Source organism: Podarcis liolepis, assembly GCF_965112155.1.
Source record: "Podarcis liolepis genome assembly, chromosome: 6".
Classification (NCBI taxonomy): domain Eukaryota; kingdom Metazoa; phylum Chordata; class Lepidosauria; order Squamata; family Lacertidae; genus Podarcis; species Podarcis liolepis.
The window spans coordinates 10139199-10427556 of NC_139559.1; the positions used below are offsets into that span (position 1 = coordinate 10139199).

The 288358-nt window shown below is 45.0% G+C and overlaps 3 long non-coding RNA genes across 4 annotated transcripts; all 3 read right to left on the reverse strand.

Moving 5' to 3' along the window:
• Positions 1-3968: 3968 nt before the first annotated feature.
• LOC310708947 lies at positions 3969-110523 on the reverse strand. Of its 2 annotated transcripts, none has more exons than XR_014527245.1 (3): positions 107102-110523; positions 8540-8633; positions 3969-4239 (listed from the first exon to the last, which is right to left on the reverse strand). It is a non-coding gene; the product is annotated as an uncharacterized lncRNA (long non-coding RNA). The 2 variants fall into 2 exon arrangements; XR_014527246.1 differs by having other exon boundaries at positions 3969-4324.
• Positions 96694-103404, reverse strand: LOC310708932. Its single transcript, XR_014527229.1, has 2 exons — positions 97286-103404; positions 96694-97018 (listed from the first exon to the last, which is right to left on the reverse strand). It is a non-coding gene; the product is annotated as an uncharacterized lncRNA (long non-coding RNA).
• Positions 110524-139374: 28851 nt separating the features above from the next.
• LOC310708971 lies at positions 139375-242385 on the reverse strand. The gene is made up of 3 exons (XR_014527273.1): positions 242309-242385; positions 224049-224136; positions 139375-139425 (listed from the first exon to the last, which is right to left on the reverse strand). It is a non-coding gene; the product is annotated as an uncharacterized lncRNA (long non-coding RNA).
• Between the last annotated feature and the right edge of the window lie 45973 nt (positions 242386-288358).

Genomic DNA, 288358 nt, shown 5'->3' on the forward strand with positions numbered 1-288358 from the left:
GGGAAGCGAACCCGGTTCACCAGATTACGAGACTACTGCTCTTAACCACTACACCCAGGAGAGACAAGTGGCTTGGGCATGATGCAGGATAGGCCCCACGGTAAGTGCCGCCCCCTGTGGTGTGCCATTTTGTCACCCCCTCAGGGATGACACCCAGGATGGGCTGCACCCACACACACCCCTTCCTACTCCCCTGCCTGCTAGTCCCAATGGGCAAAAGTGACCACTGGCTGTTGGGAAGCTGTGGAGCCAGCCATCGACTACTGTGAGTGGAATTTTTAAAAAGTTTTCAAAGCAAGGGGGAGGGAATCAGAAAAAAACAACCTTGGCCACTTTGTGTGGTCAAGGAAGGTAAGTGTGATAGCCTGATACTCGGGCTCAGACTCGGAACAAGAGGAGTCTCAGTCTGCACCGGATCCTTTGCCTCAGGCATCAGTTGAACCAAGTCTGGGGCCTGATCCTGAAGAGTCCCAGTCTGCACAGGTTCTCCTGCAACAAACACCAGCTGGGCCGAGTCAGGGGCCGGAGCCTGCCCTGGCTCCAGATGTGGGGATTACCTCGTTGCCTTCAGCTGGGCCATCACAGCTGCTCCACTACCGGTTTGGTCAGGGGAGGCTGAGGCGGCCCCTGGGTCCAGTAGCCCACTGACGTCTCCCGAGCTGTAGAGACTAAGGTCTGAGAGAAGGAGAGACCTGAGTACTCGCAGGAGGAGTGCTCGCCTTCGGGTGAAACAGGGAGGTGAGTCACTGGGGGATCAGGACCCCAACAAAGATAATAGGCTGTCAGACTCCGCCCCAGGTTGCGGGAGCAACATTGCTGTGTGCCAGATCCTGCCTGAGGTCCTGTACCTGTCCTTGCCTGGTTTCCTGCCTCGTGTCCTGCCTTGGCCCTGTTGGACTGACTCCTAGCACAACCTTTGGATTCTGGACTGCATTTCATGGGTTGCCCCTGGGCCTAGCACAGTAAGCAATAACCCTCTACTGAAATGTTCCAAAAATTTCTTTTCCATCTGCATGATTTTCCAGGAGGGTTTCATTCTCCACTACTCCTCCCCCCCCAAAAAAAAACCCTGAATGGTTGAAAAAGACCATCTCTAGTTATTTAGAACTGGGATAGGAACTGGATTATTCAGTGTTAGTGGTACATGAGTGAGTCTTTCTGTCCTACAACACTTCACATCCAGTAGTAATGCTGCATTTAAAAATAACACACAAACATCCCACAAACTCTAAGGTCCCTTTATTAGGAAAAAAATGACTGGACAAAGGCAGTGGGTTATTTCCATTTCAGCTGATCACAGCAGTTTACAGACTGATCTCCTCTATTACGGAAGCAAAACCAACAAGAAAACTGGGACACTTTCCATCCAAGATGGCGTCTTCATGGTTTCCATTCAAATCATTTGAGTTTCCATGGGGATCCAGCACAAGCCCCGTTGAAATGAATGAAATATGTGCAGTGCTTAATGGAATATTCCTTTGCTGAGTAACCCACCTGATAATACACTTGCAGATAAAAACAAAGCAGTTTGTTTTTCAGAAAATGGGCTTAAGATAGTGCTTTGTTGGCCTTGGTCCCAGTTTTAAGGTCAGCGACTGGGACAAGCTGAAGCCTTCAAACTCCCCTCAGCATCTTTAAATATTCCATCTCTGTCCTGCACCTGAAACATCACTGGTCTTGTTTTGCTGCCATTTCCTTTCCCCCCTCACGTCGCCATCCAGTGATATATTCCTCCCTTAATGGTGCAATGCTCATAAACCGCCTTGCCCCCATCCGCCAAGCAATGCTTTCGACGGGGGTTGCAAATTACATATTGCCTTTTGCATTAAAACCAAATGAGTTCATCACCGTTTTTAAATAAGGATGTCATTTGTAAATGCTTTATTCATAATTAATGGAATTATTACTGGATGCAGACACATTTTTCATCTCTCTAATATCGGATACGTTGTAAAACGCATTAGTAGAAAGTTTTACTGACTCGCGCTAGGACAACTCTGCTGCAAGATGCATTATGCAACGTTCTGACATTGATCCTATTCTTAGGACAATGTACATGCACGGATGTAAAGTTATCATTCTGGCAATGAAGTGATAATTGGTGCCAAAGGTATTAACAGTTGGACAATGCTGGAAATGTACAAGTCAGCATTTCGAAAAAATAATATGGAGTCTTCTTGAATCATTAAAGGTAAGCTTGCTCTTCAGTGCCAATTCCTCGTGTGTGTGTGTGTGTGTGTGTGTGTGTGTGTGTCTTTAAACCTCTTTTGTTGACCACCAGCATTATGCTTTCCATTTTTAAGTTCAGAATAGAGTAGTTGCTTTGGAAGAAGATAATCAGGCACGCGTACCACATGAGCAGTCCAACGAAGGGTCAACTCCCACCCAGAAACCAATGTCCCCACTGTGGAAGGATGTGTGGATCCAGAATTGGCCTCCACAGTCACTCACGGAATCATTGTAATAACCGTATTTATGGAAGACAATCTTACCCAGCCATGAGTGATCACCAAAGACGAAAAAGAAGTGTGTGTGTGTGTGTGTGTGTGTGTGTAGTTGCTTGGATGGTTGGAAATAGCATAGGGGACATTGTATTCTGCCCCTCCAGCCTGCCAAATCAGGCCACAAAAACTACCCTTCCCAGGCACCATCTTGAATATGGAACCATTCAAGTTGCCCTCTAGAAGGTCCTCTGTGTAGATTTGCATCTCAGATGGTGCTTCAAATATGGAAGACGGAATGAGGCAGGAGGAGCGACCCCATTGTTTTTGTGACACTCTCTTAGTCACTACTGTTTTGAGAAGACAATGACCAAAACTAGGGGGACTCAATGGATAGGGATTAACCCTTATCTTTCCCCCCATGATTTGAGCCATAGACCTTTCAGAAGATGCAGATCCAAGATGGTGCTACATGTAAGGGGTAAGGCTTTTAGGGAGCAATTTGAATGGTCCTGTTATCTTGACCATTTCCACAGTGTTTTTCCCCCCTTAGAAATCCATGCATAGATTTGATAGAAGCCTATGATGGTTGATGCTCAGGCACCATCTTGAATTTGGATCCATAAGGTGGGCAGACTTTCAGGTTTGTGCAATCTACTTCATTTTTTGCTAGAATCCCATGATCCACCAATCAGGGCCAGGTGCAAAGACATAGAACTAAAGTGTCTGAGCCCAACACTTTGTTCTGAATACCAGAACTGGTATTCCACTTCCATGCAAAAATCCATTTCTGGCTACCCCAAACTTTCTTAATTTCAACAGTATAATTTAGAGCAGAGGGGTCATTTTGCTCCTGCCCTTTTCAATCTTTTGGGAAACATTAATCCATGGGTAGGCAAACTAAGGCCCGGGGGCAGAATCTGCCTTCTCAATCACGGACGGTCTGGGAATCAGCATGTTTTTACATGACTAGAGTGTGTGCTTTTTTAAAAAATGCATCTCTGGGTTATTTGTGGGGCATAGGAATTGGTTCTTTTTTCCTTTCCAAAATATAGTCCAGCCCCCCACAAGGTCTGAGGGATGGTGGACTAACCCCCTGCTGAAAAAGTTTGCTGACCCCTGCATTAATCACTCAAAGATCTACCAGTGGATCCCAGTCTCACCAGCACTGTTCTAGGAAACTTAATTAAAATGGTACAAAGCACCAGATAGCTTGTTGCTGTAACTGCGCCACACCTTCCCTCCCAGAGGATCCCTGAAATGATCCCACATATCTTTAAGGGTAGAAAAACATGGTTGACTTGACCCAGCCTTCTTATTAGAATCAGGACAATGCTATGGGGATTCAGAATCGGACCTGGAGCATCCATTATCTAGTGGAGCAACTCTGTAAGAAGTTGCTAAGCAAGTTGGAGTTCTTTTAAGTAGGGTAAGGTCAAAATATGATCCACAAGTTTTTTAAGATTTATTCCCAGACATGTCATTCCAGAAGTTCATTTGGAACATCTGCCAATTGTAGTGCCCAAATCTATTTACATTTTTTTTTTGACCTTGTTCATTGTTTCCTCTGCCTGAAGCTTATTTGGCACTTCCTCTCCTCAGTGACATCTTCTTCTTTCTCTTTCCCAGTTTAGTTGCACGAGGGATTTCACCCCCATCAGGAATCACATAGCGAACAGGACAGCACCACAGTGCTAAATGGTCAATCAGATTTGATTGTGCAATGACTTCAGTGAGGGTGAATCAAGGCGATGGAGAGTGAGAGCAATTTGAAGAAACAAATGTTTGTTCAGGAATGCTGAAAAACTATTTAGAAAAGGAGTCTTGGTTTTCTTGTCCTGCTGAGAATCTTCACGAAAAACCATCAGCTGGTTTGGCTCAGCCTAGATTAACACAATTTGTAACTGTGAATCTGTCAATTACACTTTCTCATTAAATTCTCCCCATTTCTATAATTTTTTAAAATAAAAAAGTCCTCATGAAAATTCAGAGTTTACTACAAATTCCTTGTAACATACAACTTTTGCATGCAATTTTACCGAATATATATATTTTTTGGCAGAGCAAATTTCCTTAATATAATGCATCTGTTGTAGTTATTTTTACCAATATATACATTTTTATGCACACTTTGCCCCAATATATGCAGTTTTGTAAACACAACTTGGCTGGAGGACCACACGGCCACATTCCAAAACATGTGAATTTTGAGAGATGGCTGTGCTTTGGTCCATGGAGTCTTTAAGATAGTGTGCATTAGCTAGGCTCTCCTTTAAATATAACGGTTGCCTTCTGTTTCAACTTTTTAATTCCTGCTAAAAACTTTCCTATTCCTTCAAGCTTTTGCAGGCAATTAAGAATGCACCTTTCCATAATCGCCAGTTGATTTTCACATTCTTACATGATTTCTCTTGTATGGTTTGTATGTTGTAAACATGCTGATACTTTTATGATATAAAATAATATATAATATATATATATATATATATATGGGACGTGGGTGGCGCTGTGGGTTAAACCACAGAGCCTAGGACTTGCTGATCAGAAGGTCGGTGGTTCGAATCCCCGCGACAGGGTGAGCTCCCGTTGCTTGGTCCCTGCTCCTGCCAACCTAGCAGTTTGAAAGTGCAAATAGATAAACAGGTACCGCTCTGGCGGGAAGGTAAATGGCGTTTCTGTGCGCTGCTCTGGTTCGACAGAAGCGGCTTAGTCATGCTGGCCACATGACCCAGAAGCTGTACGCCTGCTCCCTCGGCCAGTAAAGCGAGATGAGCGCCACAACCCCAAAGTCGGCCACAACTGGACCTAATGGTCAGGGGTCCCTTTACCTTTATTATGTAATTTTTTATATAAATAAAATAAAATGTGAACTAAATGCTTTTCCTCCCCCATCAGGATTTGTGACTATCAGTCCCTCAATGCCAAGCAGTTCACAGCTGTGAGGAACTGAGTTCTATGGCCAAATACACATACTTCTTCCTACTGGACTGGAGAATAAAGGGACCCCCAGTCTCTGATCTACCCTTCTGATTTAATGATTCCATGGGAGAGAGTGGCTGGGACTTATTCCTATACATACACACAGTATATTAAATCTGGAAATGTGGAAAATACACCCCTCTTAGGCTACTGCCTTGCTGTCGCAATGCCGTCTTCTCCTCCACATTCACAAATGCATTTCTTTCCCTTTCCCAGCCTTGCATGTAAGATCAGCTGGTTCGATGGCTCTCCGATCCCAGCTCCATGCTTTCTGCTGCATTTCCTCCCTCCCGAGTGGAGAGATTGAGAAAGAAGCCTGCAGATGCTGATTGATGTTGGTTCAGAGGCTTATATATTATTATGAGAACACTGACAAGCCGTTTGACTGGGGGAACATGAATTAGTCAGATTTGTCATCCTCACTATGGACTGTGACAAGAAACCAATGCACTGAAGTGGCCTCCACGAGGAAATGCCTTAAACGCAGAAATTGCCTTCATACATTTTATTGGCAGCCTGCCGCAGTCATTGGTTCCCACTCCCCCCCACCCCGCATTTCTTGTACCTCTGAAAAAAGAACAGCTTCTCATCCTTATATAACTATTTGCAAGAGTAAAGGGACGATTCAGAGATCCTCCTGCACTTACGGAGCTTTAAGGGCAATCAATTCCTTTTCCAAGGGAACTCTGGGAATTGTAGTTCTGCGAGGGGAACAGGGGAAGGTCTCCTAACAGCTCTCAGCACCCTTAAGAAACTTCAGTTCCCAGGGCTCCTTGGGAGAAGCCATGGCTTTTTGAAAGTGGTGTGATACTGCTTCAGGGGACAGTGCAGATGGGGTCCTGGCCATGCAAAAGCCAGGTGTGTCTAAGAGCCTCACTACACACACACCCAACTTTCTCCAGCCAGGCAAGTAAGCAGCATTAGCATAGCTCAAGGACACCTTCCACCCAGGAAAATGCATTTGAGATGCGTGTTGAGAAGAATCAGTGATGGAGGTGGTGTGGAGAGAGGGTCAGATGTCCTGGAGAAGGGTGCAGCTAGGAGAGAGTCCCAAGGACCAGAGAGAGAGGTTTGGAGGGCTGTATTCTGCCCCTGAGAGCTGGACCATAAAGAAGGCTGATTGCTGAAGAATTGATGCTTTTGAATTATGGTGCTGGAAGAGACTCTTGAGAGTCCCATGGACTGCAAGAAGATCAAACCTCTCCATTCTGAAGGAAATCAGCCCTGAGTGCTCACTGGAAGGACAGACCCTGAAGCTGTGGCTCCAATACTTTGGCCATCTCATGAGAAAAGAAGACTCCCTGGAAAAGATCCTGATGTTGGGAAAGATGGAGGGCACAAGGAGAAGGGGACGACAGAGGACGAGATGGTTGGACAGTGTTCTCAAAGCTACTAACATGAATTTGACCAAACGAAGAGTCAGACACAACTAAACAACTAAACAACAACAACATTCTGTCCCTGGACCTGAGGTTCCCCACTTCTTGCTTCAGAATAAAATAAGGAGACACACATACACACTGAGAGATGTACACAGATTCCTCTCCGCAAGGAGCTTACAATCTAAATGTCATTTTAGGAGGAAAGCACAAGGAGTAGACAGGCAGACACACGAGGAACAGATAAAGGATATGTGGAAATGGGCCTAGGCTCAGTTTCAGAAGGCGAATAGGACAAACCTGCCTTTCACTGAGGGCAAACGTTTCTGTCAAAACAGAAAACTGGCAAGGAGTTCAGAGGTTGAAGCAACAGTTCACAAGAACCTCCATTCCAGCAACTCCCTAGAGCCCGGGCAGCAAGGCGGCCTTGCAGTTAACAGAAATGAGAGGATGATTTTGTGACATCTCCAGACAATGCCAAGATCAGTGGTCTATGAATCACCTCCTAAGTACCGGCGGGAGGGAGAGAATAAGCAAGAGGGAGAGGGAGCAAGCTCTTTAAAAGACAGTGTGTCCTTTTAAAACAAGACAATGTTTTCAGAATTTTCAGCTGACATTACACTTTCTGTGATTTGATATATGGCGCTGCATCTCTCCAGCCATTACATCATGTTGAGTGAAATGCACGTACATTTGCCCTTGGGTCTATGTAGCTGCCTTGCAGGAACAAGTGGCTGCATTTGAATGCAGCCTCCTGGACTTCATGCATTGATGGGGGAAAGCAATGCTAACGAAGCAGTGCGTCGTTAAACGGTGGCTTCTGCAGGAGGCAGTAATGGCCACCAACACGGATGACTTTAAAAGAGAAATGGACAAATTCATGGACGGAAAGGCAATCAGTGGCTACTAGCCACAGTAGGTATTCTCTGCCTCTGCAGTTGGAGGCATCAAAGCTTCTGAAAACCTCTTACAAGATTGAAGGTATTGCCCTTGGCTGTACTTGAGGGACGATTCCTACAGATTCCACATGAAAAACGCTTATGTCCCTGTGGAGATAGCAGTACCAAATCAGTGGCGCATACCCTTCTGGCTTGCACTCTGTATAAAGAGTTGAGGAATGAGATTATCACCCTTCTCTTATTGTCCATTCTGGGTCACCCAACCACCGCCACAGTGTCCTTTCTTCTGGCAGATCAAGAGGAGCAGATGACAGCAAAGGTTGCAAGGTTTTTAGCTGGGGCAATCAGAATAAGGTCCACTATTTGACTGCTGATTCAGGAGCCTAAAGTGCGTTTTATATAATCGACTTTTTATTTCTGTTCTTTGTTTACTGCATTGCTGTTTTGTTGCTATGGCCGATGGCTGATGCAAATAAAGATTCATTCATTCATTCATTCATTCATTCATTCATTCATTCATTCATCTGAAAACCAGTTGCTGGAAGCCAAAGGAGGGCAGAGTGTTCTCATGTTTGGGTCCCACAGACATCTGATTGGTTGCTAAGAGAACAGGATGCTGGACTAGGTGGACCACTGACCTGATCCATCATGCTCTTCTTATGTTCTTAATGTGGAAAGTGGTGCTTCCTTATGTATAAGGGCTACCTTTGAAGGAGGCTCAGGAACTACAGCTAATCCAGAAGGTCCCAGGTTCAATCCCTGGTATCTCCAGGTAGGTTTGGGAGGAACTCATCCCTGAAACCCTGCAGAACTTCTGCCAGTCACCACAGACAATACTGACCTCAGTATAAGGCATCCTCTTGTGTTCCTGGTCTTGGAACCTGGTATATATTGCAGTGGAGTGCAGAAAACAAATAGTCTGGTAAGACTGCTGGCTGAAAAAAATCAAAGAAATTTAGAGTTTACTACTCCTGAGAAACAAATCCATTCTGATTATTACCTTATATGTGGTCATCATGGAGTCAGGAGGTTAATGAAAGATCAAACGCGAACCAACTGGAGGAGGAAGGTTGCAGTAAAACCTGAGATAAAACAATCGACAGGTATCTACAACCTATCTTTCCCTCGCTGCCTAATCCCCTTTCAAAACCATCTACAGTGGTAGCTATCATCTTCATCGAGTGGTAGACCCTTCCCTTTTTGTGTCCTCCCTCCTGCGTAGCATCTAGTCTGGCTCTCAGTCACCTGCATGAATAATACTTAGCATTTACAAGGTGCATTTCTGACATACAAAGTGTTTCATGAAGATTAGCCAAAGAAAAAAGAAAAGGATCCTGTTTGACTCCAGATAGGAAGCTGAGGTTGCAATATATAACATACATACATACATACATACATACATACATACACATATACAGTGGTACCTTGGGTTACATACACTTTAGGTTACATATGCTTCAGGTTACAGACTCCGCTAACCCAGAAATAGTGCTTAAGATTAAGAACTTTGCTTCAGGATGAGAACAGAAATTGTGCTCCGGCAGTGCGGCAGCAGCTGGAGGCCCCATTAGCTAAAGTGGCTGGCTTAGGATGATGGGTTGGGGGTGGGCTGAGCAGCTAATTTTGTCCTATTTATGTATCATTGGTACTCAGTCACGGGCACAACAGCTTATAGGAATCCAAGGTTGGAGAATGCTGCCCTACAGTGAGGGCAGGAGGCATTGCCCTCATTCTGATTGACTTTGTGATGATGCTACATTATCATGTGGCAACACCATCTATAGCTTTATCGCGAAGCCAATTGAGAGTGAGGGCAACATTTCCTATCCTAATTTAAACCAGGGGATCTGTGAGTTGCCAGCCAGCCAGTCTCTAGGGAACATGGCTAGTGGCGATAAGTCCTTGGCTCCCAAACTTTTCAAAATGCTCCACCGCAGGTAGTGCTGTGGTCTAAACCACTGAGCCTAGGGCTTGTCGATCGGAAGATCAGCAGTTCGAATCCCCGTGACAGGGTGAGCTCCTGTTGCTTGGTCCCAGCTCCTTCCAACCTAGCAGTTCAAAAGCAGGTCAAAGTGCAAGTAGATAAATAGGTACCACTCCAGCAGGAAGGTAAATAGCATTTCCATGCACTGCTCTGGTTTCGCCAGAAGCGGCTTAGTCATGCTTGCCACATGACCCGGAAAAACTGTCTGCGGACAAATGTTGGCTCTCTTGGCCAGTAAAGCGAGATGAGCGCTGCAACCCCAGAGTCGTTTGTGACTGGACTTAACTGTCAGGGGTCAGTTACCTTTACCTTTAGCATGGGAAGAAGTTTTATGTGTGGATTTCTTTTACCTGCTTTAGTGCTTATGCTATTATTCCAGGGGAGTGTGCAGGAGCAGCTCTGCAGCAAACTCCAGTCAAAACTTTGCAGGAATGAGAGATCGTCTTGTTTTCATTCTCTGCCAAATACTGCGGATCTCAGGTGACTTATTTCAGAGCAGTCGATGGGGCTGTTCTAAAATAAGTGCTCTAAAGATTGCCTCCAAAGTCCTATAGGTCAATCCTTTGAATTTTCTAAAGCTTATAGGCAGACAGCTTGAGGAGAAAGAGATACAGGTGTTTTTCAAACATTTACCTTCAGTTGGGGTGGATGAGACTGGCAAGGGCTGAAATCCTACCCACATTTACTTGAGAGTCTAAATCAATACATGTTAACATAGAAAGAAGTTTAACTGAATCTAATAGGATGTATTCCATTTAAACTCAGTTGAACATATTTCTATGTAAGCAGGCATCACTTCAGACTGTAAGAGCATTTTTGTACATGAGATTCATGGAGCAATCATATGCATGTCTATATCATTGAGTTCAATGGAGCTTACTTCCTGATAAGAGTGCATGGGATTGCATCCTTAGACTGGAGACAGCTTGTAGAATTGAAAAGGGTTGACTTGAGAGAGTCTCTGTTTCCTATGATATACAATATAAAAGGTAAAGGGACCCCTGACCATTAGGTCCAGTCGTGGCCGACTCTGGGGTTGCGGCGCTCATATCGCTTTATTGGCTGAGGGAGCTGGCTTACAGCTTCCGGGTCATGTGACCAGCATGACTAAGCCGCTTCTGGCAAACCAGAGCAGCGCACAGAAACGCCGTTTACCTTCCCGCCAGAGCGGTACCTATTTATCTGCTTGCACTTTGACCTGCTTTCAAACTGCTAGGTTGGCAGGAGCAGGGACCGAGCAACGGGAGCTCACCCCGTCACGGGGATTCGAACCGTGACCTTCTTATCTGCAAGTCCTAGGCTCTGTGGTTTAACCCACAGCACCACCCGTGTCCCTCGATATACAATATACATACCTGTTTATTTGTCATGTTGCTTCCAGTTAAACAGGTTTTTCAGGCTTTGGAAACAATATAGAAACCTGAAACACCTGTTTTCTAGGGAGAAAACTTGGATGACTGTATATGACACCAGCAATGATTCTTCTTTCAAATTCCTTCAACTCTGAAGAAAATATGGTCAGTCTCCATCTTTAAATTGCCTCTGATGTTTCAGATGATGATATGTGAACAGTGGTTGTTCATGCAGAAAAGTGCAAATCTGTAATGCAAATAAGCATTTCAACCAGCATGTTCCATTCACATTGCACTGAATGAAGCGAGACATAATGCTTTGAACCACATATGTGAGAAGACCTGGCAGCACTGCCAATAGATGTATTCTCAGACATTACATAGAACATAGCCCAAGTTGAAATTCACGTCTAGATTTATTTCTTGCATTTATATCCCACATTTTTCTCCATCCAATGAACTCAAGATGGCATACATGGTTCTCCCCCTTCTCATTTAATCCCCACAACAGCTTTGTAGGGTAGGTTAGACTGGAAAGCAGTGACTGGTCCAAGATCACCCAGTGAGCTCCATGGCTGAGTGGGGATTGAACCCTGGTCTCCCAGGTCCCAGTCTGACACTCAAACCACAACACCACACTGGCTCCCAGTGGTGGATGGGAGAAGGGGGAAGAAAAAAGATGGGGAAGAAAAAGGATGGGTTCATAAGTTACACAAAGCATCCAGGAGTTCCACACACACTGAATGTTGGTCTGTTGGGTGGGTGGTGGGGAATCCCAAAGACATTTTGGTAATGCTTTTAATAGGCTCAAAAAGACAAAAAGCCATGCACAAGTTCCCCAGAACTTCTCATCAAGCTGGATGTTAAGCAAAATTTGGAATGAGGTGGGGAGAGAACGCATGGCATGCTTTTGCCTGTAATTGGTAATAGTCTTGTGATAGAATTTAGAACATAACTGTGATGGAATATAGGATATTACTGGATTGACCTCACTAGGTGCAACACATTATGGTCCCTGTCCTTGGTCCTGAAATGGTGAAGCTTGGATTAGAAAATGGAAATTTAGGAAACTGCCTTATACCCAGTCAGATCCCTGGTCCAATTTGCCCAGCAATGTCAACACTGACAGACAGCGGCTCTCCAGAGTTTCTGACAGGAATCTTCCCCTGCTCTACCCAGACACATGGAGACAGCAGGGATTAAATCTGGGACCTTCTGCATGCAAAGCAATGTGTTCCAACACATAAAACCCCTGCCCTCTGTTGGCTTTAAATATTAGCTTCCCAAAAGGAGGACTTATGGTGCCAGCTATCTCCATGGACAAACCTTATCCAGCTACAAACCAGCACTTTATATAGCTCAATATGAAGGTTTTCTCTCTCTCTTAATGATGCTTATTAATATAAGAGAGACAGGGGTTCACATCTCCTCATATTGCTGCTATTTTTACAAAATAAAAAAATTCCTTCCAGTAGCACCTTAAAGACCAACTAAGTTAGTTCTTGGTATGAGCTTTCGTGTGCATGCACACTTCTTCAGATACACTGAAACAGAAGTTGCCAGATCCTTCTATATAGTGAGAAGGTGGGGAGGGGTATTACTCAGAAGGGTGGTGGGAATGGGTGATTGGCAGATAGCTGAGATGAGCCTGTTGACGACTCTTAACTACTGCAATAGGTCTTACAGGAAAAGGCAAGGGGTGAGAAGGTGAGAAATGGCTTAGTCATGTATAATGAGATAAGAATCCAATGTCTCTGTTCAGACCAGGTCTCTCCATGGTTTTAAGTTTGGTAATGAGTTGCAATTCAGCAGCTTCTCTTTCCAGTCTATTTTTACAATATACTGTTCAATTCAATATACAATATGCTATTTTTACAATATACTGTTCACCAGTATTGTTTATATACTGTTGGTATCTCTGGAGGGGTCATGTTTGCTGGAGAAATTCAAAGCAATTTTTTTTCAAAAGGAAGTCAAGATTTGCATCAATCAAAGAACAGTTTCATTCCAAGGCACTGATTTGCTCCTTTTCCATATTTCCCCTGCATTGTCCAGCACATCATTAAACAACCCTCTTGCTTCTTGGTCCAGCTACGTCACTCTCTTTCATCTCTCCTTGCTTTGGCCAAAATCTACGAAGCATGCTAATGTTTTTTTAACAATGCCTGGCACAGTCTCTTGAGAACAGGTATTGGTTTGCTCATGTCCTGTTTTCAGCACCTCCACCTTCAAATGGAAGCATCAAATCCAGATCCCAGATGGCCTTTAAAACAAATATTTGTACAGTGCAACACTTTTCTTCTCTCTGAGTCATTCAAAGAGACCTATGGTCACAGACAGCATACGAGAAGGTCAAATCTTCTCATGCTCTTCAGACAGAACTGATCAAGGGTGCTCTGAGCCCGGCTTCAGCTGGGGAGGGCGGGGTATAAATAAACTATTATTATTATTATTATTATTATTATTCCAGACTCTTGCTATTTTGGGGTGGGAGTCATTTACATACTGGCAAATTATGGTTGCACAATCTTAATTGGTTGGGAGGTCCTCTGTAACAAACCTATTTTCCCTGAAGGAAAGTGATGGGTAAATGAGCTGGAAACTGTGGGATAACGCATCTTAGGAGACCGGTCTATTTGATAATCATATTTGATAATGCCTCAGAATGGGTGGAACCTAAACTGAACTCTAAAGAAAAGTAACACAAGTGATACAATCTTTCTGCATGGAAAAGGTAAGAGCTGGAAAACATAGGAGAGGGGCAGGCAACCATGACTGCTTCAAATATTAGAAATGTATCTTATTGTGTAAGCTTGACAGTGACACTTTGTAAGTGAGTTGTAGTATTGTTGGGTATCTGTGGTTGATAGAGGTAATGTTTGAGGTAGTGAATTATAGTAGTGGTTGTGTGAAATGAGTGAGACTGATTGGATGACCGTATGTTGTGCTTGAAATTTCATATCACACCACTGATTGTATTCATTTTATATTATCTGTATGAGCTGCCCCGGGAACCACCCTGAAACCTGCAGGAATAGGGCGGTATATAAATTCAACCAATAAATCAATTTTTGGATATGGATATTGGCTATGTGTTTTGTTATGTGAATAATTTGATGTGGGGTTTCTTTTGTTTTTGTTTTTTGGTACTTATTGTGTATGTGAGTCGCTTCAAGATCTTTTAGTCTATAAATAGAATTTAAAATTTGAAAAGCAATTTTTTTAAAAAAAACAACTTCTGGATTTGCAAGTACAGATGTGTTGTGCGTGACTTCATACAGTTTCACAGAAGAACCTAGCCTTGATATCTCAAATGAACAATTCACCCCATTCCTGCAATTATCGCTGGAATTATTGTTATGCCATATGAGAGTACACCGTGAAAGTCTGAAACCACTAACTGCACAGAGCACCTTCTCCTGGAATTAATAGGGTTTTGTATCTCGTAAACAAGGTGCACTCCTTGAAGCCCACTTCTGCTCTCTTGTTTAAATAAATGGACTTGGCCGTCACGGCAGTGATTTAATGCTCTGGGAGACGCAGGATGTGAATGAGTGTTTGCGTGCAAGCTTTCCATTAAAAACAGCAATGTGCAAAACAAATAAAAGGCTTCCTTAATTAAACAGCAAAGTGTTTCCATAAAGTCTGTTGTTATGAAGGGCTGCATCAGCCTTCCCCAGTCTGGTGTCTTCTAGATGCCTTAGACTACAAGTCCCATCAGCCCCAGATAGCATGGCTGTGCTGGCTAGGGCTGATGGGAGTTGTAGTACACAAAAAAATTTCAAGAGCCCCAGGTTGGGGGAAAACTGGTCTGTAATGAAAATAGACTTGATGCTGCATATGTTTAAGTACATTTTTAAACCTCATTGATTTCAGTGCTAAAGAGTTAAAGGTAAAGGTAAAGGGACCCCTGACCATTAGGTCCAGTCGTGGCCGACTCTGGGGTTGTGGCGCTCATCTCACTTTATTGGCCAAGGGAGCCGGCGTACAGCTTCCGGGTCATGTGGCCAGCATGACTAAGCTGCTTCTGGTGAACCAGAGCAGTGCATGGAAATGCTGTTTACCTTCCCGCCGGAGCGGTACCTATTTATCTACTTGCACTTTGATGCGCTTTCGAACTGCTAGGTTGGCAGGAGCAGGGACCGAGCAATGAGAGCTCACTCCGTTGCGGGGATTCGAACTGCTGACCTTCTGATTGGCAAGTCCTAGGCTCTGTGGTTTAACCCACAGCGCCACCCGTGTCCCGGCCACTAAAGGCTTATTTCTCCCATTGAATTCACTGTGATGTAAGAACCATGAACCAATCTTGCTGACTGTGGTGCAGTTAGGTAATTCTGGACTCTGGATTTAACGGTCCTACTGTGGAGATAGGGAGAGCTATTTGGTGGTAATGCATATTCTGAATATGGCAAGGCAGCTGTCTTTTCTTCATTTGAGGATCCTCCTGGTCATTCTATTTAGGGTGGTCCTGGAGCTCTACTCCAAATACCTACCACTATAGAATCAGTGATTGCTGATAGGATTAATGTAATAACCCTGCCTCAATGAATCATGTTGGAACAAAGAGGAACTCAGACTACATGAACGATGATCCAGTTGTTTTGTTTGCTTTGGGTAACCCCAAGAGATGCACAAGTTGTGGATCGAAGACAAGAATGATACATATATATTAATTTGTAGGGCTGAGCACAGCTTCCTCAATCTGGGGCCTGGTGTGGGATTTTAGGATGGAGGCCTTGCACAGTTGGGGTAGGGGGAGACAACTGGCCTTTATCTCCTCCATCCATCAACATTGCCTGATTTCTCCTTTTGATAGGGTTTTTGGGTGTTGGATTTGCTGAGAAGACTGGATAACTTTCCCTGAAAGACAGTCAAAAGTAGCCCCCTAAAATTCTCCATGCTATTTTGGGTAGTGAAATTGGGTGGCGGCATTTCACTTAATATTCTTGACCAGGGAGAAGGAGGCAAAATACTTTAATACTCCCCCCCCCTCAGAATCTCTCTTAATGTTGAATGAAACTCTATTGTTAGTTTATAATGGGGGATAAAGGCAGTCACGGGCTAAGAAGGAAGAAATGAAAGGAGTAGGAGAAAAACCCATCATTTCCTTCAACAATGTTAAAATAATATGAACCAATACGGAAACTAGATCCAGTATTGATTGGCTTAATCCACTCTGGAGGAACTCCGGGCCTGTAAATTTCATCCACTTTAGCCAAAAGGTGAGAAAGTTTTAACAGTTTTTTGATTCCCCATTACAGTGGTACCTCGGGTTACATACGCTTCAGGTTACATACGCTTCAAGTTACAGACTCTGCTGACCCAGAAATAGTGCTTCAGGTTAAGAACTTTGCTTCAGGATGAGAACAGAAATTGTGCTCCGGCGGCGCGGCAGCAGCAGGAGGCCCCATTAGCTAAAGTGGTGCTTCAGGTTAAGAACAGTTTCAGGTTAAGTACGGACCTCCGGAACGAATTAAGTACTTAACCCAAGGTACCACTGTATAGTGAATATCTAGCACAGAACTACATTTAAATAGAGCAGCTCAGAACCTGAAAGTGATTAAAGGGAAGGGAGAATGAGCAAAGAACAGCACAAAAACAGACTGATTTTTATTTTTTAATGCACAGATACAAGGCACATGTTGGGGCCCCTACTATTTGAAATCCTTTCCACTGGCGATGTGGAATATTAAACCTGGCACCGTCTGCTGTGGCCCCTCACATTGCCCTATTTACAGTGTTGCAGAGCTGCTCAGAGATGGAACACACACACAGAAACACACACAAAATTGCTGTTTGGTTGATACTGCTGTGTCACTCAAGGCAGAATTCACCTTCAAGGCAGCCTGAGGCTGTGGATGACCAGTGAACCAGTTGACACACATAACCCTGTGGCAGCCTCCACCAACCTGATGCCTTCCAGATATTTTGGACTACAACTCCCCTCATCTGCCCGTGGCTGAGGGTGAGGAGAGCTCTGGTCCAAAGTTGGGGTACCTAAGAAAGAAGGCCTCCTGAGATATCTCTTGAAGTAGCAGGGCCATTGTAAGGTAATGAGGGCAAGCGGTGCTCTATGAGAGGCCTATGATTCTATGACTGACACACAAGAGAAGCTATACCGTAGCACTGTTCAGTCAGTTATGTTTCTGTCTGCTGAGATCAAAGCATTAGGTAGCTTTCTTCATGAATTAGCAACCCATTTGAGGGGTATGGAGCCTTGAAAACATATCGTCTCCTTACCTTTGGCACAGTGTGGTGCCCGATGCCCTTTTCAATAATGCACAAAGACTTTGGGGGCATGTACAGTTTCCTTGTTTGTAAACTGGATTGCTCTCCAGCTGGGGCCTTAAGGCTACCCATAATCTGTAGAGTGTATACCAAGGCCTGGAAGGAATTGGTCATGTGATAATGTCTTACTTTCTTTCCTGCCCCCCACCAACTCAATGCAGTTCACTTTCTAAGTTGCAGAAACTGTGCCTTCAGCTCGCTTCTCCAATCTTGTTGCCCAGCCAGCAAAGAGGTCTTGTGAAGTCAAAACTCTTCATGGGAAGATGGGGCCGTTAGGTCGAAAGATAAAAGCCATAGAATGGAGCTCAGTGGCTTGGGGGGATTCCATGACCTCAGTAGGAGGACAAGCTCTGATGGGGGGGGTGGAGTCTGGCTTTCAGCTGGTTGCATGTGTTGCAGGTGATGTGATTTAATAAAGACATGGTTTTTGTGCAATGCATGAAATGGAGGCATAAGGAACCTCTAGCACAGGGACTGAATGTGGCCCTCCAGACCTTCCTATGTGGCCCTTGAAACTCTCTCCAGGACATGTCCCCACTTCCAAGTCAACAATGCTCTCCTGCCCTGCTCAGTGTCTCATACTCTCCAGCATTTCTCTGATGAAAATATGGACGTCATTAATAATAATAATATTTTTTTTACTATATTTTTTTACTAATATTTTTTTTACTACACCCAGCCATATGACTGTGGTGTCCCAGCCACTCTGGACAGCTTCCATCATCATCATCATCATCATCATCATCATTTATTACAAATAATGGCTTGAAAGTTGGATAACTCCATACCCTCCAACATTTCTCTGATCAAAATAGGGATATCCTAAGGAAAAATTGGACATTCTGGGATCAAATCAGAAACCAAGATGGCTTCTGTAAATCTGGGACTGTCCCTAGAAAATGGGGACACTTGGAGGGTCTGGTGCTTCCCTTGAGTGTATTGGTCTGGCTGGAATGTATCATTGAAGTATGATAATGCTTGGATGGATGGTGAAGAGAGCTGTTCATGTGTGGAGTGAGCCACTGTACGCAGATTTGCATCCACTACTCTGGTTCCCCAGCACCGTCACCAATGTCCTGTGACCCTCAAAAGGTTGCACATTAGGGAATGCAACCCTTGGGCTGAAAGGGGTTGTTTAATTCTGTTTCGGCACATCTTGCTCCTTCATTCCTGATTAGAGGGGCAAAAAAGTCTGTGTCTAGAACCTTAATCCAGAACCTGTTGCAGGTCACACCAGTCTTGGAGGGAGAGTTTGAGAAGAAACGAGTGCTTGGTTTTTGAATGAAATGGATTCATGCCTTAGTGAATCCAGCCTTCTGTGAGGCCTGGCACCAGGTTTCGATGACCCCCTCACTGGATCCCTCAGAACTGACTGCCTCTTGTTTTGTGCTGTCTCTTTGACTCCCTATCCCTCATGTACATGAAAAATATCAAGGGGAAAGGCCATAGCTCAATGGTAGAGCATCTATTGTGCATGCAAAAAGGTCATTGGTTCAATTCCTGGTGCCTTTGGCTAGGGATGGGACTCTAGCTGTATGGAGCCTTGGTAATGGAGAAATTCGTTTCAATGTGGATTTTAATGTGAAACTACATAATTTGCAGTTTCTGAAGCAATATGCAAATGGAAACACAGGTATCCTTCTAAAATCTGTACAGTGGAACCTTGGTTCTCACACACCTTGGTACTCGAACATTTTGGCTCCTGAACACCGAAAACCCAGAAGTAAGTGTTCTGGTTTTTGAACGTTTTTTGAAAGCTGAACATCCGATGCAGCTGTCAGCTATTGTTTCCAGGGTGTCTGCACCAATGGGAAGCCACGCCTTGGTTTTCAAATGTTTCGGAAGTCAAATGGCCTTCCGGAACAGGTTACGTTCAAGAACCAAGGTACAACTGTACTTCTCTAAATTTTGCAGTCAGTTCTCAAAGCAAATAATGTGTACATTAGGGGAAAGTCTGCATAAAAATCCATACATTAGTGAACATAACATATAAAATACAATACATTAAGGAAAACTCCTTGTGGAAATGTGTATATTAGGAGAAAATTGGTGGTGAATTTTAATGAGGACATTAAAAAACAACAACACTTGTGCAAAAATGTTCACAAATCTAAGATGGAAAAAGGAGAAACCAACATTGACAAATCCATTCATCCCAAACCATTGGTCTTACTTTGGATAAGGCGGCTGGTATCTTGGGCTGGCCTTAATGTTTGTAGTTACTAAATGCTGATGTTTGCCCTCACTTTATCCTCAAATCTCATTTTTAATTTAAAGCTTTCTCCCTCTCTCCCCATCCCTTTAAGAACAAAAACATTTTTTTATTTCATTACTTGGCATTTAAAATATATTTGGCCTCACCTGAGAGAGCTTTCGGCAACTGTGTCATCAATTTTTCTGCAAGCACTGAAGTAGCTCTTGTCTGTCATACCTGGCACCATGACAGAAAAACACTTTAACTATTGTAACTTTGGCTGAATCAAAGGGGAGGGGGTTGTCACAAAGACTGGTCTCAGAAATGAAAAGGACATCACTTTCAGTGATTTTTCTGGAATTGCTTTGCTGCAAAAAGGATTAAAGTGGTGGCCTATTCACAAAGCTGTGCTTCCTATCGTGTTCCTGGTTGGCTAGTATCACTTGTGTGACCTGTTTAGGAAATATTGCCCTCACTCTAAATTAGCTACATTTTGCCTCCAGTGATCTGTGCCCTCACTCTAAGCTAGCTTAATTTAACCTACTGCGAACTCAGGCAGTAGCCAAAGTGTTTGTCCACAGACAGCTGCGCACGATATCTCAGCTGGTTAGAGTGTGGTGCTGATGATGCCAAGGTTGCAGGTTCGACAGCTACATATTCCATATTGGACTAAATGAACCTCAGAGTCCCTTCCAATTCTACAATTCTGTCATTGGGTTTTGGCATCTCCAGTGAGGTTTGATCATCCTATGAAGGAGAATGAAGTCCTAATCAGGGCTGAAAGTGCCAACAAAGAAACAACAGATTGGTTTGGGGGAGGGAAGGAAAGAAAATGGCAATAGAAGCCTGAACGTTTTCAGCAGTAAGAAATTATTCTCAGGAAATAGGACTGCTGAGCAGATTTTTTTATACCCTGAAAGGCAAAACAAGTGAGTAATCAAAGCATCCCTAATTGTAACCTGGTTGCAATATCATGAGCAAATTGGAAATTAATCAGTGCTATCCAATACCGCAACAACCAAACTTTAGATTTGATGCTTTAAAACATGCATGATTCTAAATTTAATTCCCCATATTGTCTCCTTCTCTCAGTCTTGTGTCATGACCCCTGGAGGGTTAAGTCAAGTCAAAGGTGACTATGGGGTTGCGGCGCTCATCTCACTTTCAGGCCGAGGGAGCCAGTGTTTGTCCACAGACAGCTAATCCGGGTCATGTGGCTAGCATGACTATGCTTCTGGTGCAACGGAACACTGTGACGGAAACCAGAGTGCATGGATACGCTGTTTACCTTCCCCACTACAGTGGTACCTATTTATCTACTTGCACTAGTGTGCTTTCGAACTGCTAAGTTGGCAGGATCTGGGACAGAGCAACGGGAGCTCACCCTGTTGTGGGGATTTGAACTGCCGACCTTCCGATCGGCAAGCCCAAGAGGCTCAGTGGTTTAGACCACAGCGCCACCTGCGTCCCACTATGTGTCACTTGCGAACTCTGAGTGGCAGGAAAATTGGAACGCCCCTCCTGACACCCAATGGTACCTATCAGTGGTGTTTGAATAATCCATTGCTGCACCTCTTTGGATGAACAGACTGCACTTTCCACTGAATGTAACATTTGTAAAGAGAAGGAGGGTTGTCTGAATCCACCCTGAGCCAGGCTTAGAAAGAAAAGCCCCCAACAAGTGGTCTTGAAGGCCACCCTACAACATGACTGGCTCCTTTAATAGGCTTCAAAGTTTTATTTATATCCACTTTGAATAAGTGCAGCTGAGACTTAAGATCGACAGATTTAATGACAGCAAGCTGGCACTCGTCCAAATCTGCAAATAGAGCCACTAAAACTCTTTGCAGCTATAAAATTTGTTTAATGCAAGAAATCATAACCTGCCTCTCTTCCCCCACCCTTCCAAGCCTGGCATTTTTATAATTAGCATGAGGAGAAATCTCCCTTTCATCCCTCCAGAGCAGCCAGTGTTTTATGGATCATTCAATGAAAAATGGAAGTAAAGATTTAATTTAATTTAACTTTTTCTTATTTAAGAAAATAAGTGGGAGTTTTAAAAGCCACAACTTTGGGTGACATTTAAAACAGATATAGGACTTTTATTTCTTATGTACTTATTGCATTTCTTCCCCACCCTTCCTGCAAGGAGCTCATTATGGTGCATACTTCTCTACATCCTCACAAAAACTCTGAGGTTGTGAGACAGCAACTGGTCCAAGGTCACCCAGTGGGCTTCATGACTGAGCCAGGATTTGAACCCAAGTCCCCGTCCAACACTCTAGCTCCTAAACTACAAACCACCTCCCGCCAACATTGTATCAGATTATGTACACTCATAAATGGGGGTATACAATTATTCCTCTCTCCACTTAGATACATGGGTTTGGGTACTGCAGACCTTGCTATCTTTCCCAGAATAGATGAACCACCACTTCTTCTTGAAACACCCATGTCACTGTGGTATGCATTCGCCTTATCATGTGACTAAGAGCCAAAGATGTGAGGTGGAGGCAGGGCAAAGCACAGCAAACCGATGCCATGTGTGTTCTGCCCGATGCTGTGAGAAAATGGTGATGGGAGGCGAGTTATATATTTTAATTTATTTGTAAAGCTTTATAGAGCACTCAATCAGAAAACTCTTAACAGGTCCTGTAGCATCTTAGTCAGAATTCCCAAAGGGCAACGGATGCAATGGGGCAGCCACTTGGGTTTTATCCAGGTGGGACTCAACTATATTAGTCAAAAAGCAACGTTTTGAATGCATTATAAACACGCAACACCAGATGGTGCTGGAGAGAGAGAAAAAAATTGATGCAATTTTTACATAGTGGTTTTTTCCCTTTTGTTCCTGTGTAGGGAGATTGCCCTATTGAAATATAAACCTGGGATGGAACATGAACTGTTTGGGACAGTGGCCAGCCAGATGACCATGGGAAGCCCATGAGAAGGACATGAGCACAACAGCAACTCTTGTCTCCCCACTTGTGATTTTCAGCAACTGGTATTCTGAGGCACGATGCCTCCAGCAGTGAAGGTAGAACACAGCTGTCTTGGTTAGGAAGCCATCAAGTCTTCCAGGCCAGAGCAAAGTGGTGAGCTGGAAGTAGGGATAAGGGGGAAATTTGATTCTGTTCATATTTAAAGGCAAACCTACCTCATTTGTGCTTTCCGACACAACACACAAACCTAAACACAGACATCCTTTGAAATTTAGAAGAGCAGTTTTCTAGCTAAGTAACGTGTACAAAAATGCATATAGTGGGGTAGAGTGTGCATTGAAATGCATGTATTGATTTTTTTAAAAGTGCAAAAACTTCAGGGAATATTGCATGCAAAAAAGTATATATTTGGAGAAATTGGCACTAAAATCCTGATGAAATTTCATGAGGACTTTAAAAAAAAAACAGCAAAGAGATGTGGAAAATTGCTGAAGTGAGACTGGAAACATGAGAAACAAGAGAGCAACCAAAATTGACAGATTTTCCATCCTTGACTGCAAGCATTTACAGTCATACCTCATGTTACCTTTGCTTCAGGTTGAGCATTTTCAGGTTGCGTCCCATGGTGACCCGGAAGTGCCGGAAAAGGTTACTTCCAGGTTTCGCTGCTCGTGCATGTGCAGACATGCAAAATGATGTCATGTGGATGCGCAGAAGCGCCAAATTACAACCCGCGTGTGTGCAGACACGCAAACGCGGGGTGCGTTCTTTTCAGGTTGCGAACGGGCCTCCAGAACGGATCCCATTCACAACCAGAGGTACCACTGTATTTATTTTTTAAACCCACTTCCAAGTCAGGCGAAGCTTCAATTATTAGGGCTCTTGCTTGAATAGCAGTTGATGGCTCTTGTTTCTTTGGCTGATGGAGGTCAGTGCAGTGCAAACACACTAGCAAGAGCACCAGGTTGGCTCTGCCAGTGAATTTGCACCTTGCTACCCTTCCTCCTACTGCTGGTGGTGCTCCCTCCCAGTAAGCAACAGAGACCTACCTGCCAGGAAAGTGGCAGAGCAGGTCTATCCTACCCAGCAACTCACTTCTGTGTATGCCTCACTACATCCACTGTGCCTGAAGGCTATATGAGAGATATTGCAATTTAGGCTGTAGTCCCAATCCCATTCACCTGGGATTAAGGTGCATTGAATTCAGTGAGACTTACTATGGAGTAGACATAATTAAATTGCAGTTTTAAGAAACAAAACAAAAATCACCATAGAATCATAGAGCTGGAAGGGACCATAAGGGTCATCTAGCCCAGCCCCCTGCAATGCAGGAATCTTTTGTCCAATGAGGGGCTCAAACCCACAACCCTGAGATTAACAGTCTCATGTTCTACCAACTGAGCGATCTCTCATTTTAAGAAAAAATGGCTGTGTGGGTTACAATCCTAACACACTTACTTTCCAGTGAGCTAAATTAAATTAAGTGGAGCTGACTTTTGAGTTGCCATGCACAGGATTGGGTCTTTAGAGTAACATACTGGTGCCAAAAGAGCCTTGGAAAAAACCAGTGTGTTCTCAGCTGTCAGTCTTGCTGATTAAAATTGGCTTTAGCTGATTCATCTACTGATTAAACCGATTAAAGCTTCTAGCCCTACTTAAATACTCAACACTAGATATAAGAGCCCTGCTGAAACAAGAATTAAATTCACAGCGTCTCATCAAGCGGCGGCAGCAGAGTAACCAAAAGGGGGGGATGGGAAAGGAATATAACTGGATTATGATAAGCAAAGGGAAAAATGCTGACTCTGTTTTTTCCTCTCTCTCTTATTCTTTTAACTCCTAGGTTTATTTCCTATCCTTTGAACTCTTTCCCCCAAAGAGGCATGAAAAATTGAGAAGTGTGGGGAATACACAGGATCTCCTCTTCAGATGCAGGTGAAAAATACATATGTAGTCATTTATTTACTGAAACCAGGAATAATCGTAATGAGACGAGGGAGCTGGTCTCGTTCAATTGCCTCTACCTACAAATGAAGGTGGGAAGATGCAGGGAAGGTAAAACCTTCTGTACCAGGTTGTTGAAAGCTGCGTCTGACGCATGAATGAGACGGGGTGTTGGAAAGGCAACCAGATATAGGGGTGCCTACTTTTTCTGCCAGTCCCTGTTATGAACAACGGCTTGATCTGCAGATATTCAGAACATAAGAAGTAAAGTCACTCAGAGAAGATTTGCACAGAAGGACAGCCTTGCAAATTCATCAGTTGAGAAGATCACTGCTAGATCGGGTGACCAATTACATATCTCCCCAAAAAGAGGACATGCGGCGCCAGAAGAAAGGACACAGATTTGCACAAAACTCTGCACATGTTAATTTATATGCAAAGCTGTAAATTTAGAAATAATGGCTAACAGAAATTCGTCTTGCCATTGTGGGGAAGACTGCAACCAGGGGTGCTTCCGGACAGTCTGCTATTTTCAGGTGGAATTCAATCACTAACTGACAAATCCAGATTCCATAAATATACTTGATTGGGTGGTCTTGTGCAAGAAACCCAATTCCTCGAGAGGTCAGACTTCTTGCAGTATAGAAACTGATGGGAAAATCCAGTGGAAAGTGTGGGTAACATTTGGTTTGATGTGCCATCTAGCCTCCCCATGAACAAACCCTCATTAAGTATCCAGTGTTGTCTAATTGCACTGTAAACTTATCAGGATGAATGTTCAAGAAGTAGCTTGTCGAAGAAGAAGAAGAAGAAGAAGAAGAAGAAGAAGAGTTTGGATTTGATATCCCACTTTATCACTACCCTAAGGAGTCTCAAAGCGGCTAACATTCTCCTTTTCCCTTCCTCCCCCACAACAAACACTCTGTGAGGTGAGTGGGGCTGAGAGACTTCAGAGAAGTGTGACTGGCCCAAGGTCACCCAGCAGCTGCAGGTGGAGGAGCGGGGAAGCGAACCCGGTTCCCCAGATTACGAGTCTACCGCTCTTAACCACTACACCACACTGGCATTCCAGGTGACCTGTGCTCTTACTCACTCTAGTTTCCAGGTGTGAACAGTTGGCTTGCAGCCTCAAGACTCACCCATCTTAGGGCTCTTTATCTTTAAAGTGGAATTGGGTCAAATGACACTTTTGAAGAGAGGACTGTTGTCCGACAGCCCTTCAAATAGAGGACCGGCCTCCACAAAATAGGACATCTTGTCACCCGACTGCTGGCTCAGACCAAAGTCCAGTGGTCAATTGTAAGCCTCTTAAACTAGTGCTACAGTGAAACTTTCCTTTCCCTGTTGTTGTTTTTTTTTAATCAAGCATTCTCCATCAATGAATAAAACTGCAATGGAAAATGATTCAAAGAGAAGGGTGAACAGCAATGGTGAAATTCTCATGGGTGGGATGCAGAGTTTGGTTTGAACTCCCCTTACTTTTGAGGTGGCGAAGAGCATTGTGAATGCCATTTCTTCCATTCTGCAAATAATGGAGCCCTGCACTGTGCAACCTTCCTGAGCGCCACACATCCTGAAAACTTGTGATGTTCCTTGGCTGTGCGTTCCTGTCAGCGCAGTAAGGTGGGGAGACTGCGCACTGTATGCCTGGCAGCTGTTAGTTGAAAAGAGACTTATTTTTTACTTTTAAAGAACTGGACACATTTCTTATTCTTCCTTTTTGAAGTAAAAGGGAGGACTTCTTTTAAGCACAAGTTCAGCTGCCATCTCAGGCACTTGGAGTTGGCCCCAGTGGCGTAGCGTGGGTTGTCAGCACCCGGGGCAAGGCAAGTAATTTGCGCCCCCTAACCCATGGATTTGCGCCCCCTAACCCTAACCCCCAGATGTTGCGCCCGGTGCGGCCGGCCCCCCCTGCACCCCCCACAGTACGCCACTGGTTGGGACTCCCAGTGCATCACTGATAGCCCAGGAAAGACATCATAAAGAAACATATCCCACGAGGCTCCTTCATTTCAGGAAGGTCAGGCAGCCAGGGAGGCTGCAAGGACAGGAGGAATGTTGAATGGAAAGGAAAGCACGTACACCACCCGCAGCCACCTCGAAATGCTAAGGTTTGCATAACCTCACTCAATGAAATGCTAAAGAAATCCCCTAAAGGTAAAGGGACCCCTGACCATTAGGTCCAGTCGTGACCGACTCTGGGGTTGCGGCGCTCATCTCGCTTTATTGGCCGAGGGAGCCAGCGTACAACTTCCGGGTCATGTGGCCAGCATGATAAGCCACTTCTGGCAAACCAGAGCAGCGCACAGAAATGCCGTTTACCTTCCCGCTGGAGTGGTACCTATTTATCTACTTGCACTTTGACGTGCTTTCGAACTACTAGGTTGGCAGGAGCAGGGACCGAGCGACGGGAGCTCACCCCATCGCAGGGATTCGAACTGCCGACCTTCTGATTGGCAAGTCCTAGGCTCTGTGGTTTAACCCACAGTGCCACCCGCGTCCCTGTATAGGATTGTAGCCTTTATTTATTAGATGACCCATATATATGCAGCAGGCACCACTTTACAATAAGAGAGATTTATGTGAGGGTGAAGGGGAAATACCTCTTCTAAAAATCTACCATCTGCCAATCTATCTATCTCTCTATCTATCTATCTATCTATCTATCTATCTATCTATCTCTATCATCTATTGTTAAGTGTGTCATGCTGTTCATCAGCTGGATGCTGTTTTAATTGATTAATCCAGGTAAGTAATCAAATAAAGTCTGCAACTCTAAATCCAGGGCATCTGACATTACTTATACTGCAAAAGAAGGAGCCAGCCTACAGCAGCTCCCATGCCATAAACGCTCCATAGGAAGGTGAGCAGTAGGCAAAATGCCAGGCCAGAAGGATGCCGCAATTTCCAAGAGCAGAGAGGAAAATGATGACTGCACCTTTAAAGGCAATAGTTGCCACTTGTCCCCTTCCAGGGTAATCACCAGTTCATGTGGAAAAAGAGGCACCTTGTTTGCAATATATGCATATAGACATAAATTTCACACTTCGTTAGCCTTAGGGTTCCCAGAAGGCTCCTTTGCATTGCTGGGGTGAGAGAAAGGAGAGGGGGGGAGAGAAGGATATGACCTTGCAGGAGCTTTGTTGGTGTCTGTCCGGGGATGAGGCTGAGAGGATCCATCTTCTATTTCTTGTTCTGCACAAGAGATTATTGTCTGCAGCTGCACCGAGCAGCCCACAGGGACATCTTGACACTGTTTGTGATCTCACGAGGAATGCCAGGGTCAAGCGTAAAATGGCTGTCAGGGAAGGTTAGAGTTATGTCAACACAGAGAGCGTTTGGCTGTACCCAAGGAATGCACCCCCCAAAGGTGGGTTGTTTCTGCAACCCGGTGTAAGCCTGTGTACTACAAAACAACATTTCCCTAGTCATGGGTATCATTGCAACAATCCTTTTGCAGAAGCTCTTCTTTCTAAGGTGAGAACTTCAAGCCTGCTAAGAAATCATGCTTTTGCCCAGAGAAACTAGTGAAGGGACAGGTCATGCCCTGCCTGTTATGTACTGAAGTTCTCAACCTGGGCCAGCAGGGGGATACTGTAGATAGTTATGCAAATGAAGGATCGAAAGTGACGTTCAGTGATTGGATAGTCTGTATGCAAATGAAGGATCAAAGTGACGTTCAGTGATTGGATAGTTTTAGAAAGTTGCTACAGTTACGTTGTTCTGGAGCTCTATATAAGCAGGCTGACTGAGCTCTTTAGTTCAGTTCTGTTCTGGCCTCTGAATAAACAAGAGCTGTTTGAAGAATCGCTGTGTCGTCTGATATGTTCACCCACAACTTAACACTGCCCATGCCTTGTCTTCTGCTTGGCAAATCTGGCTATTTTCCATAAATACAGGAGAATAGGTCGGTTCATTCTAAGACCACATATGACCTCAAATTGGATGACATCATGCTCTTGATGACACCCCCAAATTCATGATGTAAGAGCTGTTTAACAGTGGAATAGACTCTCACAAAAGGTGGTGGACTCTCCTTCCTTGGGGGTTTTAAAGCAGAGGTTGGGTGATCATCTGCCATGTATGACCTAGTTGAGATTCCTGCATTGTAGGGGGCTGGATTAGATGACCCTTGGGGCCCCTTCCAACTCTACAATTCTTTGATTCTATCATGGCATCTCATGAGCTCACAACCCACCTTTCTTGGCTAATGCATTAGTAGATACATTGGTCACAAGGAGGAAATCTGGAGGGTTTTTTTCAACCTCTCTGCATTATAGGTTTTGGTAGCCCTGGGAAAATGGACTACAGCTCGGATTACAATACTTACTGGAGAAGAGCTATGAGGAAGTAGAATGTGTCCATCTGCGCAGACAGTGCTGAACTAAAGCCAAGCTCCTATTTGAAGTGGCCTTTTTGTTATTAAAAGAGAGAGGCAAATTCTCTGCTTACCTCATATTAAAATTAAGAACTCTAAATTTACTCAGTTTGCCCACCCCACTACCCAAGTTACCAAACACTTCCCCAACCTTCACAGGGTGCCAGTGGTTTCACCTAGTGAGATGTGTTTTCGAATATGCAGATAAATCTGAATTTCCATGTGGATTTTTTTTTATTTAAAAAATCAGAGTGATGCACTACAGACATACTTGTGATCACTTTCAAAGCTGTCATTGGCCAGGAATAGACTGATTACCTATAGCTATACCTAAGCATCCACCTCACTCAGGTGAAACAGTGTTGACCAATCAAGTGCATCCTTGGGTCCAATGGAGACAGCCATGTTTCCTCTGCGACTTCTCTTCCTCTGATACTAGTAATGTCTCATAAAATAAAACATGGGGCATTCTCTGTCCTTTCACTTTATTGCCTGCTATTTACGGTGGTGTGGAAATTCGGGACATAATGGTATTGCTGTAATTGTTTTATTTCATGCTACTGGGAGACTTCAGGTGGCAGATTTTTTATTTTGTTTTATTTGTTTCTGACATCAGCCACAGCTCCTGTAATGACGTTTCATTCCACCCTCAGTCCCTGTGTTGAACGGGACAGAAAGTAAGTGTACAAAGGGTTTCAGGCTGCATTATAGTCTTATCATCTTTGGCTGGGAAAGGAATCCTAGAGCCCCAAATGGGTTGTGATAAGTCGGGGTCTTATCATTATACTGTCATCCCTCCTGAGTGAGAATGTTTCGCTTAGCGTATCCTGACAGGCTGGGTGGAGGGGGGATACTTCCCCCAAACTGCATTGTAAATCTGAAAGGGAATTGGAAGCAGAATGCAAATGGTTGAGGAGACAGGGTTGACGGTGGTTAAGAAGGTGAAATACCTAGGGGTTTATTTGACATCTAAAAATTTGAATTTGTTTAAGGATAATTATGAAAAATGTTGGTCAGAAATCAAAAAAGATCTAGAAATATGGTCAAAGTTGAAATTATCAATGTTAGGCCGAATTGCAGTAATTAAGATGAATGTATTGCCTAGAATGTTATTTTTGTTTCAAACCTTGCAGATTCTTGACAAGATGGAATGTTTTAAGAGGTGGCAGAAAGATATTTCGAAGTTTGTCTGGCAGGGCAAAAAACCCAGAATAAAATTTAAAATATTGACAGATGCCAAAGAAAGAGGGGGATTTGCCCTGCCGGACTTAAAATTGTACTATGAAGCAGCAGCGTTTTGCTGGCTGAAAGAGTGGATGCTCCTCGAGAACACTGACATTTTGGATTTGGAAGGTTTCAATAATGCATTTGGTTGACACGCATATCTATGGTATGATAAAATTAAGCTGCATAGGGCCTTTAAAAACCACATTGTTAGAAAGGCATTGTTTAATGTTTGGATAAGATACAAAGATCTGTTGGAAAACAAAACCCCTAGATGGGTGTCTCCTGTGGAGGCTAAGGCAGTGAAGAAACTCAATATGGAGGTCGGATGGCCGAAGTATTGGGAAATCTTGGAACAAGAGGGAGATAAACTGAAATTACAAAGTCATGAGAAAATGAAACATAAAGTACAAAATTGGTTTCAATATCGTCAAATAATGGAGTTTTTCAAACAGGATAGGAAAATTGGCTTTCAAGTGGAAAAATCAAAATTAGAATTGTTAGAACCCAATACTAAGAATTTATCAAGAATGTATAACTTGTTGCTGAAATGGAATACACAAGATGAAACAGTTAAATCGGCCATGATTAAGTGGGCACAGGACATTGGTCATAACATTATGTCAGCTGACTGGGAGTGGTTGTGGAACACCGGTATTAAATTTACGGCATGTAATGCCTTAAAGGAAAACATTATGAAAATGACTTACAGGTGGTACATGACCCCAGTCAAGCTAGCAAAGATCTACCATTTGCCTGATAACAAGTGTTGGAAATGTAAAGAGACTGAAGGTACCTTTTACCACCTTTGGTGGACATGCCCGAAGATTAAGGCTTTCTGGGAAATGATATATAATGAAATGAAAAAGGTACTTAAATGTACTTTTCTTAAAAAACCAGAGGCCTTTCTCCTGGGCATTGTCGGCCAATTGGTGTCAAAGAAGGACAGAACTTTTTTTATGTACGCTACAACAGCAGCAAGAATACTCATCGCAAAGTATTGGAAGACACAAGATCTACCCACTCTGGAAGAATGGCAGATGAAAGTGATGGACTATATGACACTGGCCGAGATGACAGGCAGAATCCGTGATCAGGGAAAAGAGACGGCGGAAGAAGAATGGAGAAAATTCAAAAGTTATCTTAAGGACTACTATAAACTTGACGAATGTTAGAATGTCGAGGTTTTTAGGAAAAAAAGGGATACAGTGACATAAGATTAGATTACAGAAAAGATTAAGATGACAGAGGTTGGAAAGGAACATTCAGAAGTTGCTTAAAAATTGTGGACATTGGGATGCAGGAAGGGGGGGTATGGGGGAGTCATGGAAAAGAGGTTTATGAAAAAATGCTATGAAACTATACGTGTTTGTATGTCTTTTTAGTTGTTTGTTTGTCTTTAAAAATTTGTAAAATCAATAAAAATTTTATAAAAAAAAACAAACAGAATGCAAATGGTTGAATGATGAATAGGGCAAAGTCAAGAGAAGTGGTGGTTACCTCTCTTTTAAATCAGAACCAGTGAAGGCGGTGAAGGTCCTGTGTGAGTGTCTGGAGGCGGTTGGAGGATGGATGGCGGCTAACAGATTGAGGTTGAATCCTGACAAGACAGAAGTACTGTTTTGGGGGGACAGGAGGTGGGCAGGTGTGGAGGATTCCCTGGTCCTGAATGGGGTAACTGTGCCCCTGAAGGACCAGGTGCGCAGCCTGGGAGTCATTTTGGACTCACAGCTGTCCATGGAGGCACAGGTCAAATCTGTGTCCAGGGCAGCTGTTTACCAGCTCCATCTAGTACGTAGGCTGAGACCCTATCTGCCTGCGGACTGTCTCGCCAGAGTAGTGCATGCTCTGGTTATCTCCCGCTTGGACTACTGCAATGCACTCTACGTGGGGCTACCTTTGAAGGTGACTCGGAAACTACAACTAATCCAGAATGCGGCAGCTAGACTGGTGACTGGGAGCGGCCGCCGAGACCATATAACACTGGTCTTGAAAGACCTGCATTGGCTCCCAGTACGTTTCCGAGCACAATTCAAAGTGTTGGTGCTGACCTTTAAAGCCCTAAACGGCCTCGGTCCAGTATACCTGAAGGAGCGTCTCCACCCCCATCATTCTGCCCGGACGCTGAGGTCCAGCGCCGAGGGCCTTCTGGCGGTTCCCTCATTGCGAGAAGCAAAGCTACAGGGAACTAGGCAGAGGGCCTTCTCGGTAGTGGCGCCCGCCCTGTGGAACGCCCTTCCAGCAGATGTCAAAGCGATAAACAACTACCTGACATTCAGGAGACATCTTAAGGCAGCCCTGTTCAGGGAAGTTTTTAACGTGTGATATTTTATTGTATTTTTGGTTTTTATGGAAGCCGCCCAGAGTGGCTGGGGAGGCCCAGCCAGATGGGCGGGGTATAAATAAATTATTATTATTATTATTATTATTATTATTATTATTATTATTATTATATACCTGACCATGCACTTTATTTGCTGGTAAATGGCAGTAGCGGGTTAATGGCATACCCTTTATGAACCATTTTTAACAGGTGGGTGGGGGGACACGCCAATCACACTTCAAATGAAGAATTGGGTGCACAGTCAGAATGGTGAGAGTCATGACTGCAGAAGAAGAACTTTGTACCACTTGCCCTGCCAAAAGCAGGGCTTGCAGTCTGTGACTCATTCAGAGCAGAAAGCAAGCCCTGCTTGTGGCAAGGATTGGCTGCATTCAGGAGCTCCCAAGGTGAGCTCCTGAATGGGAACTCCCCAATGCAGCCAGTCCTGGTGGGAAGGAGGGGAGGGTTGCATTCAGGACCAAACTCAGTGCCAAAAGCAAGCCCCACTTATGATAGGGGTCAGGGGCTCTCAGTCAAGAACTTCCGTGTGTAGCCAATCCCTGGCAGGTTTGCATTTGGAAGTAAATTTAATTTCACCATAGAATGCAAGCAACCCCTGTTCACATCAGGAACTGGCTGTTAAGTAAGATCTCCCAAGTAGAACTAATCCAATGGTGCCCAATTTAAAAGAGGCTGAATGCAAGCCCAGCTTGCAGAGGAACAATTGAGTGTACACTGTAATGATAGCTGACATTGTACCTGCCCCACACCTGATGTCAAATGATATCAGGTGTGGAGCAGATGGAAAGGACTAGAGATAAATGGCTTCATGGGTCCAATTGGGAATCCTCATATGGGCCAGACGTTCCCCACTTGTGGTACCTTTGAAGATCTCTCTCTCTCTCTTTCTCTCTCTCGCCCCACAAGGCTGGCTCCAGGTGTGTGTGGCTTTTTTGGCAAGGGAGACTGTCCGCAAAGTGTCTTCCATTGGCCCCACATATTTGCATGTGTTGGTGGGAGGCTAACCTTGTAGAGTGGCAAAACAATGGTCTGTTTTTTGCTCCTTAAAATGGATGCAGAGAGCTACAGAGCATCTTCTCCCCTCCTGTGCTCCAAACACCTACCCCAAATCTGCTCCAGAGGGTTGAGGAAGAAAGTGCTGAACACTTTTAGGGGGTGCATGGTGGAAGGAGTGGGGGGGGGGAGAAGTCCCACTGAACAGGTGTAAATCCTGGCATTGACATGGAGTTTGCAGGAATGACAAGATGGTTACAGGATGAGGACAGAAAGGGCAAATTCAAAAGATGGGGGTGCTTGTTCCCACTCACCTCTGATTGGCCTAGAAATAAAGTGAGCTTGGTTTTGGGGGGTCCGGAGGAGATTGCAATTATTTTCTGAGCCAAATGGAGGCCCCTCTCATCAGCTTTCCTTGACTATGAAGTACCCTCCCCTTCCTCTTTAAGTGTTATCTGGTTGGGCAGCGATGGCAGGAGCATTCAATTGCAGTAGTCCTGAAGAGAATCCCATCTCCAGCAGATCACCAGGCATTCTGGCTGTACTATCTATTAGCACACTCAGGATGCCAGGACACCAGGAGAGGGAGGCAAGGGCAAGGGGAACAGACCTCGCTCCACAGGTACACCTATACAGTGGTACCTTGGGTTAAGAACTTAATTCATTCTGGAGGTCCGTTCTTAACCTGAAACTGTTCTTAACCTGAGGTACCACTTTAGCTAAGGGGGCCTCCTGCTGCCACTGCACTGCTGAAGCATGATTTCTGTTCTCATTCTGAAGCAAAATTCTTAACCTGAGGTACTATTTCTGGGTTAGCGGAGTCTGTAACCTGAAGTGTCTGTAACCCGAGATACCACTGTATAACTATCTGCCAAATCTTGGCCAGCTTTAAGGTGGAGGTCCTCAGCATTTTTTCTTGGGAACCACCCTGAGAACTTCGGATGCAGGGAGGTATTTAAATATAATAAATAATAATAATAATAAATACATAACATTTGAGGTCTATAGGCACATTTGGGTTTTTGAATGAGTGCTGTAGATGCCACCTTCACTGGTCATTTCTCTCCTTCTGCCCTCGATCACCCCCTGCCCCCATGTGGCAAAAGAGAGAAAGCACACATGTATGTACACCTCACTTTTCCAAGGGATATGGGTAAAAATTGGATCCAATAGAATTGAGGTGAGCTTTGAATAGGACATAGAGCTACAAGAGGAAATGGGGAACACCCACTCTTCCTATTTCAGCTCTATGTACTTTTTAAGGGGGGGGAAGATACACATTCTCACTCTTTCGTGACCAAGGAGTAAGTAAGGGGAAGGGATCTCAGAGGCTTCATGGGCACCAAGGAAAGACCTCAAGGTCACCATTATACCCACAGGTGAAATGTTGGTGGTACGTGTCTTAGGGGTAGGAGGAGGAGGCTGTTTGTCCAACAACTCAGGAATTCTTCTCTGGTTCAGATTTCAACCCAATACAAATAATCTCAGGATTTTTAAGAGTTCCTCTCTCATTCATGATGGGCTTTATACAGCTCCCAATGTTTGGTTCTGATCCTCAGCTCAAAAAGAACTTCACCAGCATCCAGTTCTGAGGTCCAATCAAAGATACTGTATGATATACGCTCTTCTGAAAGTAACTTTTAGGAGGCTTGGTCAAAATGAACCTGAGCAGGCACCCTATCACAAAAGGAAACTCATTCTGCCTTGGATCTCCAAATATGAGCCACTGCACACTGCCCTACAAACCATCTGACTGAAGGCATTGCCAGATTTAGAATAGTGTTGCGGTGGGACATTCAGGGAGCTTGTTTCAGGTCTGGTAAAAGGAGAAGATAAAGGATAAAAGAGGAGAAAGCTGGCTGAGTTTAAAAGCCATTAGTCAGATTGCACCTGATGTTCTTAAGTGCTAGTCCCCTTACACTTCAGCAGACATAACACTGTGTTCTGAGCACGCCAGCCAAGTTTGAATTGCCACAAGCAAAAACTGGATCAGTCACCGAAAAGTTAGCATTTCCGACTCATCCACCTTGCTGTGCTTTCTGTCGTCAGTTCAGCTGCTAGAAGTCTCTGCGGAAAGAAGCATTAACCGAGATGCAATTTTACTGTGTCCTCAGAAGGAGAAAGGAATCTATTTTTTTTTATAAAAAAACCCCACAAATAAACCATCTCAGGGTCAGGAAAGATTTATCCCAGCCAAGAGTTTAATCCAAAAGCTCTGACTTCAATGCCCGGCAGATGCATGATGTGGACAAGGCAGGCAGACTGCCTGATGGTCGAATCATCAAGTTGTGCCTGGGCAGAATCCTTAATAGTTTAGCTGCATGGCAAGAAAAGGGCTTAAATAACATGGGATAGGAAATGGGAGGAGAAAAAAGTGCAGATTTAAAAGGGTGAGTAGCAGTGGACTTAGAGCCATGGTAGAGGGGATTCTGTGAATGCTTGGAGGTAGGTTTCACACTCACCATTTCACCAAGTGATAGGGATTTCCAGGGCAGACTTTTACAGGATCATTTTGCTTGTCAGGAGAGAGGGGGGGCAGTGTGTTTGTAGTTTTTGTAAAGGTAAAGGGACGCCTGACCATTAGGTCCAGTCGTGGCCGACTCTGGGGTTGCGGCGCTCATCTCGCTTTATTGGCCAAGGGAGCCGGCGTACAGCTTCTGGGTCATGTGGCCAGCATGACTAAGCCACTTCTGGCAAACCAGAGCAGCGCACAGAAATGCCGTTTACCTTCCCGCCAGAGTGGTACCTATTTATCTACTTGCATTTTGGCGTGCTTTTGAACTGTAGGTTGGCAGGAGCAGGGACCGAACAATGGGAGCTCACCCCATCGCGGGGATTCAAACCACCGACCTTCTGATTGGCAAATCGTAGGTTCTGTGGTTTAACCCACAGTGCCACCCGAGTCCCCGGTATTTTTTGTAATAAGCATTTAATCCACAAATATATAGATTGAATAAATGGGTGCAAGCAGGGAGGTCCAAGGAACATTGATGCAGCTGACACAGTATCCTAGGAGCTGCCTTGCAAGCAAAAAGTTTGCATTTAAAGGAAAACTTACCCCATTCACGCCTTCTGAAACAGCATGTGAACAAAAATGCAAAATTTACACTGCTTCAGATTTTGCAATGGAGTTCCCCAGCAAAGTAATATATGCAAAAATGCAGACATTAGTGAAGCGTGCATATTAATGTATATGCTGATGAAAATTCACTGCAAAAATGCATTATATTAGACAAAGCTGCTTTGCAAAAATGAGTATTCTAGGACAAATTAACACTCAAATGCTGATGAACTTTCATGATCTTTTTTATTATTTAAAGAAAGAGTGCAAACAGATCTGGAAATGTGGAGAACTCAAGTGTGGGAAAAATGAGAAATTGAAATTGACATCTTTGCCCATCTCTCTTCTCATGACTTAAACAGAAGGAAGTAAAGACATGTGCTCTGGTGTATCATTGGTGTGGAAGGTAAAACCCTGATGTTAACAGGAACAATTTACAAAGTAATATCACAAAGACAGACCCTGCTCAAGAAATGCAGGAATAGCAATTAGACTGTAATTTTGTCAACCACTGAGAAAACAAACCAGACCCTTACCAGATTCCTTTTTTAGGTCAGCCCCCTAGATTAACCTTCACCAACTTGGTGTAATTCAGATGTTTTGTGACGGCAGAGACTGATGGGAGATGTAGTCTAAAACATCTGGAAGGCATTGGATCAGCAGATGCTGGTCTAGACTCTAGGAAAGTTAGCAACTGCCTTATCTCTACAGAGAACTGGTTGCGTGTTGTCTTTCTAAGGCACATGAAACTGTGTTTAAACGATGTTCTGAAAATCAGAAATGGCAATCTTGCCAGAAGTTTCACGTGCGACTTATAGTCCTGTCTCCAGATAAAGGCTGGTGCCATGGTTCAACATGCGAGGGTGAACCTCTCTCAATTCTCTCAGTGTTAGGCAGTTTACGGTGCCATACGCATTTTATGCATTTCTTCCGGGAAGGGAATATATATATATATATATATATATATATATATATATATGTTTTCGTAGATTTTCACGGGTACAGGAATGCAGGTTTTGGTGTCCTCGGGTGTCTTCCCGTGTAAAAGTTGGGGTGTCTAGGCGACGTTTCGACGAGGTCTCACTCGTCATCTTCAGGCTGGTGCTTTCGGCTTCTTGTTACTGGAACAGAGCGGGATCTCAGTGTTTGAGTTCCTATAAATACTGTAGAGGGGTGTGGTGTATTGCCTCAAAAGTTCTGGGCAGAGGGGAAGTTCCCAGGCTAGTGTTCTTTTCTTCTTTTGTTCCTTAATTACTTGAGGGATATCTTGAGTGATTTCTTGAGTGATATTCTGAGTACCACTTAGGTGGGTCATTAGGTGTGGATTAGTTGCTAAAGCCTTCGTGTCTTGACCTCTTGAATTTGTGAAGAGTTTTTCTGGGAAGATGGCTGTACTGCACTTAGTTGTGCTTTGGCTTGGCTTCGTGTAAAGGGGCGAGCTGTGGTTTTGTGCCCTGTGCCAGCCAGATCTGTGTAGGGATTGCAGGGGGGTGCAGCATCCGGAGTTGCCACTATGGTTTGGTTACTGGATGGTGTCTGTAATTTATCTGTGGAGAGGGTCTGGGTTTGGGTCTGGTGTGGTTGATTGGTGGTGGCGTTCTGTGTGCCTCTGGATCTGGTGTCGGTTTTTGTGGGGAGGGCTAATTTCCAGATGTCTGGCAGGCGGGACGTGTCGTCACGCTTGTTCATGTTGTGAGGGTGTTTCTCTATCTCGATGGCTTCCATGATTATTCTCTTGTGGTGATGTTCCATGTTAAAGAGCAATTTGGAATCTGCAAAATTAATTTCGTGTCCTGTTTCTTTCATGTGTTGGAAAAGAGAGGAAGATTTTTCTTCTTTTTTGACGGCATTCTTGTGTTCTGCGATACGTGCATTTATTCGTCTGTTTGTTTGTCCAATGTACGTGGCTGGGCAGACTTTGCAGGGTATTTCATAGACCCCTTGGTTTTCCAACTGGATTTTATCTTTGGGGTTTCTGAGGATATTGGCTATTTTTTGGTTGGTGCAAAAGGCTGTTTTGATATTGTGTTTATGGAGGATTTTGCTAATTTTATCTGTAGTGCCCTTGATATAAGGAAGGAGGGCCATGCCATTGTTTTCTTCCGTGTCTTGATTTTTGGGGGGTGTTTCTTTTTGGATTAGCTTCTTAACCCTGTTTTGCTGGTATCCATTGGCGATTAACACATTTGAGAGATTCTGTAACTCAGTTGTCAAGTGGTCTTTGTCAGCCAGGCGTTTGGTTCTGGAGATGAGGGTCTTGGCTACGGAGTTTATTTGTGCAGGGTGGTGGTGTGATTGAGCATGTAAGTAGCGGTTGGTGTGTGTTTTTTTCCGGTAGATAGTGTGTCCTAGGGAGCCATCAGGTTTTTTGTAGATTAGGACGTCAAGGAAGGGAAGCTGGTTGTTGGCTTCTATTTCCATAGTGAATTGTATTTTGGGGTGTAGGCTGTTGAGATGTGTGAGGAAGCTATCTAGTTTTTCTTTCCCGTGTGGCCAAATTACAAAGGTGTCGTCAACATATCTGAGCCAAAGTTTGGGTTTGTGTTCTGACTTGTCTAAAGCATTGGTTTCAAAGTGTTCCATGTACAGATTTGCGATGACCGGTGAGAGGGGTGATCCCATAGGTGCTCCTTCTATCTGTTTGTATCTTTGTCCATTGTGGATGAAGTACGTGTTGGTTAGGCAGTGGCACACCTAATGACCCACCTAAGTGGTACTCAGAATATCACTCAAGAAATCACTCAAGATATCCCTCAAGTAATTAAGGAACAAAAGAAGAAAAGAACACTAGCCTGGGAACTTCCCCTCTGCCCAGAACTTTTGAGGCAATACACCACACCCCTCTACAGTATTTATAGGAACTCAAACACTGAGATCCCGCTCTGTTCCAGTAACAAGAAGCCGAAAGCACCAGCCTGAAGATGACGAGTGAGACCTCGTCGAAACGTCGCCTAGACACCCCAACTTTTACACGGGAAGACACCCGAGGACACCAAAACCTGCATTCCTGTACCCGTGAAAATCTACGAAAACAAATATCTCACCTCTACGGGGAGGAAACCTTCCAGCTGACAAGAACCTACGAGAAACTAGAAATCCGAAGAGCCACCATCTTATGTGATCTCTTGTTCCTACGCAACTGCCGAGACAACAACTTAATTCCCACATGCTTCCAACTTAAATTCCACTCTAAAACCCCAGCTACCGAAAGGATCCTGAAACGAACTGAACTATCCCTAATCAGAAACGAACTACATAAGAAAAGATACCTACTAAACCAAACCAACAAAGATCTGCTCACTCTTCACCTCAAACTCTGTAACAAAATCCACCCTGCACTCTGGGACAAATGCAAACAACTAGCCGTCTGGAGAGCTGAAACTGAGACCTCACATAAGACAGACACACACACCAACAAACTCCACAAACTAGAGAGACGCCAGAAGCCCAGCCACCCTCCACAACAACCCATGAAACAAACAGTACATAACATATCAGACAGGATCCTCACCTCAACTGAAACCAAAGTACTCTCCAAAGGTTTCAACTTTGCAGTTACCCCGAGACGCATCCCCACGGAAAACATCATATGCGGAGTCGAAGCTAGCCTAACCAAAATCAACCCAGATGAAGCCAATAAAATCAGACTTGAAGTCACCAACATCCTCTGCTCCAGCAAACCACCCAGAAGCAATTTACACAAAGAAGAACAGAAAGCACTCACCAACCTGAGGAAAGACAACAACATAATCATTCTCCCAGCAGACAAAGGTAATGCCACTGTTGTGATGAACACATCGGACTACCAAGCAAAACTATCAAATCTACTCCAAGACCCTACCTACCAACCTATAAAAACAGATCCCACCACCTATCTGGAAAAAACCACCAAATCCAAAATAAAAGCCTCTCCTATCAGTGAAGAAATCCAGCTAAGAATCATCCCCAGAGAAAAATCATCCAGATGCCCCAAACTCTACGGCCTCCCCAAGATACACAAAGAAGGAACACCACTCAGACCAATAGTCAGCTCCATAGGCTCACCTCTACAAAATCTCGCTAAATTTCTCGCTAAGCAACTTCAGCCCTATGCAGAATCCATCTCTTCACACGTTACTAACTCCTTCCAGTTCATAGAAACAATAAAAAAGCAAAACCTACATCCCGATGACCTACTTGTGAGCTTCGATGTTGTATCTCTCTTCACACAAGTGCCCATTAATGAAGCCTTGACAGCCATTCAAAACAAATACAATCCCCCCGAATACATCCTGGACCTGACCAACCACTGCCTAACCAACACGTACTTCATCCACAATGGACAAAGATACAAACAGATAGAAGGAGCACCTATGGGATCACCCCTCTCACCGGTCATCGCAAATCTGTACATGGAACACTTTGAAACCAATGCTTTAGACAAGTCAGAACACAAACCCAAACTTTGGCTCAGATATGTTGACGACACCTTTGTAATTTGGCCACACGGGAAAGAAAAACTAGATAGCTTCCTCACACATCTCAACAGCCTACACCCCAAAATACAATTCACTATGGAAATAGAAGCCAACAACCAGCTTCCCTTCCTTGACGTCCTAATCTACAAAAAACCTGATGGCTCCCTAGGACACACTATCTACCGGAAAAAAACACACACCAACCGCTACTTACATGCTCAATCACACCACCACCCTGCACAAATAAACTCCGTAGCCAAGACCCTCATCTCCAGAACCAAACGCCTGGCTGACAAAGACCACTTGACAACTGAGTTACAGAATCTCTCAAATGTGTTAATCGCCAATGGATACCAGCAAAACAGGGTTAAGAAGCTAATCCAAAAAGAAACACCCCCCAAAAATCAAGACACGGAAGAAAACAATGGCATGGCCCTCCTTCCTTATATCAAGGGCACTACAGATAAAATTAGCAAAATCCTCCATAAACACAATATCAAAACAGCCTTTTGCACCAACCAAAAAATAGCCAATATCCTCAGAAACCCCAAAGATAAAATCCAGTTGGAAAACCAAGGGGTCTATGAAATACCCTGCAAAGTCTGCCCAGCCACGTACATTGGACAAACAAACAGACGAATAAATGCACGTATCGCAGAACACAAGAATGCCGTCAAAAAAGAAGAAAAATCTTCCTCTCTTTTCCAACACATGAAAGAAACAGGACACGAAATTAATTTTGCAGATTCCAAATTGCTCTTTAACATGGAACATCACCACAAGAGAATAATCATGGAAGCCATCGAGATAGAGAAACACCCTCACAACATGAACAAGCGTGACGACACGTCCCGCCTGCCAGACATCTGGAAATTAGCCCTCCCCACAAAAACCGACACCAGATCCAGAGGCACACAGAACGCCACCACCAATCAACCACACCAGACCCAAACCCAGACCCTCTCCACAGATAAATTACAGACACCATCCAGTAACCAAACCATAGTGGCAACTCCGGATGCTGCACCCCCCTGCAATCCCTACACAGATCTGGCTGGCACAGGGCACAAAACCACAGCTCGCCCCTTTACACGAAGCCAAGCCAAAGCACAACTAAGTGCAGTACAGCCATCTTCCCAGAAAAACTCTTCACAAATTCAAGAGGTCAAGACACGAAGGCTTTAGCAACTAATCCACACCTAATGACCCACCTAAGTGGTACTCAGAATATCACTCAAGAAATCACTCAAGATATCCCTCAAGTAATTAAGGAACAAAAGAAGAAAAGAACACTAGCCTGGGAACTTCCCCTCTGCCCAGAACTTTTGAGGCAATACACCACACCCCTCTACAGTATTTATAGGAACTCAAACACTGAGATCCCGCTCTGTTCCAGTAACAAGAAGCCGAAAGCACCAGCCTGAAGATGACGAGTGAGACCTCGTCGAAACGTCGCCTAGACACCCCAACTTTTACACGGGAAGACACCCGAGGACACCAAAACCTGCATTCCTGTACCCGTGAAAATCTACGAAAACAAATATCTCACCTCTACGGGGAGGAAACCTTCCAGCTGACAAGAACCTACGAGAAACTAGAAATCCGAAGAGCCACCATCTTATGTGATCTCTTGTTCCTACGCAACTGCCGAGACAACAACTTAATTCCCACATGCTTCCAACTTAAATTCCACTCTAAAACCCCAGCTACCGAAAGGATCCTGAAACGAACTGAACTATCCCTAATCAGAAACGAACTACATAAGAAAAGATACCTACTAAACCAAACCAACAAAGATCTGCTCACTCTTCACCTCAAACTCTGTAACAAAATCCACCCTGCACTCTGGGACAAATGCAAACAACTAGCCGTCTGGAGAGCTGAAACTGAGACCTCACATAAGACAGACACACACACCAACAAACTCCACAAACTAGAGAGACGCCAGAAGCCCAGCCACCCTCCACAACAACCCATGAAACAAACAGTACATAACATATCAGACAGGATCCTCACCTCAACTGAAACCAAAGTACTCTCCAAAGGTTTCAACTTTGCAGTTACCCCGAGACGCATCCCCACGGAAAACATCATATGCGGAGTCGAAGCTAGCCTAACCAAAATCAACCCAGATGAAGCCAATAAAATCAGACTTGAAGTCACCAACATCCTCTGCTCCAGCAAACCACCCAGAAGCAATTTACACAAAGAAGAACAGAAAGCACTCACCAACCTGAGGAAAGACAACAACATAATCATTCTCCCAGCAGACAAAGGTAATGCCACTGTTGTGATGAACACATCGGACTACCAAGCAAAACTATCAAATCTACTCCAAGACCCTACCTACCAACCTATAAAAACAGATCCCACCACCTATCTGGAAAAAACCACCAAATCCAAAATAAAAGCCTCTCCTATCAGTGAAGAAATCCAGCTAAGAATCATCCCCAGAGAAAAATCATCCAGATGCCCCAAACTCTACGGCCTCCCCAAGATACACAAAGAAGGAACACCACTCAGACCAATAGTCAGCTCCATAGGCTCACCTCTACAAAATCTCGCTAAATTTCTCGCTAAGCAACTTCAGCCCTATGCAGAATCCATCTCTTCACACGTTACTAACTCCTTCCAGTTCATAGAAACAATAAAAAAGCAAAACCTACATCCCGATGACCTACTTGTGAGCTTCGATGTTGTATCTCTCTTCACACAAGTGCCCATTAATGAAGCCTTGACAGCCATTCAAAACAAATACAATCCCCCCGAATACATCCTGGACCTGACCAACCACTGCCTAACCAACACGTACTTCATCCACAATGGACAAAGATACAAACAGATAGAAGGAGCACCTATGGGATCACCCCTCTCACCGGTCATCGCAAATCTGTACATGGAACACTTTGAAACCAATGCTTTAGACAAGTCAGAACACAAACCCAAACTTTGGCTCAGATATGTTGACGACACCTTTGTAATTTGGCCACACGGGAAAGAAAAACTAGATAGCTTCCTCACACATCTCAACAGCCTACACCCCAAAATACAATTCACTATGGAAATAGAAGCCAACAACCAGCTTCCCTTCCTTGACGTCCTAATCTACAAAAAACCTGATGGCTCCCTAGGACACACTATCTACCGGAAAAAAACACACACCAACCGCTACTTACATGCTCAATCACACCACCACCCTGCACAAATAAACTCCGTAGCCAAGACCCTCATCTCCAGAACCAAACGCCTGGCTGACAAAGACCACTTGACAACTGAGTTACAGAATCTCTCAAATGTGTTAATCGCCAATGGATACCAGCAAAACAGGGTTAAGAAGCTAATCCAAAAAGAAACACCCCCCAAAAATCAAGACACGGAAGAAAACAATGGCATGGCCCTCCTTCCTTATATCAAGGGCACTACAGATAAAATTAGCAAAATCCTCCATAAACACAATATCAAAACAGCCTTTTGCACCAACCAAAAAATAGCCAATATCCTCAGAAACCCCAAAGATAAAATCCAGTTGGAAAACCAAGGGGTCTATGAAATACCCTGCAAAGTCTGCCCAGCCACGTACATTGGACAAACAAACAGACGAATAAATGCACGTATCGCAGAACACAAGAATGCCGTCAAAAAAGAAGAAAAATCTTCCTCTCTTTTCCAACACATGAAAGAAACAGGACACGAAATTAATTTTGCAGATTCCAAATTGCTCTTTAACATGGAACATCACCACAAGAGAATAATCATGGAAGCCATCGAGATAGAGAAACACCCTCACAACATGAACAAGCGTGACGACACGTCCCGCCTGCCAGACATCTGGAAATTAGCCCTCCCCACAAAAACCGACACCAGATCCAGAGGCACACAGAACGCCACCACCAATCAACCACACCAGACCCAAACCCAGACCCTCTCCACAGATAAATTACAGACACCATCCAGTAACCAAACCATAGTGGCAACTCCGGATGCTGCACCCCCCTGCAATCCCTACACAGATCTGGCTGGCACAGGGCACAAAACCACAGCTCGCCCCTTTACACGAAGCCAAGCCAAAGCACAACTAAGTGCAGTACAGCCATCTTCCCAGAAAAACTCTTCACAAATTCAAGAGGTCAAGACACGAAGGCTTTAGCAACTAATCCACACCTAATGACCCACCTAAGTGGTACTCAGAATATCACTCAAGAAATCACTCAAGATATCCCTCAAGTAATTAAGGAACAAAAGAAGAAAAGAACACTAGCCTGGGAACTTCCCCTCTGCCCAGAACTTTTGAGGCAATACACCACACCCCTCTACAGTATTTATAGGAACTCAAACACTGAGATCCCGCTCTGTTCCAGTAACAAGAAGCCGAAAGCACCAGCCTGAAGATGACGAGTGAGACCTCGTCGAAACGTCGCCTAGACACCCCAACTTTTACACGGGAAGACACCCGAGGACACCAAAACCTGCATATATATATATATATATATATATTGGCGAGCAGTTAATCAGTTCTCCATCAATAAGTGATGCTTCTGGAAATGTAACTTTACTGCAAATTTCAGGGAGCTGTGGGACAGCCTCAGATCATAAACCAGTGGGATCTGTTCACACACACACACACACACACACACACACACACACACACACTAGCTCAGTCTGAATTCAGTAGGCACTGTTGCCTGCTGATCATGTCAGTCAGGGTTCATTTGCATATTTGGCCCTTCCCACATGAGCAGGGTGCCTTGGTTTGCTAAGCAGTCTGCTTCTTCCAGACAAATTCCAGTGTGCTATTTTTTGACCTTTGGGGTTTTAATTTAGATCTGCTGTCCTCACCTGGCATTTGTTATTAAACCACTTGAAGATCAACCAAAGGTCATGGCCATCCTATTGCTTGTGTTTTTCCGCCTTCCAGGATAGTGCTGAATCAAACTTATGGGTCTGTTGTTCTCCCCCTTGCTTTTTTATATATTTTTTTTAAAGAAGGAAGCATTATCATATTCTGAGGCTGTACAGAGCCGCTGACAATAAATCCAAGGGAAGTAGGTCCCGAATTTTTAAAGAGGTTTCCCTCCGGGAATGTCAATTACTTTTCTCTCCCAACACTGCAGCCATTGTCTCTGCCATGAAATGCAGCTGCTGTTTGAAAAATGCAACTGCTTTGATATCATCGTTCATTTTGCACTCAGAGCTTGACATGGAGGGAGGGGGAGCCGTTTGAAAATGACTTTTAAACACAGATCCTGGGTCCTCAAGCTTGCATAATGCACGTTCTGATCACAGGTCGGCAAGAGCTGATTCACACACTGGGAAGGTTGAGGAGGAGGAGGAAAACTAAAGGAGAGTGGCTCATTTGCCCAGTCAGTGTAATGCATCATGGAGCTCAGGATATTAGATACATGAAATCTGCAATCCGATATTTGTGGGGCCAACCCTTGAAGACAGTTCGGAAGCTGCAACTAGAGCAGAATGTTGCTGGCAGGTTGTTCAGTAGTTGGTCAGAATCCCATCACACTCACTGGTTCTGAAGGATCTGCACTGGTTGAATATGTGTTACTGAGTCCAATTCAAGGTGCTGAAGTTAACCTATGAAGTCCTAAATTACTTGGGACCAAAACACTTGAGGGAGTGACTTGAGGGATGCATAAGTGGCCACCACCACAGATCGACATAAGTGGGGTGGTGGAATGCCACCAGGCAGAGCAATCCTAAGCCAGCAGAACTTACACTAGGTTACATGAAGCTAGTGTAAATTTACCCCTATTCCAGACTCCATTCAGGAGTGGGGTATGCAATCCACTGGGTGGCCTTGGCCACCTTCTCTGCCTCCCAGGGTGGTTGTGATGCTACACTGACTATTTCTCAAAGTCTTCAATGCTGTTTGTCAAATTCAGAAGGTGTATCAGGAACATTTTTGGCCATCTGAGGGCTATTTGTCATCAAAACACACAGGGTAGAGTTGAAGAAGGACTCAGACTTGCTATACCCCTAGGGTACAAAGAGCAGGAATGGGATGTATTTGTTAGGATGTGGACTAGGCTCATAGTCCTGACATGGCCAGACCACACCTCGAATACTGTGTCCAAATCTGGAGACCACAATTTAAGAAGGATGTTGACAAGCTGGAACATGTGCAGGGGAGGGCAACCAAGATGATCAAGGATCTGGAACGCTTGAAGGAGTTGATGAGGAACGCTTGAAGGAGTTCGGTATGTTTAGCCTGGAAAAGAGGAGACTGAGGGGAATAAGGTAGCCATCTTCAAATATCTTAAGGGCTGACACATTGAAGAGGGAGCAAGCTTGTTTTCTCCTGCTCTTGAGGGTTGGACTCAAGGCAGTGGCTTCAAGTTACAAAAAAAAGGGGGGATTTTGACCAAACTTTTGGAAAAACTTTCTGACAGTAAGAGCCATTCGGCAGTGGAACAGACTCCCATGGTGGACTCTCCTTCCATGGAGGTTTTTAAGCAGAGGTTGGAAGGCCATCTGTCATGGATGCTTTAGCTGAGATTCCTACATGCGGAGGGTTGGATTAGATGAACCTTGGGCCCCTTCCAACTCTTAAGATTCTATGATTCTATGATTTTATCCTTGTAGGACCTGCGCGAAAATATTCAGCAGACTGATATTGGGATTCAGATGTCAACAGAAACAGCACCTAGTGCCCGTGATGTATGGCCCAAGGAAACACACTTCAATGTACATGCATCACATTTGTTACCCTGAGTAAACAGAGTTGTCTAAGGCACATTACAATTGCGCTCTTATGTATAATTTAAAGTAGCAGAGCTGTCTTAATTTCTCTAAATTGCAGTGACAATCAGAACGCTTGCAGGGATATTGCTAATCTTTTTTTTTTTTTTGGGCCCTGTTGTTGATCAACAATGAAACACTTTAATTACCTGTTCAGAAACAGCATTGTGTTGATGGATTAACAATAGACGGGCATATTTAAAAATGCAAAGGCAATCTATCTGTGTGTATTAACACTGGTTAGACAGTATGGCTGAGAACAAGACCGGGCTCCTATTGGATGTCTTCTGAGCGATGGTTTTTAAAAAAACCAAACCAGGGCAACAAGCTTGAATTGATTTAGTAGTTGGCAGGAAATTGCATGATACCCTGCAGTCTATCAAAAAGGGGGAGAAGAAATAAGTGCAAGGCTATCTTCTCTCACCTATGTGTTTATTTCCGTATTCCTTTTTTTAAAAAAGAGGATATCAACTGCCTTGTATTGCCCATTGAACAGATTTGTTCTCTCTACAGGGTTTCCGTCAGGGGCTTGAGCTTGTAGAAACATAAGAGCCTGGTGGATCAGACCAATGGCCCACCTAGTCCAGGTACAAGCCCTGGCATCTCCAGTTAGGGCTGGAGAGAGCCAGTGTGGTGTAGTGGTTAAGAGCGGTAGTCTCATAATCTGGGGGACCGGGTTCGCGTCTCCGCTCCTCCACATGCAGCTGCGGGTGACCTTGGGCTAGTCACACTTCTCTGAAGTCTCTCAGCCCCACTCACCTCACAGAGTTTGTTGTGGGGGAGGAAGGGAAAGGGGAATGTTAGCCACTTTGAGACTCCTGAAAGGGAGTGAAAGGCGGGATATCAAATCCAAAACTCTTCTTCTCTTCTCTTCTTACCCGAAAGCCCAAAAAGTCACTGGCAGGCAGTGTAGATAGTACTAAGCTGTATATACCAGTGGTCTGACTCGGGACTCTTATGTTCCCATGGTATATTGACTCTGGAGGCCCAGACCTTTCCCCAGGTATCTCACCCTATCTTCCTGTCTACCTTTAGTTTGCCAGTAAGCTCACCTGTCCTCCTGCAGCCATCCTATTCCAACCCCTCTTTGGACTGTTGCGATGTACGAGAGCCCCACAGAAAGCATTCAGGAGTCAAGCTGGATTTTCGGCAAGGCTTTATTCGGTTGCAGTCTTGCAGCATCATAATGCAGTCTTGTTACATTCAGGATGCACAGCATACAGGTGGAATTACATTCGGGGAGAAGCCGCCACCTCTTACCACCCCTACTAACTGAAGCGGGAAGTCAAGCATGCCTCTTTATACCAGCTGGCAATGGATCAGGTAGGCAACGCCCCATGTCTCGTGATGCTTAGTCATCACGTGCCGCTGAGTCAGCATTCCCAATTAGAACAGAGCAGCAGCCAGACTGGTGACTGGGCGCGGCCGCCGAGACCATATAACACCGGTCTTGAAAGACCTACATTGGCTCCCAGTACGTTTCCAAGCACAATTCAAAGTGTTGGTGCTGACCTTTAAAGCCCTAAACAGCCTCGGTCCAGTATACCTGAAGGAGCGTCTCCACCTCCATCATTCTACCCAGACACTGAGGTCCAGCACCGAGGGCCTTCTGGCGGTTCCCTCACTGCGAGAAGCCAAGTTACAGGGAACCAGGCAGAGGGCCTTCTCGGTAGTGGCGCCCTCCCTGTGGAACGCCCTCCCACCAGATGTCAAAGAGAACAACAGCTACCAGACTTTTAGAAGACATCTGAAGGCAGCCCTGTTTAGGGAAGCTTTTAATGTTTGATGTATCACAGTATTTTAATATTCTTTTGGAAACCGCCCAGAGTGGCTGGGGAAACCCAGCCAGATGGGCGGGGTATAAATAATAAATTATTATTATTATTATTATTATTATTATTATTATTATTATTATTATTATTATGGGCTTCATGGTTCTGAACAAATACAGTTCTGTCTCTAGCCACCTTTTGCACTCTGGGGTTGCGGCGCTCATCTCGCTTTATTGGCCAAGGGAGCAGACTTACAGCTTCCGGGTCATGTGGCTAGCATGACTAAGCCACTTCTGGCGAACCAGAGCAGCGCACGGAAACGCCGTTTACCTTCCCGCCGGAGCGGTACCTATTTATCTACTTGCACTTTGACATCCTTTTGAACTGCTAGGTTGGCAGGAGCAGGGACCGAGCAACGGGAGCTCACCCCATCGTGGGGATTCGAACCGCCGACCTTCTGATCGGCAAGTCCTAGGCTCTGTGGTTTAACCCACAATAGGCGGGACCAAGGGCTGAATGAAGAGGGTGAACAACATCCACCATGCCAACCGAACCCTCGCTGCCACGACTGCCAAGTAGGCACAGGGCATGGGTCACACTGTGCCACCAGCCCAGCCGCCCGTGCAGGGGGGAGCCTGGCCGACTGATGCAGCCCTCAGCGAGCGCATCCCCCCCCCCAGTGCTGGGCAGGCAGTCATTCAACAAGGGGGCTAGGGGTGTGACGGCAAGGCCAAGCTAAGCTCTGGGGCCCAGAGACCTCCAGTGGCAGGCAAGATGGGGATCCCTTCATTGGGGGCACCTAGTTTGCACCCCCTCAAAATCATGTACCATGGGCTCCCTAGTCCTCCCCACACTATGCCCCTGTCCTGATAGGAATCACAACTGATGGTGTGCTTTGCTGGCTCTGGCCCAGTGTTCATATTTGCAAATATCCCACCTCCCCCACCACCCATAGGCCGGGAGCCAAGTCTGACTGTGCTTTACCACTCAGCAATGGCCCCTCTCTAAATGAGCCCAACAAACAAGGTGATAAATGAGAGGAGCGCCGTGGTGGATTCAGAAGCTAACTAATGAGACCTCTGCTTGATACATAAGACCAGAGGGAGCATCTGTAAAGAGAATACAAGGAATAAGGCTGCGTTTGCTTTCGTAGATTTCAGGAGTTGATAGTCAGAAGGAATGGACTGCTGAGGCTGCAGTGAAATTCGACATGCCAAGATGTATTTTTGCTCATTCTAAGCACAGGAGGACATGATAATTTGCTTGTGTCTTTCCAAATGGAAGGAAGCAAGCCTCACTTTTGATTTACTGTACTATGGGGTGGGTGGGTGGATGGGTGGATGTGTGCATGTGCACACACACACACACACACACACTCCATCTTGAGAAAGAAGTTCACAAGAGTCCTCATTTCATTTGGGGGGAACTTGGGGTTCATTTCACTCATGGACAATTTCCTACACTGGGAAAATGGCCCAAACCTTCTCCTTCCAGCTGCTTTTCACCAGAAACTTCTCCTTGACCACTTCCCCTCTCTTCTGCAGGGTTCTGGGCTTGTTTGTGAGGCAAACTCAGTTCCGGAACACTGGTGGGATAAGATGCAGCTGAAGGCAGGAAGCTTCAGCTGAAAAGCAGCCGGCAGCAGAAGGGTTAAGCACCCGAGTGTCCCCCCCCCCCCTCGACTGCAAAGTGATCCCTCCTGAGGGTGCTTTTCAACAGGAAACAGGCTAATGTTGCACATGGCCGCAATATAACATTGCTGTGCAATTCATCATGAAAGCAAACAGCAGAGATTCTATCTCCTCTCCCGCTCTCTAGCCATATGCTGATACGCACTTGCCACTTCCTGATTCCACCTCCCATTAATAGAATTTGCTTGACTTGGTGGATGGTTTGAGGGGGATAGACAAGGCCAGGGTGGAAGCATCTGAGCAAATCAATTTCCTTGTACTAAGACTTCATGTTGGTTGGGGGGTAAGGATTGGGAGTCAAGGAAAGATTTGCAGGATGAACGAGAGGTGTTGAGCTGAAAGGAAATCTTAAATTTACCCACAAACTTCATATCTGAAATTTCTAATAGAACTTGGCCATCACAGTTTGAAGATCAACAGCCACAAAAGACAGAATCAAGGTTCAAGATTATAACAGATTAGAGAACTGGGCCAAAACTAACAAAATGAATTTCAATAGAGACAAATGTAAGGTTCTACATTTAAGGCAGGAAAAACCAGTTTCACAAATATAAAACGGGTGACACCTAAATTGCCAGAAGTACATGTGAAAAGGATCTAGCTGGTGGACTTTCCTTCACTGGAGGTTTTTAAGCAGAGGTTGGATGGCCATCTGTCATGTATGATCTAGTTGCACAGCTGAGGGTTAGACCAGATGACTCTCTTCCAACTCTAAATTCTATGGTTGTTTGATTTGCATGGTTTCTATCTATTCAATGGGATGCATTCAATGGGTTACACAAATGAATGCAGTTAGTACAAAAATTATTCAACGCTACTGCATGCCAGTTGTCAGATATCACCAAACACCAATTACTTGCTGTTCTGTGTGTTCACATGCCACCAAATGCTGGTTGCCGCATATCCAGTGCCATCAAAGATGGAAATAACTGAATGTCAATTGCTGGTGCTGAATATTGCATTTCCACCCAATACTGGGCAAATATTCACACCTTCAGAGAAGATCTGGTCAAAATTCACAGAAGGTAATTAGCTGAAGATTTCCATTCTAGAGAAATGGCCCCACATATGTGCTGGGATGGGGTTTGTTCCACGAATATGGAGCTGCTCTAATGATAGCATTGGATTTGAGATAAGATTGCCACTGGAAATGTACTGAAGAAGACCCATAGCTCAATGGTATAGCATTTGCTCTGCATGTAGAAGGTCCCAGGTTCAATGCCCCACCTCTCCAGTAGGGCTGGGAATGATCCATCGCTGAGACCTTGGAGAGTTTCTGATACTCATTGTAGGCAACACTGAGCCAAATGAACCCATGGCCTTACTCTGTATAAGAGAGCTTCCTATGTTCCGGCGTCAAGTACAAATCCCACACTTTGAAAAGTTGTTCCAGTTAAAGAATAATAATGATGATCCAGGAACAGAAGAATTGTGGCAGTGCTTCCCCCAGTAAAATGAGGGGGAAATTGGCAAGTCTCTCAGTAGAATTCCTTCAATTTGAAAGACAATGATTTGCAAATGATCCTGTGATCTCTAATGGCAGTTTCTGCAGTGGTTTTATTCACTCGATCAGTGCAAAGCATAATCATTGCTGGAAACATCTGCAGAAGCGTGTGCATAATGGAGAGGCATCAAATCAATGAGTCAAAACATTAGAAAATAAAAAGCCGGCTGAACAAAGCATACCAAAATTGTATCGTCTATCACCTAATACTAGTTTTCCATCCTCCTTATTGAAATAATATATCTGCTGGCTGCTTAGTACTCTGCTGCCTGCTTCTTTTCATGTTCTCAAAGTGTTTTTAGGGAAGCAGTCAGAATATAGCCATAGAAACACATCTTTGAAGTGGCCAGCAGTCAGTCCTGGGATGGAATGACAGGTGTCAAAACAGCCACTGCAAAAAGAACAAAAGGGGGGTTGCAAGAAAAATAATAACCCTTGAGTCAAGCTTCTCTTTCCACCATATCTACATGAGCCTACCCTACAACATGATAGCACTACAACGCATGCTTTTCAACCCCTGCTCATTCTTCTTCTTATTACACTTATATCTCACCTTTCCTCCAAGAAGCTGAAGGTGGGGCACATCATTTTGCTCCTCTTCATTTTATCCTCACAACAACCTTGTGGGGTAGGTTAGGCTGAGAAAAAGTGACTAGCCCAAGACCACACAGTGAGCTTCGAGGTTTTGAATCCTGGTCGCCCAAGTCCTAGTCCAACAATCTAACCACCACACTGACTATCGCATCACTGGGAGCTGCTGGTAGGGGTGTGGAAAATTCAGGAAGACTTAGGACAAGTTGAATAGGACATTATGGAGACCGAGAGTGCAGGAACACAATACCCGCACACCCACACCCCATAATGCTTGGTTCTGCCCTAATCTAAAGCAGCCTACCCCAGCAAGTTGTCCTCTAACCGCTTTGGACAACAACTCCCATAAGCTCCAGCTAGAATGGAGAAAATGGTCAGATAAATGTTTTTCTCCCTCTCTCATAATACCCATAATTGTACCCATAATTGTACCTATAATTGTACCCATAATTGGGTACAACCAATGAAGCTGTTGGAAGATTCAGGACAGACAAGAGAATGAACGCCTTCACACAGTGCATAGTGAAATCATGGAATTTGCAGCCCACAAGAGGTAAAGATGGCCAGTAACTTGGATGGCTTTAATAGTGGATTAGACAAATCTATGGAGGATGCACAAATCTATGGACTAGATAAATCTGCGGAGGCCATCAGCAGTTACCAACCTTGATGGCTAAGTTCTAACACCACCATCAGAGACAATGTGCTTTTGATTTTCAGTTGCTGGAAACCACAAGAGAGAGAGAGAGAGAGAGAGATGTTGCTTACAGGCTTCCCATAGGCAACTGGTTGGCAATAGTGAGAAGAGGATGTTGGGCTAGATGGGCCTCTGAGCTGATCCATCAGGGGTCTTCTTAAGATGGCACAGTGGCAAATAACGGAGGGAGAAGGTGAGCAGGTAGAAGAAGAAGGGGGTTGGACTCGATGGCCCTTGTGGTCTCTTCCAACTCTATGATTCTATGAAGATCAGGGTGCTGGGGTGGCACTTGGGAGTGGCTGTGATGGCAGCAGAACATATTGTGCTTGCATCTCATGAGCACCCTGGATTTCTGCCTGACCATGTCTCAGGTATTGGCACCCCACCAGGAGGTATCTATATTTCTCATTTCCTCCTGTTTTTTTCCTTTTTAAACCTGCACCATTGGGGGGAAATGATTGCTGGCTTCTGGAAATAGAAAGAGTGGCAGGAGGCGTGATGAAAAAAGTGATACCTTCAACCCAGTGACACATAATGCATTCTTCCCCTCTCAGGAATGTGTGACACCTGCCTTCTCTCCCCTCCTCCAATGGCTCAGCTATTGCGTTTGGCTTTTTGAAAGCAGAAATCTGACTCCAGTAGAAGAGACATCTGAAGCTGTCTTTCCCGCCCCGCCCTTGCATTTTCAATAGCTTGCCCTCATTTTTACATACCATTTCGCTATCGATTCAATATTTTTATACACCATAAGGGGCACTTTGCAACCAAAGACTGAATTAGCAGATGAAGTATTCTTTATTAGTGGCTATCTGATGGAAAATCATGTCAGTTTTCCATTTAAGAGATGGATCATCGTTATTCGGCGACTGACTCAATTTCGTCATGATTAAATATCGTCAGCGTGAGGCCTGCTCTCAATAGCCGCGATCTGGAACTCAGCTGCATCTGAGAAGGCTGCTGGGTATAAACCACAGAATATACCAGGTGAACGACTTAGTACCTATTGAGCACCTGCCTCTTGGCAAAGCTGGATTTGCCTGTACACAATGTGTGAAATGGCTTTGACCTCTCTGCTAATCCCAGTCAAAATGCATTCAGTGAGAATTTGTTTCAGCTTGTCTGGAATAAAATATGGATGACATAGGATTGGATTGCCTTTACCATTTGTTTTGTTTTGTGCTTCTTGCTTGTATTATGTAGAAAGCCACCTAATACGTGGCAAAAAGAAAAAGCTGAAACCCTTCACAAATGTGCTGTCCTGGGGAGGGCTTCACCAGTGTGAGAGTTTTCTCAGCAGGAAAGGACCTTGAGTGTCCCACCAGATGGTCTTTATACTATGCATTCATCATCACTTGTCTTCTTGATGGTTGTTGGCATCTATCTTGGGAGACAATGGAGTGGCCTTCAGGAGTGAATTCAAACCACTGCGTTAGCAGCACCAAAGTGACCTCCCTGGGATGCAAGCCTGGGCAGTGTGTACAGAGGACCTTGGCTGCCCAGATGACAAGACCCGCCTCTCAACGTCACTGATGTGGTCCAAAGGAAAGCACAGCAATATGTTTTGCACCAGCTTGGTTGCAGGAGTTGCCCGAAGGAGATATACAAGGCGCCGTCCAACCGTCTTAGGGACTCCACTCTGGATTTGTGTAGGGTTTACTCCTTAGCTGCTTGTTCTCCCAGAGATATCCCACAAGGCAGCAGAGGTTTAGGATCAGAGTTTTCCTTCTCCTAGATGGGCTACCTTTCCATGTTGTTGAGCCTCGCCTGCCCCTCATTTCCCTCTACAGTATGTGCAGAAATGGCCTTCTTGCCTTTGGACCCACTATTGGTCTCATCCTCTGAATCTGCTGCAGCCTGTCTTCACATGCAGGAGAAGTCCCCGACTCACTGAGGGTTTGAGACCATTAGCTATCCTCACCTGGTTTACCCGGCCAGTTGAAGCCGTTCCTGGCATGTGACCACTGTTGAATGCTGACAGCTTCTAGGAGCCACAGGTGAGAGCTGAGTAAGGTGGGGACCAAAGGTGGACAAACTACCCCAGAAGAAGCATGATGTGTCCCCCACCAGAGGTACTGCCCCTCCCCTAACACTCCATGCACCCCTTGTGATGGTATTGGGGCAGTTATACAGGACTGTGATGATATGCATGGGTTAATTAAGTAGGAATGGCTTGCCTGTATGTGTGTGCATGGGGGAGAGCGCATGAGAGTTTGTGGGGTAGCCTCACCCACATCTGGCTGGTGTCCAATTATGAATGCTACCGTCAAAATGATAAGTGTTAGCCACCCTGCTTTAGAGCAGCATGAGAACAAGGAAAGGAAGTGGTCACAACCAGGCCATTCTATTTAATATGTAGACAGTGCCGTAATCCCAATTGCTGCAAAGGAATTTGGAATTCAGCCTCGCGTCCCGGAAAATTAATAATGCTGAGAACATCCTGATGGCCGAATGAAGTCAATGGACGGCTCAGGTCTTCAGCATTTCTTCGAGTCCATTCCTGAGCACCAGCTGCTTGCTAATGCAACCGCGCAATGCTTTATGACAAGATGTCAGCTGTGCACATTAAATGGAATATCTGGCAAGGTGACTCCTGAGCAGAGTCCCGGACACTGGGCACATTCCGCAACAGGACTGCATGGCAATCGATAGGAGAAATTCAGCCATACTTATGAGCGATTGGGTCTGATGCAAACTGAACTCTCAATGATGCCGTTGGGGTTTTTTTGTTTGCTGGCAGAACAACTGCAACACCAGCACACTCAACTGAACCAAGCACATTTGTTTCAAGGAAGCATCAGTTGGCAATTAAGTGCGGGTCTCAGCCATCCCATCGTTTTAAGAAATATTTCAAATTTGGCACTTTGCACTCTGGCAGGATTAGTGTAGCCACATGGCATCTGCTAAAAATATTGTTTTTTCCTGGCCCAGCTTTCTGAGCAGAATGAGGCTGTTCTACCTAGCTAGCTAGCCTTTTTTAAAATTTCTGTCAATGTGCCTGAGCCATCATTACTCTGAGGTAGGGCTGGGAGATACAGTGGTACCTTGGGTTAAGTACTTAATTCGTTCCGGGGTCCGTACTTAACCTGAAACTGTTCTTAACCTGAAGCACCACTTTAGCTAATGGGGCCTCCTGCTGCCACCACACCACCGGAGCACGATTTCTGTTCTTATCCTGAAGCAAAGTTCTTAACCCGAGGTACTATTTCTGGGTTAGAGGAGTCAGTAACCGGAAGCGTATGTAACCTGAGGTACCACTGTATCTAGTTTTCAACATCATGAAACACTGTGATATACCAATATATCACGGTATCTGAAATGAGGATGGGACATTACCTGGCTTCTCATGGTTTTACCGACATTGTGATTTTTGCATCACACACATATCATGATTCACAAGCCAAGTCAGAAATTATGAAACTGATATCACAAGATGGACTCCAAACCGGTTTTGGATCATATATCGCCCAGCCCTAACACACATCATGATTTGTGATATATTGCCAGGTCAGAAATTATGAAACCAATATTACGAGATGGACTTCAAACTGGTTTTGGTCAATATATCTATATACCCCCCAGCCGTACTCTGGAGAATTGTAGGAAATTAAGAAGGTGCCTAGACTGAGCTGCCCAGTGTTACTTGGGGCAATGTCACTAAATCAAGCCCACCTCGGCCAGTTGACAGAAGAGGGGACCCACTAGAGAATACGTTGATCAGGGCTACCTGTCTGCGTTTGAGTCCTTATTCCGGTGAACCAGAAGAATTTTAGATACTACCAACCTAGAAAAACATCTCAACTTAGGATTTGCTTTACATGTTCAGTTGTGAATGGGAGGTTGAATTTAGACCGGAGGCAGGGAACCTCTTTCATCTTAAGTGCCACACTTCTTTCTGAGCAACCTCCTAGGGGAGGTTTTAGACGCTGCCCAAAAATGCCTGCCTTTTTGACGTTTTGGCCACATGCCAATGGTTGGTTAGGCCAGAGGCAAAAATGGCTGGAGCAATTAATATGTGGAATGGTCTCCCTCGGGAGGTTGTGGACTCTCCCGCCTCGGAGGTTTTTAAGCAGAGGTTGGATGGCCATTGTAATGGATGCTTTAGGTTAGATTCCTGCAATGCAGAGTGTTCAACTAGATGTACAGAGGAGGGCAACCAAGATGATTACGGGTCTTATGAGGAACAGCTGAGGGAGCTGGGTATGTTTAGCCTGGAAAAGAGGAGAGATGATAGGCATCTTCAAATATTTCAAGGGCTGTCACATGGAAGCGTGAATACACTTGTTTTCTTCTGCTCTAGAGGGTAGGACTCAAACCAACGGATTCAAGTTACAAGAAAAGAGATTCTGACTAAACATCAGGAAGAACTTTCTGACAGTAAAAGCTGTTCGACAGTGGAATGGGCTCCCTTGGGAGGTTGTGGAGTCTCCTTCCTTGGAGGTTTATAAGCAGTGGTTGGATGTCCACCATGGATGCTTCAGCTGAGATTCCTGAATTGCAGAGGGTTGGACTAGATTGACCCTTGGAGGTAACTTCCAACTCTACAATTCTATGATTCTATGTATTTTTACCTTTGTACAGTAAGCCCACTCTCACACACATCTCTATCCTCCATCAAGGCAAGCAGAAGCCATTCTCAGAGATCAAAGACAAATTCCATGCAGGCAAAGACCTGTAAAGATGGTGTGTCTGGGTAAGGTGTGTGGCCTGAGTCTCAAGGTCCAGAGAAAGAAGCTGGTGGGCCACATTCAATTCCCAGACAGTCCCTGGTTTAGTTGAAGGAAGGGATCAATAATTCCTTACAAGGTCAGGGACACTTGATTCAGTTGTGGTGTGTGTAATATATATGTTTCCACGGCAGCTCACAAAATTTGTATAATCAGCATGAATAAAACATTTCAATTAACTGTTTAAAAAATGCAGGGCATTTCTTTTTAAGGGCAGATGAAAGCAGCAGGCTAAAAACTAAAATATAAGAAAACCGACCCGCAATTTAATCTGGCAATCCAGATCAAGGCTAAGTCAAAAAGGCAGGCATTTTTGGGCAGCGTATAAAAGCACCTCCCTTTGGGGTAATTTTCGGTGATTGCTTTGAAAGGGGTCAGAAGTGCCTGGTTATTCAGGCAGCGCTGCCATCACTCTGAATAGCTTTGTTTATCTCCAGTGACATCAGCACTTAGCCAAATCGAGGTGTCATCACATTCACCCATGATCCCTAATTGGCTGGGATCATTTGTGTGACTAATTGAAAAATGGATGCAGGAATGACACACACAAAATAATAATAATAATAATAATAATAATAATAATAATAATAATAATAATGGTATTGAAGCAGGTGTGGATAGGAGAAGTAGTAACAGAAAATGTGGGTATGAGTAGTCAACTAAGTCCTATTCAGAGTAGACCTACTGAAATTAATTGGTGTGATTCAATGTTTCACTTTTCCAATTGTTTCATCGCAGCTTCTCAGATGGATAGATTCCCCTTTCTTCACCCTGTGTACTTTTCTGGGGTTATCCCAACCCCCTCCGGAGCCAATTTCAGGGGGGCAGAGGAGGAAAGGCAGCCAAGGCCCCACTCTGCAGGCTGGGTATTTGCTGACAAGGCTGATTAGATGAATCCTACCCAATGAATCTAAGTTAGTCATATCCATTAACTTCAGTAGGACTACTTTGAGTATGACTAGTATTGAATAACACCCTATGACGCAAAAAAGTTAAAAAAAAATTTATAATGTAATAGGTGTTGTTGTTGTTGTTGTTGTTGTTTATCCACCTTCACTCAAAGATCCTAAGACAGGCTGCGACAATGTAAAATGCAACATTAAGAAATGTCTCTGAAAATTGCAAAAAGTACAATCACAAAACATAGGGGAGGCCTCAAAAATATACATCTCAGGCGTCAAAGGTGTGGAAGGAGTGAAAAGTCACATGTCTTCAGGGTTCGCTGAAAACTGTATAATGATGTTGCCAGGTTCACCTCTGTGGGGAGGGAATTCCACAACTTTGGGGCTCCCAGAGAGAAGGTCCTGGACAGGGGCGTAGGAAGGGGGGTGCAGCACGCCCCGGGTGTCATCCTTCAGAGGGGTGACAAAATGGCACATCGCGGGGGGGGGGGCACTTACCATGGGGCCTGGCCTGCAGTGCGCCTGAGCCACGCATCTCTCCTGGGAGTGACACAATGGCTCGGGGCCCTGTGCTGCCCAAAACGGCAGTGTGGGGCTTGCGCCCACCAGGCAGACTCACTGCGCCACCCCCTAGATGGATCGCCGTAGTGCCCCCTTGGGTGACTTGCCCTGCCCCTGCCACTCCAGGTGTTGGAGCAGCTAGCTCTGCCCCTGGACCTGGATGGTCATGAAAGTAATTAGAAGTGCTTTGAAAAAAATCTATCAGAGTCCCTCTTTACCAACTACCGCTGACACTGTCAGGAAACTGACATCAGAGCAATAGGCGAAGGAGAGGCTCTCCGATTCTGCAGGGGAAGGTACAAGCACTAGGGGGAGACGCAGCTTGATGGAGGGGGAAGGAAATCAGCGTAACACCAAGGATCCAGGAGAGCAAATGGGAGAAGAGGTGGAAGGGCTCCAGGATTCTTCCTTGGAAGTCAGTGAGGAGAGCCCTGGTCCTCCACTACCCACGCCCTCCCTGCGCAGGAGACTCCCGCGCAATGAGAGGCGGAGACGATTGGGAGTCAAACAACTCTTATGCTGGCAACGGTTTAAGAAACGCCCACAGACAGACTCTGCGAGCGACTGAGGCAGCCACGCTGAGATGGGCTGTGCAGTCAGGAAGGTTTAACCCAGGCAGCCAAGCTCCAAAAGGGGACAGTTTACGCACGAGTAACTCCAAACCACTACAGACACCATGGTAGATTATTTGTACATCTGGTCCAAAGTTGTTTACTTTGACTGGAAACAGCTCTCCAGGGTCTCAGGAATAGGTCTTTCTCATGGCTTACCACATGACATCTTAGGTTGAGATACCTGGAATTGAACCTAGGACCTTCTGCACCCAAGCAGGTCCTTGACCGCAAGACCCTCCAACATTTATCCGATGAAAATAGGGACATCCCATTCCAGAATGATAATTTGACTATGTATACCCCACACACACCTTATTGGGTTGTCCCAGCACAGTTGGAAGCTTCCAACATATAAAGGTAAAGGACCCCTGACAGTTAAATCCAGTCACGAACGACTCTGGGGTTGTGGCGCTCATCTCGCTTTACTGGCCATGGGAACCGACATTTGTCTGCAGACAGTTTTTCCGGGTCATGTGGCCAGCATGACTAAGCCACTTCTGGCAAACCAGAGCAGCACACGGAAATGCCGTTTACCTTCCCGCCAGAGCGGTGCCTATTTATCTACTTGCACTTTGACGTGCTTTCGAACTGCTAGGTTGGTAGGAGCTGGGACCGAGCAACAGGAGCTCACCCCGTTGCGAGGATTCGAACCGCCAACCTTTTGATAGGCAAGCCCTGGGCTCAGTGGTTTAGACCACAGCGCCACCCGTGCCCCTTCCAACATATACAAAAACATAATAAAACATAAAACATTGGGGGGGGGAACCCTTTCCTATGCAGGATTGCCTTCAGGTGTCTCTGGGGTTGGATACCTCCATACCCTTCAACATTTCTCTAACATGCCTTAGGGACACCCTAAGGCAAAGTGGGGCATTCTGGGATCAAATCTGAAACCGGGACGGCTTCTCTAAATCAGGGACGTCCCTGGAAAACAGGGACACTGGGAGGGTCTGAACCTGGGACCTTCTGTACCCAAGCAGGTCCTTGACCACAACATTACAGGCCCACCCCTTGAAGTCATGTGCTGTCGCTACACCATTTTTTCCTGCAAGGGCTGTGAGACACACCTTGGGAAACTGTGTCCATTGTCAGAGTGTGAACATGTCCATTCATTTATCTTTTTCCCCTAATAGGAACACTGGTGTTACACCAGTATTCCGCTGCAACCACAATTGCCGCTTGAAGCATGAAGCAGTTCTCAGAAAGGTTGCTATTACCATATCCTTGAAGACATGTGAAAAATTACATCTACCAGGAAGTGGTGAATAATGATCTTTACCACATGACAGGCCATTCCCGAGACCATTTGCAATGTAAAAACAGCTGTGGCCAGTGAGGTGGTGTGTTAGGACACAAGAGACTGCCATCACTACGCATAGACTGACCATGAATAGGGCTGGCAGCTTCTGGTCTATGGCACCTTTGCATACTTTTACCCTTACTTCCCTTCCCTTCCCTTGCATTTCTGCATTGATCTTTTTTTAAAAAACAAAACAAAAACAAAACCTATTTTAAACATATTTAAATGTTCCCCAGTGACAAACATACTGGTGAAGCAAAGCCCCACAGCCAGTAGGATTGTACTCTCTGCTCTGGAGTTGGTGAGCGGAGGGTTCAGTCCTGCTCAGTTTGGCTGAAAGCCCTTTTGCAAGACACTCCATGCTGTTCTTTAAACGTCTGAAAACTGGAGGTTCGATGAGTAGCGCGAGCTGTTTGGGAGCCCTTTTTGCAGACAGCTCCTCTGAAAACTGGAGGTTTAAAGAATGGCATGGGGCTGTTTGCAAAAGGGCTTTCAAGCAGCCTCACACGGTGTGCCAAAGTCCCAACAGTTGGGCTGTCAAAGGTGGAACATCACCTGACATCCCTATGATGTCCACCTGTGAAAGATGGCTTTCCTGTGGGGGAGAGAAAGTAGTAGTCTCACTCCTAAACTCAAGCTAACTTCAGCCACCATACAGTCTGTCAGCTCCCTAATTTAGGATCTCAGATGGTCCGTAAGCCAGTATTTGTCAGAAGAGAGTTTCCTGAGAAGAACTGTTGGATAATTCCACAATCCTCCAAGAAGATTTGGTGAAATGGCCCTGCTCACAGCTGCTCTCCCGAATGAACCACCCAGAAATAGCATGAAGAATTTGGGGAGGCCACTTTCGCTGAACCCTAATCTGGAACAAATGACAATATAATGCACCGATATGGAGAAATCACTGCTGTAAATCATCCTGTTGGAAATGGGCTTCTACAGTAACCTCTCCCACTCCGGAGTTCATCGCATCTGATACATAACAAATAACCACATGCCTTATTAAAGCATTTGGTTAGCACGGAGTCCATTTTCTGCCTCCACAAGTAAATTATAGACTTACAAAGCACCAGTGTCGCCCAGTGGAAAAATGCAAATTGTCCCAGCCTTGTGGCAAGATTTACAACCTTCCTCTAAGTGGGATATTTATTATTTAGCCTAACGGAGCCCATGAAGGGACCTTGCAAACGCCGCCAGTCCAGAGGCACAAGAGGGATATTCAGCAGAGTGCTGGGAATGTAAAAAAGCCCTGCGCCGAGAAGATCACTCATATGATCAGTCCTATCATCACATTTGGTGATGAATGCTCCCAAAGGAGTCACAATTCAGCCGGAAAGATGAAGAAGCCCATTATATTTACTGGTAATTTTTTAAAAAGAGAGAGAGGGAGAGAAAAGCAAACAGAAACCAAAAAGAGACGGCACATTTGCTATATCCAGATAGGCAGTGTGCATGTTTCAGTAAATACATATGCACCTTATGAGCAGCTTGTCAAGCTATGTATATTTCATGGCCTGTTAAAAACATCTTTGACCGGAGAGCTGCAATATGTAATGTCAGCAGAAACTCTCTTTTGCCCAATGCATCACAATGCATCTCCCCCTCTGATCATGCGCCGAGCTAGATGGTGCTCACATCATATAATTTTTAATGTCTTTAGCCATCTTCAGCTTTGTATTCTGATAGCCCCTTCAGGCTATATGTGTGTCAATGGCAGCTGTGAGCAAAGAAGGAAGGAACTTCTGTTCAGGCAGTTTCCGCCGCTCGGCATGGAAATCTGCTCCTGCTTCTGGGTTAAACGTCCCCCTTGAACAGTGCATCTGGTTGCACTCTGTTGTTTTATTCCCCCCCCCCTCAGATGGATTTATGAGATGCAAAAAGAGGACATGTTTTTTTTTACAAACTAAACTACGCCAAAAAAATGGCTGTTCTTTCCCAGAAATCTGCTGCAAAGCGTAAGGCATAAAAGCTATCGCGGAAGAGCAGATCCCCACTGCAATGGCCACAAAACTTATTTCATGTGCCCTGTTTAAGAGAGCTTAGCCAATCAGCTATCCACACCTCTAGTCCTGGTTCAGCAGTTGCCCCCTGTGCTGTCCCACCATTGTATGTTCAGTGGAATTAATAGTTTCCATGCTGAGACCAATGTTTAAGGACATAAGAAAAGCCTACTGGATCTCCTCTGTGGATCTGTCTGATGCTCTTGAAAGGCTCTCTCTCTCTCTCTCATTGTCCAGTAGCATCTTAGAGACCAACTCAGTTTGTTCTTTGTATAAGCTTTCATGTGCATGCACACTTCTTCAGATACACTGAAACAGAAGTCACCAGACCCTTATATATAGTGGGAGGGTGGGGTGAGGTTTTTCTCAGAAGGGTCTAGGAGATGGGTGATTGACTCAATGGGTATGGTAAACCTGTTGATGACTGTTAACGACTGCAATTAGTACTACAGGAAAAAAGCAAGGGATAGTATGCAGATGGTAGTGGAAGACAGGAGTGCCTGGTGTGCTCTGGTCCATGGGGTCACGAAGAGTCGGACACAACTAAACGACTAAACAACAACAAAGTATGCAGATGATTAGCATATGTAATGAGACAGCAATCCAATATCTCTATTAAGACCAGGTCTCTCCATAGTTTTCAGTCTAGTGATAAGCTGTAATTCAGCAACTTCTCTTTCAAGTCTGTTCCTGAAATTCTTATACCAAGAACGAACTTAGTTGGTCTCTAAGGTGCTACTGGACAATTATTTTTATTTATATATATATTTCAGCTGCGTCAGACCAACACGGCTACCTACCTGCCTCTTGAAAGGCATCACTGCTTCCTGTGGAAGTGTGTTCCATAGTTTAAATATGTGCTGTGTTAATAAGTTAAGAAGAGCCAGAGTGGTGTAGTGGTTAAGAGTGGTGGACTCATAATCTGGTGAACTGGGTTCGCTTCCCCGCTCTTCCACATGCAGCTGCTGGGTGACCTTGGGCTAGTCACACTTTTCTGAAGTCTCTCAGCCTCACTCACCTCACAGAGTGTTTGTTGTGGGGGAGGAAGGGAAAGGAGAATGTTAGCCGCTTTGAGACTCCTTCGGGTAGTGATAAAGTGGAATATCAAATCCAAACTCCTCCTCCTCCTCCTCTTCTTCTTCTTCTTCCTTTTTTTTCTGTCCTGAATCCCCCAATTTTTCTTAACCCTATCTTTTCATAGAGAAAAGCCCTTTCAGACCTTGTCCTGAATCTACAAAGGTCTGAAGAGGGGCCTGTATGGGATATGGAGGAAGGGCTTGTCTGTGCCTCTCAGCTTGAAGTTGTCATGTGTTCAGGCTCACAAAAAGAAATAAACCCTGAAAGTCCCTGAAAGCTGGTGCTCAGAAACATGCATTATGTTGTGCCTTTTTAAAGTAATTATTATTATTATTATTATTATTATTATTATTATTATTATTATCTTTTATTCTGTTTTCATTTTATGTTAATTTTAATTTCTGCACTCCTTTTTTTGTAAGTCACTTTGTGGCATAATGACTAGTAAGTGCAATAAATAACCATTCTTTTCTAAAACTTGCCTTTCTCAGTTTGGCTTGGTTGCACTTTTGGGGAAAGCATTTTGGCTTCCTCTTTCTCTTCACTCCCTCCAGCAGTCAAAGACGGGGCCAGCTGAAGTTTGCCCCAAACACGCAATGCCGACTTCATGGAAAACATTAGCAAACTCATTGCGTGTGACATTTTCTATACATCCACCTGGTGGCTGGCGTGCAAATGTCACCCCCTCTAGTTGGAATCATATTGTGATGATAGGAAAATATGGGCTGAAGAAGAAACCAAAATACTTCTTCCCCAGCCACAGAAATACACTCTTTATGGCACACCATAAAGGTAAGGGACTGACTCAGGCAGCAGGATCCACTGGGGTGGCAGATCTCATTGTTGATCTTTCTTCCCTCCTTGTTCATGATGTAGCTCTTCCCTCACCCCTTCTCCTCTGTTGGTGAGGGGAGCATCATTTTGGGGTCTGCTTCAGGGGCCACTGTGGTCTAAACCATAGAGCTTAGGGCTTGCCGATCAGAAGGTCAGCAGTTTGAATCCCCACGACGGGGTGAGCTCCAGTTGCTTGGTCCCTGCTCTTGTCAACCTAGCAGTTCGAAAGCACATCAAAGTGCAAGTAGATAAATAGGTACTGCTCCAGCGGGAAGGTAAGCGGCATTTCCGTGCCCTGCTCTGCTTCGCCAGAAGCGGCTTAGTCATGCTGGCCACATGACCTGGAAGCTGTCTGTAGTTCCCTCGGCCAATAAAGCGAGATGAGCACCACAACCCCAGAGTCGTTCGCAACTGGACTTAACGGTCAGGGGTCCCTTTACCTTTATCAGGGGCCAAAATGTCTTGAGCCAGCCCTGTGGGACACTTGGCAAAGGGAAGAAACTGTGGGGATTAGCCAATGCTTAATTCCATCTGCTTCTAGTTTCTGAGCAGGTGCCCCACAATGCCAAGCCATGACACTGGGCGCTGCCAATTTTGAAGGGTGAAGTGTATTTTTAATTATTGTTTTTTAAAATAATGCTTGCATGTTTCCCACAGGCATCTGATTGGCCACTGTGAGAGCAGTATCCTGGCCTGATCCTGCAAGCTCTTCTTGTGTTCTTATTCCAGGGTCCACTATTAATGATTTTGTCATTTTCCCACAGGGATGTGAAACTTCAGGCTTGGGACTTGAATGTGGTCCTCCAAACCCCTCTAACTGGCCCTTGGGAATCTTCCCATGCCACTCCCTCACCAGCAACACCTTCTCTCTACTGGGATACACCAGCTCTGCTTCTCACCATCCTTGAATGCCTTTGCCTGGCTGGAATGTGCCCTTGATCTCTGCTAATGCCTTTTGCTAACTGGATGGAAGGTAGAGAGGGCTGTGTGTGTGGAAACTAGCCTGTGGTACAAATGTAATATATGCAATTTTTGTTCTGCTCACTGTTCCCTCTGGTCATTGACGTGTTACCCAGAACAGAATGTAACTCTTGGACTGAAAAGAGTCTCTCATTCCATATTTGCAGCAGTACTTATAACGCAGCAGAGCTCTGTGCATTTGGGTGCTGCACAGTGGCGTAGCGTGGGTTGTCAGCACCCGGGGCAAGGCAAATAATTTGCGCCCCCTAACCCGTGGATTTGCGCCCCCTAACCCTAACCCCCAGATGTTGCGCCTGGTGCGGCCGGCCCCCCTGCACCCCCCATGCTACGCCACTGGTGCCGCATTCTCTGGTTATCTCCCGCTTGGACTACTGCAATGCACTCTACGTGGGGCTACCTTTGAAGGTGACTCGGAAACTACAACTAATCCAGAATGCGGCAGCTGGACTGGTGACTGGGGGCGGCCGCCGAGACCATATAACACCGGTCTTGAAAGACCTACATTGGCTCCCAGTACGTTTCCGAGCACAATTCAAAGTGTTGGTGCTGACCTTTAAAGCCCTAAACGGCCTCGGTCCAGTATACCTGAAGGAGCGTCTCCACCCCCATCGTTCTGCCCGGACGCTGAGGTCCAGCGCCGAGGGCCTTCTGGCGGTTCCCTCATTGTGAGAAGCAAAGCTACAGGGAACCAGGCAGAGGGCCTTCTTGGTAGTGGCGCCCGCCCTGTGGAACGCCCTTCCAGCAGATGTCAAAGCGATAAACAAATACCTGACATTCAGAAGACATCTTAAGGCAGCCCTGTTCAGGGAAGTTTTTAACGTGTGATTTTACTGTATTTTTGGTTTTATGGAAGCCGCCCAGAGTGGCTGGGGAGGCCCAGCCAGATGGGCGGGGTATAAATAATAAATTATTATTATTATTATTATTATTATTATTATTATTATTATTATTATTCTGCAGTAAGTTCAGGAACTTAAGGGGAAGTGGCAGGGGACAGGGGAATGCGTTCTTAAAATCCTGGAGGACCGATGCCAGTATTGTCCTCCTTAAGCCTACTGAAGCTAAAATCCACACACACACCATATGACTTCAAACCAAGGATGGCATTGCATGCCTGCTCTGCTGTGCCAACATGAACATGAGGAAACTGGAAAGGAAGGAGGATGCAGCAGCCTAATGATGCTCTGCAAAACATTGCCAGTGAAAAGATCACTGGAGGTGGGGAGGGGGAGGGACCTGGAAGTTCAGAAGTCACAGGAAGTAGAGCAGCACATCTTTATGTTGCAGCTCCCCCTGCTGGGTGGGAAGCTAACATAATATGCTGCAGCTGAATCCTGTCTGAGTTGTTCACTCGGAAATCTCTCTCTCTCTCTGGGCTGTATTCAACAAAATTTTACTCGGAGAAGAACCATTGCAATTAAGGAACCTAAACAAGTCATGTTCTTTAATTTCCATGGCTTTGCTCTGAGTATGACTAACTGGCAAAAAAACCCCCTGAGTTCAATAGGAACCATGGGTGCAGCCTTAAAATGTTGCTCCCATGTAAGCCTGCACAGATGGAGCCCCCGTGATTTTATTTTCCTTATGCCGGGAGAATCTAGATTCTCTTGCTTTCCAGGGGAACTGCAGGTGTATGGCACATGCTAAAAATTAGGGCAGTTTCTTGGAGGCTAAATATAGCCTTTGACTGCTCCAATTTAGGAACCTAAGTCTAAGCAACATGCCTGCCTACTCATCTTACGGTAACGTGTATCTTTTATTTAAACACCTTTTTCCCCCATGTGTTTCCAAGCTTAGATCAGTGATTCTGAGACTGTAGAGTTTGTGCGGGCTTCCCCATAGATGCGGAGAGTTTGTAAAGAAAAGTGAGCATTCTCCTTGACTGCAATTGGACAAAATATCTATGAGCCTTGTACATTCAGTGGTTTCAGACAGCCACACAGGTGATGCTTAACATGACAACATAAGAAGATCCATTGCCTGGACCAGGTCAAAGGCCCATCCGATCCAGAATCCTTTTCTTGCATTGACCAACCCAGATGGCCAAGGGAAGTCTACAAGCAGGGCATGAATGCAACAGCACTCTCCAGAGTTAGAGTTGCCAGCAACTGTTTTTAGAAGTATATTGCTACTGACAGTGGAGGTAGACCATAGCTGTCATGACTCATAGCCATTGAGAGACTTCATTAAACATCCAGGCAAAGGATGTTGTATGTCACATGTCTGTTTACATTCCAGCACAGCTTGCTGGGAACTTCCGTTTGTGTATAGCCTTTGCTTATGCTTCTTGCTTGGACATGAAGGAGAGCAAACATGTTTTCTTTGTCCTGATCTATGCTGAATAAACTGCTTGTAAATATGCTTTACATATGCCTCTGTCTGCCCTTCCGTTGCGAAGAGTTTGTTATCTCTGCTGGCTTGCATGCTCAGCTTCTGAAAGGCTTCTGAAGCTCTGAGTCACAGATTGGTGTAGAACCGAGGACTGGAGTTCGACCGGCTGCCAGCTGGTGGGCTGGAGCTAGTTGGGAGCCTGCCAATTGCCCCCATTCCTTGGACGTATCACAACAGGGAGCTGCAACCATTTTTACAAATGTAAGAAGAAGGCTACTAGATCAGGCCAAAGGAACATCTAATCTTGTATCCTGTTCTCACAGTGGCCAACCAGATGTCTATGGGAAGCTCACAAGCAGGATTTAAGTGAAACAGCACTCTCAGCAACTGGTATTAAAAGGTATATTGACTTTGACACTGGAAACGGGGCCTAGGCATCATGTCTAGTAGCCATTGGTCCCCTTATCCTCCACGATTTATCTAAACCGCTTTTAAAGCTATCCCAGTTGGTGGCCATCTAGTGGTTCCATAGCCTAACAATGCACTATGTGGTGAAGCGTGCCTGTCTTGAGAACACTGCCTCTTTGCTGTGTGTGATTGTCACATGGACTTTATGTCTGCAGACCCTCCAAGTGTCCCTGTTTTCCAGGGACAATCCTGGATTTACAGAAGCTGTCCCAGTTTCCGATTTGAACATGGAATGTCCCGCTTCTCCTTGGGACATTTCTATTTTCAGCAGAGAAATGTTGGAGGGTATGTGTTTGCTGATGCTCACCACGTGACTCTCTGCCGTGGGGTCCCGAGCGTCCATTTCTGACGGAGACTCATAGCACGATGGGACATGCAAATGCTTCCCATTTTCTGTTGACATCCCTGTGGTGACTGTAATGTAAGATGTACTTCAGAGATGAGGAACCACAATACACCCCATCACCACCAATACCACCCAGATCTCTCTATCCAGCCACTTGGTTTCTTCCCAGGACATGCTCCTTTCCCAAGGCCACAACTCTGCTTCACCCTTTCCTTGAGTACTTTTACCTAGCTGGAATGGATTGCTGGTGATATTGCTTCTTCCTTGCATGGATGGAGGAATCTATTGCATGACCCTCACCCTGCAAAAGATTCCCTGCCTCCAATCTAGCCTTACTCTTGAGTGCACTTAAACAGTTGCAGCTTTGGCCCAATGGTCTAGGAAGCAGAAGACAAACTTCTGACAGCTTGCATTGTTGTGTATTTTGGCTGATAGGGCTGGTGGCCGCGCTTGGATTTTTGTGATGGTTTTACTCTGTATTGTGGGGCATTACAGCACAGGGCGGTTGACTTGGATCAGGGAGAGCTGCCTTCAAATCTCAGTCCACTGGGTGATCTCTAGCCAGTCACCACCTCTCTGCTTAGCCTACCTCAGAGGGCTGTGAAGAAGAATATCAGGTTGTTCAACACACCAGAGCCAAGAACAATTCATTTTGCTCTTTTACCAAGCTGTTTCATGGGAGGCTTGGGACTAAAAAGAGGGTGTGAGAAACTGAGCCCTTTCTCCTTCACCACAAAGAAATAAATGGCCTTCCCAACTGGAGCCCTGCTGTTGTAAACATGTACTGTGGAGCAGAGGAGTCTTCCCACAGATGGACTTTTTATCTGCTCCACCTGGGCTCTTTGTATGACCTAACTTGTGTGTAGTGAACTTGCCCATATACTGCAAGGATGAGGAACCAGTGGCTTTCTAGAAATTGTTGGACTCTAACTCCAATCAGCCCCAAACAGCCTGGCCAGTGACCATGGGTGATTGGGAATTGCAGTCCAGCGGCATCTGGAAAGTCAAAAATTCCCCCTCCAGACCTCCCATCCACTGTGGCAAGATTGCATCTAGGTTACATTCATTCATCCAGAGTGAAATCTATTATAAAAGCATCGTCAGATGTTGATGTTACAAAGTGTTTCATCTTCAACACTGTAAAAAGGAAACTAGCTCGCTCTTTCTTTTTTAGACATTTAGGAAATATAACATTTCCCGAGTCTGATGAATGTGCTTCCACATGGGTTTAGATGTATTTCTTATAAGTAAGCAAGTTCCTCATCCATTCTTCATGTGTCTCCTTCTCTGCTGACATGATTATTCACAATTAGCAGCTAGTTATGCATAAGAGAGGACATACTAACTTCAACATCCCTACTTTTGAAAAATGTTTCCAGGGTGATTTCAGCTCATATCACCCAGTGAATGTAATAGGGTGTTTCTGATATACTAAGTGAGCATGATGAACCAGGAACCTCAACACAAACTTCATTGTGATGAATGGAATTAGCTCACCTGGCAAACAACTGTGTAGGAAAGACCTGGGATTTGTTGCTGTCATCATGTGGTTGTTACACACACACGCCTCCCTGTGTCAGGACATTTAATTATGGGAATTCCCTCTAATTGGGGTGTATTCAGTGCAGCTACTGTACCCCACTTGCACAACCCAACTACACCCACAAGCTCTCCAGAGGACTGGGGAATTCCCTGAAATGGATTGTTTTGGGAACAGGACATGGAGAGGAGAAGGAGGAGTCATCCTGTTGCATGAGTGGAATTTCATTCATGAAGCACTGGATACAAACTGACTGTGTTTTGTTGAGACATAGCCAAAATCCCCCTGCTCCGGGCATACAACTGGCTTCAGTAATGGGTTGTCTAGGGGTCCCTCTAGGTTGGCACCAGGTAATGAGCAACACGGAGTCCAATAGTCATTGTTTCAACAGAGATCCATTCCCGAGATACAGCTCCTCCCACATTGGGCACGGGGAAGGAGTCATCACAGCAGAAATGGCCTTTGTTGAGGATTGAGCCACAGCCTCCAAATCCCTAGCAAGCAAAAGAGGCCTATAAGCCGGGATTCGTATTTGCATTCCGATGGTCTGTTACACCAACAGCATTTGTAGCTTGTGATAGTTGTATGGATTTACGATAAAGTTAGGAAAAGATGACACTCGGTTTACTTTCCCCCAATCATTATAACATGAGAAAGTGAGTGATTTTCTTTAAGCCATTAACATAACATCAATGCTTATTACAGCCAAACAGGGCTTTATGCCTTATGCCAGGTCCCTATGAGTACCAGGTCCACTTAAAGAATAACGGGGAGAAAAGGAGAGACTGATTTTCAGAAGAATTTTTTCCTGGAGAAATGCCCCAGGTGCTCACTTTCAACAGCATCCCATTGACTGGATAACCTATGGATCTTAAACCAGCCCATAATACTTAGAAGCTGTATTGTTCTACTAAGTTAGGAAAGCATCAACTGGTGGTCCACTGGTGAGAGCTGTCAAGTTGGTGAGGGTCAGGGATGAGACCTGTTCTGTGGTGGCCCCACATATCTAGATGAACCTCCCCAGGGAAATCCACACACCCACTTCTTTGTTGCCCTTCAGGAGAGTCTTGAAGACTTTCTGGATCTTTCTGGCTCTTCTTATGTTCTTGTGAAAATTTTAATGTTGCTCTATGGTAGTCTGCTTTAATTTGGGGTGGTGGTTTTTGGTTTTTTGTATAGTGTAAATGATCATTGATCAAGTCCTGAGCTCCTCTGGGAGAGCAGATACCCCAAAATGCAGGCTAGTATAGAAAGATAGATAATAACCAACAAACAACATTGCTTACATGGTAACAGTAGGGCTCCTTCTAGCCAACCTTCCCCAATCTGGTGCCTTCCAACCAGTGACATCAACGGTCAGGGAGTATCTAGTCCAGGAGTTACCAACATGGTGCCCATGGGTGCCAGCCTGCCCACCAGCATCTCCTATGGCACCTGTGAAAGGTCTCAATAAATAGTCCCTCAAAACTCCACAATGCACTACAGCAGGCATAGGCAAACTCGGCCCTCCAGATGTTTTGGGACTACAACTCCCATTATCCCTAGCTAACAGGACCAGTGGTCAGGGATGATGGGAATTGTAGTCTCAAAACATCTGGAGGGTAAAAGGTGGGGTACAAAGACCTTCTGTCTCTTTGTTTGTATGTCAGTGGGAGGTATAGGTGCCTTTCCCTCTGTTGATGAAGGGCAAGTTGGGGGTATGGCTGCACTGTTTTGTGATCAAGTCTCTTTTTCTGCTCTTTTGGATGGGCCAGACTTTGTGTGCTAGCCCGCAACCCCACAGCAGCCATTTTGTGTTGTGGCATGCCCCACCTACGGCAGCCATTTTGTGGCTCACACCAAGCATTCCAAAGAGTCCCCCAATTCCAGAGGTAGACCATTCCACTGCCGAACAGCTCCTACTGTCAGAAAGTTCTTCCTGATGTTTAGTCAGCATCTCCTTTCTTGTAACTTGAATCCATTGGTTCCAGTCCTACCCTCCTGATCAGGAGAAAACAAGCTTTCTCCATCTTCCATGTGACAGCCGTTATAATATTTGAAGATAGATATCATATCACCTCTCAGACTCCTCTTTCCCAGGCTAAACATACCCAACTCCCTCAACCATTTCTCATAAAACCTAGTTTCCAGACCCTTGATCATCTTGGTCACCCAAATCTGTACACATTCTAGCTTGTCAATATCCTTAAATTGTCAGTCATATGTACCCTTCCTTAGCGATCCCCCCCCCCAAAAAAAACCCTCCTAAACATTTTCACTTTTCCTGGTAAAGAAGCTTTGGTTATCCTTTTGTGTCATATCTGTATTGGCCAGCACTACTCACAGTGGTGGAATCTACACACATATAAAAAAACGCTGTGAAATGCTTCTTTAAAAAAAATGTTTTGAAAAATAACCTTGAATTTTGCATAGCCCAGTGTCGCCATCTAGTCTCACATTTGTATATTGCACTTAACAACACATTTAAAACAGTTTTATTTATATAGCTGAGTCCAATATCCCAAATGTGGCCTTATCATCTTACCATATATTTTATATAAAGGTTTTGTGATATTTGCAATTGCATTTTCGTCCCCTTTCTGATAATCCCCAACACAGAATATTGTTCCTCTTGATTTCACAACACCATTTTTTTTTAAACTGAGCTTTCCACCATTATTTTTTAAAAAGGCAAATCCCATGTCTCTTTGCATGGTAGCCACAGCGAGCTATCAGTATCTAATAGGAATTTTATTTTATTTTTTTGCTCCATTTTCCATCACACACTGAATCTTGCCTGCTGCTTCATCCCTCCGTTGTGCTGAGTTGCTGATTCAACAGTAAAGGCCCCCTTTTTGGAGGAGGTGGGGCATTGTTCTTTTAGAGGGGGGAAAACAGTTTACAGAAAGGGAGCATTGCATGAAAATGTTTCTTTATTAATCATTTAAAAAGAATCAAGACAGAAACAGTGTAGCACAGAGAGCTCTTTTTGAACAGAGCGCTTTAACATGGCATGGAAACTTGTGAGCGTGTGCTGTTAAAATATACAGTTCTAAATTACCACCCAGATCAATAACAGTAGGAAGATGGAGATTATCAATCTCTGAGTGGCCTCAGTTACATGGAATTGACTGGCAACCACATAATGACTTTGGGCCCAGCCCACCCGTTTAGAGCTAGGGTGATAGATCTGTAGGTGCCACTCATCATAATTTCCTTATCGACAACGTCCATAGGAGCCATTTGTCTTCTGCTTGTCTCGGTCCACTTGGAGCACTTCATCCTTCAGAGCCGCCTCTGAGAGCGTGATCAATGCGCAGCTACAGCTGGTTGAAGGGGACCAAATCCATTGAACAGTTGATTTGGTTCCATTTTACCAGCTTTAGCAAAGCATTCTGGGCCTCGTCACGGGAAGCTTAGAAGGGGTGGAGGGGGGTTCCTTAGGCGATCCAGCAGCTCTGTCCTTTAGCAACGGAGGTTGTGCTTCAGTGGGAGGGTTGAAACGGATAGTGCCGACTTAAGTTCAGTAAGGCAGACCAGGAGGGAAAATGATGGGCATGAAGGTGGCACCTTAGCTCAATCCGGCGCATGTGAGGTCGAGGCTCCCCACCCAAAACATTTGGAACAGAGGGAGTGCGGCTACTGTGAGCAAAAGGAAAGGGTGTCCATGTTCCTCTTTGGGGTGAATATTTGGTGCATAGCCGTAGACTTTAGCATGAAGCACTCTGAAGCCAAATGGTTAACTCTGCTCTCCCAGCTGCAGCACGTTAAGTTCATAGGAAATGTAGGCGAAATATATGTTGAGAAGCGTTATGGCCAACGAAGGATGGAACACAGGATAGCCCGCTTAGGATTAATTCCGGTGACCTTTCAGTTGCTATTATGGAAAATGATTCCAGCAGTACCTTGTGGTACCTGAGATGTAAAATCCATACCTTACAGCTGCTCCTGCCGCACAAGCTAATATAGCATGGCAGACTTCTCCCTAATTGCTCCTCATATACCATTTTGGGTGCAGCAATGTGAGGTAGACTCCCAGACTCGGCCATATGTATTAATGAGGCTGGATGCCAAGCCACAAATGCAGATCAATGCCTCACAACCATGTGGATGGTCTAGCTGGGGAAAAAATTGTGTTGTTGGAGGTTACACAAAAGTGTGTGTGTGATCTGATCTTTGTTGTGAGAGTGTGCTGCGCTCACTACTGCTTTCTGTAAGTAGTTTGCTATGGTGGAAGGGATAGTATGATGGACTTAACAAGGCAAACGCATTCAAAGTGCATGACTTCCCCCCAAAGGATCCTGGGAACCGTAGTTCTTTAAGGGTGCTGTATATTGTAGCTCAGTGGGGAGTAAACTACAGTTTCCAAGCTCTTTTGGTTGAAGTCACATGATCTAAATGCATGGTGTGTGCAAAGCCCTGGATTCAAAAGCGTGTCTGGATAGGACTTCCTTTGGTGACCTTCAGCCAGTCGCTACCTCTCTGGGCAAACTACTGTGAGAATAAAATGTTGCATGGAGTGAACAAGGGTGGGTATCTGTGTTGCAATAAATGACTTGATGATGTAGTCATCAGTTGTTGAGAAAGGTGTGTGTGTGTGTGTGTGTGTGTGTGTGTGTGTGTGTGTGTGAATTTGCCTTCAGTCCCAATGAAGCCACTGGTTCAAATCCTAGTATTTCTTACTAATCTGGGATGCAGATCAGACAGAGGGTTTTTTAAAAACGCATTCACACCAATATTTCCATTCAACAAGTTTAATAGCTCATGGCTCACATTTGCTATATCTCCCCATGCCAAAGGTTAACAAGGAGTGGGGAGAGGTGAGCGAAAGAATGGAGGGAAGGGAGGAAAAAAGGAGGGAGGAGTCATTGCATTTTGATACCGGCATCCTACTTTCTCTGATTTGCGGCTTGGAGGGAGAGGGGAGAAGAAAATCAAGACGTGATTAATCGCAAATAAAAAGTTTAAAAGAAAGATGTGCGAGCTTTCCTAAGCATAATACGATACATGGCACACTGCTGAACTCAGGTTGCTGAAATTGCAGCCAAGGCAGTTTTTTATCCCTTGTACCTGGGAACGGCTTCTCTCCCAGGGCTCTGCTGAGTTAAACCCCATTACTGGAAATAAATGGTTTCGTCATCGCTTTTGTGTCTCCCCCCCCCTCCTTGCAGGGAGTGGGGAGGGGGACACACACAGCAGCATTTCATCATATCTGCCATGCTGTTCAATTAAAGCCTGACTTAATTTCATCCAGGACTGTCAACAACATCTTGTAAAAACTAGTGAGATATGCAATTCTTAAAAGCCTGTTGAGGATGAAAACTGTATCAGTAGGGAGATAGCATGTGTGGGGGGGGGGGAGTCATGTAAATCATAGAATTGGACAGGGTCTAACTGATCCTCTTTTCCGTAAGTGGGGAACCTGTGGCCCTCCAGGTAGACTCCAAATTGCAATCCAGCAACATTCTCCAATCCTTCAACCCCTGCTCTAATCTAACCTTCTGCCCTGGAATAAATATCCTCCATCTAAATTTTTCCAAGTCTGCTCCCTTCTATAGCACTTCTGTGGTGTGCTAACTCTCACTTCCCCCATGTACAAATTCGCCATTTTCAGTTTCTTTCAGCTACTCGTTTTGCCGCCCCTAAATTCAGCTTTCCCCACCTCCAACCCAGCTTGCTATTTATTTATTTTTTTTAATCTGCACAAAAACTCATATACGTTCTTGTGCCTTATATAGACATTTTGCTATGGAATGAGCATGTTTTGAAAGCAATTTCCCCTAACAGTTTCGTATGTTATTTCCACCGACATATACATTTTTTCACACCATTTCCCCTAATATTCACTTTTATGTACACATTGTTTTTGTTGTTGTTGTTGTTGTTGTTAGAAAAGCACGTTGGAAAAAAACCTGAGAAATGCGAAAATTCAGAGGGGCATTTTGATTCATGAATTGGTTTGGGAAATGCAGATTAGGTAAATTTGCATTCAGCTGCAAACCAAACAAATTTCTCTTCCCTCGATACTTTGAAGTCCATGATTATTTTTATCCTCAACTGCACTGAAGTCTACATATGTAAAATTCAATTTACTCACGTTCATCTTGCCTAGTTTCTTTCCATCCCTCCTGCTGTCTTCCCACAAATAATATATATATTAAAAATAGGTTCCTTTGTCTTTTTTCAATGCACAATAGAATATACTCTACCACTGTTACACATCACTGCTGTTACCAGTACTAACACTACTGCCAGTACTACTAAAAGTACTACTACTACTAACAATCTGCAACCAGCAAAGTTATTCTGATGCTTATCTGCTCTTACAGGGAAAAGCGAAACCGAGAGGAGATATAAGAGCTTTGAAAGGAGAGCCCTACAATTAATTGAATCATGTTATTTCTAGATACTCTTTCAAGAGATGCCCAAAGTCAAGGAATGAAATGAAGACCTAGCCGAAGTAAAGATACGAAACAATTCAGCCTTTTTCTCGAGTCGTTTGGAGAACCAAAGGATTTAATTAATCACATTTTCATGCAAGCAGAGTGGTAATTGGAAGCATGCGGCCTGAATCGTAAAAAAGAGGACATGGAACGTGGATGGGATGTGCCTTGGAAAATGAGCAATTACTGGTCCGTGATGGTCGGATTAACACTGTGAAAATGCCCTGCATAGGCTGGGAATACCTGGATGACCTCAGCGTCTTGTAGGCGGTCTAAGAACTTCACTCGGAAGCTACAGCGGGAGAGAATTGTGAGGACACAAGGCAGAGGCGCAGAGGCAATCCTGGTAGCCGATGAGTAAGCACCAGATCGCCACTCTCATAAGGAAGGACAGAAAAGGGCCCCAAGTAATGTATTTGAAATCAATGGGAGAGTTGGCGAGAGAAAGTGGGTGTATGTGTTGTAGCATTTGTTTAGCTCTCTGCAATGAGTTATGGTTGGAGGTTCCCTTTTTGGAAAAGCAGTCGCGCAACCCCCCCCCCCTTGTTGTTCACCATTAATCAAAAATAATAATGTGCTTTCCACCAGGGAGACCTTAGTGGCAAAACTGCAAATAGCCACTGAAGGCTTTGCAGTTTGTTACAAAGGGCTTCCGTGCTGCTACCTTTTGCCTGCAGGCTGAGCATTCGGACACGAGAATGTTCCCTTGGGGCAACTATTTCCTTATTACAGTTTGCCAAGGTATCAGGAGGGGGACTATATATATATATATATATATATATATATATATATATATATAGTATCAGGAGGGGGACTATATATATATATATATATATATATATATATATATATATATATATATATAATCGCCTACTTTAAACAAATACAGTATATAACAAGCCAGCTCAAGAAATATCACCTGAATGGAGACCAAAAAAAAGACACAAATACATACACAGACGTAGCATAACCGCCTATCTGTTAAGTAATGAAAATCCCAACAAAAAGCCTCGCAGAACCCCCGGAAGAAGATGGAAGGGCCTTAGCGCAGTGGTAAAGAATCAACCTTGCAAGCCGAAGATCCCAGGGTTCTATATGTCAGCTTCCTGTGTTCCTAGACTTCGCTGAGATTTGAGGTTTTCTGCAATCAAGCGCTAAATATATATTTTCATGAATTTTTTAAAAGGCATTTCTGTAATTTGGGGAGAGATGGCCAGTGCTTGCCCTCAATGGGCTTGTTACATTAGGTGTTATATTTCCCCCTTTCTTCTTTTTATTGATACACCAAAAAAGAAACGAAACGAAAATACAAACACAATATTAATTACAAAACAATAAAGCAAAAAAATGGTCTTTAGACTATAGACCCGGCCTCCCATCTATTCCTTATTTCAATTATATATTACTTGTTGCCAGTACACACTTTTATTTTAAATTGACTAATTCTTAGTTTATCTTAGGTCTCGTATCTTTCTCAAAGCTACTACTGAAGGTGTTCATAGGCCATTACAGAGACTGCAATGGCAAATGGAGGTGTGTGTGTTTGTGATCTCTTCATGGTTTGGAGGCCCAAAGTACTGGTTAGAGTGTTTTGCTAGGACTGGGGAAACCAGGTTCAAATTCCCCCTCTGCTATGAAGCTCACGAAGCCTCTCTCTCTCTCTCTCTCTCTCTCTCTCTCTCTCTCTCAGCCTAACCTACCTCACAAGGCTGTGAGGATGAAGTGGAGGTGGGGGAAAATGATGCATGCAGCCTTGAGCTCACTGGAATAAAGACAGGTGATAAATGTCATCAATCAATTAATCTGAAAAAAGTGAGGACATAATACCAAGGACTGGAATGCACCCAGCATAAGCTGGAGAGAGTCATCTTGCTTGTTTCTTTGTAGCTTCTAACTTAGGGCTGCCACATGTCCTCAACAACTGTGGGGTATGCCTAACAAAGCTCAATAATTTTGGCGTTTTCCAAACAAAAGCGCAATAACGTCAGCAGTTTCCTTTAAAAGAAGCTCAACAATTTTGGGGTTCTCCTAAAAAAAGAAGCTCCACAACTTTTGTGGTGTTCTGGTTTTTACTTTTTGAAATGTGGCAACCTTATGTTAACTTTTCTTTAAAAATACAGAAGAAGCAGCAGCTCCTTTTGCCAAGGAGTGACAACATCCTATTCCACACAGCAGCAAATTGATGCCCTTCTAAGCTCATTTTGAGGCCTTGATGATGAAAAGCAAAATGACATAGGTGGTGATTCTGGAAACAAACGTGGGCACCTCTGATGGTGCAGGAAACAGAGCAGAACGTTCAGGTCTAGAAACCTTCACAGAGGCAATGCATATACATATAGCTCCACAGCCGTCCCATACACACACACACCCCAAATCTGCTGTTGACCTGCAACCCAGGAAATCAGCCCCTGTGCAGCATTGCCAACAAGTCTAGGAGATCTGCATGGCTGAAAAAGTACAGAGCATTTTTATGCAACTGTTCTGTGGCTTTATGCTGGAATGCAGGAACAGCATATGTGCACTGGTGGTTGAAAACACAGCAAAATTCCCTCTCTGGACCCATCTAAAAGTGTAATGGCAAATGAAGGCCTGGGAATAGGACCACGGTTTCTCCGCTGCAAAATGCTTTGGGGAGAGAAGAGGAGGATTGTGCTTAATCCTCCCCATCTCAACAACCCCTTCCCCACAGCTACTTTTCCCCCAACAAGGTTTTCCAAAGCCATGATGATCACATCAAGTGGGGAGGGAGGGATATAACTGGTGGAAGCAAAAAAATTTAAGCACCCCAAGCCACCATTTCTCCTCCAGCAAATCAAGACCTCCTCACTGCTGCTGTGCAGTAGCTCAGGTTCCCAGCCCAAAGCTTGCTTGCAAATATTCAGAACAGCCATTATTCTACTAAGGCGACACATTGTTTTATTCTATTGCCTCTTTGCTGCTGCAGCAAACACCCACATTTCCAGAGCTCACCATTAAAAGATTTCCCAAGAACTGCCTAACCCAAATTCCCCAGAAGGACTCAAAATCCTACACCACCAGTTGTTAGAATACAACTATCTTTGTGAACCTGGTGCCCTCCAGAACTACAATTCCCATCAGCCTCAGTCACCAAGTTGGTGAAACCTGGGATAAAAATATATATCACCTTAACTGTTTTGTGTCTATGTCAAACAGGTCTGGCAACATGTATTTTAACCAGGGATGAGAAACTTGGTTAGTTCCGAGGCCCTCATTGGAAATCTATAAAGAGTTTGATGGGTGCACCTCATTTGCACATCGCAGCTGCATGCAGTCAGCATTATCTGCACACTGTTTTCACAAGCACACCACATGCTGCGCAACACCGAGCGAGCGCACTGTGTCTATTCTGCAAAATCCTGCAGTTGCCACTCTCAAATGCAGAAACTGCAAGCAGCTAACAAGGTTTCCCTTCTGAAACCTTTTGTCATTCTGCTGATGGTACGCGCATGTGTACATTAGAATACAGAGGTGACCGGATGAGGCTAGATAGACCAATACAAAGACCTGACTCAGTGCAAAGCAGTGCCTTACATCTTCTTAATATGGCCTCCATATTGCAGATGGACGGGGGAGGGGACTAAGGTTCATGGCTTGCCTATGGTCACCTCATAAGTTTGAGGCAAAGGTAGCTTTGAGGCTTGGGCTTCCAAGTTCCTAGCTGAAGTCCTATGTGCGTCAACAATGTTTATGAAACACGATGACATACGTAATAGACAATCTTTATAGAATTCCTTCAAACAATAACATGTACTCTTTTTCATTACTGTTTGTATTACAGTTTATAATTTTTGTAAAGTGATATGTCATGAAGTGTAAAATTTTATTTTCAGTTTATGATACTATTCTGTATTCTCCCACCACGCTGATGAAGATCTACGAAACAGCAGTCAATATCCAGAATCTCTGTTCAGTGTTGGACATTATATTTGCTGAATACAGAGACTTTGAGACTAAGATTTCAATTCGAACTTGTTATTGACTGAAGGAATTCTATAAAGATTGTCTTTTACATATGTATATGGTCATCGTGGCTCACTGGAAGGACAGATCATGAAGCTGAGGCTCCAATACTTTGGCCACCTCATGAGAAGAGAAGACTCCCTGGAAAAGACCCTGATGCTGGGAAAGATGGAAAGCACAAAGAGAAGGGGATGACAGAGGACGAGATGGCTGGACAGTGTTCTCGAAGCTACCAGCATGAGTTTGACCAAACTGCGGGAGGCAGTGGAAGACAGAAGTGCCTGGTGTGCTCTGGTCCATGGGGTCACGAAGAGTCGGACATGACTAAACGACTAAACAACAACAACATGGTCATCGTGTTGCCTAAACATTGTTGACATTCTCTTTTGCAACACAGGGGTTTGTTTGAAGTCCTATGTGCAGCTTCCTAGGAGAAACACTGACTTTGAATAAGTATGCGCAGTGTTTCTCTGCAAGACTTTTAGCCACTCTGTGACAGTGACTCTCATGATATCAGCATCAGCAGACGAGGAGATTCATTTCTGCTTTGCACTTCCATTAGGATCCCAGTGCTCTTATCTTGCTCTCTCTTTCCCTTTTCTAATCCCCCCTTTTTTTGTCTTCAAGCCAAAGGATCACAAATTGTCATCGCAAATCACAACATGTCAATATTGCTAATGAAGCAGAAGATTCCCAGCATGCAGTAGAATTAAAGAACATTGAACCGCCAACCTGATGTCTTTCTCTCTGAATAAAAGGAAAGGGAACCTTCCCTCCCATACCTGGAAGCTGTTTTGTGGGGTGGGGGGAGCTGTGAAGGAACAAAACTGCTGACCTCCGAGCTACTATTCATTTCAAGCACAGATGGCCCACATTTGAGGCAGTTCTGATATCCGTCATCTGGATAAAGAGATCATTTCCCCCCCCCTTCCTTTTTGGATCAAACCCGTTCACAGTTTATCATTGGGGGAATCCAATCAAAACAACAATGCTAAATATTGATTCTTTTTTACAGCTTTATCTTAATGAAGTGCATGTTCCTTTGGTAATTAGCTTTGAGAAGTTTTCTCCAAGTTAATGTGGTGTTTGATGCTGCTAAATCTGAAGGAGTCCTGCCACAGATGAAAGGGTCTTTGATAACCCAGCCAATCTCTTATCTCTCCCTTGTCCAAAGAGACAATTCGCCAACAGAACTGTGAATGCAATGCAGATTATTCAGCCAGATTGCAATGGCGGTGCAGTAAGATTCTGCAGAAACTGCTGCATGCCACACTTAAGCCCCACTGCAACCCTTTCCAAGTGTTATTTCCATGTGAGTTAACATCTATGGGGCAGGGTGTGTTGACAGGCATGCTATCTTGGGATGGGGAAGAAACATAGCTGTCAACTTTCAGATTCGAAAATAAGGGATCAGCAGCCTCACCTGTCATGGAGACAGTCTACGGGATATCTAACAATCCAGGATAGCAGCGGGAAGCAGCAGGAAAGGGCATTGGGATAAGGGAATGTCCCACAAAAAAAGGGAAGGTTGACAGCTATGGGAAGAAATCTGAGGCAGTTCACATTTAAAGGTGAACCCCCCCCCCACACCTCTTAGAAACTTCAGTGATTAACTGGTATATGAAAAGCCATGATAAATAATTGAATGAATAATAATATTTTTTTAAAACCCAGCACTTTCCAAAGCAATATGCAACCTGAAACACACCCATTCTTCAAAATTCGCACTTTTACGAATCTTGCAGTGCCATTCCCCAGCCATGCGATAGGTACAACAGATGCATATACTAGGATATAAAGTGTGCATAGAAATGCACATATGAATGAAAATAACATACAAACTGCATCATGTAAAGGGAAATTGCTTTGCCAAAATGTGTATATCGAGAGAAGTTCACGCTAAAGTGCTAGCCATTGGGTTCATAGTGTTGCATCATATAGCATTCTACTTGTTATAAGAAACTTGGAATCCAACACAGCTAGAAAGAAAAAAACCAGTAAATTAAATAAATGACTTTTTGTCGTTGTTAATGGGAAAATATTGTTGAGGTTATTTTTTTAAAAAAAATAGTTCCCAGGCATGTAAGTAAAATTATTATTTCTAAAAAATCTAGCAGCTGCATCTTTTTCCGATCCCATGAATAGGAAGTTAAGCATCCAGGTTTTCTGTTTGTTTGTCTTTTAAAACACCAACTAACAATCTAAATAACCAGAATAATATTAAGCTTCTGACTGCCGTGATGATTAAGGTTTGGAAGTAGGGTCCTCTCTGTTGAACAAACTGCCCACTTCCAGAACAGAACAGATTTGTCCTGGGATAAATAGCCTGCATTCAATGTTGTGTAAAGCAGGTCATTCCATCATTGCAGAGACTTCTCCCAGCACAATGGAAGAATCTCCCTCTCTCCTCCCTGTGTGCACCTCCTAAATCTGTTCTGGGGGCTCCAATCTCCAATTCTCCAGAGCATATTTGGGGGTGGCATGGGGTAAATGTGGGAAAGGAGGGGGGAATCCTATTGCATCAGTGCTAATCTTTGCACGAGTGCAACCATAAGAGCAGTTTGACAGTGGAACGGACTATGGCGAAAAGTGGTAGACTCTCCTTCTCTGCAGGTTTTTTCAGCAGAGCTTGGATAACCGTAAGTCAGGGTGTCTTAGCTGTGATTCCTGCATTGCAGGGAGTTGAAATAAATGACGCTTAGGGTCCCTTCCAAGTTCTATGATTCTATTTCATACATACCGCTTAATACCTCCCAAACATACATGCAATGACTGAGTGATTTATTGTGTGCTTGGGGGCTTCAGGGTATACACAGAGCTCCTTCCATCACAAGTGATTCCCCACTAATTCAATGGATCGGGTCTGCATGATTGTCCATTTTTAAGTTTATGATTCACCAGAACACACGGAGCTCTGGATCAGGGTGAACGGGTGCATAACCTGTGAATTTATAACCGCAAGTCACAGGCATAATTTGTCACGTCCAACCGGGAGTTCTCAGTATGATGGGGAACCATTTTTCAAAAGGCACAGAAGCACACCAAAGCTATTTTAAAGGCCCTGCACACCTACATAATTAGATAACGCTTAACATGTGTGCATCCGATGGGCCATCGTTTATGTGATAGGATCCATCAGGGCCCAGGAGCTGTCATTGCAAAGCCATGCATAAGCTAAGCGGAGAGCATTCCGGGCAAATACATCTTACTCCGGAACTTTATCTACATCAACATTTGCTCCAATTATAACTAATTGGACACATATTGCATTTTCATAGCATCTAATTTTCTATTGATTTTAACGGGGCTGCTGCTGTTTTGTCGAATAGAGCAGTATCTGGTATCAGTCGCTGTTTAAAAATGCTGAGTACACTGCCCTGGATGGGATTATGCAGTCAGCAGATGTTTGAAACCCCTTTAATTGTTTGCTTTATCAAATGCAGAAACTGTAGTGGCAGTGAACAGTTCCTTTGCTTTTATCGTACCTTAGCTTTTACAAGGGAGGGGCGGAGGCAGGGAGGACAGAGAGAGAGGGGGGGGGGGAAAGAGAGAGAGAAAAAGAAAGGAAGAAAGAAAGATGGATGGTTGCGAAGAAGGATGTTTCAGCAAGTCATTCTTTGCAAATTCCCCTGCAAACTGAACTGACCCACACCCTCTCAACTAACGGAATTGGACCGCAATTATTCTTCAGATTTCACACTTCACTGTATTTTGCAATGCACTCCTTGGCTTGGAAATGTACCAAAATGTTTTTAAGTATATATTAGATTTAAAAAACATTTATGCGGGTTAAAACAGAATTAAAATATAACCGTAACACCTCAGTCAGCTGTGAAATACACTTGAACAAACAAAGTCACTTACGCTGTGTTCCAAAGTCTTGCAAGATCAGATATAACTTAAACTATGAATGAAGAAGATACACCTATCTGAAAGCCTTGGGTAATAATGCTCTTTGAGGTGCTTCCTATTATTATTATTATTATTATTATTATTATTATTATTATTATTATTATTAATAATAATAATAATATACCACCCTATACTCTGAGGTCTGAGGGCAGTTCACAGAATAAAATCAAAATATAAAACCATAAAATACATAACCAAAATAAAAACAACAACACAATATTTATCTGAGGATCTGGGTCCAGGAAATTTTCCTTACGGACTTTGGATGAAAATTCATGACTTTGCTCCTGCCCAGCTTCCCCCAAGTCCAACAAGGCTTAGAAAGGGGTGGGAAAAGGTGGACTGCAATCTAAACGAGCTAGCAAACCTTTCTGCCACAGAGCCAGAGAACCATATTGGCCACTGCCCTAAGAATGATTGCAGCTGGAATTCCATGCAATGCTTTCCCTAACTTGAGCATGCAACAGGGAGTTCATTGCTTCAAGAAATCTCCAAAATTACTTTGTTGTAGGGGAAAGATTCAGGACGTAGCTTCAAGCAACCAGCTTGACGCTTCAGACCACACAATATCTTTTTCTGCCCTTAGCCATGGGCTTCCTCCTTCACTGCTTTCACTTGCCCATGGTCTCCTGTTCTAGGAATCTGTTCTGCTTATTCTTTTTTGCTGCGCCTTGTAGCTAGAACATATTCAAAGTACACCATGGGGCACACTTATTTGCTCTGCTCAGTCAATCAGGAAAGGGGCACAAATTCGGAACAGTTCGCATTTTGATGCTAATAGACCCAATTCATTCTTCCTAAACCAACGTGCAAACAGAAATGCAGCTGTCCCTTGGCATCATTTGCTTTCCCAAATTTGGCGCAGCAGTTTCCCCAACTCAGAAATGTGCACCTCGAAAGCATGCATAAAAAATGCAGCCATTGGTGAAAATAGCATACACAACATTTGTATTCTCGTGAGGGAGAACTGCTTGCAAAAATATGTGTATAAGCAGGCAAAATCGCATTCAGAAATGCAATGCTAGGATAAACGTGTACGAAAATGCTGGTGAATCTGCTTTTTTAGATATATAAAAAATGCAAACTGATGCAGAAATGTCATGAACTGAACTTTAGAGGGGGGAAAATGAGAAACAGAGAGATTATGAAATTGACAGATTAGTCCATTTCTATGTTCAAAAGCCTTTCTTATTTTATTTTTTAAAAAACCCTCTATGGTTTAATCCCTACTCAACCGAAGCAAAAAAGACATTTACTCATATTCATCATTGGTCCCCTCACTGCAAACCGTCTGTCGCTTCTCTCTGTGTCTCACTACTCTTTCCCCCTTACCAAAATATATACTGTAACCTCCATGGGGGCAGAGACCTGTATTTTGCTTCTGCTCCTCATTACGCTGATGACACAACAACAATTATAATCACAACAAGTTAACTCTGAGAAGTCACCCAATTAATTCAGTTACCTCTCATTCCAATCTAGAGACTCATTTCAGAAGAGCTCTCTCTCTCTCCCTCCCTCTCTCTCTCTCTCTCTGTCACACACACAAACACAAAATTGTGACAATTATTAATTGTTTCTGGAGACCTTTCTCAAGTGCAGAGTACTCTACAGCAATTACCTGCGGTTTTTAAATGTAAACGGCTTCCTGCTGATTGTATCACAATGACTTTTAAGAAGCGGTGATTTGCAACCTGATGAATCTTTACTCCCAACTTTTGGTTAATTATTAAAACGAATAACAAAATATCTTGGCCCATAACAGAAAGAGGCATGCGCTTAACCATGATGACTAACAGCCTGATCCTAAGACGTGTCGCACCAGCAGAAAAGTCTTTCGCATGATGCGAAACAGCAGCTACACTCACAGATGGAAAGCGCAAATGAAAAGCCTCTAAAAGTGTTTTTGTTTTTATCTTGTATTCTCATGATGCGAACCGCTCTGAGATTTGCGGAAGAAGGGCGGTATATAGAAAGATAAATAAATGAAATAAACAATGGCTTTAGCGTGATGTCAAATTGCACCCATTGAAATTAATTGACCTAAGTAAATCTTGTCTATTAACTTCCATGGGTCTACTCTGAGAAAGACTACCATGGAATACTGTCCTGTTAAGGTTACAGGAAAAGGTACTTGAAAACTGCTGATTCCGGGGTCCGAACCCAGAAGTTTCTACAGCCAAAGCCACTGAGCTATATTCCCTTTTCTCAGAGGGCAAAGGCACCTGCTGCACGGCTTCCTCTCTGTATGCCAATCAAAATGCAACATGCAATCTCTGTTAATTCCACTGGAGATTGTGTGCAAATAGAAACCCACTGCGCCGTGATTTGATGCTTTACCTCTATACCAGCCCAGCAAGGCCCACACAAATCAAAGAAAATTTTGCTTTTGACTTCGTTATTATCTGTTTTGCTTAAGGACAAATGTCTGGAACAGGGAGAGGGGGGGAATCAGAGATGACTTTTCAGTGCTGACTCAGCCAAGCTGCACAACGAGAAGAGCTAAGACCCAACCCATAACTTCTGAATCTGTTCAAAAGGCTTATTATTCTTCAACGCCGATAAAACTTTAATACCAAGATGCTCAGCTTTTTAATAAACGTGTCAACAAAAGAGCAAAGCAAATTGATGGGGGCCTTCCCAAGGAATAAATTCCCATTTCAAACAGTCCAGAGGAATGCAGAGCATGAAGTCAGGAGGAGCATGGACGATGGTTTTGCTGCCCTTTGCAAAAATGGCCAAATGGACGTTTCGGTCTCATTACTTCCAGGAAAGCACCTGCCCTAGTTAAAAAGGCAGTGTGACTGAATAAAATGTATCTGAGGTCACAACTTTGAAAGAATCATAATCACAGGAAGGAGCGTATCTTCTGACTTTAAATTAATTAAGAAGATGTGAGTTTTCATTAAAATGATACATGCAAAAACCTGCCCCCATACTCCTGCCCATTCAATAATTAATAGTTAGACATTGTTCAGCAAGGACTGTTCAAAACTGTGGGTGGTATTCAACTAACACTTCCCAACAGTGCAAGGATTTAGGTTTGCGCAACAGGACTTCCACCCCCTGCTGCTTCCTCCCCAAAATCTATGCACCCTCCCCAAATCTACTCCAGAGAGTTAGGGGAACCCCTATAACAGATTTGGGGGTCATACATGGGAAGGGGGAGAGAATGGTGTTGCACAAGCGGAAATCTTTGCTCTGACAAAACTATTTTCACATTTTCCTTGAGGTCTGCATTCTCCAATGCGCTTTGATTGGTTATCCTGATTTTTGGGGAGGGACCATACCTAGAATGCTAGGAACCATCTTAGCTGATCATCAACATCACAAATTAGATATTTTTGCACAAGCCACAGCAAACCTTGAGCTCACAGACTACCTCTCCGCCTTCACTGCAACATTTCATATGTTGGTATGTTAACTTACTTTGTTTCGAATAAACCACAGTTTCCTGAGCTTGTTTGGAACAAGGAACTGTGATCTGTTCTGAAGTGGGAGCTTCATAGCTCCTTCTCTTACTGCGGCTTGCTCGTGGTCATCTGAGCCATAGAAGTTCTCAGGTTTAAGTCCTAACATCTATGACTAAAAAGTTTACGTGCAGCATGGATCCTTGTGCAGCCAAAACAGCACACAAGAAGGAAGCAGCAGCAGCCCTAGGGAAACCCAACCAGATAGTCTATAGAAAAATATCTTAAAAGCTTAAGGGAGGAAATTCATAAGTCGTGGAACTCACAGATACAAAGAGGACCAGGCATGCTCAAAGGCCACCCAATGCTGGCTGTTTATTGGAGGAGCAGAAAACTGGGGAAGAGTGGGAATGAAATGGAGTATTCTGGGAAAGGGTGTGGCTAGCTGGAACCCTGAACAGGAGCATTCCATGTGGAAACGTTTTGTTCCTAGTCCTCTGTTTCGATCCTTTCTATCTATACTGCATCTCCCTCTTTCCTCCTTCTGACCTTCATTGCAGCTTCTTTTGGCTCCTCTCTTCCCTCCACAAATTGCCTGCCACTGCAGATGAGTTTCTGTCCATTTTGTGTGACCAGGTTTTTGCAATAGTGATAGAGGGGTCCCTGTGCCCTACAGAGCAATGTACACCCTTCTATTCCCTGTAGAGCTGAAAGGAAACGGAATGGGAATTGGTGCGGTGGTGCTGCCGCTCGCTGAGACCAGGATGGAGTAGGCAGTGGGGCAGAAGAAGAAGAAGAAGAAGAAGAAGAAGAAGAAGAAGAAGAAGAAGAAGAAGAAGAGTAGTAGTAGTAGTAGTAGTAGTAGTTTGGATTTGATATCCTGCTTTATCACTACCCTAAGGAGTCTCAAAGCGGCTAAAATTCTCCTTTCCCTTCCTCCCCCACAACAAACACTCTGTGAGGTGAGTGGGGCTGAGAGACTTCAGAGAAGTGTGACTGGCCCAAGGTCACCCAGCAGCTGCATGTGGAGGAAAGGGGAAGCGAACCCGGTTCACCAGATTACGAGACTACCACTCTTAACCACTACACCACACTGGCTCTCAAGGCAGTGGTGAAAGTGGAGGGAGACACCAGGGTAGTGGCAGGTGTAAGTGAATGCACCTATGTGCCCACCGCTGCTCCTCCAGTGCTTCCCCACCTTTGCACTGCCCCATTCCCGACCTGGTGAGTGGCACGGCTGCTACATCCAGAAGGGCCACATAGCATTGACAGCTCATCTTGCAAACCAAAACAGACACAACTGGCACAATACAGAGTTTTCATTCCACTACAGCGCAGACTTGCTCCTTGTCTGCGTCCACCCAGAGGCAAAAGGGTTCAGTGGTGCATGCTCTAGTTATCTCCCACTTGGACTACTGCAATGCGCTCTATGTGGGGCTACCTTTGGAGGTGACCCAGAAACTACAACTAATCCAGAATGCGGCAGCTACACTGGTGACTGGGAGCGGCTGCTGAGACCACAGAACAATGGTCTTGAAAGACCTACATTGGCTCCCAGTACATTTCTGGGCACAATTCAAACTGTTGGTGCTGACCTTTAAAGCCCTAAATGGCCTCGGTCCAGTATACCTGAAGGAGCGTCTCCACCCCCATCATTCTGCCTGGACACTGAGGTCCAGCTCCGAGGGCCTTCTGGTGGTTCCCTCGCTGTGAGAAGCCAAGTTACAGGGAACCAGGTAGAGGGCCTTCTTGGTAGTGGCTCCTGCCCTGTGGAACACCCTCCCACCAAATGTCAAAGAGAAAAATAACTACCAAATGTTTAGAAGACATCTGAAGGCAGCCCTGTTTAGGGAAGCTTTTAATGTTTGACACACTATTGTATTTTAATATTTTGTTGGAAGCCACCCAGTGTGGCTGGGGAAACCCAGCCAGATGGGCGGGGTATAAATAAATAATAATAATAATAATAATAATAATAATAATAATAAAAAAACCATGTTGCATTTTATTATCAATGGTCAATATTCAAAGAACTGTGCAATGTTCCACATTTTCCTATGACAGAAAGGCAGATTTGCAGGGACACTATGATAGTGTTGACAGTTGTTCTGCCATACTGGTTCAGGTGGAAATGACAGCCGGGCTCAAATACAGAAAATGCAACGTAGTAATCAAATAAGGAGCTGCCATATACTGCATTATGTCATAGGACGGTCTAAAATATTTCTGGCTATTCAGCGCAGCAGTGGCTCTTCAAAACACCAGCCAGATACCTTTCCTACAGAATCTTTCCTGCTAGCTAAGATTTGGGGATGCTGCAAATTTAACCCAAGTCCTCCTCCATGAAAGCATATATTCTGCCTCCGAACTTTTATCCCCAGTGGCAGTGATCTTAATACAGAGAACGCCTCCCAAACAACCAGCCTTTTCAAAAGGTTATCCAGCACAGATCTAACATCAAGACAGCCAGTTTCATGAGAACAGGAACCAGAGTTGATTTATGAAAGTGTTTTGGACGCAGTGCAGTCAACATTGATTGACTTCTCCAGTGGATTTTGATAGCTTGACTTGGTCTTGTAAATTATTCTACGTATGGCCATGTTACCATGAAATACACTGTGTCCTGAAAACGCTTCAGAAAGTGAGTGGAAGGAGTGGCTGGAGTTAGTCACCATCTGCATTTGTTTTGCAGCATTCAGGGAAGCAGCCCGAGAACACGCCGAGAAATCCATAGGAAATGTCAGTCGCGTAAATCAGCCATGGGGCTACCTTCCTTCAGTGACAGCTCTCCTTGACATCTTCACTAAGATGTAGGCTGCCTTGTTTGGAGGAAGGGCTATAGCTCAGTGGTGGAACATCTGCTTTTCACGCAGAAGGTACCAGTTTCAATCCCCATTATCTACTGGTCGGACTGGGAGATTCCTAGGGAGCCACTGCCAGCACTCAGTGTAGACCAGGTATCCCCAAACTCGGCCCTCCAGATGTTTTGGGACTACAATTCCCATCATCCCTGACCACTGGTCCTATTAGCTAGGGATGATGGGAGTTGTAGTCCCAAAATAGCTGGAAGGCCGAGTTTGAGGGTGCCCGGTGTAGGCAATACTGGTCTACATGGACCATTTGTCTGACTTCGTGGAAGGCAGATTCCTGCTTACAGCTGCTCAGAATCTCCTCCCTCCCCCTGGGAAATTTCACTAGCCCTTTTGCATCCTTCAAAGCCTCTTGTGAGACTTCTCCCATTCTAAGCAAAGCCCTATGAAGCTCACTGTTGGTGAAGTTCAACCAGAACTTTAGTCCCAGGCCTCACCAACATTTCCTGCACTTGGAAATGGACACCCTAGTGCTGGTGAGAGGATGATACCCACCCACAGCACTGGCTGACTAACAGCTTGCCGTAATGTTTTCTCAAGGGGGGGATATTTGCTAGTATTGACTGTAGCAGCCCTCTGTAACTGGCAGTCAGTGGGACGCTGCCTCTGAACATTGGGCTGGTCAGTCCAGTCCCACATCCTTCTCATGATAAGGTGCCAGGGATGGGGAAATCTGCCAATTTCGGCTTCTCTCAGTTTCCCACCCTTAACTTCAGTTGTCCACATTTCCACATCAGTTTGTGGTGTGTGTGTGTGTATTGAAGCCCTCAAGAAGATTCATCAGCATGTTAGCACTGTTTTCTCCTAATACACATAATTTTTGCATGCAGTTTTGCCTATGCACGTTTTTGCAAAGCAATTTTCATTAATATAATGCATCCTTGCATTTTAGTTTCATGGATAGATTCATTTCTTTGCACACTTTATCTGCTTACATGCATTTTTGTACACATTACTTGGCCGGAGAACTGCGCTGCAAAATTCAGACAAGTGCAAAATTCAGAGGATGGTTAGCGTTTCAGTTGTTTCGGAAAGTCATTTCAGAAAGTGAAAACTGGGTTAGTTCACCTTCAAATGCGAACTGAATTAAATTTCTTCTCCCCCCCCCCCTGCATGGGTCCCACTGCAACTACTATGGAGCAAGCAGAGGATTATCTTTGAAGCAGGGTCTGACGTCACTTCTGCAGGGCTTCTCCCCCCCCCCCCACATCTCCCTTTTCCCTGCTTAACTTTTGCTTGGACTAATGCTCTTTCCAAAGACTGAACCTCTAACTTTTAACATCTCCGCCGAAGAAGTTAAAAAAAGAACGGCCGGTCATCCCAAGGCTCCAACTGAGAACGTGTGACTTTCACAATCGGGCTCTGGTGTCCTGTCCTTTTGGAAATGAACTTTATTCTCGGTCGCTGTTAGCTCACCGGATTCCTCAGTCCCTGAAATGCCTCTGCTGATCTGCCTATGTAAGGCCTTGGCAGGAGTGGCTCCCGTCCCCACAGCTGTTTGGTCACTGATCACATTGCACTTCGACACTCGGTTATCAAGAGGCAGCCTTGCCCTACTTGATTGCCCGGATGCCTCCTGAATACAGTTTCACCAGAAGGGCAGCTGAGAATGAAGACTATTTATATCAGCTGTTCCATACTCCCCTTTGGACTCATCTGAGGGTCTCTCTGGGCTTTTTTAGATAGGGTGAGACGCTCTGTCAAATACTGGCCATATCTGGGCATACAGAGACACTTGCAAATCCAACACCCGGGTTTATTAAAAAACCTAACATCTGTTCAGGATGTCAGTTGCCTTGACAATACAGATAGAGAGATAGACAGACAAGCAGATAGATCCCCTTCTCTCTAATCACTATTTTTTATAAAGGGTTGGTCTATGTTAAAAAAAAGAAAAGAAATTGCAAATAAAATAAATCCCTCCCCGCTACTCAATTGGTTTGAAAGTAATGTTTCCCCTCCTGTTTAAATACTGCTTGTCATCCCACTTCATTCCCATTTTGAAGGGAAGTGGGGTCCTCACATGCCGTATTTGTACATCTATCTAACAACTTTCCAGAGAGTGGCTCCGTTAAGCAGGTGCAAATAAAGATATGCGGACTAAAAGCCCGGATTTGGTTAAAGGGAGCTTGCAATAATGCGCTAAAAGCTTGTTGCTGAAAGGAAGAAATTGTGAGATCTAAGGCCAGATAAAAATAAGATATGGATTTTGATGCATCTGTATCTGTCTGGAACATACAATCAGGCTGTGCATCGTATATAGCAAAATCGCACATTATGCCATTAGCCTGGCTTTCAGAGTGACACAGGGTGAAAAGGAGGGTTATTGTACTGTGCAAAAGCGAGCAAAAAAGAGACTGCGCATGTAGCCCAACTGCATCCTGCTGACGGATGCAACTACGAGAGAGTCAGTGCTTCTCACTGCAGGGATAATTTGCCCCTTTGCTAAACTTTGCCAACCCCTTCCCTTCTGGATTTTCTCTCCTTTTGTGAAGGAGGTTCCTTGCCCTCACCCTAGACTACCGGCGTATATGTTTTGAGAGTCAGTTTTCTGTATTACTTTTCCCTGCCTCGGTTTTTATAAGGCGCATGGCAAAAAATACTGGAGTTACAAGTCTTTGTAATGTCAGAATGGCCAGAGTCTGAGATCTTAAGCTTCTCAAAGTCAAGTCCACCTTACACCTGTTTATTGCAAAGGCTCACTTTCCACTGAGGAGCAAGGGCCAACACCACAAGGTTGCAAACCTAACATGCGACGGAAGATGTCATATAACCATCTTATCTCATTATAATGTAATTATAATTCCATATATATATATAAATCTGCCTGTTGTACTGCCAGTAGCATGCCCATATACATTCTCCGGGTTTTGCTCATATTTAGGCCCAGTCCACACACAACTGTACACCTCCTGATTAGCACAGATCAAATATTCCAGATCACTTTGATATCCCCTCATGTCACCTCAAGCATGATGCTTTTCAATAGAATTGGCTCAAAATGCTCAGTTGCAAGTTGTCCAGAGCTGAGTAATCAAGTGTGAAGCAGTCTCGCTGTGACATCCTGGGCTCAGTCTGTGTCTAGCAGTCCTATCCTCAAATGCTCGCATTGAACATTTACTGTAAATTTTGTATGGATCGCACAGCCAGGTACACTGACTTAGTCAGGCAGCCTGTGTGATCATGCGGTACTTTCAAACACTGCAGAGGAACCCATGACAAATTATCAATGCAAACAGATCTGGGGCACAAGGTTACATCCAGTGGTGGTATTGTACTAGCGGAAAACACTAGACATCTGGTTTTCACCCATTCCCACCTTCATCCACTGCAGCCTTCTGCAACCCCCTCACAAATAAAGCTGAGCCTAGTAACTGGGGAACTATGGGATACGACACGGAGGGCTGCTTTGAGTAAGGGGGAATCACCAAAAATTGGGTGCCCTACCTTGCCCAAGCGAAGGCACTTTCTGTTTCTACAAAGCCACTGATGGATACAGCCTGTTATTTCATATTTCCCCCTTTTCTAATTTGCCCTTTGATCTTTGTCCCAGGAAAAGTTTGACAATCCAGAGCTATTAAGCAACATAACATAAACTAAAACTCACACGCAAAGAGAATTAAATTGTGATCAGATTTGCTATTGTCTTCCTAGAAATAGCTAGTTGCCTTTTTTCTCTTGCAAGAACTGGTGCTTCCAAGGACTACACCATAATATTACCAAATAACCAGATGAGAATCTACACCATCATCCCATTATTTATTTCAGATGTTGATACCCCTCACCTTTCTACTGAAGGCATGTGAGGCAGCTAACGAACAAGCTTAATAATGATTGAACACATGATCATAATCCAACAAATAATATAGCATAGCTCTCACAACTTACTGCCAGGGGTAAGGACCATGGTTAAGGGGACGGGAATTAGCTTTTCCTCCAGAACATTTCCGTTTCAGTGCCTAACATCTCCAATTAGCCGGTGATGTTGAAGAATTCTATCTGAGACCCTGGAGAACTACTGCCAATAAGAGCACACAGGGCTGGGATAAACGGCCCAATGATCTGACTGAGTACAAGGCAGCTTCCTACGTTGCTCCTGAAATGCTCAGCCAAATAAAACCAACTGCCACCCAAGTTATAGAAAACTGGGCACCAGTGGTTGACTACCACCAAGTTTTACTCAGACCTAAGTTAGTCATTGGGACGCAGGTGGCGCTGTGGTCTAAACCACTGAGCCTCTTGGACTTGCTGATCAGAAGGTCGGCGGTTCAAATCCCCACGACAGGGTGAGCTCCCGTTGCTCGGTCCCAGCTCCTGCCAACCTAGCAGTTCAAAAGCACGTCAAAGTGCAAGTAGATAAATAGGTACCACTCTGGCGGGAAGGTAAACGGCATTTGCGTGCGCTGCTCTGATTCGCCAGAAGCTGCTGTGTCATGCTGCCCACATGACCCGGAAAAACTGTCTGCGGACAAACACCGGCTCCCTCGGCCTGTAAAGCGAGATGAGCGCCGCAACCCCAGAGTGCAACTGGACTTAACTGTCAGGGGTCCTTTACCTTTTCTTTTTTTAAAAGTTAGTCATCTTCCTTGTTTTCCGTGAGTCTGCTCTGGGTTGGAGCAGCACTGGATACAACCACAGATTTTACGGGAGAGTGTTACCCTCCAACCAGGTGCCACCTCTGAGAACACTCAAATTACATATGGCTTTGAAAGGAGACTTGCCCAATTCAAGAATGACGAAACTGCCAATGGCTATTAGTTGGGATGGCACTATGCTACCTCCAAGATTTGAGACAGCACGTCCAATGACTATCCAACAGAGTAGGAGAGTGATATTGCTCTCATAACCAGCTTGTGATGCTTCCCAGAGGCATCTGGTTGGCTAGAAGAAGAAGAAGAAGAGTTTGGATTTGATATCCCGCCTTTCACTCCCCTTCAGGAGTCTCAAAGCGGCTAACAATCTCCTTTCCCTTCCTCCCCCACAACAAACACTCTGTGAGGTGAGTGGGGCTGAGAGACTTCAAATAAGTGTGACTGGCCCAAGGTCACCCAGCAGCTGCATGTGGAGGAGCGGAGACGCGAACCCGGTTACCCAGATTACGTGACTACCGCTCTTAACCACTACACCACACTGGCTCTCAAATAAAACTACCGTGAGATGCTGGACTAGATGGACCTCTGGTCTTCTTCTGTTCTCATGTGTGGTAGAAATGCATTTGCTGCACAAAATGGCTGGTTCCCTCTTCCTCTATACCATTGAATTTGGAAATGCATCGCATGAGGCCATGTAGTGCATTCCCCGCTTTCAGTCAATGGCAGCTGGTGTTGCAGGAGGAAGCAACCCAACACAGGGAAGACTTTCTTCCCTAACTAGATGTTAAAGAGAGAGGAGGGGTTAGGGCTGGATGAGACACGTAGCTGACATTTCCAGCAGCAAAACGAGCATTCCCCATAACATTTTCATTTAGAGCCTGGGAATCCGCAGGTCAGCAAAGAAGCTAACTCACACAGTCAGCGCAGGAGTCCCATTGATACATTTTTGTTCCTCTTCTAGAAGCGGGAGAAAAGGAGAAGCGGATGGAGGCAAAAAATTGGAGAGTGGAGGAAAGAAAGGAAGAAGATAAGGAAGAATGTAAGCTCTTGAAATAGGGAATGAAAGGAAAGCAGAGAGGCAGGAGGAGACAGAGAGGGAAGACAGGGAGAAAATGGGAATTGGCAGAGGATTCTGCTAGATAATTGGCTAAAATGGTTATCCCATGCCACATGGCAGATCTTTTTGAAACTTAGTTATTACAATGATGACTACAGAATCCAAAATGGACTGATCAGTTTGTTTCTGGTCTGTCTCAGCTTCACCAATAAGCTCATTCCATCCGATTCCCACACTAATATGCATTTTTTTAAAACATACACAAGAAATCATATTTAAATATGTGTTTTATCGCAAAATACATATTTAAATAGGCAGTTAATCTCAGTGTACACATTTCCAAAAATATTCTATTCTAAATTACACATCTTCAGCCAAGGCCTGTACTGCGCAATTCGGACAGGTGCAAAAGCTGAAAGATAAACAACGTTCCCATCTACACTTCAACCCAAAAGCTGCAAATCAGGTGGTTTCACAGAAACTGAATTCCCCAAGCATACCTGCACGCTAGTAAATTTTGAGCTGCAGGTTCTTTAAAGTACTTCAGCAAATCAGTGTGAACTAATGTTTGGCCTTATCATTCCAAGTTTCACCGTCCAACTTTTTGTGTGTGTCAAATTCACAGTGCAGTCATTTATCAATGTGCAATAGGAGGACTACCAACTACCGAACATTGTCAGTATGTACTTGCCAAACAGAGCCATAGCACAGATAACAAAAGTTAGAATGCACTGTGTAGAAATTTGTAATAGAATCAAGCACCGAGTCTAGGTTTTTGTTTAATTTAAGCACCACCACCATCCATTTTGCAAAGGCAGAAACTAACCCTCCTTCCCTCAGCATACTTACAGAGAAATGAAACCCACAAATCTAGTCACACATTTAGGATCAAGGTATGATAGGAAGTCAGTGATATGGCAGATTGTGAGGTCACCTTTGTACGCTAATAATATGTATCCTTTTTATTTCATTGCACACATTTTTAAATGTCGTTTTTACACTTTGGGGGCTTTTTTTCCTTACAACTTCATGAACTTCAAAAGCAACCTGCACACTGCCCTATAAAGCTGACAGTTTGAAATGAAATTTTGACTAAATTCTGCACACTATTTAGGCAAGAAAACACTAATGGGACTCGTTTGCTGCCATATCAGTTTCTGCCTGAATGTTGCAGCTTAACCGGTATGAAAAGCAAAGTTCGGCGGTATCATGGCAGAGGAAATGGGGATCAACGCAGAATAACAGCAAGCAATCGCTTGGTCTTCTTGAAAAGATTTAAACACACCACGTGATAAAATCATGTCCTTTAAAGCCATGCCATCCCCCCCCCCAACGTATGAAGGGCTTGCATCAAAGCCACGGTCTCTGCTAGCTCAGTGGAAGGATATGAACCAAGACATTAATGGCGGGTGGGTGGAGTCCTGTACTTTTGTGCGGCCTTCCCCTTCCTCAACTTGTCTCAACACGAGGGAAGCCCTGCCCATTTAAGTTGGGCTCCAGAGCAGAGAGTTTCACTGCACTGCAGTGCTGATCTATTCTGCAACCAAACGTGCACGCTAGCCCAAACCCTGAGTCAGCACAATTCTCCCCCCTCCCCTCCTTTTCGATTGGTTGGTCTGAATCCCACATTTTCCATTTGTGCTAAAGTGGCAGCAATTAATATCTCCCTACAACCCCCCCCCCAAAAAAAACCCCAGACACCTCTTTTCCAAAGAAAACAACACTATCCTTTCCCCCTTCGAAGAAAGACACAGATATCCCACCCCCAATCCTCAAAGACCTAAACATTCCAAGCTTCTTTCATTATAAAATTAATTTATTGTGTGTCTGTGTATGCGCACATGCAATCCAAGCGATGCTCACTGTGATCGACTTATGCTGCAGCAGCTAAAATATCTGTCCTTCAGGTCAATCTAATCATGCTTAATAGCAGTTTAGTCCTCAATGCAACATTTTTCACATTCGGTCGACAGTTTTAAGTAAGACTGCTGATGCACTCCTTTCTTAGGCTTGTTTTTTTATTTTTTATTTTTTAAAAAACCGGGCCGGCGCATGCACAGAGATACTTGCGCAATAAAATGCTTTATTGCTCTTGATGAACGCACTGTTAAACTTCAATTGCAAGCTGCCACCTTCTTTATTATTATTATTTATTTAGAAACAGGGTGTGGAAGTGTATTTATCTGGTCACCTGATTCCCAAGGGCTAAGAAGAAATAAAAACGTCTGCACACATATTGTGTCAGCTTAAGCAAACAAAACCATTCAGAAAGTTGCACCGAAAAGCCGGCAAAATAGCCACTGTATATTCAAGGATTCCCTCCCCCTCCAACCTTACATGTAAAATGTTCATTTATGGATTTTATTTTTTTATTTTTTATATTTATAAAAAAAAAGTCTGGATTTTGTGGGGCATAGAGTATGAAAATGTAACTAATTTGGTTCAGTGGATTTATGGCTTTTTACAATCCTCAGAGCTACTGTTTTTCACAACTGCCTCTTAAAACAAAATCCTCGCTTAGCTGTTTGGATGACAGCTCTCGAATTTCTCAACTTGTCCTGATGGAATGACTTGCCTCGCGCGGCTGAGCCGCGCCAAAGAACTTCAGGAACGACGCCCGTGATAAAGTGAGCAGGACTAGGTGCCAGTCTTTTGCCTGTTTGCTTTATTCCATTATTTTTTCCTGAGTGGCTCCTCTCATAATTATTTCACAGGGGAAGGAGTTTGGAAATCGGCTGCATTTTGAACAGCAAAAGGGGGGAGGAAATCCAATGAGGTGAGATCAGCAGATCTACAACGGAAGTCATAAAAAGAAATGCAACCCCCCCCCCCCAAATGGGCCATTAAAGACAATGATAAAACTTCACTTCGTTTCAATCCATTCCGAACATTTGTTTTAAAATTACCCTGTATTTATTTTTTTCAATTTCATCCTAATGCATCCCTTAAAAAAAAAAAGCTCATAATTAGAGGGCCAGAAAACTAAATTAAAAATACACACTATGCGCAGGCTTCTGTTAAAAATGTTTTCTACCTAATTACATCTTTCAGGCTTCCTTCCTCCATCCTCTTTAACCCAGTTGTTAAAACACCTAAAAAGGCAAGCCCCCCCCAAATTTGCAGCTGCCAACATATTTACATACACATTTAAATCTGCATGGTTTAGTTACTCAATTCCTAATGCAATTCCCTTTGATTAACAAGCATATTAATTCAGAGGGGAGAGAATTAAAAGTAAATCAAAATGGCATTGAAGATGCATTTCGCTCAAGTAAATCAGCCCTGGAAATCGAGCAATCCTTAAAAAAAAGCGAAATGAATATGTCAGTGAAACCCACGTTAAAAGGGAAATGTGACCATCAGCTAGGGGGCATAGAGAGGTCCCCTGAAAGGATTGTCCCTTATTCCAGAATAATTGCAGTTCATGAAGAACATAATGGACATCTTTCAGCACTCTACACAACAGAAGTCCAGCGCTCTGCAGTTTTCCACCTTTTCAAACATTTTGCACCTATATCTCATGGAACAACAGGCAGATTCCCACCCCCCCAAAAGCAAGGTGTGGTCCAGAGGGATGAATCTCGTTTTATATTTGAGTCAGTGACAGTATTTGTCCCTCTTTTAAATTTAGTGTGCCCAGACAAATGTCGGTGATTTATAGCCCAGGGAAAGCTGCAAACTTAAGCCTAGGAAATATCATTTTACTGCTCTGCCAAGGCTAATTCCAAAACACTAATGCTTTAATTTTAAACACCACATCATCCCATAAAATGTTAATGCTAAGCAGGGACTAGGGGTCTTTTATCGCCCTGAAATAGTTTAGCAGGCTCAAAGGTCTGCTCCTCTATCAGTAGCAGATGACTTCAGGGAAGAAGAAATAAACATTTTCTGGAAGAAAGAAACCAGCAATATGTACGGTATATGCGTATAAATGCAGAACTACAGAGTTACAGAATTTGAATACAAACCAGTTTAGCTGGATCAAATCTATCCTAAAGTTAAATCCAACTAAGTCATACTAAGAATAAAAGGTAAAGGGACCCCTGACCATTAGGTCCAGTCGTGACCGACTCTGGGGTTGTGGCACTCATCTCGCTTTATTGGCCGAGGGAGCCGGCATACAGCTTCCGGTCATGTGGCCAGCATGACTAAGCCGCTTCTGGCGAACCAGAGCAGTGCACGGAAATGCCGTTTACCTTCCCACCTATTTGTCTACTTGCACTTTGACATGCTTTCAAACTGCTAGGTTGGCAGGAGCAGGGACCGAGCAACGGGAGCTCACCCCGTTGCGGGGATTCGAACCGCCGACCTTCTGATCGGCAAGTCCTAGGCTCTGTGGTTTAACCCACAGTGCCACCCGCATCCCCATACTAAGAATAGGCCCATAGAAATCAGTGGGCTTGATTAACTCAACCCCATTTATTTCAGTTTGTCGACTCAAAAGATGACTTGGATACAACTCCTCATTTTTCTGCTTTTACTTAACTGGCGTATAAATCAGAAATCCCCCCTCTGCCCCCTAAATTATCTCATTAGGCAATTTTAGGCAAGCTACTCACTCTGTGCTTCAACCTTCCCGTACGCAATAAGATATTCCGACCTGCCTTACTAAAGCTGCTGTCATGCGCCTGTAGCGTTTTTAACAAACCCACACACCATATAAATCCCAAACATTATTATTGATTCTATGCAAATCTACCTAGTAAGAAAACTCACTGAAATCATTGGACCTTACTTCCACATTATAGGCACAATTTGGAAAAAGTTAAGGACTTTCCAGGGGTCTTAAGAGCAGTTAAATTATTTGTATCTGTGCTTTCTTTTATTGGAAGTAAGTCTTCTTCAAAATTAAGGCCTGTGCTGATCCACATGCATATGTCTGTATGAGAGCGAGAAAGACAGAGAAAAAGGGTGGTATCCAACTAAAATGTCCCATCAGTCCAATGATTTCTGTTCTGTGAAATGTCCCCCGTCTCCTTTCCTCATGCATGTCCTAGCCCATCCCAAATCTGTTCCAGATGGTTGGAGGAAAACCCGGTACTCTTTAGGGCAGGCATAGGCAAACTCAGCCCTCCAGATGTTTTGGGACTACAACTCCCATCACCCCTGACCGCTGGTTCTGTTAGCTAGGGATGATGGGAGTTGTAGTCCCAAAACATCTGGAGGGCCGAGTTTGCCTATGCCTGATTTAGGGGGCAAGTGGAGAGAGGATGCTTGGGGAAAGAAGGTGGGGCAAGTTCCAGAAATACTTCCCCTGATTGAAAACAATACTTAACGCTAAAATAGGTACAACCCAAAATTCTGGACGGGCCACTGTGCCAGGCTGGTGTTTTGCATCCACCATAGTAGATCACAAATTAGGCTGCCCTGTCCTAAAATCAGAAGGCCCTATTTCCATGACAAGTGTAACCAGGGCTGCCTCGTCCACAAGGCAGACTGAGGCACCTGCCTCAGGTGGCAGAATCCAAGGGACTCCCACTTCCGCTGATATCTTGCAAGAGCCCCGTACGATCTTGTGGAGGCCTTTGCGCAGTCTCCAGAAGAAGAAGAAGAGTTTGGATTTGATATCCCGCTTTATCACTACCCTAAGGAGTCTCAAAGTGGCTCACAATCTCCTTTCCCTTTCTCCCCCACAACAAAACACTCTGTGAGGTGAGTGAGGCTGAGAGACTTCAGAGAAGTGTGATTAGCCCAAGGTCACCCAGCAACTGCATGTGGACGAGTGGGGAAGCAAACCCGGTTCACCAGATTACGAGTCCACCGCTCTTAACCACTACACCACACTGGCTCTCAAGAAGTTCTGCTGTGATCTCCCCTGAACCTGGAAGCTGCAGGAAGCCACACAACCTGAACCTGGAAGCTGCACAACCCCGGTAAGCAAGGCTTTGGGCTAGGGCTTCAAGATAGGGCAGGCAGGTGTACAACAATTTCCCTTTTTTTGCCTCAGGCGGCAAAACAGGATCAGCCGCCCCTGAGCATAGCTCAGAGTGTTAAGCCCTATTAATAAGGTGCTTAATTGTTTCCAGAGTGGGTCAATGGCAAGGAAGTAAGCAGTGTATCTAGTCAAGAGTGCCCAGCTTGCTCAAGAAAGGGGTGGTTTGATTTGTTTAGAAAATGGGGCCGTTTGTGTCTTTTAAAATGGGGCGATCCACTGCGGCCAACCACAGTCCCTAGATTTCAAAAGAGGAGGGCTTATGCCCTCCTGCTTTATGATAGACAGCCCACGCCTCTCCAAGAGAGAGAGAGAGATAAATGGTGGCTTGGCCACATGCAATTTGCCTTAGACCTTCCTGAAGCTGCTAGGAGAGCGAAAGCAGGGTAGTAGATGGAAGACTGTGAGTCAGCCCTCTCGTCTCTGCCCCTCTCCTGCAGCCTCCACCACCATTTGCCAATTTAGCTCCCTAAACTTAGAGTGAGAACTTGCTATTCAAGCCAAAGGTCACCCCTTTTTGGCAGCTTAGCGTTAACCCAGATTACTGCTCCCTCTTCCACCTGTTGTAGGCTCCAGAGAGGCTGGCATGAGTGGGATTCTCCTAAAGAGCAAAGGGCACATGAAGCCAGGATCAGAAAGGCCATTTGCCTTCCCTGGTCCACTGCCAGCACATCAAAACATTTTTTTAAAAAAGACGAAAAGAAAGAAAGAAATGTACTTTCTAGATCTCTGCAGTAGCTCAAGCTTTGGCTCCGACCCAAATTCATGTTCTCATCCAAATCAGTGCATTAAACAAAATCTGATTGGCCACCGTTAGAGATACCAGCCTCACTATTTCTGCAGTCACATCATCAATACAGAATTTGCAAAAGAATGAGAGGGGTGAAAGAAAGAAAGAAAGAAAGAAAGAAAGAAAGAAAGAAAGAAAGAAAGAAAGAAAGAAGCCTTTCCACAATATTTGTTGAATGAACTACAATATAAAACCCACTTCTGGTGTATTTGGGGAAACATTTGTCTAATTTCAGCACCAACACCCACTTATCATCGAGTTTCTGCTATCCACTTAAATCCCCTTCCACATAAGCTTGTAACAAGTGACAATGGGACTTCCATTGAGTAGATCTGGGGAAGGATTTGGGGTGGGGAGGGAAGGATGCCCTTCAAAATCCTTCTTTTCTCTTTTAGCAGCACCAAACAACGCACAGAGCTAAGGTTTCCAAAGACAGCATCTGTCTGCTGCTTGATCAGCATCTCAGAAATGGGGCGGTGGGGAGGGGGGGAGAGGAATCAAGACATCAGGACTCTCATGGCTTGTCAGATGGCTGTGTGGCGTGCAGCATCTTGGCAAACTAAGAATAACTTGACGTCAGACCTGCAGGCATTCCACTTGAGAAGACAGTACGGTGAAATAAGTTAAGGAAGAGTTAATGTGTCACACCAGGGGGAGGTGGACAGTGGGGCCTGTCACTTAATTCAATTCACAAAATACAGTTCTTTGAGGATTTTAGGAATTTTATCGCATATGACAGGGGTCCTTTTTTGGTTGTGGCGGACAGGTGTTAAGACATTAAACAGACAAGAGAGTCATAATATCAAAGGCCCAGCAAGAAGCATTCAGCCCTTTTGACATCCCTCTTTTAAAAAATATTTTTTTTGCAAATGTGTTGTGGTGACAAATATAGCTGCAAAGCTCCGTCGGCCCCTGACTATATCCTTTTTAAATACCAAAACCCCCCAAAATACCAATGGAATAGATGGGAAAACCTGCCTGAACCACACATATGCCCACACCCTCTTAAAATAAGAGGCATGTGTGTAATCATGCACCTACCCAATATCCTACATTCTGAAGCAGAAGAAATCGGTATGAATCTGCTTTTTATAGGTTGAAACAGAAATAACTTTTAAAAACAGCAAAGGCGGAAGTTTCCGAACTCCGATTAGCTCTAAAAATGCCATCCGTGTTTCCAAAGCCGCCCCGTTGCTCAATACGCCTCTATCACGCAAGACGCATGCATGTATCCGCACATATAGATTTGGGGTGTGTTTTCTTTCCTATAGGATTTCGAGGTCCGTCTTCTATGTGGAAAGGGGAGCCTTGCAAGCAGGCGAGGAAGGAGGCCCCCTAACCCTGCTTCTTTCCCCTCTTCTTCATCTTCTTCTTCTTCTTTAAGGAAAAGAGAGCGAGAGCCCACAGAAGTGGACAGCGTGCTTTCCTCTGCCGTTGCCTTTCAAAGCCCATACCGCAGTCAGCATATTGAATATTTAATGTCCTCCTGATGAACACTTCCACCTGCTGACACAGGCAAAGTGACAGAACAATACACGCGCTGGAACACGACCATCAATTGACTCCCCAGTCAGTCTGCCATGTCAGGCATTAAATTAAAAAGAAAGAAAGGGGGGGGGAGAAAACCTTTCTCTCTCTTTTAAGATATCCACACACAGAGAGACATCCCCCACATTAGCGCCATTGCGAAGGTCCGTACCTGAAATACATACTTCTTTACATTCCATAGTTTGCGAGGTTCATATGGGCATATAAAGAAGTATGTCTCTCAAGCAGGTAGTTTTCGGGATGGGCATCTAAGAGGCTCGCCAGGTAGAATCCACAGAGCAAGGAGGTCTGAAAAAGAGCAGGCATCTCCGCCTCACCTCCCCATCCCACCAGCTGCCAGCTTGCACAGACAGAGATGTCCACCTACCTTGCCTCTGACTCATCTCTGTCCATCCACAGAGACCTCTATAGAGGCACCTTCTAGCCCCCCCCCCCCCCCACAAGAACAGGACAGGACAATACAGTATGCAAAAAAGGGGGGGTTTCAAGCAAATTTTGCAACAATTAATTTCCCCACATAGTGGCACAATTTATTTCAAAAAAAGCAATATGCAATTATAAACAGTTGTCTGTGTTAATCCAAAAGCCAGCACAGATTTGCAAATCCACACACCTCAAGAAGGATTTTTTTCTCTCTTTTAAAACCATAGTCTAGAAACTTTCAGCTATCATAAATATGCCCAATGCACATTATAAGGGAGTGAAGAAAAGGTTTAATTTCTTTGCACACGCACTCAAGTAGAACATATTTCTTCCTTCCCTGTCGGCATATTATATATAAATACAGTCTGTGCTGACTCCCTCCTCCCCACCCCCCCACAACACACTTTTAAACAAAAATGTTCAGCACATCCACAGATAAAAAACCAAAGAGTCCACTTTATATACGTAACAAATCAACACATTCCGTACAGCGGGTGTAAGACAGCTCATCAGAAGGAAAGAAGAAGGAAAAAGCTCACACACTCAAGCACAGGATAGATTCCCCCCCCCCCATTTAGTCAGTGCAAAAAAAATTTAAAAAAGGAGGAAGTTTCTTTCTTACCTCAGGCGTCCACTGATATAATTTTCCCCCTTTTTGTAGGTCACCGTAAATGAGTCTCAGCCTGAAGGATAGGAAACCCATAAAAGGAAAGGGCTCGGGGATTCCCCCCCCCCTTGGAGTCCCCCCCTCTCTTTTTTTGGTGTGGAGGGGGCAGTGGAGAAGAGTTTTTTCCCCCTCTAAAGTATCTTCTGGTTGAACTTCGTGACATTAGAGGATGCCCGAAATAGACCTGAGGACAGGCAAAAATAAGACAGAGAACAGGAGAAGCCCAAGGTGGATGGGTGGATGGATGGATAGAGCTGTTGAGTGTAGGCCAGAGTGGAAGTCGGAAGAGCTGCTCCTCGGAGGGTGTGCGTGTGTGCGTGTGTGTGTGTGCATGTGTGAGTCTCCATGTGTGTGAAACCTTGCCTCTCCCTCCTGTTTGCATCAGGCGGTTTCTCTCTCTCCTCACTGGTTACCTCACAGCCACTCTGAGCTTTAAAGCCCCCTTAACAATGAGGTCCGAGTAGCACCACTGAGAATGACGAGTGCACTGAATAGGAGACTATTATGAGCAGGATTTAGACATCCAGCAAAGCAGGAGGTCACACTGGGTGCATAATGCTCGTTCAGCATTGCTGTAATGGTGCGCTTCGCTTGCCCACTCACCTGCTCCATCTGACGGCTACCTCTCTCTCTCTCTCTCTCTCTCTCTCTCTCTCTCTCTCTCCCTCCCTCCCTCCCTTCTCCCTCCCTCCCTGCCACCAGCCTGAGCCATGCAGATCAATACCAATTTACAGGCAAATGCAGAACGGCTGCCTTAATGTTAATGAATTTTACCATTTCTCACAGTCTTCTAATGAACCCTTTAAAGAGGGTTTAAGTAAACTTAGCAAGTGGCAAACTAAGCACTTTGGAATACTTAATTGTATTGATGGGTCTTTGCAACCCCACCCTCACAACCTCCACGGTGCATTTTAAAAAAACGCAACTGTGTTTGTTAAGCATCCCCGTTTTCTCCAGAATCTTCAAATCAGTGGTATATTTATTATTATTATTATTATTATTATTATTATTATTATTATTATTATTATTACAAAGCAAGCACCCTCATTCCACAAGTCAGCTAAGGCAGGAGAGTGGTTTTGTCTTGCTCAGATACATTGCATCATTATTGTTTGAATATCTTCTTCTACTACTATTCTTTTTAAAAAAGAAAGAAGCAGTAACAATATAGCAATTTGATAATCCCTTCATTTCCCTAGCTTTTCTTCTACACCTTCCCCGCCCCCTACCTGCACCCCAAAAAGTATTCATTTCAACTGCGGCCAATTTCCTACGGTCTGGATTCAACGGAAGGGAACTCCCTCTGGTCTGAATGCACCAAGGCAGTGGAATTAAGTTGACTGAGATGGAGATAGCGAGAATGTGTCCTTTCCTCAGAACCCAGCAGCAACTACCCGGGGGGCGGGGAAAAGAATCATTCTTATCCAGAGCCACAGAGGCCTTCGTGTGTCTTTCTCCTTAATCCAATAATAAAAAGTGCCACGTAAAAAATAGCCACAAGTGGATGGCGACAACCCACTGTGTTTATTTGTCTATTTGTTCCCCTCCCTCCCTCTTTAAAATTACTGCAAAGGACACTTGGTTGCCTCTCTGACTCTTCCCTACATGCCTGTACTGCTTTCTCCTCACAAATGGAGCATTTGCTAATTGGCAACTAGGGGAATTCCCTTTGCGAAAGTGCAAAGGGAAAGAACAGAACCCTTAGATGCAAAGGGGTTAGGGGACAACAGTTCCTCTCTATGAAGCAGCACAGAGGCTTCGTAGAAAAGTCACCTCAAAGTTTTCAAGTCTGGCTTCGGATTAATTCAGTAGCCATTTGCTGCTGTTGCAGAGGTGCTTTTGTGGGGTGGAAGGAGAGATGGGCAATTTGTGTTACGTTCACTCTTTGCACAGCGTTTATTATTGCCCAAAGTGCTTGTCTCTAGGTCTTTTCCCTTTTCTTTTAGCACAGCAGAATTATATAGCTCAGCTGCTGCTTTTACATTTAGTCAGGGTTATTTATCATTTTCACACCCTCAAGGGTAACGGAGGGCAAGTGTAGTTCCTCACGTTCATCTGGAGTGCTCAGTTCATTGATAGTGGGGAAAACCCTGCATGATAAGAAGGCGAAGGAGTGTGCAGAATATCTGGGGAAGAAAGGCACACTTTCTCTCTTTTAAAACAATAATTATAAGAAGGAGAAGGGCTGGGGAAGACACTGAAGTCAGGGTGAGAGTTGGCTCCTTGTGGGTGTGGTGGCATAAAGGCACCACACGCCCACCTTCCATTCAGAGCTTAGCTCCTCAACCCCCAGAGAGCCGAACTGCCAACCTCCAATATTTGCAAAATGGCCATCTGCGTCCAAAGGTGCAACATTCCGGAGGAAGTAACCGGTGGGAAAGTTGCAAGCGAAATGGAAGGTTACTAAACCTGCCCTGAAATTGAGTGCCTGTTTCTTATTGGATTGGCTCGGTTTTCAACGTTAACAACGGTATTCTGAGCAAAAAGGAGAAAAAGGGGAAAGAAAGAAAAAGCGTGATAGAGCCAGTTCTGGAGAAACAGAGCAATTACAGTGACAGCTTCTCTGACTACGCAATTGCACATTATTGCTGAGTGTTAGGAATTCATTCTTCCTCTTGCACACATGTACAGAGAGCACACTACAGAAGAAGAAATGTGGGGTGGGGAGAGGAGGGAGGGAACATTGAGAGACAGAGGCTGCAATCCCTTCATGCATTAACTCAGGAGCAGTCCCGCTGGAGTGGATGGGGCTACTCCCCGGTGCGTGATCCAAAGATCACAGCCACAACGCATGGAATAAGTAGTTATTATATAGACAGAGATCTGGAACGCATGCGTATCGGTGTGCTGAGATAACAGACACACAACTATGGCGACACAAATACATATGCATAAAAACACTCTCTCTGGGGAGGCAGCGATCCTGCACTCGACTCCTTTTGCAAAAGTAATCTTAAGTCTGTGGCGCTGAAGCATTAAACACTGCACATGCTTTTTAGGTATTTATACAGATGATCACTTACATCCTCGACATCAAATCCACAGTGCATTCTTGGTTATTGTGTGACTTTAAAAGTGTGCATGGGGTGCCATCTGACCCCCATACGAAAGATCATCTTCAAGGCCAAGGAAGAAGAAGAAAAAGAAAAACCCAAAACTACCTAGGAGGTGCTCTTAAAGTGTAACTTGCATTTCAGTATCTTTGCCTCACCAATGTACCTTTCCTGGCTATGGGCGTTTCTCCCTTCACCCCAACCTCCCATTTTGATTACCCATAAATCATGCACAGGTAATTAATGATCACAACCTTGGCATTTCAATGGTTAATCACCGCAGCATTAAGATCATGGCAACTTAGGCTAAGTTTAACCACCTTGTATCTCTCTCTCTCTCTCTCTCTCTCTCTCTCTCTCTCTCTCTCTCTCTCCCTCCCCCAACTTTTCCCCTCCCCTGGCTCAATATCATTACAGCTTACAGCCACTAGCTTTTAATATCAAAAGATTTCTCTTCCTCCCCCCTCCCCCCCCGCACCACCACTTTTCCCAGCTGTCATTAGCCAGCTCATATCTGAATGAGGCATTTAAAAGGTTGGTTTAACCTTGCAAAATGACTGCATGTCAAAGTTCTAGCATTTCAGTTCCGATTATTCTAGTCCACTGCTTGCTCTGCAGTTTAGCCCCCCCCCCCACCCTCTCCCTGTGCTTTTTTTTAAAAATGCGGAGTGTGTGCTACAGCAATAGAATAACAACAACAAGAGGAAAGAAGGGAATGGACAGAAGAGAGAAAAGAAAGAATCTGAAAAATGCCCTAACGCTAACCCACCCCCTGTCTGAAAGCATGCACCGATTATGCCCCTTCTGCCAGATCTAGAAAGCATGCATTTTAAGTGCACACAGAGAGAGACAAGTTGGATGCATGCACAAGGAGAGTCCTGCAGCAGGTCTCTTTAAAACAAAGCTAAGCTTGGTGCAGTTGGAAGGGGGGGGGGGGAGAGAGAGAAAGAAATAGGGAGAGAGAGAGAGAGAGAGAGAGAAAAGAGGGGAAGGCAGATAGCAAAAAGGGGGAGGGGGAATTAAAAAAAAAAAGACATACCAGTTAGAAGATTTTCTGTTGCAGCAGTGGAAGTCACCAGAGCACTAGCTGAAAGCTGAATCAGCTTTCGAGAGTTAGGGATGCATAGAGGAGGGTCATGGAATCACAAGGTAATAATGCGTTGCATGCAGCAGCCGTCAGCCTTTTCCTTAAAGCTAATCTCTAATGCAGGAGGGGAAAGGGAGAAAGTGCGGCCCTGTAATGGTATTAGACCTCACTTGAAGAGAGAGAGAGAGAGAGAGAGAGAGAGAGAGAGAGAGAGAGAGAGAGAGAGAATTGAGGCAACCCCACCCCACCCCCAGCCATCTTCCACCCTCTCTCCTCTCGCACACAGAAACACCCCACACCCCACCTCACCCCACAACAGGCACTACTACTACATCACTATTCCTCCTGCAGCATCTCCGGTTAAAGGTAGAGAGGGAGGGGAAGGCTTGCAAGCTTACAGCTGAGGCTGGAGAAACAGAGAGAGAGAGAGAGAGAGCAGGAAGAGAAGGGTGAGCAGCAGGAGTTCAGAAGAAGAAGAAGAAACCTCCCATGTGCAGGCAGTCGGACACCTCCAAGTGGGCTGGGGGGGGGGAAGGCTGTCTTGTTTCCAGAAGTCTTTCCTGCCCTCTATTCCTCTCTCTTCTCCCCCCTCTCAACACACCCTCTCGCTTTGCCCACCCACCCCAATTGCCCTTCCCCAAAAGGTCAGCCTGAGGTAGAGGTCAGGATGGAACAAAAGAAAGGAAAGAGGATTTGGGGTGGGGGGAGAGAGAGAGATTTGAGGGTGGGGGGAATCTGCACGCACTCGAGAGGTGCAGGGCAAAGCAAGCTGATCAGGAAACGAGTCCACCTTTCTAGTGCTTATATACCCAGCGAAGCATCTGAAACATGCACTCGAGGCAAGTGGCCCCTTCCCCTGCCATTCCCTCCCTGACCATATTTAGTCACCCATGGCAAAAAATAGCCTGCCAGCTGGGGATGGCCGAGCAGGGAGTATTTGCAGTTCAATCCCTGCTCTCAGCCCGTTGACTACTAGCCCTGCAGGGTCCTGACTCTGCCTCTTTTTGTATACCCCCCCTTACCTTCTCTCTCTCTCTCTCTTCTTCTCCTCCTCCCCCCGCCCCCACCCTCCGCCGGCCCGACGTGCCTATTTTTAGCTAGGCCAAATAAAGAGCCCACTCAGCTTACCACTCGCGGTCCATCCCATGGCATCACTAGGCCCTGGCTATGTATGGTCAGCTGTTGCTCAAAGGCTGATATGAACAAGGTACAGGCCAGTGCTTGGTGGTGGTGGGGGGGAGACGACTTTGTGGTGACCACCTGGGGCTCCACCTCTTCCTCAGGTGACCCCCACATGGCAGAAGGCCGGACGCTTCTACGGTTGCTTCTACGGTTGCTTGCTTTCTGTGGGAGGGTGGATTTGGGTGGCTTCCCCTCATTGCCGCATCGCTGCCATGCGTCAAAATGAATATTCCAAATGATAACATTGTTATTTGCTACCATGCAGCGATTAAAGACACAAGGCTCTTCCCCTCCTCTGTGGCATCTGCACATCCATATCCTGTCCCGGCCCCTTCATTCTTTCCTTTTTCTCTGCCTCTCCTGCCTCCCCCCTGGATGAAAACATTTCCAGAAGATGTGGCCAAGGAACTGACGAGGGGGGCGGGACAGGAAGGCATTTATTTCTATGAAAATTACGTGTGTGTTTTTCTGTTTGGTGTTAAGGACCCTTGAGTCAAATGTTGTCACATGAAGGTAGCCTACTTAGCAATGAACAAACACATACAGTGGTACCCCGCAAGACGAACGCCTCGGAAGACGAAAAACTCGCTAGACGAAGGAGTTTTTCGTTTTCTTAGCCGCTTTCCAAGACGCATTTCCCTATGGGCTTGCTTCGCAAAACGAAGCTTGCCCCGCAAGCCCCGGGATAGCGGGGAAGCGCAGCGCGCCTTCCCCGCTGTCCCCGGACCTCTTTTGAAGCAAGGGGCGGCGGGGAGAAGATCGCTTCTCCCCATTGCCAGCCCCGCAATCTCCGGGGACAGAGGGGAAGGCGCGCGCCCGGACCCCTTTTGAACCAAGGGGCGGCAACAGGTCTGCGTGCGCCTTCCCCTCTGTCCCCGGAGATTGCGGGGCAGGCAACGGGGAGAAGCAATCTTCTCCCCGCCGCCCCTTGCTTTAAACAGGTCCGGGGACAGAGGGGAAGGCGCACGGCGCTTCCCCTCTGTCCCTGGACGGTCTCCATAGGAACGCATTGATTGATTTTCAATGCATTCCTATGGGAAACCGTGCTTCGCAAGACGAAAAACTCGCAAGAAGAAAAAACTTGCGGAACGAATTAATTTCGTCTTGCGAGGCACCACTGTACTCGTGCCTACAAAGGCACACACAAACACAAAGCGTGTTCAAAAGTAACATTTCCGTTTCTACTCGCAACCAGGAATAGGGATTTGGATGGATCTGTCAATTCTGGTTCCTCTTCATTTCTCTTTTTCATTTTCAATCTAAAGTTCAGTTCTCCACAATTTGACATCAGTTGCGATTTCTTTCCAAATAAGTCCTCTTGAAAATTCATCAGCATTTTAGTGTGAACAAATAGTAATCATAATAATAATTACTTGTGCCATGCCCATCTGACTGGGTTGCTGTAGCCACTTTGGGCAGCTTCCAACAGAATATAAAGAATACATGATACATCAGATATATCTGCTTATATGCATTTTTGCCCAATATACACATTTTTTTGCAAAGCCTCTAAAATAATGCGCCTCTCTATATTATTTTCACTTAGGTATGAATTTCTGTGCACACCTTACCTAATTATATGCATTTTTGTATGCTTTACTTGGCTGGAGTACGGCTCTGCAAAATTCACTACAAAATTCAGAGAAGCTTGAATTTCATACATGTGAATTAGGTAGGTTCACCTTTGAATGACTAGGACCTCGGAGACCCAGGTTCAAGTACCTCTTTAGCTGAGTTATTGGGCCAGTTGCTATTCCTCAGCACAGCCAATCTTGCAGGGTTGCTCTGGGGACAAAATGGGAAGAGAACCATGTGTGTCGCCTCGAGCTCAAAGGAGGAAAGACAGGATAGAAATGAAATAAATGAATTTCCTCTTACTCCTGGCAGGTGTACTAACAGTTTAACCTTTTTGCCATATTATGTCCTACACAAAATGGGAGGACAGAGTAAGTATCCCTGATTGGTTGTGCTGTGCAAGCTGAACATCATTTCTGCCTATCACAGTTATTTCAGCATCAAATGGAGACATGGGTGGGCATCTACAAAGGGCCCAAACCATACCTTACCAGTGGGTGCTCTGGACCTTCTGCAACAAACAGGGAGACCCAGAAGGTGGGTCATGGAAGGTATATTGCCCAAGAGCCCTCCAAAACCTGGAGATGACTTTGCTCTCATCTAGTCAACAAACCTAATGGTATTGTACAGGGGGTAGAGCAACAGACAAGGGAGGGTCTTCTCATGGGTAAGGTAAAGATAAAGGGGACCCCAGACCATTAGGTCCAGTTGTGGACGACTCTCGGGTTGACTCTGGGGTTTATTGGCCGAGGGAGCCGGCATACAGCTTCCAGGTCACGTGACCAGCATGACTAAGCCGCTTCTGGCGAAACCAGAGCAGCACATGGAAACGCCGTTTACCTTCCCGCCGGAGCGGTACCTATTTATCTACTTGCACTTTGATCTGCTTTCGAACTGCTAGGTTGGCAGGAGCAGGGACCGAGCAACGGGATCTCACCCTGTCGCGGGTATTCGAACCGCTGACCTTCTGATCGGCAAGCTCTAGGCTCTGTGGTTTAACCCATTAATTCTCATGGGATTAATGGTATATTTCCCCAAGACACTTCTATTGTAATGCATTGCATATCAGGTGAACTATGGATGTCTCACTAGATAGGGAAGAAGACCACCAAGTCTTCCTGTCTCTCACTGATGGACAAAGAACTGGAACTATGGCTTTGGTTTCTATACTTTTATCAATATATGCATCCAGGTACTGCCATTATACATAATGTATCTATGGGGCAACCGCATTGGAATGCTATGTACAGCTGTGGCTGCATCACTTCAAAAATGGTGTTTTATTGCTGGAAAATATACAGAAAAGGGCAACCAACATGATCAAAAAGATGGAGCAACTCCCACATGAGGAAAAGTTTACAACATTTGGAGCTTTTTAATTGAGAAAAGAAGGTAAGTTTAGGGGCAATATAATAGAGAGGTGTATAAGATTATGCATAGTGAATGTGGAGAATTTCTCCCCCCTTTCATAATACTTGAACCCATTCAGACCATCCAATGAAGATGATGGTTGGAAGATTCAGGACAGAGCAGAGTTCTTCTTCTGTTTTTATATGTATCCTGAATGAATGTATGGAAGCTGTGATCAAGCAGTTATGGGTTAACAGATTGAAGCTGAAGCCAGACGAGGGTAGTGTTTGAGAGTTCTCCATGGGTCCTCAAGGAAGCTGGTTTACTGTTTTGTCCTCTAAACAAGTTCAGAGTTGGGTGAAAAAATAGCCTCTCCAAAATTCTCCATCCTTTTTTGTGAATGGAGAATGTGTGCGAAAGAATTGCAGAATATTTAGAATATTATCTGGCGGTGGGGGGAATTCTTCAACAGGTTTGGAATACCTGAAAAAGTTTTTTCTCCATTGAGAAATGAAGGTCTGCTTTATGGAACTGTTGCTAGTTCATATTGGTGGCTGAAGGAAGTGATGGGCTTAGAACTTGAAGGAGTGGGGGCCAAGCCCATTAATTCCTTCAACAATATTAAAATAATACATTATTATTAGTAGTAGTATTCTTCTTTGGTGATCACTCATAGCCAAGTAAGATTGTCTTCCATGAACACAATCTTAATGATGTGTCCGTAGGTGCCTGTGGAGGCCAATTCTGGATCCTCACGTCCTTCCACAGTGGGGACATAGGTTTATGGGTGGGAGTTGATCACAATGAGGGTTTGCCAAGCATGCCTTCCCCTTGGCACGTTTTTCCCTTTCATTCTGAGTTTGAGCGTCTTCAAAGCCCATGACACCTTTGGTAAAGGCTGTTCTCCAATTGCAGCTCTCGCAGGCCAGTGTTTCCCAGTTGTTGGTGTTTATACTACAATTTTTTAGATTTGCCTTGAGAGACTCTGTCAACCTCTTTTGTTGACCACCAGCATTATGCTTTCCATTTTTAAGTTCGGAATAGAGGAGTTGCTTTGGAAGACAATAGTCAGGCATCCGCACAACATGACTAGACCAACGAAGTTGATGTTGAAGAATCATAGCTGGTGATCTTTGCTTCTTCCAGTACACTGGCATTAGTTCACCTGTCTTCCCAAGTGATATGTGAAAATTTTCGGAGACACCATTGATTTAATCTTTTGAGTTGGAGATGGCATTTACAAGTGGTCCATAATTAAAATTATGCTAGTTTATCCACAGGTAGAGAAGTGCACCCTCCTGCACTCTTATGCTCTGTAGATGGGGGCTGAAGAGGAGGCCTTTCCCGTTTTGGTTCCCCACATTTGGAGCACCCTTCCCAGGAAGGCTCACCTGGTGCTCAGTATCTTTCCAAAGCCTTTTTATTAGCCTAGCCTTCCTTGCACATCAGCTGTGTGGTTTTAATCTGATAGCTTTTATTGCTTCTGCTGGTGTCAGTCTTTTGACTACTCTGCTATAATGTTTTACATCTGATTGCAAATTGCATATATATATATATATATATATATATATATATATATATATATATATTAAAGAAGTGTATGCTGGCTACTCTGAGAGCTGTTGGCTGAAGAATACCATTTCCCCCCATTATGAACAAATCAGATATTCTTATGGAGAGCATCACTGAGGGCCAAGGAAGGAGCATTTCCCTGTACGGGAGACGAGATTATGTAATGCGGAGCAATGGGGTGACACTCCTTGTCTTTACAATGCATGCCGTGAGCGCAATTTCATTGCCCCTCGCATTGCCAGAATCCAAGCGGCATCAACCAGCTGCCTTAGCAACTGGGGCATATTCCCTATCTTGCAATTAAACTTCCTGCAATGGGCATTGAAGGAAGACCACACACCACTCATGTCACTTCAGAATTGACTCCCCATTTCTTCCACTGGAGATCTTTCACAAGTGTGATCTACTCATGTAAGCCACATGACCTGTGGATTTTGTATCCAACTAAAGCATTGCAGCTGGTTTGCCTGGGAGTTTAAAGGATCCTGGGGCATTTGAGTCGTTAGAGGAGCTCGGAGAAAAAGCCTTGCAGACTTACCTTCCAATGTTTTATCTTGAGGCTCTCTAGTTGTTTTGGTCTAGCATGCTGACTTCTTTTTCAGGCTAACCTTGATCGGAATTTATGAACAGAGTAGAATACTGTTTCATTCTACTATTCTGCCTTGAAGCCGGGCAACCATATATGACTTATAGGGTTTTCTAGCTAGTTTTACCCTCACTCCTTTAATTTAGCCCCTACTTCATTCAGTTCTCTTCCTTGCTTCCACTTCCCATGCCCCCTGATTCCTTCTTCCCAGAGCCCCTAATTCCTCCTTTCTATGGACCTCTTGTGGGAACATTCAGGGAGGCAGGAGAGGCTATATTGTTTATTAATATCCTTCCTAACTTGTGCTAGCAAGTTCCTTTACGTACCAGAGTTTCACATTCCCCTTTTAAACTCACAGTGGGGAGCTGGTTGCAGGCTTGTGTCAGCCTCTCACTATTATGTTCCTGGTAAGTTCCCTTATATCCCTCTTAAAAGAATAAGCACACCACAATCTTGTGTAAAGTAAATAAAAGTAGTTTACTCACATTCAGTTCACAGCTGGATCCTTGAATGCAGACTTAGTTACAAAGTACAGTATATACATGCGGAGCTACCCCATATGGGGGTAATCCCAGTGTCCTCTTTTGGCTGGAAGCTGACAGAGCATCTCTAGCTAGAAAGCTGCTCCAACGACGGAGGAAGTCAAAAGAGAGAAAGAGAGAGAGTATAGCATGCCCTGCCCTTTTGTTACTTGGACACGTAAGGTCACACTCACCTTTAGTCACATGCAAAGGAAGTATGTCCTAGCCAGGAGGATACAGGAAGTTTTCGACTGGCTGGACCGAACATTCCCCTGCATGTCCACTCTAGGAAAACAAGGAATGTTGTACTTGAATGCTACTTATGTATCACATCCCACACCTCTGACCTCTGACCACTTTCAACTTGGGCACCTCCACTGCCTTAACTTCTGCTTCTTTTCCCCTTCCCTACCCTGCCCACTTGATCATGTCCCTGCTTCCCTTTCTCCTCATCCTGCTTTCTCAACACCTCCTTTCCTTTGCCTAATAAATCTCCTGTTTGCTTTCTCATAGAATCATAGAGTTGGAAGGGATCCCCAAGGTTCATCTATTCCAACCTGCTGCAATGCAGAAATCTCAGCTACAGCATCCATGACAGGTGGTCATCCAACCTCTGCTTATAAACCTCCAAGGAAGGAGAGTCCACAACCTGTCAAGGGAGACCGTTCCACTGTCAAATAGCTCTTACTGTCAGAAAGTTCTTCCTGATGTTTAGTTGGAATCCCCTTCTGGAAAAATTGGTTCGAGTCCTACCCTCCGGAGCAGGAGAAAACAAGCTCACCCCATCTTCCATGTGACAGCTCTTCAGGTATTTGAAGGTCCAATATCCCTGAAGGAGCATCTCCAAACCCATCGTTCTGCCCGGACATTGAGGTCCGGCGCTGAGGGCCTTCTGGCGGTTCCCTCGCTGCGAGAAGCCAAGTTACAGGGAACCAGGCAGAGGGCCTTCTCAGTAGTGGCACCCGCCCTGTGGAACGCCCTCCTGCCAGATGTCAAAGAGAAAAACAACTACCAGACTTTTAGAAGACATCTGAAGGCAGCCCTGTTTAGGGAAGCTTTTAATGTTTAATAGACTATTGTATCTTAATATTCTGTTGGAAGCTGCCCAGAGTGGCTGGGGAAACCCAGCCAGATGGTTGGGGAATAAATTATTTATTTATTTATTTATTTATTATTATTATTATTATTATTATTATTATTATTATTATTATTATTATTATTATATCTTGTCTTGGTCTCCTCTTTTCCAGGCTAAACATACTCAGCTCCTTCAAACACTCCTCATAAGGATTGGTTTTCAGACCCCTGACCATCTTGGTTGCCCTCCTCTGCACACGTTCCAGCTTGTCAACATCCGGAATACAGTGGTACCTCGGGTTAAGAATTCGTTCCGGATGTCCGTTCTTAACTTGAAATTGTTCTTAACCTGAGGTACCACTTTAGCTAATGGAGCCTCCCGCTGCCGCCATGCCGCCACCACACGATTTCTGTTCTCATCCTGAAGCAAAGTTCTTAACCCAAAGTACTATTTCTGGGTTAGCGGAGTCTGTAACCTGAAGTGTCTGTAACCTGAAGCGTCTGTAACCCGAGGTACCACTCTAAATTGTGGTACCCAGAACTGGACACAGTATTCCAGATGTGGTCGTATTAAGTTTCTATTCAATGATGTGTTTAAATCCCCCACCTCATGTCACTCTTCTAGGGTAGACAACTGCACAGCCAACCTTGGATTACGTTGCAGTCCACCGATGGCTAGGTAGACTTTTGAACAAGGATTGCAGGCCAGCAATCTCCTGTCCATAGGAGTTTGGAATCTGTAATCATGCGAATAGGGAAGAGACCAGAAAGAGGGGATTCATCTAGTTGCTGCTATTACTTTTCAAAATGCTTCTGCACGCTAAGGTAGCACTGCTTGTAATTTCCTAGAGCGGGAGGGACATTGGAGAAGACTCACCCCCAGGGAAAGAAGTTGCAGATTCCTCAAACGCAGCCCTGCACTTTCCTCTTCCTTCCTTTCTTCCTCTCTCTTATGCTTCCCAGTGATACTTCCCGCCAGTGCTGGCAAAGCACTTCTGGAGGAGAAAGCAATCAGACATTTGCTTACGCTCAGACACGTGGAACATCATTATAGAAGATAATGAGAGATGTATTATGCCTCCAGTGATGTCGCAATTCCATTCTATCTTGAATTTATTGAACTTAGGTAGAGCTTCATAGGAGGCAATGGAGGCAATAGAGCTTCACTCTCCCCAGAAATCCTTGGAGCAGGTCTCCGCCACAACCGAGTCCCAAGTGGATCTCAACCTCCTCCTGAGCTCAAGAGCACTTTGGAGATTTTTGTTCGCTTGTCATTGAATACCCTGCATTTCCAGTCCCGGGGGGTGCCCAAGGCAGCGTGCGCAAATGCGGAACACTACAAAACAACCAAACAATTTCAAAACACCACAAAATGAAATGAGAAAATACAGCACTCGCAGTAAGAAAAATAGGGGATGGGGAATGGAACATTAGAACCTCCAGAGAGCCAGTGCGGTGTAGTGGTTAAGAGCGGTAGTCTCGTAATCTGGGGAACCGGGTTCGCTTTCCCGCTCCTCCACATGCAGCTGCTGGATGACCTTGGGCTAGTCACACTTCTTTGAAGTCTCTCAGCCCCACTCACCTCACAGAGTGTTTGTTGTGGGGGGAGGAAGGGAAAGGAGAATGTTAGCCACTTTGAGACTCCTTCAGGTAGTGATAAAGCGGGATATCAAATCCAAACTCTTCTTCTTCTTCTTCTTCCCAGCACATGGCAGGCTCATGTTAGCATGCTGAAAAGGCCCAACTGAAGCACAAGGTTTTCAGTACTCACCCAAAAGTAAGCAGTGATGGAGCCAGGCGGGTCTCCTCCAGACAGGCATTCCACAACTGTGGTGCCACATCAGGAAAGGTCCTACCTGGAGTGGTGCAATTATGGAATTTTAGATGGTGGGTCATCTGTAGATGGTGAGCATGCATCACTTGGAATTATCTTATACGGCTGTCTTTTTTAGGTGTGTGTGTGTGTTATACAGTGGTACCTCTGGTTGCGAATGGGATCCGTTCACAGCATGAAAAAAGCGCAACCTGCAGTGGTGTGTCTGCGCACATGCGGGTTGCAATTCGCTGCTTCTGCGCATGATGTCATTTTGCACTTACACAACAGCAGAAAGAGAGCTCAGACAGTAGAGCATGAGATTTTTAATCTCGGGGTCATGGGTTTGAACCCCACATTGGGCAAAAGGGGGCCAGACTAGATGACCCTCGTGATCCCTTCCAACTCTACAATTCTATGATCCCATGAAATACTACAAGACCTCGCACTGTAGCATGTACGAATGCTGCAGTAATGCAAATTTTGAAGAAATACAAGCCAATATCAATTCTTTCTCCCTCTGACACACCTCGCCTCCTAGTCTCCTTGAGATGTCCTTAGTCTCCAGCTCTCAACAGCCCCAGCCAGCATGTCTAGTGGTCAGGGATGGTGGGAGCTTTAGCCCAGCGCCATCTAGAGGGCAGCACATTGGCTAACCTGTGCATTAGGGTCTTAACGGTTTACTCTGCTGTACTAGAGAAATTTTGGGCGGGGGAGCAAAGCAAGCTGGGGAGCGCGATTCTTCTGCTTGTTCAAGGCACCGAGGAGCTGACAAGCCAAATAATAACAGCTCCTCTGGAATCTTTAAGAGTACATTAAACAAATATAGTGGTGGATATTTATAGACTTTTAAGAACTGCTGATGAATAAAGAGGCATTTACAGCCTTCTAAGCTGTTAGACTTCCATAATGTAAACGCTCCGAATAGTAATAACAGGGTGCTGGGTGGCTGTTTGGTGACCTCATAGTCCAGATTGCACATCCCAGTTAGAGAAGACACGGACTCTTTTTTGTTTTCTGTGTCTTGCTTTCCTGTTGACCTTGTGCCTAGCCAGGTTAAGCTGGGGTGATCAGGTGCAGAGAAGAGATGCCACCCAGATTCATCACATCTTGGAACGGGATCTTGATCTTTGGGCATTGGGAGGCTCACCTCATATAGGCAGTAAGCAATGGGAAACACGATCACATGGGTTCTCAGGAGTGACTGGTGTCATCGCGACTTATCAGGAGAGAGAGGAGTGGAGCAGTGTTGAGGTCAGCACTGGCAGAGCCCAATCCTACATTCCCACAGGATACCCACACTGTGCCAAGCTCCTGGTTTCCCATTCTCCCTTCCTGGTCAGCAACCGCCTGTGTCCCTTTCTTCTGTCACTTGGCGATATAGTCATGGCAGGGACAGCATCAGTTTTTATACTTGTTTCAACTTAATCCACTCCACTTAAATGTGGGGAAGAGTTGCGGTGGACCGCGTGGCTACCCACTCCCGTCCGGGGGCGGGGGGCGGAGTCCCGCGTTGTGAGGAGGATCCCAGCCATGTCATTGACCAGCCAGCCAATCCGCTGGCTGGGGAGGCGTGGCCAGGACCCATTTAAATGGAGGCACGAGCCAGAGAGCCTCCTCTTGGCTTGCTTCCTCATTCTCCCACCCGCCCTCCCTAATTTTCTGGTTTTCTTACCTGGCCTTGCTATGGACCTGGTTGGTCGCAGTTGAGGGGCCTGGTAGGAGTTTTTCCACTTGGCAAATTGGCATGGGCCATTTGGTTTTCGCCTACCTCATAGCAATCGTCACAACTTTGTAAGGTTTTACGGTTAGGCATTGGTTGATCTTATGATGGGGGAGGAGAGGTGTGGCCATCACCTGCCCCTCCAAGCTTAAGGGTATTCCATTAAAGGAATCCGGGGGTTTGGATCTTGTCCAAAGCCCGGGGCGGGGCTAGGGCCATTCCATGACCCCATTGGGAACCCTGGGGGAGCTTGAGTTGGTTTGCATTGATGGGGCTCCCCCTTCCAGTGGTTTACCCTTACTGGAATCCCTGCATGACGGGCTGGAGTCAGATATAGTTGGGTCAATCCAATGCCTAAGCCAATACCGCTCACATTCTGTGACCAATACCCATTAACTTAATATCCATGTCCTTGTGTCTTATTAATCAACAAGGGGGTGGTTACGGGGTCTCGATACACAAAGGGATGCCTGGTCTTTGTTCTTTGTGAATTCTGGTGTTTTATTCATTACGTTAATTGGTCCCTTACAATATTATAAGCATGCAGACAAACACATGCATGCATTAAAACCAGCATTAAAAATAAATTTTAAAAGTCTAAAAGACAATTGTGCTTCTAAAAAAAACTGGACCAAAGCATCCCACCTATGCAAAAAAGACCACAGATAATTAAAAGCCAAAGGCCTGGTGCCTACAGGTATATAAAGATGACACCAGGCAAACCTTCCCGGAGAGAGCATTCCACAAGTAGGGAGCCAGCACTAAAAAGGCCCAGTCTCATTTTGCCACCCTCTGGATCTTCCATGAATGTGGCGCACAAAGAAGGGACTCAGATGATGATCACTAGGCCTGGGTCTGCTCAAATGGGGAGAGGCAGTCCTTGAGGTATTGGGGTCCTTAGCTGCATAAGGCTTTATAGGTCAAAACCAGAATTTTGAATTGAGCCCAGAAACTAATTGTTGAGCAGTGCCATTCCAATATGAGGAACACGCAGACTGGAATGTAATTAACCTTCAGATTTTGCACATCTCTGAATTTTGCAATGCAGTACTCAGCCCAGAATTCTTTTCTTTTAAGTACCAAAATGCATATTTTTGGATAAAATGTATTTATAAATGAGTATCTGGTGACAAAATGGATTCCAGAAAATAGATTTAAATGCAAATCTTCAAATGTTTATTTTTTAAAGGAAAAATTCTGATAACTACGGAAACAGGGTGGAAAGGACTTCTCAATGAACATACTCAAAACTGACACACGCCAGGAACAGACAGGTCCATCCATCTATCCCCAGCTCCTAGACGCTTTTGGTCTTAGGGTCATAGTGGAAGTGAACTGCTCAGCCCTAATACCTTTGGATCAGCAGTCTGCCACCACGACAACCTCTAAGCCACTGAAATGCTAAAGCATTAAAATATATAGGCAAGATTGAACTTTAAACATATTACACACAAGATTTAAAAGAGGCGGAGGAATGAAGAGGCTTTTAATCATGTCAGCATAAGTTGAACAACACACAGCTTTATCTCCCTGTTATTTGTTTTCACTGTATTCATAAGAGACTAGTATCATAGCGCTGAGCACATTTACCACTTATCACTTTCAAAGAGCTGTGCAAACAGTAGTCCATCTTCACTCCATTCTTTGTGCAGGATGTGACGCTGTACATGACTGGCCTCACTTTTGGCCAGAGGAGAGGGAACCGAATGAGGCAATGTACCAACGAAGAGCTTTAAAGCCCTTTGTGGCTTAGGGCCCTCGTATTTACGGGACCGCCTCTCCTGGTATGCCCCACAGAGGACCTTAAGGTCCATGAATAATCATAGTTTAGAGGTCCCAGGCCCTAAGGAAGTCAGATTATCCTCCACCAGAGCCAGGGCCTTCTCAGTGATGGCTCCGACCTGGTGGAATGCTCTGTCCCATGAGACCAGGGCCCTGCAGGATTTAATTTCCTTCTGCAGGGCCTGTAAGACAGAGCTATTCCACCTGGCTTTCATTTTGAACTTAGCCTGATATTTTATTCCCCTTCATCCCCTTTTTATGAAGATTACCCGCTCTGGGATCCCACAGCTAATTCTCCCCTGGTCTCCTCGTTGGCCCAAATAGGACTAATTTAGCCAGCTAGCCCTGGTGATCATCTAATGTTTATTGGATGGATTTCCCCCCCTAAATTGATGTTTGAATCCTGAATTTATTGTTATTCACGTTTTATATTGTATTTTATGCTGTTTTTTGTTGCATCAATTGTTTTGAATTTACTGTTAGCCACCCTGATCGTGGTTTTTTGAACCGGGAAGGGTGGGGTATAAATAAAAAATTATTATTATTTAGTATTATTATCTTGGGATCAAAACTATCTCATCGACAGAGGTAGTGTGCCTCTGAATATCAGGTGCTAGGAATCGCAGGTAGGAGAGTGCTGTTGGGCTCAGGTTCTGCTTGCACCAGAATTGCCCAAATCCTGAACAGAAATGCTCTCAACGGAGGGTGGGGGATGGGAGCCAGGCTTCAGCTAAGTTGGCTGAAGGCAGGCTTGGACCACCCTGAGCAATCCAGGGTTGTCCAGGACAGGGCACTGGGTTGAAAGGAGAGACAGGTGTTGGGTGGGACACTGGAAGGACCATCAGAAGGGGAGGAAGGTAAGGAAGGATGGGAAGCTCAGGTGAGAAGGGGAAGCTGCAATGCAGAGGCCTGCTTTATATAAACCTTCCCTGCAGCAAGTTCCAGGTTCAATCTCTGGCATTTCCAGGTGGGGCTGTGACTCCCTTGTGTACAATACGATAATCTTTATTGTCATTGTCCCATACAGAACAACGAAATTGAAAAAAACTACACCAGACATTCAAAAACCAACAAGCCTGCTATCCCAGCCCGGTTAATCCCCTAGAAACTCTGATACCCCATAATTAAAGACAATATACTCCCATAGAGACTACCTTAAAAAAGGTAAAGGGACCCCTGACCATTAGGTCCAGTCGTGGCCAACTCTGGGGTTGTGGCGCTCATCTCACTTTACTGGCCGAGGGAGCCGGCGTACAGCTTCTGGGTAATGTGGCCAGCATGACTAAGCCGCTTCTGGCGAACCAGAGCAGTGCACGGAAACGCCGTTTACCTTCCCGCCGGAGCGGTACCTATTTATCTACTTGCACTTTGATGTGCTTTCAAACTGCTAGGTTGGCAGGAGCTGGGACCGAGCAATGGGAGCTCACCCCATCGCGGAGATTTGAACCGCCGACCTTCTGATCAGTAAGCCCTAGGCTCTGTGGTTTAACCCACAGCGCCACCCGCGTCCCCTAGAGACTACCTTACACTGCGTTTAAAACCAAAATTGCATTTGGATAGAAACTGTTTCTCAGGCGGCTAGTCCTAGTCTTTATAACCCTGTACCTTCTTCCAGAAGGTAGAAGCTGAAAGAGATCATTTCCGGGGTGCACACTACCCTGCACTATCTCTGCAGCTTTCTTATGGCACCTGGAAGCATAGATTTGATCCAAGGTGGGAAGAGTGCACCCAATTATTCTCTCCGCAGTCTTTACAACCCTGGACAGCATTGTTTTTCCCCTGACCGTGCAGCTCCCAAACCACACACACAGACCATGTTAATACATTCTCAACAGTACAATGGTGTAAAACCCAGCCATTGCAGACAATAGTGACCAATTATTTGAGGCATATTCCTATGCATCAAAGAGCAGAAAGGTGATGCTCCTAGGTTATTGTGGTTGCTGCTTGTAGTAGTCCTATTACCAGGAGAATTAAACTTACAGGGATGTGTCTTATGTACACGATTCATGTACAGAGATCTTTTCCCCCGGTCACAGGACTGGAGGAAGATAGATGGCGAGATTGGAACTCAGAATAGTTGCGATCCTAAGGATGTTTCAGATGGGGTTGGGAGCACCATCGCTACTGACATTTGGCTTGTGATCTGGTCCACCCTCTTCCCCACCCCCTCAAAAATTGCTGGAATGCCACCCACACCTTGGCGTTGTGCTCCAAAGGTGGCAAAATCAGGAGGCAGGTTTTATTTTTCAGCACCTGAAGTATGATATAAATATGCTGGTCATTATCGCTCAGGGAATCCTTTGCTCTCTTTGTGAATCTGCGTAAGCACAAGATAGTTTGAAGTTCTGGATATTTCTCTTGGCTTTTGAGGACTGGGGTGGGGGGAATACTCTATTGACCACCTTTGCTTTTGAACAATAACCCATCGGGGCTCATGGGTTATCAATGAAAGGGAATTTAGCCTGACAAAAGGTTTTAACAGTCTAATCTCCCATTGTGTGTTCATTATGCACTTGCTACCACACTGCCGGGCTCTTGCTTAAAAGATTATTACTCCATCATACTATAAAATAAGAAACAAAGGGCAACTTACAAATAAAAAAGGGTTTTTTGGGGGGGAGAGAGTGTGTATTTCAATCCGGATGATCTTTCCAAGCCCCATTCGCCTTTTGTGTGAGGGCATTTATCTTTTTGCCAATGACCTTCAACAATAAGGCGAAGCTCCGTAGTTTGGATGCTGGAGATGTCGGCTTTTGTTGGTGGGAGAACAAAAATCAAATGAGGACATAAATTACTTCAGTGACGAAGGGATGGTGGGGTGGGTGGATTGGGGGGGGAGGCGGGGGGGGGACCTTATTCCCGAGACAGAGAGTTAGAGGTAAAGCATGCAGTCTGTTTGCATGGTGCGAGACACACATTCCCCCCCTTATTTTGGAACAGGGGTTGCCAAAGCAGTGCCCGTGTGTGCAGTGTTGCCCTGGATTAAGTGCAATGTCTTCCCCTGGTGTTATTGAAGCCTCTGGGTGCCTCCCCTACACATAAACACACAAGATATAAACATACATTCACTGCACCCTTGGTCCTGAGGTAGCTGGGGTGGTTAGCTTCATCTCCCTTGAAAAGTTCATAGAGCTGAAGAGGTTTAACAGTCAATCCTTCTTCACAGGGAATTCTGGGAACTGTAGCTCTGCAGACCCTCCCAACATTTCTCCAATGAAAACAGGGATGTCAATAATAATAATAATACCCCAACTGGGACGTGGGTGGCGCTGTGGGTTAAACCACAGAGCCTAGGACTTGCCAATCAGAAGGTCGGCGGTTCGAATCCCCGCGACGGGGTGAGCTCCCGTTGCTCGGTCCCTGCTCCTGCCAACCTTGCAGTTCGAAAGCATGTCAAAGTGCAAGTAGATAAATAGGTACCGCTCCAGCGGGAAGGTAAACAGCATTTTTTTTCGTGCGCTGCTCTGGTTTGCAAGGCTTAGTCATGCTGGCCACATGACCTGGAAGCTGTACGTTGGCTCCCTCAGCCAATAAAGTGAGATGAGCACCGCAACCCCAGAGTTAGTCATGACTGGATGATCAGGGGTCCTTTACCTTTTACTACTCCACCCATCTGACTGGATTGCCCCAGCCACTCTGGGTGGCTTCTAACGTATATATAAACGTATATATAAAAACATAATAAAAAATTATTTAAAAACTTCCCTATACAAGGCTGCCTTCAGATGGCTCGGGGGCCAGAAAACTACATACCCTCCAACATTTCTCTGATGAAAATAGGGACGTCCTAAGGGAAAGCGGGACATTCTGGGATCAAGTCAGAAACCGGGATGGCTTCTGTAAATCCAGGACTGTCCCAGGAAAATAGGGACACTTGGAGAATGGAACAGAGGTCTCCTAACAACCATAACAAAATATAGCTCCCAGAATTCTTTGGGGGAAGCCATAGCTGTTTAAGTGGGTGGTGTTTTCAATACTTGGTGTGAATGTGGCCCAAGGCCTCCATGATTGCCGACTTTAAAACAGGAATTTTGGCCTGGCATTCCTTTTGAGCAGCAGTCCCCCTAACATTGTCTTCAAATAACTCTGCTTCAGTATCAAAACTGACAGAAACCACTGTTGTTGTTGTTTAGTCGTTTAGTCGTGTCCGACTCTTCGTGACCCCCTGGACCAGAGCACGCCAGGCACTTCTGTCCTCCACTGCCTCCCGCAGTTTGGTCAAACTCATGCTGGTAGCTTCAAGAACACTGCCCAACCATCTTGTCCTCTGTCGTCCCCTTCTTGTGCCCTCAGTCTTTCCCAACATCAGGGTCTTTTCCAGGGAGTCTTCTCTTCTCATGAGGTGGCTAAAGTATTGGAGCCTCAGCTTCACGATCTGTCCTTCCAATGAACACTCAGGGCTGATTTCCTTCAGAATGGATGCGTTTGATCTTCTTGCAGTCCATGGGACTCTCAAGAGTCTCCTCCAGCACCATCATTCAAAAGCATCAATTCTTCGGCGATCAGCCTTCTTTATGGTCCAGCTCTCACTTCCATACATCACTACTGGGAAAACCATGGCTTTTACTATACGGACCTTTGTTGGCAAGGTGATGTCTCTGCTTTTTAAGATGTTGTCTAGGTTTGCCATCGCCTTTCTCCCAAGGAGCAGGCGTCTTTTAATTTCGTGACTGCTGTCACCATCTGCACTGATCATGGAGCCCAAGAAAGTAAAATCTCTCACTGCCTCCATTTCTTCCCCTTCTATTTGCCAGGAGGTGATGGGCCCAGTGGCCATGATCTTCGTTTTTTTGATGTTGAGCTTCAGACCATATTTTGCGCTCTCCTCTTTCACCCTCATTAAAAGGTTCTTTAATTCCTCTTCACTTTCTGCCATCAAGGTTGTGTCATCTGCATATCTGAGGTTGTTGAAACCACTAGCTCCACTTAAAGATGATTGCACCCTCGATGTCTCCATATAGTTAAAAATACTTCCATGGCAGCAAGTTTCTTTGAGCCTTTGCTCTGGCCATGAGCTTCATTCATATGAAAATCGTTAAGTTATTGTGTCACATGCCCAGATTTTTTTGCTGCAAATGTTGAGTTCTCCAGTTCTCTGATAGGGAACTTGTCGCTGTCCAGATGTGTGTTTGTTTAAAGCAAATTAGTTCCCACTTAATATATGGCCATATCCATACCATGCATTTAAAGCACTCGTATACAACTTTAACCATCGTGGCTTCTCCCAAAGGACCCTGGGACTGTTGTTCATTTAAGGTGCCTAACAATTCTCAGCACCCCTAACAAACTGATTGGTAAGGTGGCGTAAGACTGTATGATGTGAATGTTGGCTTAAAAAATAGCTCTTAGCAGCTTGAAGGCAATTTGAAAACAAAAGGAGGAATTCAGCCTCAGGGCCGTTTTTAGCATATGCACCATTGGGGTGCAAAGATCTGCCCAGCACCACCAAATTTAGTTAATTTTGCATGCACTGCGCCGTTGAGAATGACAAGCGCCGTTGTTGAGTCTGACAAACGGCGCTGTTGTGAATGACAAGCGCTGCCACTGGCGCGGCGCATCTTTGGTAAATGAGCGCACAAAGTGGAAAGTCCTTTAGTGAAGCAGTAGGTATACATTTTGGTAATACCTAGGTATATATGTATTTTGTTTTTCTAGCTTGATCAAAATTATTTATTATTTCATAACAGGTAGATAGTTAAGAGCTTAGGCAGCTTTAGCGGCGGGCACCTGGCACTCCCCAGAATTCAGTGCCAGGATGCCCCACACCCCTTACACCCCTGGCTAAAGACAGCCATGTTCAGCCTCATGCTAAATTTGACCATTCCATCAGCGCAAGCATTTCTGGCTTGTCTGATTGAGTGACCTCTCCTCCCTGCAATGCGCTGTTCTAGGGGTTCTCCTGACTCCCCTACTGGGAAGCTTCCTTAGGTCAAGTGAGACCACTGGTTCATCTAGCTCAGTATTGTCTACACTGGCTGGCAGCAGTTTTCCAGGGTATCAGGCAAGGGCAGTGAGAGATTTTACTTTCTTGGGCTCCATGATCACTGCAGATGGTGACAGCAGCCATGAAATTAAAAGACACCTGCTTCTTGGGAGAAAATCAATGACAAACCTAGACAGCATCTTAAAAAGCAGAGACATCACCTTGCCAACAAAGGTCCGTATAGTTAAAGCTATGGTTTTCCCAGTAGTGATGTATGGAAGTGAGAGCTGGACCATAAAGAAGGCTGATCGCCGAAGAATTGATGCTTTTGAATGATGGTGCTGGAGGAGACTCTTGAGAGTCCCATGGACTGCAAGAAGATCAAACCTATCCATTCTGAAGGAAATCAGCCCTGAGTGCTCACTGGAAGGACAGATCCTGAAGCTGAGGCTCCAATACTTTGGCCACCTCATGAGAAGAGAAGACTCCCTGGAAAAGACCCTTATGGGAAAGATTGAGGGCACAAGGAGAAGGGGACGGCAGAGGACAAGATAGTTGGACAGTGTTCTCAAAGCTACCAGCATGAGTCTGACCAAACTGCGGGAGGCAGTGGAAGACAGGAGTGCCTGGCGTGCTCTGGTCCAGGGGGTCACGAAGAGTCGAACACGACTAAATGACTAAACAACAACAACAGCAGGCAAGGGGCAGGGGCAGGCTTTGGTCCTTCACATTTCAGAGGTGCCCTTTGTGAGGCCAAAATTCAGTGCCTGTCACCTCTTTCCTTCTGTTCTGCATGGGTACTGCATCATAGTTGTGACACCCTGCAGTGCCCCCCTTGGCTTGGCACCTGGTGTTGGGGAACCAGCCATGCTGACCTAAATCCACCTCTGCAAGGTGCTCTCCTTGCCCTGCCTAGAGTTGCCAGAGATTCAGCCAGGGAGCTTCTGCCAGTAAAGCATGGACATTTGTTACTGAGTGTATAGCTCAGTTGCTAGAGCAGGCTTCCTCAACCTCGGCTCTCCAGATATTTTTGGCCTACAACTCCCATGATCCCTAGCTAGCAGGACCAGTGGTCAGGGATGATGGGAATTGTAGTCTGGAGGGCCAAGGTTGAGGAAGCCTGTGCTAGAGCATGAGATTCTTAATCTCAGGGCTGTGGGCTTGAGCCCCACATTGGGCAAAAGATCCCTGCATTGCATGGGGTTGGAATAGATGGCCTTCATGGTCCCTTCCAACTCTATAATCCTATGGTTCTGTTATCCTCCTCTTCATGGCCTGGTATTTGAACCCAAGTTGTCTCCATCCAGAATGGCTCTTCTCCTGATTTTGTCACATTCCCTTAAGATGTCCCATAATCTCAGGAGCACCAGGAAGAGTCTCCAGCTTCCTTTGTCCTTGCAGATCTCGACTCTGCAGATCCTGGACAAATCACTGCAGATCCTAGAGTGAGCTGTTTTGCTGAAGCATTCTGAAATGAGGTGTTCTCCTCCAAGTACCTCGCTAATAAGACACAATTAGCAATTAAGACAAAGACATTATTAGCCGTCGCATGGGACAGGAGAAATATTCGTTGTGAACCTCGCTCGTGACAGCAAACGAGAGGGGCCAAGAGGGCTAAGAAAATATCACCGCAACAATGTCAAGGAGGTTATCAAGGGCAAAGAGATAATGGTGGTGAAAGGAAGCCAACAATATCATCCATGAAAGATGGTAATGAGGATAAGCACAAGCCAACAATCTAAGGCCTGCCTAGAGCTTCCAGTTGAATGTAATTCATCATTTGATATGGACAAGATTTCGCTTTAAAGAACTATGGGCTGAAGCCTTTGATGATAGAAAGCAAAACAACAAAACAAAATCCTACCCAGCAGGAGGAATTTTTCAGGAAGTTTTTGGATCTTTTTTGTTGTTAATGACTTAATGAAACATTGTACGAAGTTCTTAGTGACATAATCAAGAGAAGGACGGGCGATCATTCCACTCTAATTTCACACAAAGGCTGGAATTTGCCATCGGAATCGCAGTACTAAATGAAGCCTTTTTCAATTTTGCCCATGGCAAAAATGTTTGAATAACCTCTAATGCAGTCGCAAAACTTCAGGCAATGAGAACTCATTACTGCCACACCAGACCAGGCTCCCATTTGCTTAGTATGGGGGAACTGGCAATGAGATAGTCAATGTTGCTTGAAGAACGCACCAGACGCCCTGGCCCATCTCTTACGTTTGCATCTGAGGAGCCAAAATATGAAGGATCCCCTTATAACATATCAGCTGATCAGGGTCGTCGCCTCACTGTAAGTTCCCAGTTCATCTTTGGAACTGCAACCTTACCTGCCCAACAGTTTGGGGGTAAGTTGGTGTGGTTCAGAGATAACATCATTTGGTGTAAACCGAGACTCAGGCTGGGCCTAAATAGGATTACAGGACAGAGGCTCCACATACTGACACCATACTGGCTGTTTTCCTAATTGTCATGGTGTATTTATTTATTTCACCAAATTTGCATACCACTTAAGTTTAAATAGAACTTCTGAGTTTACAACTACCTACAATGGCTGGCCACAGCGCTCCAAGATTTCAGACAGGTGTTGCCCTCCCCAGCAAAACATTCCAGCTTGTCAACATCCTTCCTAAATCGTGGTGCCCAGAACTGGACACAGTATTCCTGGTGTGGTCTTACCAAGGCAGAATAGAGTGGTACTATTGCTTCCCTTGATCTGGACACTGTAGTTCTGTTGATGCAGCCTAGAATAGCATTTCTGTTATGCTGCGACATCACACTGTTGACTCATGTTAAGCTTGTGGTCTATTAAGACCCCTAGATCCTTTTCACATGTACTGCTAGGAAGCCAGGTGTCCCCCATCTTATATTTGTGCTATCAGGGTAGCATCAAAGCAAGCCAATTAGCTTACATCAATGCAAGTGAATATAAGTATATAGGAGTTCATTGTTACAACTACCACCAATTAATTATGGGGTTATCTTGACTACCAAGATGGTGTTTGCAGAACTCCTGGAACAGTTCACCTTTGGTTCAACACAAGGGACCTTTGGTGTGATCCAGCACTCTGATGCCCCAAGTTATCTGTGGCAGAGGCAGCTCAAGAGTTTGCAATGAAATCCGTGCTGTCTGACCTGCTGGGGGTCCACATCCCCCTTTTTCGGTTTGGAGACTTTCTGTGAAATATCCATGGCAGGATTTGCTGGGAAGGGTTTGTTTCAGATTTATGGTGCGGCCTGCAGGGAGAAAAAGTGCTACTTAATGAGGCTGAATCACATACAGCAGTGCAACAGTGAGCAATGAGCACCTCCGCTGGAAGCCAAATCGGGGACTCGGGCAAATGTTAACATTTATACAACAAATCACCAGGTGTTCAGAAGCATTCATTTTTCACTAGGAGACACCAGCGAAAATAAATGCCACGCTGCTTATTTTCTCATTGTTTGGTATTATTTCAGGGGAACTTCGTGTTCTGGGTTTACTTTGAGAAATGGCTAAGGAGGATCAGATTTCTCAACGAGACAATCTCTAATGCACATCCTAAAGCAGCTAGCATTTTCCTGGTTTCCCAGAGCAGGTCAGAACTTAACTCTAGTCAGTCCTAAAGGAGTGCCTTGCAGGGTTAATAGGAAGGCAGTAACATATTGTAAGGAAACTAGTACCTCTGGCTTGGATAGTGTGTTTTTTTAAAACGGAACATTTAACTGAAGTGTTAAAGAAGTGTTTTCCTTACCAAAACAGGAGGTGGAATTCATTTATTAAAGTACCCCATTTGAAAACAAGTCACTGGAAGAATACTCACCAGCCGAACATTCACGTCAATATATTAGCATCTAAAACATCTATATTGAGTTTTTCATCAGTTTATTTGAATCTGATTAATCAGGAAGCAGGTGGTTGATAACATAAAATAAATTCTACAATGGGGTACAGAAATCAGTCAGTTTCCGTTTCTCTTGCTCATTTTCCAAGTCTTAGGTTCAGTTTATTCTCCCCCAAAACCCTCCAGTATTTTAGTGTACATGCCTCCCAATATACACATTTTTGCAAGCAGTTTCCCCTAATATTATGCATTTTTGTATGTTATTTGCACGGATATATCAATTTTATGCACACTTTCTCCTAATATATGCTTTACTCTTTTTTCTCTTTTGGTTGGAGAACTGCATCTCAAATGTTGAACGAGTGTGCATTTTGAAGGACAGCTGTGTTTTGCATTCCGCATTTTCCGGAAGTGGAAATTCGATTCACATTAAATTGTGAACCGAAGCAAATATCTTTCCCATTGCTAGTGATCGCCCTATGGGTTTATTATTATTATTTAATAGGAGGGGGAAGCCTGATTAAGATATTTTCCAGTGCCTATCTCTCCTTCCAAGTCACAACTGTTTCCCCTATTCCTATATATTTGAGATATCCTTTTACTTGATTGCTCAAGCTGAATGTGTGGTCCAGCTCCATTAAAAAGCATTGCATTAGAGTTGACATCAGGATATACGACAGTGATAGCTCTGTGATTCCTCATTCACACATGCAAATCACCACTCAGTGCTCCAATCTTTAAGTCATGAACTTTCGAACCAGACAGTGGACTGGGGATCTAATCTTCTGAGTATTTTCTTGGGTATTATTCTAAAGCTCTCCATTTACAATCTAGGGTTAACCTATTGTACAACTATTTAATTGCTTTGTGTATGGTTTTTTTGGGAGAAAGAACACTTATTGTTATTTTGCACTCCAAGGCCAGATATACTCTAAATGAAGCTGCAGAATTCCTGCAGATTGCCCTGTATTTTCAAAGGAGGCAGAAGCTCCATGCAAGGAAATAGATGCATGATTGACATTCCTACCCCCCATGATAATGAATTAAAGAGGTTGGACACTTCAGATGGTGATAGCAGTATGTAAGTTCTGCAGGAAATTGCGTGACCATGCTGGGTAGTTTCACGAGCTGCTGCAAACTTTCTTGAAAAATTGTTTTGCTTGCTGATTTTGTCCTGTGCAATTTAGCAAGCATTTTATTTCTCCCCCTCCCCATATGTTCTGAAGGATGTGTGTGGTTTTAATGACCCTTTTTAAAGATTAAATTGTGTTGTCTGAACTCACTCCCCTTCCTATAAAAATTAGCATCTGTAAGACGCAGCCCCTGCAGTACAGCCAAGGGCTAATATAAAACGAAAGCTATCCAAGAAAAGACTCTTCCAAAGAATGATCAATACAGGGATATTTCTGCTTGTGGCCTATTAAACAAGTTCTGAAAGGAGAATGTCCGACTCTTGTTTTTTTAAAAAAAGAAATGGCAAATCCTAATGACTGAAGGATTCAGAAGGGAGTCAGAAAGCCCCCAATGAAAGCTTTACTTAAGTTGTGCTTGACTCTTATCTCTGCCATGAACCCACCTTCTCTCACTCTGCTCACCTGCATTATGGGGACAATGATATATATTCTACATTTTTCTTACAGTGGATGCTCGGGTTGCAAACGTGATCCGTGCGGGATGCGCATTTGCAACCCGCCGCGTTCGCAACCCGCAGCTGCACGTCTGTGCACGCGCGAGTTGCGATTTGGCGCGTCTGTGCATGGACAAAGCACAATTTAGTACTTCTGCGCATGCACGACCACCAAAACCCGGAAGTAACCCGTTCCGGTACTTCCGGGTTTCAGCAGTCCATAACCTGAAAAAACGCAACCTGAAGCGTCTCTAACCCGAGGTATAACTTTATTTCGTTTTACCTCTCTGTGCTGAAAGTGAAGCACGGTTAAAACCAATGCAATGACCATCAGGAAACAGCAATCAGTAAAACGAAGTTGCAAAAAAACAAAACAAAAAAACACCCCACCATGGCTTGACATGCAAATGTACAGGTTCTTGGAATGGAGGTTATGGCAATTGCTCTCCTCTTTTGGTCTTGCTGCTGCTGTGCTACCCAGAGATAACCCATGGTTTGGGTTAGAATTATGTCTAAACCTGTGGTGTAGCATGGCCCCGGGAGCAAAATTATAAGAGGGCACAATCAGGCACGCCCACGACAGGCTCCTTCATCAAGGCTGGAGCCACAGGGAGAAAAGCCACGGTGGGCTGGGCCTTCGGAACGGTGGCAGTGCCAACTTGTTGTTGCCAGCTATGAGATCCCTGTGCATGCCCTGGGCTGGCTGAGAGGGAGGGAGGGGGAGTGTGCCATCACCAGCGCCCAAAGAAGGAGGGAGAAAGAGGAAGGTGAGAAAGCACTGCCAGAACCACGTGCGTTGCTCAAAGTGCATCACTATAAGAAAAGGAGGGTGAGGCAACACAGCAGTGATCCTGGCTTCGTGTTTCTCTGCCTTATCTCTGCTCCCAGGTTAGAGCTCCTTTGCAAGGAGAGCCTCCTTTGATGAGATGCTGGCTGGCGAAGGGACTGACCACTTCCCTGTCCACCGGGGGCACAAGACTTGCCCTGTCCTGGACACTGGCAACCCATGCTACACCCTGGCAAACCACCAGCTGTAACCAGGTTTGTTGGGGAGGGATAAACAACAAGCTTGGGTTTGGACAGAATGAGAGCCAGTGTGGTGTAGTGGTTAAGAGCGGTAGACTCCTAATCTGGTGAACCGGCTTCGCTTCCCCGCTCCTCCACATGCAGCTGCTGGGTGAACTTGGGCTAGTCACACTTCTCTGAAGTCTCTCAGCCCCACTCACCTCACAGAGTGTTTGTTGTGGGGGAGGAAGGGAAAGGAGAATGCTAGCCGCTTTGAGACTCCTTAAAGGGAGTGAAAGGCGGGATATAAAATCCAAACTCCTCCTCCTCCTCCTCCTCTTCTTCTTCTTCTTCTTCTTCTTCTTCTTCTTCTAAGCCAAGCCATAGGTTGGTTCTGGATACTGTTGTGACTCTCCCGCACATTTGCTTGTTCTCACTAAATAATAATAATAATAATAATAATAATAATAATAATAATAATAATAGTAATTCATTTATACCCCGCCCATCTGGCTGGGTTTCCCCAGCCACTCTGAGCAGCTTCCAATAGAAGATTCAAATACAATAATCTATTAAACATTAAAAGCTTCCCTAAACAGGGCTGCCTTCAGATGTCTTCTAAAAGTTTAGGGCTTTAAAGGTCAGCACCAACACTGAATTGTGCTCAGGAGCCAGTGTAGGTCTTTCAAGACCGGTGTTATGTGGTCTCGGCGGCCGCTCCCAGTCACCAGTCTAGCTGCCGCATTCTGGATTAATTGTAGTTTCCGGGTCACCTTCAAAGGTAGCCCCACACAGAGCGCATTGCAGTAGTCCAAGCAAGAGATAACTAGAGCATGCACCACTCTGGCAAGACAGTCCACAGACAGGTAGGGTCTCAGCCTGCGTACCAGATGGAGCTGATAAACACCTGCCCTGGACACAGAATTGACCTGCGCCTCCATGGACAGCTGTGAGTCCAAAATGACCCCCAGGCTGTGTACCTGGTCCTTCAGGGGCACAGTTACTCCATTCAGGACCAGGGAGTCCTTCATACCTGCCTGCTTCCTGTCCCCCAAAACAGTACTTCTGTCTTGTCAGGATTCAACTTCAATCCATTAGCCACCATCCATCCTCCAACCGCCTCCAGGCACTCACACAGGACCTTCACCGCCTTCACTGCTTCTGATTTGAAAGAGAGGTAGAGCTGGGTATCATCCGCTTGCCATCACGTGCCAACTGGGCCATACAATCCTAGGCAGCTCACCCTAGCCGAGGACCATAAGGTTCCTAGTTCACATTCCTACAGCCTCTAACAGAGAGTTGGAACAAGACAGTGCATCCAATGTCTGATGCATCTCAGAGCATCCCCAACCTGCATAAACTCCCATTTAGCTTTTCCTTATTTTGCTGTATGACTTAGCGGTGCACAAAAATCACATGCAATTAAAATCAGTCCACTGGAAACGCTTGTCTATTCCTTGGCCTTTTTATTTATTTAATTTCTTTCATCTCTCTCTCTCTCTCTCTCTCTCTCTCTCTCTCCCCCCCCCCCCCAGAGTAGGAATTAAGGCGATGGACTTGGCCTCAGCTCTTTCATTTGAACTCCGCTGCTTGAGCTGCATTTTCCTATTACCTCTGCAACTCTGCCTTCGTTGCCTTATTGTAAAAAAGTAATTTATGATTGCCAGTCTTCAAGTCTCTAATTATTTCTGGCTGTGTATCGTGATTATTAAATCCAGAGTTTCTTTCTAACCGCCAGCTCTCCCCTCCTGTTTCAGTGCATGCAAAGTCTCACAGCTATTGGGGAATGAGTCCTCCTGGTACGCTGGAATGTCCCCATCCCTATTGCCTCTCGCTCTCTCTGCTTGGAAGTCACAGCAGCCAATGAGTAATGGTGTTTTCCCATTTAGTTGCCGTCAGGGAACTGCTATCGGCTCAGAGGCGAGAGATAGAGGGGCAGGTGTGTTTCAGCAAGCCTCCGAAAATCTTGCGAAGCAGTTCCTCTTCCGGCGAGGAGGGAAGCCCCACCTCCAGTGGAGAAGAGGTACAAGGACCAGAGGAAGCTAGTAAGAGCCTTAACACCATGCCTGAGCAAGCTGGAGAAGAGGGAGGCACGCCCTTGCCGTCACCCATCATGTGCAGTAGTTTGAGGTTCAGGGAGGGGCGGAAAAGGCTGGGGGTGACAGAACTTTTATGTGGGGGGAGGTACAAAAACAGACCACTCCCGGATTCTGCTAGCAAGTGAGCCAGACATGAGCTTGTGACGCCCTTCACTGTAAATAGTTTGCACCAAAATAAAGCCTATAAAAGGCAGGTCGGAATCCTGCCTAGTTACTCTCGAGCAACCGCAACAGCATGTAACAGTTGCATTTGTTTATTACTCATGCAGGCTATACTGGGCTGTTCTTAACGTTGCTTATACTTGAGATAGAAAATCTAATAACCGGGGATTAAATAAAGGCTGTTCCAACTGCCCCATCCTGCAAAAAATATCAGTTTGACCTAACCCTGTTTTTTTATTGTCATCGTACATCCCAGTACGTTTCCGAGCACAATTCAAAGTGTTGGTGCTGACCTTTAAAGCCCTAAACGGCCTCGGTCCAGTATACCTGAAGGCACGTCTACACGTCCATTGTTCTGCCCGGACACTGAGGTCCAGCTCCGAGGGCCTTCTGGTGGTTCCCTTGCTGTGAGAAGCCACGTTACAGGGAACCAGGCAGAGGGCCTTCTCAGTAGTGGCGCCCGCCCTGTGGAACGCCCTCCCATCAGATGTCAAAGAGATTAACAACTACCTGACATTTAAAAGGTAAAGGTAAAGGGACCCCTGAAAATTAGGTCCAGTCATGGCCAACTCTGGGCTTGCAGCACTCATCTCGCTTTATTGGCCGAGGGAGCCAGCGTACAGCTTCTGGGTCATGTGGCCAGCATGACTAAGCCGCTTCTGGTGAACCAGAACAGCGCACGGAAACGCGGTTTACCTTTCCCGCTGGAGAGGTACCTATTTATCTACTTGCACTTTGACGTGCTTTTGAACTGCTAGGGTGGCAGGAGCAGGGACAGAACAACAGGTGCTCACCCTATCACGGGGATTCGAACTGCCGACCTTCTGATCGGCAAGTCCTAGGCTCTGTGGTTTAACGCATAGCGCCACCCGCATCCCTTACCTGACATTTAGAAGACATTTGAATGCAGCCCTGTTCAGGGAAGTTTTTAATATGTGGCATTTTAATGTATTTTTAATCTTTGTTGGAAGCCGCCCAGAGTGGCTGGAGAGGCCCGGCCAGATGGGCGGGGTACAAATAATCTATTATTATTATTATTATTATTATTATTATTATTATTATTATTTAGTAAGGACTGTCTTGCAGGATCAGTCCAAGATCCATCTAGTTCATCATGCTGCTATCAACACCAACCAAATACCTCTAGGTGTTCACAAACGCAACACCATGATGGGCTTCTCCTATCAGAATCATAGAGTTGGCAGTTACAGGTAGGTAGCCGTGTTGGTCTGCTGTAGTCAAAACAACATAAAAAAATTCCTTCCAGTAGCACCTTAGGCCGCCGGGACCACATAACACTGGTTCTGAGAGATCTGCATTGGCTCCCAGTACGTTTCCGAGCACGATTCAAAGTGTTGGTGCTGACCTTTAAAGCCCTAAACGGCCTCAGTCCTGTATACCTGAAGGAGCGTCTCCACCCCCATCGTTCAGCCCGGACACTGGCGGTTCCCTCATTATGAGAAGTGAGGCTACAGGGAACCAGACAGAGGGCCTTCTCGGTAGTGGCGCCCTCCCTGTGGAACGCCCTCCCATCAGATGTCAAAGAGATAAATAATTACCTGACATTCAGAAGACATCTTAAGGCAGCCCTGTTCAGGGAAGTTTTTAATATGTAACGCTGTACTGTTTTTAACACTGATTGGGAGCCGCCCAGAGTGGCTGGGGAAACTCAGCCAGATGGGCGGGGTATAAATAATAAATTATTATTATTATTATTATTATTATTATTATTATTATTATTATTATTATTATTGTTATTGTTATCATTATTATTATTAAGACCAACTAAGTTTGTTATTGGTATGAGCTTTCATGTGCATGCACACTTCTTCAGATACATACTCTTCAGATAGAGTTGGCAGCGTCATGTAGTACTTAGAGTTGGACCTGGGAGAGACTGGGGTTGAAATCCCCTCTTGGCCATGAAGCTCACTGGGTGACTTTGGGCCAAGCACTGCCTCTCGGCCTAACCTACTTCAGAGGGTTGTTGTGAGGATTCAGGGTGGAGGGGAAGAACCATGAGCTTCTTAGAGGAAAATGTGAGAAAGAAATGCGAAATAAAGACATCTAGCTTGGAAGTGATCTAGTCCAGCTTCCTTCTCAATTCAGGATCTGCAGTGCAGGACACAAGTACAGCATAGATTCCCCTCTCTTTCTTCAGGGAATGTGCTCTTGTGTCTGTGTACATGTGTGTTTATCAAAACCAAAATCTTCATAAAAATCCACAATTGGTCAACAACTTCAGATATTGCCCAACCGTGGATATTGGACTTGGGTTTTTTTCTTATGGACTAACATGACTACCTTTGCCTGTTACTTTCCCCACTGTGGCTGCTATAGCAAATAGATTAACTAGCTATTTTTGCTCTTGCTGCTCTCCTTTGACTGCATTCCCTTCTGATGACTTTTTTTTGCCTGTTGGTTTTTTAGATTTATTTTTCATCTTGAATGGTTATAACTTCTTGTTGTTGCTTTAATTAAAAATAATAATATATTTCCTTGCAAACCACTTGTGGATGAAGAGGAATTTTACATGCATTATAGCAAACAAATAATAAAGGAGAGGGAGAGAGGCAGCATGGGAGGTCCTCTAGCTATTTTGTATTTATGGTAAAGCTCAGGCAAAATTACTCATCATTTTCCACACAGTTTTGACAGCGCTGAAAAAGCGCCTCGCTTTCTCAATGACTTTTGGGCACTCCACAAGAAAATGCTCACTTACTCATTCAAGCTGACTTCATTTTCAGTTGCCTCCAGTGATGTCATCACACAGTCGCTTCTGATTGGCTATGGAGTGCGGCAATCCCATCTCATTCACTCTCTGATCCCTGAATGGGTGGAATTGAGCCTAGGAATAGCCCAAACTGAGAGAAAAAGCACAGAAGTCAAATGATGCAATGGCACTGAAATATACTTGGCGTTGAGTGTTGATTTCATGTTCTTTATTTCAGCTCATGGTAAACAGTGAGTGCTTTCCCCAAAAACCTCTGGCTATATATACAATATTTACATAATGGGTCCCGTGTGATTGGCTGATTCAACTCCCCTCCTGGAGCCTGATTGGACTGTTCCTGCAGGCCAATCAGGTTGCTGATTCACTTCCTCCTGGAGCCTGATTGGGCTGCTCCTGTGGGTCAGTCAGGTTGCTGATTCACTTCCTCCTGGAGCCTGATTGGCCAGCTCTTGCAGACCAATCAGGTTGCTGCCTTCTAGGATCCTTCCTGCCTTATTATTCTAGGATCCAAGCTCAGTACGTAACAGGCACTAATCAGAATTTGGGGGCAGGGAGGTCAGTATATGTGTACAGTTGGATTTTCCCCTGAAAAACAACTGCCGTACCAAAATTGCTAGGTTCAAGCTGAAGATTTGCAAGTGGAGAATAAAACCCAGCCCAGTAGTTAGATGCAGTTTTCTTGTGCAGTCAGTAAAAATCCCTGATTTTACACACACTCACCCCTCAGCAACCGTCATTTTCTGCCTGAACAGTAGACCTGGTTATTGTTTCTTTCCCTTATGTTTTCATTAATTAGAAGGAAGTGGAGAGGTAACGAACGACTCCCTGGATGCTTGAAGTGTTCATTTTTCACTGTCAGGTTATAAGAGGCAATGGGCACAGACCATCTATCCCATCAGACGTGCAAGTACTTATTGTCAGCACAGTCTGTAAAAATAGAAAGTGAGGTAGCTTTTCTGGATAGGGTTGAGGCTGTCTGTGGGTTGGGTTTAATCTGACTTATTAGAATGAAAGGTTTTGGCAGCAGCATTGTCTATCTGGGAGAATATTGGAGACCACCCCTCTTTCCACCTCCCACATCCGTCCATCAAGCTTCTGCAAATGTTAATGTACAGCCACGTAACTGTAAAACTGACCTCCCTTAAATCTTCTAAATGGCTGCGCATTTCTTCACTGGCAATATACTTCGTATTTTGCTCATATCTGTGCCCAAGAGTTACTGGTAAAAATATTAAAACTCTTTTTTTTTAAAAAAAAGAGAGAGAGAAAAGAGTCATATATCTTTTTGGTTTACAGGAAGTGCTGCAGAAGGGAGGGTGAAATCCTGGTAGAGGTATCTTTAGAGCGGAGCCATGAGCAGCAGAGATTTATCTATGGAGGGAAGACTCTTATCTGGTTTCTATTTTGGGCAAACCGTTCCTTAAACAAGAAACCATCATTTTGATCCTGAATTGCAATAAAGAAGTGATCTACCCCAGCCAACTAGCCTTCATCAGACAATTCAAAGCGGGCCTCTTGATCCCCCTCTGTGGAGCTGTTGTTCCTAGGTCCATACCTAAGTCTGGGTCCACATACAGCAGAATTAGCCGGAAATAGAATCATAGAATCATAGAATCATAGAGTTGGAAGAGACCACAAGGGCCATCGAGTCCAACCCCCTGCCAAGCAGGAAACACCATCAGAGCACTCCTGACATATGGTGGCACCAGGCTATCCCAGGGCCAGCTCTAGCTTTGAGCAGTCCTTTGGCAAAGCCTCATGTTTGTAGTTTTCTACTGGTTTTCCCAGTAGTGATGTATGGAAGTGAGAGCTGGACCATAAAGAAGGCTGATCGCCGAAGAATTGATGCTTTTGAATTATGGTTCTGGAGGAGACTCTTGAGAGTCCCATGGACTGCAAGAAGATCAAACCGATCCATTCGGAAGGAAATCAGCCCTGAGTGCTCACTGGAAGGACAGATCCCGAAGCTGAGGTTCTAATACTTTGGCCACCTCATGAGAAGAGAAGACTCCCTGGAAAAGACCCTGATGTTGGGAAAGATGGAGGGCACAAGGAGAAGGGGACGACAGAGGACGAGATGGTTGGGCAGTGTTCTTGAAGCTACCAGCATGAATTTGACCAAACTGCGGGAGGCAGTTGAAGACAGGAGGGCCTGGCGTGCTCTGGTCCATGGGGTCACGAAGAGTCAGACACGACTAAATGACTAAACAACAACATGTTTGTAGACCAGTGTTTTTCAACCACTGTTCCGCGGCACACTAGTGTGCCGCGAGATGTTGCCTGGTGTGCCGTGAGAAAAATTGAAAAATTCGAAAGATTAAAAAAAATAAAATGTCAAATTTTCGCCCACTAGGCAGGTGCCGGACTGTGTCCACCCTATTTTCCATCCGTCCTGGGTGGGGATCAGATCGGATGGGATCGGATGAGAGCGGACAGGCAGTCCGCTCTCATCCGATTCCCCATAGAGAGCAGCGGGGCTCTGACATCTCCCTCTCCGCACACAGTGGTGGTGTGCCTCATGATTTTTTTCATGAAACAAGTGTGCCTTTGCCCAAAAAAGTTGAAAAACACTGTTGTAGACACTATTCAAACATGGTACATCCTCCCTTTAGTACAAATAAGATCATCAGGTCTTGAAATCATCATGTTGCATCGTTGGGCAACTGCTAGGACCTCAACACTCTAGCAGGGCCTACCACTGATGGGTCCCTCCAGCAGTGGTTCTCAACCTGTGGGTCCCCAGATGTTGTTGGACTACAACTCCCATCTTCCCTGACCACTGGTCATGCTGGCTGGGAATGTTGGGAGTTGTCATCCAACAACATCTGGGAACCCACAGGTTGAGAAACACTGCTACAGAGGGTCCTTTCTGCAATGGTGAGCTGCTTTGTAGATGGGGATGGGCTTATCTGGCAGCGGCTTAGCAAGCAGCAGCAATATTGCGTGACAAGGCGGCGACAGCCCCAACCCCCAGGGATCATATGAAAGGAATAAAGACTCTGAAAACGTGTTATGGAATTAAAATTAGGCAACAACTTTATTAAACTTCTGAATGTAGGAAGGCCGTGTATCCCTCCCAGCCCCCCAGCCGGGGGAACTGGGGGCACATCAGGGTAAATGGGATATTGGGGTGCACTGCGAGACGAATGTGTACGCAGGCAGCCCATATCCCCACACGCAGGGTAGTTCACTGACAACTTTTCAGTGTATGGGCAGCGACACCCATTATATAACCCCTTTTAAGAGGGGACCCTGGAATCGCCACCACAGCGGAGTGAATCACCACTTCACACACACACCCCAATATAGGGAAGAAAAGATGAAAGGATTCCACCCAAGGCCATAAACCGCCAAAGTTGTGACAAATTGCTACGGAGAAGACAAAACCTGCCAATGCAGGAAAATTTCTACCTGGTCCTTCAACAGCAACCAGTCAAAGACCGTAGCAACTCCCGCTAAACAGGAAGGAAAAGTTAACCTGCAAACAAGGACACGTTAATCTAAGGGAGGGTAGGGTGGGTGAATCTCCTGAGCTACCTGCCTAGCTATTGTCAGCTCCACCCCCTATTTATAAATGGGGCTGGCCCCACCTCCCAGCAATGAAACGTGACTAGTGAGGCTGGGCGTGGTACCTCAGGTTACATATGCTTCAGGTTACATACACTTCAGGTTACAGACTCCGCTAACCCAGAAATAGTACCTTGGGTTAAGAACTTTGCTTCAGGATGAGAACAGAAATCATGCTCCAGCAGGGCAGCAGGAGGCCACATTAGCTAAAGTGGTGCTTCAGGTTAAGTACAGTTTCAGGTTAAGAACGGACCTCCGGAACAAATTAAGTACTTAACCCAAGGTACCACTCTAATAACACTGAGAGGCAGGCCAGCCCCTGTTTGCCATTAAGCTCCCTGGGAACTGTAGCACCGCGCACGATCCCGCAAAGGGCACCCACAATATAAACTGTGAGTGCTTATTCTGGTAAGTGGCAGGCAGCTAGAAGCTGCTATTTGAATTTCCCACAGTGCCCCTCTGTAGCACTATGCCATGCTAAAGGAAGCCCCCATAGGCATCAGTGGTGGGCCCTAGGAGAGTACTGAAAGTGGGGTCAAGTACAACCACCCCAATACCATCACGTGCACGAATGTTCATGAATGCACAATACAGTGGTATAATAATAATAATAATAATAATAATAATAATAATAATAATAATAATAATTTATACCCCACCCATCTGGCTGGGTTTCCCCTGCCACTCTGGGCGGCTTCCAAAAGAATATTAAAATACTGTGATACATCAAACATTAAAAGGTTCCCTAAACAGGGCTGCCTTCAGATGTCTTCTCTAAATCTGGTAGTTGTTGTTCTCTTTGACATCTGGTGGGAGGGCGTTCCACAGGGTGGGTGCCACTACCGAGAAGGCCCTCTGCCTGGTTCCCTGTAACTTGGCTTCTCGCAGTGAGGGAACCGCCAGAAGGCCCTCGGTGCTGTACCTCAGTCTCCGGGTAGAACGATGGAGGTGGAGACGCTCCTTCAGGTATACTGGACCGAGGCCGTTTAGGGCTTTAAAGGTCAGCACCAACACTTTGAATTGTGCTCGAAAACGTACTGGGAGCCAATGTAGGTCTTTCAAGACCGGTGTGGTACCTCTGGTTAAGAACTTAATTCGTTCTGGAGGTCCATTCTTAACCTGAAACTGTTCTTAACCTGAAGCACCACTTTAGCTAATGGGGCCTCCTGCTGCCCCCGCGCCGCCGGAGCACGATTTCTGTTCCCATCCTGAAGCAAAGTTCTTAACCCGACGTACTATTTCTGGGTTAGCAGAGTATGTAACCTGAAGCGTCTGTAACCTGAAGCGTCTGTAACCTGAGGTACCACTGTATCAGTATATCGCAATGCTTAGCTGGTGATGTTGAAAACCAGATATCGCCCAGCCCTAACAACAACAGCAGCAGCAACAACAACAACATTGATATGCACAAGAGAGAGGCGAGATGCATTATTATGTCTTTCTGTAATTTAATGAAGAATAAAAAATTTTAAACAAGTAACTAACATCTGCTGGCACCCAGTGACCCAGCTGATGTTAATGTCCTTACCGAAACCTTCCATTTAAACACTCACAAAGTAGGGAATGCCACTAAATGCACTTGGTTCTAATAGAGTGTCCAGAGCATTATGTGGTACTGCTTAGGGGAGAAAACCTTTACATATTTTAACACCCTTTTGAGGTCCTTTATGACCATATACACATAGGTGGGTTAAGAAAACCGAGCTCATAAAACAGACCTTTGCAGTGGCTCACAACGGTTTCGAGTATACAAAATAAGGCTCAAAGTCTGTTCAAACTATCCGGTTTACCCATATAGTAACATTTTTTTACTACTAAAATCTGTGCACGTTTCACATTCCAGATGTTGGCAAGGAAAAGCTGTTAGAAGTCCATGTTCTGCAGCGGTCTTGCCATTGCTTTGATAGCCTCTGTAACGTCTCGCATGGAAGTAGGCAAGAATCACAGTTCGTATGAAAGATTGTTCCATTCTTTCTCTCCCTCTCTCTCTCAAATAAATAAATAAAAACACAGGACTCTGCAGCTATTCAAGAAGAAAGGAAGGTTATCCGAATGGGGTGGGAATCCGTCTCTCTCCCGATAACAGGTAACCATAAAAGGGCCCACAAATGCATTGTGCTCGCGTGTTGAGGGGGGAAAAGCGTGCAGGATTTATTATAAAAGAAACGTGCCGTTCTCTTTATATGAGACCTGTGTTCCAACGCAAATAGCTATCAGGGATGCCTGTAAAACCTGCCTTCAGGGACTCAAAGGTCAATGCCCACAGAGTTAATTAATACTGCGAGTGCCTCTTATATTAGATGCCTTGACTGCAGTGGACTCGATGTGTCCAATGCAAGAGATGGGCGATATAAGCAGATACCTGAGAGCCAGTTTATGGCACCAGGAGAATCAAGTGGTAAGCTCCTTCATGGAATGTAGCACACCAGCAGAGACGCTGCTGGATGGGGGACCCAAAATCTCTCTTCCTTTTTTTTTTTTTATAAAATATTTATTAAAGTTTCAGAAAGAGGAATTACATAAGAACAAAAAATACAAAGATAAAAGACAAAAATAAAAATACAAGGAAAATACAGAATAAAAAAGTAAGTACACTTACAGAAAAAAGGGAAAAAATAAAAATAAAAAAATCAATCTTTCCATATCTTACATTCATATCCTTGTTTCCCTGACCTCCTCATACCTCCCTTTTTTGTGTTCCAATTCAATTAATTAATTCAGCAATTCCTTTCCCTCCTTATTATCCTGATCTTTAATCTTAATATATTGTAACATTAATTTTTTACCTATTTGGAAATCCAATTTTCCATATTCTTTTATATCATTACAGCTAGAAACCACTTAACTTCAATCAAACATCATTCTAACATCCATTAATTTTGCAATATTTCTGTAAATAATCTTTAAATTTCTTCCAATCTTCTTCCACCGACTCTTCTCCCTGGTCTCGGATTCTACCAGTCATTTCCGCCAATTCCATGTAGTCCATCACCAAAACCTCTCTTCCTATAGGAAGCCTGATCCCAGTCAGATTTATCCTTTCATATGCAGGTAGCTGCAATTGTAAAGGGGAGCTTACAAAAGCTTGGTGCCTCCAACCGTAACCTGATTTGGGTTTCTCCACCAGTACACAGACATTTAAGTGATGACAGCCAAGGACCTACCATGGTTTTGACTCTTAATCTGGGCCAAGGCCTTAGCCCATGGATGAGGAACCTCACACCTGGTGGTATAACAAGATCCTACAGCTGCCAGCGCCTCAATTGCCCCGAAATGGAAAACCTTACAGGGCTTGCGACTTTTGCCTTGGTGAGAGAATATATGGAGTTTAGCATTAGCTGAAAAAATAACTCACAAATTATGTGTTGGTGAAGGCTCAGAGGAACCTGAAGAATTCTGTGCTGTTTGGTGAGATTTTATCTTATATACAACAAATGCAGACACACAGGACTCCCTCTCCTCACTGTAATGTGAAATTTCGCTCTCCTTACCTGATTTAAGACTCTTCTGGATATACTGTGCTGCTTTTTTGTACTGCGTTGTATTTGTACTTCTGTTGTTTTTATTGTATTGATTTCTTTGGTTTACTTCAATAAAGACCAAAATAAATAAACAAACTTTTGCTTAGCCAATGAAAGAGTGTTATATTGAACACAGGCTTTTAGTGGGGTAGCAACACTGGGAGATTCTGAAAATGTACTTGAATAAGCTTTTTGCCTTGATTTTTCTCCGAATGTATGCAGAATTGAATATGCCGCTAATGACAGGTTGTTCCCTGACTATCCAAAACATATCACCATCTTCACAATATATTTATATGCTGCCTTTCCGCTGTTAAACCATTTTCAAAATGACTTACAATTTCAAAGAAAAATCACACAATTCACCGGCAGTTGCCAAATTTCAGCAGACCTAAGCCATACATGATGGGACGCGGGTGGCACTGTGGTTTAAACTGCAGAGCCTAGGGCTTGCCGATCGGAAGGTCAGCGGTTCGAATCCCCACAACGGGGTGAGCTCCTGTTGCTCGGTCCCAGCTCCTGCCAACCTAGCAGTTTGAAAGCACGTCATAGTGCAAGTAGATAAATAGATACCACTCCGGCGGGAAGGTAAACAGCATTTCCGTGCACTGCTCTGGTTCGCCAGAAGCGGCTTAGTCATGTTGGCCACATGACCCGGAAGTTGTCTGTGGACAAATGCCGGCTCCCTCGGCCAGTAAAACGAGATGAGCGTCACAACCCCAGAGTCGTCTGCGACTGGACTTACTGGTCAGGGGTCCCTTTACCTTGACCTTTTAAGCCATAAATGAGAACACCACACTGAAATTAGGTGATGCCCATGTAATTCATAATAGGACAGAACAATAAAAATACAGTGGTACCTCGGGTTAAGTACTTAATTCGTTCCAGAGGTCCGTTCTTAATATGAAACTGTTCTTAACCTGAAGCACCACTTTAGCTAATGGGGCCTCCCGCTGCCGCTGCGCCGCCGGAGCACGATTTCTGTTCTCATCCTGAAGCAAAGTTCTTAACCCGAGGTACTATTTCTGGGTTAGCGGAGTCTGTAACCTGAAGTGTATTTAACCTGAAGCATATGTAACCTGAGGTACCACTGTATAAAACCATAATGTCAATGAAACCCAACTCTGATAGTCTCTAGGCATCCTGAGCATCAGCTCTTGCAAGACTCACAGGTAAGAAGGTCTCTGGTCCCCACAGGAGCAGCTTTTGTGCAGGGCCAGCCCTACTGTTAGGCAGAGTTGAAGGAACTGCCACAGGTGGCAGATGCTCAAGGGCAGCCTTAGCTCAGTGGTAGGACACCCTGTCCAACGTTCAACCCTGACATCTCCAGGTAGTGTCAAGGTAAGCCTCTTGTGTGGAACCATGGAGAGTGACACTTAGAGTGGCAATGCGCTAGTGAGCTAGATGGATCACTAGTCTAATTCACGTAAAAGCAGCTTCCTGTGTCTCTATGCCATCCATTCGAATCTTGGTTGTTCATTATTTCGTGTTGGTGTTGTGAATTTTAAGCGCCTTTGGGCATTTATAATGGAATAATAATAATAATAATTTATTATTTATACCCCGCCCATCTGGCTGGGTTTCCCCAACCACTCTGGGTGGCTTCCAACAAAACTCTAAAATACAATAACCTATTAAACATTAAAAGCTTCCCTAAACAGGGCTGCCTTTAGATGTCTTCTAGAAGTTTGTTAGTTATTTTTCTCTTTGACATCTGGTGGGAGGGCGTTCCACAGGGCGGGTGCCACTACCGAGAAGGCCCTCTGCCTGGTTCCCTGTAACTTGGCTTCTCGCAGCGAGGGAACCGCCAGAAGGCCCTCGGCGGTAGACCTCAGTGTCTGGGCAGAATGATGCAGGTGGAGACGCTCCTTCAGGTATACTGGACCGAGGCCATTTAGGGCTTTAAAGGTCAGCACCAACACTTTGAATTGTGCTCGGAAACGTGCTGGGAGCCAGTGTAGGTCTTTCAAGACTTATGTTATGTGGTCTCGGCGGCCACTCCCAGTCACCAGTCTAGCTGCCGCATTCTGGATTAGTTGTAGTTTCCGGGTCACCTTCAAAGGTAGCCCCACACAGAGCGCATTGCAGTAGTCCAAGTGAGAGATAACCAGAGCATGCACCACTCTGGCGAGACAATCTGTGGGCAGGTAGGGTCTCAGCCTGCGTACCAGATGGAACTGATAAACAGCTGCCCTGGATACAGAATTGACCTGTGCCTCCATGGACAGCTGTGAGTCCAAAATGACTCCCAGGCTGTGCACCTGGTCCTTCAGGGGCACAGTTACCCCATTCAGGACCAGGGAGTCCTCCACACCCGCCCGCCTCCTGTCCCCCAAAAACAGTACTTCTGTCTTGTCAGGATTCAACCTCAATCTGTTAGCTGCCATCCATCCTCCAACTGCCAAAGGTCAATAATTATAGTTATGATTAAAAAAAACAAAATACCCTGCTCCACATTGTCCTGTTGTCCACCTTGCAAAAGAGATGTAGCACAGCCAAGAAGGTATATCTGGAGCTGTTAAGTCTCCAATAACAGCATCCCCTCCTGCCACCTCCCCCCGCCCCGGTTGTCTGTGAATTGAAAGATTGGGATCAAGAAAACTGGAAGACTAGCCGAGCATTCCTTACCAAGGGCATCTCACTTCAAATTCTTGTTGTACACAAGCATTTGACAGGTGCAAATCACGGACAAGAAGATATGTCATAGTGACAAAAGAGAAGCCTCGCGGGCTGCTCTTTTTCTCTCCCCGCTCCACAACCTCTTTCCTTGACATGGTTTTTCATGGAGGTTAAGCTACCTGAAAGGTGAAGGCTTCTTCTGTCCAAATCTGTCCGTCACTACATTGAACTCCAGTAGAGGCAGGCAGGATTCCTACTTCTGATGCCCAGGTATGCATAAACATGTTAATATAGATATTTTTGCTTGCATTCATAATGAATTAGATGTGCGTTATTTACACTTACAGTGGTACCTCGGGTTAAGTACTTAATTTGTTCTGGAGGTCTGTTCTTAACCTGAAACTGTTCTTAACCTGAAGCAGCACTTTAGCTAATGGGGCCTCCTGCTGCTGATGCGCAGCCAGAGCATGATTTCTGTTCTCATCCTGAAGCAAAGTTCTTAACCTGAGGTACTATTTCTGGGTTAGCGGAGTCTGTAACCTGAAGCATATGTAACCTGAAGTGTATGTAACCTGAGGTACCACTGTATTTGTGGGGCATAGGAATCCGTTCATTCCCCCCCCCCAAAAAAAAAAATATAGTCTGGCCCACCACATGGTCTGAGGGACGGTGGACTGACCCACAGCAGACTGAAAAAGGTTGCTGACCCCTGCTCTAAACTGTAGAAAGTGAGTGAAAAGGAAAGAACACAAATTGCTTTGATGTGATTAATCCCAGTGTCAGGCAGCTTTGCAAACCAAATGGATGTAGGCACTGCTTTAGTCCTAAATCCCATATACTTGTGTAGATCAGTGCTGGAGGTGCAAGACGCAATACCTGGATGGGAAATGGGGTGTAGTGGCTGAGGTTGCAGTCTTATACACATTTACCTGAAAGTAGGTCTAATTGAACTTGGTGGGGCTTCTGAGTAGACATATCTGCGGAAGTGCTACTCAAATCTTGATTCAGCCATTGATTTTCTAGGCAGCCTTAAGTAAATCATTCCTTTCCAACCTCAGCTTCCTTCCCCACTATCTGTAATTTGAAAATAATAACAATGGCCTACCTTACATGGCTGTTGCATGGCAAGTTCCCGCCTCCCACCAGTAGGAATAAAGATACCGGTACATAGAATAGAATCATAGAATCATAGAGTTGGAAGAGACCACAAGGGTCATCGAGTCCAACCCCCTGCCAAGCAGGAAACACCATCAGAGCACTCCTGACATATGGTTGTCAAGCCTCTGCTTAAAGACCTCCAAAGTAGGAGACTCCACCACACTCCTTGGCAGCAAATTCCACTGTTGAACAGCTCTTACTGTCAGGAAGTTCTTCCTAATGTTTAGGTGGAATCTTCTTTCTTGTAGTTTGGATCCATTGCTCTGTGTCCGCTTCTCTGGAGCAGCAGAAAACAACCTTTCTCCCTCCTCTATATGACATCCTTTTATATATTTGAACATGGCTATCATATCACCCCTTAACCTCCTCTTCTCCAGGCTAAACATGCCCAGCTCCCTTAGCCGTTCCTCATAAGGCATTGTTTCCAGGCCTTTGACCATTTTGGTTGTCAGTGTCCTTCTTGAACTGCGGTGCCCAGAACTGTACACAGTACTCCAGGTGAGGTCTGATCAGAGGTGAATACAGTGACATCGTTATTTTAGGTTGATGGGCTAAAATTGGCCACAACTTTATTGGTTACAGGTGATGAGCAGTATTGGCTCAGGCATTGGTCCTATCTGACTATCCAGCTTCAGCCTGATTGCTTGAAGACCGGGAAGGCTTCGGACGGGGCCACGCCCCCGGAATCCTTTACCAGACTACTCTTCAATGTCTGGGGGAGGTGATGGCATTCCTCCCCCCCCATATATCTACATAACAATACCCATACTAATGCCTAACCGCCAAAACTGAGAAAGTTGTGATGATTTGCTACGAGGTGGGCGAAAAACCAAATGGCTGGTGCCAATTTGCTAAATGGAAAAAATTCCTACCAGGCCCCTTAATGGCAACCAACCGAGGTCCATAGCAAGGTCAGAAGGGGAACCTTGAAGGGCGGGCGGGTGACAAACCAAAGCAGCTGAGCGGCCAAATAGGGAGATTCCCGGCCGCACGTGCCTTAAATGAGGCAAGCCACACCCCCTGGGCCAGCTGATTGGCTGGCCTGGGAATGACGCGGCCGAGGATTCCCCAGATCACGTGGGGGCTGGGAGCCAGCCTCTGCGTGCATGTTGGGGGTGTGAAGCCCACAACACCACCTCCTCCCAAGGTCGGAAGTGACTTTGTAAAAATTCTTGAGATAATATATATGCTGCATCAGGAAGATTTGAGGCATCACATGGCAGGACTGCATTACAAAGATATCTGCAAACATAATGTGAAGGCTGGCAACATCAGCCCTGCTGTGTGGGAATCCTTTGCAGACGACTGCAGTGCCTGGAGAAAGGCACTCAGGTTGCGTGTCCACAGCAGTGACCAGAGGAGGAATGACCAGTGGGAAGAGCACAGAGAGAAGAAACTCTGTGGTGCATCTGCAGCAGCACAACCGGATGCCTTTATCTGCCCCAGCTGCAACAAAACATGTCTCTCCCATATCAGTCTCTACAGCCACAGCAGGTTCTGTACCTCTGCAACAGCTTGACTTCACCCAAAGGGTGCACTCCTCTGTTGTCTCCTGAAACAGAATGGTGCCAAGAACCACAATGCATGAAGCTCCTTGCTTGAACATTCTGTGTTGTTATATAAATGTTAAGTATTATCAGCTGAAGCAATATAGGGAGAAGGTAAAGGTAAAAGGTAAAGGGACCCCTGATCATTAGGTCCAGTTGTGACCAACTCTGGGGTTGCGGCTCTCATCTCGCTTTATTGGCCGAGGGACCTGGCGTACAGCTTCCGGGTCATGTGGCCAGCACGACTAAGCCACTTCTGGCGAACCAGTGCAAGGAAATGCCCGTTATCTTCCCGCTGGAGTGGTACCTATTTATCTACTTGCACTTTGATGTGCCTTCAAACTGCTAGGTTGGCAGGAGCAGGGACCGAGTGACGGGAGCTCACCCCGTCGCAGGGGTTCAAACCACCGACCTTCTGATCGGCAAGTCCTAGGCTCTGTGGTTTAACCCACAGTGCCATCCGCGTCCCCAATATAGGGAGAAATGCTGGAATAAATACTTCTGATTTGAACTTGCTCCCGGAAATTCAAATACATATTTTCTCCAAAATTGGGTTTATTTCATTCATTTACTTGTTTTGTTGAAAATACCTCATAGCAATGGGTTAAATAGCACTTTAATTTGGCCCGTTAGTATTACCACCATTGTCTAAATATGAATCAGTGAAATTTAGCTTGAGACCTGCAAAATGTTAATTTGAAATAAAAAGCCTAACCATGTTGGAATTCTTCCAGGAAAAGGATGCGGCAAGCATTTCCAAAGCCCCCGCCTCGAGATTTATTTATTTATTTATTTATTTATTTGGGTTTGTTCCTAAATTGGGAGGTCTTACTTAAGCCCAAACGATCCTCTGTTATGTCACAGGGGGTGGTGGGGCGGAGGAAGCGGTGCAAAGGTTAGATTTTAAAAAACAAAAATCAGCAAGGGCTGTTTCTCTCCCCCCCCCCCCCGCTCAAAACTTTAAATATCAAATTGCATTAACTAATAACATAAAAGAGCCAACCATCTGGCTTATTGGTGAGCGTATTCTAATTCCATTAGGAGTTTAATAAATGTACTTCCCTGTAGAAACATTTCGCATTGATAGCTTGGGCAACAATGAGTGGTGCTTACAAGATTAGAATACACAGTGCCATTAAGAACTCTTGTGGTGTTTACTCAGAGCGGTTCTCTAATTTGGAAGTCAAGGGACACCTCTGAAGGACAGAGGCTGTTTTCGTGAATTACCTTTACCCAGTTTTGGAACCATCTCTGAGGCCTCTGCCAACAGCAGAACCTCAGCATATTGTTCCAGTGGCAATCTTTTTAAGAGTGAATTTTGTATTTATGGGTTGTTGCTTTTAGAATTCTGAAATGCCAGTTCCGTCTATGGGTTTGATTCCGAGCTGGATGTATATCCAATTCAGCACTACGTAAGCATCCCATCAGTGCAAGGATTTGGCCCAGAATACCTGAAGGAGCATCTCCACCCGTCATTCAGCCTGGACACTGAGGTCCAGCGCCAAGGGCCTTCTAGCGGTTCCCTCACTGCGAGAAGTGAGGTTACAGGGAACCAAGTAGAGGGCCTTCTCGGTGGTGGCGCCCGCCCTGTGGAACGTTCTCCCACCAAGTGTCAAGGAAATAAACTACCTAACTTTTAGAAGACATCTGAAGGCAGTCCTGTTCAGGGAAGTTTTTAATGTTTGATGTTTTATCGTCTTTTTAATATTCTGTTGGGAGCCGCCAGAGTGGCTGGGGAAACCCAGCCAGATGGGCAGGGTATAATAAATTATTATTATTATTATTATTATTATTATTATTATTATTATTATTATTCCCAGTAGTGCAGCAGGACTTCCCACCTTTCCTCCTCCTACCTCAGGCCAAGCATCTTCTCCAGTTCTACTGGGTTGGGGAAAACCCAGAACAAATCTAGATGGTGTTAATCGGAATCTGTATCAGACACACAGCCTGGTCATACTTAAGAGTTGACCCACTGAAATCAATGTGACATGTTAGCCAGGACAATGTGACAGAAGTTAATTATTTCAGTAGTCCTAAGTATGACTAAGGTTTCTTCCCCCATACCTCAGTTCAGTTCTCTACATTTCTGCATCAGTTTTCACATTTTTAAAAGGTTCTTAAGCAGATTCACATACAGTGAAGTGTGTTACATGGGACTTCTGAATATGACATGGAAGCTGGCTTCAGCTAGTCTGTTGGTTCTGAAAATAGCACAAGGTGTATTGGTCAGATCAGGGCCATGGTTATATGAGAACTAATGGGTAGCCAATGAAGCTGAATTTTGGAAGATTCAAACCTACATCCTAAACATCTCTGTTTAGACAAGCCTGCCCAGATGCTTAGTCTGTATGTGTCAGGGACTGGACTGAGGAGGAGTGGTGGAGATTCTCCTGCACCTTCCCAAGAACAGGAGGACAGTATAGATTTAGAACAGTGGTTTGCAGAAGGCCATAGTTCAGAGGCTGCAGTGGGGAGAAGCTGGGAAATATTGGGAGAGACAGCTGACAGACTTGGTGTCTCTAGAAAGCATTCCTGACCTCACCTCTCCCAGGACCCAGCGTGCATTGAGAGGAGTAGAACAGAAAGCTCAGAGGCAGAAAGCACAGATCACCCAGTGCAGGGGTGACATAGAATAGGAGAGACTGAGGGGGTGGGACTTCACTTTGAGCAACGCCATTATCTAAGAGAGACCTCATTCCTTAGTCTCTCTCTGTGAATATTGAATAAACTAATTGGTAAGAACTCCTTCTGGTTATCTGCTTTTTGGCTGCCACCATGGGAAGGATAGGATTCCCCGAAGCCTAACTATGTTATGGAATAGGGTGGAGTTGTGATTTGCTTTCCTCCCTTGATTTTACTCTTCTATCTTTGAGGTATTTTAGAACCAAATGGTGTATACATTTTATGAAATATATAAATATAATAAATTCAGCACATAGTTAAACTATGGAACATCTCCCCCACAAGATGCAGTGGTGGCAACCAATGGGATGGCTTTAAAAGAGGATAAGACAAATTCATGGGGGGGGGGAGTGAAGGCTGCTGACCACAAGGGCCATGTTCCGTCTTCACCGTCAGAAGCACTATCCCTCCAAACTCCAGTTGCCAGGAACAGGGTGCTGGACTAGATAGGCCATTGGCCTGACCCACCAAGACTATTTTTAAGTTCCTTGGTGAGCATGGCAGCCATTGAGGTGGTTCATAAGGTATGACCACCTGTGGCCACTGGGCTGCTATTGAGGAGGGAGGAGAATTTCTGCCCATACCTCTAAATAGCATGAGGTGTCCAAGTTACTAACTGGATAATAATAATAATAATAATAATAATAATAATAATAATAATAATACAGTCATACCTCAGATTACAGATGCTTCAGGTTGCGTTTTTTCAGGTTATGGACCGCTGAACCCGGAAGTACAGGAACGGGTTATTTCCGGGTTTAGGGCAGATCCATTCCATGACTCGGACCAGGATTCCAGAGTGCTTTGTTCTTCCTCAAGATATGCAGTAGGGAGTGGGATTAGAGAGGGAATTCTGGACTGTCACACACCACACCATGATGGGTTGTGAGGCGGTCGCGCATGCGCAGAAACGCTAAATTGCTCTTTGTGCATGTGCAGAAGTGCCAAATCGCAACCCGTGCATGCGCAGATGCATGTTGTGAACATGCATCCCACACGGATCACATTCACAACCCGAGCGTCCACTGTAATAATAATAATAATAATAATAATAATAATAATAATAATAATAATAATAATTTTATTATTTATACCCCATCCATCTGCCTGAGTTTCCCCAGCTGATGTTAGCAATCTCCACATGTGCAGATACACTGCATATGTTTGTTCATTGTTGGTTGAGGTAATTCCATAACACACGCCAGCTCTTAAAGGTGCTCATGAGAGCTCCCATTCTCTTGACTGGCATGCAATGGCCGCCAACATTTCCACCTAACCAATCACATCACTGACCATGATGCGTTGTAAGTTGTCTTGCTTTGGTGGGCAGAAAGGCAGGATAACAGAACTATCTGAGCAGAAGTCAAATAAGAAAGAAATAACTGCATCCCTGCCTGAGCAGAAGCAGGCACGCGTCTACCTTACCCAACCTTTTGGGAGGAGGAAATCTCCAGATTGTTTGGCTTCTCGCAGAGAATGAAAAACTGGCCTTAGAGAATAATTTAGTGTAATTGACTCGTGGTCAGCGCTAGCAGAAGAGAGAATATGGATGCAGTTCTTAGCATTGTTTATAATAGACTGTCAGAGTTCATCTGGAGTGAAGATTTATTGAGCCTAAAATTCCACCGTGAAGCAATAATCTTGGTCACTGACCTTGGGCTGGAAAATCTCTGCCAGGTCTCCTTCGCGCATTTCAGCGAGGAATAATATCAGGCCCCAAACAATTAACAAGTCAAAAGAGGCCCCGACAATATTTTCTCAATAACCCCTGTGTGAGTGAAGGAAGTTAGAAGGATGTTTGCTGCTCGCGCTGCAAGGCTGTAGCTCAGAACAGGCTCCCGCAGCCTCTTATTCCAACCTTATTATGCCAATTGCTCTGTTATGATCATTCAAATGCTTTGCGCTCACAATATGTTTGACAGTTGATCCATTCACTACAGTTTTATTACAGAGCCAACTTCCTCTCCTCCTCTTAATCCAGGACATCACACACTATAAATCAACAAATTCGGAATATGAATCTGTAGAAGAAACAGAGGGATTGTGGAGGATGTCATGTTGGGGAAATTGGATATTTTTAACTTACTGAAAAGGCAGTGCAATGGCAGGCCTCTCTCAGAAGCCTGGCTGACGAACTAGAGAGAGCCCAACAAGTTATGGTCCAGGGGATGGCAGCCAGATTAGATCATTGGGGCCATAAGTAGTAGATACTATAACTAGGCCGTAACTCATAACTAATATGCAGCTATTTCTCTGTCCATACAAGCAAAGCAGATATCAGAAACTGAGGAGGCAGTTCGATAGCCACCCAGATAAAACACTTCAGACACATCGTTGTTCACTGACTACAAATAACAGACACAAATTATTTGGGGGATTCGAAGTCATCTGACTCCAGCAGATGCGATGAATTTTGTCTTGATTTGACTGACGCCATGAGGGGGACATCTCCATTGGGGCAATATTCATGGACCCAAAATGGCGGTCACTGTTGTTGTTTTATTAAATTTGTACACCACCCTATACCCATCGATCTCAGGGCGGTTCATTACAATATAAAAAACACACAAAATACACAATAAAAATTAAAACAAAGACAATTCAATAATTCCCCCCTCCCCTTCTATAACACATTTTAAAGGGGAATAGGACAAAAGGCCACCAGCTCCTAAAGAGCAGAAAAGAGATGTATTATGGGGTGGGCATCTCCTAATGTACACATTTTTTGGTCAGAGAGCTGCACTGTGGAATCTGGGCAAGTGCAGGTTTCAAATGATAACTGTATTTCATTTTGCATATTATTTGGGGGAAGTGGGAATTAGGTAGGACTTAAAATGTGATTTTAATTATCGAGTAAAATGTGAACCGAACCCAATTTCTCCACCATCCCTAATTCAAAGCAATGGGATGAACTGAGAAACGACCGTCCTTTATCCCACTGATATTAGTGTGGCTTACTCTGAGGGATTTTCGTGGGGTTCTGCCCATTGACTTTATTCAAAGGAAATAACAACATAGGCAGCCGGTCTTTAAAGATCCCTTCTTATTTTTATTTTTTAAAATCAGCATAGCCCCAAAGGCTATTTTGGGGCATATTTTTGCTTTCATTTGATTTAAAAAACATCATTTTGGCATGAAACAGGAACCTTTGCAGAGTATGCATTTAAGGTTTAAACGCACACACACACAACGATGTTTATTAAGTCAACAGTAATTTAATGCCTGGCATGCATGGTTTATTTTTAACAATTCATAATCAGAATTAGTGTTAATGCCAGATGACCCTAATGAGCACTTTGGTAGAGTAATTCCTTGAGCTTGTTAAATATGCATTCATGCTGTGGGACTTCTTTGCTTTCCCCCCTCCCCTTAAAGTTATAGATTCAAATTTTCTAGGATTCTTGGACCTGAATTTGCAGAGGTTCAGGTTGGTGCTGAAGCACTTTGGGACTCCAAGGTAAAAAAAGGTTAAAGACCCCTGGATGGTTAAGTTCAGTCACAGGCGAATATGTGGTGCAGCACTCATCTCACTTCAGGTCGAGAGAACCAGCATTTGTCCACAGACAGCTTTCCGGGTCATGTGGCCAGCATGACAAAACTGCTTCTTTGGGCTTGATGGTCAGAAGGTCGGCGGTTAGAATCCTTGCGACAGGGTAAGTTCCAATTCTCTGTCCCAGCTTTTGCCAACCTAGCAGTTCGAAAGCACACCAGTGCAAGTAGATGAATAGGTACTCTGCATATCATAACAACATAGTAAGGTAAAGGGACCCCTGACCATTAGGTCCAGTCGTGACCGACTCTGGGGTTGCGGCGCTCATCTCGCTTTATTGGCTGAGGGAGCCGACGTACAGCTTCCAGGTCATGTGGCCAGCGTGACAAAGCCACTTCTGGCGAACCAGAGCAGTGCACGGAAACACCGTTTACTTTACCGCCAGAGCGGTACCTATTTATCTACTTGCACTTTGACGTGCTTTCGAACTGCTAGGTTGGCAGGAGCAGGGACCAAGCAACGGGAGCTCATCCCGTCGCAGGGATTCGAACCGCCGACCTTCTGATCGGCAAATCCTAGGCTCTGTGGTTTAACCCACAGTGCCACCCGAGTGCTAGCTAGGATCCAAATCATTGATGAATGGAAAATAGGGGCCAGAAACTGCATTTGATGCATTGATTTTGGGGGATGGGTTCAGACAGTTCCTGTGTGACTATAAGGAATTTCCTGAGGGGTCTCCCACTGTTTCTTTCCAGTGGAATAGTCCTTAGCAGGTCCTGACAATGGGCTTGTGAGACCGGATCCTAAATTGTTAATGGAATGTCCCCGGAGGCGGGCAGAATCTGCATTCCAAAAGAGATGTGAATTGCAATGTCATTTTCTGTGCCGCTTAGTACTTCAGCCAGACCCAATGAACAATATTCCGGGACATGGTTGATTTCATGGAGAGCCCCTGTCGTGGTTTTTGAGGACTGCCACCCACCCCCTTCTTCAAGGCAGGGTGGACTGGAATTGGGTGCCCAGTGGGAAATCTTGGCAATTTCCACCAGCTCTGCAGACGATCTGCAGTGGCAGAGGCTCATTCTGTGTAACTGAGAGGAAAATGTAGCCCTTTGAGACAAGGGCTTATTAATATAGAAGTCAATATTATTCGGCTTTTCCTGCCAGTGTTTGTCTCCCTTGCCCAGTGTTACCGTCAGCAGGAAATCTGTTTAACCGATTTACGGGGCAGAGGCAGGAAGGAGCAAGCTCTTACAATGACTGAAGGGCTGTGGAAAGGCTATAATAAAGCCATTCAGAAAATGACAGGTTACGGGGATGGGTGATCTGGAAACTGATTTCTATTAAGTTGACTTATTGTCCTTTCGCCGGGAGCTGGGATGCTCCGGGGCATCCCTTGGCTGTGTGTCTCATCACGACCCGAGTGTACTCTTCCCACCTGGCACTCTTGCATGGAAGGGAAGAGCTGACTCACTCGAGATCTCCTCTGATCCATGTGGTTTTGAATGTTAATGCCTGTCCACCTGGACTCTTGACATAGGAAGAGCCCTTATTGGATTTTCCTGCCCAGCCACACGTGGACTGTAGGGAAGGGAAGGATGTGTGCTGGCCCTATCTAGCTACATTATTGATTCGTTTATTAAATGTATATACCACCTTTTCATCAAAGGAGTTGTGCACAGTTCTTCTCCTTCCCATTTTATCCTCACAGCAGCCTCATGAGGGATGGAAGTCAGGCTGAGAGATGATGGCTGGCTCAAGGTCACCCAATGAGCTTTGTGGCCAAATGGGAATTTGCACCCTGGGAATTCGAAACCTCTTAGAATCATAGAATCATAGAATCATAGAGTTGGAAGAGACCACAAGGGCCATCGAGTCCAACCCCCTGCCAAGCAGGAAACACCATCAGAGCACTCCTGACATATGGTTGTCAAGCCTCTGCTTAAAGACCTCCAAAGAAGGAGACTCCACCACACTCCTTGGCAGCAAATTCCACTGTCGAACAGCTCTTACTGTCAGGAAGTTCTTCCTAATGTTTAGGTGGAATCTTCTTTCTTGTAGTTTGGATCCATTGCTCCGTGTCCGCTTCTCTGGAGCAGCAGAAAACAACCTTTCTCCCTCCTCTCCTTATTTGTTCCAGGTCCAATTCTGAAGCCGTAAAAGCAGCTTTGTGTGTGTGTGTGTGTGTGTGTGTGTGTGTGTGTGTGTGTGTGTGTGTTTCCCCTAAGGATGCAGATGCAAATACAGGAAAGGGTTGCCATAGCTCAGACTTTGACCCTGAGCTCGGGCTCGTTCTCAGTGCCTCTGGGCAGCAAGTTTAATCTGAAGACCACCACCTCGCCTGAAACACTGCACATTTTATGTTTCTTTTTCTAAGTACCCTACAGGTATGAGAGACCAGCTGATACATGTGTGCCTTTAGTAACAGTTACAGGTGTGATTTGTACATGTGGTACCAACAGTAACATAAATAAGCATGCCTATATTGTCTATGTTGTTGTTGTTTAGTCGTTTAGTCGTATCCGACTCCTGGAAAGGTGGGTTACTGTGGCTTGCCAGAAGAGAGAGGGACAAGTAGACGGGCACCTTGCCTGGTGCAAACACAAATGCAACAATCCACCAGGGCATTTGCACTGTGCTAAGCTCCCCATCATCTTGACCCCCTCTCCCCCTAGCAACAGAGACCCTCCTGCTGCCTCACCTGACAAACCATTTCTGTTATTACACTGTTGGTCACATTTGTATCTTGGCCTTTGTCTTGGTTGTTGTTTAGTCATGTCCAACTCTTTGTGACCCCATGGACCAGAGCACACCAGGCACTTCTGTCTTCCACTGCCTCCTGCAGTTTGGTCAAACTCATGCTGGTAGCTTTGAGAACACTATCCAACCATCTCGTCCTCTGTTGTCCCCTTCTCCTTGTGCCCTCCATCTTTCCCAACATCAGGGTATTGTCTATAGTCATGTCTATATTATATAGACATTGAAGCTTGGGAACAATTGTGGAATATGGATATAAAATTTACAGCATGTTATGGTTTAAGAGAAAATTATATGAAAATGATAAATTGTTGGTATCTAACACCGAATAAACTGGCAAAAATGTATAAATCTAAATAAAACAAGTGTTGGAAATGTAAAGAGAAAGAAGGTTCTTTTTATCATATGTGGTGGTCTTGTAGTAAGGTTAAAGTTTACTGGGAAATGATATATAATGAATTGAAAAGGATGTTCAAAATAACCTTTCGGGGGACGGACGGACACCAGAAGCTTTTCTTTTGGGAATTATAGGGACAGAACTACCTAAACTGTATAGAAATTTATTTATGTATACTACTACAGCAGCAAGAATGTTACTCGCCCCCAAAATAGAAAGAAGCAGAAGTCCCAGCAAAGGAAGAATGGATACAAAAACATATGGAATATGCAGAAAATGGCAAAACTTACCAGAAGAATAAGAAATCAAGATAACAAGCTTTTTATAAAAGATTAAGGTAAAGGGATCCCTGACCATTAGGTTCAGTCATGGCCGACTCTGGGGTTGTGGCGCTCATCTTGCTTTATTGGCCGAGGGAGCCGGCATACAGCTTCCGGGTCATGTGGCCAGCATGACTAAGCCACTTCTGGTGAACCAGAGCAGCGCACGGAAACGCCGTTTACCTTCCCGCCAGAGTGGTACCTACTTATCTACTTGCACTTTGACGTGCTTTCGAACTGCTAGGTTGGCAGGAGCAGGGATTGAGCAACGGGAGCTCAACCCGTCGCGGGGATTCGAACTGCTGACCTCCTGATCGGCAAGTCCTAGGCTCTGTGGTTTAACCCACAGCACCACCCGCGTCCCTTATAAAAGATTAGAAATGGTTTATTGAATATTTACAGATAATTTGCAAACAGATAAAAAGATCGGCAGGATTATTGTCATAACCTTGACTTGAGCTGGTGAGTCTGTGATGTCACCAGGCCCTGGTACATGACATCACCAAGTCTCAGCTCTTCAGACCCACCCTTTGGGATGCTGGAGGCCTGGCAACCCTAACAGGGGTTCATTCCCAGTTATTCATGTCCCTTGGATTCAGAATACTACCAGTGCTCTGGACACATGTCCCATCTCCCAAATGACATGAGCTGCCCTGCTGGTGATGAGGGGGAAAGAAGTCATGAGTCCCGGGACTGAACTTTCAAGTAATTTGCTCTGATTATGTATATATATATATATATATATATATATATATATATATATATATCTGCATAAAAGCGTCAAAAAGTCTTTGATGCGGTTTGCATACTGGAAAGGATTTTAAACCATGAAGATTTACATGCTCGGAGAAGCTCCAGGGCTTTGTTCAACCTGCATCAAAGCAATAAATTAATTCTGTATGGCCCTGTCCAAAGTTACATTGATTCTGATTTTGCTGAAAATCATCCATTAGCCAAGAATTACTACCAGTGTTAACGGAAACGCTGTAGTGTCATTAATTGGAATTAATGGATGGATAGTTTTTATAGGAGATTTGAATGAAGGCAATATTCCTTTCAAAAACCATTTTATTAGAAATTTGCTTGCCAGCTGTAAAATGGGATGCCACGGCAGTCCCCCACCCCCCACCCGGCAATGCTTTATCCGAGGCCTGATGTGTTTTTAATTAAGGAAAAGCAAAAACACTTTCAAATGCTGGGGGTTTGATTTTTGTAAAACAGGGCTGTATAACAAATAGCTATTTATTTCCCCACATAATGGCTGTAATGAAACAGACAAAGGGGTGCTGCTGGGAATAATGATGACAACTTTGACTTCATTTGCATAAGGGCTCCTCGCCCTCATTCCCTGCCACTTTAACCGGAGAAAACTCCAAAGGCAGGTACCGGGGCCAGGATGACACAATGGCCTGAAAGCGGAGTTTGGATAGCCAAGACCCATTCATCAGAAGCAGGGATGGAGCTGCTGCACTGCTTTCCTGGAGAGGTGGGTTACTGTGGTTTGCCAGGAGAGAGAGGGGCAAGGAGACGGGCACCTTGCCTGGTGCAAACAAACCAATGCAACACTCTACCAGGGCATTTGCACTGTGCCAACCTCCCCATCACTTTGACCCCCTCTCCCCCTAGCAACAGAGACCCTCCTGCTGGAAAGGTAGCACACCGGCTCTGCCTCACCTGACGAACCATTTCTGTTACTACCCTGTTGGTCACATTTGTATCTTGGCCTTTGTTGTTGTTGTTGTTGTTTAGTCGTTTAGTCGTGTCCAACTCTTCGTGACCCCGTGGACCAGAGCACACCAGGCACTCCTGTCTTCCAATGCCTCCTGCAGTTTGGTCAAACTCATACTGGTAGCTTCGAGAACACTGTCCAACCATCTCGTCCTCTGTCGTCCCCTTCTCCTTGTGCCCTCCATCTTTCCCAACATCAGGGTCTTTTCCAGGGAGTCTTCTCTTCTCATGCGGGGCCAAAGTACTGGAGCTTCAGCTTCAGGATATGTCCTTCCAGTGAGCACTCAGGGCTGATTTCCTTCAGAATGGCTAGGTTTGATCTTCTTGCAGTCCATGGGACTCTCAAGAGTCTCCTCCAGCACCATAATTCAAAAGCATCAATTCTTCAGCGACCAGCCGCCTTTATGGTCCAGCTCTCACTTCCATACATCACTACTGGGAAAAACCATAGCTTTAACTATACGGACCTTTGTCAGCAAAGTGATGTCTCTGCTTTTTAAGATGCTGTCTAGGTTTGTCATCGCTTTTCTCCCAAGAAGCAGGCGTCTTTTAATTTTGTGACTGCTGTCACCATCTGGAGTGATCATGGAGCCCAAGAAAGTAAAATCTCTCACTGCCTCCATTTCTCCCCCTTCTATTTGCCAGGAGGTGATGAGACCAGTGGCCATGATCTTCGTTTTTTTGATGTTGAGCTTCAGACCATATTTTGCGCTCTCCTCTTTCATCCTCATTAAGAAGCCTTGTCTAGTAGAAATCAAAGTTCACCCACCCACCACCCTCTCCATTTCATCCTCAAAAGAACCTCTACACCCAGATCTTTCTCAGATCAGACACCATCCACAATGCCAGACGGGCTTCAGCTTGTCTTATCTCAAATGCCTTGACCAGCTTCTGCATCAATGAGCTTAGGCACTCCAGCTTTAAAGGGTGGAGGTGTTGTCTCCCCCCTCAACATTCCTCACCATGGAATCATAGAATCATAGAGTTGGAAGAGACCACAAGGGCCATCGAGTCCAACCCCCTGCCAAGCAGGAAACACCATCAGAGCACTCCTGACATATGGTTGTCAAGCCTCTGCTTAAAGACCTCCAAAGGAGACTCCACCACACTCCTTGGCAGCAAATTCCACTGTTGAACAGCTCTTACTGTCAGGAAGTTCTTCCTAATGTTTAGGTGGAATCTTCTTTCTTGTAGTTTGGATCCATTGCTCTGTGTCCGCTTCTCTGGAGCAGCAGAAAACAACCTTTCTCCCTCCTCTATGTGACATCCTTTTATATATTTGAACATGGCTATCATATCACCCCATAACCTCCTCTTCTCCAGGCTAAACATGCCCAGCTCCCTTAGGGGAGCTCAGCTCAACTCCAATACTCCAATACCAGGGGGCTCAGCTCCACTCCAATACTGGGGAAGCAGAGGAGGCTGAAATGCTGAGCTGAGTGCGGTGCAGGATCAAAAGCAGACTCCTCCAGAGCTTGAGAGAGGAAGAGTTGTGGTCACTGAAGCTGTGTGGTGCTGGGCAAGACCTCCGAGTGATGCGTCTTCTCCCGCCGACTTGTGTGCAATGCACTTCGCATGCGTGACGTCACAGATTCACGGTGCACACCACTGGAGGGGCCCTCACCTTGGCCCAAGGCAGCGCCTGTTAATGAGTTGCTGTAACAGGTGGTTGGTTTGCCTAATGTCACTGAGTCTTCCCTCCACTGACAAACCAGGCCCTGTCTTCCCACGCAGCTGGTAGAGTAGGTGGCACTACCTTGGGCTGAAGACAGGAAATGGGATTCTAAATTAAATTCTAAACCCTGTGTCAGAAAACGTTGTTGATAGGAGAAACAGAGAGAGTGATTCTAGCCCAAAATCCTCTCTACAGTACAGTGGTACCTTGGTTTATGAACTTAATCTGTTCCATAAGTCCGTTCTTAAACCGAAACAATTCTTAAACTGAGTCGCGCTTTCCCTAATGAGGCCTCCTGCTGCTGGTACCCTTCCACCATTCAGATTTTGTTCTTAGACCGAGGTAAAGTTCTCAAACCGTTGCCCTTTTGGTGATTCCCCAACAGCATCCGCAAAACAGTGTCACAAAAAACAAGTGTCATGCAAGGCCCTTTCCACCCGGAGCAGGGACCAGCCTCACCACCCCTCACTGCCCATGGCAATCATTTCCTCGTTCCTTTTCAACTAAAAGCCTGCCATGTTCTAGGCAGGGAAAGGAAGGGAGAGAGAGAGACAACCAGCATGAAACCGTGGAGTCTGATCTGAATCCTAATTAGGAGCGAAATATTGGAAATGTGCCATATTAGAAATGCTATTACCATTAATATTGACGTTCCCACCCAGGGGAGATAAGCAATTTTACATAGTAATTATGCATAAAATTTGGCTATGTGAACTTTCGCTTCACCTTGTTTGCAATGGTATACAAAATTGCTTCATTGCTGTACATCCGAGGGTGGGTTGTGTTTTCGTTGGTTTGTTGTTTTGCTTACGATATTGGATCTAGAAGTTTCTTTGCAAGGTAATGCACCATGAAATATATTTTGGCAGTAGAACCTGCAAGCCCCATAGACACTTGTCCTTCTCCAGAGCTCCACAGATGCTCCGATGTGCACAGGGAGCTCCTCTGTGAAGACTACCCTATTCACACAGATGGAGTTGTCTCCTCCCTTGAATGAATGGGAAATACCTCATTGGACTTCAGGTACCACCCCACCAGGGAAACCGCAGGGATGCTGCCTCTTCAGGTTTCACCACCTGAAGCCCCTGCCTCAGCAAATCTCATGGGCCCTGCATGGGACCAGGAATGTGTGCAACCTCAAGCTATATTCCTTTGGCCCAGAGAATAGAATCTTGAGAATGGTGTATTTTAATAGGTAAGGGCTACTTCAAATGTCATGAACTGCTTGGCTGTCTGGATAATAGTAGTGGCTGGTTCATGAGGGTGAAAGCCTTCAGCCAGTTCCCACCAGTCTGCCTACCTATTTGGGGGGAACTATACCCTATGCGGCCTAGGACCCACGTACCTATGGGACTTCCTCTCCTGGTATGCCCTGCGGAGGACCTTAAGGTCCACAAATGACAACATTTTGGAGGTCCCAAGTTGCAAGGTGATTAGATTGGTCCCAACTAGGGCCAGGGCCTTTTCAGTACTGGCCCCCGTGGAACGCTCTGCCACAAGAGACTAGGGCCCTGCGGGACTTGACATCTTTCCACAGGGCCTGCAAGACAGAGCTGTTCCGCCTGGCCTTTGGTTTGGACTCAGACTGACCCTTATGTTTCCCTCCCCTTATGGTTTTGATCTACGGGCTACTTTTAAAATGAGGCTGCATTTTAAATTGCATTTTAACCTGTCTTGTAAATTGTGTTTGTTTTTTCCTATTATGTTTTTACTGTAATTTTACTGGTGTTAGCTGCCCTGAGCCTGGCTCTGGCTGCAGAGGGCGGGGTATAAATGAAATTATATTATTATTATTATTATTATTATTATTATTATTATTATTATTATTTCCTTCCTACTAAAAACCTGTCTGAGGGGTGACACTGGCTGTCAGCTTCCATCACTTCTTTAGTCTCAGGTCACATTTTCACCATACATTTTAAGTACTCTGAGACCACCATGGGCCGTCCTGTCTTCCCCCCCAAAGAATTCTGGGAGTTGTAGTTTGCTAAGCATGTTGAGACCTGTTAGGACAGCCCTATTCCCCTCACAGAGCTATGATTTCTAGAGTGAATTAACAATCACTTCCTCTGCACAGGGAACTCTGGGAATTGTTGCTCTTGGAATTGACCTACCTGTGACCAGGTAGCCCAATGACAATTAGTGATGGGCAACTTAAATTTTTTTAAAAAATAGATATACAATCAACATAGTCATTTTCACAGGTGGGGGGGGGGGACGAAATATTGCACACAATTCATTGCATCTCTGAATGATACACACACATTATATGAACATACTTCGAAGATCATTTGTTAGACCAATGCAAACAGAGAGTATGGTCAGACAGACATCATCCCTAAATTTATCATTCCCAAAATTAATATATATTTATTATTTCCTAACAAATTGATTTTCATGCGTACAATTTTCACAGGCCCAATATGTTAAGCTATGTCCCAAATCCTATTAAACTGCTGAGAAACCATAGGTACAATTTTTCTCTTCTTCCATTACCAATCCCACTTGCCATTTCAGTTCCTGTCAATGTATTTATGATCAACTCAACATCTATTTAATCAGCATAACCTTCCAGATACCTTAGTAATTTGTGGCCTATTTGGGGGGACCATACCGAGTTTTCTATTCAATACAGTGCGGCACTAACTATCAACTAACTTAGGATCTTATTGCAATGTCAAGACCCCTGTTCTCCCTTCTTAACGCTTCCTTGTCCCAAAACTGGGGGTGAACAAAGTTCAAATGGAGCAATCCTGTAAAGAAAGAACTGTCCTCCATAAAGTAGGACACTCGGCCACCCTGAAATAAACCCTAATGGCTTCTTTGCAGTCAACAAGGCTATCTCTGACTCTTCTGTAGCACAGAGCAATTGTAGCAAGCTCAGGGAAGGGGCAGGGAGAGTCAGCCAGCTGGTGACTATCTATCTGGCTGGGAACAAAGATTCAGTCTCACTTCAGCTTGGGGAGGGGGGCAGAGTTTGAACCCATTGGGGTGGGTCATTCGAAGCACATACAAAAAGGTTGTTTGACCAGTTTACGGAAGAGGGAGAGGCTCCAGCCCTAAGCTGGTAGCTCTGGGGCAGAGGCGATAGCTGAAAAACACTGTGTGCCATCTCCCCCAGGGCCCTTCTCCTTGTGAGAGAGAGAGTGGACAGAGGAGGTCCACCGTGTTCTCTGATGCCTTTGCCAGAGATTGCTGAAAGCCCTTGGGGGCTAAATTTAATCCTGCTGGAAACAGCTGCAAACAACTTGCACGTCACATGGAGAGTGTGGATTACACAGGGAAGCGTAAATAGCAATGAGATGGGGGCTCCCGCTGGCTGTCTCTTTGTCAGGTAGAGGAGGGTGGGCGAGCTGGGGTGGGCGTGGGGTGGGCAGGGCAGTCTATGTATGGGCAGGAATCAGGGGCGGGGCTTCAGCTGTGTGTTGTGGCCGTCGAGAGAAAGTAACAAGCCAGAGGCAGGTGGGAGCCCAGCCGGCTTGGTTTACTTGCAGGGACGGGTCGTAATCAAATGCAGATGTTTGCAAGGGAGATGGGTTCAAGGGCATTCTAGACAGTTGCAACAAACCCCAGAAAAGGGTTTTAGTTCATGTGCATTAGCCCCAATCCAGCACAGCATGTCCTTCCCATGTGAGGGTTGGGAGGTGGATGGAACCGGAAGCAAAAGTGAGAAGAGCAGCAAAGGGAAATTTGTATTGTTGTAAAGGAGACCAGTTTCTATGCACCCCTCTCTATCCAGGCAAGCGAAAGACATTTGCAAAGTTCAAGGACATTGCAGCCAAGTTAAAAACCCTCAAGCAGGGTGCAAATCAGGGGTGGTGATAGGCATGGACTAAGAAGGCTAGAGAGGGAATGTGATGTGGGAGGATACTGGGGGCCAGATAGAGAGGCTTGGGGGCATACTTTCCTCCACCCCTGGCCTGAAAATCCTGCTTTAGGGGGTGGAAATTTGCTGGGGTGGGGTAGTCGACCACCGCAACTTAAAAATAAATAAATCTGGGCAGGTATTTCTTTTGTAATTAAAATATTTCTATTTTAACTCTTGGCCCCTCATGGAGGCCCCAAGATAGTAGTAGTAGTAGTAGTAGTAGTAGTAGTAGTAGTAGTAATTTTATTATTTATACCCTGACCATCTGGCTGGGTTTCCCCAACCACACTGGGTGGCTCCCAACAGAGGACTAAAAACAGAATAAAACTTTAAACATTAAAAACTTCGCTATACAGGGCTGCTTTCGGATGTCTTCTAAAAGTCAGATAGTTGTTTATTTCCTTGACATCTGATGGGAGGGCGTTCCACAGGGTGGGCACTGATACCGTGAAGGCCCTCTGCCTGGTATTATTAGTATTATTACTTATTCGATTTCTATACCACCCTTCATCAAAAGATCCCAGGGTGGTGTACAACACCAGTAACACATTTTATGCAGAAGAAGAATAAAACACAATACAAAACATAATAATAGACAGCATAATAATAATATAACCATAATAACAGTCCCCACACCCCTTTAATTCTAATGGTAGAATGCCTGGGTAAAGAGGAATGTTTTTGCCTGGTGCCTGAAGACATGGAATGATGGTGCCAGGTGAGCCTCTGTGGGGAGGGCATGCCATAAAATGGTGAGCCACCACAGAAAAGGCCCATTCTCACCCTCCGAACCTCTCAGGAAGAAGGGGACATAGAGAAGGGCCTCAGATGACAAGTGCAGGGTCCAGGTTGGTTCAGATGGGGGAGGTGGTTCTCCTTGAAGAAGCCCAAGCGGGAGGTCTTAAGGTTCCGATAGCTCCCACTAGTATTAAAAATGATATGTGAATAAAAAAATGGTAGAAATTAAGCAAAAGAGAACGAGAGCTTAAAAGAGTTATATTTAAAATCACAGAAAGGTATGAAGAAACTAAACCATCACAAAGCCATGGTTTCAAGTGATTCCAGACGCTTGAGGAACTAATGTGGACCTGCAATGTTCTTGAAGCCTGGGAGATTCCAGCAAGCCCATGGCATGGGTTGGTACAGTCTTGCCACGGGTACAACTACAAATCAACCCTTCAAAACCTCTTCTTGAGTGGGAATTGATAGTGCTTCTTGAATACAAACTGCCACCAGCATGTCCTCTTGATCCTTAGGAAGACAAAGACACGAGAAGATGCCTGTTGGATCAGACCAACCTAGTCCAGCATCCTGTTGCCACAGTAGACAACCAGATGCCTATGGGAAGCCCAAAAGCTGGACTTGAGGACAACTCTCCCCACTTGCGATTCTCAGCTACTGGTGTTCAAGGGCATAGCAGCTCCAACATTGGAAGTAGACCAAAGCTATCATGGCTAGCAGTCATTGCCCGTGCATTTGTCTGGTCCTCTGTCAAAGCTGGCCAGGGCTAGATTCATTTGAGGCCCACGCCTGTTGCACCACATCTTCTGGCTTGCAACTTTACACCACAGCTCTGAATGATCTGTCGAGCCTGTAAGTGTGCCGGCGTAACCGCCGACTGTGTGGCTGCAACGACAGTGACTTCATAGGGCAGGGCGTACGTCCCTAAACCTCTGAAGGGAAGGGAAGGAATCTTCCCTCCTCTCCTCCTTCTCCTCTTCTACCCTTTGAAAATGTCTTGGCTACTGGGCCTCCTCTGACCACCACGAAGCCTCTGCTGAATTCTCCCAGCATTGTTGCTTTGCTTTCCCAAGCCTCTGTTCGGTGCCATTCTATCTTAAGCCTGGTGATCCTGAGCTGGTTTTAGCTGACCTGACAGATGGAGACATTGATATGTCATGTCTGGTGCAGCTGCACTTTCTCTCCCTAGACAGCTCTGCTCATTCTGTGAAATCCCCACCTTCGATTCGCCCTCCCAGCCCCCCTCCCACCCTGTGTCTGTGTTTTGCATCCGATTGCAAGTAGGGGTGGTTGAATCTGTCCATTTTTGTTTCCCCTCACTTTACAGGCATAAATTCTGTTCTCCGCATTTCCACAACAGTTTGCCAATTTCCTTTATTAAAAAAAAAGTCCTCTTCTGTATTTTGGTGCAAATTTCCCCTAATACGTCCCTGTTTGTATGCAATTTTGTCGAATGTACCCGTCCTGCAACATAATTTCCTCCCATTACAATGCATTTCTGTGCTTTGTTTTTACTAACGTATTTATTTTTATGCACACTTCATGTTAGTACAAAGCGTGCGATACTTGGCTGGAGAAAATTGCAAAAAAATTGCAGTAGTGTGAATTTTGCAGGACAGCTGTGTTTTGGTTTTCCTGCTATCTCAGAAAGTGTGAATGAGGTAGGTTTGCCTTCATATGCTAACAGAATCAAATTTCTCCCCCAGTATTTGCAAAAGCTTGTTTAAATTATGCACACATGGGATGGCACCTGTTCAGTGAGCTGGAGTGGGGTATTTTACTGTTTTTTTCTTTTCTTTTAAAAAGGCTTTATTAAAAGGATGGGAAGAAGAGGGTATACTTGGGAATATTTATGGCTCTGTCAAGCCATTGCCAAAGAGCACTTCCAAGCATAGAGATTGACAGCTAAGAGCTACAAAAGGGAGCTTCCCTGTTCTCTCCTGGTAGCCACTCCCAGAGACACTGGTGGAGAAATCTAAACCAATGAGCTTAGATGCCCCGCCTTCCTCCTTGCCCTTTCCCATCTTCTGTTACTGGCTTCTGGCAACTTGAACAGACCTGCAGCTGTTTTTTACCACCAGCACAGCTGCGCCGAAGTACAGGGAATGGCATGGATTTTATACCAACAGATGAGATTAAAGAAAATACACTAAGCTCCATGCTTGATGTATCACAGATCTTTGCAGGAAAATGAAGGAGCTCCATCTTCCTAACTTCTAAAGACTATTTTAGTGGGTTGCTGCTGTTTTTTAAATTATTCCTATCCTGCGCAAATTTGCAAAATATAATAATAATAATAATAATAATAATAATAATAATAATAATAATAATTTATTATTTATATCCCACCCATCTGGCTGAGTTTCCCCAGCCACTCTGGATGGCTTCCAATCGAGTGTTAAAAACAATACAGCATTAAATATTAAAAACTTCCCTAAACAGATGTCTTTTAAAGATAAGGTAGCTACTTATTTCCTTCACATCTGAAGGGAGGGCGTTCCACAGGGCGGGCACCACTACCGAGAAGGCCTTCTGCCTGGTTCCCTGTAACCTCACTTCTCGCAATGAGGGAACCGCCAGAAGGCCCTCGGCGCTGGATCTCAGTGTCCAGGCTGAACGATGGAGGTGCAGACGCTCCTTCAGGTATACAGGACCGAGGCCATTTAGGGCTTTAAAGGTCAGCACCAACACTTTGAATCGTGCTCGTAAACGTACATGCTTCTTTCAGACTGGAGCTCCTGGATTCTCTCTTTCATATGGGAACATCTCCAAAGTTTGTTCACATAAAAGTTACATTAAATGAAGGTGCTACCTCGATCCATGCAACCGGTTCTTCTGATCTTTTTTTTCGCAGACCATATTCAGGAGCGTCACACACTCTGCTTCCTCCAAAACATGTGCTGAACGTCATTGGTTTGGGTTCCATTGCAGCGAGTTCCTAATACCTTTACAGAAACTGTTCACACATGTACGCACATACACTGCTGGCTGCAAAATATAGCACCTAAAACCAGAGCTACAGGCACAAACTATTCTGAATGCTTTGCTGTGGAGCAGTATAAAAGCTTATCAAGCCATGCAGCACCCGTTTCAGTTCACGGTTCCAAATCCGACAGGACATAGAAATTGTAGAGTTGGAAAGGGACCATGAGGGTCATCTAGTCCAACCCCCTGCAAGGCAGGAATCTTTTCGCCCAACATGAAACCCATGACCCAGAGATTAAGAGTCTCATGCGCTACTGACTGAGCTATCCCAGACATGCATGCAAGTGTCCACCTTTCACAGGTCCAATTGCTGACCTTGGACTCATGAGTACATGGACATGATTTGACATTCCTATTGTTGAAAGCAAAGTTTTCAACAAGATCTTGTGTGGTATAATTCTCTGGGACTTTGGAAAAGGGCCCAATGTGGCATTGGTGCAGAATTCAGTTTGCTGGGAGTCCCAGCAATCTTTTCTTTTCTTTCAAACATAGCAAGTTTCTAGTCCTTATGCATGTAGAGAAATTTTTGCTTAACAACTCAGGTGCCAAACAGGTGGCCAAATTAGTTCACCACAACTCCTTCCTCCCCTCCCCATATACCAAAAACTATATAATAAAAGATTGCTGGGGGGAAATAAAAGGTAAAGGGACCCCTGACCGTTAGGTCCAGTCGTGACCGACTCTGGGGTTGCAGCACTCATCTCGCTTTATTGGCCGAGAGAGCCAGCGTACAGCTTCCAGGTCATGTGGCCAGCATGACTAAGCCGCTTCTGGCGAACCAGAGCAGCGCATGGAAACGCCGTTTACCTTCCCGCCAGAGTGGTACCTATTTATCTCCTTGCACTTCATGCTTTCAAACTGCTAGGTTGGCAGGAGCAGGGACTGAGCAACGGGAGCTCACCCCGTCAAGGGGATTCGAACCGCCGACCTTCTGATCAGCAAGTCCTAGGCTCTGTGGTTTAACCCACAGTGCCACCCGCATCCTGGGGGGAAATAAGCAACATTTTAAAAATCAGCAAACTGACCCTATTTGCGTAGATTATTCAAGGTAGCAGAATTTGGATTCTCTCGAGACGGAATTTGCAGCGCAATGTTAATTTCCATAGTGTGGCCTCAGCTTTGCCCAAGGGGATCGGGAGCAGGCCTGAAATGTCTCCATTTCGCTCCTTGTTCCTACTTCAAGAGGGCTGGGGGAGAGGAAAAGAAGAAGAAACAGGCTTATGTTTTATTTGCCCTGTCACCCTCTGGAAGTCTCCTTACAATGTAATTACATGGTCAGTAGTTATACAGCTCTACAGCTGGTGGCGTGCCGTAAACAAAAAATAAAAATAAGACCAACAAATCCTGCCAGGAAGGATTTGGATATTAAATTGAGATGACAAGGTTTGTGAAGCCCCGAGCAAGTGAGACTGTAACAGTGAGCCTGGTGTCAGATGTGGAGATGGTGTAATTGGGCAGGTCCGTCGCTCTCACCATGGAGAGCACACAGATGGCATTTACCCTTCCCCTGGGGAGGTAAGGGATGCAGACACATAACCTGTCCTGGACCACAGTCATGCCTGAGAATAGCCAGTGGGGAAGGGCTGGAGATGGGTTGGTAGAGCACATCCTCTGCATTGCAGAAATTCTCAAGTTCAACCATCTCCAGGTAGGAATCCTGCCTGAAGCCATCAAAAACATCTGCCAGTTGTGATGATGCCGAGCAGTCTGGACCACTGAAAGGCAGCTTCCTATCATTCTGCTTCTGGCTGAATCAGGGCAAGACCCGTCTGGCCAAGTAATCTGACACCAGTGGAGAGCACCCAGAGGTGTTTACCTGACCACAAGCAGTGGAAACAGCCTTTCCATACTGTTGGTCCCCAACATTTAGGATGCAATTGTCAGTTTGCATTTCTTAGTGCAGAAAATAATGATATGATGTGTAGTGATCTTTCCTATTCTACTTAATTCAAGAGGGTTCTGGAGGCTTCTCTGTGTGAAAGAATCAAGCAGATGGTTCATGATGTTTGGGTTATTTCTTCAGTGAAGCTGAGTGCAGCTGGTTTAAACTGGTTTTGTTATCTCTTCTGTCACGGTCATGCTGACTATAAAAGTAAGGCCAGAAGGAGCCTGGGTTTCACTTTCTCTTTCTGTCTCTCTTCCTTCTGGTGTGGTGTTCTGTACATAGTATGCTTAGTGTTAAGGTTTAGACTTATTATAAGTTATTGTAAGTTTAAGTTAAGTCTGCTGCAACTGGATTTCTTACGGACAGTGCCAATCCTGAATGTATTGGATTTGTAACCGTTATTCTCATTTGCCTTCATTAGCAGTAAAGCTCTGCTGGATGAAATACAATTCCCTCTGGTCTATTTTTTGGGAATCCTGCAAAGTTTTTAAGTTTTTACTCTGCTAACTATACATCGGAATCTACTCTGGGTCAATATTGAGTAGAATTTCATGACAACAGTACCTCTAAACATGGAGACTTTTCTCTTTCTCAGCCAGGTTGAGACTGAAGGCAAGAGGCATAGCAGGATCCAGTTCAGATCTCGGAGGCAGCAGCTGATAAACAGATTCCTGCACTGGAGTAGATGACAATGTGGATCGCATCCAGCTTTACCCTACCTAAGTGAGTAGAGTATTCAAAGGTAGGGAAATTCTGCCCAGAAGAAAACCAGTTTGGTGTTGTGGTGTTGGCTTAGGACCCGGGAGACCAGGGTTCAAATCTGCACTCAGCCATGAAGCTCACTGGGTGACGTTCGGCCAGTCATTGCCTTTCAGCTTAACCTGCCACACGGAGTATTCATGAACATTCAACTGCCTAACGGTGTCTGTGTCACCCAGGAGATCGCAGTCACAGAGATAAAAAAAAGAAGAGCCATTCTGTTGTCTAGAGAGGTCATTTCCAGGTTCAGATGGAGAAGCCGTTTTCAACAGAGCCCTGCAATTGAAGCACACATCTGTATTGAAGCAGCACAGGGTGTTGAAATTTTGCACCACTAACAATTTTGCACCCAGGGCAACTGCCCCTGTGGGCTTCTCCCATGCTATGCCACTGCCTAGCAGGTATTGAGGCAGCAGGTGATAGGGATGGATGGATCTGTCAGTGTTGGTTGGTCCATTTCAGACACCCCATTTCTGGAAGCAAATGTTGGCCCTCCCACAATCGGGAAATTAAATCACCCTGTGGCTAATTGTTCTTGCGGTCGTCATGCATGTAGCTGCGCTTTTGAAGGCTCCCCAACACAAAGGAAAAAAGCCACCATCTCAGAGAGACAGGCTTAACACATCTGAAGTGCTAGTTTACTGCATGAAGGGACCTTTCGACACGATTTTACACTCAAAAACGCAGTCACCCCACCTATATTTTGACATGGTACAGTCCACAGATCTAACACATCAGGAATCTACCACCACATTCTACATGGTGCACAGAACCGCTCTTAAAGAAGCAGTAATAAAGGGACTCTCTAATGTACCCCTCCCCAAAAGCAATGCATTAATCTACTGATAGTTCCTCTGTGGTCTTCTTTTTGTGGTCTCATAAGCTCTCAATAAAGGAATAAAGCAAAGAGGGGAGGGGAGGAGTGCCCCAAAGGAGATGAACACATGCAATGAGTTTATTTATGACTTTAAAAGATGGCCCCCAAAGAACCAACAGTGCCTGATGGATTGAAACTGACAGGGCAGCACATCCCTCCTGCTGCCTGTGAAACCAAAAACACAAACAAATAAATAAATAGCTCTCTTTTTCCTTTTCTTTTTTTTTACAGTCACTCTGACACATTAGCGTAATTAGCATCATTAATCAAGACGAGGCACTTGATACCTAATGTACTTTACGCAGGTAATAAATGGCCCTTCTTTGACAAAACCACAGTCTCCTGGCTGCTAAGGTATGTTCATCTGATCGTGCGCTGGAGTGCAAGGAATGTCTCATAATTAGGAAGGGAGCTCCTGCCACAAATGCTCTGAGATACAAAACAGGTGAGATCAGAAGTAGGGCTGTAAGGCATCATTCTCTGTTCTGCTCCGTTTTCACTCCTTGCAGCGCTGTTTCCATTCTGCTGCAGTTTGTCTTCCACCCCAAACCACGTTTGAGGTGTAGGTGGGCTCAGGAATGACCCAAGACCACAATTCAGCTCAAAAAGGATTAATTGGAACATTAGGAACAAGAAGAACAAGACACCTGAAGCTGGCCCACACAGCATACCTGCCTGCCTGTGATAGGTCGTCTTATGCTGTGACTAGCGAATCATAATGCTGGCCGTATCGCAGCAGGGATTGGATGCCTGCCAGCTTCCAGCAAATGTCATTGGAGGGTTTTAGAATCCTCTCTGTCTTCTTGATGTATGCTATAATGGCCACCTGGATGCTGCTACCCAGAGATGGAAGGAAGAGTCAACCTCGACCAAGGAAGAATGGCAGATCAAGTTGAAGGACTATGTTGAAATGGCAAAATTAACTGCCAGGAACCAAGAAGATAAAAAATTTTTAAAAAAGAATTGGAAATGTGTATAATATATACAAAATCATTACAAACAGGTTAAAACATTAGCAGGGTTTTAAACACACTTGTAATGTACCATAATAGAAACTACGGATAATTTAGGAAGATGAAAATTTTGGAGAAGTATTCATATGCAGATGAAAACAGAATTAAGAGGACCCATGGAGAAAAAAGTCAGGAGATTCAGAGTAATCTCAAAATGTGAATGTGTAAGATATTTGCATGTAACTTTATCACTATTTTTTTCTTGTTTCTTTTTCTCTTTTTATTTTTTGAAAATCAAATAAGAAATATTAGAGAGTCCTCACTGTCTTTTGTTATGCAGATGGAGCTCCGGAGCTCCAGGAGCCATTAAGGAATAGGCTGGCTTCAGCCTACATTGCCTGCATACATAACAATGTCTCTCTTTGTCCGCTGTGGCGAAATTACGCAACATGTTGTGTGTTTGCTTGTGGCATCTTGTGTGGTGCTCACGGCAAATTTCCCAGTCTGCAAACGGGCTCAAGATGTTGGCTTCCCCTGCCTTGTTCTATTTCTGGATTGGTTCTTATACCTTGAGTATTAAGGAAAATGGATATTTGAAATGGCTCTGCATTGTGTTGTATTTGGACTGGGGTTATTTGATAGGTGTTGTGGAAAGTGTGGTTCTCCAAAAGAAAAAAGTGGATGATGAATCCTTGAAATAAATAAATTTGTTTAAAGAGTGTAGGGCCTGAAACCAACCAGTTCAAATTGCAAGAAGGGAGATTTAACATTAGGAAAAACTTTCTGACGGTAAATCTTTAGCTTTGGTTCCTGCATTGCAGGGGGCCAACTCTAAAATTCAGTAATTCTAAAACTGGGAAGGGAGGAGAGAAGAAGGGACTGGAATGCTCTGGTATGGAATGGGTAGAAATGAGCACATATTTGGGAGGGAGGCTCCATAAGCTGCCAAATCCCCACTCTTGTGGGTCCTCCTTATAAAAGGATGGTACATGAATTGGGGCTATTGTGTCCAGCTTAAAAAGCCGATGCTCTGAAATGTTATTCTGTAAAAGAGGGGGGAAGCACCATTCCTCCCCCCTGACAATCAGGGCAGTGACATCTTTACCTATATAGAGCCGTCCTCTTTTGTGGTGATTTTGTTTCCTCTCGCAAGTCCTTAAGTGAAGACTTTCTGTGCATTTTCCAGTACAACATCCTTTTCATTTGTGCCCAGGCTCCATAGGAGCTTGCAGCCCCCTCCCCCCTGGCCCTCAAAACATAATTGAATCCACTCTTGCTGTACTCCTATGAAAGGTCTCGTTACAAAAGGCTAAATGCTTTATTCCTGAGAATGGCCTGAGATAAGATTCCCCGGCGGTGGCAGATCTTAGGAAGAGAAATAAATGTCCCTCTGCTTTATAACTGTCTGCCCGGCTGTTTATCAGCAGCGAGGCACAAACAGAGTCCTTAGCTGTCCGCGCAGCGACTAATAATACAAGCCAGCAATCTCTCGCAGATAGCTTTCTATTTAAATCAATCTGCCGGCTTCTCCTTCATTAAACAAACTCATTAATGGTCTCTCTCTCACGCTCTCACCCTCTCTCTCTCTTGTTTGCAATAGCAGAGCTCCACCGCCTTCCATACTAGTGAAGATCTGAGCGGCAAAAAAGGAAAGGAAAGGAAAAATAAGACACACCAGGGCCAATGCAAGTTCCCTGGGCAAAGATAATCTAGCAGATCCTGATGAACCTGGCAGCTGAAGCATGGAAGGCCAAGCTAAGGGCCATCCCGGTCTACCCCAAAAAATGGCTGTTGTCTGACTTTGCCTGGACTAGACGTTCTGTCACATGTAGGCATGGAGAAGACCCATTCAGTTCAAATTCAAAGGCGGACTTAGCTACTTTTCACTTTCTCAAGCGGTATGTGAATGAAAATATGCGAACAATATGAAAACCGAGAACATCTGCAGGAGCAGCAACAAGAGACCAAACCTTTGAAGTCTTCAGCCCAGTCCTTTGGAACATCCTGACACCAGAAATTCAGTGGGCGCCTTCTGTGCCAACTTTTAAACACCTGCTGATATCGACACACACACACACACACACACACACACACACACACACACACACACACTGGTTTTATGTATTTGTAAACTGTTGTGATAGATTTATATGATACAGCAGTATATGAATATTTTTATAAATATTAATTAATACATAAAATATAAAATACAGACAAAATACATAAAATCAAAACAAAACCAGCAACCCAATAAAAAAACCAACAACAACCCAAAAAGAGCCAGCGTTTTTAAACAGGGCAAAGGACGTAGACCCTAGTATAGGACGTAAATAATAGTAAAACAAGCATCCTGCAAAATTCACACTTGAATTGCAATGCCAATCAATGTGTAAACCCCCCCCAAAAAAAATGCATTTATAGGGTAAAATGTGTGTATGATGGCATATGTTAGTGTAAATTGCATGCAAAAATGCATTATATTATAGCATTGCACACAGCCCTCCACACCCATCTCTTAGCTTGGATCAATCCCAAATTAGTCTGGTGGTGGTTCCAATGTTTAATTAAGGTGTGTTTTTGTTTTGTTTTTTAATGCCAGATTAAGTTATACAGAGAGAAGGGGGTGGAGGAAGGAGATGCAGCAACTCCTTTGCCCTTCCTCCCAACCGAAGGCAGCAGCGTTCAATTCTCAAGCAGCTTCTCCAGGACAGAGAGTCAGGTCACATCAAACTCTTATCCGCTCCTGGGATCAGACAGCCAGCAGTCAGGTAGAGCTCAGACATTTCACAAGAAGGCATCGCCTTCCTGCCTGATGCCTGCTATTGAGGGGGCCGATGTCGCACAACACGCTGGCGTTGCGCACGATGTTACGGTTCAGTATTGAGGGGGCCCTTAAGAACTGGGGGGCTAAACAGCCTTGTCGTCCCTGCTGCCGCCTGAGAACCCCAAATCACTCGGGGCCATCCAGCCCAACCTGTACGATACGATAATCTTTATTGTCATTGCCCCAGATAAAAACAACAAAATTGGGGGTGGGAATCTACAACAGACATTCAAAACCAACAAGCCTGCTATCCCTGCTATCCCAACCTGGTTAGCCCCCTAAAAACTCTGATACCCCATTTTTAAAATACAATGCACTCCCATAGAGGCTATTTAAAGATAAAGGTAAAGGGACCCCTGACCATTAGGTCCAGTCGTGGAGACTCCATACACTGCGTTTAAAACCAAAATTGCATTTGGACAGAAACTGTTTCTCAGGCGGCTAGTCCTAATCTTTATAACCCTGTACCTTCTTCCACAAGGCAGAAGCTGAAAGAGATCGTTTCTGGGGTGTGCACTATCCTGCACTATCTCTGCATCTTTCTTATAGCCCCTGGAAGCATAGATTTGATCCAAGGTGGGAAGAGTGCACCCAATTATTCTCTCCACAGTCTTTACAACCCTGGACAGCATTGTTTTTTCCCTGACCGTGCAGTAATCCTTAGCTATCTCACCGCATCTTGACAAATTCCCTAAGTCCCTCCAAAGAGGCCCAATTTGGTTCAGGTCAATTCTGGCACGAGAAACTGAAAATCGCCAGATTTCCCCATCCCTAGTCACATCCACCAGATGTCAAAGAGAACAACAACTACCAGACTTTTAGAAGACATCTGAAGGCAGCCCAGTTTAGGGAAGCTTTTAATGTTTAACAGACTACAGCAGTACCTCGGGTTAAGTACTTAATTCGTTCCGGAGGTCCGTTCTTAACCTGAAACTTTCCTTAACTTGAAGCACCACTTTAGCTAATGGGGCCTCCTGCTGCCGCTGCACCACCGCCGCACGATTTCTGTTCTCATCCTGAAGCAAAGTTCTTAAGCTGAAGCACTATTTCTGGGTTAGCGGAGTCTGTAACCTGAAGCGTCTCTAACCTGAAGCGTCTGTAACCCGAGGTACCACTGTACATTATAAATATTTCCCATTCTTTTTTGAATTTCTTGTCTTCTTGATTCCTGAGCTTCCCAGTTAATTTTGCCATTTCGGCATAGTCCATCAACTTGATTCCTCTCTGGTCAGGGCTATCTCTTCATTCCATATCTGGGCTAGTAACATTCCGGTGGCCATTGTGGCATACATGAACAGTTTCCTCTGGTCTTTTGGCATAATTCCTAATAAGAAAGCTTCCGGTTTTTAAAGAAAAGTTATTTTAAACATTTTTTTCATTTCGTTATATATCATGTCCCGGAATTTTTTAGAACACACTGTTCTAAAGTATTGTTTCAGTGCCCCCTGCAGTGCAACACTCAGAGCTGCTGTGTGCTGGTCCCGGGAGGAAGGTTACCATTATCATAGTCCAAGTTCAGACCTGAGTCACTAGCCTGGAAACAGTTCACAAGGAGCGAGGCGAGGTCCGAAGCAGGAAGCCGGGCGGGAACAGGAACACTGAAAGGTCAGGTCTGGGTCCGGGTAGGAGCAGGTACTCAACAACAATGTTGCTTCCGCAACCTGGGACCGGGCTCACTGGCCTTTATCATCTCTGAGGCCAGGGGCGGCCCCGGCCCCCAGGAGACCCGCCTCTCCTGGCCTTAAGGTGAGCACTCCTCCTGGGAGAAACCAGTTCCCTTCGCCTCTCTGCCCTGAGCCTCTGCAGTTCAGGAGAGGCTGAAGGGTTACTGGGCCCAGGGGGAGACTCACCTGTAGGCACTGAGTCCTCAACCACCTCTGGAGCCAGAATGGATTCACCTGGTACCTGCTGCTGAGGATCCGGCACTGGTGTAGGTGCCTCAGAATCAAGGCCCTGCCCCAGTTCAGCCGGCCCTGGAGGTGGGGACTCCTGTGCAGGCTGGGATTCCTCCAGTTCATCCTCTGAATCGGAATCCCAGGCCATCACATGCTGGTGGAATAGTGGGAAACTGCTTTTTAATCTCTGTTCGGATAAACTTTATGTCTACTTCTTTTGGAACTCTGATTTTATACTATTTTTAATGCATTTTTATTGCTTTACTTGAGATTTTCTTCTGAGGATTTAAGTGACTGATAAATCTTGTTAAATCAGAAATGTAAAAATGGGTCCTTTTCTACTGTGGCTCCCCCAGTTTTGGAACTCCTTCCCCCCAGGGGTTTAGCTGGCTCCCCTCTTTTAAGCTTCAGACAGACACTAAAACCCTTTAATTTTGCCAGGCTTTAAGACTAGGTTAAAGTTCCTCTTTGTTTGCTGAATGGGTTTATCCTGCTCTTAGCTTTAATGTATGAATTGATTTTAGTAATTTGAACTGTTCCCCCCCCCCATGCTTTGTAACTTGAACTGCTATGCATTAAAGGAGTGGTTTTTTGTGGTTTTTGTAAACCATTCTGAGTTGATTCTATATAAAGAAAAGTGGGGCATGTACAGTTTTACGAAATTGGGAGGAGTCCAGAATATGGGTTGTAGATTTCAATAAGAGTCTTCTTATTGAACAAAAGAGTTTGTTTGTTTGTTTGTTTGTTTGTTTGTTTGTTTTGGGTCTCATCCAATGAAGTGCTACTCAAAGTAGAACCACTGAAAATAACAGAACTAAGCTAGTCATGTGCATTGATTTCAGTCGGACCACTCTGTGTAGTTTTGGATGCAACCCTTTGATTAATCCTTTTGATTGTGTGTTTCCTATGCGCAGCTAGTGTAATATGAAACACAAGCAGTAGCATAAGAAGGCAGGGGTGGTGGGCAAGGCTCACCAGGGGCGTGGGGGGCAGAAGGGTGGTGCAGGGGCCAGTCTCCTTATCTCTTTAAAAAAAGCTCTGTCCCGGGCACCATCAGGGGTTGCTATGCCACTGAACACAAGATATCAGAAAGACTATGGATCCAAGCTCAAACTGCAGTTTTTAGAAATCCGCTCCACCTCACCATGGGGAGGAGTTGCGGTGGACCACATGGCCACCCACTCTCCTCCGGGGGTGGGAACGAAGCCCCGCGTTGCCCGGGGGATCCCGGCCACATCAGCGACCAGCCAGCCAATCCGCTGGCTTGTGGGCATGTGGCCGGGACAATTTAAGCCAAGGCGGGAGCCAGTGTGGTGTAGTGGTTAAGAGTGGTAGTCTCGTAATCTGGGGAACCAGGTTCGCCTCTCCGCTCCTCCACATACAGCTGCTGGGTGACCTTGGGCCAGTCACACTTCTCTGAAGTCTCCCAGTCCCACTCATCTCACAGAGTGTTTGTTGTGGGGGAGGAAGGGAAAGGAGAATGTTAGCCGCTTTGAGACTCCTCCGGGATATCAAATCCAAACTCTTCTCTTCTTCTTCTTCGCCTCTTCGATCTCCTTTCCTCCCTATTTTGCAGGTTTTTCTCCTTGGCCTTGCTATAGACCTCGGTTGGTTGCCGTTAAGGGGCCTGGTGGAAATTTTTCCACTTGGCAGAATTAGCTTGGGGCCACTTGGTTTTTGCCTACCTCGTAGCAATTGTCACAACTTTGTAAGGTTTTTGCGGTTAGGCGTTGTTTGACCTTTCAGTGGGGGAGGGGAGGTGTGGCCATCACCTGCCCCTCCAAGCTTAAGGGTATTCTGTTAAGGTATCCGGGGGTGTGGATTTTGTCCGAAGCCCGGGGCGGGGTTGGGGCCATGACATGACCCCAATGGGAACACCTGGGGGAGCTTGAGTTGGTCTGCATCGACGGGGCTCCCCCTTCTGGTGGTTTACCCTTACCGGACTCCCTGTACAATGGGCAGGAGTCAGATATAGTCAGGTCCATTCAATGCCTGAGCCAATACTGCTCACATTCTGCAATCAATAAAGTTGTGGCCAAAATTTGCCCGATAACATTAACCTAATATTTGTGTTCTGTGTGTTTCATTTCAACGAGGGGGTGGTGGTTACGGGGTCTTGACACTCAACTATTGCATTCCACAGCTGGGGGGGACGGGACGGGACGACGACATGTGAGTAATTTTTGCTCACCTCTGTTTTCTTCACCCTCATGCTAAACACAGAATCTCTGGGATCTGAAAAGACTCCTTTCCGTGCATGTGCTTTTCCCTCCCGCAGATTCAATCCACTGATCTATTAGTTTTGAAAGATTTCCAACCCATCCCTCCATGGCTACCAGCAGCTTAGAACAATATGGAGCATTTCAAAAAGCATAGATTGTATATAGAAAACCTTCAGCAGATAGCAAGCGCTTTCAATAGAGATGGGCATTGCGTGTGCTGAAGGGACCTCATTTAAAAGTCAAGTCATTTTACTGCAACGTCTCACTCCCTTGTTGATATAATAAACACTAAAATTACAAAGACATCAGAAACACAGAGCTTTAATTAGCTGCGAATTAAATTTTATGAACTGCTATTAAAATTGCTTGTACCACAGAGCTGGATACAAATGCAGCAAATATAATTCATTAGCGCATCACCATTTCTTTTAATTTTTTTAGAATTAGTTGCAGCATTTCTGAGATGTCTCTTAGTCCTTGTTGAGATGGATTGGACATTCTCCCAGTTTCCTTTTTGGGCAGGGTAGAAATTATTAATGGAAAGCATTTTTATAGTGGGGATACTTAGCTTTCGGATCCTGTTCTTTCACCTGGTTTCCACTGCTGCTTCAACACCATTTCCCCCCCTTCTAGTTTAGACTTCCTTAGAATCATAGAATTGTAGAACTGGAAAGACCCTGGGGGTTATCTAATGCAATCCCCTGCAATGAAGGAATCTTTCACCCAATATGGGACTTGAACTCCAAACCCTGAGATTAAGAGTCTTATGCTCTACTGACTGTGCTACCCCAGCTTTGATGCTGCCTTCCCCAACATAATACCTCCAGATGTTTTGCACTACAACTCCTATCATCCCTTGACCACTGGCCATACTGGCTGGAGCTGATGGGAGTTGTAAACCCAAACCACTAGCAGTCACCTGACTTGGGAGGGCTGCTTTAGCAAATTTCAAGATGTCACAACACTGTGTAGCCAATCAGATTTGGCCCCTTGCAGCACTGACATGCACTTTAAGTTCTATTTGGATCAATTTGTAAAAAAAAAAAAAAAACAGAAATGTTTTTGTTAGGGATTGTAGGACAAGACCTCCCAAGGAAAACAAACAAAAAAACTTATTTATGTACGCTACAAAAGCGACAAGAGTCTTGCTAGCACAAGGATGGAAGAATGAGGAAACCCTGACAAAAGAACAGTGGCAAGAGAAACTGATGAACTATGCAGAACTGATGAAATTGACATACAAATTGCAAGATAAGGACAACTGTGACTTTAAGGAGGAATGGGAACTTTTTACAAATTATTTAAAAAGACAACAAAATGAACTGGACTCCTTGGCAGGTTTTGAATAAACACACACAAATTTATTGAGGGTTAATGCAGGAGACAGATACTATAAGGATGTATACAATTTTACAATATGCAGGGAACAATATGAGTTGAGAAATCAGAGAGAGGAACTGAGGGAAGTCTGGGGGGAGGGAGGGAGGGTTTATTGGGGAGGTGGGAGAGGGGGAAAGGGGGGGAAATAATGAAGATGATTTGTTTTGATAATTTGTTATGTTGAAATTGTTAATACATTTTTTTTTTAAAAAAGAGATCTATTTGGATTGAATGTTCGAATGGTGCTCCTCACTCTGGTCAAATGAAGAGCGGATTGTGAATTTAAAAATGAAGAGCAGGTTATAAAGTTAATAAATAAATAATATAAAACCAAATAATCCCCCCCCCCAAAAGAATGAAATACGCGTCACTGTGGCCAAAGTCAATTCAGCAGTTTGGAAGGAATGACCGAAACATTGTTGAAAATTGGGGAATAAATCTGGCACTGCCCTAAACAAGTAGAGAAAATGAAGGAATTTTGATTGATGCCTCCTTCTGTTTGCGGGTGGGTTTGTCCCCGTGACAATATTCTGAAGAAATTATTTTCCAACGGTAACCCCTCACCCTGAAAGCTCTGATATGAAAATTATTTACAGTGGTGCCCCGCAAGACGAATGCCTCGCAAGACGAAAAACTTGCTAGATGAAAAGGTTTTGCGATTTTTGAGCTGCTTCGCAAGACGAATTTCCCTATGGGCTTGCTTCACAAGACGAAAATGTCTTGCGTTTTTTGCAAGTTTGTTTCCTTTTTCTTAACACCGTTAATACAGTTGCGACTTGACTTCGAGGAGCAACTCATAGAACGCGGTGTGGTAGCCTTTTTGAGGTTTTTGGTGCTTTTTGAAGCTTTTCCAAAACTTTTCCGACACTGTGCTTCGCAAGACGAAAAATTCACTAGACGAAAAAACTCGCGGAACGAATTAATTTCGTCTTGCGAGGCACCACTGTATAGAGAATCACTTATAATTCCAAGTGTGGTTGAGGCCATAATTTGTGGCAGTTATTATATCATTGGCTCAATTAGTCCCCACTAAAAATTTTATGTTATTGCACGACATTAATGTAGTGCCTTTGAAGTAAATGGGTTCACTTATGGCATAATTTTTTTAAAAAAAACAAAACATTTTCCTTTCTTTCGATAGTAGTAGTAGATGTGAAAATATCAGGTATTTGGTTTCGTCTGTTAAGAGAGAAGTACCTTCGCTCTAATGATGCCTGTCCTGTTTTCAGAAGCCCCACTGAGTTCAATGGGATTTTCTCCCAGGGAAGTGAGTATAGGATTGCAGCCTTAATCTCTTTGCTTGATAGGTGGGGTGGAGTCTCAGGGATATTCGTCCACACACCTTTCGGACTGCACTCTTTTAGGAACCAGGTGGCTCATGTGAGAGCTTGGTCCCCCAAAACAGGTGCCTTTCAGTACACTCCATGATCCAATCAGAGGCCGGGATAGCTTCTCAACTAAACTGGAACAGTTGAGGGTTATGCATTCATTGCTCCACACACTTTGACCTTTTTTGGTCCTGCCAGCTACTGGCATATATATTCCCTGTACAATGGTACCTTGGTTTTTGAACAGCTTAGTTCATGAACAACTTGGAACCCAAATACTGCAAAGCCAGAAGTAGGTGTTCCAGTTTTCGAACTTTTTTTCGGAAGCTGAACGTGCTCCATTTTGAGCCCCCCTGTGTTTCCTGTTGCGCTGCTAATTTCCGTCCCACTGTAATTCAAGCCTTCCGTTTCCGTGTTTCCTGTTGCGCTGCAAATTTGTGTCTCTCCCCCCCCCCATTGTAATTCAATCCTTCCGTTTCCGATTGCAATGTTTTGAGGTGATATTTGGAGCTTATATTTGGTGCTTTAGTTTTTGCTATTTATTTTGCTTTTTTTTGTTTTGAGGATTTTTCAGTTAATTTGTTTTTGTGACTGTGTGGATCCCAGTTCAGCTACTGATTGATCGATCGATTGTGTGACTGTGGAAATGGATAAAAAAACCATCCAAACAATGACTATCATCAGTGCAGGTAAGAATTTTTTTTTAAAAAAATTTTATCATCTACAATGCTGTTTTATTTATTTTATGGTACAGTACATTATTTATTGCTTTCATTTTATGGATCAGTGGTCTCGTAAGAGTAAAATTCATGTTAAATTGCTGTTGTAGGGGTTGTTTTTAAAAGTCTGGAAGGGATTAATCTGTTTTGCATTACTTTCTATGGGAAAGCGTGCCTTGGTTCTGGAACGCTTTGGTTTTGGAACAGACTTCCGAAACAGATTAAGTTTGAGAACTAAGGTACCACTGTAAGACTGAACCGAGCTTAAAAGGTTTCCCCACCCTGGTATAAGCTGATCTGCTGAGTTCATCCATGAGCAAGGATCTGAATCAAGGCTTCTAAGTCCTGCCCTTAACCACAATGTTGCACAGTAAATCTCTGCGGGAAGCTCTTAGCTGGTTATCGAGATCATGAAAACACCTGGGGATAGAGTTGGCATCTCTGGTTTCTTAGCAGCCCCAAGCTGTGTGATCAGCAAACAGTCGAAGGGTGTTGAAAAAGTCACGTTTAGAAGCAAAAAAAAAAAAAAAAAAAAAAAAAAAAATTCCTCTACTGAGTAAATCAGTTCTTCACAGTTTTTATAAGGACATATCCCGTGGTTTATATCCCCCTGAACTGCTTTCGAACATGATGGGCACCCGACAGTTAGAGAGATGGCCCTGAGACTGGGTTTATACAAAGGAAGAAGAAAAAACCCAGTGGAACAAAATTAATGTAACTCGCACAGCAGGCTAGACCTGAATTTATCTACTTTGCCACTGAAATTAATTTAGCACTCCAAATTCATCCTTGCTGGGAGATAAAGACATAAAATGAGACTGCCAGGCTACGTTTTGACTCAAGTCTTCAAATTCTTTAGGCGAAAGGGAAGGAAGGGAAAGGAGGGAAAGGCCTTGCATAATATTCTAGGAGAGCAGTTTCAGACATTATGTTCAGGGCCAGATTTAGGTTTGGTGAGGCCCTCAGCTACTGAAGGTAACGGGGCCCTTTATATGTGCAGCTGTCCTTTGTCAACAACAAATTGTGCTGTTTTTTGTGTTGAATATATGCTATATGGTGATTTATGGACCTAATAGGTATCTAAAGCCATTTGCACATAACAAAATATGTATTTTATCATAGTAATTGTTGAACTGAATTACAATTAAGAAGAATGTAGGTGAAGGTAAAGGGACCCCTGACCATTAAGTCCAGTCGTGGACGACTTGGGGTGTTGCGGCGTTCATCTTGCTTTAGTGGCCAAGGGAGCTGGCGTTTGTCCGCAGACAGCTTCCGGGTCATGTGGCCAGCATGACTAAGCCGCTTCTGGTGAACCAGAGCAGCGCACGGAAACGCCGTTTACCTCCCCGCTGGAGCGGTACCTATTTACCTACATGCACTGTTGTGCTTTCAAACTGCTAGGTTGGCAGGAGCAGGGACCAAGCAATGGGAGCTCACTCCGTCGCGGGGATTCAAACCGCCAACCTTCTGCTTGGCAAGCCCTAATGTTTAGACCACAGCGCTACCCGCATCCCAGTAAGAAGAATGCAGGCACCCTATAAATAGAAATGAGCAAACCGGTGATATTTTAGGGAGCAGGCTAGCAGGTGGGGCCCATTACTTACATCATAGGAGCCTACACAACACAAAACACTGTTGCTGTATGTGGGTTTTATTTTATTTCTTTTTTATCTTATATTTTGGAAATGTACATCCAGTTGTTTTTTTAACCTTTAAAAAAACTTTGGGGGGGGGCAAGAGAGTGGGGCCCTAAGTAAATCCAGCAGTGATTATGCTAGCAGTGAAAGGAACACTGGTGTTAAATATCAGGGTTTCCACAGCAAAATAATAAGGTGTAGAAGTAATACAGGCATTTGAATGCATATTTTATTATGTACACATCTACATACACTGAGGGGTGAGGGTGTAGTCCATGGGTAGGCAAACAAAGGCCCAGGGGCTGGATCTGGCCCAATCACCTTCTAAATCCGGCCCGCGGACAGTCCGGGAATCAGCGTGTTTTTACATGAGTAGAATGTGTCCTTTTATTTAAAATGCATCTCTGGATTATTTGTGGGGCATCGGAATTCGTTCATTTTTTTTCTTCAAAATATAGTCCGGCCCCCCATAAGGTCTGAGGGACAGTGGACCGGCCCCCTGCTGAAAAAGATTGCTGACCCCTGGTGTAGTCCAATCAAGTTTCCCATATACATGCACATGGGTGTTTAAAGCTGCAGGTATTGTGTGCACTTTCTGAAGAGAGCACAAGTGTAATGTCAATTTCCCACTACTGTACAATTGTAACATGTTGGGCCAGTTTTAATACAGTAGACTTGCAATGTCCGTAGGGGTTACATTCTGTGGATCACGCCGAAAACCAATATTGCATATAGACAAAACCCATTGAGTTCACTGATGGATGGGATTGCCAAAGTCGTTTTTTCCAGAACCCCACTCCCTTTCCACCCTTTTTTATTTTTGCTTAATAATAATAATAATAATAATAATAATAATATATTTATACCCCACTCGTCTGGCTGGGTTTTCTCAGCCACTCTGGACTGCTTCCAACAGAATAATAATAATAATAATGTGATAAAACAGCAATGTGGATAAAACATCAGTGGAAGACAGGAGTGCCTGGTGTGCTCTGGTCCATGGGGTCACAAAGAGTCGGACACGACTAAACAACAACAAAACCTCAAACATTAAAAACTTCCCTAAACAGGGAATTTATTTTGAATGTGCACGTTAAATGCTTGCAAATTGCAGGCTTATCGTGTATTACATTTCACATTGGAAACCTTCAATCATGCTGGAAGCAAAGGCAGAAGACAAACTTATATACCGTAATAAGAATAATATATATGATTCCAAGATGTAATGCTGTTGTTTTCCTGTAGCAGTTACAATGTGTAGAGTTGCCCTGAATCAGCCTTTTCTTCTTGTGGCTCCATCATTGCAAGCCAAGGCTCAAACGTCAGCCCTAAGTACACTTATGTGGAAGCAGCAAAATCCTTGAAATCCGTCCAGCAAGCTGAGATGAAACTGCGTTTTGAAATGGAGTTGAAAATGCAGGCAAGGCAAAGGAAGCACACGGCCTAACAATGGGAAAAGATCACTTGTCTAGCATGTTTAGGATGGGGCTGTCAGCTATTTATTGGCTGGCTGGCTGGGCTTGTAGTATTTCAGGCCAGGCTTCTCAAAGCAGTTTGCATAACAATGTCAAAACAGCCATTCATCTCTTAACCAGCGAAATACAATAAAAAGAGGATAGCTGAGCTGAAAGAGAAAGGAAAACCAGATCATAAGGAGCAAAAATGGCACAGGTAGTCACAATCACTGTTGTTGTTGTTGAACTGTAACTCCCATTGTTATCATAGAATCATATCATAGAATCATAGAGTTGGAAGAGACCACAAGGGCCATCGAGTCCAACCCCCTGCCAAGCAGGAAACACCATCAGAGCACTCCTGACATATGGTTGTCAAGCCTCTGCTTAAAGACCTCCAAAAGAGGAGACTCCACCACACTCCTTGACAGCAAATTCCACTGTCAAAAAGCTCTTACTGTCAGGAAGTTCTTCCTAATGTTTAGGTGGAATTTTCTTTCTTGTAGTTTGGATCCATTGCTCCGTGTCCACTTCTCTGGAGCAGCAGAAAACAACCTTTATCCCTCCTCTATATGACATCCTTTTATATATTTGAACATGGCTATCATATCACCCCTTAACCTCCTCTTCTCCAGGCTAAACATGCCCAGCTCCCTTAGCCGTTCCTCATAACGCACCGTTTCCAGGCCTTTGACCATTTTGGTTGCCCTCCTCTGGACACGTTCCAGTTTGTCAGTGTCCTTCTTGAACTGTGGTGCCCATAACTGGACACAGTACTCCAGGTGAGGTCTGACCAGAGCAGAATACAGTGGCACTATTACTTCCCTTGATCTAGATGCTATACTCCTATTGATGCAGCCCAGAATTGCATTGGCTTTTTTAGCTGCTGCATCACACTGTTGGCTCATGTCAAGTTTGTGGTCAACCAAGACTCCTAGATCCTTTTCACATGTACTGCTCTCAAGCCAGGTGTCACCCATCTTGTATTTGTGCCTCTCATATTTTTTGGCCAAGTGCAATACTTTACATTTCTCCCTGTTAAAGTTCATCTTGTTTGTTTTGGCCCAGTTCTCTAATATGTCAAGGTCATTTTGAAGTGTGATCCTGTCCTCTGGGGTGTTAGCCACCCCTCCCAGTTTGGTGTCATCTGCAAATTTGATCAGGATGCCCTTGAGTCCATCATCCAAGTCATTGATAAAGATGTTGAATAAGACCGGGCCCAAGACAGAACCCTGTGGCACCCCACTAGTCACTCTTCTCCAGGATGAAGAGGAACCATTGATGAGCACCCTTTGGGTTCGGTCAGTCAGCCAGTTACAATCCACTGAGTGGTAGCATAGTCAAGACCGCATTATACCAGCTTCTTTACAAGAATATCATGGGGCACCTTGTCGAATGCTTTGCTGAAATCAAGGTAGGCTACATCCACTGTGTTCCCTTCATCTACCAGGCTTGTAATTCTGTCAAAAAACGAGATCAGGTTAGTCTGACATGACTTATTTTTCAGAAATCCATGCTGACTATTGGTGATCACAGCATTCCTTTCAGTTATGTACTGAAGTTCTCACCCTGGGCCAGCTGGGGGATACTGTAGATAGTTATGCAAATGAAGGATCAAAAGTGACGTTCAGTGACTGGATAGTTTGTATGCAAATGAAGGATCGAAAGTGACGTTCAGTGATTGGATAGTTTTAGAAAGTTGCAACAGTTACGTTGCTCTGGCGCTCTATATAAGCAGGCTGACTGAGCTCCTCAGTTCAGTTCTGTTCTGGCATCTGAATAAAGAAGAGCTGTTTGAAGAATCGCTGTGTCGTCTGATATGTTCACCCACAACCTAACACCCATAATTCCCAGACAGCTTAGCCAACAGTTGGAGATCATGGGACTTGTAGTCCAACAACATTTGGGAACCCAGAGTTAAAGAACACTGAGCTAGAAACTTCCACTGGGCATGCTCATCTTAAATGTGCGATGTATAAATCATGGAGCTTTCAAACATTTATAGAAGCACAGAGTATGGTGTTATAGACCATCTACTCCAACCTCCTGCTAAATGCAGAAAAATCCAATGCTGGGCCATACCCAAAAGATGACCTCCAACTTCTGTTTGAAGATCTCCATCAAGGCAGAGCCTACCACATCTCTGAGTTAGTTGATTCTATTGCTGAACAGCTCTCGTCATCCAGAAGTTGCTCCTGATGCGCAGCTGAAACTCACCATTCATTCCCCTACCTGCAATCAGAAGGAGAAGGGATGGAAGGAAGCAGCTCAAGTAAAAGATGAATTGTTAGTTTCTTGGTTCCTGGGGACACTCTGAAGACAGCAACTCAGTCTACACTGTTTACAATACAGCTTAGAAGGAGAGGCCGACTTTATCACAGTCATCACACGTTGTGCCCATGGACAGGAAAGGGTTATTGCTGTCAGAGCGCCCAAGTGTGTATTGGGCGATCTGACAACCTGAACAGAAGACAAGGGGAGTAGAAAGGATGGGAAACAGCTCCCCCCTGTGGCCATGGGCTTTGGGAGGTGGCAGAAATGGGACTACGAGGTCCCATCAGGTGGGACCAACCCAAATCCACTCTGTGCTTCAAGCCAAATAAAGGAGTCTTGGGTCTTTGCAAACAAGCAATTGCCTCTCTCTTGATGTAAGGGTAATGCTTCTACAACTGGGGAGAGAAAAAGATTAAAATTATCAGATGAAACTGAAGATGGGTTTATAGTATGGTGAAATGAGAAATTACAAACCCATCTCAATCATCACCTGATAACTTTCTTCATACGTAACTTTCTCCCTGGGAGTGCAAGTATTCTGCGCACACAATAGGGTGACTTAAAGAGACCCCTCTCCCAAATGCCACTGCCAAATATAATATTTACCAAGTGTGCAATGGAGATTCTCCTGGTGCCAGTTGCATTATCTACAGTAAGGAATGCTTCCTATGCGACAAGTAAAATCCATTGCTATGCTCCTACGCTTCCTGTCTTTAAGATCTTGAAGGTTATTGTCTGCCTGCGAGATCTTTCTGCCAAATCTGAAATGCCAGAATACATACCGTATTTTTTGCTCCATAAGACACACTTTTTTCCTCCAAAAACTAAGGGGAAATGGGCTTATGGAGCAAATGTGTGGTCAATCTAGATTATCTGCCTGGAAACTAGAAACGGCTCCCTTTCCTTTCCTAAAGAAGCTGCAGAACTGTGAGTTGAACCCCATAAAAACAGGATCTTTTCCCTTTGCAAAGTAAGCTCAACAACTTTGAGCTGATCCTCAAAAAAGGGGGCTTTCCCCCTTTGCAAAAGAAGCTGCACAACTGTGAGCTGATCCCCCCCAAAATGGGGCTTTCCTCTTCTAAAAACTAGGTGCATCTTATGGTCAGGTGCATCTTATGGAGCGAAAAATATGGTAAACAGCTGTTGCAGGTGGAACCACCATAAAAAGTGACATGAGGGTTGCCACCCAATTCTGCCCCAGGAAAGGGCCATAGCTCAGTGGTAGACCATCTGCTTTGAATGCAGAAGGTTCCAGGCTCAGTCCCTGGCATCTCCAGGTGGAAATGGGAGAGATTCCTGTCTGAAACCCATGAGAGCTACTGCCAGTCAGCATAGGTGATACTGAGCTTGATGATCCAATGGTCTGTCTTGGTATAAGGGAACTTTCCATGTTCCTGTGCCTCAAAATGGAAATTTGGGTATAATCTAGGGTTTGGTACCGAAACCTTTGGCACAAAATTCCAAGATCCTCATTGCTTCTCGGAGGTATGGCTACTCCCATTTATTCCACCATGCTTTTTGTCTTTAGTATTGCATCCCCTCTTTGTTATCATGGGCATGTATTTCACTTACTGTTGCACTGCATTATGGACTTTGTAGTCTATGTTAGAGAAAAAACTTCAGCATGCAAAGCAGTTGTGATCAAAGTGTGTACATGGGTGAAGACATCTGAGCCCTGTATAATGTTTGAGACAATAAACAGACAAATGGAGACAGCATAAAGGGAAGCACTTGGATTTGAATAGCACACACAAAAATATATTTCACTTTAGATTAAGGATGGTTGGATCAATCTATTTCTACTCTGCGTCACTTTTGCCGTCCTCATTCCTAAGTCCATTCCACCCTGTTTCTGCATTAATCTATTTTTAACATCCCCATGAAAATTTGCAGTTAAATACGTATTTAAACAGTGCTTTTAATATATTTTCTTAGAAAATACTCATTTAAAAGTATATTTTCTTTCAAATATGCATTTCTGTATGTCTTTTATCTCAAAGTACCTATTTTAAAATGCATTATACAGAGAAATAACCAAGAACTTCCAACCCACATATTAGTTGGAGAAGCATCAATCATGTCGGTTTGTATTGCGATTCACAATGATCAGATTCCTCAGGGATCCCTACCCTGGATATGGTAGGATGTTCACTGTTAAATCCTGCCTGGAGATGTTGCTCACCCTTGTTCTGAACTGCTTTACTCCGAAGACACACCGAAGTCTGAGCACTTTTTTTTTGGAGTCGCTCCAAGAGCTTGCTGAGTAAAGCAGCCCTACATAGAGCACATCACATCAGCAAAGCCTGAAGGTCACAAAAGCACTGAAATGGGCTTTTTTCATCAGATGGATTGGGGTGAGAAGCATTCCTAGCTAAGCACCTATGGGGACGCAGTTGTCACACCCAAATTGCAAACTCGTCTCTCTTTAAAATAAAATCCCCCCCAAACAGCTCGCACCTGATCTACAAAACAAGAATAGCGTCCCAATTTCACTCGTCTTTAAAAAGGTACAAAAGGCAACCACTTTCATACATCATTAACTCGAACATATCCAGCTTAGAATCAAGAAGTCAAAAAGTATTTCTTGGTATCCATTAGTCCCCAGTTCACTTTTGACCTTACAAGTGGCGTCCATTGCTCACTTTTCACTGAGGCCAGGCAGGCTGGAGGGGAATCATTTTATAGTGCAATGAAAAGCTTTCTTTTCTTTTTCCTTTTTCTATCCCTGGTCAAGGGAAGTGGTGGAGGTGCGGGGAGAAAGGGAGCATTCCCTGCTATTTGTTCCTGGGTTTGTATATTACAGCTGGTACATTTCGCTGGGTGCCTGTTACTTAAAGTCTGGGAGTCACTGGGGTAGAAAATACAAATGCTTTTGTGCTTGTAAGTGCTCTTCCGCAAACCGTCTCATCAGATTAAACCAGAGAGTGAGGCGGAAAAGGGAAGTTTCTGGGGATGCAGCCAAGATGTGCCTTCCTTCTCTTCTCATCATGGCCCGGGTGCAAGAAAGTCAAATGTAGAAAGCAAGAGCTTTCTTTGGTTTAAGTGAGGAGTGAAGGCGGCTCCAAGACATTTTGCTGCCTGTGACAGAGCAATAAATGCCTCTCCTAAATCCCCAGTTAATAATAGTACTTGCAGATGGTGGACAAATTCCATTCATTTTGTATTTAAAGGTAAACTAACAAAATTTTCCAGTAGTGATGTATGGCACTGAAAGCTGGACCATAAAGAAGGCTGATCGCCGAAGAATTGATGCTTTTGAATTATGGTGCTGGAGGAGACTCTTGAGTGTCCCATGGACTGCAAGAAGATCAAACCTCTCCATTCTGAAGGAAATCAGCCCTGAGTGCTCACTGGAAGGACAGATCCTGAAGCTGAGGCTCCACTACTTTGGCCACCTCATGAGAAGAGAAGACTCCCTGGAAAAGACCCTGATGTTGGGAAAGATGGAGGGCACAAGGAAAAGGGGATGACAGAGGATGAGATGGTTGGACAGTGTTCTCGAAGCTACAAACATGAGTCTGACCAAACTGCGGGAGGCAGTGGAAGACAGGAGTGCCTGGTGTGCTCTGGTCCAGGGGGTCACAAAGAGTCGGACACGACTAAACAACAACAACAAAATTTTGCAGTTTTTGAAACAATGCAACAATTGGGAAACAGGCATCCTACAAACTTCGCACTGCTGTGAATTTTGCAGTGCAGTTGCACAGCCAAGTAATGCATCTGCTAGAGTAAAATGTGCATTAAATGCATGTATGAGTGAGAACAGTAAACAAAAAATGCATTGTATTAAGGTGTACATTAGGGGAAAATGCATACAAAAATTTGCTTATTATGATAAATATATACACACATTGCTGATAAATTTTCGTGTGGACTCCCCCCCCCCCCGAAAAATTACAGACTGATTTGGAAATATGGAGGACTAAATTTAAGATTGGAAAAAATGAGAAATTGGGAGAAAATGAGAATGACATTTTATTTCAGATCAGTAGGCAGAGCAAACATAGTCCACCCTATTATACTAACTGCCTCCTACGTGTCATACGACCAAATACATATATGGGCTTGCAGTGAGGCAAGGCTAGAGACAAGTATTTCCTATAATTGCAGCCTGTGAAGCCTAATGTTAGTCATACTTAGCAAACCCTTAGCAAACAATGGGACCCCTCTGGGTTTGCAATGAGTATGACTAACATTGAATATCAATCAAAATATATCATGCATTTATTCATGTCTTGTGTTGTTATTTTTAACCATGAGGTATTACTTGTGTGGCCTGATCCACTCCAGAGGAGCAGACATATGGGGATGGGGGTTGTTGGCTCCTGCCGTTGCCCCATCACTTGCCACCTGAGGCAGGTGCTTCACTTTGTCCAATGGCAGTGATAAGGAGGCTAGAAGCATATAATTCAAACATTGATGTCACCAAGTGATTCTTGATACCCAGAAACCCTCTGATCTTGAGTAATGCATTTGAAGTGTGGAAACTAGCATTGTGCTGAATCTTTTGGCTCAGTTTTTGCACCACCCACCAAAACCCCTGGGTGCATTTTTTTAAAAAACAACAACAACCTGACCCCCCCTTCCAGCTGCCTGCAGAAGCAGGAGGTTTCCGCAGCCTTCTGGCTGGCTGTGCTTCTTGGAATGCCTATAGGAACAATGTTACATGATGTACTATCCCTCTCATAGGCATTCCAGAAACTGAAGCCAGCTGGGCAGCTATAGAGAGGCCTGTTCCCCTGTGAACAATTGTAGTGTTGTGGTTCTGGCCCACTGCCACCAGGTTTTTTTTTAAAAAAGCAAGGATGGGGGGGGGGACCCAGACGACTCGTAAAGTTAAGGAATGTCACTGAATCATAAAGAAGGCTGATCGCCAAAGAATTGATGCTTTTGAATTATGGTGCTGGAGGAGACTCTTGAGAGTCCCATGGACTGCAAGAAGATCAAACCAATCCATTCTGAAGGAAATCAGCCCTGAGTGCTCACTGGAAGGACAGATCGTGAAGCTGAGGCTCCAATACTTTGGCCACCTCATGAGAAGAGAAGACTCCCTGGAAAAGGCCTTGATGTTGGGAAAGACTGAGGGCACAAGGAGAAGGGGACGACAGAGGACGAGATGGTTGGATAGTGTTCTTGAAGCTACCAACATGAGTCTGACCAAACTGTGGGAGGCAGTGGAAGACAGGAGTGCCTGGCGTGCTCTGGTCCAGGGAGTCACAAAGAGTCAGAAACGACTAAACGACTAAACAACAACAAGGTAGCAAACCTCTCTGTAAATGGCAAGTATTTCTCTGGCTCACTCCCCAACCCCTGCCCCTCAAAGCGGCAGAAAACTACACACACACCCCAATTTCTGCAGGTGCTGATTTTTGTATCAACTCTAAAAATATTTTTAATTCCTGCCCATCTCCCCTTGCAGATACATCCACTTCTCTAAACCCTGGAATTGTGTGGGTCTTTATTGCTGATTGGTTCCTCATTCCAAGCTAGACCCATCTCACCCAGCCAGGCTATTTTTCAGCCATTCACTCAAAGAATCGTGGGATTCAACATTAGATACTTCAGCAAAGCTGTTGCTTGTTCGAGAGAGTTATCCACAGCAGCTAAATGTGTGGCTTTCCCCCTGCAGAAGTGGAAAATAAAAAAGAAATCTGTGGCACCCTTAGTCTTTAAAAGATGCTGCAGGAAATGATGAAATGATTGAGGGGATCGGGGCCATTTCACTGCCTGAGGTGGAGCAGCAGATCGTATCCAGACCTCCCTCAAGGTGCATAGCACCCAAGACTGAGCACATCCTCCCTAGCAGTGGAAGTCCAATAATTTCAAATTAAATGAATATTTATTGCCCTTTTGTGACGCAAAACATCTGCTGCCTAAGGCAGCCGCTTCATTCTGCCTAACGCTTTTATTTTTCTCTGGACTGAAGACAGGAGGCAAGAGGGCATCCTTTGCTGCTGGGTGACATCTGAGTGAAGAGGCCGTCACCCAGTCACTGGGTGTGACATCAGTGGCGTAGCGTGGGGGGTGCCAGGGGTGCCATCCGCACCGGGCGCAACATTTGGGGGGGGCGCGTTTGGCCGGCCCTCCTCGAGGAAGCAGGAACCCCACTGTCCTCGGACCTCCTCCGAAGCCTGGCGGTGGGGCGGAGAGACCTTCTCCCCGCGCCAGCCTTCGGATGGCTGCTCTGAAGCCTGGCGGTGGGGCGGAGAGACCTTCTCCCCGCGCCAGCCTTCGGATGGCTGTCCTGAAGACTTGTGGTGGGAGCAGTGGCGTAGCGTGGGGGGTGCAGGGGGGCCTGCTGCACCTGGCGCAACATCTGGGGGGCGCGGAAGAGACTCGAGTGCTAAAATCCACGGGTTAGGGGGCGCAAATTACTTGCCTTGCCCCGGGTGCTGAGAACCCACGCTACGCCACTGTGTGACATAGTTGAAAATGTGTTGGAATAGGACTTGGGAGGGTTCGAACCTCTACTCTGTCATGAAGCTCACTGGGTGAGCCTGGGCCGCTCACTCACTCACTCTCTGCCTAGCCTACATCACACGGTTGTTGTGACAAGAAAATGGGGAGGAGGAAAGCTATGTAGGGACAGTGGGATAGGAAGGAAGGAAGGAAGGAAGGAAGGAAGGAAGGAAGGAAGGAAGGAAGGAAGGAAGGAAGGAAGGAAGGAACCAGGAAATGTGATCCAAGGCAAGTGCAAGTCCAAAACAATGAGGCCTAAAAACTTGCTTCTAAAGCAAACAGAACGGAGGTGTGCTGGAGCTTTAACTCTGCTCTAGAAACGAGCCTTTCTGTGTAAAAGTCTGCATGTGCAAAAATTGCCAGAGACCTACAGCCATGACTATAATTCCTTCAGCGGCATGATCCTTCAGATCACAACTGTTTTACCCTGTTTGCAATTTGATCTCTGCAGTGGCTCACATGGCAGGAGGCAGCTAAGTTTTCATTAAGGCTAAAGAGCCCGTTGCTTCTTGCAGACAGTGATGAAGCTGCAGTGAGCTCCCTCTCCTGCCTTCCGCCGATGTTCCTCGCAGGGTGGAATGAAGCTTGCGGGAAGAGATTAACAAACTGGTGGTAACTCTGCCGTTGTTGTTCAGCCTGACAAGAGGTTCCTCAAAACTCGGCCGAGAGGGAATGAGCCAGACAAAAGGACTCCCTCTTGTTAATCAATCTTCCAGCCTTGCTCATCACGACAGGTCACTTTCCCCTCAGACTTGGCTTCCCACAGTCTGGTTTTGCTTAAACAGACTGTCCTAGGGATCACTTGCCTTCTTCCCAAAGGCTTGATGGTTTTCCTCAGGGACAGGGTGAGCAAAATGTCAAACAGCTGCCACAGATGTTCTCAGTCTGTCCCATCACTGGGGCCCCTCAGGGAACCAGATTTCCCTGATGCCTGTCAGGTCTTCACCTTGATGTAGTTGCCTTTTGTTTGAGACTTTGTGCTCCCAATTTGGTCATCAAGCATCAAATCTTTCCATGATCCCACCCAAACATTTTACAATGAAGATGAGAACACTCATGTAGTTGTATAACACACACAACAACAACAACAACAGCCAACATTTCTTGAATATTCCCCTTCCCCTTCTAGGCTCAAACATTCTCTCAACATCCTTTATATACTTATCAGCCTTGTGCTGTATTAAAAGCAAAGGCCTTACTTGTTCCTTGCATAGAGCCATTCCAGAAAGACGTCATTTGCCTAGAATACATTTTCTGCAAACCACGTTGAGGTTTTAGTCCAATCAAGTGCTATACCAAATGTTGTGAAATACATTATGGACTGTTTAGATTGGGGGGGGTGGCACTTGCTGGTTATGAATTGAGTCAACACAAGTTCACCCATCACTGTCACAAAGTACTTAGTGATTGTGTGCAAATAAATCATTTGTTTCATTTATTAATCACTTCCTCGGAAACACCTCCAAGGGATTTCACAATACAGTGGAACCTCAGGTTGCGAACGTGATCCATGCGGGAGGCACGTTCGCAACCCACAGCATTCACAACCCGCAGTACCACGTCTGCGCACACGTGGGTTGCAATTTGGCGCTTCTGTGCATGCGCAAAGCGTGATTTTGTGGTCCTGCACATGAGCGAGCGCCAAAACCTGGAGGTAACCAGTTCCAGTACTTCCGGGTTTGGCATGGTGCGCAACCCAAAATTGTGAAACTTGAAGCGTCTGTAACCCAAAGTACCTTTGTACAATAAAAACATATGTGAAAAACAGTAAGTATGAAAACAATTCAGAACGATTCCATATATAGAAACAGTTCAAACAAATACATAGATAAAGACACACACACACACATCACAGAAACCAGCTGGGATAAAAATCCACCTAGAAGTCTTGTTGAAATAGGAAAGTCATTGGCAATTGCAGAAAGGGAAATGGTGGCGTCGCTTGTCTGATATGTAATGGGGAAGATTTCAAAAGGGTAGGTGCCACACACTAAAGGCCCAATTCCAACACGGTGTTGAATGGACTTCCTGATAAAATGGTATCTGTAGCATTGTCTCCTAGAGTACAAAGTGGTTGATCGGGTATCTAAGAGATGAAACCATCTTTTAGGTATCTTGGTCCCAAGCTGTGTTGTGCATTATACACCACTACCAACCCCAGTACATAGCCCAATAAAGCCACATGTATATTCACTAGGGCAGGGATCAGGAGCGCTGACTTCTAGGAGCCAAACCCTTTGGGGGGCCCTCAATACTTGTTTGTGGGGGGTTGCCTCCCCGCAATGTTGAACAAAATTGTGTCAGGTCAGGGAAGCCTGGAACATGATGGCATTGAGACTGTAGTGGGCAGGTTCTTCTCCTCCTTCTCCAGCCATGGAGAGGAAGGAAGGGGGAAGCAGAACCCACATGGTGGCGATGGCAGGAGAAGAAGGAGCTGCCAGTCACTCTAGCCACGCTGCTGCCACATTCCTGCCTCCTCTGACCTGGCACAACGTCCTGGCACAACATCATCACCCATGTGATATCACCCACACAATGTTGCGCATGATGTCACGCCCACCCCCATCTCACTTACAAGTTAGTGCCTCTTGCAGAGATGAGGAACCTGTGGCCCTCCAGGTCTTGTTGGACTCCAGTTCTCATCAGCCCCAACTCTTCTTCTTTGGCAATCACTTGTAGCTGAGTAAGATTGTCTTCCATAATTACGGTTTTAGCAATGAGTCCGTAAGTGACTGCGGAGGCCAATTCTGGATCCACACGTCCTTCCACAGTGGGAACATTGGTTTCTGGGTGGAAGTTGATCACGGTGTGGATTTGCTAAGCGTGTCTTCCTCTTAGCACATTTCTCCCTTGCGTCCTGAGTTCGAGTGTCTTCAAAACCCATTGCACTTTTGAAGAAGAGTTTGGATTTGATATCCCACTTTATCACTATCCGAAGAAGTCTCAAAGTGGCTAACATTCTCCTTTCCCTCCCTCCCTCACAAAAAACATTCTGTGAGGTGAGTGGGGCTGAGAGACTTCAGAGAGAAGTGTGACTAGCCCAAGATCGCCCAGCAGCTGCATTTGGAGGAGCAGAGACACGAACCCGGTTCACCAGATTACGAGTCTACCACTCTTAACCACTACACCACACTGGCTGTTCTCCAACTGAAGCGCTTGCAGTCAAGTGTTTCCCAATTGTTGTTTTTTATACTACATTTTTTTGAATTTGCCTTGAGACAGTCTATAAACCTCTTTTGTTCACCACCATCATTACACTTTCATTTTTAAGTTCCGAATAGAGTAGTTGCTTTGGAAGACGATAATCAGGCATCCGCACAACATGGCCAGTCCAATGAAGTTGATGTTGAAGAATCATTGCTTCAACACAGTGCGTCTAGTACACTGGTATTAGTTCGCCTGTCTTCCCAAGGGATGTGTAAAATTTTTAGACAACCAATGGCTAAAGATGATGGAGTGGGAGCACAGCAACAACTGGAGGACCACAGGTTCCCCACTTCTTCACAAGAGTCCTACCTATCTCAGAATTGCAACATTTAGTTAGCAATCCTATTCACTCTTATTAGGGTCAAGCTCTACTGAAGTCAGTGGGACTTAGCAAGTATGGACAGAATTGCACTGTGAGAAACCCTATAAAATTTAAGAACTTCAGTTTAAATTCACATTCTAACCAGGGAAATTTCAGCTTAAATTCGTGCACTTAATTAAATTTCAGCACACACATGTGTGTGTATAATTTGCCTTTTGATATCCCAGTAATTCCAAATTTGGGGAGACTTGGCATTTAAATTCCAAATCTGCTCTCTTGGGCAGATTTGAAATGCCAGCAACACTCAATTCTAGGAGCCTTAGTTTGGTCAGAACTGAGTATACAGTGGTACCTCGGGTTAAGAACTTAATTCGTTCTGGAGGTCTGTTCTTAACCTGAAACTGTTCTTAACCTGAAGCACCACTTTAGGTAATGGGGCCTCCCACTGCCGCCGCGCCACTGGAGCACGATTTCTGTTCTCATCCTGAAGCAAAGTTCTTAACCCGAGGTAATATTTCTGGGTTAGCAGAGTCTGTAACCTGAAGCGTATGTAACCCAAGGTACCACTGTATAACACATGCCATTTCATATAAAAGGAGGGTTTGCACTGCCTTGACCGAAACCACTGCAATGATGTGGGTAAAGCAATACTAAAACTACATATGTGCCCTATATTTCAGGCACATTTAAAGCACATGATTTCCTCCAAAGACTCCTGGGAAATGTAGTTGGTCCCTCGTGGCACTACAATTCCCAGCACCCTTACCAGACTAGCTCAGTTTAGTTTTCACACTGAAAACAAACTCCTAGGCTCAGAGTGTGCCCCAAAGCACACACACACTTTTTATTTGGATTAAACGCAAAGCCTTCAACTCCCTCTCCCCCATATACTCACCCTAGCTCACTCATTCTGTGTGTGCCCTTTTAAAAAGTATTTTTGACTTCCTTTCTAAGAGTAATTCACAAGAAATGCATATATATATATATATATATATATATATATATATATATATATGCTTTCGTAGATTTTCACGGGTACAGGAATGCAGGTTTTGGTGTCCTCGGGTGTCTTCCCGTGTAAAAGTTGGGGTGTCTAGGCGACGTTTCGACGAGGTCTCACTCGTCATCTTCAGGCTGGTGCTTTCGGCTTCTTGTTACTGGAACAGAGCAGGATCTCAGTGTTTGAGTTCCTATAAATACTGTTGAGGGGGTGTGGTGTATAGCCTCCAACGTTCTGGGCAGAGAGGAAGTTCCCAGGCTAATGTGCCTTTTCTTCTTTTGTTCCTTAATTACTTGAGGGATATCTTGAGTGATTTCTTGGGTGATATTCTGAGTACCACTTAGGTGGGTCATTAAGTGTGGATTAGTTGCTAAAGCTTTCGTGTCTTGACCTCTTGAGCTTGTGAAGAGTTTTTCTGAGAAGATGGCTGTACTGCACTTAGTTGTGCTCTGGCTTGGCTTCGTGTATAGGGGCGAGCTGTGGTTTTGTGCCCTGTGCCAGCCAGATCTGTGTAGGGATTGCAGGGGGGTGCAGCATCCGGAGGTGCCACTATGGTTTGGCTACTGGATGGTGTCTGTAATTTATCTGTGGAGAGGGTCTGGGTTTGGGTCTGGTGTGGTTGATTGGTGATGGCGTTCTGTGTGCCTCTGGTTCTGGTGTCGGTTTTTGTGGGGAGGGCTAATTTCCAGATGTCTGGCAGGCGGGACGTGTCGTCACGCTTGTTCATGTTGTGAGGGTGTTTCTCTATCTCGATGGCTTCCATGATTATTCTCTTGTGGTGATGTTCCATGTTAAAGAGCAATTTGGAATCTGCAAAATTAATTTCGTGTCCTATTTCTTTCATGTATTGGAAAAGAGAGGAAGTTTTTTCTTCTTTTTTGACAGCATTCTTGTGTTCTGCGATACGTGCATTTATTCGTCTGTTTGTTTGTCCAATGTACGTGGCTGGGCAGACTTTGCAGGGTATTTCATAGACCCCTTGGTTTTCCAACTGGATTTTATCTTTGGGGTTTCTGAGGATATTGGCTATTTTTTGGTTGGTGCAAAAGGCTGTTTTGATATTGTGTTTATGGAGGATTTTGCTAATTTTATCTGTAGTGTCCTTGATATAAGGAAGGAGGGCCATGCCATTGTTTTCTTCTGTGTCTTGGTTTCTGGCTGACAAAGACCACTTGACAACTGAGTTACAGAATCTCTCAAATGTGTTAATCGCCAATGGATACCAGCAAAACAGGGTTACGAAGCTAATCCAAAAAGAAACACCCCCCAAAAACCAAGACACAGAAGAAAACAATGGCATGGCCCTCCTTCCTTATATCAAGGGCACTACAGATAAAATTAGCAAAATCCTCCATAAACACAATATCAAAACAGCCTTTTGCACCAACCAAAAAATAGCCAATATCCTCAGAAACCCCAAAGATAAAATCCAGTTGGAAAACCAAGGGGTCTATGAAATACCCTGCAAAGTCTGCCCAGCCACGTACATTGGACAAACAAACAGACGAATAAATGCACGTATCGCAGAACACAAGAATGCCGTCAAAAAAGAAGAAAAAACTTCCTCTCTTTTCCAACACATGAAAGAAACAGGACACGAAATTAATTTTGCAGATTCCAAATTGCTCTTTAACATGGAACATCACCACAAGAGAATAATCATGGAAGCCATCGAGATAGAGAAACACCCTCACAACATGAACAAGCGTGACGACACGTCCCGCCTGCCAGACATCTGGAAATTAGCCCTCCCCACAAAAACCGACACCAGAACCAGAGGCACACAGAACGCCATCACCAATCAACCACACCAGACCCAAACCCAGACCCTCTCCACAGATAAATTACAGACACCATCCAGTAGCCAAACCATAGTGGCACCTCCGGATGCTGCACCCCCCTGCAATCCCTACACAGATCTGGCTGGCACAGGGCACAAAACCACAGCTCGCCCCTATACACGAAGCCAAGCCAGAGCACAACTAAGTGCAGTACAGCCATCTTCTCAGAAAAACTCTTCACAAGCTCAAGAGGTCAAGACACGAAAGCTTTAGCAACTAATCCACACTTAATGACCCACCTAAGTGGTACTCAGAATATCACTCAAGAAATCACTCAAGATATCCCTCAAGTAATTAAGGAACAAAAGAAGAAAAGGCACACTAACCTGGGAACTTCCTCTCTGCCCAGAACGTTGGAGGCTATACACCACACCCCCTCAACAGTATTTATAGGAACTCAAACACTGAGATCCTGCTCTGTTCCAGTAACAAGAAGCCGAAAGCACCAGCCTGAAGATGACGAGTGAGACCTCGTCGAAACGTCGCCTAGACACCCCAACTCTTACACGGGAAGACACCCGAAGACACCAAAACCTGCATTCCTGTACCCGTGAAAATCTACGAAAGCATATATATATATATATATATATATGGGGGAGAGAAAATGATGAATTGTTTATGACCAGATCATTTATTAATTCCTGTTTGGCTGAAATAATTCCTGCTGAGATGAAGGTAAAAACAAAATTAAAATTAATAATCCCTCTCCACACACATAAAGGCTAGTCCTTGCCGCCGCCACCTCTCAGTCCTCAAGCACTATTTTTATCCCCAATACGGTAAATGTCTTTCAACGTGGAAGCGAGGTTCTCCTCGAAAATCAATTTGAAAGTGTCCCGGAGAGGGTGGGCTGGGTGGAGGTGATGGAAGGGAGCGGGTAAGAGCCATTGCAACACGTAGTTTGATGGCCTGGGATGTATGATTTGGTTTGCCTTTGACTGCAGGATGCATGCGACGGGCTCAGCGCGGCTGTAAACTGAAACCGGCCAAATGGCATTATAGCCCATCTGAATGTTCGCTGGGATATATCAGGCCTTGGTGACAGCTGTAACTTACTGAAATGGTCAATTGAGAGAGCCGGGCTTATCTAGTTACATGTAGGCTGATTCTACTTCATCCAGCATTCATCCCTTAATATAACTTCCCAGCTTCAGTTAACCGGATTTTGGTGTGTAATTTTTTTTGAAAGAAAGAAAGAAAGAAAGAAAGATAAAGAAAGAAAGAAAGAAAGAAAGAAAGAAAGAAAGAAAGAAAGAAAGAAAGAAAGAGACTTCCTATTTATTCCCCTAAAAGGAAATTCAGTGTCTCTACCCATGGACACACTTAAATAATTTGCAGTGAAATTCTATTTGAGTCTAGAAATTCCCATTAAGTTCTTTGGGACTGACTCTGATCTAAGTGTGTATTTGTGTATTGCAGGGGTAAACAACCTGTGGCCCTTCAGATATTGTTTGGACTGCAGCTTCCATCGTCCTTGGCTGTTGGCCATACTGGATGGGGCTGATGGGATCTGAAGTCCGGTGGGATTTGATGGGATAGCTCAATCAGTTGAGCATGAGACAATCTCAAGGTCATAGCTTCGAGCCCCACATTGGGCTAGATGATTTTCATAGACCGTTCCAACTCTACAATTCTATGAGATACAGAAGACAACAGGTTAGCCATGCAGGCCTGTAGCCTGGGAATAAGCCCCATTGAACTCATTGGGCTTACTTCTGAGTAGCCACGCATAGGATTGCACTGTTGGCTTCATTACACAGTCAAAATGCTCCACCAGAGGAGTAGCAAATCATTCAGGGAAAGGGGTGAAGGTCATAGCAGTGATTCCACATCCAACTTCCTGTATGCTGTGAAGGTCACATCCAACCTATACAAGTGAAGCACATTTAATGCACATTTGAAGCACATGCTCCCCTCAAGAATCCTGGGAGCTGTAGTCTACCCCTCACAGAGCTATAATACCCAGCACCTGTAGCAAACTACAGTTCCCAGGATTCTTTGCAGCTTGTAGACCAGATATGTATGGTGTACCTATGGTGCGGAGGTGATCCAGGAGGTGATCTCCTAAGGGCCCTACATTTCAGGAGGGGAACTGGGGGCCCCCAATGTTCAAAGGGGATGGAGGAGACCAAGGGTGGAGCTGAATGCAGTGCAGCTTCAGTGGTCAGCGCCCCCTCCTTCTCCTGCTGCCGCAGAAGGGAAGGAGCGGGGAAGCAGCCCCCAGCCGGTGGCGGCAGCAGCAGGAGGACAAGGAGCCGCCGGCCATTGAAGCCATGCTGCCATCACATTTGGCTCCACCCCTTGGCTCCTCCCAACATCCTGATGTCATACACATGATGTCGCCCCCCCCCCTTCTGCCTGGGAAATTGCCGCCTCTGATGTCATCCAATTTGTTGATTGCAAGCTCCTTGGGGCAGACATCTTTCCCCCTCACTTTATACACTGCTATGTATGCCTACTGGTGTTGCAGATTACCACACCCTGTGGGCTATGTGCCCATCTAGGACCATCTACCCCAGTGTGTGTGTGTGTGTGCTGGGGTGTGCAGAGAAGACAAGGGTAAGCATAACCCAAGCTATAATATAAGCTCAACACAACATAATAGAAGCCATGCTAGATCAAACCAAAGCCCTCTCTACTGCACTGTTGTGTTCTCCTAGTGGCCAATCAGATGCCTTTGAGAAGCAAGGAGGACATTAGCATAGTGAATTGCACCTTCTACCTGGCAAGGTCTTTTTTTTCAGTGTGCGGTTGCACACAAAATACGGTGTTTTTAAAAAGTGTGTACACTTGGAAAGCTGATACAATGGTACCTCGGGTTAAATACACTTCAGGTTAAAGATGCTTCAGGTTACAGACTCCGCTAACCCAGAAATAGCACCTCGGGTTAAGAACTTTGCTTCAGTATGAGAACAGAAATCGTGCTCCGGCGGCGCGGCGGCAGCGGGAGGCCCCATTAGCTAAAGTGGTGCTTCAGGTTAAGAACAGTTTCAGGTTAAGAACAGACCTCCAGAACGAATTAAGTTCTTAACCTGAGTTACCACTGTAATGTGCAGTTTTTTAAAAAGGGTAAAATTATACTTTGGCCTTACGTGTTTATCAAGCACTTAAATGACAGGCAATGCAGAGACAACATGCACTCGACTTTTATAAGGGTACAATGCACTCAGTTTTTTAAAAAGTTATCAGAGCATATTGAAGCACCTTCTCCCTTTGGGTCTGACTCTCCTCTTCTTCATGGTCATCTTGGGGCAGTAATGCTTTGTCACATACACCCTCACAAGCCTAACACCCTGACAAGGTCACAATTTTTGCAGAGTCAGTTGGCAGAGCCACTTCTGTTCTTTCTCATGCTGGTGTCCTCCCTCCCAGAACCAGCCCTAATGCCCTTAAACCATCCATTACATCTATCTCTTCCTACCCAGATCTTATTCCCTCTCCCCATTTTGGAATTCCTCCTCTTGATACCTCAGATGTAAGTATTGATTTCAAGAGAAATTACTAGATGAAGGCTTCCCTTGAACGGCTTCCAAAAATGCCGGCAACAAAGGTTTTTGGAGAGGTGGACATATTCAGATGCTTAACATAAGCAGAAAACTTGGTACAAAGTTACGTCACTGTCCGGGATCTGGCAGTTCTATGGAAAATGTGGATTAGATGATCATTTGGCAGGTTTACACTCTTTGTTTCTGATTTGGGACATCTGCTCTCAGTCGGAACGTCTGAGAATTGACGGATTTATGCCGGCAGGTGGGTGGGCTGGTTGTTGCTGCTGGCTTGCCTTGGATAACCTGTGATTAGCCTCATTGGCTCACTGCGCGGCCAAGAATGGGACTTCCCATTCCCACAAGGTTGGGGAAGCTTTGTCATCACAAGGACTACATTGCCTAGTGGCCAACACTCTGGAGACTGCAGACCAAAGGGTTGAGGTGTAATGGAAGCAACTCTTAATCACTGTATAATTCTCTGTGCTCTGGCCACAAGAAGATCAGAGGTTTTTACACATCCCTTTCTCAATCCAGACAAGAGGCGTTGTTACATTACCATAATCCAAGAGCTATTATTCCACAATCTAGCCAGACAGATGAACTGGAGGAGAATGTGGAGTCGTTCCAGTAAGGGGTGTGGCCTGGAGAGAGTCAGGTGGGCCATGCAGAGATGACTGAAGGGCAACATTTGGCCCTTGAGACTGAGATTCCCTGCTCCTGATCTGTCAGAAGCAAGTCAATGTGGAGGAATAGCTTCAGTGACCACGCCCAGCTTTGGAACATAGTGATGACAATTGTTAATTTTACTGCACTGACCAGAAATAATGCTGGTACTGTACAAAGGTTTTAGAACAACAGTGCTAGAACAGGATCTGCCTGGTGTTTAAGAATAAAAGTTGTTGTTATTGCTACTAAAAGGTAAAGAACCCCTGATAGTTGAGTCCAGTCACGAACGACTCTGGGGTTGCAGCGCTCATATCACTTTACTGGCTGAGGGAGCCGAGGTTTGTCTGCAGACAGTTTTTCCAGGTAATGTGGCCAGCATGACTAAGCTGCTTCTGGTGAAACCAGAGCAGCACACGAAAACGCCGTTTACCTTCCTGCCAGAGTGGTATCTATTTATCTACTTGCATTTTGATGTGCTTTCAGACTGCTAGATTGGCAGGAGCTGGGACCGAACAACGGGAGCTCACCCCGTCATGGGGATTCGAACCGCCGACCTTCCGATTGGCAAGCCCAAGGCTCAGTGGTTTATACTACAGTGCCACCGAATCCCATATTGCTACTAAAGGTAAAAGTAAAGGACCCCTGGATGGTTAAGACCAGTCAAAGGCGACTATAGGATTGCAGCGCAAATCTTGCTTTCAGGCCGAGGGAGACGGCGTTTGTCCACAGACAGCTTTTCAGGTCATGTGGCCAGCATGACTAAACCACTACTGGTGCAATGGAACACTATGACAGAAGCCAGATTGCAGAAAGATGCAGGTGGCACTGTGGTCTAAACTACTGAGCCTCCTGGGCTTGCCAATCGGAAGGTTGGCGGTTCGAATCCAAACAATGGGGTGAGCTCCTGTTGCTCTGTCCCAGCTCCTGCCTACCTAGCAGTTCAAAAACACACCAGTGCAAGTAGATAAATAGGTACCACTGCGGTGGGAAGGTAAACAGTGTTTCCGTGCACTCTGGTTTCTGTCACGGTGTTCCGTTGTGCCAGAACCAGTTTAGTCCTACTGGCCACATGACCCGGAAAGCTGTCTGTGGACAAACGCCAGCTCCCTTGGCCTGAAAGTGAGATGAGCGCAACAACCCCATAGTCGCCTTTGACTGGACTTAACCATCCAGGGGTTCTTTACCTTACCTTTACCTTTATCTTATTGCTACTAGCTGCATGATGTTATGGTTTTTTTGAGGGGCAGACCCCCATAATCTCTTCATTCAGTGAAGCTCACTTTCACCTCTGGCCCTGCCCTACTGCTAGGCAACTGGCCCTTGGAAGATTGCACAGAGAAAATGCTTCCCTTGTGCTGAAGAAGAGGTCCCCCACCTCGTGAGAAACAGTTTGAAATGTACGAGGTGTGTAAGATTTACGGTACATCTGGTTTGATGAGCGCCTGTTGTCTCATTCACTCTGTTCTCAAAGGTTTGCCCAAGCGAACAGTGTGCTTGCTGCTCCCGAGAATGTGGGCAGAAGCAGCACAGTCGGCAGGGCATTCTTCTTTGGGATGCAGCCAAGTGCTATCCCGCTTTGCACTCCCGAAATCCCCTCCGTGTGCCGTCAGTCCTGCAGCGTCAGTGAGACCCAGAGCTGCAGGCGAATTGAGCCGAATCAGCGCTCCGCTTTGCTCTCTGTCCAAGAACAATCTGCATCTCAAACAGGCAGAATGTTGGCAAAGGCAGGTGGGAGCCACAACCTTCGCAACGACCTTGCCTGGGAAAAGGGGGGTAGGAGAAAGGCCCCTGTACGTTGTGATGTAATCAGGAAAGACTTTTAAATTGATTTTTGGGGTTTTTTTATAAGATTGGCTAGTATTAGGAGGAGCAAATGGAGGTGAAGGCAAGGCAATGGGGTGCTCACACTTTACATCCAAGAAGTGTACAGCTCGTGTTGTATCCGTGTACACAAAGAGCTGAGCCATACACTCTTTCACACGCAACATTCAACAAGTGAATGCAGTGTAAGAACATGAAAAGAGGCTGCTTGATAGAAGAAGAAGAAGAAGAAGAAGAAGAAGAAGAAGAAGAAGAAGAAGAAGAAGAAGAAGAGTAGTAGTAGTAGTAGTAGTAGTAGTTTGGATTTGATATCCCGCCTTTCACTCCCTTTAAGGAGTCTCAAAGCGGCTAACATTCTCCTTTCCCTTCCTCCCCCACAACAAACACTCTGTGAGGTGAGTGAGACTGAGAGACTTCAGAGAAGTGTGACTGGCCCGAGGTCACCCAGCAGCTGCATGTGGAGGAGCGGAGACGCTAACCCGGTTCCCCAGATTACGAGACTACCGCTCTTAACCACTACACCACACTGGATAGGACAAGTGGCCCAGCACTTAGTCCAGCATCCTGTTGTCACAGTGTCCAAACGGACCAAGAGGGACGCAGGTGGCACTGTGATCTAAACCACTGAGCTTCTTGGGCTGGCCAATCAGAAGGTTGGTGGTTTGAATCTCTGTGATGGGGTGAGCTCCCATTGCTCTGTCCCAGCTCCTGCCAACCTAGCTGTTCAAAAGCACGCCAGTGCAAGTAGATAAATAGGTACCGCTCCAGTGGGAAGGTAAACAGTGTTTCCGTGCGCTCTGGTTTCCGTCACAGTGTTCCGGTGCACCAGAAGCCATTTAGTCATACTGGCCATATGACCTGGAAAACTGTCTGTGGACAACGCTGGCTCCCTCGGCCTGAAAGCGAGATGAGCGCCGCAACTCCATAGTCTCCTTTGACTGGACTTAACCCTTCAGGGGTCCTTTACGTTTTTTACCTTACCAACCAGACCTCTGTGGGAAACCCTCCAAAGGAAGTTCTTAATTATTTATTCATTTATTCTTATTCTGTAAGGAGCTCAAAGTGGCCTGCACATGTCTCCTCCTGCCCATTTTATCCTCACAGCAACCCCAAATATTCCTGAAATCAATAAATAGAAAGTTGAGGTGATTTTAAGCTGTTTTAGCATTTTAACGTCTGTATCTTTTAAAGTAGGGTTGTAATTTTTTTCTTGGTTTCCTTGCTTTATTTTGGTTTGATTTGTTTGCTTGTTTTGAGGGTTTTTTTTTACAATCAAGCACTGTATAAATTTTACAAAACAAAATCCTCTTTTAAAACCATCCAGGTTGATGAGTTTCGTCGCTTTACGCTGCACTGCATGAAGAAGGGTTTTCTTTCATCTATCTTGAATCTTCCTGCATTCAATCTCATTGGATGTCCATATTGTTGTGTCCCCCATATGCTGGACTCCAACTCTCATCAGCCCCAGCCAACACAGCCAATGGTTAGGGATGATGGGAACATCTGGATTTTGCCAAAGCATCCTTGACAAAGTCCCCCCCCCTTCTGCATTTAGTGGGCCTGATGGGGCATAAGGTTGAGTTTCTGTGTTTCAAGGGGATGTGGCAGGTACTGTTCTCATTTCATTTAGTGCTAGCTTCTCTCTGCCTTGGAATTAAGAAATTGCCACACACACACAAAATAAATATCCACGGTGGGGGAATGAAAAGGGAGGGGGAAAGAAGAAGCAGTAGCAAGGCAAGAAAAAGCTGCTAATCTTCTCCCCGGAGACTGGGCCTGCTTCTGCATTGTCCATACGTCCTTCACTTTCTGAAGGCTCAGAACTGCATTGCAGTAGCGTAAGAATTCTTCAACTGTATTCAATCTCAGTTCATGGGTTGGGGCTGTACCAACAAGGCAAGAGATATAAAGCCAGGGGAAAGGAGATTCAAGAAGAGACATAGGTTGTTCCCCCAGGACAGTGGGCAGGGATATCTTTTTCTTGTTCACACCAGGAAGTACCTGTTCTCTCCAACTGTACCAATTTAATAGGTAGAGGATCTGTTTCGCATGACCTGTCATAGGGCTTAGGATTGATCCATGCCTCGATTCTACCCCAGATCCCACACCTCCACTGGTTAACATGAATGCAGGAGAGGTAGGGAGGAACAGCGGATGGAAAAGGGTGCTTAATCCCTCTCTCCCTTTTCAGTTCTCGCTGCAGTCCTCTTCTTGAATGCCTCCTATGTACTGAGTTGAATAGGATCCAAAATGCAGCAGTCTGATTGGTCCTAGAACAATGCAGCAGTATGATTGGTCCGCAGGAGCCACCCAATCCAGCTCCAGGTGGAAGTGAATCCACAACCTGATTGGCCTACAGGAGAATCCCGGAATTAGCCAATCATGTGCAACCCATTGTGTAAATAATGTATATAAAGCAGATATTTGGGGGGAACTTTCATTCCTCCTCACCACTATGAACTGAATAAAGAGCATGAAATCCACACTCAACTCCAAGTATATTTCACCTCCTCTCTTCCAAAGCTGTGTCTGGCCCAGATAAAGAACTAAAAAAAGGGAGAGCAAGAGGGGTCTCCAAGTTGCCCATCAACCCTAAGCTGCCAGGTCACAGGGATCTTCTTGATGATTGGTGAGATACATTGCATTATTATTTTTTTGAAACTGTAATGGGAATTAGGGGTGCTTGTGCGTAAGTTGCCGCCACTCTCGGGAGGTTGCCTGGAAAAACCTTTCCCTGGCTGGACAGTCCTGATTCTGCGTCTGTCTCAGTCACTGGCAGAATCCGTCAGTGGGCGTTTCCTGAACTTCTTCCAACATAAAAGTTCCTTGACGGATAGTCTCCGCCTAGCCTCCCTGCACGGAAGTCTTCTGCGCAGGGTGGGTGTGGGCAGTGGAGGACCAATGCTCTCCCCGCTGGTCTCTGGCGAAGAGTCCTGGAGCCATCCCTCTGAAACCCGTCTCTGCCCGCCTTTCTCCCTGGTGTAACGCTGATTTCCTTCCCCGGTCACTGAGTCCCCTCCTTTCCTGCTGGGACCTTCTACGGCATTGCTCAGGAGCCCTTCCTCCACTCCTGACTGCGATGGCAGTTCCCTGACAGAAACGATAGTAATTTTTGAAATATTTGCATTTGTACATAAAACATGAATGCGTGCAAATTTTATGCAGATTTGTATCCACTTTTGTTCACTTCTTTGGTGGTGTGTTTCCTCTTTGGGGGTAATATGTGTAAGTGGCCTCCATGCAGTGGTATGAACAGCAGGGCAGGAGAGCAGCCTTGTTCCTGCCCCCACTGTTACTGCCTGTGCTGAAGAGTCATGGGATATGCTGCATAATAGAGTACCAGGAAACAAGGGCCCTGGAGACTCTCACATAGTTTTTCCCAGGGACCAAAGAGCAGAGAGAAGAAAAGAGCTCTGAGCTCCATTCTTCCCTCTCTCTGTGGCTGCCAGAATGCCATTGCAACTGCTTTTACTGCCATTTCTGGCCAAACCAGAAAGTAGAGTTTTAAAAGGGAAGGTGAACTAGAATTAGAGATTGGGGAAACCAGGTGGCTGAGATAGAAGGCATAGGCCATTTTTAAGGTGAGGGAGAGAAGAATTCAAGGGACGCGGGTGGCGCTGTGGGTTAAACCACAGAACCTAGGGCTTGCTGATCAGAAGGTCAGCGGTTCGAATCCCCACGACGGGGTGAGCTCCCGTTGCTCGGTCCCTGCTCATGCCAACCTAGCAGTTCGAAAGCACGTCAAAGTGCAAGTAGATAAATAGGAACCGCTCCGGTGGGGAGGTAAACGGCGTTTCCGTGTGCTACTCTGGTTCGCCAGAAGCGGCTTAGTCATGCTGGCCACATGACCCAGAAGCTGTACGCCGGCTCCCTCAGCCAGTAATACGAGATGAGTGCCGCAACCCTGGAGTCGGCCACGACTGGACCTAATGGTCAGGGGTCCCTTTACCTTTACCTTTAGAGAAGAATTCAGTCGCTCACACAGCTCACCATCTTGGCGACCAGTCTCACAAGCCCGTAAAATTTGTTTCCAAGCAAGAGCTGGAACTGTTGAAGTTGTGGTCCTAAACTTCTGGAGGGGACCTGGATGGCAAAGGCTGAATTTTATCGCCATGGGAGAAGTTGGTGATTATGCTCCCCCCCAACCTTTTCCTCCTTCTATTTCCTCCAGATCATGAGCCATTGTACATGTATCTGAAAGTATGCAGAAATCTCTGCTCTTCTGTCTGTTTTCCAGCCTGGATTATAAGAGCCACCATTACTTGGGAAGAGACCCTCCTTTTGCTGTAAGATTTGCAAACCACTTGGACTTTCAAGGAATGTCTGTAGCTGATTCAGTGATGCCAGGTGTATTCCATGCAAGAAACACAGGCTCCTTAACATGCCTTTCTGGAAGCCCATCCTGATGAACAGGGGCAGTCAGGGACAAAACATGGTTGACAAATCTGTTGACTCTGCATTGCCCAGAATAGAATCAACCCTTCCCCACCTTTCCCTTCCCTTCTTCCACAGTGCTGAGAGACAAGAAATGGGAGCAAAAGATGGGTTTTATCGCTAAAGTCAGCGGATGTGCCCATAAAGATCTGTTGAGTAAGAAGGTGCTATTTTTGCAGTCACTTTCTGACTTTGACCACACTTCACTGTAAAAGGATTCGGCAGCACCATAAACAAAGAGCAGGGAGTATATGGAGTTGAGGATGAAGTAAACAAATTGGCTCAAGTCTTTAGCTGGCCTTGCCACTGTACATCAGGCCACAGGAAGCTGCCAGTCTTACCTAGGGCCATTACTGGGGCATTCTGCAAGCAGATGCTCTATCATTGAACTATAAAGCTAAAGGACCCCTGGATGGTTAAGTCAAAGGCGACTATGGAGTGTGGCGCTCATCTCACTTTCAGGTCGAGGGAGCCAGCGTTTGTCCACAGACAGCTTTCTGGGTCATGTGGCCAGCAGGACTAAACGGCTTCTGGTGCACTGGAACACCGTGATGGAAGCCAGAGTGCACGGAAACACCTTTTACCTTCCCACTGGTACCTATTTATCTACTTGCACTGGCCTGCTTTTGAACTGCTAGGTTGGCAGGAGCTGGGACAGAGCAACGGGAGCATAGGCGCCGACTCCATGGGGCTTGAGGGGGCCCGAGCCCCCTCAAAAATTCGTTTGGGGGGCTCTGCCCCCCCAATAATCTCGGGCGCCCCTCCAGCAGAGTGCCATCGCCGCCCCTCCCCCAGCCCAAAATGCACAGGGTCGGGCTGCATGCCTCCTGCCCTCCCTCCCGAGCAAAAGCTCCACCCAATTTCCTTCGGAGCTGATTAATAGGCGCAGCACACTCTCCCCTATTCGCTCACGAGGAGGCGGCACCACTTTATTTGCATATTCATGGGCTTATTTATTATTCATGAGCTTTCCCGGCCCCCCTCCCAATATTTTTTATAAGTCCGCGTCCCTGAACGGGAGCTCACTCCATTGCAGGGATTCGAACCACTGACCTTCCGATCAGCAAGCCCAAGAGGCTCAGTGGTTTACACCACAGCACCACCCTCGTCCCTGTCATTGAACTATGGCCCTTACAATAGTAGAAGTGAACTGAAATTTCTCAGATGACTCTTTTCTGAGAAAATATATGAGATAGTGCCTTTTTCTCATCCCCTAAGAAAAAGGAGACCACTTTGCAGAATTTTCTATAAAAAAAATTATACCATTTTATCTATTCTATTTTATGGTGGCCACTGTCCGTCCCCCCAACCCAGGATTGACACTTTCTCTAGAACATTGTGGAGAAAGCAGAATGGTGGCTGATCATACTGACAACACTGTTGTAAATTGCAGTAATAGCAAAAGGAAGAAAAGAAGGCAGGCAGGCAGGCAGGCAGGCAGGCAGGAAGGAAGGAAGGAAGGAAGGAAGGAAAGCTATGCTATTGATGCTACTAATTGTGTCTAGGGATAAATGAATCTGTCAATTTCACTTTTCCCATTTTTACAACCTTTAATTCAGTTCTCCACATTCCTGCAGCAATCTGTAAATTTTTTTATTTAAGAAAAATCCTCATAGAAATTCAGCAACATTCCATTGCAAAGTTCTCTCAATAAATGCATTTTGCAAGGGAAAAAAAAATGCAAACTGCTGCAGAAATTTGGAGATAGGAAAAATGTAAAACTAACAAAACTGAAATTGACAGATCCTTCCATCCCTCTTTACTGATCCCTACTCTGTGGAGATCATCCTGAAAGCATTGCCGCATAGGCAGGCATTGTATGAGAACCTGCCTCCTTCTTTTTAAATATCTATATTTATCTCTCTCAGTCAAGTTGCATTTACCTCCCAAGCAGGGAAAAGATGAACCCAGTAATTTTATGATTAAAGCCAATATTCTGGGGGTTGGCTCCCACTTAATGGTGCAAAGAATTTATTGCCCAGAATGTTTGGCAAGCAATGGGATTTGCAGCCTCTCCATGCGAGGTTTATTTTTCAGATTTGCAGAAGGCAAGCCAAGGAAACGAATGGTTTTGGGAACTGTGAAATAATCCATAAAGCAGGCTGCTTCGCCTCATCTTTGTTTGGGGTGTTTCATTCATTTCTCTCTGGCTTTGTGCAGGCCAGGGTGATAAATGGAATAACCTGGAACCATACAAATTGGCATTATTTATGGGGAGCGGTAAAAGACCATCTAGCTTCTAACCATGCAATTTCGGGTAGCAGGACGGATGCTGACATTTAAAAAAGGAGATCCTGATGAATGGTGAACGTTGGTACCCCACCCCCAATAATTGGAAGGAGGGGGAAATCCCAGAAAATGTGTTGCTTCCCCATCAACTAATATACAAGCATCTATGAGCATCACCTACAAGCGTCCTTTGGTAATGCCATTTCAATTGAATAAAGAGAGAGGATCTGGCTGAATATAGCCCAGTCGCTGGTGCAATTAGACTTGCACCAAGTAGCCTCTAATTTTGATATTTGCTGAGGTGCTAGTCATATTTGATCAGGTCTTTATTTGTTTAAGCATTCGTTTACTTATTTTATTTGCATTTTTATTGCCACCCTTTATCCAAAGATCACAGGGTGGTTTACAACGTATTTTGTATGAGTATTTCTATCTCCTGCTTCTTCTGTTCAGGGTTCCAAACTAGGATTGGGCATCCTTTTGAAACGAGCAGGGGTGGTGAATCTCAAGTCCAGGAGCTGAATCTGGCCCTTTGGTCCTCACTATCTGGCCCTTGGGGGGTTCCAAATATCCATTGGGCCATCACAAGGTGTGATGCTTCTGCAATGGGACTTTCCCCCTTCTCCTCTCCTTGCCCCTGCCATATGCCCCCTAAATATGTTATGGTGGTTCCCCTAACCCCTAGAGCAGATTTGGAGTGGGAGCAGGGTACATGGAGGGAGAGAAGTGGAGGAAGACCCATTGTACAAGCTGAAATCCTTGTGGTGACAGGATGGTTACTTAGAGCTGCTTTGGATGCAACCCAGTATTGACCCAGAGAAAATAATACGAGCTATAAATGGACCCAAAGTAGGCCTGTATTTTCTTCCCACTCCAGAAGAATGTTTGGCAGCTCACATGACCATACAAATCTTTGGAGGGGAAATGCTTTGAGTTTGGGACAAATATACAAAGGAAATCAAGTGGGAAATGTGTTTGTGAATCTTCACAGGCCTCCCCTTTTCCTTCATAAAAGCAGTTTGAAAATGTCTGAAGTTTCAAAAGAGACTTTTGCATTCTGAATTTTCGCAGCACTTTGAAACGCTCTGAAATGTAATGCACTAAAATATCTGTTCCGTCAAATGAAAGCTAATTTTGATTATTTTGGGAAATTGAAATCCCCTACCCTTCAAAACACACACATATATATAGGATGGCTTACAAATATAACATAACCAATAATATCCCTTGCCGAAACGTAATGTCACCCATTCCACCAATCTCCCATCATGCTTTACCTGCAAGCCGCCAGCCCTGGTGAAATCCTGCTAGATTAATCATTCATCAACTCAACAAATACCTTCTGATCCCATTAGCAGACAGACCGTCAGCTTCCCCCTGTTAATCTACCTCTGTCTGAGGTGCAGCTATTAACCCCTTTTAATCAACCATTATTCCACTCAGAGTCAGTTATCACAAGAAGGTACCGTTCTGACATAAGATCAAATTAAGATTACAGAAAACTTGTCGAGATGAAAAGCGCTGTGCATATGTAATTGAATTATAGCCTAATTAAAAGAAAGGAAAAAAGAGCCCCACTCCTGAGACATCCTCAGCTGTTCTTCTGCAAGTGCCGTCCCTTCTGTCTTTGCTGAGGTTTCACTGCAGAAGTTTGTCAAGCTAAACTCAACCAGGCAGGTGTCATCATCGCCTACTTTAATAAGCTCACTTTGCGACACACCGTGCTTTTTCCTGGGCCTGCCTTTGTACCCATGACAGAGGCCGAAATCAAATTGTTTCCTAAGATGTCAGGGAGGCAGAGGGACTTAATATACTTACCAGTTTGTGGCATTCCACTTAAAGCCATTTTGCTCCTCTAGGCTGAGTGCTATAGCCTGAGTTGCATCTTCAAGTCTCTTTCTTTCAGGTTGAGTCTGACATTTCCAGCTCCAGGTTTCTGGGCATTTCATCTACAAATAATGTAGCTCAGTGGTAGAGCATATGCTTTTGATGTGGATGGTGCCAGGTGGAACTGCAACATCGCCAGGCAAGGCAGGAGGAGGCATTCCAAGAACATCTGGAGGGTACCACATTCGCTATCACAGCTAAACCATGTTTTGGATTAACCACTGTGTTAGGTTTGGCCATATATAATGAAAAACTATGGGCAATTGGGAAAGAAGTGGACACTTCTAATCACCTCTTTGTACTTCTGCTCAAAGGGAAGAGGGGGAAGGCAGAATGCATGAACCAAAGATCATTGGGTGACAGTAATCAAGTCACTACGGTTTATCTGCCATTATTCTGCATTTGTAAAGTAAAAAATATATGTAGTGATCAACCACACAGAGCTCTTGTGGAGGCAAACACTTTGCAAATTAAAAGTGCTATGTGAATGATCCACAGTAATGCTGTTTCCATAAGAGTGTAAGCTTGTTATCTTGTGCTATTAATTGAAAAATCAATCAAAAATGATAAATTGCAATACCGTTCAACTTTGGCAATAAAAGCATTAATCAAACAGCAGAGCTGGTCTGTGCAGTCCAGGCAATGCAGCCAGTCACTTTCTCAGCTTTGCTTCTCAGTGAGTTCATTTTAACATGCGCTGCCATTCAGATCACCGGCACAGACTATGTGTAGTCTACCATCTATGTTTTCTAGGGCTAAACTAGACGTGGCATATACTGCATCTTTGCATTTGATGTGCACATGCTTTAAGGTGTGAATAGCAGTTTTGAAGGGGTATTCAGCAGGTAATGAAAGGGTTAAGCTCCCCCCCTACAGCCTGCTGCAATCGTGATAATGATCTCTCCTCCTCACTAGTGAATGCTATTCACATTTCTTTAAGACAGCAGATTGGACCCTAACTGCACAGATGCATTTAACATGGTATCTAGTCTGCCCCTAGTTAAAATGGGGATATCAAAAGGTCAAACGATGCACTAGGTTTAAACAACAGACAGAATGCATAACATCAGAAATCTAAGTCTCAATGTAGCACCTCCCTACATGCACAGTTAGGTGTGCACAGTGCTCTTGCCAGAGTGGTGCCAGTGTGGTGTAGTGGTTAAGAGCGGTGGTCTCGTAATCTGGTGAACCGGGTTCGAGTCTCCGCTCCTCCACATGGAGGTGCTGGGTGACCTTGGGCTAGTCACACTTCTCTGAAGTCTCTCAGCCCCACTCCCCTCACAGAGTGTTTGTTGTGGGGGAGGAAGGGAAAGGAGAATGTTAGCTGCTTTGAGACTCCTTCAGGCAGTGATAAAGCGGGATATCAAATCCAAACTCTCTTACTTTTCACCCATGGGAGTGCCTCCAGTGGGGGGGCAGTCAATGATAAAGGACTCCATGTACAAATCAGGGAGCACGGCAGGGAGAGAAGAGGCTGTTAAAGGGGACTGGATTGCCTCCTAGTAAATAACATTGGTGCTCAAAGACCTGCATTGGCTCCCAGTACGTTTCCGTGTTGGTGTGTACCTTTAAAGCCTTAAACAACCTCGTCCCAGTATACCTGAAGGAGCATCTCCACCCCCATCGTTCAGCCTGGACACTGAGGTCCAGCTCCGAGGGCCTTCTGGCAGCTCCCTCACTGCCAGAAGTGAAGCTACAGGGAACCAGGCAGAGGGCCTTCTCGGTGGTGGCGCCCGCCCTGTGGAACACCCTCCCATCAGATGTCAAGGAGGTAAGTGACTCTACAACCTTTAGAAGACATCTGAAGGCAGCCCTGTACAGTGGTACCCCGCAAGACGAACGCCTCGCGAGACGAAAAACTCGCAAAACGAAAGGTTTTTTCGTTTTCGAGTTGCCTCGCAAGACGAATTTCCCTATGGGCTTGCTTTGCAAAACGAAGCTTGCCCCGGGGACAGCGGGTCTTCTCTTTTGAAGCAAGGGGCGGCGGGGAGAAGCGATCTTCTCCCCGCAGCCCCAGGTCTGGGGACAGCGGGAAGATCGCTTCTCCCCACCACCCCTTGCTTCAAAAGAGGTCCGGGGACAGCGGGTAGCGCTTTGCGCAGCCCCCCGGACCTCTTTTGAAGCAAGGGTTTGCGGGGAGAAGCGATCTCCCCGCAGCCCCTTGCTTCAAAAGAGGTCCGGGGACAGCGGGGCGGTGGGGAGATCGCGATCAAGGGGCTGAGGGGAGATCGCTTCTCCCGGTGCTCCGAAGCGGGGCGGGGGGGCGGGAACACCTGCCCCAGCTGCCCCGCTTCGGAACGCTGCTCCAAAGCGGGGCGGGGGGCGGGAACACCTGCCCCAGCCGCCCCGCTTCGGAACACTGCTCCAAAGCGGGGCGGAGGGGCGGGAACACCTGCCCCAGCCGCCCCCCTTCGGAACGCTGCTCCGAAGCGGGGCGGGGGGGCGGGAACACCTGCCCCAGCCGCCCCGCTTCGGAACGCTGCTCCAAAGCGGGGCGGGGGGGCGGGAACACCTGCCCCAGCCGCCCCCCTTCGGAACGCTGCTCCAAAGCGGCGCGGGGGGGTGGGAACACCTGCCCCAGCCGCCCCGCTTCGGAACGCTGCTCCAAAGCGGGGCGGGGGGGCGGGAACACCTTCTGAAGGCGGGCGGGGGGCGAAAGTCTTTGTCCCCCCTGCCTACCTTCCCATGGGCTTTTAAATCGCCCCGGACAGCGGAGAAGTCCTCCGCTGTCCCGGGCGATTTTAAAATGCCGCCCGCCAGCATTTTAAGATGCCCGGACAGCGGAGAAGTCCTCCGCTGTCCCGGGGTTTTTTAAAATGCTGGGGGTGGGAAGAAAAGCCCTTGTCCCCCCCCCCCCAGCCTTCAGAAGAGGTCCGGGGACAGACTGTCCCCGGACCTGGTCTGAAGGCGGTTTCCCTAGGAACTCATTAATTGATTTTCAATGCATTCCTATGGGAAACCGTGCATCGCAAGACGAAAAACTCGCAAGACGAAGAGACTTGCGGAACGAATTAATTTCGTCTTGCGAGGCACCACTGTATTGGGAAATTTCTTAAACGTTTAATGTTTTGTTGTGTTTTTATACATGCTGGAAGCTGCCCAGAGTGGCCAGGGCAACTCAATCAAATGGGTGGGGTGCAAATAGTAAAATTATTATGGTTATTATTACTGTTCTTATGCCTACCCCACTCTGGAAAACATTCAGGGGTCATGCTTTGCTGAACGTTCAGGAAACAGTAGATTCCAAAGTTATAGGTGACAAAATATTCTTTGACATTTAGCATATGGCTGAAAGCCAGGAAAAAAATGTTCCAAATATTTTTGCATCCTCCCCCCCCCCCTGCATCTACTCTGACCTAATGGGTACTTTTCTAGAGCTGGCCTTTGACAGCTGCAGACTTCTCAACTGATCCTTAGTCAATGCAGATTCAATCAATCAGAACATTCGACAAGTCAAGGTGGAGATGCCAGGATTGGTTTAGTTCTTCAACAAACAAACACGCTCAAACACTCCCTGACTAAGTATTATTTTAAGGCAACAGCAAAGTGATTTTTACAATCAAGCATGGACATTTAAAGCAGGGAGTTACTATCCAGTGAACTGATATTAGGAAGCCCAAATTTTATGCGCTAGCAGAGCCTACTGAAACAGATATCAGTTGGCTGACAAACAATGTGTGCTTCATAATATGTGCATATAGTTGAGATTGAATTTCTGTTTCAGAGGTGTAAAATTCTACACATTTATAGTGCAATTCAGAGAGAAGAAATGTGCACTGACCTCAAGACTGGACCCTGGTTCTGTGTTTAAATAAATAAGCTGCCTTGATCCAAAGCACTGCTTAATTTGGCTCCGAGTTCACTTTTGAAAAGAAAAACAAGGCTTATGACTTTTCATCCAAAACTGGATGAAATTTGCAGACATATAGGTTCCTCTACAGTGGTTGAAGTATGATAAATTACATGCAAATAGGTCCAGGCATCTTTGGGCTGAAGACTTTTAAAGCTTAAATCAGAAGAAGAAGAAAGACGAAAGACGAAAGACGAAAGACGAAGAAGAAGAAGAAGAGGAGGAGGAGGAGGAGGAGGAGGAGGAAGGAAGGAAGGAAGGAAGGAAGGAAGGAAGGAAGGAAGGAAGGAAATATCTATAACTTTTTGGGGAAAGTTGATGAAATTTGCAGGCTTGGTAGAGCATTCTGGGAAATGAATTCTGCCAAATTTTAGAACAATAGCTGCCTGATTTCCTGCCAGGGCAACATTTACTGTTCTGGCCAGGTTTTAAAAAAAGAAAAGAATCACTTAAATCTGTCCTAGTATTTTGTGGGCAACAGGACTGAAAATAGTTAACATGAGAGCAATGTCCCTAGATAAGAAGCCTATCAAAATTCAGTCAACTAGATTTAATGGGGAGCCACTGCCGAAAAGGTGTGTTCTTGTGTTGCCCCCCTCTGGACCTCTCATCAGGGGTGAACAAAGGCTAACCAACACCCGGGGCCGGCTGCGCATGCTTGGCGCTGCTTTGTACGATGCATGCACGGCATCACCACGTACGACACACACGTGATGTCACTATGTAGGGCACATGTGCAGCATCGCTATGTATGACGCATGTGTTGGGATACTGCCAGGGAGATAAAGTCCATCATGGCCCCAAGCCGTCTGCCGGACGATCCATCGATCTCCCGTAGGCACGCAGTATCATCGATTAGCGACATGAGTGTCTAGAAAATATCTTGCCACATTCTAGAGCTCATGCACACTCTATCAGCAGATAATCACAGCAGAAGTCGCACTCAGGAGAGCATTATTTACAAGCTTTATTCAGCGTTGATCAGAACAGAGAAAGACATGACTGTCTGCGTCAGTGTCTCCGACAGAGAGAGAAAACGAAAGCAATAGCAAACATAAACATCCTGTGAACAGGACATGCGCAGACTCTCTGACTCACAAAGCCTGCTCCCTTTTAAGGTGGAACGGAAATATCCTAACAGCATGCACTGTACATAGCGACGCCACACATGCACCATACATAGTGGTTTGCCGCTGGCACCACTCGAGCGCCGTACGGACGATGGCGGGATCCTCTGCTCATGGCTTTAGCGGCGGGATCCCACTGCCGTCCGTACGGCACTCAAGCAGTGCTGGCAGCAAACTGCTATACACAGCACATATGTGCTGTCGCTACATACAGCGCGTGTGTGCGACCCCACACATGCGTTCTACATAGCTGTTTGCTGCCCGCGCCGCTTGAGTGCCATACGGACGATGGCAGAATCCTTTGATTGGGGCTGCTGCTGTGAATGGAGGAGCCTCCACATGCTTCAGCGGCTGCGTGGTGGCTGCTCGTGCCACCGCGCCCGGGGGCAGAGGGAGGAGCAACCCATGGGGTGCCTTCTTGTCACCCCCCCCAGACATGGCACTCAAGCCTGACCGCCCCTTGTCCCCCCTTGCAATGCCACTGCCTTGCATGGAGGTAGAACACAAATAGGGGCCTCTGATGATTACAGGGTCTGCGTTGGTTCATATGTGGAGAGGCAGTCCTTGAGGTGTTGTAAAGGTAAAGGTAAAGGGACCCCTGACCATTAGGTCCAGTCGTGACTGACTTTGGGGTTGTGGCGCTCATCTCGCTTTATTGGCCGAGGAAGCCGGCGTACAAGCTTCCGGGTCATGTGGCCAGCATGACTAAGCCACTTCTGGCGAACCAGAGCAGTGCACGGAAATGCCGTTTACTTTCCCGCCGGAGCGGTACCTATTTGTCTACTTGCACTTGACGTGCTTTTGAACTACTAGGTCGGCAGGAGCAAGGACTGAGCAACGGGAGCTCACCCCCTCGCGGGGATTCGAACCGTCAACCTTCTGATCGGCAAGTTCTAGGCTCTGTGGTTTAGCGCACTGCGCCACCCGCATCCCTATTGAGGTGTTGTAGTCCTGAGCAATTTAAGGCTTTATAGGTCAAAACCAGGTCAAAATTTGGAAAGTTAATTTAAGTTATCTTGATGCACCTTTTCAGGAACAAGGTCCTTTCAAGGTGGCTCACAATCAAAAAGGATAACAAAATAGAATGAAACGACAAGATACCAATCCAATAATTAAAACGGCATGCAAATTAGACATTTTAAAAAATCTAAGTGCTAACACAGCAGCATGAGAACAAAAATGGCATATATCATACTCACAGCCAGCTTAAGATTCCATTGCACCAAAAGCAATGAAAGCAAGCTGAAAACCACCCCAACTATCCAGGGGGAAAGTGGAGCTGAAAGGGGGTCCTGTAAATGAAATTAGGGATGGAGTCAATCATATGTCTCAGGAGATGGAGTTCCATAGGTGGGGAGCCACTGCTGAAAAGGCTCTGTCTTATATTCCTGGCAGCCTGGTTGTACTAGTTGCAGGTCTACAAGGAGAGCCTATGTGGTTGATTTGAGGGCTCAGATAGGTTCCTGTGGGAACAAGCAGTTCATCAAGAAACTTTTCCCAAACAATTTGGGACTTTGAAGGTCAAAATCAAAATAATACTTTGAACTCAGAAGCAAAGAAGCAGCCAGTACAACAGATAGGATATAATGAGAAGAGAGGGGGCAGTTCAGGTACCCAGTCTGAATACTTGAAAGGACATAGAAGCCGAGGGCCTTCTGGCGGTTCCCTCATTGCGAGAAGCAAAGCTACAGGGAACCAGGCAGAGGGCCTTCTCGGTAGTGGCGCCCGCCCTGTGGAATGCCCTTCCAGCAGATGTCAAAGCGATAAACAACTACCTGACATTCAGAAGACATCTTAAGGCAGCCCTGTTCAGGGAAGTTTTTAACGTGTGATATTTTACTGTATTTTTGGTTTTTATGGAAGCCGCCCAGAGTGGCTGGGGAGGCCCAGCCAGATGGGCGTGGTATAAATAATATATTATTATTATTATTATTATTATTATTATTATTATTATTATTATTATTACAACACACTCTTGGTTATGTGTGCCAGATGCACACACCCATCTTTGCCACTCTACTGCTGATCTTTCCATGTTGGACAGAGGAATCTCCATGCATTCGGCGGAATCATACCCACAGCATAAACTGAAAGCACTCTAATAATAATAATAATAATAATAATAATAATAATAATAATAATAATTTTTATTTATACCCCGCCCTCCCCAGCCAAGACCGGGCTCAGGGTGGCTAACAACCAATAATAAAAACAAGTTGATTAAAATAGAATTTAAAACAAGATTAAAATACAACATTAAAACATTAGGATGCATCTCTTCACAGGAAGAGAAAGGAAAAAGAAAGAGGGGGAGGGAATCAAACTGATTCTAAGCCAAAGGCCAGGTGGAACAACTCTGTCTTACAGGCCCTGCAGATAGAAATCAGATCCTGCAGGGCCCTGGTCTCATGAGACAGAGCGTTCAACCAGGCCGGAGCCAGTGTTGAGAAGGCCCTGGCTCTGGTTGAGGCTAATCTAACTTCCTTAGGGCCCAGGACCTCTAGGGTGTTGCTATTTATGGACCTTAAGGTCCTCCGTGGGGCATACCAGGAGAGGCGGTCCCGTAGGTACGAGGGTCCTAGGCTGTGAAGGGCTTTAAAGGTCAAAACCAGCACCTTAAATCTGACCCTGTACTCCATCGGGAGCCAGTGCAGCTGGAAAAGCACTGGGTGAATATGCTCCCATGGCAGAGACCCCGTGAGGAGCCTCGCTGCAGCATTCTGCACCCTCTGGAGTTTCTGGGACAGCTTCAAGGGCAGCCCCGCGTAGAGCGAATTACAGTAGTCAAGCCAGGAGGTGACCATCGCATATGAAGTGCTCCCCCCCCCCAAAAAAAAGATCCTGGCAACTGTAGTTTGTTGAGAACGCAAAAAGGGCTTTCAAACAGCCCTGAACTGTGCTTGGGCTGTGCACATCTCTTCCCAGCAGGAAGAAATGTGTGCAAGGACAACGCGAGTGGGATTGAACCCCTTGCTCACCTTAGGGAGTGTGCTGGTGACACCCCACCAGGGTTGCTCTCTGGTGAATGGAGACGGTGGTTCTGCTGGTTGCTGGGGGCTCACTCGGAATGCACTGGCAAAGCAGCAAACGCAGGATTGAACCCTCCACACGCCAGCTGATGAGCGAGGGGTTCAATCCTGCTGGCCGTTGGGGTCTGCGTCACCCCCACGCTCCCTGCACTGACAATGCAGATGGCACACTTTCTGCTCAACTGGTGGATCAGACCCCATATCAGACGGTGAGGCATGTGCATAGCCCTACCACAAACATTTAAGGGGTATATTTCGCTTCCCTTGGGAAATTGCCAAGAGTGAAGCTGCAACTTTTGGCACTGCAAAACAAAACTAGGGAGCGAGAGCAAGAGCGAGACACTCACAGAGAGAGATGCACTCTTTGTCGATGACCTTGAAGACTTCACTTCCTGTCCCTGCTACTCAGAGCATGATGAACGCAACAACGAGAAAACCAAGGTGCCTCTCTTCGTATTTGCATATATATTAATATTTGCATTCCTCCCAGTCATGCAAATGTATGCTAAATGCCAAAATACTAATATGCTTTATTTTGCTGTGCTTTTGGGTTGAGCTTGGGTTGGATTTAAGTTTATTATTATTATTATTATTATTATTATTATTATTATTATTATTATTATTCTCTACAGCAGGAGTGGCTAACTTTTGTAATACTGTAATCTTTACTAGCCACACTGGCCACTAATCCTTACACATACCTGCCCTCCCTCCCAGTTAGGGTTCTAAGAAGGCACGGAATATGAAATTAGATAATGTTCGTAATTAATTTTGTAAATTACATTGTCCTTAAGATATTCCACCCCATTCATTTCAATGCAAAGGAAATACAATGCAAATGTGGGGGCAGTAATCAATTATGTTTTATTTGCAAACTGAAATCAACAGCAACAGTCAATACTGACCATATTCGCGAAATTGATTTTCGTCCTGGAGTAAGCGAACAATGGCAATTTCTACCTCTGTTTCTGTTTTTGTCAGAATTCTTCCTCATCCCTGCTGGTCATTAAACCAAAACAAGTCACACATGCCTTCCCCTCTCCCCTTGTACAACAATCTCTATAACCAATTTGGAATTGTTTCAAAGTATCATCTCTACATTTTCCAAAATTAGTTCTACCTCACTTTTCCATCCCAGATGAAACCTTCACAGCAGGGCCTGCTGCAGAATTTTTCCTTTCTGCTGAAACGAAAGGGGTTGAATAATGTAATGGCAACATAATTTACATAAATTACATAATTAGCTGTGTAAGTTATGTATTTGCGCCACAGCAGGCAGGGAGCGAAATGCTGTCGTTTTTGTTAGAAGGCGAAATGCAGCGGAAGAGAAACATTACTGCATGCAACGAGTATGGATCATGACATAAAACAATTCCTTCTTACACATCTATTCCAAGCTCACCTGGGGACAGCAGGCAAGTCTAGGCATCCAAACAGGTCTAGGGCACACATAACTCGGATCTCTGACAAAGAAGAAGGCCTTCTAAATGCTGTGGACTACAAATGTCATCAGTGGCGAAGCTGCATGCTCCAGCACTGGGGACAGAGAGCAGGCGGGGGCGTGGCTGGCATGCATTCTGGGGACATGGCATGTTGCCCACGGGGGTGTGCCACCTGCAGGGGCGTGGCGCACTGACTGAAGGTGTGTGGTGCCTGGCATGAGGGGGCGTGGCATGTTTCTGGGGGTGCAGCCATGATGCTACCCCTCTCACCAATAGTGCTGTGGTGGTGCGCTCCCTGCCCTCCCCCCGTTCCTCCACTAGTTACTCTCTCTCTTTTAAAAAAAATAATAATAATTTTTATTAATATTTTCCACACAACAAGAATAATGAAAAATAACAATACACAAAACACAAAAACAAGCATACAATGAAAAACAAATCAAATCAAATCTTACACTAAAAAGGAAAACAAACATTGACTTCCACCAAACCCACAGCACCTCCTTTATCTCTCATTGTGTCTTCCTGTCTTCCTGTTTTCCGTATCATATCTATCCTAGCATCTAGATATCCTTTCACTTCACAAGGTTATTCCAGACTCAGCCAGATTTCTGTCCTCGAACCTTGGCTTTTAAGGTAGGCACTCCCATTCCTTTTTCACTTCACCTTTTGGTTTTTGTCTTATTATATCTGTCAATTTGGCCACCAGTGACTCTCCTCATCCCTTTCCATTGGCCAAGCAAGCTGGGTTGAAGCCCAACTAAACACCTGGAAGTCACCACTCGGGTGAACCCGACGCAGGTCATCTCTAAGTAGCTGAAGATACATTTCCAATATGTGCACACATGAAAATCCACACACCTAACAAGCCAGCACTACAATTAAGGAAAGAAAAATCTCTGTTCCCTTCCTCCCAGCACAGCCTCCCTTACGGGTGTATAAGAACAGGCAAAATTGCAGGATGAGGGGGCTCTAACAGCTTGTCTTGGTGTGTAAATACTGCAGCTTTGGGGATTCCGTTGGGTTAATTTAGGAGATACTTGAACTTTGCTTAAAGGGACCCGCGTGTCACTAATTCCTTGGAGTCGGTGGGTGTATTTGTAATTTGCACGTGCAAGTTCATTAGAATACAGGCAGTCAGCTAATTATGGCCAGAACCACTTGCTATAACTTTATGCGTTATGCATAAAATATTAACTAATGAGGCAATTCTTCGATCTAAGTTTAGACTCTAGAGCAACTGTTTTCTTGCCCCTGGAGTGCATTCAGTTCCAAGTTGAGAGGCCGCAGTCTTTTCAAATGCCCTGGTTTTGAAAACAACAATAACAATAACAATAACAACAGTACTTTTCAGGGTTTTCCGCAATCAAATTGCTGTCTGGGGTTGGCATTAGGAGTGGGGGAAGAAATTCAGTTCAGTTTGCATTCAAGGGAAAACCTATCAAATTCACACATTCCAAAACCATATGAGTTCCGGAACAGTCCGCCTTTGAAATTCACGTTTATCTTAATTTTGTGGTGCAGTAATACAAACAAACAATTTTAAAAAAGTATTATATTAGGGGGAATTGTGCATAAAAATTTCTTTGGGGCATTTGTACCCTACTCTTCAGCCAAAAAGACTCCCAGAGTGGCTTACATACAACCAAGACCAGACAGGCCCCTACCTTCAGACTTACAGTCTAAAAAGATATGGCACACAAGGGAAAAGGGTCAGGGAGGGAAGAGGAAAACCAGAACTGCTGAGCTTCCAGCAAAGCTGGTAACATGAGTCTCACGTCCTATCTCTCCCACAGAAGCCTTCTGAAAGAATGGCTGCCCCCAGGTGACAGTTGTGGGAATGGAGGCCTGATAGAGCTGGCCTGTCATAGCAGAGCCAATGGACTGAGCTCTGCTTCCCATCTCTCCATATTAATGAAAATAACATACAAACATACATTATATTAGGGGAAATTGCCTGCAATGCACATGCATTAGTTTAAAAAAATCTGCATACAAAAAATGCATTTACTAGAAGAAATTCACACTAAAATGCTGGTGAATTTTCAAGAGGGTGGTTTTCTTCTTTTTTAAAAAACTCATATTGCTGCAGAAATATAGAGTGTAATTTAAGGTTGTGACAGATCCTTCTATCCCTAGTTGGCAGAATTTGGTGCACTGCAAATTAGACAAAATAAAACCAGAAAGAGGCAGAGATCGTGTCCATGTCCACATCCTATCTGAGCAATATCTCCTCAGACTAAATTAACAGGGCTAGCTGCATGCAGCAGAATGAAATGACAGAATTCTGAAGATGTGGCAGAATGAGATACATCACTTTAGACTGGGGGGGTACATTTTTGAATGCTTCCTTGTATTAAAATAGGAAATGGAACCTGTGGGCAATTACCATTATCTATGCCCACTGGCCATGACCATCACATCTACTACTGTGGGCAAGAATCCCGTAAAAGAAATGGAGTGGCCCTCATAGTCAACAAAAGAGTGGCAAAAGCTGTACTGGGATGCAATCTCAAAAATGATAGAATGATCTCGATACAAATCCAAGGCAGACCTTTTAGCATCACAGTAATCCAAGTTTATGCACCAACCACTGATGCTGAAGAAACTGAAATTGACCAATTCTATGAAGACTTACAACACCTTATAGAAATGACACCAAAGAAGGATGTTCTTCTCATTATAGGGGATTGGAATGCTAAAGTAGGGAGTCAAGAGATAAAAGGAACAACTGGCAAGTTTGGCCTTGGAATTCAAAACGAAGCAGGGCAAAGGCTAATAGAGTTTTGTCAAGAGAACAAGCTGGTCATCACAAACACTCTTTTCCAACAACACAAGAGACAACTCTACACATGGACATCACCAGATAGGCAGCATCGAAATCAGATTGATTATATTCTCTGCAGCCAAAGATGGAGAAGCTCTATACAGTCAGCAAAAACAAGACCTGGAGCTGACTGTGGCTCAGATCATCAGCTTCTTATAGCAAAATTCAAGCTTAGACTGAAGAAAGTAGGAAAAACCACTGGGCCGGTAAGATACAATCTAAGTCAAATCCCTTATGAATACACAGTGGAAGTGAGGAACAAGTTTAAGGATTTAGATTTGGTGGACAGAGTGCCTGAAGAACTATGGACGGAGGCTCGTAACATTATACAAGAGGCAGCAACTAAAACCATCCCAATGAAAAGGAAATGCAAGAAAGCAAAGTGGCTGTCCAACGAGGCCTTACAAATAGCGGGGGAGAGAAGGCAAGCAAAATGCGAGGGAGATAGTGAAAGATACAGGAAATTGAATGCAGATTTCCAAAAAATAGCAAGGAGAGACAAGAAGGCCTTCTTAAACGAGCAATGCAAAGAAATAGAGGAAAACAATAGAATGGGAAAAACCAGAGATCTGTTCAAGAAAATTGGAGATATGAAAGGAACATTTTGTACAAAGATTTCCATGATAAAAGACAAAAGTGGAAAGGACCTAACAGAAGCAGAAGACATCAAGAAGAGGTGGCAAGAATACACAGAGGAACTATACCAGAAAGAAATGGATGTCTTGTATACCCCAGGTAGTGTGGTTGCTGACCTTGAGCCAGACATCCTGGAGAGTGAAGTCAAATGGGCCTTAGAAAGCATTGCTAATAACAAGGCCAGTGGAAGTGATGATATTCCAGCTGAACTATTTAAAATTTTAAACAATGATGCTGTCAAGGTGCTACACTCAATATGCCAGCAAATCTGGAAAACTCAGCAGTGGCCAGAGGATTGGAGAAGATCAGTCTACATCCCAATCCCAAAGAAGGGCAGTGCCAAAGAATGCTCCAACTACCGCACAATTGCACTCATTTCACACACTAGCAAGGTTATGCTTAAAATTCTACAAGGCAGGCTCAAGCAGTATGTGGACCGAGAACTCCCAGAAGTGCAAGCTGGATTTCGAAGGGGCAGAGGAACCAGAGACCAAATTGCAAACATGCGCTGGATTATGGAGAAAGCTAGAGAGCTCCAGAAAGACATCTACTTCTGCTTCATTGACTATGCAAAAGCCTTTGACTGTGTCGACCACAGCAAACTATGGCAAGTTCTTAAAGAAATGGGAGTGCCTGATCACCTCATCTGTCTCCTGAGAAATCTCTATGTGGGACAAGAAGCTACAGTTAGAACTGGATATGGAACAACTGATTGGTTCAAAATTGGGAAAGGAGTACGGCAAGGCTGTATATTGTCCCCCTGCTTATTTAACTTATATGCAGAATTCATCATGCGAAAGGCTGGGCTGGATGAATCCCAAACTGGAATTAAGATTGCCGGAAGAAATATCAACAACCTCAGATATGCAGATGACACAACCTTGATGGCAGAAAGTGAGGAGGAATTAAAGAACCTTTTAATGAGGGTGAAAGAAGAGAGCGCAAAATATGGTCTGAAGCTCAACATCAAAAAAAACTAAGATCGTGACCACTGGTCCCATCACCTCCTGACAAATAGAAGGGGAAGAAATGGAGGCAGTGAGAGATTTTGCTCTCTTGAGCTCCATGATCACTGCAGATGGTGACAGCAGTCACGAAATTAAAAGACGCCTGCTCCTTGGGAGAAAGGCGATGGCAAATCTATACAACATCTTAAAGAGTAGAGACACCACCTTGCCAACAAAGGTCCGTATAGTTAAAGCCATGGTTTTCCCAGTAGTGATGTATGGAAGTGAGAGCTGGACCATTAAGAAGGCTGATCGCTGAAGAATTGATGCTTTTGAATTATGGGGCTGGAGGAGACTCTTGAGAGTCCCATGGACTGCAAGAAGATCAAACCTCTCCATTCTTAAGGAAATAAACCCTGAGTGCTCACTGGAAGGACAGATCATGAAGCTGAGGCTCCAATACTTTGGCCACCTCATGAGAAGAAGACACTCCCTGGAAAAGACCCTGTTGCTGGGAAAGATGGAGGGCACAAGGAGAAGGGGACGACAGAGGACGAGATGGTTGGACAGTGTTCTCGAAGCTACAAACATGAGTCTGACCAAACTGCGGGAGGCAGTGGAAGACAGGAGTGCCTGGCGTGCTCTGGTCCATGGGGTCACGAAGAGTCGGACACGACTAAACGACTAAACAACAACAACAACATGCCCACTGGCCACCCCAACATCTGCTACCTGAGGAAGCTGCCTCATTCTACCCTACAGTAGGGCCGGCTCTGTTGTTAGGAGTATTTTATGTGAGTGAGTGGCTCAGGTCAGACTGAACAGTGTGACTATTCCCTTTTCAAACTGGAAGAGTAGGACTGTGTCTTTATTTATTTTAAAAGACTATTGCTAAAAATCATACCATTGCACAAAAATAATTTCCTCTATACATCTAACACAAATAACATATAACAAACCTAGGGAAGGATCCAGGATTTGCACTTGTACAATGGAATGTTCTCCTCTTTCCTCCCTCTACCCTGTACTCTCCCCAAATTTGCACTGGGGAGGGGGGGTAGGAAACCCCCAGAACAGATTTAGGGAGCTGTCATGCGTCCAAGTTCCCGTCTTGATAACACAGTAAGCGTCGTTAATGAAAAAGGAGGATTTACTGCAAAAGTAAACAGATAGATCAAGATGGCTGTAACATAGCCTCCAGCTTCATCAATCAAGATGACCCTTCTGAAGACTGCTTCCGTCATGACCAGAAGCAACTAAACTTTAGCTTCATATGTCTTTTGTTTTGCTTCCTATCTTGCAGCCCCCCCCCCCTATTCATCGAGACCTTGGACTGAGTGGGCCAGCTCCCTCCTCTTCCCTATCCTCTGAGAGGCTGTTTCTTAACTCTTTCCTGCCTGTTTGTGCTTCCGGTGAGCTTTGACTGCGTTCCCGCTCACTCTCCGCCATTCCCTTATCAGCTGGCATTCCAAGAGGTGGGGGAGTTGGCACTAGACGATGCTTATCCTGTATGGCAGTTAACACTCTCTGTTCCTGACTGCCTTCTTTAGTTGGCAGCAACCCTGCCCTGGTAGCTGACTGCAAACCTTCCCTGGGAGCTGGCTCATTCATGACAGTAGCACACTGCGGGGGGCGGGGGGGAGATGGGGAAAGATAAATCCTTGCACTAACAGAGCGAGAGACTTGGCACAACTGTAGATACAAGCCGTAGAATTCAGGGAATATACATTTATTTGCTGGGTAACCCTAGCTACTGTTATATGCAAAACGTGGGGTTATATCTGTGGAAAGGATATGTAAGGTTGAGCTTTATTTTATAATTTTATCTTCCAGCAATTAACATGTAAGTTCCATGTCTCAGTAAATTTGCTTGGTGCATACCTGTCAATGTCACTTTTGTAGGAGGTAAATTCAATGGACAATGCTAAGTTCCAAGCCTTCTTGTACCACTGCAATATTCCACTGGTTTATCTGATTTCCAATTATTTGCTATTACTACTCTGGGCACACTTATCATAGCTGTTCCAAATCATCCTTATTTATAGTATCTTTCAGATGACTTAGTATAGCATATCTTGGTGGTAAAGTTATATCCCTTCCCATAATTTCATTTATAACTTCCAACATCTCTTGCAAAAAGAAAAAAGAATTTAGGACAAGTTCAGAATATATGTAAGATATCTGCCCCTTTATTTTTGCATCTCCAGCAGTTATTTTCTTGCAGATTGTAAATTTCCGTTAAATAGTTTGGTGCAAGATACCATCTATATATGATTTTACAGAAGTTTTATTTTCATGTTATTGGAATAGCATTTTTATTATGTTTTTTATACAGCCGTCTCCATTCATCTTTGGCAACTGAGCCATTTCTGAGTTTTGCCACTTAAGTTTAAAAATCTATGCACAATAACAGTTTAAACCATCTGGACTAGCTCCCCTTATCTTGAGAGGAAGGTATTATTTTTTCTGCTTCTGTTAGATCCCAGACAATGAGATATTTTTGCAATAAGGATAATGCTACACTTTTACCTGGTAGATATTCTAGAGCATGCATAATCCTCCCATTCATTTCATGGGAAACTTCCTGGTAAGGAAGAATAGTATTATTAAGTCATCCATTCTTAAATTGAGCAAAACCAACCATAGGTCGCTTGAGTTGCCTTGAGCAGGGAAAAGTGACTAACAAAATAAATAAATAAATAATAAAGCAGCGTTAAACCATGGTTTTTCAGACAACTTATATTTTCATTGTAAAAGAACAAAGCGATGGGCAATAGGCCAGGAGACAGCTTGTATTTCAATTTATACCATATAGCCAATATGTGTTTAATATTGTTTCCCCCCACAATTTCATTCTTGCCAGCTCTTGCTTAGCAACAGTGTAGACAAGACTAAAGTAGATGGGCCACTTGTCTGGCTCAGTATAAATCAGTTCCAATCCCAATCCCATGCAAAACTTTGATCCCAAGTTCCAGCCGTTAATAATAACAACAACAATAATTTATTATTTATACACCCCGCCCATCTAAGCTGGGTTTCCCCAGCAACTCTGGGCTGCTCCCAACAGAATTAAAAGCACAACAACTTTCAGGGTTTTACTTTTTGAAATATGGCAACCTTCGCTGTTCCACACAGGGGCTTCAACAGTCCTCTGCAAAGTCTCAAAGTCCTCCGTCTCATTCAGTAAGTGCCATCAAATACTTCCAGGATGGAAACCCTCTGCAATCCTTTAAGATATGCAGATAAATGGCTGCTGTTCTTGCTATTCTTCTTTGACAGATATTCATTTCAATATTTTTTTTCAATATGCTTCTCATAAGACATAAAAATCAATAGAACAAAGGGAACAATAAAGTTTCATTGCACAGTAATGAGGTAGACAGTGCCTATCGGTCACAAACCCTGAAAGCAGAACTCGCGGCTGAGGGAAGAAGAGTCCTTTTCATGACCTTTTTCTGGCAAGATGTGCAAAAAAACTCAAAGGTTTTCCAGATTTGTGCACATCTTATATCTTTGCAGAGCTTTGCTGTGGCCGAATTTATTTCACCCCAGTTAGGTCCCTCACTGTACAAAATGTCTCTCCTCTATCCTGCCCCACCGGGGTACCAAATGGGAGTTTATCTCCTAAGGATGATTTTGGGTGAGAGGGCATGGTTTGCATTGTGATCATGTTTGGGGAAGAAAGGTTAAACTCCCATGAAAATGGAAGTTTATCTCCCACACTACTGGGGCAGCAATTGGAGCTTTTTCCTCCTAAGACTAATTACAGGCTGAGGTGCATGATTTGCTTTGGGATCGTGGTTGGGGAGCGAAAGATTAAATTCCTGGCAAAAATTGGGGGTCCCTGCACCTATCATCATCATCATCTGACTTTTAAGCTATCTCTGCTCATTTTAGTAACAGCAACCATTTTTATTGGTTTTTAAACAAATACAAGAACCATTAAACACTTATCCAGACTACATAACTGGTGATGAACAAATGGTACAATTGCATCACTTTAAACATATTGAAAGATCTGCATATACATTCTGGCTGTTTGGCAAAAATTCTCCACCCTGTCGTTATATTATTATTATTATTATTATTATTATTATTATTATTATCATCATCATCACCATCATTTAATTGATCTATATACAGTGGTTACATACGCTTCAGGTTACATACATTTCAGGTTACAGACTCCGCTAACCCAGAAATAGTACCTCAGGTTAAGAACTTTGCTTCAGGATGAGAACAGAAATTGCGCAGTGGCGGCGCAGCAACAGCGGGAGGCCCCATTAGCTAAAGTGGTGCTTCAGGTTAAGAACAGTTTCAGGTTAAGAACGGACCTCCGGAAAGAATTAAGTATGTAACCAGAGGTACCACTGTACTGCTTAATGCCAGATTAGGCTTCTAGGTGTGTTGCAAGTCTAAAAACCAATAGGAACAAACATGAAATCATAAGCATCCATTATTACAATAAAAATGCACAACGGAACAATCCCTCCTCACGAGACTGCCTCACTGCAAAATGCCTGCTTATAGGCCTGAATTGATCCAAAGATCTCTGAAGGCCTAACAAATGCAATCTATCCCTCTTGAGTACGCAACCGGGAGAGGATGAAGGCTGGGATCTCATTATCCTCAGCAATGCAAGAGTCATATTGAAAAGGACTTGGTTGTTGATGCAGCCGAGGGCACGTTAGCCCCTGCTCAAGCAGAGAATGCTTATCGAGCACTTGCCTCTTTCAAAGCCACTCTGGAAATGGCTTTCTTATCTGGAAGGTAAGCAAAACAAGGCCAGGATGACTGCATTTCCCTCTCTGCATTCACATCTCTGCACTGAAGCTTTACCTATGGCCAAGGAAGCCTGTCCCTGCTGCCTGTCACCAAAGCAGTCGTGGCGATGCTAAGACTGCACGCCAGACTTCCGGTGTGGCAGCTGAGTGCTCATCTGAGAGTGTAGGAAAGCTATCCCTGCCAGAAAGAGATACCCAATGGACAGAACCCTTCTCCTTTCCTGCCACACTTCCCTAGCTGCCATGAAGACTACAGATGATCTGCCATGAAATTCTACTCCATATCGATCCAGAGCAGAACTCCAACGTATAGTTAGCAGAGTAAAAACTTAAACACGTTGTAGGATTCCCCAAAAAATAGACCAGAGGCAATTGTATTTCATCCAGCAGAGCTTTACTGCTACTGAAGGCAAATGAGCATCATGGTCACAAATCCAATACAGTGGTACCTCGGGTTACATACTTAATTCGTTCCGGAGGTCCGTTTTTAACCTGAAACTGTTCTTAACCTGAAGCACCACTTTAGCTAAAAGGGCCTCCCGCTGCACCGCCGGAGCACGATTTCTGTTCTCATCCTGAAGCAAAGTTCTTAACCTTTCTGGGTTAGTGGAGTCTGTAACCTGAAGCGTATGTAACCCGAGGTACCACTGTACATTCAGGATTGGCACTGTCCATAAGATATCCAGCTGCAGCAGACTTAACATAAACCTACGTTAACTTATAAGAAGTCTAAACCTTAATACTAAATATACTATGTACAGAACACAACACCAGAAGGAAGAGAGATAGAAAGAGAAAGTGAAACCCAGGCTCTTTCTGGCCTTACTATTATAGTCAGCATGACCTTGACAGTAGAGAACCAGTTTAAGCCAGCTGCACTCAGCTTCACTGAAGGAATAACCTAAACATCATGAACCTTCTGCTTGTTTCTTTCACACAGAGAAGCTTCCAGAGCCCTCTTGAATTAATTAGAATAGGAAAGATCTCTACAATACTTTCTGCCGCCGAGACCATATAACACGGTCTTGAAAGACCTACATTGGCTCCCAGTACGTTTCCGAGCACAATTCAAAGTGTTGGTGCTGACCTTTAAAGCCCTAAACGGCCTCGGTCCAGTATACCTGAAGGAGCGTCTCCACCTCCATCGTTCTACCCGGACACTGAGGTCCAGCACCGAGGGCCTTCTGGCGGTTCCCTCACTGCGAGAGGCCAAGTTACAGGGAACCAGGCAGAGGGCCTTCTCGGTAGTGGCGCCCTCCCTGTGGAACGCCCTCCCACCAGATGTCAAAGAGAACAACAACTACCAGACTTTTAGAAGACATCTGAAGGCAGCCCTGTTTAGGGAAGCTTTTAATGTTTGATGTATCATAGTATTTTAATATTCTTTTGGAAGCCGCCCAGAGTGGCTGGGGAAACCCAGCCAGATGGGCGGGGTATAAATAATAAATTATTATTATTATTATTATTATTATTATTATTATTATTATTATTATTCTGCACTAAGACATGATCTGCAGGACTTAGGGTCATAGGGAGCTGGCTTTTACTGAGTCAGACCATTGCTAGAGATGGGCGAGAAATTTGATTCAAACTGCATTTAAATGCAAATTCTTTGCACTTTGGCCAAGTTACCCAAAGCTCTACAGAGATGTGTTTCCATCCATTCTTAGTTAGATAGATGCCAGCAAAGAGGCAAGTTGTAGGACATCGTATTGCAGACTCTAAAGAAACTCTTCTTTGCTCTATCACACTAGCAAGAAGAAACATGCAGCACACACTGGAAGAATTTGCGACTTTACATCCCCCCCCCCTTCTCTACTTTGACACAAAGAATTAAAGAGCATTTGCATCTTACCGATTTGCTGTTTGTTTGTCTCCCTTTCACCCATCCAAACGGCCTATATAAAAAGTTGACAGCAGGTAGACAAGGGGCTAACGGAAGTCAGCATGGGATGAAAAGTCCATATCTCAGCCGGTCCTGTATGTATAATGTTTTGTTTAATGTGGGAAGGGAGCAATTAAAATAACGCATGGATGGATTGTGCGTCAGTTAATCAGAAGCTACAGGCGATGGTGTCAAATGGAAGGCACATCAATTTGGGGGCGTCGGGCTGAAAAGAGTCATCCATTTTAAAATATTGTGGGGGAAACTGTGCGGTGTCATCCCTAATCTATGCACATGAGCAGACCCGATTAATAAACTGGGTGTGAACGACTGTAGGCAAGGCTCTAAAGGAGAATGGCACCATCTGGACCGAATGCCTTCCTTTTGCTTCTGTCATCTTTCGTAACTTAACCATAAAGTATTATTCTGTATCACACAGGCCAGGGGTGCTTAATCTTTTATACCGAGGCAGGGAGACTTCTGGGAACACAAATGCAACACTGCCATGATCTTTTATTGGAGCCGAAAGAAACAGCAGCAGGGTCACAATCAGGGGTGAAGGAGAAACCAGGTTCACATTTAAAGGTGAGCCTACCTAATTCAAACCTAGACAGCATCTTAAAAAGCAGAGACATCACCTTGCCAACAAAGGTCCGTATAGTAAAAGCTATGGTTTTCCCAGTAGTGATGTATGGAAGTGAGAGCTGGACCATTAAGAAGGCTGATCGCCAAAGAATTGATGCTTTTGAATTATGGGGCTAGAGGAGACTCTTGAGAGTCCCATGGACTGCAAGAAGTTCAAACCTCTCCATTCTGAAGGAAATAAGCCCTGGAAGGGCAGATCCTGAAGCTGAGGCTCCAATACTTTCACCACCTCATGAGAAGAGAAGACTCCCTGGAAAAGACCCTGATGTTGGGAAAGATGGAGGGCACAAGGAGAAGGGGATGACAGAGGACGAGATGGTTGGGTAGTGTTCTCGAAGCTACCAGCATGAGTTTGACCAAACTGCGGGAGGTAGTGGAAGACAGGAGTGCCTGGCGTGCTCTGGTCCATGGGGTCATGAAGAGTAGGACACGACTAAACGACTAAACAACAACAAACAACCTAATTCACAGTTTCCAAAATAAGACGTAAACCGAGAACAAGCGAGCTTTCGAAATCCACACGTCTCTGAAATTTGCAATGCAGGTCTCCAGCCAAGTAATATGCACAAAAATGCAAACGATGCATAAAGATGGATATACTAGCAAACATAACATTAACAATGCACTATATTAGGGGAAACTGCTTTGCAAAAATGTGTTCTTTAGGAGAATCACTGGTGAATTTTCATGAGGACTTTTGAAAAAAGCAAATTGATGTGGAAATGTGGAGAATTGAACTTAAGGCCAGGGGTGGGGCGGGGCTGAGAAACCAAGAGAAACTGAAACATATTTCACTCACCCCTAGTTTAATTGGAATTTCAATTAATACAAACAGCCCAGTGCTAGGGGTCTAGTATATGTTTGTCCCTTGATTCTGCAACTGAAACTATGGAGGCATCAAACATTCTGAGAATGTGAGATGCAATTTTAGAAACTTTGGTGTTTTAATTGGGTCTTCATTTATATTTACACACCCTCCCCCCCCAAAAAAAAAAATATCAAGCAGGGAAACTTTGCAGTACTTTTCTTCTAAAGAGTGTTTCTGGCTAAACGTCTGGCTGCAGGCAAAAATGTGTTCATTATTCATATATATATATATATATATATATGCAGGTTTTGGTGTCCTCGGGTGTCTTCCCGTGTAAAAGTTGGGGTGTCTAGGCGACGTTTCGACGAGGTCTCACTCGTCATCTTCAGGCTGGTGCTTTCGGCTTCTTGTTACTGGAACAAGAAGACACCCGAGGACACCAAAACCTGCATTCCTGTACCCGTGAAAATCTACGAAAACATATATATATATATATATATATATATATATATATATATATATATATGCAGGTTTTGGTGTCTTCGGGTGTCTTCCCGTGTAAGAGTTGGGGTGTCTAGGCGACGTTTCGACGAGGTCTCACTCGTCGAAACGTCGCCTAGACACCCCAACTCTTACACGGGAAGACACCCAAAGACACCAAAACCTGCATTCCTGTACCCGTGAAAATCTACGAAAGCATATATATATATATATATATATATATATGCATTTTACTTACTAGTCCAACAATAAATCCCAGGAGATTTATTTCTTCACGTTTATTAAAGAAAGTTTCTAGCTCTTGTTGCAAAATGCATGCATACAACTGGATGGAACTGGAAAAAAATGATTTCCACAATCAAGGTAGAGGACTGTGGCTTCAATGCTCAGAATAACTTACAGGGGAGGGAGGTGCGTTGAACTCAGTGCAAAAGGTGCTTAGGAGAGAATGCCAAATTAAATTATGCCAAGTAAGCAAATTATGCCGAGTGAGCCATCTTGACCTTTTTAAGGGAAGGCAGGACTTAACTTTTGCACAATTCATTCCAGTGGTGACAGCGTCTGGAAGAAAAGAGCGACCAAAATGATTTGGGGAGGGGTGTCTAGAGAAACTCCTTTGAGGAAGTGTTAAAGCAAGATTTGGGGCAGGGACAGAGAGCCTATAGCACCTCAGATGTTGATGGCCTAGAACTCCCATCATCCCTGACCAGTGGCCATACTGGTCCTATCCCTGGTAGACAGAAAGTAGAGAGAAGTTTCTTGAGCACCATGAGAGTAAGCCCTGTAGAACTCAAATGGACTTACTTCTGAGTAAACACACATATGCTTGAGCTGTGGCTGGTGTATTGGGATGGGGCTTTCACAGGCAACAGCGTACTTCATTAGATATATGAAGAGGAATAAAGGTATTTCTACATAACCAGCTCAGCACAATATATGTTCATTGCTTTCTGATGCATTCCACAGAGCTCCTATGTCTTCTTCCAAGGCTGCACTTCTGCTATGAGCTGAGAGGTGCTGCATTTTCCATCACTCAATAGTGCAATTAATTATGCAATGTGGAAAGGTGCAGCAGTTCCCCTTGGAAAAATTCTATGATGTGTTTACCGCACCTTACTTTGCAGTGGAATCAAACGGAGTCTCAAAGAATCTTATCCCCCAATATCAACTGGGGATTGACCTTCTTCTGAAATACACATAAGCTTGTAATGCAGGAGGTCCGCTACACTTGCTACCCAGCAGCTAGTTTGCTCTCACTAAAGCACAAAAGTGCAAGTAGATAAATAGGTACTGCTCTGGAGGGAAGGTAAATGGTGTTTCCGTGCACTGCTCTGGTTTGCCAGAAGCGGCTTAGTCATGCTGGCCACATGACCCGGAAGCTGTATGCCAGCTCCCTCGGCCAGTAAAGCAAGATGAGCGCTGCAACCCCAAAGTCGTCCATGACTGGACCTAATGGTCAGGGGTCCCTTTACCTTTACTTTTACCAGAAGGGAGGGCAGGAGGGGAGGTTTGTGCAGTGCAAATGCACTGGCAGAGCCCATCTAATGCTCCTGCCAGTGAATTTACACCACACCCACCACCTTGCTCTTCCTCTTCCTCCTCCTCCTCTTCCTCTTCCTCCTGGTAAGCAGAAGTGACCAATATGCTGGGGCAAATTCAGAAGTGCAAAGTCCATTCGTGGTAGTCATAATCACATCTCCTCACAGCCACACCCCTCCTAAGATTATGCAACCTTCTAAAATTATGCAATAATCTTACAGTAATGATGATTAAGGGTGCATTGCAACAATCCATGCAGAGCTGCATGTGTTGTCTTTCAGCTAGATCTGCTATTTTCTGTGCACATACTTGGGAAATGTTTTTGAGTGTTCCACTAACTTATTTTGGAGCGACTTAAGTTACGTTTTCTGGGAAGTCCCATTGCACGTATCGGAACTTGCACACCATTCTCTTGAAACTAGAGCACCTTGTGTTTTCAGTGTTCCTAAAGGCTTCGCTTTGGAGCATACAGTGGTTAAAAAGCTCCCCTTTCATGCTAATAGGGCAGTTCTGGGGTGCTGGAGGCAAGGACCCTGCAGGAACCCTGCTGCAGAGAAAGCCAGTGTGGTGTAGTGATTAAGAGCGGTGGACTCATAATCTGGTGAACCGGGTTCACGTCTCCGCTCCTCCACATGCAGCTGCTGGGTGACCTTGGGCTGGTCACACTTCTTTGAAGTCTCTCAGCCCCACTCACCTCACAGAGTGTTTGTTTTGGGGGAGGAAGGGAAAGGAGAATGTTAGCCGCTTTGAGACTCCTTCAGGTAGTGATAAAGCGGGATATCAAATCCAAACTCTTCTCTTCTTCTTCTTATAACAGTTCTTCAACACATGCACACCCCTCTCTGATCCCAGACCACTACACCAGTACCTGCAAGTAAGCTAGCCTAGTGACTCTTTCTCACCTGGCAAGCTGCTTTGGGTGTGCAGTTACTTTTTGCCGGATTGGACCATCAAGCCCAGGACAACCTGCCTTGAGAGGTAGTGGGCTCTCTTTCGCTGGAGGAATCTAAGCAGAGGCTCGATAGCCGTCCATCAAGGCTGCTGCAGTTCTGTCCTGCATTGCAGATCCTGCATTAAGCAGCGAGTTGGGCGAGATGAAATGCACAGTCCCTTCCAAGACTATGGTTCTTTATTATCACGTCATGCGCTCCTGCGACTGGATTCTGGAGCCAAGACCAGGTGAGAGGGCAGCATCCCACAAAAAGCGTCTCTTTCCAATGGCTAGTTCTCTAGCTACCGGGGAAGGGGAATCCTCTCCCAACTCTCCCCTTCTGGCACCCAAGCTGTCATTGGATCTTTGCCCCCTGCTGCGCCCTGCAGAGGGGAATCCCCAAGCACAGCACTAACGTGATTTTACCTTATGCAGCATTGCCTCCCACGGATCTTTTTGTTTTCTTTCTTTATTTCCTGCAGAGAGAAGCTGTTTATTGTGGCTGGGCTGCCACTCAGCACAACCCATCCTCAGCCCTTCCTCAGCTCCTGAAAGTCCAAACAACTTTCCCCTGAAATGTCAGCGCCATTTATTGACCAGCAGCTGTGGCTGCTCTCTTTGAGGCCAGGGACTGATATTTGCTCATTCCAGCCCTTTGCATGGGGCTTACATTTCTGTGATTGTAAGTTGTTTTAAACCGTTTTTAATGTTGGGTTTTTAATGTTGCAACCTATCCTGGAACCTTAGAGTGAAGGGTTTGTTGTTGTTGTTGTTGTTGTTGTTGTTGTTGTTGTTGTTGTTGTTACATCCATCAGGGATGCTTTAGCTCCAGATTTCTTGCACCAAGGAGGGGGAGGCTGCAAGCCCTCCCCATCTGGAAACGATGCCTTATGAGGAACGGCTAAGGGACCTGGGCATGTTTAGCCTGGAGAAGAGGAGGTTAAGGGGTGATACTATAGCCATGTTCAAATATATAAAAGGATGTCACATAGAGGAGGGAGAAAGGTTGCTTTCTGCTGCTCCAGAGAAGCGGACACGGAGCAATGGATCCAAACTACAAGAAAGAAGATTCCACCTAAACATTAGGAAGAACTTCCTGACAGTAAGAGCTGTTTGACAGTGGAATTTGCTGCCAAGGAGTGTGGTGGAGTCTCCTTCTTTGGAGGTCTTTAAGCAGAGGCTTGACAACCATATGTCAGGAGTGCTCTGATGGTGTTTCCTGCTTGGCAGGGGGTTGGACTCGATGGCCCTTGTGGTCTCTTCCAACTCTATGATTCTATGATTCTATGATTCTATCTCCAACTCTTATTATTTTATGTCTCCCCTGACCCACTCAGTAAAGCATCAGAGTTGTAAGTTCTCTTTTGGACAGCTGATTGCTGACTCAGCAGTTTCGGGCAGCCGGACGGCGGATTTCAGCAGCTTCTATTGATTGCGGAGAGGATTCCACAAAACATGAAGCCTCTGCTTCACTTCAGCAGCTCTGAGGCAGTTCCAAGTGGGCAAAGATAAAAGAAGGGGGTGCGCCGAAAGCAAACCACAAAAGGCCACATCTCCCCTTTAGGCAGGGAAGAAAGGGTGAGGGATGATCTCGCACTGGACACCAAGCCTAGGGGATGTCACAGAACAATGCAACTATGATGTAGCGAATCGAACAAAATGAAAGGCAAGAGGCACAGAGGTGCTGGATTTGGGCCTTGCATGGGGCACCGCTGAATTTCAAAAGACTAAAATCTGTGTCTGTCTCCCTATTGAATAAGCCCCATTCTGTTGGGTTTCCCATTTATGCAATACAAATTGCGTCAATCATAATTCAATGCCCCCCCAACAGCTTATGACTGGTGCAAAGTCTCCCCTCCTCCGCCCCCCCAAAAAAAGACAGATTCTCAGTTGCCTTCCTAAATAATGAAGAACAGGGAAACAATTTCGGTCGTAAGCATTCATGGTGTTTGAGTTGTCCATCAATATTAGTGTAAATATTTACACTGCAGTCAGAGTCGATGTAATTGCACATCTGTCAGCCGCTTATTGCTCCTCAATGCTTCTCAGTGCTACACTTGAGATTTACACTGTCGGAATTGCCTTGCAACCACCCGATCTGCAGTGAGCCTAATTCGGCAGACGGATCGCCTTCGGGGACTGAGCCCACTCTGGCAAATGAAGGTTGCACAGGGTTAAAAAAACAACCCCAAAGAACATCCAGGTACCAGACTGACAACGAGGTGTGTTTGGGGTCTATTTGTAACTCTGCAGAGACAGTGGAAGAGGCCCATTATTAATTCTCCCAAACCAGTGTTTGCTAATCAGCTAATCATGGAAGTTAAAAATGTATCTACCAACCCCAAAATGTTACTTTTCGGTAGAGATGGATGAATCTTGCCAATTTCAATTTCCTCTCTGTTTGAAGTGTTTTCTGATCCAAGATTCATTTTGCTACATTTCTGCATCCGCCTGCATTTCTGAAAAAGTCCTCCTGAAAACTTGCTAGCACTTGAATGACCTTCCCTAATATACACATTTTCTGTATACCATGTTGCCCGATATGCATATTTCTGCAAGCCATTTCCTCTAATATAATGCACTTTTGTGTGTTATTTTCACTCCTGTATGCATTGTTATGCACATGTTACACTAATTTATACCCTTTCGTACACCTTTTTCAAATAGGAAAATCTGGAGAAATCTGAATTTTTAAAGAAGGGGAAGGCGAAATATGCAAATATGCAAATGTCATCCCTTCTTTGCACTGGGGGCTGGGGCAAATTTTGGGAGTTGGGAAGACAACACTCCTTTGCCTGCTTCCTTGCTGCTTCCGACCACCGTTTATATGCCACGGAATGTCTCTCCATTATGGCACGACATTGTTTTGAAAGGTATTCTGTGGGAAATGGAAGCTGCATGGTAGGACCTGCCACCTTTTCAGAGAATTCTTCCTGGGATGATGATGCTACTTTGTGGTAGCCATGGGGAGCACCAGTAAATTCCACAACTTCTGCCCTCCAAACGCTCCCCTGCTCCTGACAGTAGCCAAAATGCTCCCTCTTTCCATTTTTGAGGTCTGTAAATAGGACTGTGAAAGCAGAAGACATTTTGGCTCTGCTTTCAATCCACCTCTGTATGACTGCATGAGACATTGTGTCGGATATGCTGCCTGAATGGAAAGAACCTAGTTCCGATACAGTAGTACCTCGGGTTAAGAACTTAATTCGTTCTGGAGGTCCGTTCTTAACCTGAAACTGTTCTTAACCTGAGGTACCACTTTAGCTAATGGGGCCTCCCACCACCACCACGCGATTTCTGTTCTCATCCTGAAGCAACAGTTCTTAACCCAAGGTACTATTTCTGGGTTAGCGAAGTCTGTAACATGAAGTGTCTGTAACTTGAAGTGTCTGTAACCTGAGGTACCACTGTATTTATTCACACAGCGTCTCATGTCTCCTGCCTCAGGGTCCGCCATGTTGTTTCGATGAGAGCTCTGATTTGGATGATGCACGAGTCAACCTGTTTTAGGGGAGACCTTGGCACCCCTTCTACTTGCCCCGGCCTGAGGTCTGATGGCTATTCCACCACCCTTGGAAGTCAGAGAATGATTTCCCCTGCAGTTTCTCCTGCTCCACCACCATTCAGGAGCAGATGACAGCAGGAACGGAGCAAACATTTTCCCCAGAGGATCAAAGCTACTACTCACTCAACCTCTGCCAGGCTTCTTATGACTCTCGGCTTTTGCTGAGACAACATCTTCTCATACTTAGCCAGCAGAGATCGTTAGAAGCTGCCCAGTGTGCTGATCTGCCTTGCCTTGCCTTGCCCTGCCATGATCCAGCAGGCCCCTTTGATGCCCTCATGTTCATCTGCAGTGTTCTGCAGCAGTCGCCACACTCCATTCATGTTCGCATGCATCTAAGACAACCGTCTTTCTGCTTTCTGGTCTCCCAGGGATCTTTTGCGCCAGTCTTTCGTGCCTTGGACGGGGATGCTCCTTTATTTCTCTCCCCTCCCCTCTCCTCCCCTTCCTGGTTCATCAGAGAAATTCCGAGCGATGTGCGATAACACATTGAGCTGTAATCTGGTTCTTAAGTACCTCCAGACAATTAGCATACAAGATGTTCCTTTCTCCCATTGAGCCTCAATGGCCCGAGGCCTCTGCTCTCCTCTCTTCTTCTTCTTTTCCCTTTTCCTTTTTATTGAAGACGCTGACAGCCAAACAATATGTCGCCCAACGGCACCTCCCATACGTCACACATGTTGACATTAAGAATTCATGAGATGGTTGCCACATGGAGCAGCAATGGTGGCCTTTGGTATTGCGCCGCAGTCAAAGATTCATTTTTCTAATGAATTCCTTAGCTGTCCCCTCCATCTGAAATGCTGACACCACTCATCTCGCTGCTTTAATGAAACAATACAGTTCCCACCGGAATTAAATGCCTATACAATTGGCTTTGTTCTCGGGCTCGGTGGGGAAGAGCGGAAATCGTAGCTGGAGTTTCTCAACGCTGCTCTCTGCTGGCGGCTCGCTCCATCTGCGGCCAGGTGGTGTGGTGTTAGTGGTGGTAGAGGACATCAGGCCGTCTGTCATGGGCCATTACTTTGCTCACGGGAAATAAATTACGGGAGAGCGAATTGTATTTGTGTTGGGGTTGCCAGCTTTTGGACCGGCTTCGCTCTTCTGCTTTTCGCAGTGCAATACAGCTAGGATTCTACCCGGCGAAGCTTCTTTCGTTTGCTATTGTTCCGGCACTGATACAACATACTTTGGAAAACATCGCGGTGTGGCAGCATTTTAGTAGAGAGGAGGAGAAATATATTTTTTGGGGGGGGGGACTCACAGTCATCAGCAAGGTGTTACAGCAGAAGGGACGCAATTCTCCACACTTGGAAAATCAAATTGCAAAAATAAGACAATGGATTTTAAGGGTCAGATTTTAGGAACCACAGCAGTGTTGCCGAGAAATGTCAAACCTTGGATGTGAATAAAAGAATCAGAAGCACTTGGTTACAGCGTTGTGCTGATAACAGCAAGGTTGTGGGTTCAATCCTTGTAAGGGAAAGCTGTATATTCCTATATTGCAGGGGATTGGACTAGATCATGGGTAGGCAAACTAAGGCCCAATCGCCTTCTCAATCTGGCTCGCAGACGGTCTGGGAATCAACATGTTTTTACACGAGTAGAATGTGTCCTTTTATTTAAAATGTACCTCTGGGTTATTTGTGGGGCCTGCCTGGTGTTTTTACATGAGTAGAATGTGTGCTTTTATTTAAAATGCATCTCTGGGTTATTTGTGGGGCATAGGAATTCATTCCTTTTCTTTTTTCCTTCCAAAAATAGTCTGCTCCCCCACAAGGTCTGAGGGACAGTGGACCGGCTCCCTGCTAAAAAAGTTTGCTGACCCCTGGACTAGATGATCCTCAGGGTCCCTTCCAACTCTATGAGTCTGAGTCTATGTCTATGTCGCTAAAGCTAAATTGGAGTCATCCAATAAAACTGCTTGGCAAGAGATTCAGGTAGCTGTAGAAAAGGTGATGTCAGGGAACTGCCATCAGTGCCGGAGGGAGAGAGCAAAATCCAAAGGGATTCCAGAGAGCGTCCCGGGATTGGGAGAGGCAGCCCATCTTCTGGGGAAGAGAATCAGCATAGCACCAGTGGAGAAGGGGGGCAGATGGGGGAAGCGGCGAGGCGGTCCCATGACTCCTTGCCGGGGACCAGCGGGGAGAGTAGAGGTCATCCGCTGCCTACTCCCTCCTTGCGCAGAAGGCTTCCGCGCAGAGAGAGTAGGCGGAGACTAGGCGTCAAAGAGCTTCTTTGCTGGAAGAAGTTTAAGAAACGCCCACTGACAGATTCTGCCAGCGATTGAGACAGCCACGGGTGAGTGGCTGTCCGGACAGAAAAGGTTCACTCAGGCAATCCAGCCAGGTGTTTGCACCGGCTTACGCACGAGCAACCCCTAGAACCATTACAGGTGACTAATCCTTTCAGTGCATGCCTAGTACAGAGCCTGATATGTATATAACAGGGTTTGCCAACATGGTGCCCATGAGTGCCCAAAGGCTTTTCCTGGTGCTTACAAAATCCCCTCCCACACCTCTCCCCCCAACTGAAATTAGACTTGAATGAAGAAATCTATTATAGCTGATATTGTAGTCATCCTACCTACCACAAATCTTCTGGCTATGAGCCTTCTTCCCTTGGGACCTCCCACCACTGTTCTGCATCCAGCCAGTCCATGACAGCACTCTGTGAGAACTATGAAGCCACCACAGTCACTAAAATCTATATTGTCATTTACTCAGGGATTCTGCAGTAGTGATGAAGCATCAGGCAGGGATGAGATCAGCACATTCACAGAACAACAAGCCAATCAAATGGACCTCTGACTGCCATTGGCTGAGCTGCTCCAATCCTATTTGCTGTTGGCTGGGCCGGTCACTCTGATCCTAAGAACCTCTGACTGTCATTGGCTGAACTGCTGTGACCTTAGTGAAGGTCAAAGCAGTCAGAATCAGGAAAGAGACAGGAAAATCAAGGTCTGAAGAAAGGGACAGGTGAATGGGACAAAGAGAAGGAAGGCTGAAGACAAGAGGGGAGAAAACTGGGAAAGATGTGAGGCAAAGAAGACGGGTGCACATAGGCAAGAACAGTAAAGCTGAGAGAGGTAAAAATCACACACTGATTCGAAATAGCTTGCTGCAGATGCAAACCCCTTGCCACGGCCTTAAAAAAATGCTGACATTTTATATATACTTAATCTGAAGGAATTTAAAACTTGTGGACACCAGTGGCAAACATTTCTCAAGAGCCAAGTTGTCACACTGTAGATGCAACCCATATGGTTAATCAGTTCTGTGTACATCACCTGACCTAATATGACTTTTATTATTTGTGTGTGTGTGGCAAAATGTTTACCTGAACCCACTCTCATTTCCAGATAAATTAGGACTGAGACGCTTCTGGCTTTGGTATCAGGCAAATGCACCCAGGCCACTGATCCCATTTTTAAAAGTGTTAGTAATTACTTGATTCTGGTGGAAATTAGGACATAAACTGATTTACCAGAAAACCACTGCTATTCGTACAACTAATTAAATACCCAAGGAAAGGAGAATAGCTTGGAATGCAAAGGTCACTCCTCTTCAGGGCATCAGGTACTATAAAACCAGTTAAGAGACGGTCAGTCCAATTTACGCCTTGATAGATAATGATTGGGGCGTCCACAAGAGATCTCTAATTTCCTGCTGATGAAAACCTGACTGTCCTAATATTTGGGGTTATCCATCTTTCTGAGTATCAGGGCTCTTACCAAATTTGCAGACGGTCCCGTGAACACATAATGTTCCCCTCTGAGGCCTGCATTATAATACAAAGCCATTTCCTTTGTTCTGGAACTGAAAACCACCTCCACACGGACAATGCGTATAATGACTAATTATGCTCTTGAGAGAAGTTAAGCCAGGAATATCGCAAGGAATATGAGTTTGTGCTTGTGGTTCTGATCACTGAAATGTTTTACAGACCCATTCGGCCTATGTTTACTCAGAAGTAAACCCCCCGGAGTTCTATGGGATCATCCCTCACATAAGTGTGCGTCAGCTCTCAACTGAAATAAAAGTCTGCCATGTGTTTTCTAAGCACTAAATATACAAAATTCAGATCCTTGTGAGTTGTCTTCATTTTTACATTCCTCCTGACTTTACTTTTCAAACTATCCAATGTTCTGATCCAGTGTTCTTCACACAGGTGCAGTGAGTGACCACATGCATATTTAGCCAATAAGACTTTTTGCAGGGATGGTGAATTCAGTTAACTGGAGTTAACCTTGACACCTGCAGTAATGGGTACTTGCTAGCCTTTGGACAAGAAGGGAATTTTCAGCTACCATCTATATACTAATACCAATTCACCTTGTCTGACTGTTTATGCTTATCTAGCCAAAATTCCATCACAACAAGGAGGTATCAACAGATTGGTGGTTAGTGGTGGACAAAACTGTCCATGTTGGTTGCTTTCAGTTTGGTGCACTTCATTTTTGCCCCAGCAGAGGCATTTCTGCTTGCCAGACAGAATGATCTCCCCTCTCTTCTCCTCTCCCACTGCTCTGGAGGTCCTTGCAGATTTAGGAGAGGCACAGGGGCAGGGAGAGGGAGGAGAGGAGGAAAGATCCACTGAGCTTGTGAGAATCCCTGCAATGGCTTCTGCTAGCACAGTGAATTAGTTGAATGCAGCCCTATGGTCCCTGTAGAAGGGAAACTTGAAAGTGAGACTTTTCCTTCAAATGAAGGATACTGAGAAGCTGGAACAAGTGACCAATATGATCAAGGTGACCAAGATGATCAAGGGTCTGGAAAGCAAGCCTTATGAGGAACAAGTGAAGGATCTGGGTATGTTTCGCCTGGAAAAGAGGAAACTGAGAGGAGATACGATAACCATCAACCATCTTCAAATAACTAAAGGGCTGTCACATGGAGGAGGAAACAAGCTTGTTTTCTCCTGTTCCGGAGGGTAGGACCCAAACCAATGGATCTAAGTTACAAGAAAGGAGATTCCAACTAAACATCAGGAAGAACTTTCTGACAGTAAAAGCTGTTTGAAATGGAACAGACTCCCTTTGAAGGTGATCTCTCTTTTGTTGGAGGCTTTTAAGCAGAGGTTGGATGGCTGTCTGTCATGGACACTAGTTTAGATTCCTGCATTGCAGGGGGTAGATGATTCTGACAATCCCTTCCAACTCTACAATTATATGGTTCTAAAACACAGAGCCTAGGGCTTGCTGATCAGGTCGGCGGTTCGAATCCCCGCAACGGGGTGAGCTCCCGTTGCTTGGTCCCTGCTCCTGCCAACCTAGCAGTTCGAAAGCATGCCAAAGTGCAAGTAGATAAATAGGTACCGCTCCAGCGGGAAGGTAAACGGCGTTTCCGTGTGCTGCTCTGGTTCTCCAGAAGCGGCTTAGTCATGCTGGCCACATGAGCCGGAAGCTGTACGCCAGCTCCCTCGGCCAGTAAAGCGAGATGAGCGCCGCAACCCCAGAGTCATCCACAACAGTCAGGGGTCCCTTTATCTTTACCTTTTTAAACAATAAATAACAATATAATAGAACATCACAAATATAGCCTAACCCATATAGTATAATTAACAAATAATCAGTATAACATTTACAAACCTTTTTCAAAATTCACAATTTTTTGAATTTTACGATACACTTCTCCAGCCAATTATTGTGCACAAAAATGCACACACTAGGGTAAAAACTTCATTAAAATGCATCTGTCAATTTCTATGACTTGCAAAGAGCTTCAAGACAATGTGGTGTAGTGGTTACAGGCCCTGGTTCAGCTACGAAGCTCATAGCCTAGGCTGCCTCACAAGTCTGTTGTGAGGGTCAGAGAGAACCATTCGTGCCACCTTAAACTCTTTGGAGGGAGATTGGGATACAAATAAAATGAAACACTAAAATCAACCAAGCAAGGCTCTTCACATTCACTACTTCTTTTTGATCACAAATCACCTACTATAAAATAAGGAAGGGTAGTCTTGGCTCTCCAGATGTTGTTGGACTTTAACTCCCATTATCCCTTGCTAACATGGTCAATGGTCATGGGTGATCCTTGGGGAATGGCCATAGCTCAGTTGTAGAACATCTGCCTTGCATGCAGATGGTGACAGGTTCAATCCTCAGTATCTCCAGGTAGGGCTAGGAATGTCTCTGGTCTGAAACCCTGGAGAGCTGCTGCCAGTCAAGTCTAGACCAGCCTTTCTCAACCTGTGGATCCCCAGATGTTGTTGAACTACAACTCCCCTAACTAGCAAGGCCAAAGCTCAGGGATGATGGGAGTTGTAGTCTAACAACATCTGAGGACCCACAGGTTGAGAACCACTGGTCTAGGCAGTACTGAGCTAGGTGGACCAATGACCTGATTCAGTGTAAGGCAGCATCCTGTGTTCCTTTGCTGGGAGATGTCATCAAACAACATCTGGGGAGATATAGGTTCCCCAACCCTGATCTAGAACATACCCTCGTGGACTAATGACATTTGTGGGCTTGTCCATACCTGGTGACCGGTGTGTCCTCAGCCCAGCCAAAAGAAATCACTGGAGCCATTGTCCCACATCTGTGCACATAGCAGCAGGAAACTGCAAGCCCTGAGTGCTGTGTTGAGTGGTCCAGCTCAGATTCGGCCCTTTTCTGTCCGTCTTCTCTGCCTATGTTTGGAGGCCGAGAGCGCCAGTTCTCTTTCCTAGAATGTCCCCCTCTTCCTTGTCTCAGCGCAAAGCTCTTTCAACAGATACTAATGTCTGCCTCAACATCTGCAGTGGTGGGCGATAGCCAAGAACGGAGGAGGACAAATGCCGGAAAACCTTGCATGGAGATCCTGCGATTGCAGGATTTCTGATTGAATTTTTGCAGACTCAGGCCTGAATAATGCTGAGGCACTGCAAAGGAGCCTCCCATCCAACACACTGAACTTGCAGATTTGCAACTTAACTGCAAAGGGTCTGGCACCACGAGAAACTTTCCATAGGCGATGTCTTCTTTACTGGAGCAGGAGAGAGACAGAGAGGCTCGGTGTTTAAACCCGTGCATACAGAAAGGATTTGAGGGATGAATTTTCAGGTCATGTCGCCCTTGCGTTATCCCACTTTGCATGAAAACTGGAATTGCCTCCTTTCAGCTGTCTGGCCAACATTTATTATTATTATTATTATTATTATTATTATTATTATTATTATTATTATTATTCCACTTTATATTTTTAAGAGGAAACCTCAAAGAGGTTCACAACACGGTTATACCATCAAATCAAACAATCCAGAATAGAACATTCACTGGGGAAAAATCAAATATAAATTATACAAATTGAAAGGAACATAATTGACAAGAAACTAAAACATTCTCTTTAAGATTAAAACATTACTAAAGGAAGTCAAATATAAAATGCACATTTAAAATAGCATAAAGAGGAAAAGAAAATATTCTCATAAGCACAGAACATAAACTGTGGCTGCCAGTCCTGTAACTGGTGGTTCACAGCAAACAATGGCTGTGGAAGCTAAGGCTCAGTGACCTGGGCCTGCACTAACACTAAGAGGCAGCCAATATGTCTCTTATCTTATTTCTGTTCCAAACAGACATGCTGCTGAAGGAATGGCAATGAGGTGAGAAGGTGTGCAAGCAAGTATACCTTTGCTGTTGCTGTGGCCCTGGGTCAGTACAGAGCCCCCCTACCCACAATGAGATAACCCTCCATGCCTCATGTCCTTGGCATGCACACACACACCCCTCCATGCATGCACATGCGCCCTGGGCATGGAGAACTAATGCGCTAGTGGTATCCAAGCATTCTGGGTGCTTGATGCACTTCATGGTCCCAGGAAAATAGGAAAATAGGGAGGTTTACATAGATACCGGCTGTATTTAGCTTCAGGATACCTTCCTACAACTCCAGCTCCCATCAGCCTCAGGGGCAGCAGCATCTGTGATGGTTGGAGATGTGGTCCATCCAGCAACATCTGCAGAACATCAGGTTGGGAAAGGCCAGCTTAATGATACACAAGCTGTGTGTTGTTGTTTAGTTGTGTCCGACTCTTCGTGACCCCATGGACCAGAGCACACCAGCCTTCTTTATGGTCCAGCTCTCACTTCCATACATCACTACTGGGAAAACCATGGCTTTAACTATACGGACCTTTGTTGGCAAGGACCTGCATATCCCTTCCCTGACACCCAGGAGAGCTTCCACCAGTCAGTGTAGAGATAATACTGAGCCCGAAGAAGAACCAGTGACCTGGCATGGCATAAGCCAGATTCCGATCTTCCTATGACCTCTGCTGTGCTCCAAGCCCAGATTAACTGGGATGTTTCATACCTATTGCTCCAAGCACACTCCAGGGATGTGCAAAGTACTCTTCTTTGCATGCCTTTTAGTAGTTGATAGCAGAAGGTGCTGCTTCATGGCCTTTGGTGGTTGGTGGCTGCTCTCCAAGCCACAGAAATCAATTTGTATCGTCTACTCCTGACTTTAGAGGAATTGAAGCTGCTTGCCTATGTGGAATTTGCAGCATACAAATTCATACCCTACAACATTCATCAGAAGAAAATACAGCGGACCCTCCAGATAGGGACTAATTCGTTTTGGGGGTCCTTTGGTACCCCGAAAAATCCACAAAATGAGGCACCGCTTCCACGCATGAGGCGAAACCTGGAAGTATACACTTCCGGATTTGCCCTGTTTGCAACCCAGAAGTTACGTTACCTGAAGGTAACATAACCTGAGGGCCCACTGTAGGGACATTTGTCACACCCTTCCGCTGACGCTCCTCAACTCCCCCATTTTTGACCCCCTCCCACTGGCAGAGGGGATCAATGAGGAGTCCTATGAGGAGCAGGGGTGTGTGCCACTATGCTACACCAACGAGACACAGCACACATGGCCTTCACCGTCCTGAGAAAACCCCTTAATCCCTATTTTATTTTATTCTTTGGTAGATTTCCAAAAAGAAAAAGACACACCAATGAAATAAATTTTATAAATGGGCAAGAATAGACGTGGATGCCCAAAGCGCTCTCTCTCTCTCTCTCTCTCTCTCTCTCTCTCTCTCTCTCTCTCTCTCATCAAGTTCTTCTTTGCACTCTGCTCCACTCTGTATTGCTTCCCTCCCAGGGTGGCCTGGCCCTCAAAGCTGGAGCATCACACAGCCACTACAAGCTGCCCGAAGAAGGAGACCAGCAGCGGCAGTTATGGAGATATAATGAGCTGCTCCCTCATAGCCCCCCAGTGCTGGGCCTGGGGGTAACCCAAGTAATGCGGTCCAGGTCCGGTCCCAAATCCAAGGGTTCTGCAAGGAGTCAGTTTGACAGGGCCAAGGCAGGACATGAGGCAGGAAACCAGGCAAGGTCAGGCACAGGATCACAGGCAGGTTCTGGCAAACAGCAACATTGCTCCCGCAACCTGGGGCAGGGTCCAGCAGCCTTTTATCTCTGTCAGGATAACGGCCGGTCCTGATCCCCCGGTGACTCACCTCCCTGTTTCACCTGAAGGCAAGCACTCCTCCTGCGAGTACTCAGGTCTCTCCTTCTCTCAGTCTCTGCAGCTCAGGAGATGTCGGTGAGTTACTAGACCCAGGGGCTGCCTCAGCCTCCCCTGACCCAACTGGTAGTGGAGCAGCTGTAAGTGATTGCCCAGCTGAAGGCAACGAGGTAATCCCCACATCTGGAGCCAGGGCAGGCTCAGGCCTCTGACTCACCCCAGCTGGTGCTTGTTGCAGGGGAACCTGTGCAGACTGGGGCTCTTCAGAATCAGGCCCAGACTAGGTTCAGCTGCTGCCTGAGGCAAAGGATCCAGTGTGGACTGAGACTCCTCTGGCTCTGAGTCCGACCCCGAGTCCCAGGCCATCACACACCCCACTGCTGCTGCCACCGCTTGGGACACCCCCCCTCCCCGAGCTCGGTGGCGGCAGCGCTGGTGGGGGGAACTAGGGACATCCAATCAGAAGCTGGGATGGCTTTCGTAATTCCGGGACTGTCACTAGGAAATTGGGACACTTGGAGGGTGTGTGAATCCAGGGAAAGTCTTCATCATCTCTCTCCACCTCCCACCCCCACCCCCAGCAATGAGTACTACTAGAAACTTGCTTTTTTATAAATAAGAGGGGCTGTGATCCTCAATATTCCATTACTGCTCCTGAGCCTTATTCCACAGGGCAAATAAATCCCAAGCCCCTTGCCTAACGTCAAACTTCAAAAAGATGACATGGTGTTAAATCCAACTTCTTCCTTTCTTCAATCGAGCCATAAAAAAATTACAATAGCTAGGTGAGCAAAACTAATAAGAATCAGAACATCTATAAAAGCAGTTTGGCTCCAGCCCACCATTTTGCCCGGCTAATTTTGGAAAGAGACTGGCTGGTGGCCCAAGGTTGTTATCCTGTCTATGAAAAATGAATGTGTTCGTTTTTGAATACATGGCATGTCCCGATTTAATTTGCTATAGTTTTTAAGTGCTGCACATTGTGTTATTGCTTTCAGACATTCGTATTCATACCTGGTCCCAAGCAAAACACAAGACTCTAATGGACTTTGTATTACATCCTTGGTTCCTGTGCAGAGTCAGCAATGGAACATGAAGCCTTTGCTTAGCACAGGCCTACACAGCTTGTGTGAGAGATTTTACTTTCTTGGGCTCCATGATCACTGCAGATGGTGACAGCAGTCACAAAATTAAAAGATGCCTGCTTCTTGGGAGAAAAGCAATGACAAACCTAGACAGCATCTTAAAAAGCAGAGACATCACCTTGCCAACAAAGGTCCGTATAGTTAAAGCTATGGTTTTCCCAGTAGTGATGTATGGAAGTGAGAGCTGGACCATAAAGAAGGCTGATCGCCGAAGAATTGTTGCTTTTGAATTATGGTGCTGGAGGAGACTCTTGAGAGTCCCATGGACTGCAAGAAGATCAAACCTATCCATTCTTAAAGAAATCAGCCCCGAGTGCTCACTGTAAGGACAGATCCTGAAGCTGAGGCGCCAATACTTTGGCCACCTCATGAGAAGAGAAGACTCCCTGGAAAAGACCCTGATGTTGGGAAAGATGGAGGGCACAAGGAGAAGGGGACGACAGAGGACGAGATGGTTGGACAGTGTTCTCGAAGCTACCAACATGAGTTTGACCAAACTGCGGGAGGCAGTGGAAGACAGAAGTGCCTGGTGTGCTCTGGTCCATGGGGTCACAAAGAGTCAGACATGGCTAAATGACTAAACAACAACAAATTGGAGATGCTGGGGACTGAACCAGGGACCATCTGCATGCAAAGCAAATGCTCTTCCACTGAGCTATGGCCCTTTCGAAATGGTCCAGCTTGCAGTAGCCAGGAAGAGATCCTTTGCTATTGTGACAACCTCTCTATGGAACCATCTCCCCTCTGAATCATAGCAGGTGCCTAGATTGATGCTGTTTTGCTCCCTGCTCAAAAAAAGCTCATCTATTCTCCCCAAGCATTTTGCTGGCAATTAATACCAGTCTGTTCTTAATTTGTTTGCTTTGGATTTCCTGATTTATTTTTTTAATGGTGAACATTGTATAGGCATTGGTTTTATTGCAATGCTAACATTGTACTGCGCACTGCTATGTAAAAGTATTTTTAACTAAATAAAAAGGAGAGTGGCAAAAGCATCGCCCGGGGCCCAAGAGCAAGAAGGGATGCATGCTATAGGAAGGTAAACAGGGTGAGAGTAAACAGGGAAGTTTTGGAGGTGGTGGACGATAGGGCAAAGTTGGACAAAGGGGAAGGGAAGTCTAAGTGAATTTCTGGACTTTTTCAAAGCAGGTATGTGAGGATGAGAGACCCATCCCAAAAGACAGAGGGATGAACAAGCATGAAAATCACACTCACCCAATCCTGCGCCACCAGAACATACAGTTGGGAGAGGGAATCAGACACCAGAAGTCATGGACCTAGATCGCTGTCCCTTGGGAGTCCAACTAGATTTCATTTGGGTTTGACAAGAAATTTTCTGCGCCGGGTACCACCTGACCTTGCTACGCCACTGGCTGTAGCTGAGCAGTAGGGCATCTGCTTTGCAGGCAGAGAAGGTCCCTGGTTCAGTCCCTGGCATCTCCCGGTAGGGATGGGAGAAACCCCTGCCTGGAAACCCCAGACAGCTGCTACCTGTCTGTGCAGACAGTGAGCAGCTAGATGGACCTGTCTTCATTTGAAAGTGTGTTGTCATTTCTTGAGGCTTTCCTGAACCAAAACCCGCAGAGCTATACATTCCCCTGCCTGTGAACTTTATTTAAAAATTGTTTGTTTGGAGCCATGTCAGATCCCTTGTGTTTGAGAGGCCTGTTATGCCTCGGAGAGGGTTTTTTTTTACCCTTGGAGTGCCCTAATTATACAGAGCATTGATTTTACAGTGCATTCCTGGATTGATTGCTCTGCCATGCCCCTCCCACAGGAAACAGCTTGCGCAACAGCACTTTTTTGATCTCTCCAAAGTATTCCCCGAGGTGGATGAATGCCTTTTGAATCTTCTTGACTCTTGCTTTAGTACGAGCCGGGGAGGAAGATGGGAAGGGAAAGAGGTCTCGCTGCTGAAATGAACTATAACAGGGCAGAGGCAGCATCTAATGGTGTTTGTGTGTGTATCAGATCATCGGGAGAAACATCACTCTGACATCCAGCAATGAGAGAAACAACAGAAAAGTCGTCATCCTAAAATTTTGTGTTAAAAGTAATATCCCCACAGCCTCGGTCCAGCCACCAGCTCCGCATTATGATCATCCGAGCGCAGGAGCTGGCATAGCAATTACCATATCTTTAGCCAAGATCAAAACAGGGGTACCTTTTGAAGCAGAATGCATGATGAAATAAAACCAAAAAAATGCATTAAACAGTTAACTAAGCGAGCGAATGGTGAAGGTGATTTAGGCTTTTTTAAAAAACTTAAAAACAAATCTCTACAGCATATTTGAAATTAAGCAGGGGAAAGAAAAAGAAACAGAATAGACTGGTACAAAGCAGTTCCCCCATCAACTTGTTGAAGAGACACCTCCTTCTATAGAATTAAAAATGGAAGCAGATAATAAAATACAGTGGTACCTCGGTTTAAGAACAGTCCTGTTTACAATCGATTCTGTTTATGAACTCTGCAAAACTGGAAGCAGTGTCCCGGTTTGCGAACTTTACCTCGGTCTAAGAATGGAAGCCGAACGGTGGAAGGGCACCGGTGGTGGGAGGCCTCATTAGGGAAAGTACCCCTCAGTTTAAGAATGGTTTCAGTTTAAGAATGGACTTCCAGAATGGATTAAATTCATAAATCAAGATATCACTGAACAGGATTCTTGTTGCCTGGTTGCATGGTTTTAAACCATCCAGTTGTACTCAGGGTGAAGAGGGGTTTCTAATTTGCACTGATAATTTGCACAGTGGGCACATGGAAGATATGGATGGCAAGGCACATGTTTGGAAACATGCGCTGGGCTCAGGCTACCAGCAGGTAAGGGCTAGCAGTTGTGGCTGTTTGGTACATTTCTGCAGCCAGGGGTGCAGAATAAAATAAAATAAAATAGGGAGGGGGGACAAGTGAGCTCCGCCCTGAATAATCAATTGCATGATAGGGGAAAGGACACCATTTAAATGGCAGTGCCCATCAACTTTGGGAGTCCCGGCCCCTTCAAATATTTTTGGGGGGCAAAGACCCCTCGGCCCATAGGAACATGCCAGTGGAGGAGATTTCTTTCCAATGCAACTAACAGCTAGGAGAGTACTTTTCAACAGGACCATTGTTATGTACTGAGTTGAATAGGATCCAAAATGCAGCAGTCTGATTGGTCCTAGAACAATAGGATTCAGAATGCAGCAGTCTGTAAGGCTTTCTGGGAAATGATATATAATGAATTGAAAAAGGTATTTAAATATACCTTCCTGAAGAAACCAGAGGCCTTTCTCCTGGGCATAGTCGGCCAATTGGTGTTAAAGAAGGATAGAACTTTTTTTATGTATGCAACAACAAGACTACTCATCGCGAAATATTGGAAGACACAGGAGCTACCCACACTGGAAGAATGGCAGATGAAAGTGATGGACTACATGGAATTGGCAGAAATGACTGGCAGAATTCGTGACCAGGGAGAAGAGTCAGTGGAGGAAGACTGGAAGAAATTTAAAGACTACCTGCAGAAGCACTGTAAAATTAAGGAATGTTAAAATGACGTTTGATTGAAAATAAGCGGTACTGGTAAAAAGATGTTTAAGAAAATGTAAATAGGGATTGATAATTGGAAATTGATACTTATAATAGGTTAATATCTTGAGTAAGGACAAATGTTAGAGGGTAAGGATTTGCTGAATTTAATATTTGAACTGGAATACAAAATGGGAGGTGTGAGGAGGTCAAGAAACTAGTGAATGAAATATAAGATTTGAAAATACTAATCTATTTTCTGTTTTGATTTTTGGTTTTTCTCTTTGTTCTTATTCTTTCTTTTTTATTTTTTCTTCTGTCAACTGTTTTTTATTGTGCATTTTTATGTGTTTTGTTTTTGTATTTTTATATTTTAGTAGTTTAAATTCTGGAATTTGTTTTTATTGTTTGTGAAACTTTAATAAACATTATTTAAAAAAAACAGAATGCAGCAGTATGATTGGTCCACAGGAGCCACCCAATCCAGCTCCAGGTGGAAGTGAATCAGCAACCTGATTGGCCTACAGGAGAATCCCGGAATTAGCCAATCACGTGCAGCCCATTGTGCAAATAATGTATATAAAGCAGATACTTTGGGGGAACTTTCATTCCTCCTCACCACTATGAGCTGAATAAAGAGCATGAAATCCACTCTCGACTCCAAGTATATTTCAACCATGATGATGGGGGCAAGAGGGGAGAGCTTTAAACTCCTCCCACCATGGTTCTGATCGGATTGGACCTCCCAATTAGCTCTTATTTGAAGTTTTAAGATATATGAACCATCCAGCCATGTGTATTTTAGCATTCAGCAAAAAGCCTAGAAAGGAGTCCCAGGCCTTTGGGGAAGACTTCATAACAGAGCAGTGACTGCCAAGCTAAATGTGATTCTAGAAAGAAAGAAAAAGTTCTGTTTTAACAGAACTGTTTTCTGGGCTTGAATTCCCTGGTATAATATGACCTCCCTAAATCACCCATCCCAATGGTCTCCAGATCCGCTGTGCTTTATGCTCTTTTCTTTATTATATGCAAGCACGCTTTATCTAGTAAATATTTATCAATCAGCACCTACATTTATCCTTTAAAAGTCATAATAGCAATGGCAGTAGTAGCAATAATAATCTGTGAGGCACTGGCAAATGTCAATGTGTGTTTTCCCCATATGCCATGTATTTGAGTGGGGGGGGGGCACATTATGCAGAGAAAACTTGAAATCTGACTTTCAACTGGTTCTCCCTGTGGCATATCTGAGTCTTGCATGAAATGTAATTCAGAGGACAGATGCAGGCAGAGAGGCTAGTTTTTCTGATCGCAAGTGATTTACACCTAGGTGCAATTACGATGAGGTTTCCTGTTAAAATGATTTATCCCTTGCCACAGCAAGATAAACAAAAGCACTGCTTAATCCATGCTAAGAGCACTTCAAAACTCACCCATTCTGAAAGTGGGCATCTTGATCATACAAAAGCAGTTTCCAGTTCGTTTTTTTAACAAGCAGGATTTGGGCAGGGTTCCATGCTTCATTCCAAGAACACAACGAAAGGGTGATGCATTCAAAAAGGAAAATCGAATCGAAACAGCTCTGGTTCATCAATTCTTTCCTGCAGTGGGAGCTTGTACTAGTGATAAAAATAAAATAAATGAAAAAGAATTGTGATGTACCACCTGAAAGGAATGCTGAATCTCAAATCAGGTGATAGCAACACCTTCCAGCTGTGATTAAAGCAGACAGGTTGTGCTTTATTATGCCTGCATTCCTTAAAAGCTCCTGCGGACCGAATCACCAATATGAATGGTGAGTGGCAAGGTTGTAACTCTTCCTCTGGTCTATGCATGCCTTCCATCTGCACAAAAAATGTTATCTGGCAGGGCGAAGTGAGCTCTGGTCAGCAACACATTTTGCCTAGCAAGCCACTTTGATGGGCAGGGCAGTCAGATAATCCAGCCCCTCACCTCCAATGCCAAAGTGACTTTCTGGCAAATCCAGACCCCATTCTTCCTCCCTCACCCCGCTTCTGCCTCTCCCCCTAGCCTTTGTGCTATCAAAAACAGTGCAAGAAGGACAATGGGGGGAGAGGAGACACTTAGTCATATATTCGTATAGCTACCTATGTTCACTGATTGCACCAGCAAAGCCATCCAAGGACAGCTGGGGTGGAGGGTTCTTGAGGGTCTTCAAGGAGAGCCATCTACTGGAGATGGTTGGAGCAGGTTGGACTAGATGACATTCAAGACCCCCTCCAATTCTGTGACTCAACTTAATCTAGATTGGAAGTAATAATAATAATAATAATATATTCATACCCCACTCTCCCCAGCCTAGACTGGGCTCAGGGCGGCTAACACCCAGTATAAAAACAAATTGATTGAAATACAACTTAAAAACAAGATTAAAATACAACATTAAAACATTAAAATACAGCCTTATTTCAATGGAAACTCAAATCAAAAACTTTTGGGGGGATGAAAACGCCAAGTCTTCACCAAGGCTAACTATCCAGACTGGTCCTACATGGGCCAGAAAAAAGCCAGGGAAGTCCCCAAATAGGAGTTCCATCACAGGAAGAGAAAGGAAAAAAGAAAGAGGGGGAGGGAATCAAATTGATTCCAAGTCGAAGGCCAGGCAGAACAACTCTGCCTTACAGGCCCTGCAGAAAGAAGTCAGATCCTGCAGGGCCCTGGTCTCATGAGACAGAGCATGCCACCAGGCTGGGGCCAGTGTTAAAAAGACCCTGGCTCTGGTTGAGGCTAATCTGACTTCCTTAGGGTCTGGGACCTCTAGGGTGTTGCTATTTATGGACCTTAAGGTCCTCCGTGGGGCATACTGGGAGAGGCGGTCCCATAGGTACGAGGGTCCTAGGTACCTAAGTAGGGATCAGCTTGTTCACACATTGCACTGCACCCAAGTATGAGCTGCCTCTACGCATATGCAAGTGCCTGTGTGAAGTTTTGTGCCAATTTCTCCCAGCATGCATATTTTAGTATGTAATTTTTTCCTAACAGGAACGTTCACAAAATGAATTTCTCTAATATAATGCATTTTCATGCAATTTCATGAAATGCATTCCTTTTGTGAATGTTTATGCATTTTCATGTACATATTACTTGCCTGGAGAATTGCCTTACAAAGTTCAGAGAAGTGCAAATTTCAAAGAATGACCAGGCTTCAATTTTCATCCTGTTTTCAAAAGTGTGAATCAGGGGGGCTCTGCTGTAAAGCTGAAATGGCACACATCACACTGAAAGCACAGTTGTCAGGGGCAATGTCCGCAGGCTGTGAACATGGAGCAGAGACCCCATGCACTTAAAGCACATCCAATGCACAGTTAAATAACATACCTTCCCCAAAAGAATTCTGGGAACTGTAGTTTCTCCCTCAGCAAGTGCAATTCTTATCCCCCTTAAGAAACTACATTTCCCAGGATTCTTTGGAGAAAGGCACATGTTCTAAATGTGTGTTGGATGTGCTTTAAGGGCTTTATCGGGAGTGACGCCCTCCCTTCAGATGTCAAGAATTACACAACTTTTAGAAGACATCTGAAGGCAGCCTTGTACTTGGAGGTTTTTAACCCAGATGGGTGAGGTATTATTATTATTATTATTATTATTATTATTATTATTATTATTATCTGCCCTATTAACCTATATGGGGAGGGAATGAGTAAAGAGTCCAGTACTTAAAGAGTTATTATCTCAGGATAACACTCTTGGATTATTATTTTTTAACTAGTTGGTTAGATTTTTAAAAAAAGTAAAACATGAAAGACTGTGTTGCGGATGAACCAAATTGTCCGTCTAACCTTTAAGATATCCTGAAAGAGAGTCCAATCAGAGTCTTTACCTCAGGTTATAGATCAGAAGTAATGGGGCCATTAAACCCCACGAAACTATATCTTTAACATTTAAATGGTGCTTAACTAAGTGATGGCATCCTAATTTAAAGAGCTGTCCCTCTCTGTAGCCCTTCTCGGGCAAAGAGTCAGACAAGACCCATCCTTTTTAGCTTTCTCCTCCCTACCATGGCAAAAACAACACATTTTCCACTGCAGGCATAAGCTAAATTGTAAATTTGTTCATATATACATATATGATTATATATATATAATTAGTTTTTTAACATATCACTTTCAACAATATTAAACAAACTTTTATATCATATACAATTATTTTTACTTCCATCAATCACATCTGAAAATTTTCCAATCTTTTCACTTAATATACATTTCTTACTTTCACTATTACATTTAAATCTCATAACTAATGTCTCTCTTCTTTCTCTTCTTTGCAATATTTCATATATTTCTCCTTACAAAACGTCTTGTAGTCATACTAGCATAATTTGTTGGTTGCTGTTGCTCTTCAAATAGTTCGTATATTTCTTCCAATCTTCTGTAAATCTCTGGTCCCACAGGTTTTGAATCCTCCCTGTCATTTTATCCAGTTCTGTGGAGTCCATTAATTTTGTCTGCCATTCTACTTTTGTCGGTATTTCTTCTTGCTTCCATTTCTGAGCCAACAATATTCTTGCTGCTGTTGTTGCATATAAGAACAATTTAACATCCTGTCTACTAATATCCTCACCTATAATACCAAGTAAAAATGCCTCTGTTTTTTTTTGGAAATGTGTATTTCAACATCTTTTTCACCTCATTATATATCATTTCCCAGAAGTTTTTTACTTTCTTACATTCCGACCACATATGGTAAAATGTTCCTTCTTTTTCTTTACAGATTGTAAATTTGTTCTAATAGCCAGAACCATTGGTGAATATTCGTTTGAGGAGCAATTTGGTTAGGGGGTTTTGTTTTGTTTTCCATTCATGCGAAAGCTTCGGAATGAAAACAAGCAGAAAATATTGGGCTGGGCAGGAAATGCTGTGAAGTTTGTGCAGAAAGGAGCCAGGATTATGCCAGGATTGAATTAGAACTGGAGCCAGGGCAGTGAAGCCTGAAGACTGGCTGTGGCCCTCTGAGCCTCTCTATCAGGCCCTCAGTACTGTCCACAGGCCACACTCCTTGCCAGCTGTTCTGTGCACACTTTTCACGTGTTTTTGTCTGGGTGGAATGTGACCTCAAATTGCATCTTGCTAGTGTGGAAGCAGAATGCAGCTGTCTCCCAGGCTTTTGGTCTTTTCTACCAGGGTTTATGGTGGCATAGAGATATCTCAGGTTCAAGACACCAGCAAGGCACAGATCTGTTGCATGAAGATATCAACTTCTTTGGTTTTTGGCCAAAGAAGCTGACCTTGTCTGGAAGCAAAGCAGGAAGGGGGGGGGGGCTTCATCATATAACATACTCTGGCCTAGAGGGGGCTCTTGCCGGTTTTACTCCTCTTCTAAAACATTTCCTTCTTTCATCCCTCAAGTCATTGAGTCTGGACATACATTCTTCTTGAGCAGTTAGAATGTTCGTCATCATTCCATGGCACCACAAACATATATTGCTGGTGAAAGGGATCTGGCTGAACGATAACTCATCTGGACTATCACAGAGATGATATATGCTTTCATTCAAGGCAAATACAAGCACTCAAATCCTGTCCCTAGCTTGCTGGAATGGTATCAGCTTTCCTATTCGGTTACTGAGACATTGTGGTTTGATTAACATCCTATTATTTATACTTTGTTATATTGTGGATCACTTCAGTCAAAAGTGTCATACTTGAAGTCCCTTGACTCAGGGATAATTCTGCCATATGATTGTCTGTTGTGACTCCTTATTCATGTTTAACTTTGGAGATTTACAAATCTGTACGCCCATGGCTATGTCTTACAATGTGTCGTGTGGCCTTGAGTGCAAGGAATACTAGCTTCCTTTTTAACAAAACACATTTCTGTTCCACAATAGAATACCCTACTAAGGCCGAAACAAATCCAAAAGTATCTGTGGTCCTTTGTCATGCAAAATTATTTCTTGTTTGTCATTTTATCCTTATCAATATCCAAACTTTTATATCTTTTTCTTTATTTCTCTCTTTCTTTCTCTTTATGCCTTCCTTTCCTGCCCCCTTCTCTTTATCAAAGTCTTAGTTTGGACCCTAAAAAGGGAAGAGATATTTGTTATTAAGTTTTGTGTTTTTCTCTATAAACCCTAATGAAATTCAAAAGGAAAAAAAATACTATCCTCTCCTTGCTTCCTTATTTTCCCATGACTTATAAAATACCTGTGGAAAGCTTAGTTCTACATAAGCACATTCGTCAACCCAGTTATTCTTTTAAGGAACAAAATGATAAGGGGAAGGCTTCCATCCATAAATACGATGGAAGCTTGAGTCACTGGGGCTTCTAGAGCTGAACTTCATTGATCACACATAATTGTTGCTGTATCGATGTCTCTTTATATAAGAAAGATTGCATCTCAAAGCTAATTTAGGCCTGGAGACAAATGCCTTAAAGCGTAGTTACTTTACTGAGGAAGGGGGTGACCATATCACACCCCCACCCCCCTGCTCAAATCACTGTATCAATGCTCAGGGTTTCAGCTTTGCATCCTGAATTATGGCTTTTATTAAAGATTGGAAATGGAGGGCGTTTAAATCATGCTTTCCCCTGTATATGAGAAATATGTTCAGCCCAGATCTGCATATTTTAATGCCATATTTCTTCCTTTTCCCTCTCCCTGTGAGATAAATTCACTTATTACACACACACACACACACACACACACACACGAAGCAAACATTTGGCTGGGAAAGAATCGTTCTTCTCTCAGTGCCCATCAGAAATACTCCACGAGCAAACTGGAATTATGGGAAAATCCTTAAACGGCCAATTTATTTGGAACGTTTAAGCACTTCTGAGTGAACGGCTCGAGGCCGAGCTATATCCATAATGATGTTGGACTCTCGTTTTGTTTTTGCATGCCCATGAGCTTCCCTTTGCCTATAAACCGGGGGGGGGGGGTGCTTAGGGCCAAATGAGACAATAGGCAAAAAAATTAAGGGCCGTTCCTCTGCTTGCCAACCCCATCCCACCCCATCACCCCCATATTAGCCCCCTGGAATCCTAGAATTGTAAAGTTGAAAAGGGACCACAAGGGTCATCTAGGCCAGCCACCTGCAATGTGAACCCACAACCCTTGAGATTAAGAGCCTCATGCTCAGGCAGCTGATTTGGGGGGTCGTGAACTGGAAGACAGTTCATTCTAGTTCCCCGACATTTCCCTAACTGTTCATTTCCACATTACGTTTGAGCTTTGATGTGATATAAAAACCCCTCAGCGCTGAGAATCAAGGGTGTGGCAAATTTTCAGCGGTATATCAGGATACGGTTATCTTCTGTTGTTTTTAATGGGAGGGCATCACAGGAGAATAAAGCACGCATTTGCAGAAAGGGTGAAGGATGGTTGTCCAATTACATTCGTTGTTGTGTCAAACCACACTCAATGGTGCGAATGAACTTCAGCGTGGCATGCCAGTATATTGGTAAAAAAAGTCACAGTTCCATAACTCAACAGGTACTGCAGTGTGAAAGCAATGTTAGAAAATGGGACAGAATGCTAGCAGAATAACTGGGTCAACTAATGCAATATATCCCATTTCTGAATGCCCCCTAAGTGCTGCTTATAGGGCTGTTGCAGCAGAGTTGCCAGCAGGGCTGGGAAGCTAGCTGGCCTTCACTCTGGAAAAGGCTGACTAAGCCACCAGCTCTATTTTTGATGCCTGACCTCTTTGCCATGACCTCATCTAGCCGACACAAAGAATTATGGGCTGGGTTTTGCATCTGCAGCTATTCTCGGGCATGATAATGGTCATTTTATCATTCAGGAAACTGACGGAATCCTGGAATAATAGACAGAGGTGTTGGAAATCATGTCCACCGTTATTTTAAGTCGCAGAAAAGTGCTCTGCTATATTACTTTAACAGCCATGGCATCCCCCCAAGAGTATTGGGAGCAGTAGCCTTTTAAGCTGTTAAAGGTAAAGGTAAAGAGCCTCTGACAATTAAGTCCAGTTGTGAACGACTCTGGGGTTGCAGCGCTCATCTCGCTTTACTGGCCAAGGGAGCTGACGTTTGTCCGCAGACAGTTTTTCCGGGTCATGTGGACAGCCTGACTCTGGCAAAACCAGAGCAGTGCATGGAAACACCGTTTACCTTCCCACTGGAGTGGTACCTATTGATCTACTTGCACTTTGACGTGCTTTCGAACTGCTAGATTGGCAGGAGCTGGGACCAGACAATAGGAGCTCACCCCGTCGTGGGGATTCAAACCGCCAACCTTCCGATCGGCAAACCCTAGGCTCTGTGGTTTACACCACAGCGCCACCCACGTCCCTTTAAGCTGTTAGAAAACAGCTTTGTTCCCCTAACAGCTTTTTTTTTAAAAAAAAAGCTGTTAGAAAACCCTTATTCCCCTCATAAATCTAGTTACAGGTAGGTAGCCGTGTTGGTCTTCCATAGTTAAAATAAAATAAAATAAAATTTTAAAAAATCCTTCCAGTAGCACCTTAGAGACCAACTAAGTTAGTTATTGGTATGAGCTTTCGTGTGCATGAACACAGCTCATACCAATAACTAACTTAGTTGGTCTCTAAGGTGCTACTGGAAGGAATTTTTTTATTTTATTTTATTTGTTTTGTTTTGGTCCCCCTCATAGAGCTACTGTTACCAGAGTTCCATGGGAAGAGGGATTGACTGTTCAACCACTCTGAGAATTTTATGGGTATGTCCGTAGCAAAAGGAAGAACAAAGAAACAGTGGGGTCACTCAGAGGAGAAGATGGTGAAATGCAAACAGGGGACACAGAAAGGGCTGAATTCCTCAATGCCTTCTTTGCCTCAGTCTTCTCCGATAAGGAAAACAATGCCTGACCTGAAGAATTTGGAGCAAATGATTCAGCAGAGGAAACACAGCCCAGAATAACGTAAGGAGATAGTACAAGAATACTTGGCTAGTTTAGATGTATTCAAGTCTCCAGGGCCAGATGAACTGCATCCAAGAGTATTAAAAGAACTGGCAGATGTGATCTCAGAACCACTGGCAGTCATCTTTGAGAATTCCTGGAGAACAGGCGAAGTCCCGGCAGACTGGAGGAGGGCGAATGTTGTCCCTATTTTCAAAAAGGGGAAAAGAGAGGACCCAAATAATTATCGCCCAGTCAGTCTGACATCAATACCAGGGAAGATTCTGGAGCAGATCATTAAGCAAACAGTCTGTGAGCACCTAGAAAGGAATGCTGTGATCACCAATAGTCAGCATGGATTTCTGAAAAATAAGTCATGTCAGACTAACCTGATCTCGTTTTTTGACAGAATTACAAGCCTGGTAGATGAAGGGAACGCAGTGGATGTAGCCTACCTTGATTTCAGCAAGGCATTTGACAAGGTGCCCCATGATATTCTTGTAAAGAAGCTGGTAAAATGCGGTCTTGACTATGCTACCACTCAGTGGATTTGTAACTGGCTGACTGACCGAACCCAAAGGGTGCTCATCAATGGTTCCTCTTCATCCTGGAGAAGAGTGACTAGTGGGGTGCCACAGGGTTCTGTCTTGGGCCTGGTCTTATTCAACATCTTTATCAACGACTTGGATGATGGACTCAAGGGCATCCTGATCAAATTTGCAGATGACACCAAACTGGGAGGGGTGGCTAACACCCCAGAGGACAGGATCACACTTCAAAACGACCTTGACAGATTAGAGAACTGGGCGAAAACAAACAAGATGAATTTTAACAAGGAGAAATGTAAAGTATTGCACTTGGGCAAAAAAAATGAGAGGCACAAATACAAGATGGGTGACACCTGGCTTGAGAGCAGTACATGTGAAAAGGATCTAGGAGTCTTGGTTGACCACAAACTTGACATGAGCCAACAGTGTGACGCGGCAGCTAAAAAAGCCAATGCAATTCTGGGCTGCATCGATAGGAGTATAGCATCTAGATCAAGGGAAGTAATAGTGCCACTGTATTCTGCTCTGATCAGACCTCACCTGGAGTACTGTGTCCAGTTCTGGGCACCACAGTTCAAGAAGGACACTGACAAACTGGAATGTGTCCAGAGGAGGGCAACCAAAATGGTCAAAGGCCTGGAAACGATGCCTTATGAGGAACGGATAAGGGAGCTGGGCATGTTTAGCCTGGAGAAGAGGAGGTTAAGGGGTGATATGATAGCCATGTTCAAATATATAAAAGGATTTCATATAGAGGAGGGAGAAAGGTTGTTTTCTGCTGCTCCAGAGAAGCGGACACGGAGCAATGGATCCAAACTACAAGAAAGAAGATTCCACCTAAACCTTAGGAAGAACTTCCTGACAGTAAGAGCTGTTCGACAGTGGAATTTGCTGCCAAGGAGTGTGGTGGAGTCTCCTACTTTGGAGGTCTTTAAGCAGAGGCTTGACAACCATATGTCAGGAGTGCTCTGATGGTGTTTCCTGCTTGGCAGGGGGTTGGACTCGATGGCCCTTGTGGTCTATTCCAGCTCTATGAATCTATGATTCTATGAACTGTGAGGAGAATAGTGGTAAGGATCTCCACTTGAAAGTCTCATTGAAAGTGGAAGGGATTCAGTAGGTCTGGAAAAGACAACACAGACACCATGTGTCTTATATATAAAGGAAATGGAATTCCAAAAGGAAGGTGCTAGCACACTGAAGGCCCTGTTTCCTATTTGCAGAATGGACAAGCGGATAAGATGGCATCTGCAGGAAGCCTCTCCCAAATAGTGCAATAATCAGCTGGGTATACATGGAGTGAGATGTTCTTTCAGGTGCCCTGGTCTCATGCTGTATTTTGTTTCAGGTCCAACTTGTAGCTTATCTCGTCAAGACTGTTCAGTTTCTGCCCATTGTGTGGGTACTCTGCATACCACTCCCATGTTACCAGTTATCATCATTTCAAAGAAAAAAAACTAATAATACCCAATCACAGTCAGCCGAATGATGAACTGGGCAGTCTGCACTTGCTGATTTCAAGGAACTTTTTGAGGGCACTTGCTGGGGGTGCATTGTATGGATTTTGTTGTTGTTGCTTAGTCATTTAGTTGTGTCTGACTCTTCGTGACCCCATGGACCAGAGCACGCCAGGCACTCCTGTCTTCCACTGCCTCCCGCAGTTTGGTCAAACTCATGCTAGTAGCTTCGAGAACACTATCCAACCATCTCGTCCTCTGCCGTCCCCTTCTCCTTGTGCCCTCCATTTTTCCCAGCATCAGGGTCTTTTCCATGGAGTCTTCTCTTCTCCCGAGGTGCATGGGACTCTCAAGAGTCTCCTCCAGCACCATAATTCAAAAGCATCAATTCTTCGGCGATCATTGTATGGATAATCCTCCTTTTTTAAGGAAAGAAATTTGAAACGTAACACTGGACTCTTTTATTATCCCAGGTCTGAGTCTGTTGTGCACATCTCCCATGTTGTCATGCTCTATAGACCCACTTGCCTTCTTCACTATGTGCCCTCTGCCAGGACAGCTCTGACCAGCATATCCTCAAATCCAGAACATTGCCAGGAAGCCATAAAAAGAAATGCCGTGCGCTTTGGCAAATCCATGCCAATTTTGTTTCAGGTGATGAGCTTGCCAGAAGGTGGGGAAGACGAAAGAGGCAATGTTCCTTGCAGTGTCTGGAACATTGCTGGGAAGTGAGTACCACTTTAGTAACATAGCCACCTGCCATGAGGGATGGATGGGTCACTCAATTGCAGTCCTCTCAATTTGCCAGGCTTGAATTCATTGCTCTACATTTCTGCAGCAATTTGTGACTTAAAAAAAAAAAATTCCTATGAAAGATCATTAGCATTTTAATGCAATTTTATCCAAGTATACACATGTTTCTGTGTGGGGAAAACCCCCTGAAAATCTTTATTTTATTATTTTAATATGCTTTTTATTGATTTTCTTACATGGTAAAGATCAGGCACAGGCAAACTCAGCCCTCCAGATGTTTTGGGACTACAATTCCCATCATCCCTGACCACTGGTCCTGTTAGGGATGATGGGAATTGTAGTCCCAAAACATCTGGGGGGCTGAGTTTGCCTATGCCCGGTAAGGATTATACAGTCCAAATAAAATACAAAAGGAACAACAAATTACCAAATAAACAAATATGTATAAATCCTTAAATTCCTAAAGAAGACTTGTATTATTTAATTCACAATTTCTTAATTTCTCCATATGACTTCCAATCTACTCATTGAAGGTTCATCCTCCTTCCCTTCTTATTATCACTGCTTCCATATTCCTTATCTCCATTTCTTTCTTTTATTTTAGCTCATATATTCTTTATCTAAGGAGAGTGAGCATGGTGTAGTGGTTAAGAGCGATAGACTCGTAATCTGGGGAACCGGGTTCGTGTCTCCGCTCCTCCACATGCAGCTGCTGGATGACCTTGGGCTAGTCACACTTCTCTGAAGTCTCTCAGCCCCACTCACCTCACAGAGTGTTTGTTGTGGGGGAGCAAGGGAAAGGAGAATGTTAGCCGCTTTAAGACTCCTTTGGGTAGTGATAAAGCGGGATATCAAATCCAAATTCTTCTTCTTCTTCTTCTTCTTCTTCTTCTTCTTCTTCTTCTTCTTCTTCTTCTTCTAACTTACAGATTGCAGAGTTTAGTTAAAGCATGCCCAGGTTTTCACTTGTGGACAATTTTCAATTAAATATTCTTTATAAATTCCTTGTTCTTTTTTATACCTTTGGAAAACCCTGAAAATCTTTAGATCAGGGTCACCAGTGTGCCCACAGAGGCCTTCCCTAGTAACCACTGGGTCCCTTCCCCTGCTGAAATTAACCTTAAATGAATCATTATAGTGTTACAAAAGCCAGGTTCCTGCTCCTCTCTCTGCCAAGCGGAGGCAAGAGCTCATGGGGTACTAGGTGCAAACACAGGGTCTGTGTCTCTTTGGAGAATGGAAAACATGGCAGAGACCATATTTTGTACAAAAAATATTTATGGTACAAAAAGTAATAAAGAGTGGGCTATCTTTAAGGAATACATCAAAATTTATGTGGAAAAAGTAGAATTTCTGACAGATACTGAGTGAATCCAGAAAATGATTAGAGTGAAAGGAGAGTAAAGTTAAGATAGAAGAAGAGATTAAAGAAATAATGAAATGTGTTTAAGCTACTTGGAAAAATAAAGTAGCGTAACAAGATTGTCTGGAAGTCAAGTCACTTGGTGGGTGTCCGTGTGGGGTAGGTGTGTAGGTATGTTGATATGTATAGTATAGGTAGGTATTATATAGAGTAATGTAGGTATGTTTTATGTTATGAAAATGAGGTAGTGTGTTGTGCATGTGTATTGTGTAAATGAATATGTATGTGTTTTATATGTTAATAAAATAAAAATTAAAAAAAGAAAAAGAAAACATGGCAGAGTCTGTCATGCTTTAAGAAAGATGGCTTATTCACCTATTTACACCTTCAGTCTGCACGGAGGGAGTCCAGATCTTATGGCATGGTCAGTTCAAGAGGCAGCAGTACAGGATTCCTTCTGTCTTCCTCTCCAAGATGGATCTCTCCTCTTCTTCCTCCCAGCAACTCTTGCTTGAAGAACTCCCCTTTTCTGTCACCTCAAACACACAGTTACCCTGGCAAACCTTTGTAACATTTGACTCCCCATTCCAAAAGAACTCCTCCCTGATGACCCATCAACACCTTTTATCATGTTAATAGGTTTTCTCTTCACCCAGCCAGTCAGGCTGGTTTGGATAAGCCAGCCAGGAATCCCTTTGCAGATAGCATTCTCCCCTCATATCACAAATAACCAAAATCCTAGCATTTATTAAGTCCTAGGGTTTCGTGACCATAAAGAAGGCTGATCAGCGCAGAATTGATGCTTTTGAATTATGGTGCTGGAGGAGACTCTTGAGAGTCCCATGGACTGCAAGAAGATCAAACCCCTCCGTTCTTAAGGAAATCAGCTCTGAGTGCTCACTGGAAGGACAGATCGTGAAGCTGAGGCTCCAATACTTTGGCCACCTCATGAGAAGAGAAAACTCCCTGGAAAAGACCCTGATGTTGGGAAAGATGGAGGGCACAAGGAGAAGGGGACGACAGAGGACGAGATGGTTGGACAGTGTTCTCGAAGCCAAGAACATGAGTCTGACCAAACTGCGGGAGGCAGTGGAAGACAGAAGTGCCTGGCGTGCTCTGGTCCATGGGGTCACAAAGAGTCAGACACGACTAAACGACTAAACAACAACAAAGGGTTTCATGGGGACGTGGGTGGCGCTGTGGGTTAAACCACAGAGCCTAGGACTTGCTGATCAGAAGGTTGATGGTTCAAATCCCCGTGACGGGGTGAGCGCCAGTTGCTCGGTCCCTGCTCCTGCCAACCTAGCAGTTCGAAAGCACGTCAAAAGTGCAAGTATATAAATAGGTACCGCTCCGGCAGGAAGGTAAACGGCGTTTCCGTGTGCTGTTCTGGTTCGCCAGAAGCAGCTTAGTCATGCTGGCCACGTGACCTGGAAGCTGTACGCCGGCTCCCTCAGCTAATAAAGCGAGATGAGCACCGCAACCCCAGAGTCGGCCATGACTGGACCTAATGGTCAGGGGTCCCTTTACCTTTAGGGTTTCAGTGTGGATCTGTAGCATCACCAACAGTTTCTCCTGTTTGCAAATGGGCCCATGGGTTCAAAGAGCATGGCCAACCCCTGTTTTAGATGACCACCTTTGAAAATGTAAGTTGTGAAATGGCTCTGAGTCACTGAAGGGACTGAGAGTGAGTTTGTGCAGCGAATGAAACACAAAACATGGATTTTATCCAAGCCACTGTGATTGATTTTTCAATGAGAGCAAGGTCATAGTCGCTGCTGGCTGCAACAGAGCAGGATCAGGCCCACCCTAAATGGGAGAAGATGGACACACAGCATGCAATGCAGGCGGTGCCTAGAACCCCTTTCTGTGGCTATAACAGACAAATTCCTTTGAAGTGACCTTATTATCCAAAGACAGGCAGCTCCTAACTGTATCTCCCTCCCTCTCTGGAGAACTCTGCATAGACCCTGCATTGCAGTGTCTGCATTGGCAATTATCACCGCTGCAATTGTTTCTGGATTCTGCCCTGACCTCCTGACCCAGAGGTGGGAGCGTCGCCAGCTTGGTTTGCATGTACTGACACGGACAGTTATGACTAACTGTGCCATAAAAAGAAACGGCAAAGGCTCCGGATGGAAGGTGCTCAGTTAACCGCTGGCTCCTTTCCAAAGGGGGTTGTTGCTTGAATAATACATTGCAAGGAAGGTTGTGCATATGCTGTGATTCTGAATGGAGCAAGATCAGGTTGTGGTACAGAAATCCACAATATAGAATCCTAGAGTTCTTTTTTTAAAATAGAAAAATACAAGCAGATTACTAGCCCTTATGATCACAAGTGTTATGTCTGTTGAAAGTTCAGAAATCAGAGCGGCTACTAGATATGATTTCCCATACAAGAGGCAGAGTTTCACAGAGTTACTAGAGGCAGAGTTTCACTGGCCCATGTAGATGCTTTCTCTTTCCCAGAAATATACCCATTATTCTACCCGGACACTGAGGTCCAGCGCCGAGGGCCTTCTGGCAGTTCCCTCACTGCGAGGAGCCAAGTTACAGGGAACCAGGCAGAGGTCCTTCTCGGTAGTGGCATCCACCCTGTAGAATGCCCTCCCACCAGATGTCAAGGAGAACAACTACCAGACTTTTAGAAGACATCTGAAGGCAGCCCTGTTTAGAGAAGCTTTTAATGTTTGATGCATTAATGTATTTTAATATTTTGTTGGAATCCTCCCAGAGTGGCTGGGGAAGCCCAGCCAGATGGGTGGGGTATAAATTATTATTATTATTATTATTATTATTATTATTATTATTATTATTATTCTATAAAGACAGGTGTGGGAAAGAAAGGGCTGTGGGAAGGGAGTGACATTGTTCTCGCCTATCTTCCAGCCTGCCACAGCAAACCTGGTATCCTTTGGATGTTTCCGGTCCTGCAAGATTAGAGCTGCAATTAGGATAGCTCTTCTCCTTAGTTAGTGGCAGAGACAAGATTCGAACCCAGGTCTTCCTGGTTCACGCCTCGCACTTTATGCCACTACGTGACACACCGCCAGTCTGCTCTGTCGTCTCCCAATTAAGTCCCTAAGGAATTCTCCCAGCATTGTCGGCAGGTGATGTAACTGTAGCAATCCATCCTATGCAATTTCCTCCCCGGAGAAGTGTTCTTTATCCTCCCCAGTAAAAAGTGAGAAGTTGATCATTTTAAAAAATATTGTTCCTTCTAAACCTTTATGGCTCAAAGTGGACTCAGATCATTAGAAGTTACTTTGCCCGCCACTCCATCCATTGCAAAGGGCCGAGTCCCATCAGTCTCCATCCCGTTAAAGAGCCGATCCCATTTTCCCTCGGGCTGGAGGGTGATACTTAATCACTGCTTCGCTTATTAGGGGATTTAACAAGCTGTATTAAACTTCATCGGCCCGCGCTTGCTTGCAGATTCAAAATGATCGCTCTCATCTCTCCCTTGTTACAAGACCTCATTTGTTTCCCTTTATTCTGCAAGGCAGTCACATGCTGGCATGATTTTACATGATAATATATGGCTGATGTCACCGAGAGGTAATTAGGTTTTAAAAGGCTTGATTGTGGAAGACACAGCCACTGTCCCGGCTTTATGACGGCCCTGACTTTCCTTATGGCTGTTGGTTTTGCAAGTATTTCATAGAACTGTCAATAGAAATAACTGAGTTGACATTGGCTCAGACCATTAAATCAGCAGGAAATACCGTCCGCAATTCCTAGGGGGCCGACAGTGGCTGGTAGGACATTGGCCACAGCTGGAATGAATTTGGGCAGGATGAATGAGGCTTCTTAAATTCACAGGTTCTGAATCTGAAGACATCCATCAAAGCTGAAAAACCGGATTTCGACATTTTGCTTTAGCTTCAAGAGAAGAAAGGACTTTGCACGTTCCTACATGCATTGCCCGCAACAACCACTAAAAGGACCTTCTGTGGGTATGAGAGGACCCTCATTATAATGACCTCTGGTGGGCTCTCCATCTCTTTGTCCCAAACGTGCTCTGGTGGGCTTACCTAAGTAGTGCAGAGGTTCACAAACGTTTTCTCTGAGCCACACTTTCAGAATAAAAACTTGCTTGTGCCACACCAAATTTCCTATTGATAAGAAATAACAGGCAGTGTGATGGCCTGGAAATCGGACTCGGATGCTGAACTGGAGGGATCCCAGCCTGCACAGGATTCCCCGCCTCCAGAACCAGCGGAGCCGGGGCTGGGACTTGAGCCTGAAGGGTCCTCACCTGTGCTGGATCCTCAGGTGCAGGCACCAGCTGAGTCTGCTTGGGCTCCTGAGGTGATGGAGGACCCATTGCCTGCAGGTGCTCCACTCTCAGCCCCATCAGAGGAAGGTGAGGCTGCCTCTGGGTCCAGTTACCCTCCAGTCTCTCCTGAGCTGCAGAGGCTCAGGCAAGAGAGGCGGAGGGAACTAAGTTCCCGCAGGAGGAGTGCTCGCCTCCAGGCTAGGAGAGGCGAGTCACCTGTAGACCGGAGCTGCCCTATGTCTTGGGGCAGATAAAGGCCAGCCAGTCCCAGTCCCAAGTTGTGGGAGAACATTGTTGGTTGATAGTTCCTGCCTGAACCCTGACCTGCTTTTCTGCCAGAGCTCCTGACCTGCCCTGGCTCCTTGCTTGCAATCCTGTTCCTGACTTCACCCGACTCCCTGCCCTGCACCCAGCTTCAGCTACTATGGACTGCCTCCATGTTGCACCTGTGACCACGGACCAGACTTGGACCTCGCCTCTCGGTTAACCCACGGGACCAGCAGAGGCAGAGACCATTTTAGGCAATTGGCACGTGATTGCTAACACATGGGTCCTTTTGGACCCAGAATAAGGGAGAACAGGGCAGGATTCACTTATACATGCTCCGGAGCCAGAAATGGAAGCCCTACACCAGGGGTCAGCAAGGTTTATCTTGCCTGGGCCAGATTGGTTCCATGGAGATCTCTCCGTGTGCTGGATCGCACAATTTTCAGCATCTGCGTCTATGCAGACACGGTTTTCAGTGCCGTGGAAGCAAGTCCCTGTGCCACACTGCACTGGTTTAGTGCAGTGTGCAAGCAGGCAACTCAGTTCAGGGGCAGCTCGGGGGCCGGTCAAATGACCTCTGTGGGCTGCTTCCAGCCCATGGGCCTTAGGTTGCTGACCCCTGCCCCACACTCAATGGTTGCTACCTGTAAATTAGAAAACAGAAAGAAACAACTCCTAGCAGGACTTGATTTAGAGCATAGAGCACAACTACTTTATAGCATGATCATGGGACATCTAGAAAGTATAAGGCCTAAGAACATGAATCACTCCCAAATTAATAATTATAAATGAGCCTCTTATATATGTATAAGGATGTTTGCAAACTCAATGAGAGGTCCGAGCTTGCTTCTGCCAGGTAATCTCATTTATATTAGGTCTAATCTGAAACAGGCAAACTCTCATCTCCTCACCAACACAAATCAACCTTTTCCCTTTTCTGATTCTTCATGTTTGTCCGAGTTGAAAATCTCTGTTCACAACTATGTGTCATGGAGACCTGTAGAAGAATAGCCAATGCTCTTGAAGAGAGGCGTGGATTCTGTTACTGTGTGTGTGTGTGTGTGTGTGTGTGTGTGTGTGTGTGTGTAAAATTAAATTTTCTAATTTACATTTCAAAATATTCATTTAGACACTTTTAAACCAGTGACATCCCTTCTCTTTCTGTGGTTCATTTTGCACACCAAACATCCCTGCATATTTTACATAAACTAAACCATTCAGTAAACCTTTGTCACATCCATCAAAATGTATTTATGCTGTTGAATTTATCTTAATGCTACCGGTGTTTTTAAATGAACATAATTTTCACCCATATATTCAGGAAACATTTTCCAGTCTTCTTTAAATGTATATTCTTCTTGTTCTCTTATTCTATATGTAAAATCTTCAGGATGCTGTTTCTGGTTGTCTATCAAAAAAATATTTTTTGATACTATACTATACTATACTATACTATACTATACTATACTATACTATACTATACTATACTATACTTCTTCTTTGGCGATCACTCGTAGCCAAGTAAGATTGTCTTCCATAAACACGGTTTTAACAATGAGTCCGTAAGTGACTGTGGATGCCAGTTCTGAATCCACATGTCCTTCCACAGTGGGGACATTGGTTTCCAGGTGGGAGTTGATCACTGTGTGGATTTGCCAAGCGTGCCTTCCTCTTAGCACGTTTCTCCCTTGCGTCCTGAGTTTGAGTGTCTTCAAAGCCCATGACACCCTTAGTAAAGGCTGTTCTCCAACTGGAGCGCTCGCAGGCCAGTGTTTCCCAGCTGTCAGTGTTTATACTACATTTTTTTTAGATTTCCCTTGAGACAGTCTTTAAACCTCTTTTGTTGACCACCAGCATTACACTTTCCATTTTTAAGTTCGGAATAGAGTATACTATACTATACTATACTATACTATACTATACTATACTATACTATACTATACTACACTGACATGTTTGAATGTTTCTTTGATTGTCCTTGAAACTTCCCACAACACTTGGCATCCTCTTGTGCCACCTCGGTGCGGCATGCCACACCCTTTGAGAACCACTGTAATAGTGAGCAGCAGCAGGGGCACTGCCATGATCACCAAGGTGGCTTAGAACTGCCACTGTTATTGCCCAAATGTGGCAGTAGGTCCAGGCAGTAGGTCCAGGAAACTTAATTGCAAACTCCAAGCTACCCCATTACTCACTGGAGTCCTGATAAAAAGGGGTCTGGGGTAGGTGTCAGAGGTAGGCTTTGGAGGGGCAGTGAGTCCTAGCAGCTGTATCAAGGATGCCTGTTGCTGATGCCAGCCCTGATCTCTGGATTTAGAGATGTTGTGCTACAGGGTTGGACCATAAGATATCATGCCCTCTTTCAAGCCTCTTGGTGGTTTGGGAGGGAATAAGTCATCTGAAAGGGTCCCAGCTCTAGATACCAAACAGAAGACGTAATTGTTGGGCTTTCTTAATATTGATGTGGTCAGTGGTGCTTCTTATAGGTATGTGTTTGTTTGTAATCATGATTTGCATGGCAGCACACCTGTGAACTATCGACGTTTCAGCACACCTGTATCTTAACAATGTAACTAATTAGAAGTGGAGTTATGTGATACAGCGATGTGATAGGTTAATTGATTATTTTGAAAACTGTATTTAAGTTGACCGATTTAAGTTGTATGGTACTGACTGGTGTAGAGTGGTGAGTTGCAGCTGTTTATTATTTAAAATAAAGATAAGCAAAGATATTGCAGGCAAGTTTTTATTCCATCATCCCAGTCGCTGCGCAAACTTGGTTGGCGAAGGAAGTCCAACAGTAATAACCACAAAATCACTGCCCACCTTCAAACAAGAGAGGCTACAACTGCAGCTAAATGCCCAGAGGCAATTCATGTAGAAGACGTACAGGTCTACATGCAGTTGTTGGAAGTGCAATTACCTCCTTAGAGCCATCCACCACTGTGTCAATCTCTTGCCCATTTGAGTAGACCTCTTCCTGCATCATGGGTCAAACTAGCCTCTGTACAATACAGTGGTAGCTTGACAAACCAAGCGAGCTGATCAGATGGGTTTCAGGTGCGCTCATTATTTATGGAAAGCAAAGTTTTCCTGCGCTCCTTCCTTTAATGAAGGGGATTTCTGACTTCCTTGTAATTTGTAGTGATATGAGGGACTCCCTTGGGTTCCATTATTCCATGAAGACGTGTGCTGGCATTCTTACCCTAAGTGCTGCATCTGTCTTTTATCTGCGGAGAGACCTCAGAGAATCTTTTCCAGGGCTCTTAATTAAAAAACACTAAAGAAGTGAAAAAGAAGAGTTGGAGGGGGCTCAGAGTACATCTATACTGGCAAATTTGGGTGTGATCCTTTCTTTCCTCCCTGTTTCACAAAGAGCGTGGTTGCGTAGTTCTCACCCAACACCACAGGGGGTGGTCCCCTGGGGATATTTAATTTGCATCCATCAGTGGAGGGTTAGAGAGAAATGCATTCTGGACAGATTAGGTGTCGAGCACACTTCCTCCCATACCTGTGATGGCCTGGGAATCTGATTCAGAGGCTGAACTTGAGGGATCCCAGCCTGCACAGGAGTCCCCGCCTCCAGGACCAGCTGAGCCGGGTCTGGGGCTTGAACCTGAAGGGGCCTCACCTGTGCCAGATCCTCAGGAGCAGACACCAGCTGAATCTGCTCTGGCTCCAGAGGTGATCGAGGACCCATTGCCTGCAGGTGCTCCACTCTCAGCCCCGTCAGGGGAAGGTGAGGTTGCCTCTGGGTCCAGTAATCCTCCAGCCTCTCCTGAGCTTCAAAGGCAGAGAGGCGGAGGGAACTAAGTTCTCGCAGGAGGAGTGCTTGCCTCCAGGCCAGGAGAGGCGAGTCACCTGTGGACTGGGGCCACCCTATGCCTCAGGGCAGATAAAAGCCAGCCAGCCCAGTCCCAGGTTGTGGGCACCCTGTCCTGCTCTTCTGCCAGAGTTCCTGACCACACCCGACTCCTTGCCTTGGACCCCGCTTCAGCCTTGACGAACAGCCTCCATATCACACCCTCGACCTCGGACTGGACTCAGACCACGCTGCACAGTAACTCCATGGAACCAGCACAGTAGCGTAGCCAGGATCATGATTCAGGAAGAATCATGGTGGGTGGTTCTGGAGCTCCTCCCACTTTAGTATTTTTTCCACACAAATCCATACATGTTGACACCATGACTTTTTTTAAAAATCCATTTCTTCTTTTATTTATGAAGGCGTGCCTCCACCCTCATTGTTCTGCCCAGACACTGAGGTGCAGATCTGAGGGCCTTCTGGTGGTTCCCTCACTGCGAGAAGCAAAGAGTTACAGGGATTCTGAGAATAGGGCATTCAATTTTTAGAAGTTCATATAAAGCATAGGTGGGCAGCAGTTTAGGGATTGATTGGTTTTATACACTGCATTTGATTGTGAAACAATAAACAAAACCAAACCAAACCTCAAAGCGGTATACAAAAAGGTAAAACAATAAAACCAATGAAAATTTACAGCCATACTTTAAAACTTACAAAAGTTAAAATACTAAAACAGATCAAGAGCCAGTGTGGTGTAGAGGTTCAGAGCGGTGGACTTGTAATCTGGTGAACCGGGTTCGCGTCTCCGCTCCTCCACATGCAGCTGCTGGGTGACCTTGGGCCAGTCACACTTCTCTGAAGTCTCTCAGCCCCACTCACCTCACAGAGTGTTTGTTGTGGGGAAGGAAGGGAAAGGAGAATGTTAGCCGCTTTGAGACTCCTTCGGGTACTGATAAAGCGGGATATCAAATCCAAACTCCTCTTCTTCTTCAAGGTTAGCTACATTTTCTAAGCATCTGGGTTGGTTGGTTGGTTGGTTGGTTGGTTGGTTGGTTGGTTGCATCCGTCTGTCTTGAGAATGAATGGAATTTGCCTCTGGGGGTGAAGTCGAACTGCTGTGTTAGCAACACCAAAGTTGCCTCCCTGGGGCACAAGCCTGGGCAGAGTGTATGGAGGTCCTGGGCTGCCCAGACAACAAGACCCTGCTCTCAACCTCACTAATGTGGTCCAAAGGAAAGCAGAGCAAGACATTTGGCACCAGCATGGCTATTGGAGTTGTTGTAAGGAGGTGTACAAGGCGCCATCCAACTTGTCTTGGAGACTTCACTCTGGATTTGTGAAAAGGCACTCCTTAGCCTTTTCTTCTCCCAAAGATAGCCCATGAGGCAGCAGAGGTTTAGGATCAGAGTTTTCCTTCTCCTAGATGGGCCACCTTCCCAGGTTGACCAGCCCTATCTGCCCCTCATTTCCCTCTACAGTACATGCAGAAACCACCTTCTTAACCATTGCACCGAAAAAGTACAGTGAAAATGCCTGCTTGATCACAACAGGGACAGATGTTCAGCCCAATCCAGTAGTCAAGCCTACCTATTTCACAAAGCAACATATGAACCGTAACACACCCTTTGAACTCTGTACTTCTCTGATATTGCAAAGCAGTTGACAGTTTCCCAGCCAGATAACATATACAAAAATGCATGTCCTAGTGTAAAACATGAATATAAACGCATATATTGGTGAAAAGGCCTTATTTTACCGGTAATTGCTTTGCATTATGTGTATATTAGACAAAATTGAGTACAAACACAGAGATTAGGAGGAAGAAATTAAAGTACAGTGGTACCTCTGGTTGTGAACGGGATCCGTTCCGGAGGCCCATTCGCAACATGAAAAGAGCGCAACCTGAAGCGCCGTATCTGTGCAGATGCGTGGCACAATTTGGCGCCTGTGAGCATGC